The sequence below is a fragment of the Apteryx mantelli genome, chromosome 9 (assembly GCF_036417845.1).
Source record: "Apteryx mantelli isolate bAptMan1 chromosome 9, bAptMan1.hap1, whole genome shotgun sequence".
Taxonomy (NCBI): Eukaryota; Metazoa; Chordata; class Aves; order Apterygiformes; family Apterygidae; genus Apteryx; species Apteryx mantelli.
The window spans coordinates 15,899,432-16,144,521 of record NC_089986.1 but is presented as its reverse complement, the minus strand read 5'-3'; the positions used below and the strand labels follow the sequence as shown (position 1 = coordinate 16,144,521).

General features: G+C 47.8%; 5 protein-coding genes across 12 annotated transcripts; all 5 read left to right on the top strand.

The window, feature by feature from the left end:
• The first annotated feature begins 6,831 nt into the window (after window positions 1-6,831).
• LOC106485823 (acyl-CoA dehydrogenase very long chain) lies at window positions 6,832-23,629 on the top strand. The gene is made up of 19 exons (XM_013944279.2): window positions 6,832-6,851; window positions 7,701-7,764; window positions 8,211-8,283; window positions 8,659-8,723; window positions 9,499-9,633; window positions 10,167-10,311; window positions 10,857-10,986; window positions 11,283-11,405; window positions 12,953-13,151; window positions 14,814-14,918; window positions 15,728-15,814; window positions 16,408-16,470; window positions 16,626-16,727; window positions 18,206-18,303; window positions 18,951-19,023; window positions 20,510-20,582; window positions 21,179-21,251; window positions 21,770-21,845; window positions 23,472-23,629. The coding sequence occupies exons 1-19, from the start codon at window positions 6,832-6,834 to the stop codon at window positions 23,607-23,609; spliced, it is 1,842 nt and encodes a 613-aa protein (XP_013799733.2). The 3' UTR covers window positions 23,610-23,629.
• A 2,125-nt stretch (window positions 23,630-25,754) lies between these two features.
• On the top strand, window positions 25,755-31,277 carry APOD (apolipoprotein D). The gene is made up of 5 exons (XM_067301459.1): window positions 25,755-25,833; window positions 26,551-26,681; window positions 27,088-27,209; window positions 29,313-29,401; window positions 30,816-31,277. Exons 2-5 carry the CDS (start codon window positions 26,559-26,561, stop codon window positions 31,049-31,051), a joined length of 570 nt encoding a protein of 189 aa, XP_067157560.1. The 5' UTR covers window positions 25,755-25,833; window positions 26,551-26,558; the 3' UTR covers window positions 31,052-31,277.
• A 3,563-nt stretch (window positions 31,278-34,840) lies between these two features.
• PPP1R2 (protein phosphatase 1 regulatory inhibitor subunit 2) lies at window positions 34,841-53,722 on the top strand. Of its 5 annotated transcripts, XR_010885015.1 has the most exons (8): window positions 34,841-35,061; window positions 41,612-41,719; window positions 42,220-42,300; window positions 42,599-42,702; window positions 43,960-44,136; window positions 45,378-45,589; window positions 47,181-47,231; window positions 48,607-52,110. XR_010885015.1 is itself a non-coding variant. In XM_067301825.1 (7 exons), exons 1-6 carry the CDS (start codon window positions 34,904-34,906, stop codon window positions 47,183-47,185), a joined length of 633 nt encoding a protein of 210 aa, XP_067157926.1. In that variant the 5' UTR covers window positions 34,841-34,903; the 3' UTR covers window positions 47,186-47,231; window positions 48,607-50,049. The 5 variants fall into 5 exon arrangements, 3 of the variants coding, with proteins under 3 accessions (XP_067157926.1, XP_067157923.1, XP_067157925.1); XR_010885016.1 differs by lacking the exons at window positions 47,181-47,231; window positions 48,607-52,110 and adding an exon at window positions 46,324-47,170; XM_067301825.1 differs by lacking the exon at window positions 45,378-45,589 and having other exon boundaries at window positions 48,607-50,049.
• Window positions 53,723-55,078: 1,356 nt separating this feature from the next.
• Window positions 55,079-133,311, top strand: ACAP2 (ArfGAP with coiled-coil, ankyrin repeat and PH domains 2). Of its 4 annotated transcripts, none has more exons than XM_067301819.1 (23): window positions 55,079-55,210; window positions 77,039-77,096; window positions 79,657-79,776; window positions 81,209-81,262; window positions 86,089-86,147; window positions 86,564-86,747; window positions 89,741-89,785; window positions 90,944-91,039; window positions 95,207-95,281; window positions 103,183-103,295; window positions 111,782-111,833; window positions 113,325-113,425; window positions 114,649-114,751; window positions 115,190-115,398; window positions 115,607-115,676; window positions 116,998-117,092; window positions 119,109-119,293; window positions 120,129-120,221; window positions 121,595-121,782; window positions 122,122-122,231; window positions 123,245-123,355; window positions 123,603-123,664; window positions 128,559-133,311. In XM_067301819.1, the coding sequence occupies exons 1-23, from the start codon at window positions 55,158-55,160 to the stop codon at window positions 128,660-128,662; spliced, it is 2,340 nt and encodes a 779-aa protein (XP_067157920.1). In that variant the 5' UTR covers window positions 55,079-55,157; the 3' UTR covers window positions 128,663-133,311. The 4 variants fall into 4 exon arrangements, with proteins under 4 accessions (XP_067157920.1, XP_067157919.1, XP_067157921.1 ...); XM_067301818.1 differs by having other exon boundaries at window positions 114,646-114,751; XM_067301821.1 differs by having other exon boundaries at window positions 55,142-55,163; window positions 114,646-114,751.
• A 560-nt stretch (window positions 133,312-133,871) lies between these two features.
• Window positions 133,872-213,766, top strand: XXYLT1 (xyloside xylosyltransferase 1). Its single transcript, XM_067301817.1, has 4 exons — window positions 133,872-134,131; window positions 143,517-143,664; window positions 172,586-172,718; window positions 212,289-213,766. The coding sequence occupies exons 1-4, from the start codon at window positions 133,937-133,939 to the stop codon at window positions 212,683-212,685; spliced, it is 873 nt and encodes a 290-aa protein (XP_067157918.1). The 5' UTR covers window positions 133,872-133,936; the 3' UTR covers window positions 212,686-213,766.
• The last annotated feature ends 31,324 nt before the right edge of the window (window positions 213,767-245,090 follow it).

Here is a 245,090-nt window from a genome sequence, read left to right as displayed (position 1 = left end):
TCAGTCCAGCTCTTCTCTGCAAGGTTGCTTTGTACTGCAGAAGTGACAAGCACAAAATCCTTCCCTCGCATGCTCCCAGTCTGGGCTGCTGGCAGGAATGGGTGGAAGGGAGCAAGGTCTCTCACAAAAGAGGTTCCCCAGAAAAGGTTTCTCACAGGCCTGTTTTCTCACCTGTTTTGGGGCTCTGCTTGGGAATCATTCACTGTTGCCTGTTTGTGTTTGATCTTTGTGATGTTAAGCAAAAGGCCCCTGTCTCTGCTTAGGTCTTCTCAGCTATCCAGTTAGCGAAAGCTCTGTATGTGTGAGTGTGCACATGCGTGCGTGTGTACATCCCCACAAGTGCACTGCCTGAGTTGCAAATGCCATTTCCAGAACAACAGTGTATTTGTGGTCCCACAGATCCTGCATTTCCTCAGCAAAAGGCAGCTACAGAGAAGACTCCTTCCAAACACACGCATCACCAGTGTTTGTATTTTATGTGTTTTTCCTCAAATGACACTACTGAGAGAATGGTGCTGCACAGTTAATGCACATTATTCACTGGCTTGGCAGTCTCTGTGTAACTAAACCAAATGCTACAGCCATCTGGTAATAAAGGTTAGCTCTTCTTACAGCTGGAACTGAGACTTGCAAGCCAGGAAGAGTGTCTGAGGCCATGCAAGGACCTGGTATCTGAGCCAGGGTTAGGATTTCGGAGTGTGCGAGTCCCGGTCCTTTCCTCTGCCCCTTTGAGAAGTGCTCAGGTGAGCTGTCAGTGCCAGGTCTGATTTCTGCCTGGCTGAGTAGCTCTGGGAGGATGTTCAGGGGTGAGAGGTGCAGACTGGTGCTAGAAGAGCAAGTATCAAATGTTTCTGTACAGTATAGGTGGTCACAAACTCTGGGCAGCAAAGGAAAGTCAAGATGACTGAGCAGGTCCATTCCCATCTTGAACTCCCAGCAGCTGTTCAGTGTTCTGTGAAAACTGGTTTTTGGTCTTGTTGTGGGGCTGCAGGTGAGAGGTGTGTGAGAGCCCTATGCAAGAGCAGATCAGCTTTTTATTTTATTTCATGTGTACTTTGACCTCTCAATAACTTGGTTACTTTATGTTTTCCTCTGTAAAAATAATTGGTTACTTTTAAGTCTTTAATAACAATTCAGAATAGTAGGCTAAAAGGACCGTGAGAACTTAATAACTCATGTTTGTCTTTCTGAAGAAGTGGTTACAGACAAAGCAATCATCTCAGAAATTTGCTCTATGCACAAGGAAGACCTGAAATGTGTGGAAGAAAAAAGTTTTGCTCATTAGAGATTCCACAGTACTTCTTGGAAACCCCAGTAGCCAGAGGATTCCAGTGGGTAATTTCTGTCTCCTGCTGTTTCAGCTGAACATTCAGCTTCTGCAATGCTGTGGCATTGAACCATAAAAAGAAAAAAGCAAGGTTTATGCCAAGAATTGCTTTCTCCAGAGCATGCCACTCCTAGGTCTTTTGACCTCGTTAGATGCTCATTAATTTGAGTGACCAAACTGCCTGTGCACAGAGGAGACCGATCTGACATCTGCTAGTGAGTGATGGGTGTCTTCCCATCACTCACACCTTTAGTAACCTTCGTGGGAATGTTCCCATGGTGGTTGTGTTAGCTGCAGGTATCTGTATTGAATTTGGCCCTGATGTCAGGGAAGACCCTGCAACAGGACTGTGGTCAGTCCAAAAGTTAATTGAGCTGAAGGAGCTTGAATCTGCTTGGTTGTGCTACAACTGCATTGTAGGCTTTGAACAGACTTCCTTCTGGGTTTGCTTCACTAGCCAGTAGTGTCAGTGCAGCTTTGAAATTTGTTCCCTGAGGTAGATGTGTCCTCGTTTCACACTATGAAGTAGCATTAATGCAGGCTTTGAGGGCAGACCATGTCTTGCTGATGAGTAACAGTGGGAAGAAAACTCAATTCTATTTGAGAGTGACCTTCAAAGTTGGGGGATGGGGGAGACAGAAGGAAGCTAAGTCACATCCCAAGGAAGTCCACCAAAGTGCCTTTGCTCACTCTTGCTGTGGTATCCTGGGAGGAGGTGGGCTGCCAGAGGCATCTCTGTTTTTCCTTTCAAGGGCCAACTGCAGAGGCCATGGGAGTGTCCTACCTTTTTCTGCATGTTCCTCCAATGCCTTGGCAGACAGCTATGGTACAGCTGCTTGGTGCATCCTTTAGCCTTTGTAAAGTGACTTTTTTCCCTTTCAGGACAGGAGGAGTCTGCATGATGGCTCTCGGAAGTGGTCCTCTATATGTAGAGTTTGCTCTGGTTCAACTTCACACAGCAAGGGGCCACCCCAGCGAGCACTGTGAGCCTGTCTGGGCACTGCAAATAACTTAAGGTTCTCTCTGTCCTGACAAGTTCCAGTATGTGTCCCTACCTCGTGGTACCTGTGGTGCTTGGCTTAGTCTCAACATGAAAACACCACTAACAGCAAAGGGAGGGTGAATTTAGAAGGCAAAATATTTATTGCAGGTGAACGGAATAAAGATCATCTCTAAAAGCTAAGAGAAACCAAAAGGCTTTTCTGAGTGGCAGGAGCTGCAGAGGAAGTGGTTAATGTTGGGCAGGTGGTATATGTAGAGACAGGAAGAAAGATGTTGCTATGGAGATCCCTCATTGATAGTCTTACATGTATTTATCTGTACAGTGAACTACACAGACAATGAGGATGTATGCTTCCTCCTCTGGGCTTTGAAAGACTTTACTGCTGTCAGGAATGGCTGAAAACTAGGACTGTTGTTCTCATGAAGCTGAAGAGCTTAAGCAGTTGCAGAATTGGTCAGTAAGCATACTATACCAAATATGAACTGTGTAGTATTATTGGGAACTACTGCTATACAGTCTGCTTACAGAGAAGAATCAGCATTTGGAGAAGTGTTTGCAGACAGTAGGATGCGATTTCTCTTAGATAATGTTGCCAGTCAGAATTTCCATATGCTTCCAAGTGATGGCCCTGTATGTGCTGACTGGTTACTGAGTGCTGGCAAAAAAAACAGAGCAAGGGGTAGCAGCATATCAGCAAAGCAGCTGGGCTCCTCTGCCTAGAGGGCCTAAGCTAATCGGTAATCTTTTTTCTGGCCAAATGATACATGAGTGACTCATGGTGTGTTGGCACTGTCTACTAACCTGTTGCTTTGACACCAGAGATAGAGAAGTTAGGTGCTAGTCTAAGATCTGAGAATATGAGTTCAAGCTTCTGTCCAAAGGTTTTGTTCAGCTTCTTGGGAAGCACTTACTGCGTGTCTGGCCTTGACCTGGTAGCTGAGGTACTGCGCAGCTGCCAGACATGTTATGGGAAAAGGAGGCCAATGTTAGCGATGGCTTCATATATAGCGGTGGTTGCAAAAAACAGCATGGGAAGGACCACAAGAGATCATGTGGGGCAGCTCTCCTCAGCCCCAAGTCAGCATTGGCCTTACCTATGCTACCTCGGTGGTTTCCTGGCTCCCGAAGATCTCTGTGTGGGAACTCCAGCACCTCTTGAGCTAGCTGCCCACTCCCTCCCCCCCCAGGCTCCTTGTCTTCATATCTCTTGTACCTTGTCTACCAGCAGGGAGTACAGAAAGGAGCCTGTTCTTTCACTTTATAGCTGCTTTTTACATACCTGAAGACCATTCTCAGTCCTGACTGAAGAGCACCAGTTCTCAATCTTTCCACTTCAGTTGCATTTTTGAATGCTCAAGCCCAGCACTGTGCAGGCTGGACACAGCGCTCTGCTGCTGCCTCGCTGATCCCAGCAGGGGCAGAAGTGCTGCTGAGGTCTGCCCAGCCTCCTGTGTGTGCAGCCTGGCACATGGGGGGAATGCAACATTCAGTTTGAAAGACTAAGTTGGTTAGACAACTTTGATGCGGTCTGACAATGCCCAGCACTGAACAGTGAAACATGGCTCAGGGTTTCACATGGAGATGTTGGAAGTGCATGTGCTGTCCTACCTGCTTCTCCTGCTAGCTGGGGCTGTTGGTTTAAAAGAGAGAAAAAAGTGCTCCTGCTCCTGCCACACACCAATTCAGTTGGCTGTTGCCCTCTGAGAAGATATCAAAGAGAAATATCAGCACTATCAGTTGGAAAAAAAGTTTTAATTAAGTGTTAAACATGTCAAATGAAGATTTGAAAGCTGTACTAAAAATCTCCATGACAGGCACAGTAGGCCAAAAACACTGCTGAGGCTCTGCCTTGTACAGAGAGATGCTGGCCCAGGAGCTCTGCCGGCAGCAAGGGGCGCGTATGGGAGCAGGGCACAGTCGCAAGCTCTCTGCTTCTGCGGGAAACTCTGCCAGGGGACTGATCGTCCCAGGTGGGCTCACCAGCTCTGTGACCCAGCTCTGCAATGGTGCCATCCAGTGTACCTTGAAACGTGAGTCTCATTTAACATTTTAGAAGCTTTAAGACCTCAGAAATATAGGATGATTTTATCTCTCTAGCTTGGAGACCCTGCCCTGAACACCATGATGTTGCGTAAATAGCAGCGCAACCTGTCCTTCTGGCTGCTGTTTTGCAACAACAAAGCTGAGAAGTGCACTGGAAACAAACTCAAACCAATACCAGCAAGTTTCTCAGCTAGCAACCTGAGCACTGGAGATTGAAGAGACCTGCAAATAGGATAAGAATTTGTAACAGAGCCAGCTCCGCCTCCAGGGTTTGGTCTGGAGCCAGATTCAGTGGATTTGTTCTCAGTAGTGCTGGAAAAACCACAGGGATGCTACCGATACAGCCATATTGTGTTCTTCCCCAGCCACTTGTTCAGGAGGTAAGAGCTGTGTCTTTACCTAAAAACAGTGATGTGAAATAATAGTTTTGCCCTGTCAGAAGCATATTAGGAGGCACAGCTGCTGTACAGGCTTGTACACAGGTCTCCTTCATGCTCCCATCAGTGTGCAGTGCCTTCTCTTGCAGTGTCTTGATAATGGACCAGCTCTTCAAATCATTATTCTGGATGTAGAGACAGACATACACTAATTTGTGAGCACATCACCTGCTGCAGGAATGCCTGCAGTGGTGCTGGCCAACTGTATCAGCTGTTTGGTGCATCGGAGGCCATGGAACCGCTTCTGAGGGCTGGGGCAGCCAGAACGGCCTCAGTTCCCCCTTCAGGCAGGAACCTCCCACCGGCTCCTCATGCTGTTGCACATTAACGCCTACTGCCCCTCTGCAAGCTGTTACTGCACACTTGAATGGGACTCAGGCACTCCACGCTGGCCCTTCTGTCTCCTCCTTTTTTTAGGAAGGAAGCAGCATCTTTTTTAGGAAGTGAAACACACTTTTGGAATGCAAACCCACTCTGGCACTGCAGGAAGTGCAGTAAAAACGTGTCCCTCTGTGAAGTTTTGGTTCCTTCAGTCTCGATTAGCAAGTTTGGAGTCCAATCCTGTCACCGTGCTCAGCACTCACTTTGTCTTTGGTGTTGTCCTGCCCACCGCCTGCCTCGTGCTGGCCATGCCATGCAGAGCAGCTTCTTGGTCTCCCCTCCCATGATCAGTGTCAGACCTGCAGAGCAAGTATGAACAGCGCCGCAGGGGAGACCGCCTGTCTACGTCTAGAACTGTGAGAGCAAGCCAAATACCGCAGTAAGCAGCGTCCGCACCGTGTTCTTATTTCTTGCTCTGGCCTGACAGAGCAAGCAGCACTGCTTATGGGACATTTACATTGTGTGGGTTTGTCTTTCGTTGACAGTGACCCCAGGAAAGATCAGGGGATTTAGGCATCAGCAAATGGCTTGAATGCCTGTTAACTGAGTGCCTTGAATATGAACTGAGACTGGTTTGTCTGTGCTTCTGCCAGTTACCAGGATCTGGGCAGGCAGCACGCTGGCCTGGGTGTCCATCACAGCTGCTTCCTTGCTCCACTTCTGCTTTATTCTCCCTTACCACCACCTCTGCCTTCCACCCTGCACCCCCGTGGCTCGTCTCAGCTGCTGCGGCAGGGCTGGCAACAATGCGGCCTGTGGCATCACAGTGCCGCCGGTGGCACCGCAAGGTTCCAGCACCCGCCGCCAGCCTGCGCTGCCGGCACCTGCGCTGCCCTCCCGGTGTGAGCGGCTGCTCAGACACCCCAGCTGCTCTGTGCGTTGGGTTGCTAACTTGCTAAAAAAAGCTTGGTTGTCTGCAAATGCTGGAAAATGCATAAGGAGCAGTTCAAAGAGAGGTGATTTAGGGTTTGGGTGCAGGGAAGATGGGGACTGGAGGAGGAGTTGTTAAAATGTACGTGGGTTCTGGGGAGAACAGAGTGATTTCATCGTAGGCACTGAACACGTTTTCTTACCTTCATTGTCTTTCTCTCCCCACCAAGGATGTGAGCTGAGCATTGTCTTTGAGGCAAAATGCTTCACCTGATCAGATCTAGATTGCATCTTGGCTGCAGAAGGCAACTCTGGGCACAGTACCTGGCCAAGCCAGCATTCAGGTACTGTTACCACATATGTGATACAGTAAACATGTGGCAATTCGCTTCCCTCAGGGTGGTTTGCCTCACAACGCTTAGTGCATGCAGCTGTGGGTCTCTGTGTGCTCCATTCACTCTGGATTTGCAGTATTGCTTTTCTCTGTCCTTAATAGAGAAGCTGTTTGTGTTCTGGTCCAGCAGACATGGTCAAGGAAGCATTTTTCTGGTCTGTTTTCTGATAATGCAGATCACTGTCAGGTGATCCCTAATGCAGGAACCCCTGCCACCAGGCAGGCTCCAGCCCCAAGGAATCAACATGGAGAAAGAATCTGAAGTTTTCTTGCTTTTTGGAAAAATCTGTATTTTTTTTTTTAAGAGTGAGGGTTTAAAAGCCATGATAGTGCTGTTACAACATTGCCCACTTTGTAGATTGATAGCCCTTGCATCATGAAATGGTCCCCAAAACCGTAAGTTTTGTCGGTTTGCTTTAAAGATCGCATAGTGACTATTGATCTGCCTTACCACTTCCTCATTCTTGCCTTCCCCTATGCCTGCCTGTTCCAAGACAGCATGGCACAAGGTTGTCTGTTCCACAAACATGTCATATCAGGGGCTTTGGCCACTTGTACGGGAGCTCTTTCTTGAGCAGGACCTGGCAGATGAGATTGCACCAAATGCCTAGCAGTTTCCTGGTCCTCACCAGCTCCAGCAAACAGTGGGAGCATGTCTAGTCACCTGTAACTCAGGAACAGTCTGGGGCAGATTTTCCTTGGATGTTGCAGAAACAGTTTTCTTGACATTGCAGTATATTTAGCAAATATCTCATATAACACCTATTTTACAAGCTAAAATGAAGGAGAGGGGCAGGACGTCTTAATGGAAGTTACTTGCAGCTTTACTATTTGTAGCAGTGAAGTATTTTAATGTGGCTGCCAAAGTCCCCACTGCAACAAAAAAGATATCTTTAGTGACCAGTCTGGTACTGATTAACGATATCCCTATTGGCACAGACAGGGCTCATGAATGGCTATTAAATTTTCAGCCCTTTCTATATATTTTTACTGTAAAATATCACTTGGTGAAAGTACCTAGGAGCCTGGCTTTGTGCACGCTCTCCCAGAGACAAAAATGGGAAACCTCACAGAGCAGGGTGCTGTCAGCGCTCCCAGGGAGCCTTTGGCACGTCCGCAGGGCGTGGGGTGCCCGGCCGGCCGCAGGCATGCACCCTCCCGTGCAGCACAGGTAGCCCTGGGAGGCTGACACAGCTCCTGGGCAAGGACTGTTGCACAAATCACAGTGTCTTTCTCTCTCCGCAGGCTGCCGTCACTGCCGTGCTGTGTAACGCACCAAAGGGCAGGATATTCCAGTGATGTGGAGATGGTAAGTCAGGGTGCCAGCATCTGTCTGCTGGGAAAGCTCCAGGGAGCAGCTGCAGGGCTGTCCCATATGCTGTGTCATCTGATGGAGAGGAGTCCACCTCTCTCCCTCTCGGAAGGTTTCCAGTGTGTCCTTGAGGCGAGAAGCAGGGTGTCGTCAGAGCAGCTGACGGGCAATTCTGGGAACAGGAGGGGGCACCTGGGGACACACAGAACCTTTCCATGGGGCTGGGGGATAGCAGCATCCTCGCCATGCACCCTGCCTCGCCACGTGCTGTTGGGACCCGAGGCAGTGAGCCAGGGCTCTGCAGCTGCTTCCTAGCAGAGCTCCCTGTGCAGTCACATGCCCCCAAGTCTCCTGCTTTGCACTGCTGTCTCCTGGCTTCAGTCGTGCCCCCTGTAAGGGCAGGGTTTTGCCACTGCCTTGTCACCACCTGTTTTCTCTTCTAGGAATCCACCTCCTTTGTCAGAAATATCTTCAATGGGCAGCTCGTACCTGACAATGTTTTCCCTTTCCCCTCAGGTGGGTTATATTCATGCATTCGGAGCCAGTGCAGTTTGCCACCAAGTATCACTGACTCAAGCAATTGTGTAGTGGGCAGGGTGCGGGACTGGCATTTGGATGTGGGTGCGCTGCTGGGCTCCCGGGAGGGGTCCGTGCACCGGTGATGAAAACAGCTGTCCCCTAGGAAATGGATGAGGTGATGCAAACGGCTGTTGGCAGAGGGCCCTTGAGATAGCAGCCAAGGTGTAAGGCACTTGCCCACTGCTCTCGCCATGCGGCTGGTTCACTATCAGGCACATCGGTGTTCTCCCTCCTCACCTGGCAAAGTCAAGTGCTGGATAAAGTAATGAGGCTAAAGGATATCTTGCTAATCAGGCCATTCTCCTCCTTCAGCTCTCACAGAGGAGGAAACGCAGTCCCTGCGAGCCTTGCTAGATCCCTGCACCCGCTTCTTTGAGGTCAGTGGCATCCTCTGTCTCTCGGACACACCTGCATACATATACATGTGTATGTGCCCATATCTGTGCACAGTCATGTGTGTGCACAAATATGTACATGCACGTGTGTGTGCGTGTACAGGCACACACATTCACACGCATATATGCATGTATATAACTGCACCTATATACATGCATATCTACGGATGGAAGCATACACTTGTGCACACGCTGGTGAGCACGCCTACATGCAAACAGGCATCAACACACCTACCCTTATATACATGAGCATGTGTACTCACACGTGCACATGCTTGTGCACATTCTTACATGCACACACTCCCATGTAACTTACATGTGTGTGCACATGCACACACATATAAGAGCTTCCTCACTGTTGCTATTTTACTAAGCGCCTCAGATAACCACAGCACTTGTTTTAGCCTGTCCCCGTGGTTTGAGGCAGACTCTGGAGTCTTTGAGTCCTTGTGGCCTGTGTGTGTGCAGAAGGTAGCAGCGGAGGGCTTTGCATAAGTTGTCTCCTGAGCCAGAAGGGAATGCAAGGAGAAGGGAGGGATTGTGAAGGGGGGACACAGACACCCCGTGACACTCAGACTTGCCCCTGCAGTCCCTCATTGCTACAGGGTGTGCGGGACTGCCTGCAGTATCCTGGCACCACTGCTGGCAGTGCTTCCCTTCCTGCCAGAACTGGGGATCCCTCCCCCCACCCCTGACACGTCCTCCCTGAAGAACAGGGGGTATTAACACCTCACTCATCCACTCTGGTTGCTTGAAGGAGGTTAACAATCCTGCTGCAAATGAGAAGCTGGAGTCCATTGAGGAGGCCACCTTGGCAGGGCTGAAAGACCTGGGAGCCTTTGGGCTGCAGGTGCCTGAGGAACTAGGAGGCACTGGGCTGAAGAACAGCCAGGTAAGGAGCCTGCTGGCCGGGGCCCCATGCAGGTGGGGTCTGCATTTTGGGGGTGGGGGTGGGGGGTCAGCAGGCCAGTTCTAGGCTTACAATAGCAGCAGTGGAGTCCAGGTCTGCAGCCTAGGGGTTGGGGGCACCTTTCCCCTGACCAGACAGTGTTGGGTGAGCTCTTCTCACCTTCATTCTCTCTTCTCCTGGCCTGCAGCCCTTGGTGCACTGATAGACAGGGTGTGAGGACAGTCAGGAGCACAGGAATGCTGTGTGATGGAGTCTCCTGTGAGGTGACACTGCACCATCACACTGCTGTTGCCGCAGCCCTGCGCTCTGCTTGCTTGTCTGCAGGGAGCGTGCAGCCTCCTGACCCACCCAAGCCCATGCTCTCCTGCCATCCCTGCTGTCCCTGCAGTGTTGTGCTGCACCCTGCTAGCCCTCCTGATGCGCGGAGGTGGATGAGTGCCGCTATCAGAGCATACAGCCATGCTGCACAGCCCCCCCCCAACCAAGCTAACGGCTGCCCCCACCTCTCCCTGCAGTATGCTCGCATAGTGGAGGTGGTGGGACTGCATGACCTTGGTGTGGGCATCAGCCTCGGTGCGCATCAGTCCATCGGCTTCAAGGGCATCCTGCTCTTTGGGACTCCAAGCCAGAAGGAGAAGTACCTGCCCAAGCTCGCCTCCGGTAGGGCACACAGTGGGCACCATCAGTCCTTCACTGCTGGGGGCTACCAGGCAGAGGGCTTGCAGCAAACAAGCTGGGTTAGCATCTCCTGCTGGTGGGGACGTGCTGTGACCATGCCTGGCACCATCAGGGGAGCCATCGGCCCAGGAGCTGTAGGTGACACTGGCTTGCCACGGGCTGCACTGCTACCCTGGCTGAGGTGGCCTGGGGGGTTGCTGGATATTGCTGTGGACATGGGAGGACTTGCCTTCTGGGGCAGCTCTGAATCAGGCCTTGAGTCAGGCTGTTGGGCTGTGCAGGCAGGCAGGCACCCTGAGAAATGTCTGCTAAAGGACTTATGGTGCTGTGCTGGCCAGGTGCTGTGCTGTCCGCTCCTCCACCCCGTCCCTGTCACATGCGCTTAGTCATTCCTGGGTGCCTGCTGTGCCAGCAGCCTTCAGCACAGCCCAAAGGCTAGGTCCAGGAGTGCACGGGGTGCCCTGTGCTCTGCTGCAGCTGGGTGCCCCGCAGCCTGCACCCACCTGGCTGCTCTCTCCCTTTTGCAGGGGAGACCGTAGCTGCCTTCTGCCTGACGGAGCCCGCTAGCGGCTCAGATGCAGCCTCCATCCGGACAGTGGCCGACCTCAGCCCCTGTGGCAAGTTCTACACCCTCAATGGAGAGAAGATCTGGATCAGGTGAGGCCTGGGACAGGATTACTCAGGCACGCCACAGTCCTCAGCTAAATGTCCTGACCCAGAGCCTAGGCCAGACGGCTTCTATTTCTCTGGTAGCCCAGTTTGCTGGGCTGTAGTCAGCTATACACAGACTGGTTGTTTTTGTTGCTGTTATCCCTCATAAAATAAATTTTGCATGATGCACAAGCAGGCCACAATCACAAAATCAGAGGAAAAGAGAGAAGAGAACCAATGCAATGATGTGTAGGCTACGCAGAGAAAGTGTTCACTGCTTTGCTGTCTACTTTGTTTTGCAGTAATGGAGGGATAGCTGAGATCTTCACTGTGTTTGCCAAGACACCAATAAAAGTAGAAACAGGTGAAATGAAAGAAAGAATTTCTGCTTTCATCGTAGAGCGAGCGTTTGGGGGAGTAACCAGGTAAGAGCAGGTCTATTTTAATGGCATGTCGTAAAGACCTCTGTCAAGGACTGAGATCCAGCAGTTCTGATCCTGTCACTGATACTGGCTTGCTAAATGTCCTGAACAAATCACTCTGCCTGTGCTAAGCATCCTTACCAGCCAAGCCATCTGTGTCACTATCCTGTCCATGTTGGAAAGTGTAAAACAAACAAACAAACAAACAAACAACAATAAAAAACCCCCAAACCCCCACACAAACAGTAAGCATCGCAATGCAATGCTGTTTGACTCATTTTGTTCTTGTAAATGATGTCAGAATAGTCATTAGCTCTTTGCATTTCCGTAGGCTGAATTTTTTTTTTATGGTAGAACAAAAATTGGCGTCAGTCTCTAGTCTTCCCTGTGAAAGCTGCTAAAACTGACTTATAAAGTTCTCTGAACTTTTATAGCCCTGGGGAGGGAGATGCCAGCATTGAGGGCAGACATTAACAGGGTTGTGCTGCTTTCACACTGGCTGCACTGAAGTTAACCATCACTCAGCAAGCACATGCCCAGTGACCTTGAACTGTGGCTTGTAGGAATTTCTACATCGTCTTTTACTGCATATCTTTAGGGCCTTCCTGACAGAGTGATCATGCTTCCACGGGGTGCTGGTGGTACTTGTCACCTTGGGGGGGTCAAGTGCTGTATGAGAAGTTGTTTTCCTGGTGAGACTTTAACCAGAGTTACTATGACAATCGGTCAGCAGACTGCCAGCACCTCGTGTCCTTGCATTTCCTGCCTGATTTCCAGCTGCTCAGAGGTGCTTAACTATTCTGTGCACAGCAAAGCACGTTCCCTTTCTACTCCTAATGACATGCAACCCCCAGCCCTTGCGGGCTGCAGCTGTTTGCTCCAAGAAGCGTAACTAATAAGGGAGGGAATAGGCATGGGTGATGCATGATGCTAAGGCCACGCATCTCCATCACTTACTACAGGGAGGAATGTGGCAGTCCCGGTGTCCTGTTGGGGACCTCCAGTGGGTGTTTGGAGTAAGGCTGTACTGCTCCTCTCTCTATGGAAAGCTGTGCAGTAACTCTTCTACTTGGACATGTGCTTACCCCTAGCAGCTGCGTGCTCGCCCTGGCAGGCATCCAGGTGCTGCACACAGGACCTGCAGAGAGCAAAGCCCTTTCAATCCCCCCTGGCTTCAAGGAGGACAAGAGGCCACCTCCCACTCGGCCACTGCAGGCCTGTCTGTGGGCAGCGGCTGGTGCAAGTTTACTGGGAGGTGAAAGAGGTTCTTGTCCCCCCGGCCCCACACTCCCACATCCGGATGTGCCTTGAGGCAGCCTCCAAGGCCAGCTGATGCAGTCGTTGCTGTGCAACTGCAAATGTCTGTCCCACTCCCTCCCATCCATACTGGGGACTCCAGTACAGCTGTACAAATGCCAAAGCTGTACATGCGAAAAGGCATGCACAAAATGTACATGTTAAAGGAAAACTGCCAAACTGAAGCTAGCTAAGGGCTTTTGTTTTGTGGCCTTCCAGACCCTCCTCTGTGTTCTTCCTTTTTGTTTTGTTAGTGGCCCTCCAGAGAAGAAGATGGGGATCAAGTGCTCCAATACAGCTGAGGTTCACTTTGATAATGTGAAAGTGCCTGCAGAAAATCTGCTGGGGGGACTCGGGAAAGGCTTCAAGGTGGCAATGAACATACTGAATAATGGCCGTTTTGGGATGGCATCTGCTCTGGCCGGGACCATGCGAGGAGTGATCATCAAAGCCGTAAGTTACTCTTACTTAAAGAAGATTAGATAGTGCAGTGGCTTGGCTCTGTGGTATGAGGTGGCTTAGAGGAGGTGTGTGGCTGCATCATCAGGTGGGGGCAGTGCTCTGTCAGTCCCATCCAGCGACTCCAACACTGAGTTTTCTTGGGGTTAGCACTGGTGTGGAGATGGTGCTTGCAGGTGCTTTTACTTGCATAGCGATTTACTGCCAGACCCTGTGCACACACAGGAAGCATTCCTTCATCCTCCTCTCCCTCCCATACTCTCAGCCTCTACACTAAGTCCCAAACTTACGCCTTCTCTACACATATTTTCTTGCACATCTTTATTGACAAGTGAGGCCCTAAGACTGTCTGTGCCCTATAAAGCCCATCTTGACCCAGTTTTCGCTCTTCTGGCACTTTTCCACACCCACGTCTGAGCTGCCTGGTTCCTTCAAGCTTTGGGGACATCTGTACCAGGCTGCCACTACCTTCCTGCAGGTGCTAGTAGGAGCAGGAAACCAGCTCATGATGTTGCGGGAGGCAGGTATGGCACCTTAGCACATCCTGTGTCCTGGTTCTGGCAGGCTCTCCCTGCCTGCAGGCGCTTTCAGGGGCCAGGAGCTGACTTCCAGCCGTCTGCACACGGGCACTTACAGACTCCGAATCAGTCCCAGGCTCCCATCCTGAGGAAGCTCCCGTGACACTGTTGGAACTGGAAATTCTCATGTGCATCTACCTGGCTCAAGAGGCTTTTGCTCTATTCTGTGGGTGACAAATATTATGCAAGAATAATTATGGCTGGGCATGCAAGGCATGCCCGTCACAAATGTTTTTTCAGAAACATTCAAGGTAATCGCATAAAGCGTCTGTTGTCTCACCCCAAGTCTCTTTACCCTGAAACACATGCCTGGCTAGTATCCCTAGAGAGTGAAGCATAGATAAAAGCATCTTTAACACTGTCTAAACTAATATTTCCTAAAATCTCCTAACTTGTTTGATTCAAACTCATATGAATGGTATCTCTGTGCCATCTCAGAGTGTAACTATGTATTGAAACAAAGTCAGAGCATTGACCACTGAATTTGTTATTTATTTCCTGTATAATGTAAACTCCAGTCTAGAAAACACTCAGGCCTGTGTTTCAATGTGAGGCATGTGCGCTCAGACTCGGTGGCCTCAGTGCAGCTATTCATGGGCAAAGCCAAACACATATGCCTGTGTCTTTATGATCTGCAGCCTGTGTTGAGTGGTGTGACTTGGTCCTTCAGAACAGAGATTCTCTCTCATATATGGTGTGAGATTAGGGGGTTCAGGGAAGGCGGTTGGAAGTGATGAGTTGGCCTAATGGAAAAGTCTGTCAGGGCATTTCCCTGCCTCAGTTTAACTTGCTAGCTTGGGACCTTGCACCTGATCCATTCCAAAACACCAAGAGACAGAACCCAAAGAGTTCTGGCAGAAATCAGAAAAACAAGCAAGGGGGAATTTGCAAGCTCCAGCAGGGAAAGACCAGGTTGCCTCCAAGCCCTGTTAATATGAACAGCACAACATTGGTTCAGATGGAAATGTATGTTCAGGTCATGCAGCTCTGTCTCCTGACAAAATTCCTCTTTCAGTGAGCCCTGCACCTCCTCCCTCTTCCTTTCTCATTGTGATAACATACTCTCATGTAACACTAGGCAGACCATGCTGCTAACCGCACACAGTTTGGAGACAAGATAAGCAACTATGGAGCTATTCAGGAAAAAATTGCCCGGATGGCCATGCTGCACTATGTCACAGAGGTGAGAAATTCTTCACCCCCTCCCTGGATTAGCAGAGGCCAACACTGCTCTGCTGTGCACAGCAGTGCCTTCCGCAGCGAGGGCAAACCTTGGTGTGGGAGGCTGAGTCATCTTGGAAGTAGTCTGAGATCAGAGCAAACCTCCTCATCTGACCTAAATGCAACAAACTCCTCTCCCCAAACCAAACACATCCCTGCACATGCAGTTTTCACCTGGGAGCCTGAGAAAGCAAGCAATCCCCAACAGCAGAAATTAGCTGAAGTTCTGATGGGTGATGGGACATGATCAGACCATGCAGGGGCAAGGGTGGATAAAAGATTGTAGATGCTCAGACTCCTTTTACCTGCTGCCACGGTGCTTATGCAAGTGTCATTATCTCTTGCACCTAAGCAAGCTTGGCCCAGCTCAGTGTGTGGATAGGAGACCTTCAGGCTGTGTCTCCTAATCATGTGGAAGCGCTCGGTCTTCCGAGCTTGGCTGTGTCCTTCCTGCACTAAGGGAAGGTAGGGACTGTGTGCCAAAGCATCTGCCACCCAGCATGGAGCGAGGGCTCTCACCCAGGCCAGGGCAGGATGAAAACGCACCAGGGTTATCAGGGCTGGCGGATGCTCCCCTGGAGGGCTGTGCTACCTGCTGCATGCCTGGAAGTGCTGGAGACAGGGGCAGGGTCTGTCTGGGCCAGGCTGCAGGGGCTGCGTGGGGGCAGTAGTGCCACAGGAGTCTGATGGGCTGTGTCACCGGGCGGAGAAGGTGAGGGGTGGAGAGGTGTCCTTGCCACAGGCATGACCTGACCAGCAGCATCTCTGCAGTCAATGGCCTATGTGCTGAGCGCCAACATGGACATGAAGGTGACTGATTACAAGCTGGAAGCTGCTATCAGCAAGATTTTTGCTTCGGTAAGTGCTTTTAATGACAGCATGTCATATCTCCACTGATAGGGCCTGAGCACTGCCTTCTGCTGTGGCCTCTCATTGGGGAGACAAGCTCCAGGGTCTGACAGTGGCCTGCTTCCCTCGGGAGGGGTCATGCCATGGGCTCAGCATCTCTGTATGCCTGGTCTCTCTGAGTGTGTGAGGTCTACAGGGTCCCATGGGCCCGAGCCTTGGCTGGAGCTGTGACTCTGAAGGCCAAGGGCAGCTCCCTCCTTGACCAGTTGGCTCACTGCTCCCAGCATGCTGCCTCTCCATGGAGCTCAGCCCTGGGATGTCCTGCAGCCCTGAGCTCTAGCCCTGCTTCTCTTTGTGCTGACCACGGCCCAACTTGAGTGGAAATGCAGGCCAGAGGCTTTCTTTGGCTGTCCCGGGAGGATTGCTTGGCGCTAGTAACACAATACCAGTCCAGTATCGCCTGACACATTTGCCAGGCAGCGTTATGGGCAGCCAGAGGTGTAAAGAGGGAGCAAGAGCAGAGCTATTGTGATGAAGGCTCCCAGTGGCTGCATCCAAGTGGGATATGTTCCCATGTTGCTTTGTGATGTTTTTATATCTAGGAAGCAGCCTGGCATGTCACGGATGAGGTCATCCAGGTCCTCGGAGGAATGGGATACATGCAGGTAAAGGAACATGGGCTGGCAGCCAGGGGAGGGGAGACCGAAGGGCACTGCGTGAAGCTCTGTGGTCAGTAGTGCTTGGTGCTTTGTGTCCCTGCCTTGCCATGACCGAGGCAGCTAGCAGATCCTGCTTTGCCGGAACATCTCCCTTTTTGCAGGAAGCAGGCATTGAGAAGATCATGAGGGACTTGAGGATTTTCCGCATCTTTGAGGGCACCAACGACATCCTCCGGCTGTTTGTGGCACTGACAGGCGTTCAGGTAGAGACCCAGAAGTGACCTCTGAGTGGGGGGAGTTTCCCTCCCAAAAGGCTGCAGGTGCTCCAGCTGCAGCGGGGAGGGTGTTCCTGGGAGGGGTGGGTGCTCCAGGCCTCTCTGTGACTGGCACTGGCATGGTGGCCAGGAGTCCGTGGGTGCCCTGAGCCAGCCTGGCACCAGGGGGCAGAAGTGCTGCGGGTCCACCCTGCACTGAGCAGCTGTCACAAGGACAGCAGCTCAAGGACAGACCCCAGAGCTGGCAGACAGCGGTGTCCTGCTGGAGTCCCCACCACCCTTGCAGCTGGAGGAGAGCCTGAAGGATGGCCCCAAGTCCATTCAGGCAGCCTCTGCGAGGAACAGTTTACATTAGATGCTCTGGGGACCAAAGTGCCACCCTCGAATCTGGATCGAGAGCTGGACTTCCCGGCTCATACATAAAGGGGTCTGAGCCTACTCCCTGGTGTTGTAGTGGTCTGAGGAGGAGGATGCGTGAGGGCTGGGGGGACATCTGAGGGTCTGAAGCCACCTCTGAGCTCGGTGACTTGTGGCTGATGTGACTTTGGTAACTCGAAGGCCAGCACTGGACTGCTGACGCAGCAGAGGGTTGGGAACAGGACCTGAGTTCACTTTGCCGGCCATCTCATGTGTCAGTGCTCCTCTCCATTTCCCTGCTGAGGACTACTGAGAGCCGATTTCCCTTCCTGATTGGCTTTGTGCTCAGCTCTCAGACTGCGCTTAGCATTAAGTGCTGTATAAAAGCGCGGGATTATTACCGACTCACTAATATTTACCTATGTCTTTGCAGCATCAGGCCCTGACAGTCTGTGTTACAACATAGTGGTGCTTGTTGCCCATGAAAGCAGAGAAGTGTTACTGTGAATATGCGGTGCTCACGTGAAGGAGGCCAGCCTCCTGGGTACCACGTCTGCACAGCAGCACACGGTGCAACAGGCAGACCTGATTTGATGGGCAGGTTTGATTGCTGACTCCGACGTCTGCTGCCCTACCTTCTTCCATGTCTTCTGAATCCCAGATCATCAGTGTGAAAGCAAAAAACTTTGCATGGGCTTTTGTGAATATAAATTGTTCCGCTTGTACGGGGACAATAGCCTAATCTGTAAGAGATATTCCCTCATTTCTTAATGCAATAGATTCTGTTTTCTTTTTCAGTGAGTCAAGCTATTGTTACCAGCACATTGTAAATACATATCATGAGAAATATATAGGTTGTATGGAGGTCATAGCAAATGTGATATAACAGTGTAACTGCATTAATGCACTCCTGCACTAAGGTGCTGACATTTGTTTTAGTTGCAGAAAATAGGTTTTAAATAGTCTTACTTGGGCATCCGTTTGACAGACCTGGTAATGCTGTGAGCTGATCATTGCGCCTCTTCCAGGAGAACAGAAAGTCGCTGTGCAGAAGGAGCTGTCAAAGTATGCTAAATGATGTTCTTTAAAGCATTTGAAATATGTTTCAGTACGCTGGAGGCTGCTTAAAGAACCTGCAAAAGAGCATCATGAGCCCGCTAGGGAATGTGCGTGCTATCCTCAGTGAAATTGGATGGAGAATGAAGCGGTAAGCACTGGGGATGCTTGTGTACCCTGCTGTCCCTGTGGGCCTGGCTCAGCTGGAGGCACAGAAATACCTGTGCGAGGGGTGAGAAGCACCCTGGAGAGCAGAGCTGGAGCGCACCAACGTGCAGCGCCAGAGGGAGCTGCTCTGCCAGAGGTGCAGCCTCTGGAGGCACTTGAATTGGGGTTAACGGCCTTTGGTAGCCTGCAAGCACATGGTATTAGAGCATAGGATCCGCTCCTGTACCTGTTGGAGAAGTCCAGCCCTGCCTCCTCCTGCTGCATGCTTTGTCACTGTTGTCAGCAAGAACAAGATCAGGCCGCATGCATGCTGTGCTCGGCACCTAGTGTGCGACCTGTGATAACGGGGCAGCAAAATGAAAAAAAAATTTGACCTTTGTAGCATAAGGCTGACCTTGGTGTGGGACACCTCTGGGACATACCGAAGAGCCAGGATTAAGTTCACTGTTTGAACTCTAGTTTTTATGGTGAACATGTCCACAGGGCTGAAATGCTCCAGGGCCAAAGTTTTGTTGCTGGTTCAGATGTGGCTCTGCAGTGTAGCTCTGTCTGCAGAGACTTGTTCTGCTCTCTGTTTAGCACCTCTTTGTCTTTGTTTTCCTTTTCTCTATTTCCTTTTTCTACTTTCAGAAAAGTAGGAATCTCTTCTGGCTTCTCCCTCCGGGGACTTGTTCATTCAGACCTTGACAGCAGTGCAGTCCAGGTAGGAGAGCCTTCCTCAGAGCCAAGCCAGAATGGCCGTTGTTCCTGCACCACAGGGCTCGTCCCTTAAATAATAATACCTTTTTTTAGTTTTACAACTTCTTAAATCTGTCTTTGTAGTTGAATATATAATTGGATAATTTCCAGGGTGGAGAGCTACTCACTAATTGTATATATATGAAACACAACATCTTTTGTGCATTTGCCTTGGACTGAGTTCCCTTATCCCACAGGCCATTTCATGCTTCCAGGGTTTGTTTATTTCCTTGGGCGTCATAACTGTAATTTTACACCATTTTGCATGAACAGGTCTCAAAGCACTTTCTGCCGCTCCTAGAAACGGAGGAAAATTCCCCCCTTCCCTCCCTTTCTCTGGCTTTTCTCCTGCAAGTTCATTTTTGTTGTTTTCCTCTCTCCTTTAAAGGAAGCGGGGCTTTGGGTAGGTCATACAAGCTGCAACTTGTATGCAGAAACAAGCTGCTTGTGCTGCTGCGCCTGAGACCCTCAGCGCTGCCGGGCCTGAGTGACCCTGCCTTTGGGCCTGCTGCCTTTAAGGCCCCAGTGTGGGGTCTCTCTGCGGGACCCACAGTCAGGGGCGCCTTTCCCCGGGACCTGGGCTGACGGTCCTAACACGGAGACAAATTGTCAGGCACCGTTTGCACGGGCAGCTTTTCCTGATGCAGAGGATGCCTTCATACATCTGCTCAGCTCGCTCTAAACTTGAACCCCAAAGCTCGAGCGCTGCTCCCCTCTGAAACCCAGAGCTCCTTGCCCCATAACTGCCTGGGGGGGAGACAGCGCGGTCTGTGGTGTCTGTGCATCTGGTGTATCCCTGGAGAACACAGTATTCAGGTAACCGAACGCTGGCAATAATGAGCAAATACGTTACGCTTCGGGCAAATTAACTTGAAAAGCCCCCTGAGCTAACTGAAGTGATTAGGAAAGCTGCCCTGTGCAACCACTGCAGGGATCTTTCCCGCATGTCAGAGGGGGTCGCTGGCATGTGCAGGGCGGACCTACCTGCACGGTTTGTCAGAGTTAGAGCGTCAGTGCCCTAATCTGGCAAAATGGTTGTCCAGAAATGAAAGCGTCCTCACGGGCACAGGCAGGGAGCCCTGGGCAGGTGGATCCCAGGGGTCTGGACGCGTGCTGAAGCTGGCGGTGTCCCACAAGCAAAGGGTGTGCCCAGAGCACTGGCCTTCCTGCGGTGCCTCGGGGCCAAAGGAGAGGAGAGCTTGGGCAGTTTCTAGGCTGTCCTAGGTGTAATGTCAAGGCCTGGACCTGATGTCATTACTGGGTTGAGATCAAGGCTGCCTCTGGCTGCCTTCCCACCCTGTGGGAGGTGCAGAACTGCTGGGGCCCAGGGTCCAGCCCCTTGGCTGCTGCTGGATAGCCTTCCCTGCAGCCGGTGCGCAGCCTGCTTGCCTCGGCTGCTGCCCTGTCACAGCTTGCTTTCACAGGTTGTTACCTCTCTCTTTGCTTTAAAGCTGACAAAGGCTGTGGACCTGCTGGGGGAAGCTGTAGAAAGCCTCCTGCTGAAGTTTGGCACTAGGCTGACAGGTAGGTGCTTTTCTGCAGCTGTTGAAATTCCACCTCTGCTCCACCATCAGGCTGTGAGCTGTGGGCCTTGCAGCTGGGCACTGTGTCAGAACAGGGTGAGCTCCCCAAGTGGCAGCGTTCCTGAGACCTTGTGTTGCCACCTCTCATCCTGCTTTCCCCTCTTTCCCCGCTGGTTTTCCTTTGCTGCTTTCATAGCTTGGCTTGTGCTCCTCCGCTGGCCTGGCTCTGAATGCTGACCTCAGGGATGCAGATAAGACTCTCGGAGGCCAGTATTAGCTTCAGGCTGTTTTGACTTCATGTGCTGGCCTGGAGCCTGCAAGGCTCAGCAGGACAGGCGTCAGCGGGAACCGCTTTCCTGCCTGCCTGTGCAGCACCCGGCATGGCTGAGCCCAGGTCTGATGTCTCTGCGCCCTGCTGGCACTGTGAGGGCATCCTCAGCCCTTGCTGTGGCAGGCACAGGGAGCGACAGCAGATCCTGCTCCCAGGAGTGCTTGGCCCCCTTTCACCCCATGGCAGCTGTGGCCACGCACCTACCCTGCAGCGACTGCCAGAGCAGCTGGCACATCCGCCCAGCTCACCACAGTCTCTGTTCCCAGATAAGCAGTTCCACCTGAAGCGTGTGGCCGATGCCGTGATAGATATGTACGCCATGGCCGTGGTACTCTCCAGGTGCGCAAGGGAGGTGGAGGGGGGAGATGGTATTTTGAGGGAGGAACGACCTTCCTGCCAGGCTGCTGCCTTGATGGTCTCATGGCAAGGAGAACTTTTGGGGCCTTCTGCTGTTGCAGGCTTCTCCCTGGCCCAGCCAGGAGCCCCCAGGGGGTGAAGCCGGATGTAATCTGCGGCAGGGAGCAGGGCAGCAGTGCTGGGGTCAGGATGTTGGAGAATACAGTGTGATGAGACAGCATTTCCCTTGGAAGCCAGGTCCTACCCAGGCCCAGCCAGCTAAAGCTCCTCTTTTACACATGTCCCAGCAGCTGGCTTCAGGGTGGCTTGGGGTGGGTGATGGGAGAATCTCACTTCTGCACTAAACGATAGTTTTAGATGGCATATAGATCTTCAGGGGTAGAGTGGCACTGCCCTGTCCCAGCCCTCAGCTGACTGTATTTTATCTGCAGCTCCAGCTTTTTCTAACAAGGGAGTTTTCTTTGCTAGCAGCACTCACTGCAGTTACCTCCTCTCCCTAGGGCCAGCCGAGCCTTATCTCTGAAACTGGCCTCTGCAGAACATGAGAAACTCCTGTGCTGGACGTGGTGCCACGAGGTGGGCATGGAGCTGAGTGTGTTGAGTTGCTCCACTTGCTATGGCCTGTTGGTGGCTTTGTCACTGGGCAGCTGACCCATGCCTGTGCTGACTGGTCCTGGAGGGACCAGTGCCTGTGTTTGGCCCGTGGGCTTCAGGCACCTTTCCATGCACCCACATATGTCATGTACCCACCACTCCCTCACCTTGCACGTGCACCATATGTGACCTTAATCCAGTGCTGCTTATACCGTATCCATCATGTGCCCAGCACTGCCTCAACCCATACACACCCTGTACCTTCCCTGTACCCAGTGCTGCCTCTCCTACAACCCTGCCAAGATATGCTGGGTAGCCAGTGCTGCCTCACCCCATATACACTTCATATGTGCCTTGTAGACAGTGCTGCCTTGTCTCTCCATACCCCTGCACCACTTCACCCTCCATGTGCTGTGCATGTACCCTGTACTCTTGCATTGCAGCTGCCTCATCATCCAGAAATGTGCAGGAGGCTTCATTCTTGCATGAAATGTTCACAGCGTGTCTCATGCCCCCCCTTGCCCCAGTTCTCCCCTGGTTCTCCTCCTTCCTGTGCTTCCATTCCTGCTCCAGCTTCCTGCCCTTTGATGTGCCTCTGCTCCTTTGCTCTAGGGTATGAACTGCTTAGCAGATGGAGATAAATTCTCCCCACCCCATGATTAGGTGCAATTATAAGGGTTATGCCTTTCCCTGAACCCTTGCTCCGGTGTGTACTAAAGGTGGGCTGGCTCACAAGCAGAGTCCTGGTCCTGGCTAACAACAGGTGGGATGTTGAGCAGAGCCCTGGTCTGTGCAGGGGCTGAGCTAGGATGACAGGCAGGAGTCTTGGCAGTGCTGGAGAAGGGGTGGCTGGTGAATGTGTCCTGGCCTCATGAGCCCGAGCAGAGACTCAGCTGTAGGTATCTGAGTCTTCTCGCCTCTAATCTGTGAGCAGCAGATACCTCGGTACTTCCCGTTGTGGTCAGACAGAGCCCAGAAATGTGCCCCTGGAGAGGGTGTAACCCCTCCTGCTTGGAAACAGGTCCCAGCAGCCCAGCAGCGAGCTCGGCTGTCGGCTCTGGTTGTTTGTGCTTCAGCGCACGCAGTGCCTTAGCACTCGTGCGGTCCCCTAGCCCCCCACCCCGCTCCAGGCAGGCCCTGGGATGGGCTTTTTGGCAATTTCTTTCCCAGGGTGCTGGGCCCTGCAGCAGCCATCCTTTGCAGCCATAAAGCTGTATTGAGCACAGCTTGGGCTGTGCAGCCCTGGGATGACGTAGACCCTTTGGGGTCCCTTAGACCCCTCTGTGGAAGCAGCGCTGTCCCCTGGGGCAGGCCCTTCGAGGGGTGCTGGCAGTAGGATGGGGGCAACGTATTAGTGAGCAGTGTCTGGGGTGAGGGCTGGGGGGCTGCGCTGGCAGCAGCCAAGCGGAGTGGCCACTCTGACCCAGAGGCTGGGGGTCTGCACAGCTGCTGCAGCCACAGCCTGTGATTTTAGGTGCCAGCACTGGAGGCTGAACACTGCCTCCTTCCCCGGCTCCTATAAAGTTTCTTCCTTAGCTGACTACACGAGGACTAGGGGGTCGGTGGTTTCATAACTAATAGGTAACGGCACGTCTTTGTCCAATGCAGGCATACGAGCGAGTGAAGGCAAATTTGAGAGCAGTGAAGTCATCTACGTGGAATCAGTCCTGCAGCAACATGAAGCTCATATCGCATGCAGTGGTGCAGAACAAGGGGGTCTACGCAACCCATCCCTTCGGCTTCTGAAGGGATCCTGCCTTGGGTTAGTGGGAGCCACTGTGACTCCTACCAGGACATAATAAATAGCTATTAGTTTGCTTCCACTGGTGTTGGTGCTAGCTGTGAGGGAGCTGACAGCTACAGTAAAGCGCACCCCACATGCCATCCCCACTCTTGCTGTGGCTCAAGGAGTGTCACTTCTTGCTGGCTCTTCTCCCAGTGGAGTGAAAAGGGGCCACTCCATTCAAAGGCAAAATGCTGCCGCTGCCGTCAGGGTGTCCTTGCTCCGTCCCCTAGGAGAGTGCTCTGTGTTAGATGGTAGATGTGGATGCACACACACACACAGGCACACCTTCACATGCTTGCATGCACGCGCACAGGCGAAATACCATCCTGTGGTCAAGTCTGGCCACTCTGCAATGCTTTCCCTCCTGGTGCTTTTCCAGTACAGACACAGCCTAGGTGAGGAGAAAATCTGAGCTCGCTGGACTGCTATGTGTGTGGGGATCTTACCTCTGCAGTGGATGGTGTGAAGCCATTTGTACAGTTCAGGTCAGGGCGTGTGTCGAGAGTTCTCATTTCTAACCTGTTTATATTGCAAGAGGTTCAGATGAACGCGGGACTTCACCGAGGTTCTGCAGCCTCCTCTGATGTTAACGTGGGCAGCCAGTCTAAAGCCAGGCTCTTAGAGTTTGAGGGATGCACACATGGTGGCAGCCAAACTGCTGAGGGAGCCGCATGCGGGCTGGGGAGAGCCTCTGCGTGCCGCCCTGCTCGGTGCCAGCGCTGCCATCCGCAAGGGACTGCGGGGCCCCGGCGGGGGCGGAAGCTGGGCTGGGGTGCGGAGGGGCTCCCGCAGGCTCCTCGCCCCTGGCTGCTGTTGCTGTGTGGGTTGGATGAGCGGTGCTGGCCGTGGGGTTCATAGGAGCACCTCGGCTGTGCTGTGTTTCAGGGCACGTTGCTGCGGCATGGCCCCGGGACCCGGTGACTGCTCTGTAAGAGGGGCAGAAGCGGAGCCGTTCGTGGCTCTCGGGAGGTCGTTTGCACACTCAGGGGCTCAGAGAATGTTTGTGCACGTACAAGTAAGCCATGGGGTGCAGCATATAAAAGCACAGAAAAAGCAAAAGCCTGAACAGAGATTAGATTAAAAGAAAATGTAATTAAGTGCACAGAGCATCCTGTCTGTTACTCAACTCTCCTTGCATAACTCATGGGACCAGCTGCTTTCACAGATGACTGCACCACTGTCAAATTCGTTTGCTGGGCACCTGTTGGAAGAACTGTCAGGTCAGCTCAGAATTAATTGCAGAGGCATCTTTCACTTGTAATGAGATTTAAAAATCTAGAAGCAAAAGTGCCGAAAGTTCTTGCAGCTCCTAAGACAAGCCTGTGACGCTCCTTCTATTTAATCCTCCCTGTGTACTCCTGCTGCCTGTAACGTGGATGAATCGGTGGTTTGGGGCATGCTTTGAAGAAGCACCATGCAGATGCTACTGGCCATCATTGTAACTATTCCAAATGTCCCCTAAAAAAACACATAAAACTCTGGCTTCGTAAGCGTTCCCTGCGCACCCAGGCCAGGAGTGGAGTAAGCCCACGTGGGCACCACGGTTACTCTGTGCTCCCCAGCTCCCGCTGCAGGCTGCCCCGCCAGGGCCCTCGCTGCCACGGTGTCCCCCAGCGCAGGCCGTGACTGCTGGCTGGTGATGCCGGCTGGTGCCCGTGAGCCCTCCGCTGTGCCCCGAGGGTCTCGCAGCTGCTCGAGTGGCATCTGGGCCCGGGTGGCTCTGCGCGGCAGGGGAGGCTGCGCGTTGCTCCTGGGAGCGTGGCGGCCCCTGGGCTATAGGCAGGGGGATGGGGGCCACTGCTGTCCCCCCCGCCAACTTTTGCAATAACTCCTTACAAACGTCGGCTGTGGGAACACTAGGATTTTCCGAGCATGAAAGGGCAGAGCTGAGCAGCCGCGGGAGCTACGCGCAGGCGCCCGCGGCGCTTTGTCCGCCCGGCTGAGCAGCCGCGCTGCAGCCCGTCTCCAGCTTCGCACCAGCTGCAGAGCGCGGGCAGCTGCCCGGCCCCCCGCAAAAGCCAGCCCGTGTCTCGGCGCAGGGAGGCGCTTGTGCGGGTGCTGAATAATGAGGATCCCGACGCGCTTATAAATCCTAGAGGCGGCGACCTCGCGGGACAGCCGTTCCCTGCAGCCCTGCGCCTTCGCAACCAAGCCTCAGCGCACCGGGCCACCTTGTCGCCTCAGGTACGTTTCTGAATTAAGAGGTTTTGGTACAAAACGGGCGCTGCCTTTGCGTTTTCAGAGGAACCCGTGTCCCATGGTGGGAGAGAGATGAAGCTTTTCTGTCGAGCTTCGGGCAAACGCTACTGCCGCTCAGGTGGAGGCGCTTTGGGCAGAGGGTTGTGGAGCAGCCCAGCACGAGGGGTCTGCGCCCCGTCCTGCCCCAAGCGGCTCCGGCGGCGCGTGGCAGCCTGCTGGCTGTGGCTGCGGCTTGTTCCTCCTGCTTTTTAGAGCAGGGCCCCTTTAGCTTTAGTTTCTATTTTCCTCTAGCTTTTTACAGCACATGCCTCTGCCATGCCCCTGCCTCAGCTTTGCGGAAGTGCAGATGTTTCTGAGGTGTTTGAAACCCCCCACGTCTTGCTAGGTGCCAGGTCTGCGTGCTGACAGGACGGGCCGTGCCGTGGTGCTGCCGAGTCCTCGTGAGGTTTTGGCTTGCGTCCTTAGGGCTGCCGGCGGTGCCTGCCAGTTGTCGGGCTAGGGGCGTATTTGGGGCAGTGCCTTCAGCAGAGGGGGTAACGTGGCAGTTCCCGTGTTCCTTTTCTCCCTCCTGTGTCCCTTGATGGGCAGGGGCAGCAGAAGATATGGCTTTCTTGCCATATATCACACCAATGCTTGCTCCAGGGAGGCCCCAAATTCTAATACTTTCTTCCTTTTCAAGTCTATTTTATTGTTTGCGTCCAGGCACAACCATGCTGCAGACGGCAGTGCTGCTCTCAGTCCTGCTCGGTCTCGTTGGCTTTGGAAAAGGGCAGACGTTTCACATGGGACCATGTCCAGACCCACCAGTCCAAGAAAACTTCGATATCACCAAGGTGTGAAGAGCTTTCTAAAACCTCCCATCGGGTAGCAAGCTAGGCTATGGTGATACATGCACAGAGAGAAACCCTGCTGGGGCACAGGGTGGGTCTGATGGGTCTTGAAACCTAATGTCAGTGGCTGTGTGTTGAGCGCCTTACGCATGGCCTAGTGCTACCGCAGCCTCTGTGGCACTGGCTGCCTGTGGCCCAGCCGGTGAGGTTGGAGGTTTGAGCTCCCAGCGCCTGCGCCACCCCACAGACCCCTCTGCAGTCGTGGGGGCCCATGTGGGGACAGTTGCTGGCCACTGAGGCTCCTGTGAACTGAGCAGGTCAAACCATGTCACCAAGCGAGCCAGGCTGCTCTGCAGACTCACTGGGTCCCCTCGCGCTAAAGGCTTCTCTCTGGACTTTCTTTTATCAGTACGTTGGAAAATGGTACGAGATAGAAAAGCTGCCATCAAATTTCGAGAAAGGAAGCTGCATCCAGGCAAATTACTTGCTGGAGGAGAACAGGAAGGTCAAAGTGATCAACAAGGAGCTGCAGTAAGTGTAAAATAATCTGGGTCTCGCTCACCGACTGTTTTGCAGTCCTCAGTGCTTTAAACACACCACGGCCTTTGGTGGAGGAGAAGCCAGATGTCCCAGGTCCTGTCACACGGGCCTATGGGCTGATAAGTGCCATGCCCTGCACTGCTCTTCTCCGGAGTAAAAGCGCCCGAAGCACCTGATGAAAAGGGGCTGGGAACATGAGGCACATGGGCCATTTTTACTTGAGCAAATCTTTGACAATCTGTTCTTTGAAGCATTTACCTTGTTTGGTAGCAGCCGCTGTGTAAGGGTAGCAGAAACTGCTGCCAGTTTAAATCAGTGAGCAAAGTGAATGCACCAGTTGTTCTCTTCGCTATGCTTGGTAGTCGGCAGTCACGCTGAGCCCTCCTGGCTTTCTGCGTGGACCGCTGTGGATGTTATTTTATTTGGGTCTATCAACAGCTCTGCCTTTCATGGGGTGGTGCCGCAAGCGGCAGAATGAATGAGAGGGAGCGAGCACTGAAGGAACCGCTGTTCTCTGCGCTCCCTGGCATGACCTGGCGACATTGTTCTGCTTCGCAATAACAACGCTGCAACACGCTCTTTGTGCTGGGCAGGGAGCAGCATCCATGCCGCTCCGCGACCGCTCGGCCTCGTCTCTGCAGCTCCCGCGCCATGGGAGCGCCTGACAAACAGCTGGGGCCTCTGCAGGAGGGGGATATCTCAAGGGCACTGACTGTCGTTGTCAGGATTGCAGCAGCTCAGGATCCTCAAAGGTCAGGAGTATCTTGGTAAAAGATGCTGGCCGCTGCGTGTGCTGTGCCTGGCTCCAGCACCAGCCCCTCGACCTTTGCTGCCGGCAGACCCACAGGCACGGCGTCTCCCTTGCAATACCTGTGCCCTGCAGCTGGTCTGCATTTATAGAGCAAGGCAGCGGCTGGTGAGACAGATTAGCTCCTGTCTCTTTGGATGCTCCCATTTCAAAGCCCCACAGGCAGTTGCTCAGTCTTGAGGCATCCAGGGGAAAACGCAATCATAGAAAAGGCAGCTTGAGCTGTAGAGCCTGCTGCTGGCGGGACGGTGCTCTGAATCAGCAATGAAACAAACCTGAACTCATCAAGCAGGGGCAGGGAACTTGTGTGGGGAAGGATATGCTTCGACCTGGAAAAGGCATGGGCGATTGCCTGGGGCTCCCTTTGCAGCCACTGAGCTCATGCAGTGGTGAGAAATGCCACCGAGCTGAGCTTGCCGTCACTGAGCCCTTCAGGCTGGCTTTGCAAGGGGAAGCTCCTCTGGTAGCGGCGGAGGAGAGCAGAGAAGCGGTTTTTGGACTGTGCAGTGCTACGTCTTGGTCCTGAGCAGAACCATGCGCACTCGGGGGCGTCAGGATTTAGATTTCAAGAAAAGAGGCAATTAGGAAAAAATGCTTGCTGCAGGGGCCAGTCCAGCACATCTGTGCGAGGCAGAGCGGGAGGAGAGCTGGGCCTGCAGTGGTGCCTGGCCTCCCTCCAGTTATCACTGGTGTTTGCAGGCAGTCGTGTGTCTGGCTGTGCTGGACACTGCAGACTGTCCCAGGAATGCTGTCCCTGCCCACGTGCACCAGCTCTTCCTCTTCTTCTGCTCTGTCATTATCCCCGGGGAATCGAAGCGCGTTCGGGCAGCAGGAGCATTAAATGAGGGCTCGCATCAGCCACGCATCGGTTCTGCCGCTTCCTCTCTCAAGCAGCTCTGGGGATCCTTCATTCGTTAACCTGCCCTTAATGGTTTGAATGTGTGCTGTCAGGCATTTTTAGTAGTGCTGGCTGGGAAACGTGCCACGCTGTAAAGCCTTGGAGAGAGGCACCTTGGGGGTCGGGGCAGCTTAACCTGCAACAGCGTTCCTGTGTCCCCGCTACCCCGCTGAGCATGTCACAGGACCTGGCGCGTCCTGCCAGCCACTGAAACGCAGTCTCCAAAGGCTGACCTGTTCTTCTGGGGAAGCTGTGGTTAGCTGGGACGTGTTTCAGCCACCCCTTGGTAGATGAATGAATCAGGAGGGATAATTTCCTGGAAGTAAAAACTTAAACGTGATTTCAAACTCTCCTAATTTTATTTCTCGCCTTGTCATTCTCTCCTTAGGTCTAACGGCAAAGTTAAAGAAACCGAAGGAGAAATCACACATGCGGACGTAAAGGAGCCAGCCAAGTTGGGCATCAGCTTCAACTGGTGTAAGTGTGTCGCCCAGAGCCGCTCGCAGCCGGCGCCGGCTCCTGGCATGGGCCGTTGGCTGCCGCGAGCCCGGCTCGCGCGGAGGGCAGGCTGGGTGCAGGGGCATAAAGCAAGTAACTGTAATGTTACTGAAAGTGTAAAACTTGCAGAGCAAGAGGTGAACCTGCCCCAGGGGCTTCACCGCAGCATGATGGGGACCACGGCCCAGGCAAAGGGTTAGGACCAATGTTGGGACCAGCAGGCAGAGGTTTGATGACGTTTAGACATAATATACAGCAGAATAGGCCTAGCAGTGGCAGAGCACTTTTCATCAGCTGATCCCGAAGCGAGGAAGATCAGCAGCCCTACCATCACCACGTGCCATGTTACAGCTGGGGAACCAGAGGGTTGGCGGTGGGGGGAGGCAGCCCAGCAGCCACTGCCCGAGCCAGGAACAGGCTTGTTTTTCTGAACCCTGCCTCTGCTTGCAAGCTGCTCCTATTAAGCTTTAATAATGTGTTTTTGTTTGCTTTTGTTTCACTTGTTAACGTAACACACCACAGGAGCCTGCCGAGGTACAGTGCATTTTATTCACGTTACACAGCGTTTTCCTCCATCTGCAGCAGTGCTTTGGAAAGTGAAAATCAGTCTCTCCTTTGCACCCCTTTTATTTCTTACTTTCTCACACCTTTTCCTTGGCTGTTTGGGGCACTAACAGAGGAGTTACCTGGAGAAGTGGGTGGAGCAGGGGACATGCACAGACAGCTACGGTCCATAGGCACAGGCAGACCGGGCTACGTGCCGCCAATGCCCCCACCGCGGCCGTCTCACCTGCAGAGCGCGCAGGGCCAGCGCCCGCCCGGGCCGCGAGCCCCGAGGAGCCGCGCCTGGCATTTCCGAATGGACCAGAAACAAATCCCCGCACACTTACTCCAGCCTGCTGGACCGATTCCTGCTTTCTGCCTGGTGGTTTGAAGCTGGAGTAGCTGATGCTCGTGGGAGCAGATACTTTAAACATAGCAGCTGGACTGGGACGGGGATTTGCCCAGGTGGCTGGTACCGGTGGGATCGGCCAGCGATGCTGCTTTCCGCTGTCCTGGCTCCGTGCGGCTCCGTGGGGCCTATGGCTCCCCCATGCCAGCAAGCCCCCCTCACACGCGCACCAGCAGGATGGGGTTTTGGAGGGCTGGGCTAGCTGTTCAGGTCACAGCGTGACATGTTCAGGGCTTTGTGGCTTTCTCGAGTCCCTCTGGTCAGAACAAGGAGCCCTGATACGTTTTCCTAAACTACAGCTCCCTGCTCTGGCCACGACGGTGTGGCCCAGCAGCAGCAGGAGGGGGCACAGCCCCCAGGAGACGTGGCTCCAGCAGTCTGCCGCGGAGCAGTCCAGAGCTGCTCACCCATGGTGTTTAACGATGCCCTTTTTTCTCCCAGTCACACCTTCTACCCCTTACTGGGTCATCTCCACTGACTACGAGAACTACTCGCTGGTTTACTCCTGCACTAACATCATCTGGCTCTTCCATGTCAACTACGCCTGGATTTTGTCAAGAGCTCCCGAGATGCACCCGGAAACCGTGGACAACCTGAAGAGCCTTCTCCAATCCTACAAGATTGACACCGAGAAAATGATGCCCACGGACCAACTTAACTGCCCTCCTGACATGTAACTCCAACAGCACCACACCAGCTACGAACTCTGCTGCTTTCCTTAGCATCCGTTAGGACTTCTTTACGTAGAGTCATAACCCCTCTGCTAACGGTAGTTTGCCAGCCCTGACCGTTACTCCTTGTGGTTGTTCTCTCTGTTGTTATTCCTCCTTTTTTTGTCTCACTCTGACTGACTTTTGCAGAGTAACTGACTGACTCAAAGCTAAGGGGTGAAGAAATCCTGAAGTGCAGACGTGAAGTTTTGCTGTTGCTGTGAATCCTCAGGTGTATGGATACAAAAGGGTATGAGATGTGATGTACGAATATTAGTCCTGTGGGAAAACCTTTCATCATGCACCCACAGGTTTGTTTCCTATTTTTGTTCTGATGTTTCTGGGCCTGTTAGGTATCCGCAGCGGCTGAGCTGCCCCGCAGGCACTGCCTCCCCAGCTGCAACGGCTGGACATGGGGGGGTGTGTGTGTGTGTGTGTCTGTCCTGCAGCCTAGGAATCGCCACTGGGGTTTTTGAACATGTTTTCTGGTGCAGGGATGTAGGGATATATTCCTGCCAAGTCAGCAAACCTTCTCGCTAAAATCCAGATCTGGCCCTTTGCATTTAAAGTCTGAGAAGCCAAAAAATGTCCAGAAATTCAATGTTGCTCCATCCCCCCCAGTGCCTGTGTGTCTTCTCTTGCCTCCAGCAAGGCTGGTCCTGCACCACCAGAGGCTCAGCTCCGAGAGTACCCGCAAACAGGCAGAAAGAGAAGGGTCCATTCTCTTGTCCATGTGCAGGACGGGCGAGGGGCAAACGCGGCTCTCATCCTGCCTGTGAAATGCAGAGCCTGAACACCTCCAGCTAGCAGGCTCTGCCTCATGTGCTGCTCGCTGCTTTCAATACGTCTGAGTGCCCTGATGGCACTGCATCTGCCTCGGCAGATGTTCGCAAGGCGCTGCTACGACTCTGCTTAAATAGCACTGATGCAACTCATTAAAAATGAAATCAAAAGATCTGCTTCTGGGCTTTTGTACCTTCACAGCTGTAAGACTTTCCCAAGCCGGCCTGGGGCACGGCATGCTGGATCTGCCCTTCCTCACAGAATCACAGAATGGTTGAGGTTGGAAGGGACCTCTGGAGATCTTCTAGTCCAACCCCCCTGCTCAAGCAGGGTCACCTAGAGCATGTTGCACAGGATCATGTCCAGGTGGGTTTTGAATATCTCCAGAGAAGGAGACTCCACAACCTCCCTGAGCAACCTGTAATCCTCCTTCCTCGGAGGATATGGCAGTGGGAGAGCAGGGTCAGCCTGGCCTGGCCTGGCCAGGGAGTTTCGAAGCCCTCTGGGCTCTGGGAGCAAATGATTGAGCTGTAGCTGTGGTCACGTACGCGGCCTCGCCGCTCGCCTTGTGCAGCAGCTCCCGCGGAGGGAACCCGCCGGGGGGGGCCCAGCCCCAGCCCCGCTCTGGAGGGGACCCACGCGGGGTCGGCTCCCAACCAAGGACCTGAGCCCGAGCATACCGAAAGGTGCTGAACAGTCCCGTCTCCTGCGCCGGCGATCCGGGACTGCGAGGGGCCCCGGGAGCCCCCAGACCTGGGAAGCGGGAGGTTCGGGAGCACCCCGTTGCGAGGGCGCGTGGCGGGCGGCACGGGGCCACAGGGCGCTGAGCAAGGGGAAGGCTGGCACCGCGCTCTTCGCTCCCGGCCTCGGCGGGAAGGATGGACAGAGGATTTCCTTCGGTGGGCACTGGTACGAGAGCGAGCACTGCGATCTGGGCGACCCCCTGGGACACCCGTGCTCGGCCCCTTGCAGCATCGCGCAGCGCTCAACGCCCGCCTCGCGGGTGCCCGGGGAGCGCGGCGGTGCCCCGGCCAGCGGCGCCGCTCTCCGTTTATTCCTGGCACCTCCAGGGACCCTGAGCAGGGCACTGGGCACCAGGACCAGCACCGTCTGCCTTATCTCTGCTCTGTAAAACTAGCTGCAGAGGAGAACTAACCCCTGCCCCTGAGCCCCCCGGCCCTGGGCAGGGTTGTCCTGAGAAAAGCAGTTCAGTTTTTCCCAATGCAATAAAATTCAGGTATGTACAAAGGCAGTGTTACTGTGTGTGTTTACCCAGCGCTCCCCCCTCTCTGGTGCAAGCTGGTTTTCCCCATCGGACCTGCAGACTGTCCCAGCCTTGTCTTTCTCTGCGCTGTGTCTCGGCTACGGGTGAAGCCCGACGTTGTGGATGGCGCAGGGTTCGAAACTCCCTGGGGTCTGACGTACGGGCAAACCCACCGCTTGGCTTGGGCTGGCGGTGACCCCACCTCCTGTGCTTTTTACTGAAATGAAGAAATAACGATGCGGATATACAGTATGGTATAAACCCGCGTCCTCGGACCGCAGCCGAAGAAGGGACCAGGGAGAGGACGCCAGTGGGACACGCCAGCATGCCCAGCGCTGCCGGTCAGCTCCCAGGCGTGCCTGGCTTTCCAGGCAGACTGTTTCATCGCGGCACCCTGCTGCCTGGTTTTGCTCTGGCTTTGGGCACCGCTGGTTGTCCGTGCCGCAGCGACAGCAGGCGATTCCCATGGCAGGATCTCCCTCTGCTGCACCCCGGCAGCATGGCAGCTCCGTCCCCTTCTCCTGTCCATGAGCACGTCAAAATGCAATTCCTGCATCTTCATCCTGCCCTGTGGTGCCAGGCTAACAAGGGACAAGCCCAGGCCCGGGCGTGCGCACAGCCCCACAAAAATCCCCCCACGCCGTTTGAGAGCAAAAGAAATCCCACCGAGACCGCGTGCACCCGGAGGGGAACGGACAGACTCGCAGGGGAAACGCCATGGCCAAGCTGCGAGCTCTCGCTGAACGTCCCGGGGGCAAAGCACCGCTGCCCCTCGGCCGTGCCGGCACCTCCCCGGCGCGCGGGCCCGCGCAGCCCCCGCCTGCCTCCTCGGGGGCTCAGACGCACCCAGCCTGAAGGTTTGTGGTGCTTCTCCCTATGTTAATTCTGAACGTTTTCACTGCTTCAGATCCTAATGTCAAAGCTCCACAAGTCGGGGCCAGCCAAATCCCCGTGCTGCCAGCTGGCTGAGCCCCGGCTGGGACCCTGCGGCTCCCCCAGACAGGTGCCCACCCCGCCTTGGCCCCGGCGGCTGTAGGGCCTGCTGGGAAACCCAAGCGCTTTACCTACAGGCGGACACCCTCGATGTCTGAGCCCTGCGGGTGCCACCCAGGCCCCCTCCTTGTCTCATGGAGACACAAGAAAGGCCCGGCTGTGCTGCAAACACCGCGATGCTGGGGCACTGCAGCGGCTGTGACATCTCTGCATCACATCACCTGAAGGGGCCTTTGGGGACATCACGCAGGGGCCCGCATGGTGCAGCGGCAGCCTTTCCCTGCAAGAAACAGCGCACACCTGTGCGCCAGCAAGGGCATGCGTGCAAGACCCCCTGCGTGTGCAAGAGCCCCACGCACGTGCAAAAGCCCCGCAGCTGTGCCTGAACCTCCTGCGTGCGAAACCCCCCAAGCACAGGCACGAGCCCCGCACGCACGGGTGAATCCGCCTGTGTGCAAGACCCCAGCGAGCGCGCCCGACCACCGCGCGCGCCCCTCGCACTCAGCCCCACTCGGGGCGGGGCGGGGCGGGGCGGGCGGCCGCGCAGGCGCACAGCAGCCGGGGGCGGGCGGGGCAGCAGCGCGCTCCGCCGGCCGCCAGGGGGCGGAGCGATAGCGGCGGGCCGAGCGCCGCGCGGCGCGGCGCGGGGCGGTTGTGACGCACGGGGCGGTTGTGACGCACGAGGTGGGGCGGGCTGAGGCGGCAGTGGCGGCGGCGGCGGCGGACCTGCTCCCGGAGCCGCTCCCGTCCCGCAGCCGGGCGAGCGGCGCGGCGCGGCCATGGAGGCGCCCTCGGTGCCGGCCGCCTCCACGTCGGGCGCGGCGGGGCGCGGGCCCATCAGGGGCATCCTGAAGAAGGGCGGCAGCACGCTGTCGGCGGGGGGCGCGGCCCCCGGGGCGCGGCGGGCCAGCCCGGCCCGCGACGAGGACGAGCACGGGTGAGGGCCGCGCCCGGCCCCGGCCCCTCTCGGCGGGGCGGCGGCGGGCCCGGGGCGGGGGCGGCGGGCCGGGCCTCGGGCCTCCTCTGCGGGGCCCTGGCGCCCCGCGTGCCCCGGGGAGGGGAGGCCGCGGGGGCTCCAGCCCCGGGGCTGTGTCTGAGCCGCGGCCTGTGCGGCGTGGTCTCGGCGGGGACTTCGTGGGCTGTTGCGTTTTTCAGTGGCGGCCTTAGGTTGGCGGGTAGCAGCGTGCGGACAAGTTAGGGGACCATCCCCTAGGGAGGCATCTGGGCGGTACGGAGCGCCTGCTGCGGCCTGCTCTCCTGCCTCGCGCTTGCCACTGGAAGGTGCTTGGGGGAAGAGTGTCGGGAAGGGGGACAAGGCTGGGGCAGGCTCCCCGTAAGCTGTGTGCTCTGGGCATTCGGTGTTTTAGAGGCAGCCTGAGCAGGGGGCTGCGTCTGGGTTGTTTTGTTTAATAAGCTGCCAGGGAGCCTGCGCTTCGCGCGTTTCAACAGTGCTCTGAAACCCTTTGTGTGTCTGCTGCCAGAAGCTCCCCTGGAAAAAATTCCATGTGTGGGAGGTCACACAGTGGAAACATCGTGGCGAGGCCCTGGCTTCTGGGTGTGGGAGGATGCGGCACAGTTTGAAACATGGGTCTGTGGTAAGAAGGTAGACGCTGATAAGGGCTGTGGGTGTGAAAGTGAGAGGGCTGCGGGAAGGAGGGCAGAATTACCCTGGTCGTGACTGTTACCGAGAGTATGAGCTGGCTGTGCAGTGTGGCAACTAAAAGAGCTCATGTGGTTCTTTGCTGTTTATGGAACACGAACAGAAGTAAAATTACGTTTAAAAGTTTTTCCAAAAAGACAATTGACAAATGGGAAGGTTTTCAATTGCTAGAAAAATAAGGTGCAGTTTGGGAAAATATACTTTGCTGTGGGAGACTTAGTCATCTCCTCAAAGGTAGTCTGTGGGGAGAAGACTTCTGCTGGATGGAAACATAAGTAAGATCTGTTCTTGGTCATCCAAGATTCATCTTCAAAGATCTCACACTTGCGAATATGCACTGGTGAAGTGACTTGTATTTTTAATGATGAGAAAATCTTGGTTTAATTGTAGCAGAGTTAGTCCAAATATAAAAGAAGTGGTCTTTAGCCAGCCAACAGGAGAGTAGCTGTCCTTGACCAGGAAAAATCTCTGCATTAGTCCTGATGTTTTCACCGAGTACATGCTGCCTGGTGTAGCTCCAAGATTCCGTAGTGTTGTGATGACCAGGGTTAGACCTGAACTCCCTGTTTATAAAACTGCTCTTGACAGTGTTCTTCATTTGGGACCTCACTCAGTATTGTAAGAAGAGGTATAATAAATAAACATGCAAATTTTGTTTATTATGCTAGTGTTCCTTTTCCTCTTGGCCTAGTTAAGTCATGAATATAGTTCCTACCTAGCAGAGTTAAGACTAAAAGTTTTTCATTTGCGATATTGCCTCTATTGAATGCTTCTGCTTTCCAGGGAGAAGTTAATGCAACTGAAGGAATGAGATAATGTTTTTGAAGGAGGTGAATGTCAGTGGCAATATCTTACACGAATGTTATCTTTCTGTTTTCCAGTTTTAATATGATGTAACACAAGGTGTTTACTACCACACCTAACCTCAAGTTAAACTGGTTGTTAGTAGCCTAATATTCTATGATTTCTTTGTACCATTTTGTAGAATGATCATAAATTAGAGTACAAACTAATGAGCTGTGTATATAGTATAGCTGTTTATAGTACACAGTAATTTCTTGTGATGCAGTTAAATGGGCAGGAATCCAGTTCCTATTTCCTGTCTACCAATGCAAGTCAGTAAATGCGTTATTAAATTAATTCAGAAATTGCCTTGCAAGCTAAAGGATGTTGGCTAAACCTGGCAAATTGTATTGGAAGCTTTCCTGGAAAGATCAATATAGCGCTTTTAAAGCTAGCTTGTGTGCAGATGTTATTTTTGGTTGCCAGCTCTGGCAACTTGATTAAATCTGTGTTATTTTTGACTGTAGCAAAATCATTATTTTTATTTAAAAGAATAACAAATGGTACTGCTGTGATCTTCTTTTTAAGATTAAAAACTAGTTTATAAACTAAGGCATCTGTTTACTAGGTGCATTTCTATTAGCAGCCTCTGCTTAGTCCTAATATTGAAATTCATAGCTGCAGGTGAAGGAACTCATTGTTTCAGCTATCTTCTTCTAAAACACTAGGTTCAGGAGAGGTCTCGTGTTCACATCATTGTTGACTGCACCGTTGCTAGTGGTGGTTAAAATCTCTGGAAAACTTCCTTAATAAAGGCATGATGCAAGAGCAAAGCTTGTGAAACTGGGACACCACTAGGATGGCACCCTAAGAGCTAACATCATAGTTTAATGGCAGATACGTTCATGGCATTATTGCTGTACGGCGTTATTTACCTTGAGGCTCTGGTAAGAGCCTGTGAAGGCTCTGGTCTGGCATTTTACAAAGTAACTAAGTGTGCCTTTGTGTGTGTATTTAGCTGAACCCAATTCCTTGATGTGTTTTGCAGTGCAGTCCTGCAGGCAGCGGTGTTGGCACAAACAGGAGAAGGGTCTGCTTTGGTAGGAGCAAGCGAGGCGTGAGAGGTGTTCCTTAGAGTAGTATTGCTGCAGGGGCCTCTGACCTATCAAGGTGCAATCTCAAAATAAATGCTTATTTAAATATTTAAAACTGAGAATACAGATGAGCGCTTCTGGCGTTTTTCATTTTTCAAATCTGATTTTACTAAGGAAGATGAGAGTTCATATTTTTATATCTGAAGCAATGTCAGGAAGCATTTTCCTGTGATGATCCTAACCTTGTGTCATCAATTCTATGCTGCTCTGGCATGCCTAAGCATGCTAAATTAGAGACAATAAAGGAAGGTGTGGGTTTTTTAGAATAGTTAGTCACCCTCATGTGAAGACTTTTTACACTGAGGGGTGAAATGACATGACCATTAATGATACTTTTTTCCTAGCTGAATTTTAAATTTGTTTTTTGGGAGGTGTTCCACAGCCAAGGCTTTTAATGTTGGTATGTAAGTTAAAAGAAATGAATGCTAAAAACCAAACCACTAAAATCTTCTTCAATCTTGTGTTTATAAATTACTGAATTACAGTCTGTAGATTGTTTAATTTCAAGCCTAGTGTATGCCAAAAAGTTTTGCTAAGGATGCCAATATTATTGCTAAGTATTCAGTTGCGAACACAGGCAGTTTAAACGTCAGTGGATGAAGCAGTTACCTTCTCTATCTGTCCTTGCTTCTACAAATTCTAGTATTAGGGTTGTTAGAGCTGTCTAGTTTTGTGCTAGTTCTGTGACAATGAACGTAGCATGCTAAAGTAGTAAAGTACAGAGGGAGAAGAGAAGCAAGATACTGATGTCTCATACAGATGTATTTCAACATCGCTACTAGTTCTAGACAACTAAAATATACTTTTCTCACCTGGGGCGTTGCTGTCTAGGGTGCTTTTCCCAGCACTGAGGTGTCTGGGAATTGTTCTTGCTGCTGTTGACCAGAAGTTGATCTTGCTCTTTCCCTTTGCACTAGAGAAAGAGTGCTCAGGCCTGTTCTCCAGCAGAGTTTGTTTCTCTGCCCCTTTGCTACAGGATAGCGATGAATTGTCCCCATCAGACAACCAAAGCAGTGGAATTATCTGCTCTTGTTCGTCCCAAATGCACAAGTGGCCTGATTCCAAGCCCAGGGAAATGTATGCACACATTTTCTTCAGAATCTTTTTTCCAGGGTACAGTTTAGGCTGCTTGAACAAACAAAGCAAAAAATAAGCACAAACTCAGCAAATGAGTTGTGGGGAAAAAACAGGAACCCTTGTCAGAGCCTTTTTGCTTTTGTAGTCCCTGGTCTTGGTTTTTATTGAATACATGCTTGAGTCCCCTGATATCACTTCATGTGGCTCCTTGTGGTGAATAAATGTAGTCAGTTTGCCTGTAGTTGGGATGCTTCATGAGTCTTTGTCCTGCCTTTAGCAATCCAGCTGCTGATCCATTTCTGGTAATTCTGTGCCTCTTGATCTTGTGGAATGGATCCCATTATCACAGTTCTCCAGCCATGCTTAGTACAGCATGTAGAGCATGGGAAGATTTCCTGCATTAGCCGTAGAAGAAGCAGGCAGGTCAACATCTCCTGCAGGGTCAAGTTTTAGTTGGAATTGCAAGAATGAAGACTAATTTTTGGGCTTTGCAAGTCAGCTGCACTCCAAGTTCAGTCTCAGAGCTTGGAGCAACACATCAAATGAGATTCTGAGTTCACAGCTGTTTCCTGACCCTCCTTGTCAGGGGATTTTTTAGGTCCTCATTCTCACTCCCATTCCCTCATTTAGATCATTTGACTCCCAATTCCCAGTTACCATTGTCTGCTATTCTCCTCCAGACTGGGCTAGAAACTCTAGCCTTTCCTCTGTTTGAGGACTGCATATTTTTATGTGGAGGCACAAGCAGATAGTCCATGATGTTGTCTGCCCTTTGTTCCTGCTGCTTCCCTTGCACAGGCACTCGTGCTTGTCAGATTCTGCTGTGAGCCAGATCAGGAATCTAAAACTGGCAGAAAATCAGTCTTACAAAAATTACTTTTTTTGGGGGGGGTGAGGGGGGGAAGGCTACTTGATGCAGTGTTTCTCTTACTTTTTTGCCTGTGCCTGTGGAGCCAGACAGTGAACAAGTTCAGGGAGCTCAGCTGAGCAGCAAACAACCTTAAAAAAAATGGTTAGCTTCCTGTTGAATTAGTGTATGAGTGCTGGTGCAAAGGAGGCAACGAGATCACGTGGCCAGGCAGAAGCCTTGGCTTTGTGCACTCTGAGGCAAGGGCAGTGAGCACAAAGGCATGTGTTAGGAGTTTCTCCCATCTGTCTTATTTCCTCTTAAATTAAGCTCTATCCCTTTATGGGGACTGCAAACCGTTGTCCTACTGCTGTGACTGGTAAAAATTCTCAGGTACTCAATATGGAACCATATTATCATCTCATGTTAGTCATAGATGAACTTCAAGCAGATGTTTGGCTGATGTTTAATTAGTGAATTTAGACTCCCAAGTAGGTGATATGAATAACTGGCATTTCTAGACCTACAGTTCTTGCTTTGTCATCATCAAGCTTGTGACTCTCCACCCTGCCAAACATATCAGAGCAGACAATCTGGCTAATGTTTTGTCCATTCAGATTGTAATCCTTGTGTTGCAAATTGAACAAAATGGTTAAATAGATGTGAAACCTCAAACATGAGGGTTTGGCATGGGTTGGTATATGGTAAGGTGATTGGGCTCACTTATTTGTATGCACTGATAATTATAGGTTTGTAGTACATAGCATTTGGCGTGAACTCCACTTCTATATTTTTTTCTCTTTAACAAATTTTTTTGCGTTGTATTGTACGTGGTGCTCTCCATAAATGTATAATTTAGTTTATACTGAGAATTGTTTGATCAGTGTCTCTGTTTTACAGATGGTGTTCTGCTCATAAGCATCTGTATTACTGAGACTGAATATCTTTTCAAAACTGGTAACTTGTTATTAGAACAGTGTGTGTTTAAGTAAGAGTAGTTAAGTTAAATTTGTTTAACCAAAAAAACCCACCAAACCTAAAACCCTGTACCATTTTCTCCCTTAAATCATAATTTACATTTCAGGCATATGTTAACAGACAAGCTAATATTAAATGGTGGAATTACTTTTAATATTCTAAAGTTAAATTTTGTGGATTAGTCTAAGGGAAAGACCATGGCAATTGCTTGCTTTGTGGCTTGCATATTTTGTTGCTCTGGGTGTTTTTGTTTCTGCATATATATATATATATATATACACACACATGTACACATATATACATAAAATGGTACATTCTCTAATTAGTCAAGGAAATTCTAAGTAATGCATGATCGCTAGTGGGTGTCTGTGTAAGGTATGAAACTCCTGTGGCTTAATTACAGCAGTTGGTTTCATTTGATGATTCCAGATTAGGGTGACAAATGCAGTATTAAAACCCAGCAGTTCAGTGGTACTTGTTTTACTGCAGTAAGTTATTTGTTAGTTGGTGCTGTTCGTGCAACAGTTTCACTAATAATCATAGCAGCTGACTGAGCAGAAGTCAGGGGAAGTTACTTGGTTTTGTTAGTGTTGTGGGTTGTAATAAGAGGAAGACTAATTTGCCTGTGACTTGTAACAAGAGCAGACAGTTAATGGGCAGTGATTGAACAGGACTGGTCGTCTCTTGGGGTGGGGGGGAAATGTGTGTGTGTGTGTGTTTGTATGTGAGTATATTTATAAAGCCCTAAATTCATTTAGCTATTGTGAGTTGGTAGGGAAAGAGTTGTAAAGTTGCACTCATAATTTGTTGTGACTTGGTGTTTAATAATCACGTTTACACTTTGAACAAGCCTGTGTGTCATAACAATGTTCTTTTTGAATAGAATGTAGTAGAGGGCAAAAGATGTTCTAAAAGTTCCTTTTCTATGGTCAAACAGAAGAAATCATTTTTAGAGTATGAGACAATTAACTTGGCTTTCTGATTTCAGTAAAAAATCCCAGAAGTGGGATGAAATGAACATCATAGCTACGTACCATCCAGCAGGCAAAGATTATGGTTTGATGAAAATAGATGAGCCAAGTACTCCTTATCACAGGTAAGCTTGCCAGACAGCTGTCCTAAATAACTTCAATCTTTGATGCTAGGCAATATAGTAGTAGTTTTGCAGCAAACGTGGCCTTTTGGGTGATGCAATATTTGCTAAAACTATAGCTGATTACCTGACAGGCTGTGCAGTCCTACTGGAAATATGCAACATATTTGAGTTTACAAAGCTGCTAAATAAAGGCTTATAGTTATTGAGCAGTACTACCAGAAAGGATAGGTGAATTTTATAAGGTCTATGTGTATTAGACTTTAGATTATTAATGGAATAAATAAGTCTGAATTGTATTGGTTTTCATTTGACATCTCTCATTTATATAAATATATATAAAGCTGTCATTCATATAAATATTTAAATTAGATTTAGAAAACTCTTAAAGTAATAAAGGAGTCTTTTAATTTAATTGTGTTGCAAGGTTTTGATTGTTATATCAATTAAATTTTGAGCAGCAAGTTATTGATTAAGGCTACTCTCTTTGTTTGCCTTTGAAGCATGGTAGGAGAAGATGATGAGGATGCAGTGAGTGATTCAGAGTCAAATGAACCCTTAAAAGCAGATGTGTTGACTAAAAAGTAAGTATTGTCATAGATAACTGACTAAACGTCAAGATCATTTTATCTTTGTAGAAGCAGTTGCTTTTTGGAAAGATGTTACTGTTCTTAGAAGTCAGACTTTTGCTATCTGCAGTTAAACAAAGTAGTTTTCTGTGCTAATAGTGCCACTGAATGAAAATGATCTCTTGCAGGATGTTAGTACACATAAATGTGGCAAAAACATTGGACAAAGTCTGTATGAGTATCCTGAAATTTAATGTATTTTAGATTGTGAAGACTTGCTTCTTCAGCATTTTCTATTATATGTTTTATGTAGACTAGCAGCTGCAGCTGAAGGTAAGGGACCTAAGATCCTAGCAAAGCAAGAGGAAAGCAGTGAGGAAGAGGATGAGGATGAAGAATTAACACCTGAAGAACGAGGTAGGCATAAGTTATTTTTTTCTTACTGCAAGTAGTTTTAGCTTTTTGGTAAGAAATATTTGGGAAGGAAAGGTAACATCTAGTAGGAAGGTGTTGTCATTTGAAAGTGGAGACATATAGCTTTTCAAAGGTAAGTAAAAGATTAGAAATAAATATCACAGCTGTTCAGGCAGGACTGTTTGGTTTGGGATCCACATATAAAGAGGAAGCTTGCTGCTACTGGATGACCCCTTGTATACAAGTTTAAGGTGTGTAAATTCCTTTAAAGAAACCTGGACTTCTCATATGAGAGGCTTTTTTGTTTTGGGATGAGGGAGTATTCCTTAATGGGGATGCATTTCAGGTAGAATTAACAATTTAATGACTACTGCTGCAATTAAAGCACTACTAATTGCTTAGAAATATATAGATGCTTTTTGTTTTTACGTTAGTTTCAAATCAGCTGGTAGATGGATCTAGCAAGAAAACTATAAATATTCCGAAGCAAATTGTCTCATGCATCTTCAACAGAGATGCTATTCTGCCTTAGCTTGGGCTAGAACATTTTGAGGATGCAGTTGAACAATAACACTTCTAAGGTTTCAAGCTTGTGTTATCTAGCTGTTACTTCTCATCTTTCCTAGCCCCATTCGTCGACTTTGAGCGTGTAACCTTACAATTCTGGTGAGGAAGACAAAAACAGTGTTGGGGCTGCCAAGATGCAGAGTTTAATTTGATTAAAATGAGTTACTGCTAGACCTGTTATGGGAATGTTGGATATATGGAGCGAAGTTAGGCTTCAAGCCGTAGGGAAAATGAAAAATATTTTCTTCTACGCTTGGTAAATGCATCTTTGATAATTGGCCTGTGGTAGTTAGCCAGGAGTCAAGTCAGACATCTGCAGAAGTTCATTTTCTATCATTGATGTCTCAATTTGCCCATATGTTTGCTTAAAATAAGACTTGTGAAACTTTGGAATTTCTTACACGGTTCCTAGCTGCTTCTCTTGGTCAGACTTGCTCTCACTTGCAGACAGGTTCTTTTAATAGCACTCCAGTCATTCCAGTCCATTAGCTATTTAGCCCTTATTATTGGGCTTGTTTGATAGAATATTTCACTGCTTGAAGAACATACTGTGAATTTAAGTGTTGCTTGATGATGTAAAGAATTTATTTTTAAAGTGGGAGTGAAACTGACCTAGTTGATGCTTGTGTGTCTCTGAAGAGAAAATAAGATGATTAAAATATCAGTTCAGTATTTAAATTTGTTTGTCCACAGAAAAGAAGAAACAGTTTGAAATGAAGAGAAAGATGCACTACAATGAAGGGCGAAATATCAAACTGGCAAGACAGCTCATTGCAAAAGAACTACATGGTGAAGATGATGAGGATGAGGATGAAGAGATGCATGATGCTGCAGATGTAGAAACAATGAATACGGAAGCAACTGAACATGGTGAGCTGCTGATTAATCAAAAAGCATGTTTAAGTATTGGCAGTCCTTTCAGCTATTGAAACGTCAATAGACTCAAGTGTAAGAATGAATAGAAAAAGGGAAAATATGTATATAATGCTTAATGTGTAATACTGTGCGCTGTCCTGATAGATTTGCAGAATGCTGCTAAAAACATTAATTTAAGGGTGAGGGCTTTTTTTTTGTGACACAACAGAAAAGCAAGGACCTCTGCTTGAGGCCGGTACTATTTCCACAGCATAATTGACTCTTGGTAGTGAAGCTGCCAGCATCATTTTTAGAGGAAGTGTTCTGTGCAGAATTCTTCAAGCTGTGGCCTCGTGGGAGAGCCTGATGGGTTCACTTCCCATTCTGCTCCCAAACCATCCTGTAGTCAGCAGTGGGAAACCAGCATGACTGCTTCCTCCCTGTTGAGAATAGGATCCTTGTCTTCCTAAGTAAGAACTTCTGTCTATCTTACTGTAACTTAAAACTATGCTGTTAGGACTTCAGTACGTGCTTGTCCTTAAGTGTAACATTCACTTTTACAGTATGGGATAAGCAGCTCGGCCTCCCTCTTAGCTGCTGTAAGAAAGTCTGGGACTTGTAACTGGGAACTGTTTCTGGAACCTGCTTCAGGGCTGTCTCTTGATGTTAATCTGATAGCTAGAGGCTGACACCTTCTCTTCCATCTCTAAGCTTCTCTGAGTGAAAATTGTAGACTATGTAATAAAAGCAGTCTCTGATTTTGTGGTGGCCTTCTGGTGAATAACCACAGCTTTTTAGTTCCCACCTCTATGTGGAACAGCACTTTGAACAAGCTCTTGGCATTAAGAAATGGACATCTCTGCTCATGAGACTAGTGGCAAAGAATCTAAAGTTTGTAAGACTCATTCATCTGTTGCTTGGCAAGGTTGTGAGACATTAGCACAGTCTGCAGACTTGGGAAGATGCTGCATGGGTTTAAATTGGTTCACATTTGCTTTTCACAACAATGTGAACTAAGAACTGTTCTAAAATGAATTTAAATTCTGAACAAGAAGAAGGTGACTTGCAAAGTTGGATTTTTTTTTAAATGTTTCTGTGGATTGCACATTTTAGTTCCACTATTATAAGAGGGCTAATGCCCTCATAATTGCTGGAGGGTCATTTGGTATATGTCTGAGACCCATTAATTGATTGACTTCCTACAGTAATTTATAATATGCCTTAAAATGGCTATTTACTAGAACTTCACTCTCCAGGGGAAAGGAGGGCTCCGGTAGGCATCCTTATGACCTTTCTCCATGGCTTGAAGCTGCCATCTTTCTGCACTCTGGTGTAAAACAGGGAGGCAACTCCGTTCCCCAGCTGCATTCTCCAGTGGAAAGAAGGCACACCTGTGCAGCATTTTTCCATCTCTATTGTTGAAGTCCATTCCACCTTGCCTCATAACCCAGCTTCTGAGCCACCAATGGTAATTATCAATTTTAGACTGCTTATGGCTGATAGACTCCATAAATGTAAGTGCTGGTTTATCAACCCATTAACTCTAACTGGTTCACCTTGACTCCATGGCTTACAGAAACACTTTCCATTAACTTCACGTGTTTCTCAATTTTCCATTTTTGTTTTGTATTACTCTGCTTAACAAAACTTGGTGTTTCACTATCTCCTAATCTCTATGTAAACTATCTTAATTTTTGGTCTGTGTACTTGATCAGTTCTTCAAAGGATAAGTACTGGTCTCACTTTTGTAGTGGCTCATGAATTAAATGGCCTCCAACTTACTGTGTGCAACTCTAGGGTTGGTGAAAGGATGATGGAATCCAGTCAAAACTGTGTTAATAAACATCATCTCCCTGTCTTTCATCACTGCCCACATTTTAAGTTTCCTACATTGAGACTGATGTTCAGAAACATAGCCTTGCAAAAGTAATGTCAAGGTTTTACTGAAATAACCTTTTTGGAGATGATCTCTCTTGATCATTCTCTCATCTTTATTCTGAGGGCTCTTTTCTTATAAATGTTAATTAAATGGTTTTTTGAGCCACAGAGCTTTTTTTGAATAGCTGTTTTTAAAACTTTCTTGGGTTCTTTGCTAATCTGTAGTTTTGGCCATGCTAGGCAATTGGATTTAATCAGTATTTCAATTTGGTTTCCTCCTTTATAGAAGTGGATGAAAATACTATTAATATTCTTGTCCCTAAGCTTCTCCCTTTAGGACTGTGAGCATATCAAGATGCTTTTCGATCATTTTGAAACTATGTGGAAAGATTGCTCATCTGGATATCCTTCAAAGAGCTCTTCAGCTGCAAATCATTGTATTTTAATGTGCTTTTTTAGAGCAGAGAAGGAGAGTTTTCTTTACTCAGTGTATTGGCTGAAGTTATCTGGTAGTGCAGGAGATCCCACCTGTGAGGACTTATTTTGGCTTCAGTCTATTAAACTGACTAACAGCTTGGATGTTTTCTTTTGAACAACAGTGGAAATGTCTGCCTTTTTCTGTATGTTATTTTGTAGCTACATTTTGATTATTTCTTTCATTCGACTTCAATTCTTTTGAAGCTGTGGAAATCATCTGTTGATGTGGCTACCACTCACATATTAGGTCTCGGACTGTGTGTAAATTTATGTAAGTAAGAACTGGCATTCAGGGTCTATTTCTTCTGCTGGAATAATGTGCCTTTTTTATAGTACTGATGATTGTTCCAGGTAAAGATGTGACCTAAGAGTGGTCTCTTGGTAGTCTGTTGTGAATTTGGGGTTCCACTGGCTCCTGGATTGTTATTCAGGCGATTTGAGAGCCTCTTATCGTTTGGAATTTGTCTGTCCATGAAGATCCCTTAAAGGTTCTGTGCTTTTCTTATCAGATGCTCCTTTCCACCCTCTAATCCTGCCTGTTTGTTTGTTTGTTTGAGTAAAACTAGCAGTGCTCCTGATTTCTACAAATCCTTTTTGTTATGTCTGTGCTGAGAAAGGGGCTAATGTCTTAGGACAGGTTTTTAAGAAGGCTTCTGTCAGGTGCCACCAAGACCGCTAATACAAGTTGCCCTTCTTGGTTACAGACTGAGATTTCTTGCTGATTGAAATGAAGATGGCCAGTCCAGTCAGTAATGGTGAGAACTGTTCGTATGTTTTTGCCCCTATATTTATCCTGGGCTAGCAAGCGTTTTCAGTGGATGGGTCATTCCTTTCTTGCCTCAAGTAGCTGTGCCTTATCTGTGCATACAGATACTACCAGTGAAGCTTTCTGGAGGAAAAGCACCATGTTAAAGTTGCAATAGACTGCTTTGGGATTGCTTGCTTCAGCACTTCAGCTTCTTTAGAATTTCTCTGGCTACGCCCAATTTATGACTCCATGAACAATGTGATAGACTTTGCCAGCAAAATAGTGACCTTCATCCCTTTCCACAAACGTTTTTCCTTTAAAAATTCTCTTTGAGATTAGTGAAAGAAAGATTCCTGATACAGGTTGATTTCTGCATGAGGACTTCAGTGCAGACTTGATTTTACTCCTGCTGTACAAAAGCTTATTTCCTCAGAAGATACAAGGGAGTGATCTGCAGCAATTCAACTGACAAGCAGTAAAACTGTTGTCCTCCGCTTATGGTGCATTTAGCTATTCATTGCTATGATAACCCTGCTCAGATACTGTGATCAGCTTAGCTGTCAGCTGACTGGGTGTGCTCTTTTGGCCTTTGGTAGATACAGAATGCATTGTGTTTTCTTAAACCATAGTCATCATCATCATCATAAAGATGACTTAAGTGAGAAGGCCAGGAGCATACACAAATTAGTTTTGCTTGTCACCTATACTATTCACTTGTTAAACTGCACATGTGACTAAGTCTAACTCATGCCCAAGCCTAACTGGCCCTTTTTTAGAAAGGAAGATCATCTGGACTTGGCTTTCTCTGGTCTTTGTTTTATGCCACTGAATATTTTTCTCCTTTAAAGCAGAATTAGAGTTGGCTTTTTCATAGTAAAAGCTCTGAGAAGGAACCTTCTCTTTATTGCCTTCTACCCTGTAGTACATAAGATCTTTGGTTCTAAACCGTTACTTTAATGATTTCTTGAACAACACAACAGACTGCTCCATTTATTAGCTTGTTTTGGTTTAAAATGTCTCATCTGGAATTGAAATTTGACCTGAAGAACTTGTGTTTCAGGAACTTATGTTAGTTTTGCACATTGGTATCTCTAACTCTTGGGCTAATTGCTCCAGGGGTGGCCAGCATTCAGTGCTGCTGTGGTATGCAGAACAATAGTGTTGGCCACTTCTTCAGAATGTGAGGGTGAAATAACTGTTTTAGAGGTTTCTGCACTCTTGGACTAAAAGCATATGTAGGCTGTGAAGATGGGACATGCTTCTGGGCTGACAAACATTACCTGTGGGGAAACAAAGATGATTTCAGCAGATTTTTTTTTTTTTTTGAAAATACTCAATGAACATGAATAGTTATCTATTCTTGTAATCTCTTTTTTATGCAGCACATGCTACTAGTGACCAGCTGGGAAGTAGAGCACACAGCATAGAAGAAATCTGTCCAGAACTGTAACTGCTTGTCAAAGACAAATATAAACACTGCTTCATGATTTTTTGCAATTATGGCTCTTAAATATCAAGAAGCATATCAGTTACAATGTTGTATTGCCAAGAATGTTAATTTTAGACTTGTCCATTAGGCAGAAAAAACTGTCTAACTGATTTATTCTTGTGCCTAGTATTTCATGGAGAATACTGCTTCATAATCTGTTCAACCAGAATGGCATTCCCTGTATGTATAACGCTGATTATCTTGCGTAATGTACTGTTACTCTTCATGCTTTGAAACACAGGCAGTATCTTTGTTTTTTTCACTATTTATTTGACAGTGTTCTAGGTATGGTATCTCCTATGAAAGGGTTTGGAGTTCAAGAGCCAAACGGTACAGCATACATTGGATTGACATGCAAGCTATTTATCAGATGTATTAAGCAGTTTAAAAAGGGATTATTTAAGTTTTACAACTTTTTTGTAGAATTTTGACCTGTTAATCTAGATTTCAGTATGTTATTACCTGTATTTTCCCAGTCTCTAGAAAAAGAGTTGTATTATTTTTAAGAGCTGTGTTTGGAATCAATTACTAGTTTCTGACTAAGGCAGTACTAACTTCTGGTGGAGGGATGTTTTTACACTGGAAATGCGCTAACTTGAACTTTGCGTTTAACTGTCATCTATCTTTTCCATTGGGACTGGATTTTTTTGGAGCTCTCTTGGTTATCTTGAGTATATGGAAGTTCCCTCCAACTTTTCTTTTTAAAACCACACCAACTGTCACTCTTCTTGCTCTTGTCTCAAACTTTTGGACTTTTCCAGTTGCATGAAGAATAAATATTTACCTGAAGTAAAACACCCATTTAGGAGGAAATTCACGTCAGGACTGGGGAGACGGGATGGATTTAGGCTCTGTCTGCTCTTTATATAAAGATAACTGCTGATGATCTCATACCCTCTTGGGGTTTGCACCCTCTATACTGAAAACCACTGGTCTAAATCTTTCTGGATCCGATGTAACATGCAGCAGCTGCTTTTGCAAATGAAGGCTGTTTGAAAGGATAGAATGCCTAATTCAAATGCTGTTTACAATGTAGTTGGATAGCCCCTGTAAAGAGGGATTTTTGAACCTCCAAATTACTGTAAACAACTTCCCACTCAATGGATTTTGACTGGTGAATGTTATAGTATTCAAAATAGTTCTTGGTTTTTATTACACAAATGAAGTATACACTTAAGCTTTAGCTTGGTTATGGAATACATTGTATATCTTAATTTTGATCTGAATTTGATATGTTGCAAAAATCCATATAATTATATGGAACTATTTTAAAATGTCTTTTTGTCCACTGTATATGTGAAGTTTGAATAAAGGAATGAAAGTTATTTTACAGTTATCTGTGTTCTCAAGTGTGAGCTTTCGTGAAATCCCAGAACATGTTGAGAATGAATAAAGCAGTGGGATGAATCATTGAAAGATATTATGCAGGAATAATTCATTAGAATAGATATATTGCCAAAGATATCTGTGAGCTGTGCTAAGTGGGTGTAGTGGTGTGTGCCTTTCCTAAATCTCTTTTCTCCTTAGCAGGTAACAGGATTGCCAGCTGTGGGATATTTAGTCTAGCTTCTAAAGACCTGAATCAGAACTAAGAGCATCTTTTCACAAGAAAGAGTTGAACTCTTGATTCAATCCAGTGTGGTGATGCTACCTTTTCAGTAATAGTGAGTGCTGTTTCTTCTTGTATCAAACATGGTAATTTCTACAGAATAAGCAGGGCCAAAGAGTGAGCATTTTAACACTTCTGACTTCCAAAGTCATTTATTGTAGCTTTAAGCTTGGCTCACAAATACAGGATTTCAAAATCTAAAGTTTACATTGTGTATATGTTAGTTTGCAGTGCTCAGACTGCTGCTATGTCTGCATGGCTCTGTGCAGACTGACCTGTTTTTCAGATCAGCTGGCTGATGGCCTGCTCTGCTTCAGCCAAAGCAGTAAGTCCTACTGAGCGATTAATATCACTCAGCAATGCTGTGTGACTTTCAGATTGGAGTAAATGGGTCAAGATTTTGACTGATGTGGATGAGTAATGCAGATGTCTTCTTTGATGCTGCAAGACAGACTACTTGCTCTTAGTGATGACGTCAAGCAGTGGCTGTACCCAAAATTGGGGCAGAAACCATCAGAAGCAGCTCTTATCTGAGCAAACGTCCTCCTTCCCCCTCTACTTCCTTTCTGTGGTTGTCCAGGACCTCATTTTCATTTAGTGCTCGGTGAGGGTACTTTACACCCTACAGTGCCCGGGAAGCATTGTGTTTAACAAACAAAACCTTTGCCATGTTTCAGTAAAGACCTTTTCTGTAATGGTTTCCAAAATCCTAGATGAAATGAGGATGTAGCTGTGGGGGAGGTACAGTACATGCAAATGCATGAAGCTGGTTTTGAATGAGACTCAACATCATCGTTCAGATTCATTCGGATCATTTGTCCCTTCATCATTCAGGTGATGTTAAGCTGTTTGGGTGATCTCCCCTTCTCTATGTCACCAAGCCTCAAGTTTTAGTTAGATGCTATTTTGTTATAACTTATGTTGATTTTAGTTATGGGCTTTATTAAAGCTTTTATAGCCTTTTTCACTTTTTTCAGTGAAAACAAAAATACTGTTCATACTTCTGCTTCATCTCACTCATCTGGAATGCAACCTGATGGACCTGATGCTTCTGTACCTGAGGGTTCATTTAACTGAGAGGCTGATTACTTGATTTTATCCAGCCTTTTACGCCTTCATGCATTTTAAAGGCTAAAATATCTGTAGTTACTGACAAGTAAACTTAGCTACTCTGTACAGCTTTTATTACAGAGGGATATCTGACTTCCTTGTATTTTGGAAATATTAATTATAGCTCCCTGTTGAATGGGAGCAAAATAAATGCCTCTCCTCCTTTTACATTGGATAGGGATTTAGATTGCATGGAGTTTTTAATATTGTGGTGCTTTTGGCAAAAGCTCAGTCACACAGCAATGAGTGGTGTAAAGAGGAAACAGAATACCCTTCCTCCCCCCCCACCCCCCAATATGTGGAAATTGAGCCCTACAGCATCATAATTGTGAGGCTTCTCACACAGGTTTATTTTAGTCCTTAGGAAGCATCATATTTAGAGGAAATATTTTTAATGTGCTCCTGATTGGATGATCACTCACAAATAACAGGGTTAACTGTTGTTTATTTTTTTTTAACCTTATCACACTGAATGGTACCCAGTTCATAGAAATCAGATGTATTTTTTACAGCTCTCTAGCCCTCGTATTGAAATTGTATAATCTTCCCAGAACAGTTTCCGTTATATGCTTTTTGTGGTATTTATTATGATACAGTCTCACAAATGTACTTACTTTGTTCGAAATCAGTATTAAGCGTCACAAAGTAAATAAAACTGTTCCCTTCTTTACTGCCTTATGGCACTAGTAGATGTATTGGATTGACTTCAACAGCTTTTTAAAAAACCTGGCAGCTTTTATGATGTTTGCAGGTGGGCTTATAAATGAGTATTTAAACCAATATTGTAGTTTCCTCACCACTGCGAAGGAGGAAGGTCTCTTGAATATTTCAGTGTAGATTTGGTGTACTTTAGTTTGTATGCATTTTCAAATTTTGCATATTGCCGGACCACTGAAACATGAGGATAGATCTGGGAACCTCAATTAAGAATTTAAGATAGCAGTCCCACAGAAAAAGGTTGTGTTTTTCATGGTAATTTCTGTGTGTCGTAGGATTAAAGCATGGCTCTGGTCTTTTGTCTACATGGTCAGCATTGAGTAATCACTCACTTGAATTGAGTAATGAAGAGTGACTAACACCAACTACTCCTGAGGAAGCAATATTGTATTCCAAAAGAGCTGGGCTCTCTAAATTGCACACTTAAATTGAAAAGTGGATTTCACAATGTAAATGCAGCCTGGATGATACAAAGATTTCTTAACCTGCTACTTGTTCTGCGTGAAGAGACAGCTCATGAAAACATACAGTCATTTCACATTGGTTTGGATCTGACATTTCACTAATCTTAAAAACAACAACAACAAAAGACACCCTCCTAAACCACAGCCAACTAACTCAAAAAGCTTCAGTTGGTCTCTGTGAAAGGACACTGTAATAAAAGTTAGGATAGTATAGTTAGAGCAGGCATTTGAGCTGTTTTCAGGAGAGAAGCCTTATGTGCAATTTCTCCTTGTGAGACCAAAGGGAAGTCGGGGAGAGAGAAGGGCTAGGGCAAGAAAACTGGAAGGGGATAAAAGATGAACAGGTGAAACGTGGGCTGGAAGAGTGCCCATCCTGCGGCGTGCGCCTGCCCCGGGCTGCTCGGCGGTGGGAGTGCGGGTCTGTGCAGAGCCGAGCGCGCGACGGCCCCGGGGCGCGAGGGGCGGTGAGTGAATGGCATCAGCCGCAGCTGGCTCTCAGCACCGTGACTGCGGGATTTGGCCCTGACTTGGCACGACGTCGTGTTGTCTTTGCCACAATTAACTTGAGCTAGCAATTTACACTCTGTCCCTGCCTTTGATAATTTGCAATGAGGGCTGATGCAACTTTTTCTTTGTGATTTTTACAGCTGGGAACAGTATGTAGTGCCAAAACTTGTTAAAGCTATTTTTCTCACTGTTTTCTCTCTTAAAGGATCAGGGATCAGGAATAAAGTTCTGCAGTCCTTCATTACAAAGAGGGGGATGGGACCAGCTGGGTCCTTTTCGCTGTATCCGTGATGCAGCTGTTCTGCTGTCTGAAAAGTCTTGAAAAAATACTCTCAGGCAGAAGTTGTGTACGAATCCCCAAAAGGCATGCTTGATATTCTTTCCATAGAAAAAAATTCTGCTGTTGAAGTTTCTCCTTCAAAAACAACTTCAAATCTCCGGTAAGTAACACACACTTAAAAAGTGTATGAACTATTTCCAGTGTCTAGAACTTCAAAATAAATACGGTTGAGAGTGGAGCCGTAGCTTCTCCAAGGTGGGTTGAAAAGTTGTTCCTGCATCATGCAAATGTGCAGAACTGTCAGTGGCAGAAATAAAAAAAATTGTAAAACTTCCACCTATAAAGATCGTTTTATTTTCCGTGATGCATCAGGAAGAGGAACACCACTAGGTGAAGTAAGGACAAACGGCTGCGTGCTCTGGTGGTCAGACTGCAGCCTTCATTCATTTTTACTAGTCAGAAGAACTGTGGAGAAGGAGAAGCCATGGAGGAGTGCCGACCAGCATGGCTTGTTTCGTGTTTCGGAAGCTGGGGAGAACTGTAACCCTTGCAGAACCGAAAGGCATAAATGCTGAGGGCTTCCTCCAAGACCAGCAAAATACTGCAAAGCCCAAAGCGCTTCATGTCACTCGTTGTCCATCATCTGTCTGGTAATTTTTTGCTGTTCTATAAATATCCGTAAAAGGTACTTAGCTGCTGGTTGTGCAGGAGGGTTCAGTCTTCCCTGGCCTTTTTCTCGGATGCACAACTTGCCAGGCAGTGACCCTTATAACCTCCTCGCGCTGCGCATCTGGCTACCATTAAATAAATCACATCACGGCACCATGATGCAAAAAGCTTTTATTTTTTTTTAAGTTACTGGTTGACTATTCCCTAACGAGCTAGAAAAGAGGCAAGCTGAAAGGAGCCCGCGTATAGACATACAGGCACCGGCAGCGCCGGTCTATCGCGACAAGGCTCCCTGTCGCAACAGGGCCGCCTATCACGACAAGGCCGCCCATCTCGACAGCCGAGCGCCTCGCCCCGCCCACCCGGGAGCAACGTCATCCCGACGCGAGCGCCCGGGCTGCCTCATCTCCCGCCGGCGCCGCGAGCGGCAGGCGGATCAGCCTATGGCAGCGGAGGGGCGGCCCCCTCCTCGTTTATGAGCGCTGGGATTGGTTTTCGGGTAGCCGTGGCAACAGAGCGTGCCGATTGGCGCGTTGCCAGCGGCCGTTGCTCCGTTGGTCTGCCCGGATGTCACTCTTTCGGACGCACGATGGGGAAGCCATCCCTGCGCGCTCGGCGGTTGGCTACCTCCTCCGAATGGCCCGGTTATTGGGCGGTCTTACTGCTATGCCCTCCCTTCGCGTTTCGCGATTGGTCAAGGTGCTCACTTTCTCCTGTGACTGGATGGACTCGTTGTCACTCCTCCCCCCCTTGCCGATTTGAGGAAGCTAGGCCTATGCCGCCGCCTCGTTGGCTGATTCCGCCGCGCCCTGTTTCCCATTGGCCAGCTAAGCCGTCAGTTGGCGCTGGGCGCGGGAGGAGGGCAGAGGGGCCCTCGGCACGGCGTAGCAGCAGCAGTAGCTGCCGCTGTCCCGTGGCCGGGCCCGGCCGCCCCTCCGCTCCGCCGCCATGAGCCCCGCCCCCGCCTAGCCCCGCCCGGCGGCCGCCCTCCGCTCCGGCCCCGGCTCGCGCTCCGGCTCCAGCTCCGGCTCCGGCTCGCCCCGCGCCGCCGCACGGCAGCAGCAGCAGCAGCGCCGCGGCCGGCGAGGATGAAGGTGACCGTGGACTTCGAGGAGTGCCTGAAGGACTCGCCGCGCTTCAGGTGCCGCGGCGGCGGCGGGAGGGGCCGCGCGGGTGGCGGGGAGGCGGCCGAGGGGGCAGGGAGTGGGGGCCCGGCTGTGGGGGCCGTGTGTGGGGACAGGGGCTGGCGGCCGTGTGGGGTGGCAAGGCAGGGGACCGGGCTGCGTGAGGGGACAGGGGCAGGGGACTGTGTGGGGTGGCGGTTCAGGGACGGAGGATAGAGGTTGTGGGGACCCCTATAGGTGAGGGAGCGGGATGTGCAGGGTGGCAGGCTGGGGTGGGGAGCGGGGCACAGAAGTTTTGGGGACCCTGTAGGGTGACAGGTTGGGGACAGGATGTGGGTGGCAGAGACTGGGTAGGGTGACGGGTTGGACCTGGGGTGTGGGGCCAGGGTTGTTGGGGGTTGCTGGTTGTGGGGGACCACAAAGGGTGATAGGTGGGGATCATGTTTGGGGACAGTGTAGGGTGGCAGTTCAGGGTCCAGTGTGCGAGGAAGGGGTTTTTGGGAGGCCCTGCATAGGGAGAGGGGCTGTTTGGGTGTGAGCAAGGGCACTCAGAAGAAAGGGGAGGCGAGAGGTAGCAGTGCAAGGAAATAGGGTAGCGTGTGTGATACGTGGGGCTGGGTGGGCCATGCGGTAGGGTTTTGGGGTTCACGTGGAGGCAGCACAGTCTGCTGTGCACACTGCTGGGGTCAGCCAGCCCTGAACAGCTGTGGTGGGGGTGAAGCGTGGCAGGCAGCTGGTGCAGGAAACATTCAACAGCCTAAGCAATGCCTTCTCAGCCTCAGGAGCGGGAAGATTCAGCTGGTCTGACGCCTGTTCTTTAGTGCTGTACTTATGCTTCTGCCCCCAGCATCACCCTGCTGTCCCTGCTGTGTGTGTCTGTACTCAGTCTGACCATTGCTGGGGTACTAATACCAAACAAGCTCAATATACTCTTGCTTTCCCTTGTGAAACCAAAGCATGTACTCTTTCTGTTTTTCCTGCTCTTACTTGAGTGACCACTTGTCTGTCATTGCTGTAGGCTTACCTATACTTAGGCTGAGGAACTTTCCCATTCATCTTTCTCCATGTTTTTTCCATTGTGTGTGTGCTATGCACCCTTGTATCCACTCAACACAATTCTGCCCGTCTCTGTTGGATGTATGGCTGGATCCATGCCTATAGGGCCACTTTATGAGCCTGGTATAATCCTGCTTGCTGCTGGTGGTGGTGAGGCAAGCAGCTCTGAGACTTGAGCTGATGTGTCACTGCTGTGCCCCTCCTGTCCCTTGTTCAGCCCATGTTTGGAGTGTTTGTGGCCCTGTGGTCAGCACAGGCCAGTTTCATAGTCTGGTGGTTAGAAGAGATAGTCCTGCTCTTCCTCTGCTCTCTGGACACATGCCTCCTTTCTGCGTCGGCTCTGGCAATCATGTGGTTGTGGGATGTGGATGAAGTTGGAGAAGATGGTTTGAATGATTTACCTCTGCCAAAAGTTGGAGTTCCTGTTCTTCCCTTCTTTTCTCCTGTCTCTGCTGTCACCTTATCCCTGGCTGCATGATCTGGCCATTTTTTTTGGTGGCTTTGGTGTGTGTTGGATGCTTGTATGAACTCACTGCCCTGGCAGGAAAGAGTGGATAGTTTTCTGCTAGGTTAGTGAGTTGCATCAGCACAGCAAGGGGTGTGAAGCATACTAAAGCCTATAGAGAGGAGGAAGAGAAGAAGAAGGAATTTCACTGCCAGGAGCAAGGCTGGAAGAATGCAGTGGGGAGTGAGACCTCCCCCTAGGGCAGCGTGAGCTTTTAGATTGACTTAGGGTGAAGTCTCATGGAACAGCTAAGTTGGACATGCTTGCTAATATATATATTTCTGGCAGAGCTGTATTTCATGTAGGTCCCTTCCATTTGGTGGCAATGCAGTCTTGGAATGGCTTAATGTAGCAATAGAACTGTACCGTTAAATGTAGCTTATGAAAGCTACATTTTCCTTTAGGAGAGAAACTCTGGAAAACGCTTTGTCAGGGGTCATCTAGCTCAGTGTGGCCTCTTTGACAGGTTCTGATGCTACTGCCTTTGAAGAAATTGTAAAAAAATCTTGCGGTGAAGTGATATAATCCCAACAAAACATTCTTCCAGCCTTCAAGTATTAGGAAATGGTTAAAACTCTGAAGCAAAAATCCTGTAGTATTTCTGGAAAAAAAATGGTTGTGTGATTCATTATTATTCTTTAGTTGCTGTTGTAACTTTGGTCATTTTTACTATTCATACAAGTTACCTAACCCAAATAGTAAGAAGCCTTCTAAATGACATTTTTGGTAGCAGGTTTTATTAAGGGGCTGTATAACATAATGTAGAGCGAGGTCATTACCCGTTTTTTGTGTTATTGCGGGGAGTAGTGTGGACATAAAGCAGCTTCTGGTGCTGTGTTCCTTTTGGTAATGGGGAGGAAGCAGGGCTGCAGCTTCCTCCTGACCTTGCTGAACAGGTGGGTGTAGTCTCAATCCTTCTCATCCGTATACCCGTTGGAGCGGTTAAATAAACCTGTTGGGAGGCATATAGTGTGTTGAAATGTCATAGTATACTTTCTTCTTACAGCAGTGGAGCAAGCTGAGAGGAAGTGGGTGAATCAGAGTCCCTGAGTCACCAGCTCTTGCTCCAAGAATCGTTCAGTGCTAATGGTTTTTAGCTCCTCTCTTTCACAGATGTTCTTAGGCTGTTTTCACGCACAGCTATTTAAATCTTTTAAAACACTCTACTACAAAGAGCTTCAGACCCATTGCTTTATTGCTCATCTGATTCTCATCAAGTTTATGTTCATCTTTCTGGCTTTGAGATGTGATTGGGAATATCATCGTTACGTGAATCAGAGAAACAAAGGTTTGTTAGTTTGCTCAGAATGCGTATGATGGGAGTATGCATGGGTTGTTGTTGTTGCTGTTGCGTTGCTGATATGTGGTTTGATGATAATGGCTGTAGTGAGTCACATCAAAAGTATGGTATATTATTTCATAGTAAAGCATTCTCTTTTCCCCGGTTGATAGAGAGATCTTCGAATTGGAAAACCTAGAGCAATGTTGACCTATTGCATCTTTAGGTTTGCGAATTTATGGCTTGCTGGATCAGTTTGAGATTGGAAAATTGAGTTTAGAAATTGACGTTTTGAAAAAGTTATGGGTTCAGATGCTGTTTTGCAGAGAATATGCGAAAGAGATGTGGGAATGACACGTATTAAGAATATTAGCAATTTCCAGTCACGTTTAAAAAACAAAACAAAACCCTTTAAAGAAAGCTTTTACGCAGTTGCCAGAGTTCCATGTAAAATAATCTTGCAGAAGGCATGTGCTTTTCTTTCATGACTCCCATTTTTAAAACATGGACAGACCAGAAGTCTAACAAGGAAGCGTGTTTGCAGTTCTCCTACGGCATGTGGATGACTTGACCTTGCGTAGAAGAAGCTGCTTAGGGAGGGGCCTTGGAGCAGTCCTTGAGGAGCAGGAACGGAACTGTGTTGGCAGGTTCTGCGTATGTAATCAAGAATTCTTGGAGAGCCTTTTAATACACAAATAGTATTGTGAATTAATACTTTCTGCTTGTCTTGAAACTGAAATTGTCATTAATAGGTTGATGGAACAGGCTTTTATATTGGTGTTTCACTTTCTTTTTTTCTTTGTGTAACTAAGAATGATTTTTAATAAATGAAGTATGCACTGTAGCAGCCACAGAGATCACTTCAATATTACAAACAGCAAAGTTCTGTTAATCGCATTGCATGCGACTCTAAGAACTCTTTAGAAAACTTTAGTCTGTTCCAATCTTTAAAATGCATCAGTAAAAAGCTATTTATTTTTGAGATCCTTTCTTTTTCCTTGTCTGTCTCTGTTGCTGAAGTTTAACATTTTTGTGTTCAAGAGAATGTTCACTGCCTGAGACCTTGACTGTGGCACAGACGATGAGTGAATGAGGTAGACAAAAAAATATAAATTAATTTGTTGCCAATTACTATTCTTAATAAAAATATTTAATGGATAGTCTCTGAGTAGAATTTGGGGTTATGGCATATCCTCTTCAAAGGGACTAGTCTGAGTATTCTTTCATTTTAAGTTTCATTAAAGCATTGTTTTGTGTAGGCAAGCCTGAAGTGTAAGACTGGCTTGTCACTTAAGTTTTCCAGTATGCTGTGAGGGAGTGTGTGGGTTGTTTTGTTTATTCTTGTGTGTGTGACCTGAACTATTTCTGGTTTATCTAAATGGGGGCAGCTGAGGTGCACCTCAGGCTTCTTTCAGGGGCGCAGTTTCTGTTGTATTGCTGAGTACCTACCTTTGTTTTGTCTGGCGTTTACCTGCATGTTAGTGCAAGCTGTAGCTGTTGTAATACTTGGTCTCTGGTCTTTCATCTTGAAGAAGAACAAGGCTTTTGATGGGCAATGTGTTAAACCATTTTTTTTAGAACAAAACTCAAATTTGTAAAAACAGTTGCATACTTAAAATTGTTGGTTCAATTCTGGACCAGCTTGCAGTCTGCAAGATTGTAATATTTGTGAAAGATTCGTACTTCTTTGCATAGCCTAATGTGTTTAAATGGCAACACGCAGGTAGAGAAGCATCAGGCAAGCCTACATGTCAACGTTAACAAATACTTGAATATTTAAATATCCTATTAAAATAGGAAGGGGACATAGATTGCTAATCTCATGGTGGGAGTTTTAGCACACTCTGCGGTTTGAGTGTGCCTAGGCAAAGTTCTTCTTGCATCTATGTGAGTGGCTTATGACCAGGGATTGTGCCTCACTTAAGTGAAACACAGGACATAGCAATGTTGGATGGCTCTATTCGCTCCTGTTGCGTAAATAGATAACGATTTATTTCTGCCTCCTGACAGCATTTGATGCAATTTACTTGCTTTTAGGAAAGAGTGAATCACTTTGCTTGCACATAGTACAGAAAGAATGAAATATGTTGATCATAAAGTTTCTTTATTGCTCTGTAGATTGAAGAATATATTTAGAGTTCACAATAGAGTATAGCGTAAGAGCATGGCACACTTCCTAACATAAGATACAGCAAAACAGACTTATAAAACTAATTGAATTTTTCTTCCAACTACCTCCCAAGAAATATCTATCTTTCATAAAGCTGTTTTGTGAGCTGTTATTTTATAGGTGGCCAGTTGATTCCTTCTGCCATCAGATAAAAGAATTTAGTCGTTCTTTTAGATATGAATTTATAATTCCCAGAAGATGAGAGCTTGAAAAAATTATCTATAGCATTCAATTCTGTGTGAAATAATCAGTAATACAGTAAACTAATCCCTCAATGAAAGTATTTCTTATTTCAAAAGGTTTACTTAGAGTGACTGTCTAAATAGGGTGCACATTCCACTTCATGGTTTTCTGGGTCTATGATTTTTTTTTTCTCCTGTACTGTAAATGCACAGTTCAGTATCTGTTTCCCAGATAACAAGTGTGTTCTGTCACTTTAAAACTCAAGTAATAAGAAAGTGACTTACTTAACATACTATTTGGAACATGTCTAGTCCTAAAGTCATATTTTCCCCAGAGAAACTTGACTGGAATTTGTTCAGTTCAAGTATCACTGCATAGGTGCCCTAAAAATGATTTTGATTATATTTCTTAGAAATGTTATAAATACAGAAAATGTTATGTTGGATTCTCTTAAAAAGGCATGGGCTTATTGGGGTGGGACGGAGAATATGACAGAAGTATAGAGAGATTGGTAGATATCTTGCATGTCTGGTTTTAAGGGGAAAACTCTTAGATATACGAACAGAAACGAATATAAGCTGTTCATTGTGGCTAAGTGTGTGTGGGGGGAACCCAGTATGTTTTCTGTTGGTTATATTTGAAACAGATGTTTAGATATGGATCACAGTTGTGTTAAAAGAGGAAACTGATGCATTTAACTCTCTCTGCTCCACTTAAATAACTGGCCTGTGTATGCAAAGAATGTGTAAATATTGGTCTCAGTCTTTCATTGATGCAAACAAATAATTACAGAGAGTGAAACAGTATTTTTGTTTTCAGTTATCTTATGTTTGGAAATTGCTACTGTCAGTTCATCTTACCTTAGTAAAACTTCCTGTGGTTTTTTTTTTTTAATTTACTAAATTGCATTCAAGCTGTTCAGTCTTCAGAGAAATTCAAGCATATATGCCTAACCTATATACCTTGATCGGCTTATTACTTTTGGTGGGGGGGAAGGATGGAAATCAAAATATCGATTTAAAATTTTACCTTCCAGTCAGTATATTGCTACAGTGCAGTGTCCTTATTAACATGTATTATAATACTCTAAACAGTAAATCAGTCTTATTCTGCATATGTTTATAGTATGGGTTACTTATGTTTGTTTATAGTACTGTTGAGGTCAACAAGGCTGTTCACCGTGGCTAATTTCAGTCACATTAAGTTGCTAAGAGGAGTGTGAGTAAGAACTGTATGTCTGCATGGAGAATCTGTTTGTTGTTATTCAGATTTACCTAGCTGTTCTAGGAGGAATTCTCAAAAAAAATCTTTGGATTGGGGCTTCTGGCCTTGGTTTCTGGGACTGAAAAGCAAATTTGTAATTTATCTGGCAAGGCTGCCTGGAAAATATCACAGTAGAACAAAATAAAAAAGATATGGTAACTCGAAAGAGAAGGCTGCCAAACATTTGTTGCAAGCTTGCATTTACCTTTTTTTTTTTTTTTTTTTTTCATACTCTGGCTGTTGTTTTATAGTCAGAATTTCCAGTCTAATTGTAGAACAGCACATTTCTTAGCTGAAATATAAGGACGCGTAGGAAAATCTTAGCAGAACGCTAGTAAGGTACACTTTTAGAAAATCTCTGTCCATACTGCTTGTAGTCTATTGAAATTAAACAGAGTGGTTTGGGATTTCTAACTCTCCAGTTTTATGGAGATGACAGTCAATGTGCTGTTCTACTTAGCCTTTAGGCAGTGTTTTTTTTTTTTTTTTTTTTTTTTTTTTAAAGCCTGTGACTATCTTTCAAACATATATTAAAATAGTTGAACTAAAGAGAGGTATTTTAATTATTTGTTGGAAGATAAGACATGGTGTTAGAGCATTTTCTTCTAGGATAGTCATAATAGAGTAAGGAAGTTTGATTAAAACTTCCCTTTCAAATAAAATTCATTACAAGATTTCAATGCAACAAATCTTAAAACCTTTTCAAATTTAATAGCAACCTGTTGCGATCATTTTAGAGAAGAGAAATCTCTGTCTTGAAATCAGTTTGCCCTGATCAGGTTAGTACGCCTAAGTGTGGTTTTTTTTTTTGTTTTTTTTTTTTAAAGGCCGGTTCTCGTACTTATGTACTGCAACTGTAAGATTTTTCTTATTATAATTCCAATTCTGTTTCTTGGTTGTTGATTTTGATATAGTTCATATTAAGTAAAAACTGAAACAGCTATCATCTTAAATTGCTGATAGGAACTTCAAAAAACAATTTACACTTAGAGTTCTTATTTGGGAGTGTTATAAAAAGCGCTTAGAAGTGAGTTTACAGTGGAAGTAGTAACAAAATCTGCTAGATGTCATAACGTTACTGTAGATTAGCAGCAGGAGCAATTGTTGAGAACTGATATTAAACTTGTGCAACTAACCATTAACGAGAGCTTGCAGAATTAGAAAGAAGACGTATTTGTGTGTGTGTATAAACTGCTGTAATTATACAAGCCCTTACTTCAGCTACAGTCTTTTGATTTTTAAATATAGAAGACAGAGGCTTCATTCTTTGGTCTGGAGGGTCTCATTTATGTTGCCTATGCACATTTTATGTAATTAAATTAAGAAATAAAGTTGTAGAGAGGATACGTTTTTGATATTTTTCTTGGCGGGGGCGGGGGGAAGCTATCAATGCTAAAATCTTTGGAAAGCAGGGGTAGTAAGTGGAACGTTCCTCAGGAAGGTGGCAACTAGAAGACAGAAATCTTCTCTGCCTGGGGCTGCAGGAGCTTTGGATAACTCTGGTCTTTCCTGAATGTGTCTGTTGAATCCCTGGCCACTGAATAGGAAATTTGCCAGTTTAGCTGTGTTAGCAGTGTCCTGTGTCTTTATCAGGCTTAGCTTACTAACAATATTCATACTCAAAAGTCTGTTACGAAATTTAGAGTCTACGTTTTTCCTGTTTTTTTTTTTTTTGTTTGTTTTGTTTTGGTTATTGGCAAACTTTGCTATAGTGAATCATTCTTAAAGTCCCCAAGCAAACTCCATCCTGCCAACCTGTTTTAGGAGAAAAGTGGCATCATATTGTCTTTTGGGTATCGGCCAGCAAAGGAAAATATCTAATTTTCATTGAGTACAGAAAAAACATCCTGCTGAAGTTGCTGTTTACCGAGCTAGGAACCCTTTGCTTGGTTCCTGATGCAGGCCTTTTTGGTTAAATCAATTAGTTTAGCGTCTCAAGGGGATGCAAATGCAGAAGTGTCACGAGGGAGTGCAAAAAACATGTGGTTACTTAATATAATCTCTTAAAGGGCCTTACATTTACAGGGGCAGGAAGCAGAAGAATGAACTCTAATTTACTTACAATTTTTATGTTCTTTACTCTCACTTGTACATGCAGAATTGAGTTTAAAAGCACTTATGGAAGTATAAACTATGTAAATACACATACGACCTTTTTGAGCAAACAGTATGCTGTTTGTTTGAGAGGTAGAGATCCTTGTGAGTTTAGGTAATGCTTTGGATTTCTTCCTGATAATGGCATATTGTGTAACAAATAACATTGAATCTAGCTGTCTGCAGGGAAGATCATTATGAGGAAATAAAGATTAACATAGGGAATGTAACATTTATTTTAATATCTGAAGGAGTGTTACATCTCTCTGTGTGATTACAGGCATGCCTTGGAGATCTTGCGGATTCGGCTCCAGACCACCACTGTAAAGCAAATATCACAATAAAGCGAGTCACACGAATGTTTTGGTTTCCCAGTGCATATAAAAGTTATGTTTACGCTATACTGTAGTCTATGAAGTGTGCAATAACATTTTTTTTTTTTTTTTTTTACACAAAAAGTACAAAATGTGACCCAGAGACACGAAGTGAGCACATGCCATTGGAAAAATGGTGCCGATAGACTTGCATGATGCAGGGTTGCCGCAAACCTTCAAAAAAAATTTTTTTTTAAAAAAAGCAATATCTGCAGAGCGCAATAAAACAAGTTATGCCTGTATACGAATCCTGTTTCTGTTGCCACTCTTTCATGTAGCTAAAAGATTTGATTGAGAGCATTACAAAGAGTAGATACTGTCATTCTATGCGAATTATTGTGTTGGACTATTGAAAATTGTTTAAACTAAAATGTTGTCTTACCTTCCTAATGATTTCTTTAAGAGGAATCCTTGTGTATTCAGCAAAATAACTATTTTACAGTTAATGCTTACTCTGTTTGCAAATATTGAAAGTAGCCAAGCCTCACACCGAAGATAAATCAATTGGCCTGTTTTGGTACACTGTAATATGTTATGCCAGTGTAGAGGTGTAATCTTATTTATGGAGGTATGTCATGTGCATATTTTCCAGGTACTCAAATTGACAAGATACAAGAATAAACTTAAAAAAAAAAAAAAAAAGCTGCAAAATAGTCTCTTCAAGTGTTTTAACTAATGAGTTTTTGAGCAGAGAAAATGCCTGTCAAATAGGTGACTGGGAAACTTGCTTATGTGGCATGAATCTTTCTGTGAATCAGGCTTTCTGTTTGAAATTCTGAGGACTGGTGTCTACAACTTGCAGATTTGGAACTCTTGAATATTTTTTTTTAGAGTCCATATGTCAACAGTAATGGAATTTAAATTCGTCTTCTGTGGGTTTTGGATGATTTATATATATATATATGTTTACACACACATATTTATTAGAAAAAATATGTGTGTATGCTAGATACTGTTATACTATTTTGTTTTTCATGAATTTATAATACATCTTTAGTAACGGTCATTAAAAGAAAACCTGTACTGGCATTTAATTTTGTATGAATAAACATAAGCAGAGCAGTGCTCAGTTTGCGTGGTGTAATTCTGAAAGTTCTGAACCTCCAAAATGTGCTTTTGTATTTTAAGCTGGATATAATACAAAGCGAAATTTGAGAAGCCATATGTAGTGAAATGTATTCCATCTGTTCAAATTTGAAAAACAAGAGAATACAAGAGAATTCCAGATTTCCATCTTTGTGTGTGCCAGATGTTAACTGCAGTAGAAACACATGGATATCAAATACAGTGAACATTGCTGTGCAATTTGAAATATCCTAGTCTTCAGTTGTTTAGTGATACCTATCTTTATGTAAAATCTCTGTAATGCCGTATGTCGTATAACGGCTGTGCTCTTTCTCACTGCAGCAGCAGTCGGGGCTGGGATCGGGGCTCCCTTGCCTGCTTTGCCCGGCGGCGGTGACCAGCGCGAGCTGGTGCGTTCTCTGTGAGGCCTGGCCAGGCTTCAGCTCTGCAGTGGCTCCCCTGCTGCCCTTACTCAGTAATGGGGAGGAGCGAGCATCGTTTTTATAAAGGTAGAGGGGTGTCTGTGGTGGTGGGTGGGGTGGTTTTTTGTTTTTTGCTTGTTTGGAGTGACTCTGTGCCAGCAGTCAGACTCTGCAGTTGGCTGGTAAATTTTAATATAAGAAACGTGTTGTTTAAGTATTACAATATCATTGGTTTTATATAATATACCATTGCTAAAATACTTTAGATTTAAGACAAGAGCTAAGTAAGGGCTGGGTGTGCAAAGAAGTATAACAGCAAGTTGTAGGTGGAGCAGTGTGTTGAGCCTTGTGATCTTAGCTGGAACCAGCAAAAGGCACTAAAAAGACTCACTGTGCTCCTCTTTTAGTATAGGTAGTATCTTGTCTTTCCTGGAATTCTAACATTCCTGTAAGCTTGTTGGAGTTCCTGTCTGTATAAAGAATTTGGTAATTGAGGAAATATGTCCCTTCATCCTTACCTTCTTTAAACAAGATAAGTGGAATTAATCTCTTATACTGTGTAGCCATCTCTCTTCTAAGGCAGATTTTGGGCCTAGCTCCTTTGATATTGATGAAGAGTAATAGGAATTATATGCCAAAGGCCTGTGATTTGTTTTTAGCCACGTATGTCAGGATAAGGTGAACTGCACCCTGGAAGGGTCTGTTTTACTCTATTGATTCCCCAGGTGACTTAGATGACTTGCACAAGTATCTATATGTACATTTTGATATTTGATCAGGTAAGCCACATCATAGAAATGAGACAAAAGTACTGGCTTTTGTTGAGATTGTCATTGAGGATAAATCTGCTCAAGAAAATAATTGAGGAATCTGTTTCATTGACAGCGCAACTTCTGGCTGAATTTGTGTGTTGGTAATGGGTGTCCATTTAAAAAGCACACTCCCACAGCCTGTCTCTACAGGACTCTTTACCAGCTGAATCTCCATATGTGAGCAGAATAATTTTAAAATGATTCAAATTCCTGAGGTGCTTCTTTTTCAAGTGTCAGATTTTGAAGGAGTTATTTTTGTAAATAAGCGTGCCTGTCTGTCCTCTCCTACTCAATTTATCCCAAAATGAATGAAAAGAAAAAAGGTGAAGCATTCAGTGTATCTACTATTGCAAGATATCTGCTGTATTGTAAGTATCAATCTCACTAGATTTTTCTTTAAAAATATTTGCAGTTTGTTTGAGATGCAAAACCCTGAGATTTAATATGTAATTAATAAAGAAAATGTAAATTTGGTTGAGAAATAGCTTGCCTGTAATTAACTTTGCATGCCCAGGGTCTTTAAAATCTCCCGATGACTAAAGGTAGTGGGAGAAAATATACTAAATGTACCCGAAGAATATTTAAACCTTTTCCAGGGCTGTGGGTGTGCCATATGCATTTTGTGGGGTTTATTTTATTATATTCCAACTACTTATTTTTTGAGTAGATCACCAGTTATTACTTGTGAGAGGAATGCAGAGGAAAGAAGACTGGCTTTTCCAAATGTGAAAACAGTGACTCTGAGAAAACTCCAGTATCCTGTATTTCTATATTATCCTACTCCTGATGCTTGTGCACTCTGTTTTCTTGAGCTTGGATTCATCTGACTGTCATCTGTCGTGCAAATGCAGAGGCATGAAGGGCAAACCGAGAATGACTTACCATGTAGTAAGAGAGAAAAATAAAACAATGCAGTGAAACTATTCACAAGTATGTAAAATATACTTTGTGAGTGTTTATGTATGTTTGGGTATATATAAATACATACATACCTGTGTGTATATATATATACAGCTGCACTTAACAGATAAATGTTTCAATTTCAGAACTTTTCTGCTGCAACATAGCTGCAACCTCCCCTCCAACTGTCAAACAGGGCATTCTGACTTTGTGAAAATATATTGCAGAAATGCTCAGTTTTTGAAACAGACAAGGTAAATATTTGCTGAAGACTTTGTCTTCAGCAGAAATTTGAAGCTTTCGCTCTTCTTTCAGTAAAGAAGATCCACCAGATCTAACTAGAATTCTCTGGAGAGCTAATGGATCTCAGCTCTTTGAAGCCTTGTGAGCTCTTGTTGTAAAGGGGTTGGTATCTTATGGTCATTTGGACAGAACAGTACTCTTCTAACTGTAGTAAGTGTAAACTAGCAACTAAGGAAATAACGAAAAGAAAGGGAAAAAATGTCTTATTCTTCCAAAATCAAAGATAACACAGGACCCATATTAACGTTATATGATATCTGTAAAGAATGCTCTTTGATTAATTACAGAGTACAGCAACTACTCTCTGATCTCTAGTTGCCTCTGCATTACCTTACACGATGTTTTCTGTACGGATGGTTAAGTCGTCTTCTGTCAGTTCTAAACATGTTGATGCTGAGAATCCTATGCTGAGGGGATCTACTGGTAATTACTTCTGTTTTTTGAGACACTGCTACCCTGTCTTTTATATTGGTTGTGTTTGAGGTACGTAACGGGTATCTTTTCAAATCTGGGATTAAAATTCCTTTGTTCTTTCATTAGACTATTATTGCATTTCACTTCTAAAAGAAAAGCTGATGTGATTCTTTAGCATCTAACTAGAAATTCCAGATCTTAAGGCATAGTGTTTAGAGGGAGAGACATCCTATCTTATACCCTTTACTGTTGGTTGCTTGATGGTTATATTGTTCCACCTCCTGATCATACTATGTATTTGAGTTTTCAAATGTTGGAATCCTTCGTCCCCTCTGCCTTTTCTGTGTTAAAATTCCTGGATAGCTGCTGAGACTTAAAAGATGAGAGCAGTTCTGTAGTTTTTGCTTATTGTCAGCAATGACAAGTTTCTGATGCACAGCCCCATCGGTTTCTTAAGCTTGTTTCTGCTGCCCTTTTCTGCTACAGTGTCCTGATATTATAGTCCTGCTTCCTTATCCTCTAATTTAAGGCCTCCTAAGAAGCTTTTGACTCGTGGTAGAGAGGCTGGAATTACCAGTCAAAAGTCGTGCTGGATAAGTATTGTGATGTTTTGCATTCTTACTTTGTTAATCAGTTTAATTGACTTATTAAGAGATGATCAGGGATGAAATAAAGCATTTAAGTTAAAAGGTAAAGAAAATCCAAAACTTTGGGTTGCTCTGGAAGGAGGGAGTTTCCTCATTTCTTATTTACAATTATGAACTGTCAGGCTCTCCTTCTGAGGTGAAAAAGCTTGAGGAAAAAATATTAGGCAAAACTATTGGAAAAAGAGAACTACTGAGCATTTCTGGTAAATTACTGCAAAAATGTAGTGGGAAATAAAGCTTGTTGAGAATTTAGTCAGCTGGTAGCACAGATGTCCTTATAAGCTGCATTTGATACATTAAAAGCTGCAGCAAGTTCAGTGGCAACCAGTTTGACTTTCAGCAATTTATCTTTGTTGCAAGAGTTTCTTCCTTTTTGAAGACTGATTTGTTTATCACATGCATTATCTTTTGAGCTATGCTTAGTTCTGCACACATGTCTGAGGGAATTACCTCGTTTGCTTGTTGTATCAAAGACTGAATTACTGAGGATGTACAAAACTTTGCAGATGAAGGCCTTAAAGACCTGTATCTATAAGCAAACTTTTGGTTTAATGATTACATTAATTCAAAAGATAAGTACCCTTTTCCTATTTCATTTATGTCTTTTATAAGAGGAGAAGTCTGACTTGAGAAGAATGGAACCATGGTTCTTTTAATGTTAAGGACTTTATTCTTGTTGCTTTTCTCTGAGGAAATTTAAAATATGGGTAGAGCTTGTTACAGACCTGGGAAAGCTCAGTTTATTCATTTGGCTGCTCCAAAATGATAATCTTCACTTTAGTAGTCTTTGCCTTGCATCCAGAGAAGTGATAGGAAATGTATTTCCTATCATTGCAGTCGCAGCCCATAGAAAATTCTTAGGATATCTGGAGACGGGGCTTGGAGGGAATCACACTTCTAATACAAAGTCGTACTGTTTAGGTTATCAATAGCTTGAAAAAGCTTCCCAAAATGTTTTGTGGTAATGAACACAGAATTAAGAATGCGAGGAATACTAGCATGTCTGAGGAACTTCATCTCTGCGTGTCAGGGAGCATTCATCATCTGTTCCTCAGCATGGAGGGGCTTAGGGCCAACAAGGAAAAATCTCTGCAGTGCCAAACCAGAGGACTTCAATGGGCTCTGTGACAGACTGCAACAGTGCTCTTTCCTCAGACCAGATTAATGGTTGTGGCTCATCTCAGATAAGTTATAAAGCTCTTCTTGTAAGCATCCCTGCTGTTACCCGGGGTTGTTAGGTCGCATTGCCCAATGCATAACTCCTTTGTTGCACAGTATGTCATGCTTTTTTTTATTTGTGGTTGTTCAGTACCGTTACACATATCCCAAATGTATCCCTCGTTAAGATTCCTCTAGATAACTTTTTATATCTAACTGTAATTAATAGGTGGAAGAAATCAAATGAAGTAGGCAACAATTGGAGGGAACAGTTGATATGCTGGAGGGTAGGACTGCCATTCGGAGGGACCTCAACAAGCTGGAGGATACAGGAATGGGCTGACAGGAATCACATGAAATTCATTCAAGACAAATGTGGAGACTTGCGTCTAGGATGGAACAGCCATCAGGGACTGGCTGCCTGGGGAGCAGGTTAGCAGGTGAGAAGAGCCTTGGTCCTGGTGAGCAACAAATGGGCCATCGGTCAGCGGAGTGCCCATGTGGCAGTGAAAGCTAACTGTGTATCAGGCTGCGTTAGCAAGAGCACAGCTGGCAAAGATTCTTCCCCTCTACTTAGCACTCGTGAGGCTAAGGCTGGGATACTTTGACTAGTTCTGGGCCTCGCCAGTACAAGAAAGATGTTGCCAAGATGAAGCATGTGCAGTGGAAGGCAGCTGGAACGGGTGGGGGTTGTAGTAGATGATACTGAAGGATGAGGGCTGTGGATTCAGTTGGAGACGGCTAATGGAGAATCTAACTGCTGTCTTTAACTATCTAGTTGGAAGTTGCAGAGAAGACAGAGCCAAACTTTTTGTGCACGGCAGGAGAGAGGAGGGGGGTGAAAGCTGCGGCAAGGGAGTTTGCGAGTACTGAGGGTTAAGAACTGGAATGGATTCTCCAGAAAGGTTACCACCTCCATCCGCGGCCATTTCAGAGCTTGACTTGACAAAGCTCTGAGCAACCTGAGCTAAGCCCTCCTTTGAATAGGGAGTTGTTAAAGACCTCCAAAGGTCCCTTCCGTTCCAAAGTATGGTATGGTATTTTTATTTATATTGACAAAGATCAAGGTAGTATACTGTATGCCTCCGGTGCTGCTAGGCAATATAATAGGCTGGCATCGTATCTGGGGATGTGATAGGTGAGTCAGGCACGTGTAACATTCCTACTTCTCATCTGAAACAAGAGATCTTTTAGGTGAGGCTAGATAGCAAGCATGATGATGGTGATAAGTTTTGTTGCAGAACAGGATGAGGCCAGAGGCAGATGTAAAATCTGGTTTATCCTTCTTACATAAAAGACTTTGAGAGAATTGTGAAAAGGGGCTTTTGTAATGATCCCTACTGCCTCTTCAGATTGCGAGTTCAGTCACCAATAATAATATTTCTTACCCTGGACCTGAATTCTTATGTAAACGAAAAAAGCTTAGGTTTCATACCTGGAATGCTGGCTAGGGAGCAGATGGTGAGACATGAGACCCTTGGTTCTAGAAATGCTCAAAACCTCCTGTAGAGTGGGGAGGAGCAGGGGTATTGCTAAGGAGCAGTTACGACCTGTTTTGAATAGAATAGTATCATTAAATGATTCCCTTTCTAGTGTTTTTGCATGAGCTGTGTTATGCTACCACTTCTCATAGATGGAATGTAGTTTGCTTCTCGGGGTTTTGGGGGGTTTGAAACATGTCTCTTGTTGAACTAATTGTTTACTCGCCTGGTACAGTATAGCTGTTTTGTCTTTTTCTGTGACCTTCACAATAGATTTGTCTTTAGAGGTCTTTGCTATCAACATTGGATTTCTTTGTACAGTGGCCTTGGTAGTGGCTTTCTCCCTCCCTCATTTCCTCCTTCCCCTCAGTTTTACCCTCAGCAATTACTGTGTAGCAATTGCATGACTATTTCTAAAACAATCTGCAAGCAACTGCTTACTATCTGGGGTATGACTCCAAAGTGCAGCTGCTATGCAGCAGGCAGGTGATGTGAGCAAGTATACTATCTTGCATGATATATCTGGGATTGAGTTTGCCTTTGCAGCTTGCAGTAGATCCTCTGCGTAGTGACTGCTCTTTCTGCTGCCTCTCACCTGGTGGCATCTGCTGTAGAGGAGGCAGCACTCCTGTAAATTGTCAAGTGCATAGCCTTGTCTTGCCCTCTTTATCTCATCCTATTTCTAGTTTTTCACATTCAGGATTTTTTTTTTTCTTAATCTTCTTTAAGATGTTACAAATTACCTCAGCTTGAAGTGTCTCTTGTCATTATAAGAAACTTACTGATTTATTTACTCCTGTTTTCCTCTGTCATTAAGAATGCTGGATGTGATCACTGGGAGGAGTGGTCCATAAGCAACTCCACTGCTGTTTTTAGTTCCAGTCTGAAAATCAGGATGGGAAGGAATAGGGTTCATAATATCTTGCTGGCATTTTCATCTGAATCTCCCAGGGCATTGAAGATCTGGGTGGCACAGGTTGAAACAGTCTGGTATCATATAAAGCTATAACATGGTAATTTGATAATGCTCGGTAATTTTGGTGTAGCTTGACTTTTACATACATCTAGAATAGTGATGCTATTGTGGGATCTGCAGATTGCTCACTGCTGATCCCGAGTAGTGTCTGTACTTGGTTTGGATTTAAAATGAAAGTTGAAATGATCAATTGCTTTTACTTTAGCTAGTTATGAACCAGCTTTCTCCAGTTTTAGCCTTTGTAATGAGCAAGCTATATACATCTGTTTCTGTGTGCCTTTCAATTTTCCTAAGGTCCTTATAAATTAAAATGAAATACAGATGAAGAGGACAAAAGGGAGTTAATCTCACTACAATTTGCTTGTTGATTCTTGTTAAATGTTCTCTCTCTCCAAAGCTGAATTGTTCTTTCTTGGCAGTGGGGCATGCTAATGCTCCTTTATTGACTCCTCTCATAGACAGCCGGTCTCCTGCAATTTTACTGCAGTAAACGAAAGAAAATGTGAATATAGTGATACTTGATTATGTGTACTCAAAAATACTTTGAATTAGTTGTTGATAATTTGTGGCTAGTCTTAATGTCAGTTTTGTGCTATTGAACTGTATGGATATTGACTTTACCGCAGCCCACGTATCCTTTCAAAGTCATGCATTTAGGGACATATTCTGTACTGAATATGTTCAGGTAGGAGATTTCGTTTTCCAGTGTTTGAAGAGATCACTTTAGCAGTACTATGATTTGGAACTGTGATGATGAGAATCAGTTAATTCCATTTTACAAACTCAAAAAATACATGAAGGTATTCAGAAATACCAGTTTGTGTAGCATTTAATTTTATGTACTTGTCTGTACTCTCCTGAAAGTATATTCAGGAGGTGAATCTTGAGATTTAGGTTTTAAACTTTTCTTAATTAAAGTATTTCCCATTGCTTTTTTATTGGTGGGTTTTATTTCCTCTTTCTGAGATATACCCGTGTATATTTAATATTGGAATATATTCATTCAAGAATTAACAGTAATTAGGCATTAATTATCCATCACACCTTTGCTCTGATTCATTGTGTTTGTTCAGCATCTTGTTTATAGTGACAGATGATTCCAGCCTCCTTACTGTTCGGAATGCAGATTAAAAATACAAGATAGAACAAATGTGTGAGATGAACGACTGTAGACAGGATGTGGATTCAGTGGCCAGTTAGCTATCACTTGAAGAATAGTTGTCTTTAAAAGCAGCGACCATTGCTGACTCTTACTTTGTAAGAGTAAACAGGAGTGATGGAGGCCAAACAGACACTTGTCTATGACCATAGCGTGTTTGGAGTCATGGGCAGGTCTGCGTGATGATCTAGTCCAGATGAAGTTATTTCCCTAGCATTTGCCTGTATCTCAAGGCCTAGGAGTGACTGATTATCTTCCTAGAACAGAGTTTAATTGTGATCTTTGGTTAGGGGATTCATGGAGTCCTCTAATACCTTAACCTGGAAGCAGGTCTTTCCTTGGTCACTTAGGAATAGGAGCCATGATGCGCACCAGAGAGTTCAGCTTTCCTTCCTCATGTGCTGGGTTAGGTAACTGGTCACATTACCCTCATGTGGGGGGCAGTAAAAAAGAGAGAGGAAAAAAGAAGGAAAAGAAGGTGGAAAAGAAAAGAGGGGAGGAAAAAAAGGTTAAGTCAGGTCTTGAGTTTTCTTCTATCCTCTCCTATATTCTCCTTGTGCCGTAGCTGTGGCTGCATGGGAAGCTGTATTCTAGTGATCTGAGCAGTGCTTTGGGAGGAGGAGAACAGAGGAGAGAGGAAACAGCAGGAGAGGAACACATTCCTGAGAGTCCTCATTACAGAGCATGAAGAACATAGGAGACCACTCATTTTTAAAAGCTGTCCTCCACCCTTAAGCAGCTGTTCTGGTTTTATGCTTTGCCATCTAGGGTTTGAACAGCTCAGGAAGTCCCAGATGTTTGACTTTGATTCACATACTGAGGCGGATTTGAAGGGCTGAGTCTTATTCCTAATGTCGGATCCTTTTGGCTAAGATTGCCCTGACGCAAAGCCTATTCCCAGCTTGCAGTTCGCTAAGGAGCAACGGTCTTGGTACATGTCAGATCTGGCACTTGGTTCTCAGTGTTTTATGACCCCTTCCTGTGTTTATAGTTGGAGTTTTTTTGTCTTGGCGGAGGACATGGGATTCACTCAGAATCATGATAATTTTCTGTGAACTTTAAGTAATCCCTGACACAGATGTTTTAGAGAAGAATGCACCTTTATATTTAATGGCTTCAAAAAGCTATTAAATAAAGGAAAAACAAGAATAGCATTAATACAACACAGCTTAGATCAGCTGTTCCTAGTGTGTTGCCTGACCTAGTATGAAAACTATTTCTGAATAGATGGACACTTCTGTGTTACTACATTATTAGATTTCTCTCTCTGTATTCTGGTCCTGCCAGGGCATCCTCTCCGTTGTTCTTACACAAATAATCCAGAGTGGGTCTGTTACTGTGACCACGTGTGTGTGAAAATAACTCTTTTACTAGTCTGTAAGTGATGGGAGTAGTGAAACCAGCCCATTCTACACGAAGAAATAAGGAGTCGAAATGGGGTTTGGTTTGGAACCTAGTAGCCCTTTGCCCATAGCCTGCTGCAGGGCCCGGATGTGCCTTCCCTCCATCAGGGCCATCGTGGTCATCGTGGGGTGCAGAACCGAGGAGCCTGCTGGAGCTGGGACTTGCTTGCTCGAAGGTCTTCTGCTCTGAGCCAGGCTGGGGGGGGATGGTGGTGGTGTTTATTCCAGTTTCCTTTCTTCCACGATGTCCTTCTCTGCTTTGCTCTATGCTTCTTTCTTGAGCTGTCCTTTATCTTTTCAGTCTTCTGTTCTCTTCTCACTTTTCTCTCAGTTTAGTGTATTCTCTGCTGCCTCCCCCTCCCCCCCCCCAACAACTTTAATTATTGAGGAAGTATGTTGTCTTCATTCTGCCTGCTTGCTCTGCTGGCTTTATCTCTCTTCTCCATCTTGTATCTGGTTTAGATTTTTTTTTTTTAAGCTCATAAAACCCTTTGGAGCTAGAACTCCTTGCTAGTTAACAAAAATTATTTTTTTAAATGTACTTATCAGATATAGCTGCAGTACTTTAAACAAACTACTTAATCATGCTTTTCATGTTAATGCCAAAGGAACAAATAAAAATCAGTTGCATTGTGTTTATAAACAAACTAATACAAAATAGTGGTCTAAATATTGAGATGTTTATCCTTTCCTCCTTTTGTGTATTTTTTTTTTCCTTCTTTAATACTCTTGGAAGCAAGTTTTAACTTGAGAGATTTAAATGGAAATTAATCACTTACAGACAAAACAGAAAAGAGGAATTAACTTTGCCTGAAATCGTTCATGGTCTGATGCTAGAGAACACACAGAAGTCAAAATGCGACTGTGCGGGAATGCCTTTGGATATAAAGGCTAGAATGTAACTGTGTGGGAATGCCTTTAAGTATATAAACCAGAGTGAAACTGTGTATTAGCCAAATCTGCAAAAAAGCTAGGATTTTCATCCTGAATGTTTGAGAACTGCAGGCAGTTGGCAGCATGTTGCAGAACTGCTCTTCAGAAACTGCTTTTCTTGAGTTTAGAGCTTGATCCAGGCTTATTTTATTTTTTTTGTTCTTGGCTTGAACTCATGTGAACTAGAAAAGAATTAGCAAGGGACAGTAAGGCTGTGGTTCCGTGTCCTCTTGTCTCAGTGGTAAAGCTGGCTTAAGAAATTCCCAAATTACAGTCCCTGTCCAACTTTTTTTTTTTTTGCAGTCCCACAAAAGTCTCTTCCAATGTGAAGTGTATCTGATCCAGTTTTCCATAAAGCACTGCAGAAAACTTCCTTTTTTTTTTTCTTTCTTTTTTTTTCTTTCTTTTTTTTTTTCTTTCTTTCTTTTTTTTTTTTTTAAAGCAGAGCACTTCTGGTGAGCAGTCTGGCTCCATGAGCAGTTATGCTGGAATAGCTGAAAAGATGAGGTGCCCTGGTGATGGGGGCAAAGGATGGGAAAACCACTGTTCCTACCGGCCTCTTTATAATGTCAGATCGCAATCTCAGTAAAATAGGCTTTTTTTTGTAGTGCAGCATTCGTTGCCAGAAACTAGTACATTCAAGTCCTCAAGGCCATAGCCTGATCAAACCATGTTCATGAACCTTGTCAAGTGTCTTCCTTTCTCAGCTCGCTCTCGTGCGTGCTTGGCTCTATTGCTAAGTCAGTTGACTCACGGCAAATGCTATATTTTTCATAATTTTATTGCAAGTTTGTTATTAAACAACTGTAGGATTGTAGGGAGAGGGAGGAGAGGACTGTTTGAGCTCTAAGCATCACTGGAAGAATTGTAAAATTTCACTCAGATGCAATTCCTCTTTCCTTTAATACCTTCAAACATATACATTATTGAAATATGTTTCCATTACTATCATCATATAACTAATGTGAAACACATTAAGGTATAATAAAATTTCATCTGAAGTCCTGATTGCTAAGCTATTTAATGTACCAGCCAGGTTTGTGGGGTGGGTTGGTTGGTTGGTTTTGACAGTCAGGTGTCTAGCAGGCAGTCTTCCTGGTCCTCTAAAATCTGGTGTTTTATAGTTGAAATTAAGTGAAACTGAGATGGAAATAAATGGATTAAATATATATCTTCTTCCCCCAGCCCCAAGTTCAAGAGTATTTTGTATAAAAACTTACAGGAAAACTTTCTTTTTTAACAATACAGGGCTGCTTTAGAAGAAGTAGAAGGAGATGTGACGGAGCTGGAACTGAAACTTGACAAGGTAAACTTCTTAATGCAATGATATCTGCTCTGAAAAACAGAAAAAGATATTGTTTAGCTTTGTTTAAAGTTCACCAATGGGAAATGGCAGTGGCTGCCCCAGTGTTCTGCTGTTGCAGACAGGATGGATTTGGGCTGAGCACGTAGTCGGGCCCTGGAGACAAGCTTGAGTAACAGCAGCAGCAGCAGCCAGCATGAGCTCGCTTTCTCCCGCAGCTGAGGGTTTGCCTTGTGCAATCCCCCCTGCCAGCATGGCCCCTTTGCAGCCACGTGACTCGTCCCACGATGGGAGCCACATGCGAACTAATTAAGCTTGCATGCGAGTTAAGAGCCAGGGGCTGGCTATTGCTGCCCTGAGAGCTTATGGTTTATGAGAAATGCATTCTGCATGAGCACATTGATTTAAAGACTTGACTTTAATGCTTTCTGGCTTTGGTAGTCTGCAGGCACGATCCCAGCATGATAGGTATAGATATCCTTTACTTCAGTCTGGAAGATTTAACTACTGTAAAATTCATCCTGCTTCTTGCTATGCTTTGTGTATAGATGGGAAGATAGATTATACATAGCATCTTTTCAGTTCCTTGCAATCTGCTCGTTTGTTTCCTAACCAGTAGTATTTGGAGGCTTTTCTTTTTTTCTCTTGGTGTTTTCTGTGTGTGTTGTTTTTGTTTTACATCTGTAAAAAGTCTCCTTTCCTATCTCTACGTTTTATGGAAAGTTTCTAAAGTTAGTTTTTTTGCCTGTGTTTTAATGTCATAGGCATATGTCATCCCCTGACCTCCTTAGAAGCATTTTGAATTTTAACCTTTGTTCCTGCAGCTGAGAGGTGGCTGCAGAAAGATCTTGAGATGAGTAAAACAGAATTTCAATGTATAGTTTTAAGTCTGAAAGTTTTTCTTTTCTTTTTCCCTCCTTTATTTCTTGTAACAGTAGTTCCAGGTTTTGTAGTTAATAGCGTGACTGTTTGCTTTGTCAAAATACATTTAAGATATTTCATTTTGAAACTTAGTGTGAATTTTGGTGAATCCTGCGGTAACAATGTGTATCATAACTGTCAGTGTGATGAGTCTGCTTTGGTAGATGAACCAATGTGAGTGCTTCAAGGATCTGCATATCTGTCTTGGAAGTTTGTTTGTTTTCCCCACCAATCTAAAAGTCATTTTTGGGGAAAAGACCTCCCAGACTTCTTAAGGGCATTTTTCAGGGCCTTGTCCTCCCTACCCCCAGCCTGTTGCAAGAATCCACTGCCAAGTACAGCCTATGATACCATATAAAATCTTTAATTGTCCTATTACTGTTTTATCGCGAGACAATGTCCTAGTACAAACAAAAAGACCTCCTGGCAAGAGAGCAAGTTTACAAGATACCAATTTAAACAGTTTATTTGAAATATGGACTATAAATGATGTAGTATAACACTGGGATCTAAAGCCAAGCTTCTTGTGTGTGAGCAGAAGTCACTATGGCCAGAGGGTAATTTGTGTAGACTTGGATGGCAATTTTTTTTTTCCTAGGTGATTCATACAAAACCTAGGTTTTTGGGTTTTTTTAATTGTCCCAAAATGGTATGTGATTTTGGGCTAAACTGTATGGATTTTTTTCACCCTGGAAGAAGGGACACTGGGATCAGGATCATGAACCATAAACATGAGTCATCATAAAAAATTTTCAGGCAGATAATGGAGGAAGGCCAGTCAGCTGCTTTCCTTGCCCCACCAAAGATTCAGGTACTGCTACATCGTTCTTGACCAACATTTGTCCAATCTGTTCTTGGAAAAAATCCTTCAATGATAAAGGTTCAGTCAGGGAATTGAACTATAATATGCCTTCACTCAAGAGAGCATCTTAGTCATCACACTAGTCATTCTTTCTTTCATTAATAACTCGGAGTATAAATGGACCACAAAGTGGAGAAGATCCAGAAGGATACTGAAGGCCTCCATACCAGGCTATCCAGTACTATGGTAGTGAAAGTGCTGCCTTAAGCTGGGAGCGGTAGGGATGGAAACCCATCGGAGAAAGGGCTGGAGTCTGCCTGAGTGAGGATTTGATTTACTGGGCCTTCTGGGGTGTAAACATCTTTTCTTTCAGCTGTGCGTTGTGCAGATAGCCTCTGGCTTTCCTGTGCCTTTATTATGACTGTCCCAAGATGAAGCAATTATTTTTCCTCTTTTGGCTAGGAAGAACACAAAACATTTCTGATTTGGTTGGGTCCTAACTAGTCATGTTTCAGTCGATGATGAAAGATTGCTTTTTTACCCTTGTCTAGCCTTCTCTCTTTTGCAATGTGTGCAAGATCTCAGTTAGCAATAAAAGATCAATATGCTTTTATAAAAAGAGTAGTTAATTCTTAACGTGGTATCAATGGCATACTGCACTACCATGCAGTAGAAAGCTCTTCATAGAACGTGGGGTTCCATTTGTTGGCCAGAACCTAACTTTTGAAATCACTTGTTTCTTAAGACTTAGCTAGGCTCAGTATGTTTCATGTGTATATGATGGGTAAAAGGACATAAAACTTTTTATTGTAATTTTTTTTCCCCTCTTTATTTTTTTAGCTGGTGAAGCTTTGTATTGCAATGATTGATACTGGGAAAGCTTTCTGTACAGCCAACAAGCAGTTCATGAATGGAATTCGAGACCTTGCACAATATTCAAGTAAAGATGTGTTGGTTGAGGTATGTTCTTGAAGAGTGAAAACAAAAAGAAAAGCACAAATGAAAAGGATGAAATGTAGCACTCACCAAGAGAAGTAGTTGAAGATGTTTGTACTCTTATTTGTTCTTTTTGCTCTATTTTTCTTTGGTATACATCTTAACAGTGAGCGTTTTGGACCGTCATGCACTGCAAACAACTGTCATGTAGGTCAAGGCTGTAATTTGCAATTGCAAGAGTTTTCCAAAGGCCAGAAAATGTCTTGGGACAGGCATTGTCATCTTGGGATGGTTGGGGAAAGTCAAGGTGATGCTGTGTACAGGTGCCCCTGTGTACTTTGCTAAATAAAAGGTTTCCAATCACAATAACCTAGGAGCCTGTTCTCCGAGCTTTGGGAATGTACCATTGCAAATGCAACTGGATGGCATCCGAGGGATCTAGCCCTCTCCAGGTGTACAGAAATCTAAATTTTAACTGTACTGAGCCCACTTTGATGGCAGTATACATCAGGTTGATGTCATTAGGCTAAGCTGGAATAGCTAATTATGCAAAGCCCACACTTTGTTTTCTGTGATTTTTGTAAAATTACTATTTTTGTGTGATCAAACTCAGTATTTGATATGTATGATAATTTGAATTGAGGTATGAAATTGTATTTAATAAATACGCAGATATGTTATAATTGTGTATGTCATGCATGTTTAATGCATGTTATGTAATAGAACATCTATTGCAGGTATACATCTTCCCAAACTGGTTGAAAAATGTATCTTTGTGAAATTTAATGTGGTGTTTGCATGTGGCAGAAATGGTCATTGTTTGGAAACGTACTGGCTAAAAACATAGTGCTGTGACAAATTCCCTTATAAAAGTTAGCCAAGTTTAATTTGTAACCAGATACAAAGTTATTTGATTCCAAGCAGGTTTTTGTTACACTTAAGTGTCAGATAAGTAATTATCCAAATATATTAGGGATTGTTATTTCATAAATGTTTTTAATTGAGACATTGTAGAGATTCAACAGATTCATTCTGATGTTACTAAGCGTTTCAGCTGTGAGGCAGCAGTTATCACGATAACTGGAGTTATGGTATTAAATATTAATAAATACTAAATAGTATAAGTTAGTGTTTTTAAGTCATGTGAAATAATAATTTAGTGAACTTGGGTTGAATTTTTCCTGCTTTGCTTCAGTTTGGTCCTTTATATATAGGTAGGGTAGCAATAACCTATTTCTGTTGCTTGTTGTTTTAGTAATAGCTTAAGTTGATATTATTCCCATATTCTCCTTCTAGTATAATGGATAATGGATTTAGTGTAGTTTTAGATTTAATAATCATGCTAAGAATCAATTCCAAGTTCTTTACTGAAAAGCTGTAAGCCTCTGAAGCATTGCTTTTGTGCCCTGTACTTTAAGGTTTAACTCAAAACAATTTTGTTTTTCTTTCTTTGCAGACTAGCTTGACAAAGTTTTCTGATACCTTACAGGAAATGATCAATTATCACAATGTAAGTATTTTTTTAGCTAAGACAGGACTCTGTAGCTTATGTCATCTCACAAGTTATGTTTGATAAAAGAATAATACTGAAGTTTTTCATGTTGATATTACTCAAAAGGGCACACTTTAAGTGGTATTAAATACTTCTTAATTTATACTTGTAAATATTTTATTTATATTTTGTTTATAGAAATATCTATAAATATCTCTTTTCTGAAGACTTTTTTTACTTATTTTTGTGTTTAGAATTTGTAAGCCCTGCTGAAATCCAGTGCTGTACTGTAGGACACAGTAAATTCTGGATTTTCACTTTTTTTTTTTTTTTAATCAAATTGGGCAGCAGTGATCTATGAGCATATTTCTTTACTGGATTGAAATACTGTTTACCTTTTTCCGTATGTTCTGCTTTTTTTTTCCCCCTCCTTTGTAATGCACAAAATGAAGCACCTTTTTTTTTTTTTTTTTTTTATGGTTTTCTTTTTCAGAAGTGTAACAGATGCAGACAAGTGTAGAGAAATAAGAAAATGGTAGGGTCGAGTCCTAACCATGTCAGACTTCCTCTGGAAGCTCAAATTTATGCATGGGTTGAAAACTGTGGGGTCTTTTTGTTTTGGTGCTCTTTTTTTTTTTTTTTTCCTTTCTCTTTCCCCTCTCTTCTGACTAAAGTGTTCAGTCTTGTATCCTGAAAGCCCAAAGAATATATTCTCTCTTTTATTCCCCTCCTCTTCCCTTGGCCTCTGCTGCTCTTTTTTTCATTTTTCTAGTCCTTTGCTGGAAAGGAACTGAAGCTTCTCTGAAGTGCTGAAGATATGTTGGACTCTTACAGATGCAGGGCATCTAGGTTTTTGTACCAGTAGGAGTTTAAAATGTAATGAGACAGAGAATGCTGTTCAAAATGCTTCAGTTGAAATGTTTATTAGCATCAACTTAGCTTCCTAAAATTGTCTCACATGGCTTTTTTTTCTTTTGAAAATGCATGCTTTTAGAAAAGGTTTATATGAAAGTCAGTGTGTTGATGCTGTTGAATAGGGTTGAAGTGCAAAGATGAATATAATGAAGATTATGAAGGGGTCAGTAGGTGGGCAATGATACTTTGATATTGATGGCAAGGAGAAGTGAGTGTAAATATTCAAAGCAGTAGCCAGCTTTAGTAGTGGGAGAGAGCATTATTTTTGTGTTGGCAATTTCTGTAGATTGGATAGAGCAGGTGAATCCATTTGGCCATCGCTGGCTTTTCAGGCCCTCTGTATTACACTCATCACGCTGTTGCTGGTTACTTTATTACCTGTTTTCTTTGCTGTATGGTATAGTCCTTCTGAAGTGCCTGACCTAGGTGTTATGTTCTTGCTGTTAGTGTATTTCTGTTTTACACAATTGTGGCTTGCAGTGCTTTGGCAGAAATGTGGCACGGGCCAAATGAGGCAGTTTGAAGGCAGAAAGCAAACAGTAAGGCATATGAAAATAAAATTTATTTGCCGATTGAAGTAGAGAGGATTGGTCTCCTGAGTTCTGTCCAGCTTGTGTTTTGGGGGTTTTATTTTATTTTTGTTTTGTTTTGTTTCCACTTCCTTAGCATACTCGAGCTTATTGAGTAAAATGGTGGCACTTGCTGAAAGGCGCAGATGTTATAAGCAGCGAGGCATGGTATGGGGCTCTACTGTTGAGCTCTGTCAGGCTTATGCTCTAGCCCCATGTTGCTTTCTGTCAGTCTGCTTAGTCCAGCAGGATCTACTAGCTCTGTTGTTGACCATGTTGACAGGAGAGCCAGTGGGGAGAAGCTGGAGGGGAAAACAGAAGGAGAAGGCAGGCATAGTCCGGATGGAAGAGGGAAGGGGTAGGAGATGGCACCTCCATTGAGACCTGGATTATTGTCAATTTTTCATCAAATGAGACGACTGCAAAAAGAAGGTTAGGAACCACATGAATAGAATATCTATACTGGCTCAGCAATGAGGGAGTAGCTTTTACAGCTTATAGCAAATAGCACCTTTCTCAGACTTACCTTGAAGGGTTTTAAGGGTAATGTGCTGGGAAGGTTATAAATCTGGTCAGATCATGGTCTGCACAGTTCTTCTGTCCTTTTAGGAAAAATGTATCTAGGTATTTTTCTACCTAGCAGTTTTTTTTCCTCTTTACTCAGAGTAGAATTGCAAGGCTTACATTTCTAGGTGTCCACGAATCTGTAGGGTTCCCATATGGTTATGCTCTTTCTGTTTTGGATCTTGATTGGTGCGCTCCTCAGGCACTGGCAAGCTTAAATGTCAGTAGTGGGAGTAGTCTCAGCATGATTTCCACCTTGTCAAGTGTTTTCTTTATCTATTCTAGTCATCTGTTTTTTCTGGTTTTCCAAAGTGGGAATGCAAATGGTGTCTTGGCGATCTTCCATGTGTTACTGTTAGATATAGGATAATTCAGGTTGGAAGGGGCCTCAGGAGATGTTTGGCCCAACTGCCTGACATAAACAGGGTTGGCTCTGAAGTCAGGGCTGGTTGCTCAGGCCTTTATCTACTTTGGTCTTAAAAGCCTCCAAAGATGGAGACTGGATGGAGATATAGTTCCACTGGTAACTGGGGACTTAAACTCAGTCATGCTGTCCTCTCTTCAGTGTTTCTAGAAAAGAGAAACACTAAGCTGGTAAGGGTTTTGCTGTCAGTACGTGGCACTGTGTGCTTTTTTGCTCTCACGTTTTGTGAATAGCGAGACTGAGGCAGACAACAGAGTTACCTGTCTAAAGAAGGTGTGTTGTCAGAGCTGAAACGGAGTTGTTGACTTGCTTTCTCCGTAAGGTTATGTACCACTTGGATCTTCACCTTTTGGAGGAGATTCTGTTCATTTGGGCCAACTACTACTTTATATTCTTTCATTTCTCTCTCTTTTTTTTTTTTTTTTGTGGTGGAGGTCATGCCTTTCATTTCAATAAGACAGACTGGGAGGTGTAGAAAAGAGCCTCGGGGGACAGATGTAAAGCTTAAGGAATGTGTAGTTTCATTTGCCTGTTAGAATTTCTGGGGATGTAAGAGAAAATGGAAGTTGTTTAACAATTGGGTATGCTTTGGCCTTGGAAACTTAGCAAAGCTTGAGGAAAATTGTTATATGGATGATTATTCCCCTTTCCTGCCTCCCTCACCCCATCTTGTAAGAAAAAGTAGAAATAAGCACGGCTTAGAACACTTTAAATCTTACAAAAAAAAGCAACCGTTCTTTGTAGCAGTTTGACACAGTGGATTTTTGTTATGAATTTAAGTAAGGGAGGTGGTACTAATTGTTCATGTATATTACTTCATTAATTTCAGCCTATAGCTTTATGTATGAAATCGTGGGCATGTTCCTTCTACAGTTTCATTTGTCTTTGATTAGTTGTTGATTAAGCTGTGAAAGGTCATATGAATTAAACAAAACTTCAGTTACTTAAAATTCAAAATCACTTCTTCAAGGTTGTTTGAAGAGTAGTGTTCTTAACTGTTTAATGATCATCATAGTAAACATGAACTATGAAAGAAGGCATGTCATATTATCTGGATGAGAGAACTGGATACCAGGAACTCTTGTCTTTCCTTACAACTACAGTGTTTAAGAGAAGACCAGTGCAAGGTATTCAGTTTGGGTTGTTTCCATATTTCTTGTCTTCCCATATAAGTTATATGTAGTTTTTACCATGCTCTAGCTAGTCTTCTGCAAAATGATGCACTTAGAAGGATTGTGTATTTTGATACTAGAGAAGCATTGGTTTAGTAACAGTTCTCTTCTAATCCTGCATAATAAGCATATGTATGTTTACAAGAACTGTACCTCAAGTTGCTATGGTTTTGACCTATGAACCAAAAAGCAAATCTTCTTGGCACTTAAGTATTTAAATTAGTTTCCTGATCTTCCATTAAACCTTAATTGGCATATATCCAGATCGTACCATCAATCATGTAGTTCAACTTATCACCTAAACAGAGACAGCCAGTCATGTTTGGAAGACAAGACCTGTAATTGAGGGATAATACAGGTTAATGTTAGGTTCTACTAATGAAGCTGTGCAAATAATTTGCGATGTCAGATAGTGCTGCACTTGAACTTAGTTCCAGGGGTCAATGGAACAGGCTAGAACATGACTCTCTCCAACATCACTCGCTCAGTTCAGAATTACTTTGGTGAAGGAGGGTCCAGGCTACTTTTTTGTGACTTTGTGATGTGTCGAGAGTCTTGAGCCCTTACTGTGCCGAGTGTGTTGCTGGAAATAGACCTGCAACAACATCGGTTTCAGCATGCTGGTGCAAACCTATCTTTTTCAAAGGTGTTCTGCAAAGGACTTTCTCAAGTGACTTAGTAGAGCTGGAAGAATGTTGCCCTATTTCTCAAAATACACTGTTGTGGAGAGTGCTGCCTCTATCTCAGGGGAACTCAGATAAAAGTTATTTTACTTGATCCTATGCCAAAAATAACAGTTATCATGCTTTCCTCATTTTTCTACTTCATGCTTTCTTGTATGCGTATCTATGTGAACATGGAGCAAGATTTCCAGCCTGGTTTTAGTCCAAGGCTACTCTTAGTTCTCTGTGTGTTCTGTTTTTTGTTTTGCTGCACAGTGGATTTCTGGCAAAGATTTTTCAAGCAAGATGTTTTTAATCCCAGAAGTGGCATATAATGTGAAAAAAGTATTCAGTCCGACACACAGAATAAATTCAGAAACTACTGTGTGAGGTCAAGAGCTTTCAAAAAGGTGAGGGAAAGATTTAGGAAGACGTAAAGCATTTAGCGGCTCCTAATTACTATCTATGCATATGTTGAAAATGGAAAGCTATGAATAACACCAAGTTATTGAACTAAATATTAATGCTTTTTTTTCAGATCCTGTTTGACCAAACCCAAAGATCAATTAAAGCACAACTTCAGAGTTTTGTTAAAGAGTAAGTTATTTTTCACTTGTAATGGAAAATTACTGGTAAAATTGAATTAAAGAAAATCTAATTCCTGAGTGGGTTGGTGAAACGTTTTTGAAAATCACCACCCATAAACTGAAAGGTGTGTATTAAAGCCTTGTCAAAAATCACCTCACACCAGGGAGGCTTTAGATTCAGCTGAAGACATGCTAAAACTAAAACAGTATATGTTATTGATCTTAAATTGCATGTTGTCTTTGTCCAAGTTTAAAAAACTGTCCAAGTTTAAAATCCTGCTTCTTGTGATTTGCATTTGATCTGAACGTTTATTAAAGAAAAAGCAATGAAGCTAGCTATAACAGTCATAAGAGTGTTCTGTTCAATACATCTTTTTCTCCTACACTTTGGAATTCATTTGTCATCCATTTTTTTATTGTCTTTAGAGATATTAGGAAATTTAAAGATGCAAAGAAACAGTTTGAGAAAGTTAGTGAAGAAAAAGAGAATGCCCTAGTAAAAAACGCCCAAGTGCAAAGAAATAAGCAGCACGAGGTAGAGGAGGCGACCAATATTTTGACTGCAACACGGAAATGTTTTCGGCACATAGCTCTGGATTACGTTCTTCAGGTAAGTGCAGCAATAAAAGTTATCTTTCAAAACTGTCTGTTACGTATAATTAGAGACAAGTCTTTCAGAAGTTCTTGCTGTAAGGTTCTCAGAAGCTGTGGAAATTACCAATGTATAAGAAATAGTTTTTAAGTCTGCAGGTGGTGTGTTTGTGGGTTGTTTTTTTTAAATGAAATCTGAGCAGTTAATTTACTTGATGCATCCTTATTGCTTAATGCTATGCTATTCTGTGCTTTTTCTGCAATAGCACAGATTAATTTTCAATTTAAATACTACTAATACTGTTTCTTCAAAATAAATTGATCTAATGCACATTTAAATGTGTATTTTGTGTTGGCTATGCTGTAATTCATTTATATTTGAAATAAACTGTAACCTAGCCTAGCAATTACAAAGAACCTGAATACTTGGATGCTGACCACTACTACAATTTCAGTTTTCTGATTTGTGTTTTGTTTAACAAATATCCTAGTCTAGGAAGCTGGGAGTTTGGACCTGTAATTGAATTCTCCCATGGCATGTAGTTACGGTTTTGCTTTATAATGCAGAACTGCTATAGGATGTTGGGAGGTGTTTTGTGTCCTACTATTCTGAAGCCTGTGAAATTTTCTGTGGACTCTTCTAATGCATGTGTTTCATGGTTGCATAATCCTGTCTTGCGGTAGTTACCTGTGACTCGGGCGGTTCCTGCACCTCCTATTGTTTAACATGTCTAGGGTTCTCCTATGTTCATACAAACACAAAACAGCCCTTTAGAAGTATATCATTCTGATATGAGAAAGTCTTATCTTGATTGTGACAGTCCAGTAGGTTATCTGAAGCTTAGTTAACATAACTGTTCTTTAAATGGCATGCATTACTTGCAAAATAAAATGGAATTTGCAAAACCCATCCTAGAGCTCTCACAGCTCTGGTCAGCCAAGGCATGCATGCAGAAGCTGTGGTCAGTGGTCAACACTGCATTTTGTCTTGTAAGCACTAAGCACAAATTTTATTTCTCTGTTTGAAAAGTCATGTGACTTATGTACCACTTCATTATTTGTACTAACAGTGTTTCCACGGGCCTAATTGGGGATCTGTCGTGCTACACAGCCGAACGCTATGGTGCCCACTCCTACAATCCCAGCTGAAGTTTGGAGAGAGCAGATGGTTGCAGCATGTGACTTTTCCCTGTTTGTAGCTTGCAGGGAGCTAGTCGCAGCGCGCCAGCTGCTTAAAGGCATGATGTGATTTGCATGAGCGTGGTAGCAAGAGGCTGGATTTGACCTAGTGCACTGTTTCCTTTCCTCCGAATCCTCTGCTCATGGTTAAATTTCGAAACCGAGCGGGTTGGAGTGGCGCACTGGAGACGGACTTGGTTGAAATCTGAAGCTAGCGCCTCTCACCTGAGCTAGTGGAATACCCTTGGCTTTCATTACTCCGCCAGGGACCATTTTTGCTCTTCGTGCCCCCATCGTTAGTGCTCAGTGCTGCATCGCGCCCCGCAAAGCCAGCGCTGGGCTGCTCCGTGGGGCTGGCCGGCGGCGGCAGCGGCAGAGCCTGCGCTGGCAGGAAGCTGGGGCCGCTGCTGCCCTGCGGGTGCCCCGGGCCCTGCGGGTGCCCCGGGCCCTGCATGCCGCTGCTCGTTGTTCCCGCAGCCCTGGGGGTGCCGAGCGGGGTCTTGGAGCCCTGCTTAGACAAGGGTGGGAAAATCGTGACAGTGAGGGGGGGAGGAAAGGTTGGACATCGCTGCTGCAGGCCAGTTTGGGTATTTATTGAACTGCGGCTTTCTTGCTGTCGGGAATTTGTATGTTTTAAAATGTTAACAACTGCTCTAATAAAGGTTTGTTAATAGTGACAAAGAAAAAGCTTCAATGCTGCTTAACTTAATACAGGTTAAAAATGAAGCTGTTGTGACCCTTTTGCTTAGGTGACTCCCTTCTGCTGGAGAAGTGACTTCACAACTGTAGCCTCTTTGTAGCTACATTGGCTTTAAACTGTATTTCAATACCTTTGCTTTCCCTTTGTTTTTTTTTCCTCACAAGCTGAGTGTTTGGTCTATATGAAGAAGTCTTAATTATTTTTGTTACAGAAGGTTTTCCAAGATACTGACTATTTAGATAGAGAAGTACAATCTGGTTTTGATTATAGTTTCAGTAAGTTTTCATTTGCTGGAATCTTTAAGCAGACACAGAGGTATTAAATTCTGGAGTTATGGGAGTTTCTGTTAAATGGGGCTTTTAAGTAAAAGCTCTAGTTCTGGATGGCAGCTTTAAATTACAGACTAGAGATAGGAGGATGATAGTGAAAGTAGCATAGAAGAATTAGGTGAATGTGCAAAATCAGGTATGTTCCTTTTTCTATTTAATGTGAAAGGCTTCATGTTCTAGGGTCAGTGACCTCAGCCAGCTTTAAAGAGCAAGTATATGCGAAATGTTACTCATTGAAGATACTGTGATCTTGTTCATTTTATGGCTGGGGCTGTATCCCAGTTCTGGGACTTTTTAGACAGTATCAACCTCGGGGGGGACCATATATAACATAGTCTTATCTCCTTTCCTAGGGGGAGGAGGCAGGGTGCTGACTGCAGCTCCTTTAAGGAGAAGCTGGGGGGCTGGGTTGGCTCAGATGGTCAAAAAAGGATATTTGAAATAAGCATTGAATTTGGTCTCTTGAAGATGGCAAGCAAGAAAACTTGGTACCTAGGTGTATTATGTTACTTCTGGATGACATGTCATATCTTAATTGTTTTCCCCTCTATTATAAAACTTCGTGACTGTCATTGTGAAATTAAACCTTTGCAAGCTTTTTCTCTGAAATGAGTCACTTATCTTGATGACAAATTTAGCATGCGTTTTGTACTATTGTAAAAACGCTTTTTGTAGTCAGATACTGAGTTATGTCCTTCTGGTGTTTTAAGCTTTGATATGCTTATTTGGAAGTAATTCGCAGTTTACTTCTGTGAGGGAAAATCTGCTAAGTGAATAAAATAAGTTGCTTGCTTTTTTTTCTAGATCAATGTTCTTCAGTCTAAAAGGAGATCAGAAATCTTAAAATCGGTAAGGTATATTTTAATTTCTATATAGACAATATTTTATTAAATCTGAAACAAAATTTAAAAATGTGACTGCAAAGCAGTGTATGCAAAATGAATTTGACCTTTTCTCCATCATAACATTACCGGTACAGCTGGCACCTTGCTGATGGTCACCTTGGCATTTACGATAACTCGGCATATATACTAAACTGTTTTTGGCAATCCTTTTGGTTCGAATGTGAATGCTTTGCTGAGGCTTTCATTGCCGTTGCCTCTTTGGTATGTGCTTTGTGATTAAAACTGAAGACTCTGTTCACCAAAGAGTCTTTTCTTTGGGACTGCTATATTCATTTATAAACAATGAGCGCTTCTTACAATCTATTTCTAAGATGGATTCAGTCCTTTCTTCAAAAATGGCATTCTTATTTTATAGAAATAGCTTAGAGTCAGCTAATATGCAGTATGCTTTTAGCTGTATGTGTTGAATTAATATACAGTTACAGCTTCATGCTTGTTTTCTTCTGATCATATTCTTCTTTCTGCTCCTTCATATCATCTCTATAAAAGGTTTACTGATATAGAGACTGCCAAATTAAATGGTGCCTTTCTTTAAAAGGGCTAGTTCTGCTTCCTTAATTCCTTTAAATAGTGAAAACTTTGGATCACAGCTTCACAGCTGTTTACCTTTGTGCTCTGTATCATCCCAACATGTTTTGTTTTTTAAGACTGTCAATTCTTATGTCTTTACTGTGTTCACAGAGGTCATGGTTTTGGATCATTAGTAAATGAATTCTGTACCCTCTCTCTATTTTGTGTGTCCTACTTAAACAGGAGTTAATAAGTTTTGGATAATATGAATTAGAAGCCATTTTTTTCCCTTAATAAAATTTTATTTCAGTTGATAGGGTTAATCCTATTAACTAATTCAGAGTTGAGATTTGAGATTTTTGACTCTGCTTTTTGCTGCCTTAAACTTGTATACTTATTTATGCCACTGGAAGCTGTACAAGGAATTGATGTAAAATTGCAAGGATAAATAAAATTGCGAGGATAAATAAATAAGCAATCTTACCCTGTACTTTTTTTTTTAAGTTTGTGCATGTGAATGGAGATACTTATGTGATATCTGATAAATATTTAAACTTTTATATGAATGCTTTTTTTTTTTTCTTCCTTCTAGATGCTATCATTTATGTATGCTCATCTGGCTTTTTTCCATCAAGGCTATGATCTCTTCAGGGAGCTTGAGCCCTACATGAAAGATCTTGGTGCACAGGTAACAAAAGTTATTTTATAAGCTCATAAACATACACTGGAATGAAAGAAAACTTGATGTGTGTGTACATATCAGGTACACTGTAGACTTACTTGACAAAAGAGGGAACTCTACAGTGCGACAAAGATAGAGGCGAAGCATAAAAATACATTTTAAATGTTTTGATTTAAAACTGCTGTAAATTAAAAGTTGCCAGTTCTTTTAAAAATGTTGTATACTATATAAATTATGCAGTGTGCCAGAGCTAAAATTAGTGTGAGCAGCTTAAAGTGAGACAATAAAACTGAAGTTTCATTTTTGATAAGTAGTGCAAAACTAATGTTGTATATTGAACCCCTCTTGCCCAGTTTTCCTTTTCAAGCTTAAGAACGCAGATTGTAACTTTTGGGTCCTCTGAGAGGCTCATGAAAAGGTTAGACTGACCACAGCCAAGTGCACTTAAGAAATATGGAAAATAGGTGTACAAAACGAATTAAGAGCATGTGGTATGCAACTGAAGATTTGTCTGTGGTGCAGGAAAAAAGATTTAAAGCAGTGTAGCTTGACTTGTTTTCCTCAGAAGTTGAATGGGCCCAGAAATTCTTGTATAAAATTTTTTTGCCTCTATCCAAGGATTTGGAACGGCTGCACTGACACCAAACCCTTTGCTCTTCCCACTTCCCCACCTAAGCTACTAAACAAAGCCACCACTCACAAATCCTAAATGTCCATCTGTATACAGAAGCAAATAGGTGACAGCAAATGTGTATTTGTATTCATCTCAGAGATGCATCTCCACGTCTGTGAAATTACATTGTTTATTTGGGGCTGATTTTAAACAGTTCCTGCCCCTGGCTGCTCGTTCCTGCTGCTGTGCTGCTGTCACCTGTGCTCCTCACGCTGTTTGTGTGGCTGTGCAGTGAAATAGCTGGGGAACTGTAGAAAATACCTACTTAGACATCTGATTTTGTCAGTTATTTTTCTGCTCAGTTAGTTCCCTAATCTGGTTCACAGTGTGTCTTCATAAATACTTGTGGAGACACAAGTCAGGGAAGTGCGTGCATGTGTTTGTGTGCAAATGCACATGAGCTGCCGTTGTTTTCAAGGAGGGAGGTACCTGTGCACCTCGAGCCCCCAGTGGTTTGTGCAGTAGTAGCGCTTAGGTTCACATGACCCTTTCCTTTGTTGATGTTGCTTCTTTTATTTTTTTCCACATCCTTCCGTTTTAAATTATAATTGTTGAACTGTAGTGTTTCAATGATATGGAATATGTGTTCTTTACTTTCTATTTAGGAGAGGTAGTGGGAAAGGAAGACTGAAACTGTGTAATTAGTCGTGTTGTATGCTGCCAGCTGGGCTTTAATGTTTCCATTTCAGTGAGACTTGAGTTAGGAACATAATGTTATTTTTGAATGGCTGGTCATCCTTTTGCTTGATCTGTAAAGGAGTGTTGTGTAACATTTTCAGTTTGCTGCTGGTATCATAGCAACCAAAGGAGTTAAATGTAGAAAATCCGAAGCTGAGAATGTTTAAAACATATTGCAAATGGAGCAAACTTAGAGTGAAGACCCTGAAGTTGTGCAACTGGCTGAATTATTTTCCCATGTTTTGCTTTTAGCATTTAAGTAATGGATATTTTTCACTGGAGAAGCAGACTTGTAAATATCTCATGAAAAGTTAACAGTTTTACAATTTGTATTGATTCAAGTTTCTGCCTTTAAAAGTCAGAGAGAAGATGTGTCTTGACATAACAAAATAGACAGGGTTTTATTAGTTTTTCTTTCTGAAAATACTGTCAGATCCTTTCTGTTGGCAAGTGAATTTTCATTCCCAACTAAACTGATTTGTATATGACCTTAAATACAAAGTTTGATAGCACCTGAAGTATTTAAAAATGAAGTAGCTTTAAGTGGTATGACTATATAATCTTTAAGTCTTTTGTTCTGCACTTTCAAATTACTGTCTGGTTTACGTGATGGAATAGGTTTGAGCAGTTTCACCTTCTGGGTGTCACAGGTTTGTTTAGGATTACTCATGAATCGAATCATGCACTGTAGGGGAATCTTTAATGGCACACAAGTGTAAAATCTGCTTTTGCATGAAGATTTTGGGATTTGCACTTTCACATGAAATGTGGTATTACTTAGAAACAAAACCTACTTGAATTTTCATTCTGCAATGAAGATTCAAAAAGCCACATGTTTTAGTCCAATTTAGTTGCGTATAGAATACTACTTATAGAATGCCAAGTGTATGTAAAACATTTACCACTAGATGCAATATTTTGAAAAATAAATCTCATTTTTGAAGAATACTTATGTCTGTTGTACTATTGTACATGTATATGTACTATTGTACTTATGTCTATTAGCGGTAAATACATCCTTAAACACCTTTATGCTAAGATAGAGCTGATGGCCCTAATCTGAATATGGCCTTCTGTTGCATCTAGCAGGGTAGGAGGAGGGGAAAATCTTGGAGGCCACGTCTAGGTTTCTGAATCTGAGGTTGGTTCAGTGAGAACCTTGATTCCTAGAACTTCTTGCACAGCCCTAGGGCCAGTTCTCCTCTTAGTTGTAAAGCAATGGGATTCTCGGGGTTCTTGAAGCAAAACAATCTTTGAGCACCGTGACAGACCAATCTCTGTTTTAGAGGATCTTGTATCCTTCTGACTTCATGTGGTTCTGCATGTATGATGTCTGGACATTTCAGTCTTTCACATGTACATGCTCACAAAATACCTGTAAGACCTGAATATGATAATGTAGTTGTTTGAGCCAGAAAACAAAACAGAGTGAGGAGACTTAGCAAAATAAGTAGAGCATGGAATTGGATCCAGATGTCCCAACTATCTGATAATTCCTTAATTGTTGGTCTGTCCAACGCAACAGCGTAATAGCTACTTATTGTCCCTGTTTTCCTCTCATTGGCATCATTGCAAATAGGGAAAATGTGACATTGGGGAAAATGACCAGAGTTGGCAGAGCTTCTCACTTGTGGTCAGGAGAGTGGGTGGAGGCTCTCCTTTTTGTGTGTAAATGGGGGATTCTATTAGTCATGCTGTGCCCTTTGCCACATGACTGACTGACGCTGGAAAACTGGAGTCACGCACTGTTTATAGCCTCCCAGTTCTAGCTCTGGAGTAGAGCAAGGTCTGCCCCACAGATGTAAAGCTGTGGGCTGTACCCCTATGCTCAGTCAAGTAATCATCTCTGCTGCATCTGCATTATTACTCAGCAAGGTGCCAGGACTGGGGTTAATGGGAGTTGTGTATTACAGTTTGGATAAGGGAAGAATTCACCGGCTTTTCTAGCATACCTTGTCACATAACTACCAAACTAGTTGGTCTTTCAGGCAGCTTCTGTTCCTCCACTTTGCTATTTCTTGTTTAGACATGTTCTTACATCAAAGTCTGTACAAAAAAATTTACTCTGTTACAGGATGTCATGAATATTTTACCCTCCCTGTTCCCTCTCACAAGGGGAAAAAAAAAATAGTATTGTTTTAGACATGTTTGTAGCAAGTGTTTGGTAGTGTTCACTTTATTGTCACGGACGACTTAAGGATGTGTAATTTAATCAAATCTCAGTTGTGACAGTCTCTTCTTTTTTTGCAAAATCAGTGTGGTGTATTTCTGAAACTAGAAATAGTTTGAATGGTTCTGTCTGAGATTCTAAGAATCTTGCTCAAGTACTGCTAGTGAGCTCTTGGGAATTATCAATATAAAAGCCTAACTGGGGCAATTCCCTGCTCCAAGGAGGAAAAAATCACTAGCACCTACTCTTTCTAGTTTTTGCTGCTAAAGCCAGTGCTGCTGCATAGGCCAGTCAGCCAGCAAGAGCAGCTAAAGCATGAGTCATTCTCTTCAGAGGCTGAACACCAATGCGGTATACCAGTCGCATATGCTTGGCACCATGCTGTTCTTTGAAACGTTTCTCCTAAGGCTTACAAGAAATGTACACCTTCCGTAGAGGTTAATTCAGGATGGTAGTGCAGTGCTTTAAACGAGGCGTCAGTGGTTATTAAAGGTAAAAGCTTTGTGATCACAGAGGTGATTTTTAGAATGCAAATAAAGCAAAAGTCATGCAATGTCTAGACATAATGTGTTCTTTCTGTCAGCATTATGAAATCTACAGAGCCAAATTTCTCTTGAAATCTAAAGATCCAATTTTCTGTTTCTCTTTACAGCTGGATCAGTTGGCTGTAGATGCTGCAAAGGAGAAGAGAGATATGGAGCAAAAACACTCCACTATTCAACAAAAGGTACTTGAGAGAACGTAAAACATAGAGTGCACACGCCTTTGCATATATCTTTTTGGCATCTCTCTTCAACAGTGCATCTCTGCATTAGAACTGCAAGGGATAGTATCTTTAAAGTGCAGAGAAATAGCCTTACAGATCATTAACCATAGGGTTGGATTGCAGATAGTCCTTTTGTGTTACGGAACAAAATATTGTGTTTCTGTCAAAACTGGATCTAATAAGTAGAACGGCAGAATTTATTTGAATGCTGGGACATCTAAGCATTTGATTAGAACTCTAATTTCAATGACATCTTGGATTCAGTGTAGCTGTAAAAGCTGTCATAATTTCCTCCTCTATCTGTAGAAGAGGTATATACACTGCACGGTCCTACAGGTATATGTATTACTTTCTTCCTAGACTATGCCAAATATGAGTATGGTGCTTTGATGTAGAAAGTGGCAGCTGCTATTGCGTGTAAAGAGCAAAAGTAAACTCCTGTAAAGACTGTCTAATGTGTAATGTTCAATTGTATGCAAATGTGAAAGCTCAGTGATAACATTAAATTGCTGTTTTGGGCAGATTTGTATGTGCAGTAATTTCTTTTTCTTTTTTTTTTTTCTTTTTGGCTGGGGAAAAATGTAGATACTTCAGATTGTTGGTGGGAGGGGGATGACTTCTGTTGCTTGGATGTTTCAGAAGCTCTAGATCAGTATTGATTTTGCAGGTATAATGCTAGAAGTTAAAAATATTTCCACTGAACTCTCCGATAGTGAGCTAATACTTCAGGTAATTTTGAAAGTGATTAGATACCAGTTTAAAGGTAATGCAACACTTCTTACTCTCATTCAAATACATTTTTGTGTGATCTGTTCAGGTGTCACAAATTCAAAAAAAAAAACTTTAATGTAGATGAAATCTGATGAATAAATAAAAAATTCAGTAGTGAGAACATGCTAAGAATAGAATGATTTAGGTAACTTTAATAGGAATCAATATTTATTTTAGTGGAAAAAGGTAACACTTCTGGCTGCTGCTGTTGGTTGCCAGATATTTTTCTCATTTCATCTCTCCAGTAGTTGGTGGGAAGTATTAGGAGCCCCTTAACAGTGTAATTGGGCAGACATGACAGTTGGCTTCAGGGCAGTGCTGTTGTGCTGCACATGGAGGCAGATAGAAGATAACTATAGATAAAGAAGGGGGTATGGGGAAAAAGAATTAAAAAATTAAATTTGTATGTTCAAGTTTAGTCTAACTGAGCCCAGATAGGTTCAGTTTTAGAGTTGGGTAGTAGTTGTGGGCTGCTGTTGGAGAAAAGTAGTGCTTGGTGAAAGATGCAGGTCATGGGCAATGCATCTCTAATTGGCCATAGAGATAATAACTTGTTACCATGATTTATGGTCATTGTTGTTGCCATTGGTGTTTACATTTGTTATTTTTTTTGTTTTGTTTTTCTCTTTAATGCTGCTTAAGGCTGCTTTGCAGGTAAACTATTTCTAATAATATCAGCAGTTATTGAAACTCTAGTAAAACTTGAAACTTGATCAACTATGTCTGTGTATATATAAACACTTTTTATTGTTTCTAATACAAACAAAGAACAAATGGACCAATTCATAATCTTATTTTAATTGAATGATAACTTTACGCTGCCTCCAAAATAAAATCGGGACTTTCAGATGGTGTTGTATATTGTCCTCAGGTTCTGTGTTTCAGGTCAAACATGTTTGGGATGTCTCCTGCCCTTATTAGTCAAATCGTACATGTATTTTTGTGATGATAATGCCTAGATTCATGTCTAGCCTTTGGAAGAAGACATGCTTTAGCGGAAAGTCCTCTTCTTAGCTATGCCTCCTAAGGTTATTTTCCTGGTTTCTCATTCAAGTCATGTTGTCAGTTTTTGACGGCACCTCCATGCTTTTCGCAGCTTTCGTGCCCAAGTATGTTTCCAGTTCATTAGTACTTCATAATCTTCAACTGGCTTAGACCTTGGATCTTGTTCCTTAGTGTTGTTCATCATCTGGTCAACCTCACCAGGATGGCAATCTGGTTTTCTATTCTATTCTTCTTGTGTCCTCTCATACTGCTTTGTACTATGCTCCTCCTTAGGCACATGTTCCCAAATCTTCCAGTGCCAAATTTTTCCATCTCTTACAATTACTAAAATTTCTGCTTCTTGAGTTGTATATTCAATGAAGTATGTGTGTGCCTAATAATATACTTAGAAGTTTTAGTCTGATGCCTTGGAATGATGCCTTTTCTTTTCCTCATTGTGTAGCTAAAGAGCAGTCCCTGTTCTGAAATTTATAGATAAAAGTGCGCATGTGCACACAGCTATCACCTCTGTACTACTCCTCTACCTGTGTTCGCATATGTGCGCGTATTCACGTGGAATAATTGCACTGATTAAATAACTCATCGGACTTCTTTTTCTTTACCATCAGCATCTCCTTTAATTTGGCTGTTGTCGGAGAGGCTGATGTAGGAGTCCTGGAAGAGCTTGGCTCACAGTATAGTTTGATTTCTCTTAAGAGAGCTGATGTCTGGTTTTTGTTTTAACTTTTGGCTGTGCTCTATTGCCTTAGCTACTCTGCAAGAAATGATTTGTAAAATAGGAATTTTTACTCATTACTCTGGAGCAACACATACTATGGATTAACCTAGGAAGATCTACAGTGTATTTTTTGTTGGGAAGGATGCATATCAAAAGGATGGTGTAACAGTGTTGTCAGAATCATGGAAGACTGTTTATAACTCTCGTCTCCTGAGCGATTTCCTGCAGCCCATTATTGTAGTAATGGGCTGAATTATGAAATAACTTAAAAATCAGTTAGACCTGTCAACAGCGTAATGGTTTTTGTTGGTTTGGTGACATAGCTAATAGTTCTAAACACAGGGAAATGATACAGGAAAAAACATTTTCATTTTATTTGAAGTAAAGTTTTTATTGTATTCAAACACCTCTTTCATGCAAAAAATGGAGAAAAAAAAATCTGCCTCTAAACAACTGTTCAGGAAACAGCTGGAGTGAGAATGATTTGAAAACTGTGACATCTTGACTGAATGAGCTGATAGGAAACCAGATGCTACCACAGCCATGGAGCAGGCGTAAACCAGAACTGCTATTGGGAAGTAATGCAAACTAATTCCTGTCACAGAAACTAAAGCTGTGCCAATATTTCAAATGACTTCTGTGTTTAGTAACTCTCTTGACTTCTTGCACTTTGTCTTGGACCGTAAACCTTGTTTCTTGTTGTGGGTTTGTTGTTGTCATTTGGAGCTTTTCCTCAAGAGAGTTTAAACTGAAGTATGACAAACATCTCTTTCACTTTGCCTGTGCTATGAGATGGGAATGGAAGCAAGTCCCTAAAAAGGGGGGGGAGGGGAGGGTTGCAAAATGAATTTTTTCTTCATGATAAGTACTGCAGTAACTTTTCAGTTTATTCTTTTGGGAGGGACTTTTTTGTTTTTTGTATCTGTGCCTGCTTCTTTGCTCAGTCTCCCCCATTTACTACCTTTTAAAAAACCTTTAAAATTCTGCTCCTTTAATATAGAGAAAAACCAATGTCTTTAAATACAAATTCAGTGTTAGAATGCTGATACTCACTGTAATGGACTGGTAACATGGCTTGAATTCAAGCTTTTGACCTTTTGGTAATCTTCATATTGGAAGTGAATCTAAAACTCTGCTGCTGAAAAATAGGATTCTTTTGCTTTGATCCCAAGAAAATTATATGTAGGGAAAATGAAAGAAAACATGCAAACTATGAAATCAATCCAGTGTGTGTGATAAACTGATAAATTCTTATACGAATGCAGTCACTGAAACATGTCAAGATAAGTATTCTGTGACCCACTAAATAAGTATTAAATGCAGAAATGAAAGTTGTCTTGCCATTACCTATGTGTTTCCTATCACTTACGGATTAAAAAAGGGCAGAAGAGCACACAGTACATCTGACCCACACAGGCCGCTTCGTCTACATGTTTCTTTTCCAGCAGCTGGCAAACATGTAAAAATGAGTATCAGAATAGAAACCATAGATGTCCCTTACTTTAAAACTGAGCAAACATGTAATGTAGCACTTCAGGGTGACTTTCATAATACTAGGTGTCAACTAGGACTATAGTACAAAGAAAATTAAACTAATTATCAAACAAATGCTGTTTAAGCTAATACAGGCTTTTCCAACTGTATGTTTGCTTAAGGAATGTAAAATTCTGAATCACATGAAGTGACTGGATTTATTAACATGTGATTCTCTTGTGCAGGATGCTGGAAAGATATGGATGTATTTCTCCCCACCCCCTGATTATTTTTCATAATCCGTTAAACTTTTCCATGAGCAAAGATAAAAATAAGTTATAATGTGACTGCTTTCCCCCTGTTCTTCAATTATGAAATAAAATAGACTATCAAATCAGACATGGCTTATCTAGTTCTTTTTCTGCTGTTACCCTTTCAATTGAAAAAAAGGGCTTTTTTTCCCCTGACCACAGCTTTAGCAGTGAAGCTTTTTGGATAAAGCATATGGAAGCTTTACTTTTTTTTTTAAATTTCAATTAGTAGTCTCCTCTGCATAGCTAGGAAAATATTAAACTTCTTACGTGTACTCTTGTGCCTTAATCTGCCCTATAAGGGTGCAAGTCATCTCATGAAATCCCTTAAAATAACACTATATGCACTTCATGAGGTAGACTGCTTTAGGTAACTTGGACTGAGAGTAGCAGCAACATAACAGTTTTACAACAGCAAGATGACACTTTGGATTGTTTATATTTGTATGTCTTCCAAAGCAGCTTAAATCTAGTTTTACTGGAAAAACACAATTGCAGTTCGTGAACCAGCTGTGTGATCCGGGAGGAAAATGTGAGTGCGCGGCAGGAGCGAGGGCCTGTGCGCCTGCCTCTTGGTAGACGAGGGACTGCAGGCATCACGGAGGCAGCAGGATGCAAATCTTTAGCAGGTTTCATTATGTTTGGGAGCTGGTAAGTTAGTCATTTATCCAGTTTTTTGGACAAAAAGGTGAGATCAGCATATGGAAGACTGCTTGTAGGGGTGTGGGCTTTTTTTTTTTTGATGGCATGATAAGATAAACTGGAGGCAGCTTGATGCTTTTTGAGAATGTCTGTGTAATAAAGCTGTCAAACACTGTTGAAACTACACTGATGTTTGAATGTTTGTGCTTATTTGAGGTCTTTAATGTTCAGTGTGTTTTGAATTGGAAAACAGAATATTAGGGTTATGAAATTTTGAATAATAAATGTCTGAATTTGGGATTTTTAAGAAGCTTTTATTTGTAATCTGTCTTTATTCGGAGGACTATATATGATAGTTTATATCATAGACTATATGATAGTCTATAGACTATATGATAATTCTTGAAATTTTCATTTTTTCAGTGATCTTCTGCTGGTGAAGAAAAAGTCTAGACTAACATTTTGGACATAATTTTTAATCCATTAAGATTGGTAATAGCTGGAAGTATAGGTCATTTTATGGAATTTGGTGCTCTGCTGGCCTGGAGGCATGAAAGGCCCTTTTCGACATTGATAACCACTTCACTGTCTTGATTAACTAACCCTTGGTTGAACCTTAATCGCTCTTTTTCCTGTGCCTCACACCCTTAGTGTTTGGCAGAATAGCGTTTTCTCTTCAGTCTTTTCATAACCTGTTAAAATGCTACCCCTGAGAGGACTTATCAGTGAGAAAAAAAATTGTACAGACTCTATCTACTTTTTCCTTTCAGTTCTGGTTATGCTTCTTTTTGACTGCTTAATGTTCAGTTAGGATGGGATTTCATTTATTTATGTATTTTTCCCTAAACTAAAATAACTATAGGATAAAGTTGTTTAGCTTGGATATAACTATGCTGGATTTAAAGGTGCCTCATCCTTTGTAGCTTAACAATTTGCATATATAAGAGTAAATAAGTTGTATACCAAAAAAATTGTGTGCAGGCTGGAATATTACATAGCATTGGTACTTTTTTGAAACTGATTTAGTCTTTTCTATAGCCTCCCCTCCCTCCCCACCCCAATACAGAAAAGGAGCATAGTGAAAACCAGAGATTTACAGAGGTACTTTTTGTTAACTGCAAATGTCAGGTCTTATTTTGTTTGTGTTTTGGGGTTTGTTTGGTGTGGGGTGCAGTTTTTTTGGTTGTGTTTTTTTTCTTTGTGAGAAGTATCTTCTGGTGGTATGCAAGAGTGACAGTCTTATACAATGTCCTGTCTCTTAGTTTTTGAAATTTAGGTGCCTCTCCCCCCATCCCCCATGAAACTTTATTTCCAGTGATGAGTCTCGTCTGCCCTTGTTAAGGGGAGGAAGAAGTCTCCATGTGTTGCTAATCAACTGAAATCTGAGCTAGTTGCATGTATATTATTTTGTTCTCTGGACATGGCTTGATACTAAATTATGTCACTTCATGTGCACTTTTTCATGCATCTCAGTAGCTGTTAGCCTCCTACTCATTGAATCATTGAATACCTGAACCCCCTAGCTTTTGCCCAAGAAAGAGGTTCATGCTGTTTCAGACAGGATACAAAAGCAGATAATCACCACATGCATCACTACTTAGTCTACTCTACCTTCTCCAGGAACATGAAGCAGTTAACCTTTCTAAAAAATGCAGTGGTGTACTAGAAAAGAGCTGTTATTAGACTTAAAAACCAAAATAACCACCCCATCCATATTCTCTTGTCCTACTCCTAACTTCATATTCTTGTCCAAGATTACAAAGAAGAAAATTACTCCTAAGTTCTCATCATCTTTGTCAGCATCTTGATTGCTCATTGATAGCATCATCTTTGCTGCTGCCTGTCCCCTAAACTCTGACGCAGCTCACTTGTCTGGCGACCGAGCTGAAGGCGGCAGCCCCACTGGCTCCGTACAGTCTTCAGCCACGGGCTGCCGCTGCTTCTGTGCAGCTTTGACTCCTGTAACTTCACCCCCCTCTCCCCTGCCTCACTCTCCTTTTTTGTTGGAATATATGAGAGACCTTGGAGTCAAAGGCTTTTTTTATATATTTCTGGGATGTAAAAATGCTCTAGTGGACTCGATAGTCTCATACTGTGCGTCTTTGGTCAGCGCTGATCCCTGTTCCTTCTCCCATGCATGTATTTAATAACTTCTTTTAACATGTGACTTAGATTATGAAAGATTAATGCATTTGAATGTCCACTTATGCTCTGTCCTAACAGGAATGAGATGACCAGATGACTTAGACCTCTTTGAAAAATCTCACTGTGTTAGAGAAATCCCACTCATGTTCAAAGCTCAGGAAAGATACAAGGAAAAGGGTTTCATATTTTTAACATGGGAGTTAACTATAAAGCAGATGGCATAATTTTTAATAATGGTCAACCTTTTTTATATGTTAATATGCTATGTGCTCATTCAATAATGACACATTTTTCTACTGTTTGCAGTTTCTCCTAGAAGGTATCTTAAATTTGTTCTCTAGATTTTAGTTAATACTGTACCCCTCTTTGGGGTGTAGACACCTGGAAACTCTTTATGAAATTATAGCAGTTTTGCATTTCCTTCCTCATTATATGACATCCAATTTCTTGATTTATTTCTTTCTTGTATCTTTCCTAGTTCTGGAATGCAGCTTTTCTGATCCAGAGACTTTTTCTGTCTTCCCTCCTCCTCCCCTGCAGTCTTTGAAAAGATGTTTGGTAAAATAATTAAATAATGCAGTCTTACTGTTCCGGATCTTATAAAGTAAAAATAGTCTTCAGCATCTTGATCTTCTAAAAATAGTATTTTATAAAGTGGCAGAAGCAGAGATTAATTGCTATGTTGCAAGCAAAACATTATTCCTAAATGTTTACCCTTTTTGACACTAATGCTGCTAATATTTGAAGCTTCATTTGAGACTACAATGTATTTTTCTTGTTTTGTTTCTTTGCATTAGGATTACTCCAGTGATGATACTAAATTAGAATACAATGTAGATGCAGCCAATGGTATTGTTATGGAAGGTTATCTATTTAAGCGAGCCAGCAATGCCTTCAAGACTTGGAACAGGTAATTCTTCAGAACCTCTCTTTAGTAGTTTGTAATGATACTATTTGTTAAGCTAAATTCTGGTCTGGCTTGCAACCCATGTAACCCACTGATTCCACAGATTTGCCCAAGATGTTGAGTTTTGACAAAAAATTTAGATTGCTCTGTTAATTACACTAGAGATGACACTTACTTGAAAGCCATTTCTCCTTATTTTCTGTTATTTTGTTCTGTTCCTAGTTGTTTGCAAGCCTTTTTCTAAGAATGTGTCTTAAAGTCTAAAGAAGTCCTGTGTATGGAAGGCTTACTTTGTGGCCACAATCTGACTCTGTAATTGCATTCTTGCCTTGCTTTGAGGCTGACACAGAACAATTTTTGTATTGCATATTGTATACAATCGTAAATGCAAGCAGTGGGAAAATAAGTGTTAGGAGACTTAAAATTAAATGAAAGTTTTATAGCCAGTGGAAGCAGGAAAACACAGTGAAGGACTCAAGTACTATTATTCTTCCTGAAAAATAGACATGTAATTGTTAATCTTTACAGTTCCTGTGCTGTGCAATGAATTTCTCTTAGTAGTTCTGGTAGTCCTGCTAGGAATTTAAAATACACTGTGAGTCTTGTCTCTTTAACAAGGTATCTTTTATGATTGTTTAAACATTTTTCCTCATTGAACAGGATTTCTTTTGACTTTCCAATAGTCAAGTTTCCTTACATTTCTTTAAGGAAACATTATATATGCTGGAGCGCTTACTCTATAGATGGATGCAGTTCTTGAATTCTGAAGTAAATTTGTTTTGATATAGGGCTGCTCTTACCATCTCATACTCCCCTATTTGCAGAAGTGCTTTTATTAAAGTATTGTTGTGTTTCAAAGGCCAGAATGTACATTTGGATATGTTGTTGGAAATGTGTATTTCATTTGTTTTTCAGTGGTTTACTAGTGAACCTTTTATTAATGCAGAAGCATTTATAAGCATTAAGTAGCATTAGTTGGATTTCTTTCACGTATGCTGGGTTGTTGGCAAGGTGTTTTATTACGGAAATGTTAAACTGAGCAAAAAATATATATATATTTTTAATGAAAGTCTCTTTGTTAATCAAGTGGACAGTTTCTGGTCAGCCTGAACTGTTGGTGTTGCTGATACGCTCTATCAGTAATACTAATAGATGCATCTGTTGTTGCTGTAGAGAGGTCATTTTACTGACACATGAGACTGTTGGGGTTGGTAGAACATTTTTGTTCAAGTATTTAAGAAGTTAAACATTACTTAACATTTTCTGCGTATTTGGAAGATATTGTAGTAGGGCCTCTTATAACTAGTCCTGCCGTAGCTAATTGTTTCTTGTCTTGAGCTTGAAGAATATTATTATTACTATTACTACTACTATTTCTCCTGTAAAATATATTTTGAAGTAGATACAGCCTTCTGCAGTCTGGACCACAAAAGTGGATAACAGATTTAAGACCTAACGTTTCCTACTTCTGCTAATTCAAAACATGTTAATCTGAAACAACAAACCTTTTAGAAGGGCTTGGCTTCGTTCCACTCTGAATAAAGCCAGGGTCTGGCTAGTGGGCTGAGGAGCAGCTCTGCTGAAGGGGACCTGTGGGCCTCGGAGGCAGCAAGCTGGGCAACACCCAGCAGTGAGGGCCGGCAGCAAAGCGGCCAGCAGCTTTGTGGATTACGTTAACAGGACCCCCAGTCGTTAAGTCGAGGGAAGTGAATATATCCCCCTTTACTCTGCCCTTGTTAGACTGTTTAGACTGTTGGTCTAAGACACCATGCCCAGCTTTGCGTCCCCCCAGTACAAGAAGCACAGGGACAAACTGAAGCAGGTTTAGCAGAGCTCCATCAAGACAGTCAGGGCTGGAGTACTCACCCTTTGAGGAGAGGCAGAGGAATTGGGGTTGGGTAGCCTGGAGGAGAAAAGGCTTTGGGGAACCTAATAGCAGCTGTCCAACACCTGTGAGGTGGTTATCAGTAAGATGGAGCCAGGTTCTTTACAGCAGTGCATGGGACAAGAGACAGTGGACATAAATTGAAATGGGAGGATCCAACTGGTAATAAGAAAAATCTTTTCACCTTGAGGACAGTCAAGCATTGGAAGAAGCTTCCGAGAGTAGTTGCACAGCCTCCATCCTTGGAGGCAGGTTTTCAACCTGGTCTGATTTTGCAAGTGACCCTGCTTTGAGAAGGAGGGTGGACTAGAGACCTTCTGGGATTCTTTCCACCCTGAATTATTCTGTGGTTCTCTGAACCTGGTAGAGGGCCCTGATGTCTTGCATCTTGGGACATCGCAAGTTATAGCAAATAGGGATTGCCTCACTTAAATCTCTACAGACTGATACAAGGGCTGCTGGTCACAATAAGCCTGTGTCAATACTGGCAAGCAGTGTGGAACTGTGAGAGTATATTTGTAGAACACACGTTTGGTGCTGCAATCCCAGTGTCCACATTTGCATGAGATTCTGAGGGGTTTTACTTTGGACTATCTCTAGTCTGGTCCTGCAGACTGAATATGCACTTGCAATTGTAATAATATCTAAGTTAGTTTTATCCAAATAGAATTCAGAGTTCTCCAAGACAACCCCGTGGGAACCAAAAAGTGGTAACTGGAGAAAACTGGGAGTTGTGCTTCAACAGCACATCCCAGTCTGGATTCAGATGCTAGTGTAAGCACACTTTGAGAAAACTCCACAGTAGCAGGGTAGGAGGTCGTCCTTAGCTGAATCCTCAGCAGGCTGGAAGAGTCCTTTTTGCAAGGTCTTGTGTAGGGTTGACTGCAGCCTCTTGATGTCTGAAGACAAACCTGAGACTCCCTCTCTGGGTTGTCTTCTGGTTGTCATAAAGGCCTTGCCCTGTGGGAAGGGAACAGAAGAAAGCAGGACAGCAGGTTTCAGTGTTGGAAGGTAGCTGAGAAATATTATCCCTCCACTTGGCTTCGTACCTATTAATACAACACACATCTTTCCTTGAAATGATAGAGTAGGACTGGATTAAAACTGATTTCAGTCTGTTGAACATTTAAGACTGACACAGAATAAATGTAGGGAAGTCATAATTAGGATATACAATGACATTCTTTGGGGATAAGTTTATAGATTTGAACATACGCTATCAAAACAAAGACAAAAAATAAGTAATTTAAGAGAGCCAAGATAACACTAATGAATCAGGGGTCCCTAATTTTAAGATATGCTTTATATTTGCTTATGTTTTCATTTTTTCTTCTATCATGAGTATACAATAAACCTAACTCTTTAGCCTCTTTATCTTAGATTCTCTATAATTTATCTCGTTGTTAGTGATAGGCTAGTTGGATGTTTCAGAATTACGCAGTGAGTAACACTGGGCATGATAGATATAAGCCATCAGTGTTTAGAAATCGAATCAATCATATGTTAGCTTTGTCCTTAATGTGTTTACAAACCATTACTAATTGTTGTGAAACTCTACTGAAATATCCTACATAAAATAAACATTCAAAGTTGTTCTTAATGAAGACAGCTTTTAATTAGTTTCTGAATCTAGCCCTGCTTTCTTTGTTTTTTAATGAAATGGAGAAGTATTTTTAACTTATTTTTATTTCCAAATACATTTGTAACTCAGATCGCTACATGTTAGATACCGCAGTGTCATTGCCTGTTTTCATTGCCGAAGACTGATGATGGGATGCTTTATTGACATAGTGGTGTAGTTTCACCTACACAGAGAATTCTTAAAGTTCACCGTGTATTAAGGGCTGGAGGGTATTTCCAGTCACTAGGGTACAAAAGTATCATTGCTTTAAACTGTTTTGTGCATAAAAATATAAAATGAAATCCTGAGGCAGGAAACATTTAGAGAACATGTTATTTGAGGATATTTAGGGCTGAAACCAGAGACCCCAAGAAGGACAAGATATTTTCAAAGTTCTTCTCAGGTAGGTAGACTGCTTTTTCTTACTTCATGCCCATCTGGGGTGGCAGGTGGTGGAATCAACCACCCACAACCACACTGAAACAAAGCCAGGAGAATTTGCCTGGAAAGGAACACTGGAATTTCCTGATGTTCTGAACCTCAGGCAACAGCTCTGACCTTCCTTGCTACCTCCCAGTTGCAATGCTAGTTGTAATTTGTATTTAATATGGTAGTTCCTCTTTTCCCTCTGTTAGTATTGGTTGGTATTTTGATGTCTCCAGATATTTTAAAATACTCTTTAAGGCAATTAACTGCAATTTTTTTTTAACTTAAAAGGACTAGTTTATACTTCCTAGCATTAAAAGCATAGGAGGAAAGGAAATGATACTAGGAATTTTGACGGGGTTTGAGACACATCAGTGTGATTCTAGCTAACAAAATAGAGATTGTTCTGTGATGCTTCCGTGTGCATGTCTTGGTATAAGAATGCATGGACACAAGAGTGGATTATCCTGGGGAAAGTCCAGTTGCTGCAAAAAAATTTGAAGAGTGACAAATCTGTTCCGATGGGGGAAAATTTGTTTTATTTTAATCCAAGCTTACTTCTTCCTAGTAGGATGTAGTTTCTGCCTGGGGTAGCTGGCAGCTTGGGTACGGTTATCTGAAGACTGTTAAGTTAATTTGGGGCTTTTGCATCAAGCTCCCTAGTTCTGGGATAGCTCTGTAAGACACTGGATTAAGAAACAAATAGTTTGTGAGCAGGCTACAGTGGGAACTATTTACAGTGTGACGCTGCTGCTTTTTTGGCTTCTGTTCGTGGCTATCTGTAAGAGCTGAAGATTTTGGAATCTCTTTATAGTGTGGCTAAATGGGTTGTTTATAATGTATTTGGGTGTTTCAGATGATAGTTTAGTGGAAACAAAATGATATATTTATAATGGAGAGTCTCACAGCAACAGGTTTGGAGACCTACTGTTTGAATGTGTTTATCTTTTAGTAAATGATGTATATGCCTTATAGTACAAGGGTCAGGAACTGAAATCAGTTGCATTTATTAGTGTGGAGCAGTAGGTGGAAAACTGTTTTGTCCCATATTTAAAAATAAATAAATAAATCTGTGTTATGGATAAAGGTGTGTGAATAAATGTGTGTGGGAAGAAAAACCTTTAGCAAATACTAGTATGTTCTGAGTAATTTTTTTTAGGTTGGATACATTAAACATTTTCCTTTAATTCTACTGTATTTTCAGATCATGCTAATTCTTTGCTTATTTTGCTCATTTTGCATTTTCATTCCTTTTCCTCCTTTCCCTTATGTTTTAATCCTACCCCATTTTTTCACATGACAGGAAAAAGCCAGATCACATCAGGTACCAACCAGCTTCTTTTATACCTTCCCAATGTTTCTTTGGCACGCAAAAAGCTCTTAATTAACCCTGCATTTAATTTTGATACTTGCAATGGATGTAAAGTGGCTCAGTCTAAGAAAAATAACAGAAGGATTCTGCCTGGGGTGACAGTGCACCTGCTGCTCAACACCTTTAAAAGAATTAGAAAGGCTGATCACATGCTCAGAAGTTTGAGTGCAGAAACTAAGTTTATGATCACCTTAATTCCTATATAGCTAAAAATAACTCAGTGTTTTGCCTTTTTCTAATTTAAGTTGGTGAGATTTTTCTCATCAACTGCACTGGAATTAGAAACGGCACTTTTAAATGTTGTGCGCTCTTAATCGTTCTGTTTTATTTGCATGCTGATGGCAAACAAAATTATTCCCCTTTGAAAATCAATAAAAATGATTCAAATTTTATATAAAATTCGAGTCATTTTTTTCTTGTTGGTCTTCATTCTCAGAAATTTGAAATGCTCTTTGCTGGTTTTTGTACCTTTTCTATTTAACAAATTGATTCATTTATTTTTTTTAAATGTGTAGGTATAAATTAGAAGAAAACAGTTAAGTTTCTAAACCCAAACAGCTTCATTTAAGTACTACCATAAATACAGTGGGTCAACATGAATTACTTTAAGACTTCCCTAAGTATACTTCCTCCTTCACCATGCTTTTCTCCTACTTTTTTCAGTGACAGAATGACACATTTAAAGAAACTTTGATAACACTCAATACTTACAGCACACATAGTCTTAAAGATTTAATTCTTCAAAGAGGGTAGATATGGTATATCCTTATAACACCTTCAGTCCATATATACTATGTCTCAAAAGTTCCTGGTTGTCACCGCCTTTGGCAGTGCACTACCAGTCTGTTTTGTACAGTAATAAATAATGTTTATTGATGAGACTTGGCTAATTAGAGATAATTTGGAAAGTTTGGACCCAGAGAACGTTGTTACTTTGGCCTCAGTAAAATTGCTCCGGTGCAGACACGTTGGACCTAAGGCTAACCCTTCTCATTTATATTTCAAAGCATATAATGAAGTAAATTATTTTTTTTTCTGTCGACATAACCTTAATTGAGGCCAGTTCACAAGTGCGAACTACAAGTTTACCTCCCCCCCCCCCCCCAATAAATGTTTCTTAAAAATTTTTTTTTGGCTGGGCTAAAATTTTTTTCTTAAACAGATTTCACTTCTCTACTGGGGGAGAAAAGTCATGGAATACTTTTAGACTAGACTTTGAAGATGACACAATTCTGTTCAGTTTGTATACTCATTTATATCCAGTTTATCAGACTGGAGTTTATTTACTCTAATGACTCACTAAATATATAAATATACAACAAATGAAGCATTGCATTAATGAAGTTAGTCGTACTACTACATAATGGTTATTATTAGGGATTTGCTCCATTGCATGTTATCTTGGGGCAGTGCTGCATTTTTCCTTCGTCTCTTAGGCACTGCTTTTCATGTTTCTAATTGGTGTACGTTCAAAAGCAAAGAATAAATCTGGGTTTATTTTCCTTTTCTGGTCTGCTTTTTAGCTGAACTATCTATTTAAATATTAGCAATAACCTCCCTTATGCTTGGATTAGAGGCTTAGTTACTGCATCTGGTTGTGTTTTTTTTTTTCTTTTTTTATAGATGGTAAAGGTGATACCTTTTAAATAGCAGTGACCAAAACAACTCTTGTGAAAAAATTGAAAAAGTAGTTAACTTCTTATTTAATTATCTTAGCCCAAAGAGATGACCATTATTATGTTGGAAATCCAGTATTACAGGAGATCCTGTTGTTGCTTTTTTTAAATTAAATATATCCGCACAACATTTGAAAAGAATGATTGTTAAAAGGTAGAATCTCATCTGTCTACTAGGTACTAACTTTTGTAACAAACACTAGATTTTCTGATATGGATCTAACTTTTTTGTGTATCTTTTGTATATCTTTCACAGTTGTTTTTTCTCTTAACAATTTTTTGTGCTTCTTTTCCTGAATGGCTTGTGGTGGTTGGAATATGTGGAGCCCTCTTGTTACTAACCTAGTAACAAGCTATAGATTGGTATTCAGCAGTTTATGGAGAATTAGAAGATAAGTTTCAATAGCATCTTTTGGGTGCTGTTAGCATTCAAGCCAATTAGCAGTGCAGAAAAAAGTGACGCGCTGTACGAGTGGGGTATTGGAGGTAATGGCTTTAATATGGCACGGTAAACACAGGCTCATATTATAAGCCCGAACAAAGCAAATAATTCTGAATTTCACTGCAGTACTGAATTATTTTTTACATTCTCTAACTTTCTCCAATTCAAAAAGAGATGATCAGTTAGCTTTTCTTATTTTGTGCATCCCCAGGAGAGCTAGAAAGGGTTGGTTATATTTGTTAGGTGTGGGGGTGTTTTTATTTTATTTTTTTATTTGATGGCCTGTTGAACACAGTTGTTGAAGGTCTGAGATACTCGTAATTTTTCCTGAATGTGAGTAACTTTTTGGTTCTCAAGTGTTACAGCACTATTAATTGCATCCTATTTGGACACTAAGTTTGATAATGAGGGATACAGTTCAGTTTTTTTCGTGCTATCTTTTTCTGGATTTTTATAGGATGCCTGAATTTAATCTCTTTGAAGTAGTTTTCCATGAATTTGAGGCTAAAATTAGGATCCTACTTAAAACACTTTTTTTTTGCACAATCTTTTTTATTTCATCATATAAAATTTTAAAAAATGTTAAATACAGTGAGACATTAAATACTCATATGGGATGGTAATGTTGTGCCTTAGTAAACTGTTTTCTAGTTCCACTCCTGAAAATATTTCAGGGGTGAGTGGGGAGTTTAAGTATTCTTGTTTGTCAAAGTATTTGAAATGTAAATCAAATAATCACTTAAAACTTCAGCTTGCTGTTAAAATACTTAAGTATATGTTCTTTGAAATGAAAACATTTTGTATGATAGCTTAACTAATGTTGCGATAACACGAATGTATTTGTTTAGGACTCAAATTATTTAAACCTTGCTTTATCTTTTCTGTTTTGTCTCTGCTTTTTCCTTGTTTCATTATTCTCATGGAATCCTTGTCCAAACTGACTGCGGCATCACACCTGTGAACTCTTTATGCAGTGTTTCTCTGTAGACTGTATGTTAGCCCGTTGCAGTCAAATAAGCACTGTAAAATCAATTATGTGTTGTTTGGATCTCTTTTTATTTAAATAGGCGCTGGTTCTCCATACAAAATAACCAACTTGTGTACCAGAAGAAATTTAAGGTGGGTATCGAGGATGGGCTTGGGAGAGTTTGGTGGGGGCGATGGTTCCCTCCCTGGGCGAGGGGCAGCAGTGAGTCCTCGCACTGACGTCCTGTGTGCTCTTGAGCAATCCCCTTCATTTTCTAAATTCGTTTTTCCTTTTTTAAAATGAGAGCGATACCTACAGATTTTGAGATTCCTGCATGGTCATCTGCAAGCACATACTTTATTTTTTACAGTTTTTTACCTTCTTGCAGAGAAGAGGTATGGAGAGTTGTTACAGCCTGTTGATCCCAAAAGGCTTGTACACACTTGCTGGCAGACTAAATATTCTGTGCTGTTCTTTGAATAGTTGTTTTTAACTCCTTAAAGACTTGCCAGATTCCCACACCCAATTTAAATGCTTTTAAAAATAAAAAATAAAAAATCCATCTATCTATCCAGGAAATGAATGCATGAAAAATCTTTGTTGTGAAACAGTTGTGGATAATCCATGTATCTGATGTATCTGATACTGCAAACGTATGGCAATTCAGTGGTAGATGTCAGTATTTTCGCCAGCGGAAGAGTACAGTTCTTACCATCACAGCTGCTGTTTATTACAGCTGCAAATGCAACTCTACCCCCAAACAGTAGAAGCCAACCTTTTTAATCAACGTTTGGGCAGGAGTTCCTTTATTTTGCTGGTCTAGAAGCAGCTTTCGCACTGAATAGCCATAACTGTTTGTAGTGCTGGGGAAAAAACAGTATAAAACTCTATACAGAAGGATGATAAAAAGGACAATTTTGTGACAGTTCATTTCTTTGCGATATTAACAGACCAGGTTCAGAGTCTATTAATTGTTATCTGACACTATCACATCATGGGCTATGGTCTTTCTGGTTGTAAAGGAAAGCAAACTGTTAAGTTTGCATTAGCCCATTTGAATCAGGCAGGTTGTGTTTGTGAATTCCAGTTGCGTTTTTTTCTTAATATTATATGACAGAAGCCACTTTTAGAAAGACTATTCTTCTAAAAATGCTGTTAGCCCATAATAAATGTTTTGAATCAAGTTTTCAAAACCCGCACATCCCAGCTTGCTTTTTGTATGTGGCACTTACAGTGTTGCGGGGTTAGCTGGGATCTTTCTGATTCATTCGCTAGTTGGCTGCATCTCTTTTCAGACAGTATCTTGGAATTCCTTTGAATATTGCTGATTACATTTAAGCTGTTGATTATTTAATCAATTTGATTGTAGGTAAAAAGGCATTCTCCAAAGGCTCTATTTAGATTTTCATAAAATATAACTAAACAATAAAACATAACTAAATATTTCTTGCTAAGTATATCTGATACTTCTTACTTAATATTTCATCTTATCTGTTTACTTATTTTTGTAGAAAAACTTGTCTTAAATAAAATTAACTGAGAAATAGTTTGAGACTATGAGCAACTTTCTTTTCTTTTTTCTTCTATATGTGACTTGTTTTATTCATTTTGTCTCTCTCTTTTTTTTTTTTTTTTTTCTTCAGGATAATCCCACGGTGGTAGTTGAAGATTTGCGGCTTTGCACAGTTAAACACTGTGAGGACATAGAAAGACGTTTTTGTTTTGAGGTGGTTTCACCAACAAAGTAAGGAGAAGTGAGGGAGCTGTGCTTATTTAAAAAAAAAAAAATTGTTACATTCAGTTGTCTTGAAATAGAAGATGAATGTATCTCTTGGGACAGATCAAAACAGGAAAAATATGTGAACAATTTTGTTCTCTGAAACTTTGGATCAAGAGTAAGTGATACTATGAGAAGTGTTCCTAGTATTTAGTTTACTTTTGACATTGAAATAAACATGCATTCTTGTGCTTTCTGTATAAATAGTTGGTGGCTGTTGAGGTGTTACAGCTTAGTGGTAGCTGACACTGTCAAGCTGCTTAGTGATATAGAAAACAGCTCTCAGTTACTCCAGATAATTTGTAATTGGCACAATGAGATGCAAACATAGAACAAGGCAGGGTTTCAGGAACGTTAAATTACACTTCAGAACACACTAAATGAAACTACCAAATAAAAATATTTGTTTCAGCTCTGTCAGCGCAGTCTGTTGGTTGTATTTGGAGAAACGTGGCAGCCCTGCCAGAGCAAGGGCAGGACATTGATTTCACATTAATGATTTATGACATCAGCCATATTTAACTCTTTGATATAAGGTCAGCCTGCTTCTAGGTTGGGATGTTAGCTCCACACCCTGCTCCTACTTATTTATTTTCCTCTTAATAGATAGCTGTCTTAACATTTGCATTGCCATCTGTGGTTCATTTTAACATGCATTTTGTTCCTGCCTGCCTGTGCTTATTCAGCCCATAAGTGTTGCGACAGTTATATACTTCATGACTTCCTTTGACTGTTGGTGTGCAACGTAGTTCTTTCTGTTAATGGAAGGCTGCAAAGTCATTTTCTTTTGAAATCAGTGAATTAACCGTGTTTTCAAGGACTGATATCTACATCTTATGTAGATAATCACGGAGGTAAATTGCAGGTAAGGATATAAAAATGAAAAATTCAGGATAATAAAAGAAATAGTTAAACCATTCTCTGGGATACTCCAGGTCCTATCTATATGTTTTTACATTACTTGTAAATAGTTTTGAAACAAGGAATTTGTTGCTTATAAAGGGTCAGCTGCGTTGTTATCCCAAAATAGATGGCTTTAACTATTATATAATGCTTACCAGATAATATAAAGAAGTTGATAGCTAGAAACTTTCTCAAGAGTTTGAATTTTAGTGAGCAATGTATTTTCTGATGTGAGCTTGTTGGTCAGTCTTTCTGAATCTGAGTACACGTATGCTTTGTCACAGAAGCTGCATGCTTCAGGCCGACTCAGAAAAGCTGCGGCAGGCATGGATTAAGGCTGTTCAGACCAGTATTGCTACAGCGTATAGAGAGAAAGGGGATGAATCTGAGGTAAGTTTTAAAACAAACAAACAAACAATAGATCCTGAAAAGAAAAAAACAGAGAACTCCTTTTATGAGATGGGGTGAAAAAAGAATCCATTGCATGTCTTCTATTGGAAATGCAATGAAATCTTAAAGGCTATGGTTTTTATCTGTTTTTTTTTTTCCACTTCATCTTACTAATGTTGCTGTGGCCTGTATGATTTGATGCGATTTTTCTGTAGTGCAGTTAAAATTCACAAGATCAGTGTATACTGTTATCTTCAGTTCTAATAAAAAGCTAAAGACTTTTTCAGTTCTATGGTTTTCCTAGGCTTTAAGTGCAAAAGTTTCTTTTGTAGGGTTCTAGTGCACAGTCAGTATCTGTTGGATCTTCTTTAATTTAGTCGGTCTTGCGCGCGCTCTCTCTCTCTCTTACTCTCTCTCTATTTTTTGTTTTGTTTTTAGAAACAGGAAAAGAAATCATCCCCTTCTACTGGAAGCCTAGAATCTGGCAGCGAGACAAAAGAGAAGTTGTTAAAGGGAGAAAGTGCTCTACAACGGGTTCAGTGTATTCCTGGTAACGCTGCCTGCTGTGACTGTGGTTTGGCAGATCCTCGCTGGGCCAGTATCAACCTAGGAATCACGCTGTGCATAGAGTGCTCTGGTATACACAGGTTGGTGAACTCTTTGGAAATGTATGATTTATGCGTTGCCTTAGTGTGTTGTTTTGCCTCTTTAAATGTACGCAGAAGGAAGATAAGAGACACCTATTTGTAAGCAGACTTAAGGTAACTGCTCTGCCTGCATAAACTAATAGTAAAGCTGTCTGAAGTATGGCATAGCATGCAGTTATGAACTAATATTTCTTTTTATGCTGTTTAGGAGCCTAGGAGTCCACTTTTCAAAAGTAAGATCTTTAACGCTGGATTCATGGGAACCTGAACTTCTAAAGGTATGATAATACCTTTGAAACAGGAGTTTGTTTGGTATTTATATTGTTGGCCTACAGCCAGGGCATCGGAAACCTCAATGCAGAAAACCTTGTATTCATACCTAGTGTATGTTTAGCACTTGTGAGTAGAAAATGTTTATAACTTTTCTTTTTTTTTTTTTGAATTCATACTCTTATACAACCATGCTGTGGTTATTGAAGCAGCAGTTGTATTTCTTAATAAGAAGTTGCTGGAATAATTTATGACACTTAGTGTGCTTGGGAACCTGAAGCAGTAAGTTTCATCTGATATTTTTGATATTTAAAAACTGAAATCTGTTTACAGACCAATAATGTAGTAAGCTTGAAAAAACTTGAAGTACTATGTCAAGGTAAAGAATGATCATACTCGAAAATCTGGATGCCAAGTCTTACAGTGGGATCTTGCTTTTGTAGGCTTATTGGCTTTTAGAACTCTTTTTTTGCAGTTCCTGTTGTTTGCAAAAATGCTAGTTGGAAACATGGTTATGAAGATCACGTGATATTGTGAAATGCAGAAATAGAAACTCGTGCATGTGCATTTGTGCAATTGCACAGTTTATGCAAAGCATTTGTTTCTAGCTGTGTTCCAGGAATTTTGTATTACTTCTCTCTTTTCAACAATTAAAAGATGATGCAAGTAGGGGTGTTTATTTCTTGTGACTTTGAGCTTAAATTGCTTTTATATCAATGTACCCATGTTGCAAATAAAGGCCTGCCCTGTCTAGCTCATGCAAATAGGAGAGCTGAACATTGTACCTGGATATTAGAAGCAGGAACTCTGTTCATTACCAGCAGTAAATTGGACTTCTTGGACTGAATTCTCCTTAAAGTAGTATGCGCAGACTGTGTTTCCTTCTGATCATTTTCTATAGCTGTAACAGGTCATGGTTTAGCAAACAAATCTCTTGTTTGATGAGATGGGGATAGAATTCAGTGAATTGTCTCTTGCTAGGTGGGATAAGAACAGCTATTAGCAAAGCCTAGTGGAAAAGTGTATGTTTGTTAATGAGGTCTGCAAATGTCATTCTGATTGCATAAAAAAATTCTTGAGTCACAGGCAGTCGTATTCACAATCCTTTTTCAGAAGGCAATAACACTTTTTTTTTTTTGCTATCTTATTCAGAATTTGTTCCCTTTATTCACTATTTGTTTTATTATCATGCAATAAACCCATGCTTAATTTTGTCAGTGAGCTCTTACCAGTGAAAAATATTGAGGTGTAGAAATAGGCTGAGTGAGGTATAAACAAACAACTGTTTATAATTGTGTTTGAATTTATTTATTTATTTTTGCTTCATAGCTTATGTGTGAATTAGGAAATGATGTTATAAATAGAATATATGAAGCAAAGTTGGAAAAAGTGGGAGTAAAGAAGCCGCAATCTGGAAGCCAAAGGTAGAATTTACTTTGATTTCATTTGTTCATCTTTTCATTAAGTTAAAAATATGAATTTAAGCGATTTGCATCATTTTAATACAAATACAACTGAATTTTATCGCTTTTTAATAACTGATCGTTTTCTTGTTCTGTACCACTGTCCCTCTGGGTTATATATCTCATGCCTTTCAAATACTGTATGATTATCTCATGGACCAATGCATTCATCTGGTGATTAGAAGTTCTTTGCTCATATAAGCCAGCACTCCGTTCTTGTGGCAGTTCCTGTGATCTAACTCTGCCTCTTTCCATTTCAGTTTTATCCTTCCCCTATCTGCTTCTCTACAATGTGCCTTTCTTATCACATATTTTTCTAGTCCACTTTAGCTTGACCTTGACGTGTTTGCATATGTCTAAATTTTTCACTCCAGCTTCATCTCTCCAGTGCTCTCCAGCTGGTGGTATCGTTTGTAACTGTCTTCCCTTGACTTACATCACATCTCCCACTAGCTATTTTCACCTGTGCTGTTTTCCAGTGTCCATCCTTTTTTTTTTTTTTTTCTTTCCGATTTTGAAATTTCACTTGGTTTCTACCAGTGCTGCCATTACCTCTTGTCTCTTTCCCCTTTTCTCTTACTCTTGCTGAAGTACACCTGGTCCCATGAGCAAAGCCTGCATGAATTCTCTCTCTGTGTGTTGTTATCTCGCACCAAGAACATGGCACTACCACTGTGTTCCGCATTGAACTTCTCTTTTGCTTTCCAGGTTCCCTCTTGACACGTAGCAGGGTCCACAGTCTACCACATCCTTGGATTTAGATTGTGGTAGTCTCAGACCATGACTCTTAATCTGAATTTCAATTTTCATAGTAGTCTATCTATAATTCATACTACTTTTTCCTTGTTGCCTCCTTCAGCCTCCAGTTTTAAAAGGTGCTGCCACTTCACTATGTTTAACACTCCCTTGATTTACTCCTCTGTGCCCCTGACGCCCAGTCTTTCTCTCTGTCTTGTCCTGTTAACCTCTATTGGGTTCATATTACCTCTGTTCCTTCTGTTGGCCCCTTTCTGCTTCTCTCATTCAGTCGTTCTTTTTCAGATCTCGCTCCCTCCTTTCGATGAAAAGATACTCCTTTCTATAGCATCCTGCTCTGTCTCATCAGTGTGGACATGCTGACTTCTACTTTCCCATCTGCTTTGTACCATCTCAACCAGCTCTGCCTGGTCTGTGAGGTGCTCCTGGGAGCAGTCTGTGGCTGCGTTGACTTTTGTTTACAGTTGTTCTTGAGCTCGACTTTTGTTCCCCGATCCTCAGCGTGCTCTTTTCTCCCCTTCTTCATCCTGCATTATACATGAGCTCTGCTGTTTTACAGTAACCTTCTCCTGGCAGGGGCGGAAGCAGGAGGCTTGCTAGATGTTCCTGCCAGGGGCAACTGCTTTTCAGCAATTTCAGTAGTAGTATTATTACGGCCCCTTTAATTAGTTAATCACAACTGTCGTGTAAGTGTCTTACAATGATACTCTTGGGTTATGAGAAAAGTATTTCACTATAGATTATGCTAGTGATGGCTGTGCCTACCTAGGGCTTTGATTATTGTTCTCTTATGTGGTCCTGATATTCCCTTACCAAATGTTGCAATTATATTTACCTAAGAATCTAAATATATTCTTTATTAGTTGGTTGTTAACAATGTGGAATTCATGTATAAAGGATTAATACCAAGAAATAATGTACAGTAACTAATGCTACTTTCTTTCACATTACTTTCAAAAGTTTTCCAGTTGAAAGGGAATATACTGCATATAAACTTAACAAAATAATTTTCTTTTGAGGCTTATGCAAAGCTTGATCAAGAATCCAAGAAGTGAGATAATGTACTCTTCATTTTTCTGAAAATGTGCTGTAAGAGTGTCTTATGTGCAATGCCAAACTACAGAGTTTTTGTTACTGGCTTTAGTGTGAAATGGCTGTGCTTATAATAGTGAATATAATAAAATACTAGCTTACTAACTTCAGGGATTTTGTGTGTGACAGGCAGGAGAAAGAGGCATACATCAGAGCAAAATATGTGGAAAGAAAGTTTGTAGAGAAACAGCTTGCAGCAGTACCTCTGCTTGAATCTGGAACAAAAATTTTGCCTCAAAGTCAAGAGGAGAAAAGGCACAGTGGTCCTGAAAAATCCATTTTGGCAGGTGAACAAGGTTCTGCATCTCCAAAAGGTATTTAGACACTTTTCTTGTTAGATATATTAAGCATGTTCTCTTTAAAGTGACTTTTTGTATTTACTGATTTGCTGCCTCACGCAGATGAATTAGAACCCCTCTCTTAATGGGTCATAGTCTAGTTCAGAAGTATAGGAGGAAAAATGGCAATTTTTGACCAGGGATGTGCATTATTTTAGGTGGGAAGAGTTTTTGGAGTGGGGATGCTTATCATTCAGAAACATATTAACCACCTTCTTTTCTCGTATTTTCATCCTTTTAATTTTTTCCGATAACGTTCTTTCCTGCCCTATCCCTTCCTTACTGCCTGCTTTGTGCTTTGCTAACTTGCATGTCCCAGCGGTTGCTGTAAGTAGCGACGAGGCGAGGCGAGAGTCTCTGTTCTGTCCTGATGAACTAGATTCACTCTTCTCCTACTTTGATACTTCTTCAAAACTACGTAGTAGTAAGTACTACAGCTATGGCGTGTTCAGTGCTTGCACTGGTGATCCATTGTGTGTTGTGGCCATCTCCCTGCCTCTAATCCATTGTCTCCAGGCTACTGCATTGCTTAGAGTTTTCATGAAATAACTTAAGCTTTTTTACTTATCCTGATCTCTTACCTTTTTAATAATCTTTGTGACATTTATTATTGTTATAAATGTTATGGTTGAATGTGTGATTTCAGATCTTCTATGAATAACGTTAAGAATATTGAGTAATTACTAGTCATTGAAAAATAAATGATGATAAATTCAGGACCAAGTATAAGAGCTTGCTTTATTGTCATGGTATCTGTGAAGAGTAGATAACTTATAGTCTGCATAGTAATTACCATTTCTCCCCAAAACAGTAAGAAGCAGTGACAGTGGGATCCATCAGAGTGCTGATGACAGCAGAGAACACCTTGCCTCTACTATATCAGTTAACAGTTTGTATGAACCAGGTGTGTCAGGCTTTGCACTTAAGGTTTAATCACTACTTTTGCCAGCAAATAGATTGCAGCTTGGTGATACAACTTATGTCTCATCTGTCCTGGCTGGCTGAAACATCATTTTACCAAGGGTGATAGTTGCTTGAGTGAACTTTCTCTCATTCAAGCTTGGTGGAAAGAATGACATTGAATAAATGGCTGAACTAAATAACTTCAAAGAATACGTGTTTTTTTTCTGTCAGATGGTACTGAGCTATAGCTTTATTTTTTAGCGTACAGAGCAATGCTGCATTTTAACACAGACAAGTCTCCATAGAAATACATAATCCTTTATGAATAGTCGAATCCTTGGAGATGGGATTCCTGTTAAGTTACAGATAATAGGTTTTGTAATACTTGAACAATCTTGCTTAATTTTTTCTGATTTCTACCTATATATACAATTGACCACGTCTTTAAACATTATTCGCCTTTACCTCAATTCCTACAAATTGATGGAATTATTTGATATCTAGTATTAACATCCTGGGCTGCCAGATGTATTAAGCATGGCTTGTTCACTGCTAGCAAAATATCCAAAACACTTATTTATAAAGCAAGCATATTCTTTTATAAGCACTTTTCTGAGATACATCTTAAATCCAGTAGTTCACAGTTGTGGTTTCTAGGCAAGTAGCATGTGGCCCGGATCCTTTGAGTGCATTGTAGAAGCACTTTTAGGATGCTGCAATTCAGGAAAGCATATATATTAAAAAAAAAAAGTCTTTACCTCCCAGACTTCACTCTGTATAACTCCTTTGTTGAATTGAAAAGAAAGATCATGCTTTAGTCCAAAGGATTATATTCCTAGGAAGTAATTAGTATGTGATGATAGCATCTTTCAATGAAAATGGCATTTCAGAACAGCATTAGCTTAATTATGTTCAGGTGTTTGAAGCTGTTGCAGATAAAGATACATTTGTATGACTGTCTTGGTGGGTAATGAGTTTTCTTCGTAGCTTGTAGTATAGGATAAAACATACTTACTTACCTGTCTCATTTCTGAGAATTGATTAGACCTTAGGTGAAGGATATTGATGGGTACCAGTAACATGAAGGGGTGATCTTATTGGGCAGTAATAATTTTGTGAAGTGTCTGTGCCTGATTGCTGGAACACAGCTAAAGGCATCTTTGACTTCTTTTGGCAGACTGGGGCAGCAGTGCAGAACGTTGCCTTCTGCAAAGTCTGAGCTACCTTATGCCAGAGACGTGATAATTTCAGTCAGAATTCTAGGAGGATACTTAACAAAAGCAAGAATTAGATAAGCTATGTATATGCGCGTGTGTGTGTGTGTGTATAGATATATATATGTATAGATATATGTATATTTTTCTTTTCTTTCAGAGGGAGACAAGCAAGAGCCTTCTGTGCTCTGTGACTCCAAACAGTTTAATCCAGGATTGCAGCTTTATCGAGCTGCCTTTGAGAAGAATCTTCCCGATATGGCAGAAGCATTGGCCCATGGAGCTGAAGTAAACTGGGTCAATATAGAAGAAAACAAAGCAACACCACTCATTCAGGCTGTGCGGGGGGTATGTGATCTACAGCATACTGAGTAATGTGGGGAGAGGGGAAGGGGAATAATAAGGATATTTCTGTACTGTTGTTCCTTTTGAACTTGCCCCACTAGGGAATGTTAATGGGATAGTGAAGTTGCCTTTACAGAGTTCTCTCAGAATTGTTCCTGAACTATTTTTTTCTCGTTAATGTTTTGTTTGGGGTTATATAACCAAGTAGCATTTTAAATTTAGCATAGAGGCAAATCTCTCTTGTTTCCTCACCACATGGCTCAGTGGTGAGAAGGTAGAACAGGATTTGTCTCTAATTCTAGAGATTTGGTGCTGAGTTGTTTCTCTGCTTTTATTCCATAGGGCTCGTTGGTTACTTGTGAATTCTTACTGCAGAATGGTGCCAACGTGAACAACAGGGATGTGAAAGGAAGAGGACCCCTGCACCATGCCACGGTTCTAGGACACACTGGGTAATTCACTGTTCCAGAACTTGTAAATGTCCACCCTTTGCTCTGTTAGTTAATTTGAAGCTCGTTCAAATACCCAGATACTTGGACATTTTAATATATTTCAGATAATCTAGATTTTTCATAACTTTTTATGATGAACAAGGAATTAACATTTTAAGTTAGCAGCCTTATCTAGCAAAATACTCCTATAAACATTTAGGTCCCTTTTGTAAAAACATGTATTTAATAATGCTTTGAAATATCATGAACTTCTAGTGAAGATCTGTGACATGCATTTTAGTTCTTAGAAAACGAGAAGCAAGTAGGAGAAATATGTGGTGAATGAGAGCCAGGGCTGTTTCTGGTTTACCCCTCCTGTCTCTTGCCCGGATAGTGTATCTCATTTCAAATTGTACTGTATCATATCTTGACTATTGGAATCATGGATTCTAACTGAGACTCTTGTGTGCCAACTTGATACAAATGAGGACGTAATAATATGATTTGTGGTGCCAAGGCTCTTTGCATGCATGAATTCTGAAGAGTGCTAGTTGGCAGCTTGAGAGCTGTGAAAGGTAAGCGCTGTTAGTATGCCCTCTTAGCATAGAAAAATATGGAATCAGTCTCCATTGGGTGTAACAGGCATCTGTGTCTCAGGATTCTGTACTGTATTGATCCTTTCTGTTCAGTGGTTCTCTTCCATAATGGTAAAATGGATGAGGTCTTCTGGTTCTGCAACCTAAGATGACACAGTAGTCATCTTCACAGTAGAGACCTGCTGTTAAATGGTTCAACTCCTTGCTGCCCTGGCATGATTTGACAACTTACCTATTCTTCTAATGTGGATTAAATAACTAAAGGTTTTTCTTAATACTGTGTTAACATCCTAGAATCGTTTTAGACAAATAGTGCTGTTCTGACATATTCAAGAGACTTTTAGTGGTTTAAGCCAAACATCGGATCCAGCCTGTTTGTTCACTTGCTTTTTTCTTTTGTTGTTGTGGAAATTATTCTTAAATGCTTTTTCTGAACAGACAAGTGTGTTTATTCCTAAAACGAGGAGCAAACCAGCATGCTACTGATGAAGATGGGAAAGATCCATTGAGTATAGCTGTAGAAGCTGCAAATGCAGACATTGTAACATTGTAAGTTGTGTATTTTGTTTTTAACTTGGTAATAGGTTTTCCTATTCTTCTTTCAAGTTTAATATGTAAGATATGGCAAAATTCCTTTGCATAGAAACAGGGAGAGCAAGAAGAAAAAATCGAAGAGAGGGTGCCGTTTCCATAGATGACCTCATTGATGAGGTTCAGAAACAAACTGTAGTTCTTGGATTGCAGTCTCTTTCAGTGCTTTAAAGATGACATTCTTTTTTTGTTTTCTAAACCGTAGGTTGCGTTTAGCAAGAATGAATGAAGAAATGCGTGAATCGGAAGGACTGTATGGACAGCCAGGTCAATACTCTACTAATAACCATACTGAGATGCAGTATAAGAAATGTATTCAGGAATTTATCAGTTTACAACTAGATTCTTAGTTTTTGAGCAAAATTTAAAGTAGCTTCATACAAAATGTTTTTTATAAACAACATATACATGTTAAAGCATCATTGAAATTCACTGTTGTACTGTCTCAGATGATTCAGAGTACGTAAAAGGAGTGTTTGAAATACATAATTGTAGTCGTGTATGTTAGTACATCCATTACCGATCTGTTTTGCTATTAGCTCTTTACAGTTTTCTTCTATAGACATTCCACTGAAATTCATGCTGTGTTAGGATTTACCTGATGTTATTTGATAGCAGCCTTTTAACCTGGGTTGCTCAGCAACAGTCAAGGAGTTTCTTATTACAGGATATCATTCTTTTTCCTGTGGACTTTTTTTAAAATCAAACAAAAACAGCCCCCAAACTTGCACACTGATGTAAAAATGTGCATCAATTATTTAAAAATAACTCCAGGCAGAAATAGAAATGGATTATTTCTTCAAAATTTATTTTTAAATATTTTGTGATACAAATAACATCAAACAAAATATTCAAGTACATATTTTTGTAAATAAAATATTTTACAATGTGATTAAAAAAGGTGGCAGACACTTGACCCAACTGTTACAAGAAAGTAACAAATTACATTTAATGAATACGTACAACTTATTCTTGGGCACTTGGTCCCAATTTACATTGTGTTCTGATGTGGTATTTATGCAAGCCATTTCTTCTATTATGATATACTTCCATAGGACTGACTTAAACTCGTACAAATATCAATAACAAAGACAATTGATTCTTAAGTTAGTGTCAGCTAAAAGCATGTAATAACTGGCAGTAGTGAAAGTAAAACCTTCCATTTTCAAGGCTTGATCTTTCATGGTGCTGAGTACTCTTGGCTCATTCCTGTGAAGCCCTTATGTGTTTGCCATTGATTCATAAAGACTGTTTGTGCTTACATCTTTTACCAGATTGGGACTGGGCTATCCACAAGCTACAAGGTTGAGTCTCATACCAATATCCCAGATGAACTCTATGAAATAAACTCAATTTATGTATGTCAAAGATTCTCCTCAAGGAGAGATTTTCAAATTGATCTTTAAACAAAACTCTTAGGAAGTTCGAATTAAAACAAAAGTACTGTAGACACTCAGCCATTTGGGTAATTTCTCTGGAGAAGCAACAGATAATTTACAAGTAAACATTGGGTTATGAGCTTAAATGAGGAAGAATTCCCTCCTCAGAAAATGCTGCACACCACAGATCTTAAAGTCTATTGCCTATTTGAATGACCATTTTGAATGTAAGGCTGTTCTGATTGTAATGCATTCTGCATCACTGACAGGCTAAAGGTTACAAATATCAATATATTTGCTTCTCCTCACTTTCATTTTAAAGAGATCATAACTATCCATTTCAAATAGTAAAATGCATTTGTTTTGAGGGAGGGAGGTATTTTAATTCAAAAGCTCTGTGCTAAAATCAGAAATGAGTATCTTGGATCATTTAGTTGACATGTCACAAATCTAAAAGTATTAGAAACCAGAAATTGTTTGTATAGCATGTACAAAAAGCCTAAATTTGTTACTGAATGTTACAAGGCTTACCTTGCTTTTCATTCATAACAATACAGGCACTACTTATATACATGAAAACACAAATGTTGGCTTAAACTGGAGTTGTTGGGATGTGGGGGGAAGAATATTTTCCCTGACATCTTGTTTAAAAGATTTTTAGACAGATTCTTCAGACAAGTAGATAAAACAAAAAGCTAGCTAAGGCTTTAATTTTAAAATACCTTGGTGTGTTGTTGGTTTTTTTTTTAATCAGCTTGTATTGCATTAGACTCTAGAGACTGTAATGGACATGAGGATCTGATATTCTGGATATCGTACAGACATATACTGAGAGAATCTCTGGTCCTTGTAAATGGGCAAGTTTGTCAACAGAGAACAGAGCCTCCGCAAGGGACAGGGCTTCCCCAAATCAAAAGGAGAGCGTCATTAGAATAGTTATTAAAACTCAGACTACAAGCTGTAGCACAGTGTTCCAGCCAAGAGATCTTGCTGCATCTCCTGGTGGTTGGCATCTGCTCTCCTCAATTCTTGACTTGAAGTTTCTTTAAAAGTTTGTGTGTTAAGGTCTGCGAGGCTGCTAGAATGGTGATTTAAACTTGCAAGTGTAAGCACAAAACCTCTTTGCTGTCATGGCATATAATATCTTTAGTTGGTTATAGAGGAGACAGGTCTTTTTCACTGCAGATACCTGTCAAAATATCTGCACCACCCTTATCACTCCTCTTTTCCAAAATTACAATTTTAGAAGACAATAAGGATTTTTGAAGACAATTATATGCTAGGTGGCAGTTATATAAGGGTAAATATTGATGCAAATTTGCTGTCTTTGGAATAAAGTGACCTGCATACTTACCTGCTTCAGTATGCTGTTGATGAACTAGTGTAGCTAATGGCATTAACATTTCTGATTGGTTTGAGCTATTGAGGGAATGTATATATCGCTTTGCAAGCTACAGTGTGTCTTCCAACACATTCTCAGAAAAATGGGAACTAGCTGCAACTAGCTTGTTCCACAAAATGTGCATTTCTGGTGGTAGAAGCCATATGCACCATGGTACTATTTCTTGTGTAAAACTTGAGTGTCCACCTTCTGGTGGTACGGTACGTCTGCTAACTATTGCATATGACTATTGCCACTCTTTCTTCCTATCTTTTCTTGAATGTATAACGTGTGCCTTTTAAGTTACTCTGGTGTTAAATGGTGAAGCAGTGCTATAGTATTTTTGTATGTAAAAACTGCACTTTAGGGAAAACCTTGCTTGGAAAGCAAATTTCCAGAATTAAACTTTAAAAGAAGATTTTAAAATAAGGTTTACAGTATTAAATATTTTGAGGCAGCATAACAGACAAGGGGCACTTTATTCAATATTTTTGTATGTAATATTTTTGTTATCATCTATATAGCCAAAAGAGAGCCACAAATATATCTTGCAAAAATAGCGCTTTTTTTTTCTATCAAGTTTATTTGAAAGAGCCAAATATGGCCACTTAAACTACACTACTAGTTCACCAATGGAACCCATTTCTGTATTAAAAGTGTAACTGCTTGCATTATACAGGTTTGATTCTGGTTTGTGCTTTACATAGCTACTTTGAATGTTCACAACTTTTCATTCTGTGCTTATCTCCCCGTGCAAGCAGTTATCAGAAGTTGTAATGATGAAATGTGTGTGCCTGTTTCAGCTCAAGAACATACTTGAAACTGAACCTGAGAACCAAAAGGGAATTTCAGTAGAACGAAGTTCCGAGTAGTGTAGTATTGAATTTATTTATCTTTTAAAGACTGGGAAGAATTCTGTGGTGTTACATTTTTATATAAACCATGATGCTATGTTAAATACTTTTGGAAGGTCAGTTATCATTTCTGAAAGTGTTTTCAGATGAATGCAGTCTTATCTCAAATACCTGAAAAAGATAATGGTTCTGGTACTGGAAACGTACATTAAAAAAGCTGGAAAAATGAAATGGTGTTTTGGAAAAACAAAACAACAGTTTTTCACTGTAGTACAGTTTTTTTAAATTATTTTATAAAGTCTTCTAAAAAAAAAAAATATTGTACTGCTTATTTCCAGTGAACATTACTTTTAGTTTCTCTACCATCCTATTGGAAAAAAATCTTTTATCGTGCTCAACATACGTGATGGGAGCGATTTTTGTGTTGATTGATTTGTCATGGTGTTAGTGAAGCTGTCAGCAAGGAGCAGGAGTGCTGGGCTCCTCTGACCTATGCAGCTTTAGTCTTGTTGGGAACAAAACCATCAAATTTGGACAGCTGAATTTTTCCTAACTGGACAAAATATGTATTATGTATTTAATTCCCATTAAAGTCAGTACTGTGTAATTAATGCTTTGAAATGAAACCTGAACTCAAGGCTCAAAATGCAGATTAAAAAAAAAAAAAAGAAAGAAAAAGAAAGTGCAGTTGAGTTGAATCAGATGCAAATGTCCATTTTAGAATGGCAGAAAAATGACTTGACAATGATTCAAAAACTAATCGTTCTTGAATGTGCTTTGCTGTGTAGAAAGGTCAGAGGCAGGGAAGGAGACCTGGGGAATGTGTTGCTTTCTCTCATTTTGGGATAGATACATACTAGTGGTCAGACTGTGTTTAAACGCAAAGCAAAGGGTGAAGACAGGAAACATGAAAATGTTTAAGGAAAAGATTGTCACTGTGTTACAGAGAAAACTAGAAGATGTAATAAATGTCCAGAAATGTGTGTAAAAATAATTTATACTTGCTAACATAGTAGACAAAAAGCATTTATGACCATTAATTTCCCCAGTTACATAGGATTGCTTTTTTTATACTATTGTTTGCTAAATGTTGCTTTCATGGAGAGTTGTATTGTAAGACTTCTGCCCCGTGCCCCAAGTAAATCTTTATTTATGCCGTAATTCTACTTTCATGAAGAAAACCCTGGTCAGCATTTCCTTTCAAAAACAAATATTTTGTTCTTTAATAGCTAATAAACATTTTTCTTTTACATTGCTTTAAAATGCTTGCATTTTCCTTTCTAACTTTGAACTTTCCTCTGTGTGGCTGCCTTTGAGGTACTGTGTCAGGTATAGTTTGGCTTTGTTTAATTTGCTTCTACAGAACGTGCATGCAATTAAACAGTCTCAAAGAGTTCACATCAGCATCATGTCATCTATAAGCAACCTTTGTATTTGGATACAAATGTGGTTAAGTAATTGGTAGCACATTAGGGCATTTGTGCAATGATGTACGATGTTAACTATCACAAATGTTTGAAACTGTTTCCCTTTTTCTTTCTACCTAGGAGATGAAATTTATCAGGACATTTTTCGTGACTTTTCTCAAATGGCATCGAATAATCCAGAGAAGCTTAACCGTTTCCAGCAGTCAGATTCACCAAAGTCTTAAGTGTCAAGAAGGAAAAGAACCAAACCTGATTCTTCTCTTATAGTGCAAGTTTTTTGTTGTTTTTTTTTTTTAAACAGAATGAATTATATGCATTTTGCTAGATATTTAATAGTTTGGATAAATTGACCACTCTAATGTAGCTTTAGACTGTGGTAGCTGGGGAAATGTATAAGGCTCAGTACATATACCTCAGCAGTTGAAGAAAATGCTTAAAAAAGGAAAACCTGCTAGTAAGTTGGCCTGTGGCTCATACATGAAGTTAGCAGAGCGTAACTGTATGGATTGCAGACCCTGGATGACCAGATCAGCTTTGCTAATGAGTATCCGCTACCGTCATCAGTCTCCCTGTTGCCATAATGAACGTGCCTCCGACCAGGAAGTCTAGCTTGTTTGTTCTCAGTCTGTTCGAAAGGGAAATCGTCCTTTGATTTGTGAGCCCATGACTTATAAGATTCTCTTGTTCCTACACTGATTCTGGTTAGAAGTGGGCTGTTAATAACAAGACATAGTAACTTAAGCTCTTTTGCAAGCTCTTTTTTAGTGGAACCTTTAACACCAGGCTGGCCTTTATGCTAGTGACTGCGGGTCAGTCACAATAGGTATATATCTGGAAGGACCAAATTTCTAAGAGCAGTCTATTTTCCTTTTTTAATTCTTGCTGTGAAGAAAGTTTTCTTTTAGATGAGCATGCAGAGCCTTTCATGAAAAAATAAATTTGATCCTGCTAGCTATGATGTGGGGTTTTTTCTTTTTCTTTTTTTTTCCTCCCCTCCTTCAGTATCTTGACATCAGCATTTGAAACTTGAGACATAAAAATAAATATTGAGCCAAAGGAGGTTTAGTGTAGAATTGTCGTGTGAAGGCTGTGTGTCACCGTTTCCCTTTGCTGTTCTCAGTATTAGCCCAAAGCCAGATACATATAAAAGCACTCGTGTAATGCAGTCATCTTAAATTTAGGCCAGTCCTTTATATCATAGCATGCTGTAATATAATCTGCAAAGCTGTATATACATACATGTTCTCTAAACTAAGGTGTGCAGAAGAAAACCTGGGAATTTCACTCTACACTTTTTGCAAAGTAACAAATGAGCCTAGTCCCTGGCGGTATTCTGAGGGCAGCACCCCAAGGTTTTTTCAGTAAGCTCCACTCTGCAGATGTGCATGCATAAACGATGTCTATAGATACATGTTCATGTATCAGAATACTTAGTATCTAGATGATAATCTCCTGAAGCTACAAGCCAGCAGATGCAATTCTTTATGCTCTATTTGTTTTGACAATTTAAGGAGAATTTTTAGGTAACGTAAAATCAATGTGAATTTTTTTTTATAGCCTTATTAACCATGGCAGTATGCTAGCCTGCTGTTTAAGTGTATTTGGGAAATGAGTTAGCTTTTTTTCCCAAGCTGGCTAAGCAAAAATAAGTAAAGAATTTCTGTAAATTATGGTAAAATTAAACTTTCTGGCATGTTAATTTTTAACAAAGTATTTTAAATATTTATCATTTTGCAGCAAATGTATAATAATGCATCAAATATGGATGATTCTTGATGCTGAGTTAATAGCATTTTAGAAGTATTTTGATAAATCCTTTTTTCAAGTAGAAGAATCTTACAAAACAGTTTTTGCTTTGTATATGGTCTAATTATGCTAAGAAAAGCAGTTTCTGCCCATTTAAAAAGTGCATTTATTCTGAATAATAAGAAACTTAAGCTCATCTGCAAGCAGTAACTTCTAATAAGCTGTTTTTTAAATAGCCGTCTATGAAATGATAGAATAGTTCCTGATCTGTAGTGCTTAACAGCAGTAAATATTTAGTTAGTAGATCTTAGAAAACAAAATTCCCAGTGTACAGATGGGACAATGTAAGATATGGCTATGTATAGTATACACTTCAGATATATAGTATTTTCTAAAGATTCATGTCTCTTGCAACCTATGTGACAGTCAATGTACAATGCGATTGACTGTAATGTAAAGCTCCATGGCGTAATCACTTTCTCAGTCCATGCTCGTGGGAAAACATCGGAGACATTTATTTCTGACCTTTGTGTCAGAGACCACTGGCAGTGTTTTCTGTCCTAGCCCCTCGGATTGCCTTAAATTTTTGCAGGATGACGTCCTGTAGGTTAAAAATGTCTCGCTGTAGCTCTGCAGATCATCTGTTGTATTCCCCGCTCTTGCGTGTGTGGGAAGCAGTGTCGGTCTCTTTATGTTAAATGACTAACACTTGATCTGCAGGTTGTATTACTCCTTTTCAGGAGCTTTGGAGTTGCAGTGATTCAGGGAGTGGGTGCGACACCTTTGAGCCTGCAGCCTCGTTCCCTGATCCTTTTAGGTGTGTCGAGATATCCAGTATAAAAGGCATCCGCTTAAAGCATTTTTCAGATCAGGTGCAATACATGTGTTACGATGTTACTCATCAGCAAAAACGAGTATGCCATTAAGCTCTGTGAAGTGTATTGAGGGTTTGCTCCTATCGGACACTGGCAGGCTCAGTGCTCCAGGGCCTCTGTACTCGGCAGGATTCAGCCCTCAGTAATATAGAGTATGTCCGAGTCTGATGCGCTGAAGATTGGGATTTGCCTGTCAAGTTCTGGATCAAGTGCTAGTGTTCTGCTGAGTAGTATTAGAAAACTTCTGTTTCTATTACAGTATGAATCTGAATATAACTTGAACTCTAGGTAGTAAGGCTCTGCTGTGTGTTAGCAACATCTTTTACCATGTACCAGATAACAGGAAGCTTCAATTCCAGTGCATGTTTCTCTGTAGGTATGAAATACAATAGGTCACAGTCAGTGGGGTACAAAGCAACATATTCTTAACGTAACTTAAAATAATGAGCATTCATAGGGATTTTCAATAACTTACTGTATAAGCCACAAAAGGTTTTTATTATATTCCTCCTAGTCAGAGTTAGATCAGGTGTTCCAAAAGTCTCTTGGAAAGACAAATGTGTAAGAGCTCAACATATATTCTAACATCTTGATTTCAGAGGTATAATTTACTTATGTTGCATGTTGATTAAGATGGCAGCTGTGTTGTCTCATTACAGCAGTCTGTACTGTTTTGATCGTTTGATTAGGTTTCCTACTTTATGGAACAGTTTCCTATTTTATATTGGTACTGTGCATATAAACTTAGGTATTTCTGAATTATCTTACTGAACAATGCCACTGAATTATGTTTGACATATGGAAATTAGTTCCCATCCCAAGTCTGGGCAACGTGGTAGTTGGTGGAAGTCTTGCTTTGCTTTCACAAGCTGCACGTGTTGCAGTCTGAGCAAACCTTTCTGCTGTTCGTTAGCATGTTGCAGACCTCAGCCTCCTGACCTGCCCTTTACCGATGAGGACAAAATCCAGCAACTCACTGAAAGCAGCGGCAGCCTTCCTGCTGTTTTTGGAGGCTTTGGATTGTACCTTAACAGCTTATAATGTTAGTGTGTTAAAGGATCCTGTATTCATATTGCATTTTTCACTCCCTAGGGTTCTGTATTTAACCTCTTTATGTATAGAGCTGAAATAGTTTTAGAAAAGGAACCAAACCTTCCAACTGCTGTCAGCAAATCCCCCCATGTAAAAGGAAGTTTCTCCTATTTTGCATTAGGACATCAGTACACAGCATGTTGTCTGAATTATTAGAATTCTTTGATAGAGCAAAAACTCTGCAGCACTAATGGAAAAAAAAGTGAGAAACTAGGGTAAGCAGAGATGGGCTGTTTCAGATGGCTGCAGAGAAGCACCAAAATCCTGTTTTAAAGTGTGTGTGTTAACTGTGCGTTTTAATAATAAAAAAAATCTCTAAATGGCACAGTAAATATCAAAGGACCATTTGACAGAATTCAAAATAACATGTAAACACTAAGTACCAAGGGAGTAATATTTTTTCTAAACTGTTAAGAGGATCAAACAAATTATTAAATATACTTAATATTTTGAAAGTCAATTTTGAAAAACTACCATCTCTGTCCATTCACACAGATGGACACTTTTTCCTAAAATAAACAGTGCTTTGGTTTATACCACTTGTTTGTACGGCCTACTGTCCCTAATGTCTCGCTGTCTGTATGCTTGCAAAAATGCACATTTTTAAAACAGGGGCAGACAGCTCCAGAAGGGAAATACTGGGGAAAAGGACGAAAGTATCACTTTGGTATATCCCCTTTCTCATGCTTGCTTCATCTTTCTATAGACAGTGTTTACTTGTTTCTCTTCCCATGGAAGGAGATGATAGAGGAGGAAAAAGCCTGCTCACTTTTCTGTTGAGATCCCAAATTTTCTCATGTTTTGATAGAAATCACTGAGAAATCATTGTTTCTTCAAGCTGAAAGGCTAGTTTGTTTGGAAAAGCAACTTTTTTACCTATCCCTATGTCCATCCGTACTTGGTATTTTTTAAACATTCCATCAGTAAACGCTCTCATCCTCTTGTGAACTTTCCCCCCCTTAAGGCATACCTGTAAAGAATGTATAACCAGACCTAGTTTGCATTTAATGAGTCTGTAGACTTTGTATCTACAACTTGAATGTAGCTTTCTGTAGTTTGTTATTGTAAATGAGAAAATATATATATCTTTGTAGTTAATCAAATGTACATTATGTAAGGATTGTAAATACTATACTTGATTAAAACTTTGTATGCTGTGACGTAGCCGTGCCCTGTGTACGTCCCGCTGTGCAAACTGAGCGCCGGGCGCGTAGAAGCAAGGAGCCTTTCGGCAGCCCCGCTGCAGCTGCCCTTGCTCGGCAGAGGGAGGCGGGGGCGGCGGGCGGGGAGGGGGCGGGCCGGGGGGCGGGGCCTAGACCGGCGGGCCGGGGCCGAGGCGGGCAGGAGGGGGCGGGCCTGCGGAGGAGGAGGTGGGGCCCAGGCCGGCGGAGGGGCGGGCCTGGGCAGAAGGGGCGGGCCGCGGGCGGAGGAGGCGGGGCCGAGGCCGGCGGGGGGCGGGCCCTGGCGGGAGGGGGCGGGGCCGGGCGGAGCTCCCGCCCGCAGCATGGCGGCCGGCGGCGGGCGGTAGCGGTAGCGGCGGTGGCGGCGCAGCCCATGGCGCGGGCGGGCTGGGTGCGCTCGCAGCCCTGCGCGCTGGCGCTGGCGGCCGCTCTCGCCGTCTGCGCCTTCTACTACCTGGGCGCCGGCCGCGAGACCTTCTCCAGCGCCACGCGCCGCCTGCGGGCCACGCGCGCCGCCGCGCCGCCCGCCACGCCGCCCGGCCCGGCCCGGCCCGGCCCCGGGGCTCCCGGGGGTCCCGGCGGCGCCGGCGACCTGCACCTGCTCATGATGTTCACCAAGGCGGAGCGCAGCCCCGCGCTGCGCGCCAAGGGCGAGGCGGCGCTGCGCTCCCTGCTGCGCCACGGCCGCTTCCAGCGCGGGGACGCGCTGCGCCTCCACCTCGTCACCGAGGCCGCCAGCAGGGGCATCGCGGAGGGGCTGCTGCGCGACCTGCTGCGCGGCGCCGGCTGCCGGCACGAGGTGCGCCGGGGGGGGCAGCGCCGAGCACCGCGGGGGGGGGGGGGGGTTGGACAGCGCCGAGCACCGCGGGGGGGAGGGGGGGTTGGACAGCGCCGAGCACCGCGGGGGGGGGGGGTTGGACAGCGCCGAGCACCGCGGGGCTGAGGCTGCCAGCGGGACTGCGAGGTGCGTAGGTGGCTCCCGAGTGGTCCTCCGAGTGGTCCTCCGAGTGGTCGGGAAAGGCGTCACCCTGCTCTCGGTGGCTCTCAAGGGAATGGGAGAGCCAGGAAAGGCTGTGGAGACGCCGCGTGTGGAAGTTCATCCTGCTGCCTGCTAGGGAGGCGGCTCCACCACCCACAGCGTGATTCACCAGCAAATCAGCGCAAAGTTAGGTTTTCCTTTACATTAAGCAAAAGCATCTGAAAAGTGGGGAGTGCTAAGCTGAAAGACTCGGAATAGCCTAGCCCTCCCGCCCTGAGGCGCTGCTGCAGAGCACTGCTGGGAGGCGTCTCCCGTTCTGCTGTAACTTCTCACTTCTGAGATACTGATGTTAGTTGAACTCAACTGGAAGAGCCTGAGATGTAACTGCGTGTTGTGTGCACAAGCTATTTGTTGGTAAATAACCCCATCTCTCATCTTTCTACCGGTTAAACAGTGCTTTACTGGTGCTAGCACTTGGTCGCATCCCACGGTGGATAAGCTGTCCTGAGCCAAACAGTTCTCCGCTATCTGGATACAGTGTATACAAGGAGTTCTCCAGATGGTTTCCTTTCTGCTGCGGCTGTGTGGGTTAGCATTACGTGTGACACTGTGGTCTGCGCTCCCCCATAACCGTACTGCCAGACAGCAGTGGGTGCGTGGTTTCTTCTCAGAATTGGAATAAAGCTGGTGTCAAACGTGCAGTGCCACAATTTAGCTCAGGTTTGTGGTATCAGTGTAACCCCAAAGCTCTTCAGCTGCTGGGCCACCGTGATGCCTGGTTCCCTCATGGACCCCCGTGCGTACATGCAGCTATCTTATTACCATGTGCAGTTCTCAGAAACCAAATTCCTCTGCAAATGACCTTTCTAACATTGCTTTGCCAGGAGGGCATGGGTTCGTGGAGCTTGCCGAGTTACATGTTGAGTGAGGTTGAGGCGTACAGTGGGACCGCTGTGGAGCGGTGAATCCCTGACTGTTTGTGTAGTCTTAGGTGGTTGCAGACTTGCAGTAAGACATGGCTTGCATCTCAGGGAGTAGCTCTTTCTTCAGAACTGCTCTTTCTGGGGTGAGAGCAAGCAGCACTTTTTGGAGGGTTGAAGTGAGATCTCAGTGGGGCGATTTCTTCTCTCTCTCCCGGAAGAGCCTCATATATCCTGGTGGGTATTTGGGTTTGTTAGTTAGTCTGTGATTGGCAGTATGCTTCAGAGCTTGCCAGTTACCCTGGTTTTGGGTAGACGGTTCCTAGGATAGAGTAGAGGCTTTGGTATAACCTTGCCTTTAATACTGTGGCAGTTTCTTGTATGCTAGCAGGTGACAGTGTGTCTTTATTTTTGCTGTAGACCGTCCCGTTCCTCTTCTTTATCAGCAGAAAATGTCATCAGAACTCAGAATTCTTGTGCTGCTAAAATTTTGAAGAAGGCTGATCCTAAACCTGATCCCCAGGTATCTCTGCTGGTAGACCTCTCCTTTCCTGGTGTCTCTTCTTCACAGCGCGCCATCCTGGTTCTTAGGGATGCCGTTTCCCCAGGGCAGGCGCAGAGACAAAGCCTGATGAAGTGCCCGGAAGCCAGCGTGAGCTGCTGAGGCAGAACTGATGATAACCCTAGCCTTTACTTTTTTTTCATGACGGTATGATTCAGGCTCTGTTTCTAGAGCTGTGCTTGCCTCCCCAGCAGAGCTGTGATCAGAGGGTCCTCTGTCAGGGTGCAGCAGGGAATGAAAAGACCTGGGTCCCAGCCACTGGGGAAGGTGATGGGCCAGCTCTGGTCTCTCCCTGAGCATACTTGCAGATTCAGGTGCTTCCAGAATCTCCTTCTGGACACCAAAGTAGCCGGCTGCAGCCTCTCGAGGCAGCTTGCTGACTGGGAGCAGGGTGCTTTGGGATGCATGGCAGCAGCATGCGTGGGAGCAGTCTCGACACAGGACCCTTCCCCTGGGTGCTGTGTCCCTGAGTCAGCCACCAGCGTGGTCTCCGCGCACCCCTGCAGCACGGAGGGCTGGAGGCCGCCCTGCGGGAGGTGTGGATGGCCCCGGTGCCCGGGCTGAGCTGGGCACCCCGCGAGTGCAGCTGCGCGTGGACGGGGCGCAGGCCCCGGGGCCGGGCACGAGCGCACAGACGGCGAGCAGCAGATGGAGCTGGTGCACTGCGATGCGCTGCTGCACGGCCTTGCGCGGCGGGGAGGAGAGGGACGGGACGGGACGGGACGGGAGGAAGCTTGCGGGGAAGCACCCCGCGACGGGCAGGCGGAAGGGAGGACTCGCGGCGTGCCCGGACCCAGCCTCGCGGGACTCGTCGGCAGGGCTGAGCCTTCCTGACCCTGCCTTATCCTCCTGCGCCGGAGCGGTGCCTGCGTGCGCGGGTTGAGCTGGGCTTTTACCAGGGCTTGTGTACTGGGAGTTAGTGAGAGCGGTGCCCCGTGCCCCTGCGTTGCAGTGCGGCCTCTCCAGCCTCTCCGCTTCCCTGTGTGAGGAGCCAGTGCCCTGGGAGCAGGCCGGACCCGTCTCGGTGGCTGATACCGTGCTTACACAGGGGCCCTGCCTGCCCAGTGTCCTATGACTCTGGGCTGCACGGTCTTGACTCCTTGTGGTGATTAATATCACTTATTTATTTTGTTCCCCTTTTGGAATAAAATTGATTGCGTCCTCTGTCCATTGCTCTTCCTGTTTGTTTGCTTAGATAGATCCCTCCGCTGATAATGCCAAGTGCTGACTTAAAAATCTTTCTGGTCCTTCCTTGTCTGAGCCTCCCCCTGGGATTCGCTGTCTGAGCCGCCCCCTGGCATTGCTGTTTTCTTCTGCCCAAGCAGGGGTGATTCGGTGGCAAAGAGCCGAAGCGAAAGCTGTAGCAGCGTTTGTTTGCGCCCTCCCTTCCTAGCGGGGCAGACGCGTCTGCCTGCGCCTGCGTTGTTTGTTGTTGTCTGTGACTCTGCAGTCAGGGCGACCACATCCTGCAGTTAGGAGATGCTTGCCCTCCTCCAAGAGGCCTGAGCGCTTGCACGTGAGCGGTGTTGTCTGAAGGGCTAGCTTTCAGGAAACCCGAGTCTGGTTTCTAGAAATCACTGCTTCTCACTCGGGCAGTTCAGCTGCTTGCAAATCTTGAGTCCCCCCTCTCTAAAAAGTGGTTAGCAGCCCATCTGAGTGAAAGTAGAAGAGAAACAGAGTGTGAGTTGGGTTTTTTTAGTGAATCCGTTGAAAGGGTCTTTTCTCAGTGTGGGATATGTGTTTATAAAAACGTGCTTGCACAGGAAACCCGTAGAATTTACTTTTCTTAAGTCCTCAGTGAACTTGGTCAGATTTAGCTCCAGGGATTTACTGAAAGCTGCTACACAAATAAATAATGAAGCACAAAATTAGCAACAGATAAACATGCTCTACTAAAGTCTGTACTAGGGCTCCTGCAGTACTGGAGCGCAGTTATCCTGTGGCCACAGAAAAAAGATTCATCTTGTCAGGAGTTTGCTTTGCAGAAGTGCCTGACCAAAGGATGGGCAAAAGATATAAATTTTCCTCTGGTTTCTTTTGGGAAGGGGAGGGAAGACAGATGATACTGTGTCTGGAGTTTCAGGAGTATTTTTCCCATGATTTTTGACCATTGGTGCTTGGCAAACACTGCACTCCTCTGCTCCTTTCAGAGCTGACTGGAATTGATTCTTTTTTTTTCCTTTCCCTTTTCCCTGCTGTGCTGCTCACCATCTCCTGCATTAGGAGAAGATTTAAGCCTGGCTGCTTCTCAGAGGGGACCTGCTCCCACCAAAGCTATGGCAGGGCAGAGATTTTCCAGGGGGAGGCACCCGCAGGAGTCACGCCGCGTTGGTGTCCAGGCAGGAGACAGCAGGGATTGTGCTCGTGGTGGGGTGGCTGGGAACTGCCTCCATCCTTGTGTGTCAGCCCCCTTGGTTCCTCTTTCACTTGCTTTTTCTGTCTTCCTTCCTTGTTCCTGTCTAAACCTGCTCTCACTGGTGGCAGCTCTAGGTGCCGGCCGTTCAGATGCCGGCTGCTAAGCTCCCAGCAGACAGACGACCACCTTGGCCTGCCTTTATGGGGCTTCTGGCCACCCCAGAAATGAGCAGGAGAAGCCTGGAAGTTGTGCCTGCCGGTGGGCAGCCGGGGCCCCGAGCAGAGCGCTGTGAGTCTCTGCGGTGGTGGTGTCTTGGCCCTGTATTACCGGGACCACGCGGGGAGGGCTGGTGCTCCTGGTGGGGCTTGGCTGCATGCACGCACATGATCCGTGCCTGTTGCACCTAGATAGCGGTGTTTTGTTCTGTGTTTCATCAGCTGGGACCCCGGGCGGCAACAGCGTTCTTGGCGCTGCAGATCTGCTCCCCTCTCCCGCGTGCCTCTGCAGCCGTCCTGGTGCCAGGCACGTGGGCAGAGCAGGTCTCGCGGAGCGCTCTGAGCAGAGCTCTGGGGCGAGCACGCAGCTTGACGTGGCTGTCCCGCGTCGGTGCATCCTCCCTACATTTTACAGAGCTAGGGGTCGTGACATTTGGATAACATTTCCTTCCCTGCAGTGTCTTGGGGCAGCATTTTTATGCACGTTGTCTTATCCCAAACCACGTGTGGCTCATGATGAGCTCTCCCGATACGCTTTCCTGGTACATTCTGTTCCGTGCGTTTTTCCTGCCTTCCCCTGGAAGATGCTTGGCGTTGGGCCCAACTGCAGTGAAGTGAGCTGCGCTGTCTCCCCCGCTGCAGGAAATGCGCTGACTGCTGGGCCTCCAGACAGGTCATACGGGACTCCGAGAGCACACGGTGTGAGGGCTCTCATGCAGCTCTACAGCTGACAGCAAGGCAAAGTATCGCGCTCTTGGACCACGTGCTTGGCCAAGAGTGGATGTTTTGGGCTCCTGCCTTGCAGTTGCAGCCCCTCATGGAAACCTCTCTTCCTTCCCCATGAGGGTACTGTGCTGTTCTGCCCTGGGTGCTCTTTGAAATGGATGGCAGCAGCTCGTGGGGAGGGTGGCTTGTCCCGGCATGGGAAAGGTGGTAAATGGTGGAGTTTTGGCCTTCCAGTTCACGTTCACTGTGCCTGCCTGGTCTCTTCGCCTTAGTACATGCAGTTCTTTGCTATAGGAGAGGGCTGAGGTCATTGGCCTTGCTCTGAATTCTGACTGTTTGCACTGCACTTTGCACTGCTGGGGTCAGAAAGGAGACGTGGCCACCACGGAGATGCTTGCCGGGGTCACCAGCTCACCCCAACTGGGGTTGAGGGGAGGTAGGGATGCCTGGAGCGGCAGAGCCAGGAGATCAAGGTGCCAGATCCCTGCCTGGGGCTGCACCAGGGCTGGTGGGCTGTGAGCAGTTTCCTTGCACTCGCAGACCTGACCATGTTGGTGAGGTCAACCGCTTGCTGCCTCCTTGCCTGCATGGCTGGGTTCTCCGCTCGGGTATGGGTGAAGAGGCACAGAGGTTGTGCTTGGCATCCAGATCCACTCTGCTGTCCAGAAAAGCTGGAGTTTTACACTGCTCTGGGGACAGGCCAGCAGCTGCCAGAGGGGAGGGAAGGACTAGACTGCAGGCAGGACCCATGAGGAGCCCTGTCTGTGCCAGGAGCTGAGCTGGCTTGGTGCCTCCTGCTGAGCTGCACAGCGACCTGGCAGCCTGCGTGGGTGAGGGTGGCCTCTGCCTGCCCCCAGCTTGCACTGAAGTCTCTGTGCTGACCACTGCACGATCCCCCTGCTTGGCAGGAGGAGGCTGAGCTGGCCTGCAGCTCATGGGGCGAGTCTGGGCACATGTAGCCTGCAGGGACAGAGCCCCCAGGGCACTGGGGGGGTTGTTCCTTTCTCTCAGACCCCTCTGCAGATGCTTTCTGGTTTTGCTCATGGTCTTTGTGAGCTGCAGAGGGCCAGGAAAGAGAGCAGAAGGCAGGAGAGCTCTGTGCGTTGGGGCAAGGCTTGGTGCTGGAAAACTAAGAGCAGGTAAAGTCAAAGTCAGGAGGTTGTGGCACCCGTGCACATATGCACACTAGCACTTTTGGACTGAGCAGAGCTGCTGTTCATGTGCTGCTCTGTGGAGAGTGGGTGGAAAGAGGTGTTGTGCCCAGTTCAGCTGTGCTTGCTTTCCTCTCCTTGCTGTTGGGGTTGGCTGCTGCTTGTTCCTGGGCTCCTCTCCCAAATGACTTGAGTCTTTGGCCACCCTGATTAATCTGTTGCTGTTCACAGTGTAATTCACAGAGCATCCTGAACCTTCCTTCCCAGCCTTCTGCTCCGAGCGAGAGGCAAGGTAGGACTGTTGTGACTTCAGCACTGTCTAGTGTTGCCTTTGGAACATAAGGGGGTCGAATGAATCCAGGCTATGCGTGACTTTGGATCAGCCAGATTCCAGGATACTGCTGATTAATCTTGAAATAAGGTGAATTTTTAAAAGCCTCCAAAACCTACAGTGTCTTTACTAGATCTCAAGGCTTCTGGGTATTCTTCTGTATTTCTGCACATCCTGTGCAATGGTTCATGCCTGTGAACAGCTTCAAGCTATTTTAAGGTCTTCTCAACACAGACAGGTTAATGTGACAGACAGTCCGTAAGTGTCAAGTGAATGTGCATTAGATCTGTTAATATAATATGTGTAAATGCCCTGACCTAGATCCCATTAGTAGCTTGGGTCTTGCCACGTGCAGAACGTCCCTTCTGCTTTGCAGAGTGAATAACCTGCCTCTTCCTGCCTTCTCGTCTGACCTGAGAGAACGAGCTTCTTGGAGAGTGGCGGCACCCCGCCAGCGGTGCCGTGCTGCGCAGCTGGGGTTCAGGGGCCTCTTGCCGCTCCGGTCCCAAGCTCGGTCCCAGGTATCGGGGTTTTGAGGCTGTGAGTTACCTGGATGGCAGTGCTGCTCCGAGAGGGAGCTGCCATCGTGCAGCAGAGGAGACGAGAGCACAGGCCTGCCCAGCCGTGCCACCCCTGCCTGTGCCGCTTGCCTCTCGTAACGGGCAGGTGTGCCGTGTACCGGCACAGCACACCGCGCCGGCGCCGAGATGCCCGCGGTCCTCAGCCAGCCCTCGAGGTGCTGGTTCCCGCCTGCGGCGCGCGGAGCCAGCGGGGCAAACTGTGCTGCCCTTGGCTCCTGGGTGCTCGTTCATGTGCAAAATGCTGGTGGCCTGTCCTGGCATAAAAGGCTCTTTCTCTTGTCCCTTGGCAGCCGGGGCTGCCGTGAGGAGCCGTGCTCCCGTGCCGGCAGGGAGCGCGCTGCCTCTGGCCGGGGAGGCTGCGTGGGCAGGGGCCAGCTTGGTTGCTGCGCGTGGCCAGGGTCTTCAGTGCTTCCTGCCCGCCGTCAGGATGGGTATGTCACTGCATGCCATGCCTTGCCTAGCGTCCCGCTGGCCTCACGAGCAGCCTCCCGGCTCCTGCGCGCTCGGCTCTCGACGTGAGAGCTCTTTGATCTGGGTAAGGGTTTCAGCAAGAAAGTGTGGGAGGAAAAAGCTCCAGACTGCTCGCTGCTTCTCTATCTCTGACATGTTTTGCCAACTTCGCTTGGTGTTAAAGCATCCCCTGGTGCATTGCACTAGCTCAGGCACCAAAGGATTTTTTTCCTCTTAAGTACTTGACTTTGTTCAGCTTATATATATATATAAAAAAAAGATTTACTGCTATCCTATGTGTTTAGGTGTATAGTGTGGCACTCCTAGCTCTTAAGCAGATGAAGTTTTAGGAGTGGAAAGAAGTGAATAATTCAGTTTGGAAGGGACTTATAGAGATCATGTGGTCCAGTCGTCTGCTCAAAGCAGGGCCAGCTTAGAGAAGTATCGCAGTATTCCTCAAAGAAGCAGCATAGGCTTTCCTTTCTGAGGCTCAAGTGCTACTGCTAGGTTGTGTCCTCGCCAGTGCTGGGTTCCTAGTGCAATCTGTCGTGCTTTCTCTTGCATGAAGAACCCAGTATGACCTTGAGTCCCCAAACTTGGAGTTCTCGAACTCTCCCTTATCTGCACCAGGGTTGTGTCCCTCGTGCCTGTTAATTACACTGAAAATCCCTTCGGATATCTGGCATGATTCAGTGACCTGCATCGTTCAGTGTGTCTAATGAGCATCGGGCTGCTTGAAAAGTTTCTGTTATTTGGACTTTGACTGAAATGAAGTATGAGCTGTAAAATTTCAGTAGCTAACAAGGTACTGTATATTTGTGGTGGCTCTTGTTTTCTGGAACAGCTGTGGTTTGCCTCATTGCTCAATTTTCAAGTCGCTTATGAAAACAAGGTGCAGTAGGTAGACTGGTGAGTTTTTTTGTTTTGTAATTTGTAGCCTGAGCAAATGGGGTTCTTTATTTTGTTAAAAAAATTTTTTTCTTTATTCTGTCAAAGAGTAAGAACATGAAAAGGGCTGTACCTGTTTACGTCAGAAATAAGTCTTTCCTGGGATCCTATTTCTGTCCAATATCCGTTACTTAGGAAAGGCTGTAGGAGAGGACAAGCCTGCAGTGTTACCCCTCAGAGCCCTGGTGGTGGCGAAGGGTGAAGGGCACAGAGCATTATGCTGCTGGGCGAAAGCAAGCCCAGGCCAGAGGCCTGTGTTTTCCAGTGTTGGAAAGCTCCAGCACAGAAGAGGTGAACTCCAGGTAGAAAAGGCGCTTAGCCCTGTTGTAACTGTTGATGTTTGGCTTTTCGTTGGCTTGCTGTGGCCTGTCCTGCCTTTCCTGTTCCAGCTCTGGCAGGGGCATGCTGAAGACCTTGCTTAGATGCTGGACTGAGATTCGGGCTCAGTTCCTCGCCCCATCACAGCCTGCCTTTATAGCAGGGAGCAAGACTTGGACCTCATGCTAAATGATGTGTACTGGCTTGCCTCAAAACCGTCTGCAGGATGGAGAGCCTTGAGTGAACTCTCACCTCTTCTGACTTACTCTGTATGGAGACCAGATATGTAATTACGTGTAGGCAGTGGGAACAGCAGGGCCCAGAGACCTGCAGAAAAGCATGCACTGAGCAAACTTGATTGTATAAGTGGATTCCCGTGTCTCTATGCCCCTGTCTCTCATTTATGGAACGGGCATAAAAATACTTTCCTCCTTTCCCTACTACACTTAACTGCCTCTCACAGCATGGAGGTGTGTGGGGCCCAGGACAGTTGGATCCCTCTGTGCAATGCGAAGGCCAACAAGCAATATCTACAGTTTAATAACCTCATCCCTGTGTGTTGGTACAGGCTGAGAAAAGGCTGCTAAAGCTGGGAAAAAGTCTGTTGGATGTAGTGGCTCAGTGGTTGTTTCTGGTGTCTCTCCTAGGTAATATTCCATGATGTGAATGTATTGACTGAAAAGCTGTTTCCAATAGTCGAAGCCATGCAGAAACACTTCAGTGCTGGATCGGGGACCTACTACAGTGATTCAATCTTCTTCTTGTCAGTTGCGATGCATCGTATCATGCCCAAAGGTAAGTCCTCCGCTCGAGTTGTGGCAGCAGCTGCCTCCAAGAACACAGGCGTTCTTTTTCTTAGGCATGTAAATATTATCCAGTGCTATTTGAAATGCAAAGAAAGTTAACAAAAAGAAGTTGCTGTAATTGAAGCAGGGGGCTCATTAACGTGACAGAGTGGGTTGATCTTGATGGGATGTGATCTGTTGCACTCTGACTACAGAGCACACGTGCTCTCTCTCCCTCTCTCTAGTAAGATGCAGAATACTGGTAGCCCATTTCCCATCAGTGGCATGATCACAGCTGCCGGTGTTGGAATACTGCAGAGCAGAGGCAGTGGCAGTGACATGCTTGGACAGAGCCAAAGCTTCTAGCGCTGATGTTGTGTCTGCCATTTATTGATGGCTCTGGGAGGCAACAGACACTGATCAACTGTAGGACTATCCTGGTATATTGTTACATGATGTGTCCTCTCTTTAGGATTCGGAATGAGCTTCTTGGGCAAAGCCTAGTTTCTACTCATTCCTGCAGAATGACGGACCTTTCCATGGAGCTTGAGGTGACAGTGTGGGCAAGGGCCATGTGACCTCCTAGAAACCGTGACTTGTCTTTCCCATCCAATAGCAGTGGAGCCTGCTTTTAATGTGTCTGACCCCAAAAGCAAGTCTTTCCTTCAGCCACAGTGGTTTCAGACAAGCTCCAGGGTGGGACAGACCAGTGGGGATTTCTGCAGTCAGCTGAAAAGCTCGGGTTTGAAGGGAAGTATAGAGGGAAAGCAGTTCTCAGCAAAGCTCTGAGCAGCCTGGAGGCTGGCTGAGCTCGAGAGTTTGTCAGCCCTGGCTTGTCCCTAGGCTCAGTTCACACTGTTAGGATGTGGTGGTGCTCAGGTCCGAATCTGCTGGCGTGAGCGACTGAGAGGTTATCTGTGCTGCACCGCAAGCTGGTTCTGCTCTCACACTCTGAGCTGTTAGGAAAGACAAGACTGGAGCTGGTCTGGTCATCTGAGGTTCAGACCTGTTCCTGCTTCTAACAGTGCCCCAAATTCAGCTGCTGTTTACTTGTCACGCGTTTTTACAACCTCCTTTTCCCTTGGTGTGTCAGCAGAAAGAGATGCAACATATTTGCAGCACAGTAACTGAGGGCATCCCCTATGTGTATGCTGGCAGGTGTCAGCAGTGTGGTTATTGGTCACACCTTCCTTTCCTTTTGGCTCTGATGAGCTCTTGGAAAGCTTTGCTGATTAGCAGCCACTGATCACTTATCTTTCTCTATTGTGCCTTTGCTCTGCTTTTGTGGAGTGAGGGAACAACAGTAAATCTGCAAGAAAACAAAGGCAGCTGGCAAAAGGGGCTTGGCTCAGTTGATGCCATGTTTTCCTTCCCCAGCTGTGTGTGGGTATTTCTCTTAGGACCTGCAAGCTCTGTAGCCTTGGACCACAGTCAGTAGTCCCTGCTGTGCTCTCCGTCCCTGAATTCTTTAGGTCAGGCTTGCTTTTCTTGCACTGAGGTCAGGGCTGGGAGAAAGGTTGGAGACATTTCTGTAAGACTGGTGGCCATGGATCACATTACTCTTGATGGTGGTGTTTAATCTCTTATAAATAAAGTGCAAAATGGGAGCAGTAGCATCTCTTTTCCTGGGGTTATTTGTTTCCTGCCAGCCCAAAATGTTCTTTAAACTGATGGAGCTGGGCTGCTGGTTACATGGTGGAGGGGAGAATGGTAGGCTGGTGCAAGATGATGCAGGGGTTTCTCTGTGATGGAAAGAGCATGTTGACTGTCTGTAGTCAGTCCTACATCTCTTTGCAGGACAGGGTGTTTTCTCTCATTCCAGCTTGTAATGTCAGGTCTCTGCAGGAGAAATTTTGTTCTAAAGCTGCTGCAGGGTTTTAAGTGCCTGGTCCTGCATAGCATCTGCAGAGCTGCAGCGCTAGTACGGAGGCTGTGCAGTCAGATGTGTGCATGGACACATAGGATCACCAGTCACAGGTGCTTGCCCTCTTCAATCTGCCTTAAAGGTCATGCTGCAGCTTAGCAAGTGAGGAGACCTGGAGCTCCTGAGGCTCCTGCCTGCAGGGATGTTGTTTCTGGTTCCTGGTACAGCCCATTGCAGGGTCTCTGATAACAGGCACTGGTCAGCAAGAGGGCTGTCCTCAGAAAGCTCCTGCCGTCACCAGACTCTTTTGAGGTGGACAGCTGCACTGGTCCTTGAGTCCACGTGTCAGTCCAACAGGTGCTGCAAATAAGACCACCAGATTCTCTGGGCTGCAGCACGAGGGATGGGCAGAGGCTCTCTCTGCCCCCCATGCTTGACAGGAGGTTGTTGTGCACCTGGCCTCCAAACCCTTCTCCTCGATCTTGCCCAATCCTGCCTGTTAGGAGCAATTCTCATCCCAGTGGAGGTTTGTGGACTCCCCTGCCAGTTCTGTTCTGTTGGCTGGACTCAGCCATAACAGTAGCATCAGTAGTGACCCCTATTCTCCTCTCTCATCTCAGCAGCCATGTGTCCCTCTCATTGCCGCTTTGCCAGACAGTGGTGGCAGATAGCAGTGGGCCCCAGTGTCCTGGTTTCCAGGCTTGAGATCAGACCGCTTGGCCACACACCTTCCCTGGGAGGAGGTGATGGCACCAAAGTGCTGGTAAATTGGCTGCGTCTTGCATGGAGAGGCAGGCAGTGTTGACTTACAAGGCTGGAGTCTGTCCTGGCAACCTCATGCCAGGGATGGCTGCAGGGCTGCTCTGCTGTACACGTCACTTGGTTTGGGCTGACTGTGCTTGAACTCTCAGCAGGTGCCCCAAGAGGCCTCTGGGCAGGATCTTGTCTGAGATGGGGAGATCTGTGAAACCCTTCACAAGAGAGTTAAAAACATAGTGGCTTGTTTGGGGCCCTGGCATGTCCTGTAGCCACAGTGGTTTCACAAACAGTGTTTGCTTGCCAGACAAGGAGGAAGTGAAGCAGACACTGCTTTCCTTCCTGTGTTCCCAGGCCATCCTTCTGGGGAGGGTCACAGTGCCACACACAGAGTGAACTTCAGACATGCTAGCAGAGGTCTGGATTAGTCCTGCTATGAAATACACAGCCCTTAAGTATTTCTGTTACCTGGGGAAAGATCAGCTGGGAGAAACAGGCAGGGAGAGTGTATTTGCAGGTAGATTTTTTGTTATCTAAACTCTCTCCAGGACTCCCAGCTGTTAAAGTAACTGTGTTGGCCCGTTCACTGCTCAGATAAAGACACTGCAGTGATAGCATTTAGGAATGGGATAGCTGCTGAATTCAAAAGTTTGTTGTTGGTAATCATTACAGAAGAAGGGAAGTAAAGTTCTCTTTCCTTTCTGCTGTTGTACTCCTCATTCATCACCTTCCTTCCCAAGTTGTGTTGCCCACCATCCAAGAAGTGCATGCCTGCCCTTCTCTGCTGGAGACCTGGAAGGCCAGGCAGGAGTCCCTCTTGAGCAGCTGTGTCCTATTTCTTCAGGATCTAGAAGAAAACAGCTGCCGAGCATTTGTTGAAGTCAGCAGATCTTGTCTGGCTGATTTATCAAGTCCACGTTCTCTCACAGCTGACCTGGCTCCATGCCTCTCACAGAGCCTGGGATGCTTGCCAGGAGTTTTCCTGGTGCGAAGTAGCAACATGGCAAACCCCTCATCCTGTGCCTTGCTCTCTGGGGATGAGCCCTGTGGTTACAGTCGCCAGGCTGTTCCTTACCCCAGGCTCTTGCTGTGTTTGCTACATTACACTGTAGGCTCTCAAAACTACTTGTGAATGGGGCACTCAGTGCAGCAGGGCACGTGGTAGTGGCCTGTCCCTGCTGATGTGTGTTGCTGATATAGCTGTTCCCTTGGATAACACAACTGGCATCACTAGCTTCCTCTTCAGCGGAGTAGAAGCTTATGCTGGCCCCTGCTCAGTCATAATATTTCCTGCAATTTTTCTGCCGCTCTGCTGCAAATTTCAGGTACAGTCTTGTTCTGCTGAGATGTGAGCTAAATGCAGAGGGCATCGGCTTTGTGGCCACATGTCAGTCAGTCATCACATTCCTGGAGCCTGAGCCTCCTTCCTGCAGACTTCAGCGCAGTCAGCGACAGACTTGTCACATGCTCTGGATAAAAAGATAAGGGAAGTCCAGACTGGTGGAAAGCCATGATCTTAGGAGCTGCGTCTGAAAATGTTGGCTTAAAGTTGCTCTCAACTTTGGGATCTGAAGTGCAAGGTTGTTGCACAGAAAGAGTGAGAGCAAAGAACAGTGCGTGATGGAGAAAGGCAGGAGTCTTTAAGTGGGGGATGCACCTCATGTCTTGCACTCTGCGAGAAGCAGGGTGCATAGAGGATACCTGCTTTCCCTAAGAGGCTTGCCTGCCCCTACTGTGCCAGGAAGACCTGAGGAGATGTTACTGTAAAACCTAAGAACATCACTGTTTATCTTAATAGCACGTTTTTGTCAGGTAGACAGCAAGGCAGGAAGAGGCACACAGCATAACATGTCCCGTGCAGGAAACTGAACTGTCATGGGTCACAGCCTGAGAGATACCCTGATGGGCTGAAGGGGACTGTGCAAGGGTGAGTGTGCGAAGGGGCAGGAATAGGAATGATAGAGGGGCATGAGGAGCTTGTGGGCCAATGGCCAGATCTAATCTTCTGCTATCAGAGGTGAAGAGGAAAGGGACTGAAATAAGTAATATAGCTGGAAGCAAAGAGCAGGACTGAAATAAATAATAGGTCTGGAAGCAAAGAGCACTGGGGAGCATGTGAGAATGGGACTCATTAAATGGGGAATCCCCTCTCCATTGTGTTACTGCTAAGCCCCAATCATGGAGTTTGGCGTTCCCTGCTCTGCCCAGCAGTTCCTGCCACCATCAGGCCTAAAAAAGGGAGTAGTCCTCAAGTTTACGTCAACAATTAGTTCAAGATACTGGTTCATGAGGCTTCTTCTGGGGCATGGTCCTGTCCTGCCTGGCACAGCTATTCCCATGGTAGATGGCATTTGTGCATTGCTGCTGTAATGGTGATGTGCATACGTTTGTAAAGCAGTGGAGGAGTATCATTTAACTTATGTTGGCAAGTGACTGGAATGGATGAGTTGTCTGTGAAGAGCAGGCAGGGAAGTGGGCCTACTTCAAGCGTATGTACATAAAGTAAAGAAGTGCCTACAGGACAGCATTATGGGGAAGGCTCTCATACCTTTCCTGGGAAGTCGGCATGACTGGGTGCTTCTCTGAAGTGCTTGTATGCTAATGCACGCAGCATGGGGAATGAGCAGGAGGAATTAGAGATGCACAGGCAGTTACAGAGCTGTGATCTCATTGGGATCACGGAGATGTGGTGGGATACCTCACATGACTAGTGTGTTGCAATGGATGGATACAGGCCCTTTAGGAAGGACAGACCGGGCTGGCGAGAAAGGGGAATTGCCCTTTTTGTGAGAGAGCTGTGAGCATGGAGCTATGTCTGGGGACAGGTTAGGAGCCAGCTGAGAGCTGTTGTGAGTGTCTCCTACAGACTGCCTGATCAGGAAGAAGTAGTAGATGAGGCCTTCTTCAGACAACTGGAAGAAGTCTCATGTTTGCAGGCCCTGGTCCTCATGGGGGACTTTAACCACATGGATATCTGCTGGAGGAACAACACAGCACAGCAATCCAGAAGGCTTCTGGAGTGCATTGGTGGTAACTTCCTGACACAGGTGATTGAGCATCTGATGAGGAAGCAGTACTCTGCTGGGACCTCATATTTATAAACAAGGAAGGACTGGTCCAGGATATGAAGGTTGGGAGCAGCTTTGGCTGCAGTGGTTATAAGGTGGTGGAGTTCAGGATCCTGCGAAGAAGAAGCAGGGCAAAAAGTAGGATCACATCCCTGGTCTTTAGGAGAGCAAACTTTGGCCTCTTCAGGGACCTTCTTGGAAGAATCCCATGCAATAGGGCCCTAGAAGGAAGAGGGATCCCAGAGAACTGGTTGATGTTCAAGGATCAGCTTCTCCACACTCAAGATTGGTCCATCCTGATGAACATAAAATCAAGCAAAGGTGGCCAGAGGCCTGCATGGATCAACAAGGAGCTCCTGACAAAACTCACATATAAAAAGGAAGCTTACAGGAGGTGGAAGCGGGAGGAGGTGACCCAGGAGGAATGTAGAGACACTGTTTGAGGGTGCAGGGATGGTACTGGGCTGCCCAGTGCAAGAGAGACGTGGACGTACTGGTGTGAGTGCAGATGCTCCGATTCCTTAATTACCTTTGTGGTACCAATTGGAGCATCTGACATACGAGGAGAGGCTGAGAGAGCTGGGATTATTTAGCCTGGAGAAGAGAAGGCTCGATTCTTATCAATGTTTATAGATGTCTGGTGGCAGGGAGTATAAAAGATGGAGCCAGACTTGTGGTATCCAGTGAAAGGACAAGATGCAATGGGCACAAACTGTAACACAGGAAATTCCACTTAGACATAAGAAAAAGCTTTTTTACTGTAAGGGTGATCGAACACTGTAACAGGCTGCCCAGCGAGCTTGTGGAGTCTCCGACCTTGGCGATACTCAAAACCCTACTCTAGTGGATGCTGCTTTGAGCAGGGATTTGGACTAGATGGTCTCCAGAGGTGCCGTCCAACCTCAGCCATTCTGTGATTCTCAGTGAGTGTGCTGTAGTTGGGTCTTCATCAGACTTTGGTGATTTTTTTTTTGTCCGCTGATGTCTGCATTGTGAATGCAGCATACTTTGGAGTATGATGAATACAAATGACAGTATTAATGCTGTCTAATGTGCTTGCCCAGATTTCTCTACCGTATCTTTACTGTGTGCTGAAGATATCCATATTGTACTGTCTGCCAGCAAGAAGGTGTTCAGTCTGAAATGTCTTTTCTCAATTTATCAGCCTCTGGGTAGTCCTGTCTCTTGAAAAGCTTGCTTGTTTTCTGTCAGTCTGACAGGGCTTGCAATGGCCTGTTGGCTGCACAGGATATTTAAGAGTCATTTTACAGTTTTGTGAGTTTAGTTTTTGTTTCAGAAGCTGCTAGTAAAGCTGATTTTATGTTTCCCTTGCAAGTGAGGTCAGATTTACTGTGCTGGGTGCCTGCAGTGTCTGTGGTGATTTATGGGTCTGGCAAGGCTTCCAGGCCTCTTCCCTGCTTTCCAGTTGCATAGCCAGGACCTGATGCAAAGCAGCAGGCTTGAGCATCAAATAGGATAATCAGCTTCTGCAGTGGGGCCATGGCATGCCCTCTGACCAAGGATGGTTGCTTCTGCTAGTCTGTGATATTAATTCTCCATCACACTTGGTTCTTAGTTCTTGGTTCCCTTTGTAGCTCAACTGCCTTGGACATGAGCTGTGTGAAGGTTGGTGTTTCTGACTTTTTCACTGTGTGATCTGTATTTTTGCTCACCTAAGTTTTTAAGTGCAAATGAAAGATCTTTCTCCTTGGGGAAATGGAGGGCTACAAACTATTCTTCTGTGTCTCCCTGCAAATCTGTGGATGGTATAGGCATCATACCAGGCTCCCATTGTCTTTCTTGGCTGTGCCTCTGTTTCTCTGAGAACCCAATCTCTGTTGGCTTGAAAAAGCCTCTTTACTAAGGTGGAGGAGAAAGTATTAAAGCTTGATTTTCCCAGAGCACCAGCATTCCTCCTAGTGTATTTCTGTGCCATTTCACCTGCCATGAACTCTGCAGATGTGCATCTTTGTAGTCCTGTCTGGCTCCATAGTTTTAGCACCTGTTTTTTGTGGCAGCTGGATTTAATTGCAGGTTTAAAAATGCTCCAGCAGAAATGAAGGCCATGATTTGAATATTAAGTTCTCTCTTGTGTGTTTGTATGCATGTGTATCAGTCTGTCTGTACTTTTTTTGAGGGCTAGACCTTTGCGTTAAGGTTGCATGGCTTTAGTTTTTCAAATCTATCAATTTTTGAAGAGCTCTGGCATATTCATAGTATCATGACATAATGATTTCTTTGAAGAATAGTTTTGGAGTTGTGATGGTGCACTAACTTTGCAGACTGATGGCACTCAAACCTGAATAACACTGTTTAAAAAAAGATTTTTGTGGAACATGTGCATGGCTGTGTGCATATTGCACTGAGAATACATGCTTTTTGCCACTCAGCTCTTCTGGTTTTCATTGCTGCTTGGAATCCTTGTCCAAAAAAACTTTGAAGCCAAAACCTGCAGCTGCCAAACTGTAATGTAACAGCTCCTCAGCTGGTGTAAATCATGTAACTCTCTTGTCTTAAATGTCCTACATCAGTGGAGTTAATCTGATTTAAACCAGCTGGGGAGTTGGTATGCTGTGTGCAGAAGTGGAGACTACATAGCTTTTGTCTATGCTTGAGACCTATAAATCCTGTTTTAATGTGGTATGACCAGGCCTGATGAGCTAGAGGAGGAGTTGATGCATTTCAATGATTTTGCAAGGGAGAAGTGATGGGAAAGTTACACAGAGAGCAGACAAGCAGAGTTCAGACTTGGAAGGAGTTGCCAAGATGAGGATGATGCCAGCATGAAATGTTCTTGGGATCTGCAGAGATTCAGGCTAGGAGGAGATAGGAGGACAGGGACTCAAAACTTTCTATTTTCCTTTTCAATATCCAGATTCAGAGGTGGCTTCTCACTTGCTTGATGGCTTTAATCCTGCTAATCACTTGTCATTTTAGTATCATAACTTAGAGGATCTGGCAGACTTTTTATAACCTTTCTTATATATGGACACATAAATATATGTGGACACACATATATGTTCACATATATATGGACACATAAATGTCTTGGCTGGTCTATCTGGAAGGCAAGACCACACTGAGCAGATGGTAGAAATAACATGGCCACCTCAAAGCACACAAAACAGACTCCTGATGTCTAAGGCTAGGGTTAGGAGAGGAAAAATAGGCTAGTGCTCCCTTTGGGATGGGGTGGCGGAGGGGCAGCCAAGGGAAGCCGTGGGCTGCTGAAAGAGTTCTCCCCTGAGAACTTGCTTACCTGGGCCAAGACTGGGGGTCCTGAGCTAAGGCTCACGCGGTGGCAACCTGGGGGTAGGGTTCAGGTAACGTATAGGGTGAGGAGTGAGAAAGCCTATAGCTTCAGTTGGATCAGGCCTGAGAAGGAATGTCAGGGTTGTCAAAAGACTTTTTTTTTTCCCATGAGAATTTACTCCTCTTGGGATCCTGGTCTGATTTTACAGTGAAGAATTATTATGTCAGCTCACAGCTTCCTTTGGCAGCCCCACCCAAGCTTAAGCTCTAGGCTTCATCTCCTAACCGTAATGCTAGAGCTTGGCCTAGCTAAGGAAGTTCTCAGGGAGAATTGTTTTAGCGGCCCACAGCTTCCTTTGACAGCCCCTTTGTAGCCCCACTGAAGCTGAAGATCTAGGGTTGGTTTCTATCCTGACCTTAACCTGAGTATTTGGTTGTGGCTGAGCCTTAGGCTGCCCTAACCATGGCACAGGTGAGGAAGTCACTAGAGGTTAATTCTGGCAGCCCCTTTGCAGCCCTGCTCCATCAGGGGCTCTAGGCTTTGTCTCTGCCTTAACCCCATCTCTATTCATAAACTTAGGGCTTGGTCTTGGCTGATCCTTAGACCAAACCCCCCATCCTTGGCCCAAGTGAGGAGTTTCTCAAGGGAGAATTATTTTAGCAGCCCACAGCATCCTTTGTTAGCCCCTTTGCAGCTCCACTCCAACTTGGCCATGTTTAGCTGGCGTCACATCCCAGCCATGTGCAAAACAGAGACATTGCTCCTTCCATTTTGCTCTGTTTCACTGCACTTCCACTGCAAGTTTTTTATGGCGTTGGATTAGATCATTTCATGGATAAGGGCCATATGGCTTAAGGAGAACCCACAGTTGTGGGGGTGATGCCTGGGGAAAGCATTCAGAGAGTGTGCAACCCGTGTGCTCTGCAATTCCTCTAGGCCCACATCCACTGGAGGATGCTTTTCTTTAGTACTGGATTCTTTGTCTTTGCTTCGCTCTTTCGTAGTGGCATCCAGGAGTCCTCCTCTCCCTTCTCTCCTATTAGAAGGAAGAGGCTTTCCTTCCTAGATGGTTGGCTACGGTCTACTTTTCAGGGCTGTTACCTCTTGACTTCGCTATAGCAATGCATCATGGCTGTTTTTAGGCACAGGTGCTTGGCACTGCACCTCCTCAAAAAAATGCAGTTTCTCCATGGCAGAACTGGCCATTACTAGCACAGTAAATACTGGTCCCCAAACGGTTTTCCCACGGAGTATTGATCCTATTCAAGGCCTTCTTCATGGTGCTGCAAGCACTCCACAACTTGACTAGGATGTCCAAATAGGAGGTTGGGCCTGAGGGCAGCAGCTGTGTTCCTCTCGCAAGAGAGAGTGCATTGCTAATTTGGGAGATGGAGCCATTCCAGGGCAGTCTGCAAACTGTGGAGAGGAATCCATGGGGAACCAAGGACCACCACAAATGTCCTGGCTTTCTACTTGATGCCTTCCTTGATTTTAGCTCATAGCATTATGTCAGGATAGAAAATACTTTTCTGAACCAAGTGCTGTGTAGTGCCCACAATTACCTGCTGTGGAAGGCTGAAAAGAAGAATGAGCCTTATGTATCTGATACTACTTGGTACACTGCTAGAGATCTCCTGGTTCCCCAGGGACAAGGTGGGCTATCTTTGTAGCCTCTACATCAGAGAAACAAAATGGCACCAAGAAGGTAACCCCAAGGAGCAAACAAATATGCAGGTATCTGTATTCAGAGTCTGCAGCTGTGACTGTAATGCGAGGCTGAAAAGGTGGTTCAGCAAGAGAGGCTGATGGCAAGTAGTGGCAGGCAGTTGTTTCTGAGCACAGGAGGAATCCTGCTACAGGTGCCACCAGTTTTCTAGCGTGTAGAGTCTGGTCTCATTTCTTGCTGTGAGGTTTCAGCTGTGTGCGGGGTTAGGTGACTGTGTAGTAGAAAGATGTTCGTTCAGGTAGAGAGATGCTTGTGGCGCTGCCTCTTTTCTGCTGGCTGTAATTTTAATCGTTCAGGATGGCTGTGGTCTGTCAGGCTGTGTCTTTACTGAAGAGTACTGTGGGGGCAGAGAGAGGGGCAGAGCTGGGATGTCTCCTAGCCCAGTCCTGTTTGTTCTTTAGCACTGTCGTGGCTGGTGCCAGTGGGTACTAATTTTGGTTGTGCAGTGCTTGTGCAGCAGGAGCCGGTTGAAGCACCAGGTTTAGTTAAATAAAAGGTAATACTTTATGGTTATTTCCAGCTTGGCCAGAGCCAGAAAGGCTCAACTGGGTGTCATGAGCAGGTGCTGGGTAGCCTGGGGAAAGACCTCATCATCATCATCATCATCATCATCATCATCATCCAGGAGCTTGGGCCGAGCTTTGAAAACTCCCTTTTTGTGTTTGACTCTCTTGGTTATGCTGACTGTATGCTGCAGCAGGACCATGGTGTCAGACAAGAGGGGATGGGACAGAGGGAAAGTCCTTGGGAAACAAGATGGGCCAGAAACTCAAAATTCAGGTGACTTTTGTCTGAAGATTCTGTAGTCGTCTGACATAGATATTCTCAATGAAACTGCTTCATGGCTTATCTCTACTGACTGAGCCAGAGGAGATGAGTCTATGAGCTGCAAGGGAATCTCTGAAACTTTGCTCGGAGAAAGTGCATGTCATGTGGAGTTAGGGTACTAGTAGAACTTGATCGAAGATCGCATTTGACAAATTGTAGACAGCAGGGTTTCCTTGCCCGTAAGAGCAGCTGGCAGTCTGAGGGGCTTACCATCATCCCTGAATGTACTCCTCCTCCTCCCCCCTCCTGGCAGTGTGTGGGGAAGCGCACAGGGTTTCTCTCCCATTGAACAATCCAGCGTGAAGGCAGAAGCCCTGCCAAAGGGTGAGAGATGAGCGCAGAGGGCCCCTGGGCTTTACGATTCCTGCAGAGTGAGCGGTTAGCTCTTACACAGTATGCTGCACCTTGCAGGCACTGGTGAAATGCTAACTAATTAATCCTGATGTCATTCTGGGTAGCCAGGGAGAGGGATACGGTACCACTTCTCTGAACCTGACAGGATGCAGCTGAGCAGAGCTAGGTCAGGAGGACATGGTGTTTCTGGTTGGTGCGTAGGGACTGGATCCCTTCTCACGCTAACGAGACCATTCTGTGTCTGCAAGGGGGCAGAGCAAAATAAATACAAATGCCAGGTTTAATTCAGTTAACAGGATCTCTACAGAGTCAGGCTTGGCGATCCCCAGGAAACCAGCTTAACAGAGTAGTTCCCTGCTCTTTGTGCCCAGCCTCTCTGCTGCTTTCAGTGCCTCCTGCTGCATCCTAGATATGACCCTGTGGACATGCAGAAGGCTCTAAGGGCAGACAGTAAGAGACATCAGAAGGGTATCTAGCTAACAACATGGGAAAGAGGCAAATGCAGTTGAACTCTCACACTAAGTCTGTTTTAAGTACTTTTGAAAGCATGGGACCAAAAATGGGAAGAGAGCAAATTCCTCAACTGGTTTGTTTCAGTGCTAGGAATCTGGGAAAGAAATTGGGTGGATTGGGAAGCTTCACTGGTGAGAAAATACTTGACATAATTATCGCTACTGAAATTGGTGGGATGACATATATACTAAATTATTAAAATCACTGGCTGCAGTGCATACTTAAGAAACATGATGGATAAGAGGTGGAAGCTGGGTGGTGCTCTACAGTAAAGACACAGCTAGAGACTTATTGACTGATAACTGAGAAGCTTGATTTCCGGATGCATTTGACAAGGTTGTTAATCAAAGGCGTGTAAGGGAACTAAGCAGTAGTGGGAGAAGTGGATAAGTTAAGATAAACTAGATAGATAAACATTAGGAAATACTAGGAAAGGAGAACAAAGTGCATTATGCACTGTTTAAACTTGTGGTATACCAACATGGTGTGTTAGGAAGAAACCTGGAAACTGTTCAGAGAAGAGCAGTGGCTTCCGTACAAGAAGAACCTGATTGACTGGGACTCCCAGTCTGGAAAAGAGCTGGGTGAGGGGGTTACAACTTAGTCTGGAAAGCCACAGTTTGAGGCAGGCATTAGTTCACCGCCTCTGCTTGTACAAGAGCTAGGGGGCGTCAAATAAATTTAGCTAGAGGCAGATTCAGAACAGACAAAATGAGGTGTTATTCATATATATGTAATTAATCCATGGAACTCCTTTCCACAGGATTCTGTAGATGCTAAAATTTATCCAGGCCCGAGGAGATGCTGGACTAGCTCACAAAAGAGGGAGTTATTGAAAGCTGTGATGTGATAGATGCCACTTCTGTCTCAGGAACTGCCCGAGCTGCGAGCGATGTGGGAGCGTGCTGTAGGGCCATGTGACTGGATAATTCGGTGGAGAAGCAAAGGCTGTTGCAACAGAACAGGCAGCACAGTGTATGAGGAAATGGCCACCAGCAGAGAACTGTACCATTGGCTTCAATGACGTCCCGGATAGCGGCCCGTGCCACCCTGGGATCAAACTGGATGATCCAGTAGTCTCCCTGGCCTCAGGCTCTGAGCTCAGTGATTTCTCTGGCTCATTAGCTGTGACTGTATTGGTTATTAAGTGCTGACCAGTGTGTGAGGATGTTTGGCTGAGCTGCCTGTTAATCACAAAGCCACAGGCCACTTGGGAATTAATACTACTTGAAATTGGCTCCAGCTGCTGGCTACAACTTGATTTAGGAGATGGTCTCTCATGAAATTGATATCTGCCTTGCAAGTGCTCTGGGAGTCTCAGCCTGGATACAGCAAACAGCCTTTGTGAGCAATGACTTGTGCTTTTCCCACAAAGCTGAGCCACAGGGAGGGCAAAGGCCAGGCTGGAGAAATGCTGCGGAGAGCTCCGAGCTGCACTGTGTCTTCTCACAGCCCTTCCACCCGCACGCACAGAGCAGCCCTGCTGCAGAGGGTGACCCGCCAGTTCCTATAGGAAAGGATGGGCCAGTAACAAGATTTCCACGTTTGAGTGGTCCCTCGGGTTGTGTTTCAGTTCCCAGAGGTAATGCGCAAGCCTGGCCTGACACTGAGAGCACTCCCTGTGGTTTGCATGAAGTGATAGTCTACACTTCAAGCAAGCTTTACGTTTAGCTCTGATGATGGAAAACGTGAGAGCCGGGAGGAATGTTTTAGGTAGAGGTATCAGGAAAGTAGTCTTAGCTGGAACAGCATCTTTACAAGCAGACTGTCTTCTGCTGACGTGCTTCTGTAAAAGCAGGCATGCAGTATTCTGAAACATTATAGATTGCCGTTAAAAACCATGAGTTTGTACATGCCAGTGTGTGAGAGTTTGCTGTTGCAGCTGGCACATTTGAATTCTTCATGCAAGATTGCCCAGGTCATTCTAGAAATCTCTGTTTGCCTGAGAGTTGCCAGAGCCAGATACGTGCACTGCCACTGGCCTGTGTATTATGCGATTTCATCATAGGGAAATGCAGGCCAAGACTTTCTGTCCTGAGGGCCTGAAGTTGGGCTGTCTGTTTGGATGCCCTGAGCACCATCGCTCCCAGGGAAGCCAGAGAGCTGCTAGGCATGGTGCCTGTTGGAGCCAGGCCTCTAGTCCTCTTTGCCCTTCCCAGGATGGCTTCTGGGGTCGGCGCTTCATGCATGTGCTGTTTCCTCTCTACGGCACCAGTTTGCACTGGCGCGTTGCTCCTGCGGTGTGCTAATCCCGTGTCACACGCTGAACACAGAAACGTGCAGCAGAGGTTTGTTAGGTGGTGCCCTGCAGAGTGACATGAGCAAGCACAACCTCCTTTTCTTTCTTTCTTTCAGTTGCCAGGTAATTCCTTGTACACAGTGAAATTACCCATATAATTTGGTGACTATTAATTTTGAATAAGTGAGCATTTTCAAACTGTGCCATCCTGACCCTTTACTGCTGGCTGAGCATTGCTGCCTTCACTGAGCTACAGCGTGTTGGGGTAGCAGAGATGCAGCAAGTCTGGAGAGCTCTAGGAAGAGAGCGCCTGTATCCCAGATGTTCCAGGCCTGGCCCCGCTTCCTCGAAGCGGAGATGTTGTGAAAAGGGACAGACAATTTGGGTCAGTGGTGCAGTCATGGGAGATTCCCCCGAGAGCCACGTGCTCCCGAAATGCGGTTCCCGTGAGATGTTGCAGAAGCAGAAGGGTTTATTTTCTGGCAGAATGTTCCCATTTCTACAAGGATGGAGAGAGTGTTAATAGTTTCTGATGGGGTCTCATAGCTGCTCTCTCTGCTTCATGTCTTGTCCGTGTGAAAAAGAGCCAGATTGCTTCCCCAGCCTGTTTCTGGGCTGAGCTTATGCATGTTAAAGCTAGTGAGAACAGGAGACAGGCTGAAATAATGGGTTTGCAAGGAAAGGGGCACCAGTGCCAGCCATTGTTCCTTGACGGCGTGATCCTCTTGTGCCTTTTGAGCTTTTGGTGTTGTTTTTGGAGAGCAGGCAACAGAATGCCTCCAAATAAACCCACTCCCAGATTAACGCGGGAGGCTGTGGCTTTGTAGGAGGCTTCTTACCTGGAGAAGTAAAGCGCTAGCCCAGTCCGCCTGCTTGTGAAGTATGCGCCTCCTGGCAGAGGGAGCCTGTCTGCCCCGAGGTGCATTGGGCGTTTTTCACTGCTCGAGCTGCCCCAGCTGTGCCGGGGGTCAGCCCAGATGTTACCCTCCGGGGCGCTCGGCATGGCTGCTTTCCCGAGGGTGCTGGCGTACCCGCGCTGCTGGTGTGCGCTGTGTCCCCAGTCCGCGTGCGCTGCAAGCTCGTGAGCAGCCAGGCTCCGCTGTGCTGTGCGGCCCACGCGCGGGCAGGCTGCTTTGATGCCAGCGATGTAGTTGCTGTTTAGCAGGAGAGGTGGGTTCAGGACAGTCCCCTGGATGCTCTGACGCCGATAAGGCCTGTTTCCCACAGCATGATCACCGTTTTGGTCCAACGTGATCCGCAGCCCCTTGGGGTGGTGTCACTTTTCATTATTTCCCTTGGCTGCCCCTCGCTGTAGTGCCGGCATCGATTATTTTGGATGTCCTAGATCTGTCAGACCGAGGCAGGCGTGTGCTGTTATTTCACCTCCTGCAGAGTGACAGGGTCTTGGCATTTGCCCTGCCGGGGCAGTTGTTTAGATAAACACCCTGGTGGTGCTGGGCAGCAGGAGGCTTTCTCCTAGCCCTCCTAGCAATGTACATTATTTTTAAGGGAGGGGATACCCTTTTCCTTTTGTCCCTCTCTCCCTTTATATAAAGGTTAGCAGCATGGAAGCTACTCAAGTCATCCTGCATTAAAATCCTAGGCCTGCTCAAAGCCTGGCCCAGCTGGATTTGCAGGGACTGCTGTCCTCCAAGGTCTTGTTGGCAGCTCTGCCTTAGCTTTTTAGAGTTTAGCAAGATGAAACAGGGACAACATCTGCCTGCAGCTCTGCTGCCCCTTCCCCTGCACAGTTTGTAGTTAATCAAGACATGAGATCATTTACCTTAACGCATTTATTTTCCTGAATCTCTTTTTGGTTTCCCTTCCGTCTCACCTGTTCATTGCTTTACAGTTTTCCATCCTCACTGCTTTGTAATTTATGACAGCCTGGAATTAAACCTTATTTTGTCTGATGGTAAGGTTTCCTACTGCTCTAACTCCAGCTGCAAAAAGTGTCTTCGCACTCCTCCTCCCCCAGTGACACTGCATATGAAATACATAGCAAGCAGCACTTACAGCTTCATCCTGAAAGCTGTTGCGTGCTCAGCATTGTCTGTGGTATGGAGTCCAGGCAAGGTCCAGGGGGCTTAGCATCATTAAATATCGGTGTCTTGGACCTTAATGGATTATGAGGAGACAGATGTACAGGAAAAATTAATTCTCTGAAACAAAAAGTATCCTTTTCCTAAGTTTTCTCCTTCCCTCTTCCTCATAGTGACCGCACAGTGTGGAGCAACCCCACTGCTCACCCCTGAGGTAGCGAGACACAAATACCCCGTTTGCTTGTGGCCAGGCCAGTGCAGAGGTAGCAGGAGATGGGGTGAAACGGGCCCTTCCCCTTGTGCCTAGGGTCTCTCTTGAGTCAGGAGCAGGGCATGGAAATAGGAGTGGGGACAGAGACATTTATCTGGACCAGGCAAGAACAGTCAGGCTGCTGCAGCAAACACACTGGGGGTCCTCAAAGCTGTACCAGATCCTTTGGCTTGTGTAGGTAGCTGCTCCAGGGCTTTTACAGATGTGCTGAAAGCCTCTCTGAGCCAAACCACTTGGTCTTCAGAGCTGGTGTTGAAAACTCTCCTTCTCCCATGTCAGCGTGTTCAAAGGTGGCACTCCACATTCTCCAAGGTCTAACTCTCCAGGGCTTGCGGGCAATTGAGGGAGTGCAGGGGCTCTGCAGAAAGAGTGGCCTACCAAGCAGTGTGGCTGCACCCCTTGTGCGTTGTGCCCTCCAGGGAGTGCTCTGTGCGTGTGCGTGTGTGTGTGTGTGTGTGTGTCTGTCTGTCTGGATCTGCCCCAGGGCACCTGGGGCAGATGGTGGCGGAGTCACATTGTGGAGCTGATTAGTAATGGTGCTGTGCAGGAGCTGCTGTGCATGGGTTGTAGCAATGATTTGTCATCTGTACCTGGCAGACAGCTTAATTTTTTTAATTAGCTGATAGGCTGGAATTGCTGTGAAGGAGCTGCTTTTCTTCTCTGCTGGGTGCATGGAGTTGTAAAATCTGCTTAATGACATTGTTAGCCAGCCAGGGCTGCTCTGGTTTCCTGGGTATGTCCTTCTCCATCCAAGACACCCTCTCGACTTCACATTTGTAAGTAGGCAACCTCTTTGGGAGAGTTGGATGCCTTCGGCAGGGCTGGCTGGCTTCCTGAGGACAGCACTCCTCAGGAAGCCAGCCAGGTGGGAGGTGGATTCACTGGTCAGCCCTTTTTCTCTAGCTGGTCCAGGTGGTGGGTGCAGAACAGTCAGGCAATGTAGCCACTTCTTTCCCAGGCAGCCTGTGGGAAGAGCCTGGGCCTCCCTGCTGCGGTGCAGGGGTGAGAGCTGGGAGTTTTGCTAGTATCGCATCCTAGCTGCCAAGAGAAGTCAAATACAGGAACTCTAAAGGGAACCTCAGGAGGCGGCTGGAGAGGTTGGGTCATGGTGTAACCCCGTGACCAGCACTCTAGGGGACATCCCATGGGGCTCGTCTCTTTCCAGGATCTTTCTGTGGCTGGCAAAGTGGCACTTGGACTACCAGCCAAACTCAGAGCAGGGAGTGTGTTCCTTGTCCCCGATCAGAGTTGCTCAAGTGTTTTATGTAATTTCTGTCTTGATACTCTTGTTCTGAGCATGGTGAGGGGGAAAGGGACACGTGGGCAAATGGCCAGAACATTGATTTCCAGGCCTCTCAGTGGCAGAAATATGAAGAAGGGAGGTGACTGCTGTACTACCCTTGCCAGTGCTTTCTGCAGAGGTGCCACCTCAGTCTGGGCAGCAGCTGAGACCCTCGATGAGAAAGAGGGCAGAGCTGCCCGTTACGATGGCCGCAGGAACAGAGGTGATCCTTGGCAGGGATGGAGGAGCTGCATTTAGCCGCAAGCTTGCAGGTTAAGCTACCAGCACCTTGATGAGCCCCTCTGAGGTATGGTTTTAAAGGATCTTTTTTTCTCCAGGGAAGATGAGCTCCAGAGTAGTATCAGGTCCTCGGAGGGAGCTCCCTGCTTACAGCCTCTCCAAGCCAAGCCGCTTTGCCAGGAGCCACACTGTGGAGCGTTGGCCCAGCTGCTGTGCGGCTGCTTGTGGGGACGGGGGGGGGTTACAAAACATCTCCTGACCCGCTTCCATGCGAGAGGAACTGTTTTTCCAAAGCACAAGCTCTGCAGCGGAAGGGAGGTGTCGACATCTCTGCTCGAGGCGGATCTGCCTCCCGGGCTGCGGGTCTGCGCTGGCCTCCCCCGGGATGGCGGGCCGCCCCGCTCTCGCCTGCTAGCTGGCAGCGGGCTCTGCGGAGCGTGTCACGTTTGCACGCGCGCGCTCCCGCCGCTGGCTGCAGCCCACCGGCTTCCTCTGGGTGAGGCTCGCCGGTTTTGTCAGGGTCAGCCCCGCGGCGGGCGGGCGGGCGGGCGGGCAGGAGTGATTAATCCTGGAAGCAGAAAGGGAGACTTTATCTTTCGAGAAAATAAGACCTGAAAAGGGGAACACACAACAAAACAGGAAGCTGCTCACAACTCTCATGACAGCAGAAGGGAAAACTGCCGGGGAGCAGCCAGGAACATTGGGGTTAGCAAAACAAAGGAAGCCTCTAACAAAGGACAGACAAAAGAACAGAGTATGTTTGTATAAATAAACTGTGCGTATCCATGTTTGGCTTATCATGGCTCTGGCATCTCTGCCTGGCACTGCAGCAGCGCTTGTGCTCTGCTCCCTGCTGCAGCCATGGCAGGAAGCCTTGAGAAACAGTTGGCTGATGCTGGTAGTGCAGTAGGTAGCACCCTCCACATTGCATATTCCCCTCCAGAGCGTGCCACCTACACCGTGCCCATGGCCAGCCTTGGCACTGGTCACTGGTGTGATGTATTTCTTGGCCACACGTCTCTCGGAGCCACCAAGGGCAGAAGATGCTGGTTTCACAGCCAGCGTGAGCAGCTTTGCAAGCCCCACGGTGCACACGAGGTCAAAGCCCCACGTGTTTCTGTCAGCGGCATGCTGCCCACTGGAGCAGAGGCTGTTCAGCGCTGGCCCGGGCGGTTTACTGCCTCGGGCAGCAGTCGGAAAGTTGCTGCAGATCTTCCACCGCTCCTGATTTCCGTAGGATGTGAGAATCCTTTTAACTGTGTGAACACCGCTGGTAGCTGTGGAGAGGAGGCTGCGGACGTACAGGCCAGCGCGTGCTGGTCGGGTCCCCCAGGTGTGCGGCAGGCAGGTATGCGAGGAGTGGTGACTCCTGAAAGCCTAAGAAGAGCCTTTCTGTCCCAAGATGTAGCTGGCAGAGGATATTGCTGGGGCAGGACTGGGGCAGTACTTGTGCGTGGTCGTGCCTGGGGCCTGGGTTGGGCCTTCCTCGGGTGACAGGGTCGTCCGCCCCATGCAGAGCCAGGTTTCATCTCTCAGTGTCTGAGGGCTGTGGGGCCCGGATCAAGCGTGCAGACATGGTTTTGTGCCTGCTGGTGATGCGTAGCACGCTGGGCCCTGGCGCAGCAGCACGGAAGCAGAGAGCTCTCAGCTCTTGGGAGAGTGACTTCTGGGTGACAAAAATCATCAGAGGAGTCAGAGCCAAACTCCAAGCAATGGACAGAGGTGGGGGGGAAGCTGTCCAGATGTGCCCAGCATTTGCAGAAAAGCAGATCTGAGCCCTCCAGCCCCACTGACCCCCTAACCTGCGAGCCTGGGTTGGCTTGGACTTATTCCTTCTGATAGTTCAAATTAAGCGGCAAAACCCACATTTGTTCCATGCTGTTTCCTGGGAACCCTGAAAGCAGCTCTGCAGGCGCTCACCACAGAGCCTGTGCAGCCAGCAGGGGACACTCCTGTCCCTTCGCTGTGCAGCGTCACTCATGCTGGCTGCAGCCGCCTGCGGTCCCCGCAGAAGGGTCTGAGCCGCTTTGAATCCAGCAGCTGTATGTCCTTGCCCATCACCATGCCCTTATCCATTTCCCCACTGCGTGGGCTCCGGAAAGGTGCAGGGCCTGATAGGGGAGAGGGAGCTTCTGAATCCTGTATTGCAGGAATCGCTCCTGCTGGCTCTGCACGGAAAGGCAAAGCAGCAGGCCTGGGTTACGCACCAAGTCAGGGCTTATCAGCAAGGCACCGACAGGAATCCCAGTGGTGTCCTCCTTGATCTCACCTCTTCTGTTCTGCCTCAAAGATCGTGCCTGGCAGTGGGCCAAGGGCACCAGCCTCTGGCCCCATATGTTGCTGCCACATTGCCAAAAAGGTGTGGAGAGTTTGGGGTGCTCTAGAGAGCTGCATGCTGTGCTTGGCTGTAGCAAGGCGGCTATCCTGCTGCATGTCCCCCGCTGCGCACTTAACCCTGAATTGTGTTTCTGTGGTTAGCAAGTCTTAGGTCCTGCAACATCTTCAGGTGAGGGGTGAATGTGTGTAGGCAGGGAGTGGTCTCCATCCCCATGATCTGGCAAGGGGTTGGCTAAGACCAACTGTGGGTGCCAGACAGTGCAGTATGCTATCAGTGATGCAGGTGTCAGAGGGGAGGTTGAAAGATTTTGGCAGGCTCCCTGCATGTGGAGGCTTGGACAGCTTTAGGGAGCTCTCTGATGGGGTTTATCAAGTACGAGCCCATGGTCCAGTCTCTCCTTGGGAAGCCCCCAGCTCTGATTGTGTGCTCAAAGCTGGTGGTGACTGGTGTGTTCTGGGGAGCGCCCCCTCCTCACACAGTGAGCCCTGTAGCTGCAGCCTCACCATGAGGCATCTCACCGTGCCATCACTGCACGGAAGTAAGGTAAGGAGTACCCCCCTGTGAGCCTGGCCGGTGAATCACTGAAAATCACCACCAGCAGTCTGGTGGAGCAGATCTTGTCTGCGAGCAGATGGGGTTAGGAATAATAATACCCAAGTCAAGCCCATACAAATTTTTCAGGGAAAACAGGCTCTTTAGAGATCCAGTCCTGCTCAGGCACTCAACTCCGACTGAATACAGAGAGTGTTTGCCCCTGGGGGGAGCGGGACCCCCTCTGATACATGCAGGAGGCATGTCTCCTTGTTGGCGTGGTGGACCAGAGCAGTTAGGTCCAGTGTCCTAAGAACAGGCTTGTTGAGAGAGGTGGAGACCCTGCTGTGCAGGGTGGTGGGAGCAGAACCAAATCACTGCCAGCTTCAGTGACAGACACCTACCAAAGAGCGCGTGCGAGACTTGGGCACTGTGTAGCCATGGCAGGGCAATGGGCTGTACCCCTGCTGCCCTCTCACCATTTTCCCCAGTACAGCCCCACTGGACAGAGGAGAGGGAGACCCTGGGAGGGTCTGTAGCAGGGGAGGGGTGCGGTGCTGGTGGAAGAGTGGCTGTTGTCCGCAGGGCTTGTGTCGCAGTGGCTTTGCTCTGTGAACAGCTCCCGTGCCTTCCTGGAGCGGCTCAGTCAGAGCAGTGGTGGGAGCATCGGCTCCGGTGTCAGACCTCTGCAGGCAGGATTTCCTCCTCTGACCGGGGAGCTGAGCTTGTGCAAACAAGGGCCCATCAGTCAGCTGGGGAGCTACACCAACTCGAAGATGTTACAATTCTTCTGCTTTCTTCCAGTCTAAAGCTGTTTAAACCACTACTAAATTAACAGTAGTTAAGACCATGGCATTCGCCGGACAGCTTTGGGGCTTTGCATTGTTGATGGCAACTCTCCATTTCATTATTTGTTGTTTGACACAAGTTGTTATTATTTTTACTCATTTCCCGTCTTGCAGATTGACGTGATTAGCATGACTGCAGGTGGCGGTATGCTTTTGACCCAGATCTAGCTTGTTTTGTATGGAAGAAGAGGGTTTGGAGTAGAGATTAGTGTTTATGCCCCTACTCCTATGCCTGTGATCTGGGCTTTTTTTTGCCAGGGCTTGGGTACAGCTCTCACACAGAAGGTTATCAGGACTGACTTTAAAAGAATTTGCCTACATAATAGAAATACATCTCTGCTACCTAGAAAGGCTGGGATGCTTGGGTATAGTGCTTCTCAGCACTAGCATGCTCTTGCTTCTGTGCCTTGCCTAAATATTAGAGTCAAATGCACCATTGATGCAACTCCTTGGGCTCCCCACACCTACATCCAGAGGTGCCAGGAGGTTTTTAGTTTGGATAGGAAGCTCTGAAATTGCATGTCATAATCCAGATAATAGTTTCGGCCCCAGCCAGATGACTTGCATGCACCTGGGAGCAGACACCTTGACTGCGTGTAGAGGGGGAAGGTGTTACCCACACTACTCTTGGTACACAGTGTTTCTGCCTGGGTCTGACCTGTCTGCCTACAGCCCGGGGGAGGCAGTGACTCACTGAGAGCCAAGGAGCCAGAGCAGGGAAAAGCGAGTAGCCCCTGAAGGGGATCTCCTCTGCACCCGCCAGGTTTGCAGCTGGTAGCTGGGGGTCCCAGAGCAGCTGAGGAAATTGTGCCCACAGGCTTATGCACGTAGCAGCTGCCCCCAAGCTCTGTGCAGGCTCCTGCTTCTGCATCTCCTGTTGTCCTGAACTTCCATCCTCTTTTCTCATATTAAATCCGCTATTGACTATCTCTTGCTAGGCCATCCTCTAGCCTAAGGGCAAACACAGGGCCGTGGAGTCCAAGGCTGCTGTCAGCTTCTGGGATCTGCATATTTGTAGGCTGCTCTGAACAGTGAAGGCATGTGCGGTGGTCAAGAAGGGCTCAGTTAGTAAAAACTGCTACAGGATTGCTCTGTGGAGCTGGGCGGGAAGCTCAGATGGGGTGTAGTGCCCTCGTATGCAGTGTGTGCTGCTGGGCTGGCAGAACCAGCTGTTGAAGCCAGCAGATGTCTGCCCTGACTTCAAGGTCCTGGACTTGCTTCCTCTCACTAGCTCTGTAGCTGCCTCTTGGGCAGCGGCTGAGCATCCTTCTGCTCTGGTTGGTTTGGCCAAAGCGGCATGCCTCCTCTCTGCGCACCCCTTCTGCCAGTCATGTTGACGCAGTTATTCAGGGTAAATCACCTTTTCCTGAGGAGAGTAATTTGCTCGGAAAGGTCACATTGCATGTCCACAAATTCTTAACGGTAGGATGGTCTGGCTCGCTGCAAGTCAGCCTGCTCCTGTCCCTCGGTGGCCGCACTCGAAGGGCGCTGCCTCTGCTGTGCTGCGAGGGCAGAGCACGGATCCAGCCCCTCCCGTGAAGGGCTAGCAGACGTGCTCCAAAAGCAGCCTCCTGCCAGAGGCGTTCCTGAGCGCGCTTCAGTGATGGGCTCTGGCTCTGCCGGAGGAGCCAAACAGCTCGCCAGGCCCCTCCGCACGCACCCGGAGCGCCTGTTCTCCTGCCTGCCTAGCTCTGCCAGATCCCCGAGAGGGCTCTGGGTGCCAGGACGCTGGAAGCGACCTCCGTCTGCCTGTGGCCCTTGCTGAGGCTCACGGCGGAGGAGAGAGGGCCTGCACGAGAGATGGTCTGTGCCAGCAGCTCCTGAGTCCTGCTTTGGGATAGCAGATTGATTCTCCCCTCCTCTGGCAACCGAGCCCCAGTACAAGATGGCCTGGGCACTGGCGCTGCCTTTCTCGCCTGCAGTTTCCAGCACGGCAGATCCTGCTCTGGGTGTGTTTGGATCACACGTTCTTTCAGCCAGTCTTTCACCTCGGGAGCACAGCAGGGTTGTGACAGCCGGAGGGAGGATTTGAGTCAGCGTGGTGAAGCCAGGCTCCAGGTGTTGAATGCCACGGCGGCACCGCGCCGGCCCCTGTTTTGTGGTGAGGATGTGTCCGAGTCCGCGCAGCCATCGCTTGGTGTGAGTCTGAGCAAGCCTTTAGCAGAGCCAAGCCCGGAGAGCATCCCCCCTGTGGCTGCTGTTAGGAGGCTGCAGTAAAAAAATTACGAGCTTTAAGTGGGGCCAGCCTATGTCATAAAACTGTCACGGCTAATGGAGATCTCCGGTTTGAGTGGCTTAGCTCCCCTGGATGCACAATGCCTGGAAGAGCCAGAGTTGAATGGAGAAGAGCATAAAATATATTATGGCAAAGTAAGAAAACTCACTTTCCGAGCAAAACACTAAGTGTTTTCCCACATTTCCAGCTGGCCCCCTCCAAGCAGTTTGTGCCTAAGAGAGGAGATCATGTGATTCCTCCACCCCCACGTAGTAGTCAGGGCAAAGTGCGTGGTAAAAAGGACAAAATACTGTAATAAATCATAAATATTAGTGCCTGACTCTTTGCCAGTCACAGACAGTGTTCACAGAGAAATCATCTTAGCCATTAATCTATCTGTGCAAGGAGCATCTGGCAAAACAGCATTTAGTGTTACCCACACTCATTTTCATCTCTGTTGTCACAGTTAATGCTTGCTTAGAAAAAAGGAAAAGAAAAAGTTTTTTTTTTTTTCCTGTCCAATTTGTTAGCTACATTTTCCTGGGGCTTTTCTGCCAGCGCAGCATGGAGACCAGCGCAGGGTGATGGTGCCAGAGCAGGCAGGGATGGGAAAAATGGAGGAGGCAAGGAATTAGAGTTTCCCCCCCAAGCTTAGCCTTCATTCTCAGTTGTGATTAATTGCAGCTAGTGCTCATCTGTAATTTTAGAGAACAATCAGATGACGTGCCTTGTGGTTGATTTAATTGAAACCTGATGAGCCATCTCAAGCCTGCTTTGCACTGGGGTAAACTGTGCTGGAGTTGTCCCCTGCTGTGGCAAGGGCTGGGAATGCTTCCCGGAGCAAGCCCGGGGACGCCACCTCCTTTCCCCCTGCTTTCCAGCGCCTTGGACGTTTCAGGCCCCCCTCCCTGTTTCTCCCTGGCGGAGGTTGTGCTGGAGGACGCTTTACCATGTCTCCTCATGCTGGAGATGGAGATTGCTTTCCTCCTTCGGAAGACCGTCCTAGTTCTTTACCACGGGTTTGGTGGGTCCAAAATGCGGTTTGGGGCAGAGTCAAAAAACAAAAAAACCCCAAGCCTTGGGCTTGCCATGGCGGCACCAGCAGAAACTGCCTGGCATTGCTGCGGGGGATCCCGGGGCTGGGCTCCTCCTGGAGGGACCCACGAGGCAGGTCGGTGGCCGTGGCTTTTGGGAACAGGAGTGGCCAGCAGCTGCGTCTGCCGTTGCGGTGACGTGCCTCGTCGTGACGGACGCGAAGCCCCCGAGCGGGAGATGTGCGCAGCCACAAACTGCCGAGTGCAAATGTCGGCGCTTAATGAAGGGGCACAGGGCGGGCTGCCGCGCTCCGGGCTGCCTCGGCTCCGCGTCCGCGCGGTGAAGCCCGCCGTCGTCGCGTGTCCCCGTGCCCGCTGCCCGCGGACGGGTGCTCCTCCGGGCAGAGCCGGCACGGGGCAGCGCGCGGGGTCGGGCAAGCGTGTGCGGACACCCCCCGGCGTAAGAGGGGACCAAGCCGCAAAGCTGGTTTTGTGACCGGGTCTGAATAGTCCCTAAGCAGTAGGGTAAAGGATTTGGGGTTTCACACCACTGTGGTATGGACCACGCGGGAAGTCTGGGGTTAGCTGAGGAATCGCTTTAAGGGGGGATTAGCTTTGGGGTATTTGGGATGCCTGTCTTGTTCCCCGTTGCAGAAATCTTTTGCTCTGCCTATTCATCTGCTTGAATTGTGCTAGCGATTTCTAAGGCAGTTAGGAAGGCTGAGGGAAATTGCTTTCAGGTCAAGACCTGCTTTAGCCTGTAGTGAATTACTATGCCTGAGTTTTAAATCTTGGCAAACAGAGGATTATGGTGGTGGTAAATACTAGGTAGGCCTGGGGATTGCCTTACTGCAGGATGAAGTGAATACAGCTTTCCCTTTAGTAGATAGGGAATAATGGATGCTAAAAAAATAAATTGAGATACAGCTTGGGTCATAGCTCAGATAATATTTCTCCTTGATTTGTATTTCTGCTTAGAAACTTCACAGGCTAAGCAGTGTATTTCTTGCTGAACCTCATAGGGCTTTTTCCTTCTTGAATGAGGACAGTATGTTAGATATGACCAATTGCTGAGAGCCCTGGATTAGTGCAGGATTTGCAAAAAATTCAGAGCTGCTGTGCAGCCCTGTGTTTGGCTGAAACACAAACTTGAAGTGATAAATGCATTTGAAATGGAAAAGTTACATTCCTGCACTGAAAGATAGCTGTGTGTGCCTGGTTGCTCTCATCATCTCTGGGTCTCTAGTCCTGACAGTTGCTTTTGAGTTTGGGGGGGGAAAAAAAACCAAAACACTACTTCCTGCTTCCAGCATAATGGTGATAGCAAGCAGCATACGCCAAGCGCCGCGAGGCCAGGAGGCGCAGAACGCATGGTGATCTGAAGACTATAGCACAGGCAAAGCCAAGGAAAACGTGGAGTCCCAGCAGCCGAGCTGATAGCTCCTGTCCTGCCCTCCGAGAGGCGGCCCGCCTGGGATCGGCACGCGTTCACGAATGCTTGGCGTTGCAGGCCCACGGCTGGAGGGAGAGAGCGGGCCTGGCATGATGACGTGCGTGGTGCTGGGGGCCAGAGGGTGCCTGGCCCTTTCTGGATGCCCTGCGCTCTAGCTGGGGAGGACGCATACAACACAGGGTGAGGGGAGGATGGATTCGTCCTCCCATCTGGAAATACCTGGCAGTAGGAAGGATGAGAGCCTTATTTGCTCGTTACTGTGAAAACAGTGGTAGAGGGATGCTAAAATGCACATCCAGCCTGTAGAAAGCTGTAACGGCACCTGTACACGATAAGTGGGGACTGAAACAGGTTGACACAGTCTTTTAATCTAATTAGCACCGAGTGCTAAGCATCCCAGCCAGTTTGCTCTTGGCTTTTATAACACACACAAATAGCTCTGGCATTGCATAAGACAGTGGCCTTTGGAGACTGCCTGACTTAGCTGCTGATACGTGAGCGCACCTGGTCATGGTTCCTGAGCAGGGCTGAGTTTTGCCGGTCAGATGGTGGCCACGGCTTTGCCCAGGCTGAGGGAAGCGAGCGGACAGTCTGATCTCTCTCAGGCTCAGCATTTGCGTTTGCTACATTTCACTTAGCCTGCTGCAATCTGTACAGCATTCCTGAATCCACCCAAGACAAGCAGTCTTGGAAAGGCATGTCTCCCCCAGCCTCTCCCAAACAATATCTCCATAAATTGGTCTCATGTGCTGCAGAGGAGACTCTGACAAAAGCCGGCAGGGGCTGGGTGGCTGTGGCCAGCCCTTGCTCTGTTTTCTCCTGCTATAATGAGTTTCCAGTCTCCTTTTCTCCTTGATGTGGGAAGGAGCCGGCTGTCTTGCAGTTGCAAACAGATTAGGGAGCCGTTCACCGTCACCGTGCTTCTGACCAAGGGTCCGTGACAGTGGTGAGGAAGGGGGAGGAATTAGGTGCGCTTGTACCAGTTTCATGGGGCTTTGAGTGGCGACACTGGCAGAGGGAGCAAGGGCCGGAAAGGCCATGGAGTCGTGCTTCTTCCTGACTCCCAAGACAGAGAGGAAGATGCGTGTCTTGCCTCATTTTGTAGCTGAACAGAGGGACTGACCGCTGCCCAGCTGGCGGCTCGGTTCCCTTACCAGCAGTGATGTCACTCCGCTGGTCTGACGGGTTCACAGCGTGCGTTGCTAGAGGCACTGCCCAAGCACAGGATATGAGTGTTATTTCTGGAGGAGCATGCTGTGCAATGGTCCTGAGCCTGCTCATGAGCACAGGGCTGGCCTTAAAAATGACATCCTGCAGCCTGTTCGCACTCTGAGTTTCTCACTGCAAGTGGAAGATGCTTCCATGTCTTCACGACCCTGCTTTTCTCCAACAGAATATTGTCAGTAATAATAAAGTTTTCAGGCTGCTCTAGACCGTCAGCAGTTTTGTGCATGCACAGTGCTGTAATCTCTGCCCTTGGGGAAGCCTGCGTCAGGTCACTGGGAGCTAATGAGCTTGTGCAGGTGTTATTGAGGGTGTAATGTGGCTTACTGAATTACTGTTGTTGTCCGCGATGGGAATTACTCTGTTTGATACTTAGAGCCAGGGATGGTAGCATGGGCTGGAGCTGGGAAATGCTTGTTGAGTAAGTAGCTTTTCCGAGAAGTGCATAGCAGAAGATGAATGTGGGATTTTGTATGGCTCTTTCTGCAGAAGGGGAAAAAATACCTGTTGTGGAGCTGGAGCTGGAGTATTTCATGCTTTTTTCAGTGGTATAGAAAGCCAGTCTTCCAACTGGTGAAGGGGTTTGATAGAAGCAAAAGGTCACCAGAAATGGTTTCTTATATAAATCATGTCTAAAATGTAGAGTGGTAAATGCTGTCATGATGGCTGATGGTTGGTAGCTTTATATAGGGGTTGCAACAGGAATGTTTTTGCCCTAGATTGGCTCAGAATCTTGCCCACTGGGCTGGTTGGGCCAAATCCTCGCTGGGTGTAAGCCATCACATCTCTGTTGGTATTCACTGAGTTAAGTTTTTTTCTTTTGTAGCTGATTTTTCCTCTTTGTGCTTTCAGAAATAACACGAATCATCCAGGTAGACTTGGACCTGAAATACAAGACCAACATCCGAGACCTGTTTGAGGAGTTCGACAACTTCCAGGAAGGAGCTGTCATTGGGATTGCCAGGGAAATGCAACCAGTATACAGGTACAGCAGCATGCCCAGGGCAGGAGCATGGGGAAAAGAGGATGGGCAGTAGCTGGCTTTTATATTTTCTGTTCAACTCAATTCGGTCTTTGGAACAAAATCCACAGAGAAAGAGTCTCCCCGTTTTAATCCCAGCAGAGGAATTTAATTGGAGACTCCTAGGCAAATATGAACAAAGTGTACAGTATCACTGTCATTTCCTTGATTTCACACATCATGTCAAGGCTTTCAGAACTGAATTCCTGATAATTAGTGCCTAGATCTATATTTAGGCTCACAGAATACCTGTTAGAGAAGTGTTTCCCCAGCCATTTCTGTTTTACATGCTTTAAGTGAATTTTGGAGTGTTGCTTTGTACATCAAGGTTCAGAGTTTTGGGCCATGAATATTGCTGCTCTGTCCAACAGGTAGCAATATTTCCTTATTCCAGGTGGACCTGGGATCAGTGCATTTCAGATGTGCGTGTGCATTCTGTTAGACTGACAAAGATCAAAGTGCAGACAGGCGGTGGTTGCAGCCTGAGGAGTAGCTCTGAGCAGTGCAGTTGCCTTACATCCTGCTATTTAGCTTTTCTCTTTGTTTTGCTTTCCTCCAAGTTTTCCACAGAAGAACTGACCCAGCATTGGGGAATCCCACTGTCAAGAGATTTAAGCAGATCACAGTCTGCCTTCTCCAGCCATTAGCTTATTTGCAGGGAGTTTGAACCACATCCTGTGCTAATGCAAGATCTTTTGGGGAATGCCACGATTGAAAGAAAGATGCTCTTTTGTTGGTGGCATTTGGTGGTTTCTCCATTTCCATTAGGCAGAGAGTACATGTTGAGTTTGGGTGATAATAAGGTTCTGGATCCGTGGAGGCATCCTGCAGAAGCATGGACTATGCACCTAGGGTGTCCCCTCACACAGATGGGGTGGTGCTGCTGTAGGTCCTTCAGTATTTGACTCCCTGCTTGTGTCAGCAGGTTACTAATGAGTGGATGCTGTTTTCAGTTGCAGTGAGCCCTTTGCTGAAGAGGTATTCATACAGAGCAGTCTAAATGGGTAAAACTCTTGATGAACTGGGCTTGCAAGCATGCAGATAGTCCCATGATCTGCTGTGCAGATGTTCTGATCTCTCCCAAAGCTGATGGAGGCTTTGAGACTTCATCACTTGCAGAGAAGAGCGTCAGCCTCTTAGAAGCAGCAGCCAAATCTGGCCGAGTTATTTCCAGAGTTCCTAGTGCTCTGAAGCTGCAAAGTGCTGCTCTGTCATTCATGAGCAGTGCTATAACTGTCTGGCAGAAGCAGGGCTGACTGACATTTTTGAACGTGCTCACAGTGGATTTGTTCCAGCTGTGCTTAAGGGTTTATTTAGTGCTTTCTATGTCTGGTGTGAAACGTGCACTAGAGAAAATGCCAGCTGGGCAGTCTGGAGGGAAATTTTCTGTTCATGGACAAAGACATTCAGCAGAGTCAGTGAGAGGTAAAGGGTCTCTCTTATGGCTTCTGGTACCACTGATATCCTGCATGGACCCATGTAGGTCCTTATTTCTCCTATAAAGTTCTGCCACGGGACCAATCTCAGAGTTACAGGTAGCTGTGAAGGGGGCTCCAGCTCTGATTTGGCCAAACAGTGGAGGAGATGAAATATCTCCACTGTAACTTGCTCTTTGAACCCTTGGTCCATCTGCTAGCACTGACTGTGGTGGCAGCTAGCGATGGGAGCCGCACAGTGAGGGCTTGCCAAGCTCTTCCCACTCGCAGGCCACCAGTGGGCTTCAGGGAGGAGCAGCTCCAGGTTCCTCAGGGCTAAGCTGGGTCCAAAGGAGGCAGCCCAAGGACATCTCTGTGTAATTGCTGCACCAGTCGTTACAAGGTGTGCACTTGTTCATGTGGAGCCCTACAAAATAAAGTGATATAGGCTGACCAAGCCTGACAGCCAGAGCTTTACACTCAGGAAGCATAGTCCTGACTGTGAAAAAGGTCTCGCTGGCCTCCTGGGCTGTGGGTCAGGGACAAGATGAAATAGAGCGTAGCAGAGCCACTGTGTTCCTGCTTAGCAACAAGGGCAGCTGGGACTGGGTGAGTGTTTGGCATGCTGTATTGGGTTAGCAATGACTTCAGCCTGGGTAATGTCACTAGGCTGAGCTGTGTCTGGGGCTCTCGTGCCCAAAGGAAAAACAGAGGTGGTCAGTGAGAAGAAGTTGTTTCCCCAGTTCTTCTCCAGAAGTGGGGCACCACTTGGTCTGTAGCTGCAACAGCCAAATAGCTTCACTCCCAAACATTGTTTTAATGCACTCTTTGGTAATGAAAACAAAGCTTGTTTCATGTTACTGCTCTGGAGCTTTGCCAAGCTGGTGGTGCCGTTTGGGAAAATCCACCATCTCCTTTGGTTTGGATGTGAGTTGTGTCAGCTCCTGACAACAGCAGTCTCAGTAGCCTGGAGTCACAGGTTGGGGGGTTCCTGGTGATGAAGCTGGGTGGTGCATGGCTTTGGCACCACTTCTAGGTTCTGCAAGGATGGGGGAAGGCCATTTCCCTCTTGCAGAGCAAAGGCTGCAGGTCAGGTACCAGGCCAGCCACAAGGTGCAGGAGGTGGGTGTCCCTGCGGCTGGGGCAGGCACGTGGGTGGCAGGAGGTGGGGGCTGTCTGACTGCGCGCATGTGTGCTGTTCTGCTGGGAATCCATAACTCAGCTCTGCATTCAGCAGCAGCACACGTTTCTCCAATAAAAGTCGGCCACAGCTTTCTGCCCTGAGTGATGATGATAGTAACAGTCCCAGTGCACCACTGGTCTGCAAAGGGGGTTCTCATTAACCCTATTTTCTGTCCCCCTTTTTGTTCCCCATGTGCCACATGCCTGTGTGCAACACAGTTGGACTAAATTAGAGGAGTGGGTGAATGTAGAGTCCAGACATCACAAGAGGTTCTAACCCCTTGGCCAGTGGGACTGGGAGTAGGTTCATATTTGAGCAGGTGCTGTTTTGAGTGGGATCAGATATTTCCAGATCAGTACTTACAGAAATTAATTTAATTTATCCTGTCTTGTTTAAAGGATGGACCTCAGTTTTTGTTTTAATTATTGGTGAGTCAGATCACCAACTCAGGATGCCTTAAGGAGTTCTCAGCTGAGCTGAGTTTGAGCGTCAGAAATAGCTTGGCTAGATTCGCTAATCCTAGTGGAAATGTTCTCAGGGAAAGATTAAAAAAGCTTAATAACTCTATATGTCTTTTCTTTTCCTACTGGAAGCTTCAGTAATGGGATCAATAACTGAACCTCCTCATACATACCCAGCCAGTGCAAGTGCAGTGCTGACTGGTGCCGCAGGTTGGTGCATGCTGGAGCCCCAGTCCAGCAGTATTCTTGGGCAAAGGCTGAGCGTGGAGCAAATGTGATTTAGCAGAGCACCGTGAGGGCAGCATAGGCCTGCTGTAGGGCTGTCTGCCTGCAGAGACGGGGAGCGCCCGTTCCTGCTGAGGGTGCCCAAATGGTGGTCACCGAGGGGAGTTCTCCAGCAGAGCGTTGATAGAAAAGCAGCTGTACAGGCAGCTCTCCAGAGGGTTGTCTGCAGCCTGCAGAGCTGACTAGAAGCCAGGAATGAAGAGCCAGAGAGCAGGGAGGGTGATCAGCTCCAGGCTGACCTGTGGGGAGTGGGGTGAGGCCGGGACCCAGCGCAGCTATTCACACAGGTCCTTACAGGGAAGGGCAGGCGTCCCACACGCCTGGGGAACAGGACTGTGACAGGCACACAAGGGACACAGTTCTGTGCTACCTGCAGAAGGCAGCAACTCTGGGAGACCAGGTCATCAGTGTGTATGGGCACCGCTAACACAGCAGGGAAATCAATGCTGGCTAGTTCTAGCTCTGTGCCTAGCCAAGAGAGCAAGCGCGGGGAAGTGTTGGTAGTGCCTTCCATGCAGGTGTGGCTACGTGAGGAAGGTGCCCCCTGCTCCCCGCTGTGGGTGAGCGGAGGTGGCGCTCTGAAGGCTTGTCCCATCCTGCATCAGCTGTTCTCCAGCTGCCTCCTGTGGATATTTGTTCCTGGTGCCTAGGTACAGGCCAGAAATAACCTGTCTAGACCACCAAGATGAGTTGCTAGATCCTAGACAACATGTCTTTCTTGAAATTTGAGCAAGTATGCATCTTCCTGTTTATCCTCTCTGGGTCAGCATGGTATTGGTTATATTTTGGCTCTGGCTGCAGCCATGGAGAATCAGTTCCTTGTACCCCTCCAGAGACTTGTTGCATTGGGTCTGTTTGTAGGGTAGGACCCAGAGAAGAGTTTGGGTGGGTGAGTTTGTCGCAGCTTATTGTCAGGCCCTCTGGGAGACTGCCCTTTCAGAGTGAGGCTTTCACTGCTTTGTAAGTGTGCCATGGCTTCACCATCCCTGATTTTTAGCACTGCTATTTCAGTAGTGACCTTGAAATCATGAATGCCACCTCAGAACCTGAGGGCTCTTGGTTCAGCGCAGCCAGCCTTTGCATGCGAAGCTGTTAGCGGTTACCAGAGCAGAGCACAGAGGTGTCTGCAGTGTAGTCTGAGGTGGCAAAGGTGCATGGCCAATGCTCCAACAGCACCTATGTCCTGCCCTGGCCGCAGTGTGTCCATGGTCCCTACTGGTCTTGATGTGCAGCAGCACCTCATCCCCATGCCCCACACATCTTTGCTCTGTGTTTTGACCAGGCTGTGCTCTGCTTCGCTTGGCTGGCAGTGCCCTGAAAACCCTGGTAGAGCTGATCCTTGATCTAGACTGAGCAGGCCTGCCTACGTGGTCAGCCCACTGCTGTCCTGGGAAGGAAGTTAGCCCTGCCAGTCGCGGCAGTGACATGCGGCTGACCTCCAGCAGTGTCACATCCCAGGCAGGACTAGGGATAATGAATCATACTTCCCAGAGAAGAGGATTTTGGAATTTCCGCTTTTCTTTATAGTTACACATACAGAAACATAAATTGTCAGTGGAGGAGGACAAAACTTGCCAGATCATGTCTTTTTCTTCACCCTCCATCAAGGTTTCAATGATATTTCAGTGATAACAAGTTTGCTCACAAATATGACTTTGTTTTTTATGTAATTTGTAAATGGCGCTCAGGTTTGCATGGCATCTCTCCTTTTAGAGCTGTGGCTTTAGAGCAAATCATATAGCACTGTTTTTAGAATGTGAGTCTCGTCCTGGTGTCTCTAGTCTGAGAGCTTAGCTCAGCTGCTGTGTCCCATGCTGTCATTAATCACCACTGATTACTTCCTAGAAGCCTGAGCCAAATGCGAGCATGCTCACGAGAGCATTTCTAGTTGTGCATACTGCAGAAATCACCACTGTTCCTGGGCTGGAAAGAGACATCTCTGTGGCTGTGGCAAAAGCATCATTCTCTCCTCCTGATTCGTGGTCTTGGCAGGGTGAGCTAGGATCAAAGGAACACAGATGCTGACTTTTCTTCTCTGTAGGGTGACACTGTGTTCAGAGCATAAAGTGCTGTTGTATCCGCTTTGGGTGTCCTGGCAGGATTTCAGTGCCCAGAATGGTAAATCCAGCCCCACTTAATCATGTCCAATTGTTAGAGCTTAAAGTAAAATACAGGGAATGGCTACTGCTAAGCCCAGTGGCATGGCTGGGTCCGATTGTGAGGTTAAATCAGTGTTGCCCAGCAAGGCAGATCCCTTTTGTTAGCAGTGCAGCCTGCAAGAGTTAAGTGAGCAGGATAAATTAAATGTTTGGTTGCCTGAATTAGTCCAAGGTGGACTGGCTCCATGCTTCTGTCTCTGAAGGGATCAGCTTTTCATTACTTCTGTGCACAGCTAGAGAGTGGAGATGGTGGTCAACTCTCTGGATGTGGTTTGTGGAGCAGGGCATGCCTGGAGGTTACTGAAATAAGCTTTGGGGTGTTCAGTTAAAGGAAGAGATCTGCAGCCTGCCAAGGGACAAGGCATGGGATCGCAGGGCTGAACGCTGTTGTCCAGTGAATATCTGTGACCTGAACTGAACCCGTCCTCCCCAACCTCCTGCTGCAGGTGGTGGGTACAAACAAGCCTAGTAATAACAGTCCTTACATGCTGCGTTTCTTGGTTGAACTTTTTGTTATTGCAGTTTTGACTTTCTGGGTCAGTTTGGGCTATGTTGTGTTTTTTTTGTTGTGCTGTTTTTATCTTTATTTAAAAGCAAATGCCTAGTGTTTCTTGTCATCAAATCACCCAGTGTGGAAGGAGCCTTGTGAGAGCGCAGCTTCTCCCTCCTGCAGAACCTTCCGTGTTGTTAGACTTGCACCTCTTTTTTAAAAGGGTTTCAAGACAAAAACACAAGCTGACGAAGTGTGAATGTATTTGTAAAAATCTTTGCTATTTTTGTACCCTAAGCAACATAAAAATGTGTTTTATGTGTGAAGGAGAGGTGCCAGCTCCAGCCATGTGTTTCACCACATACACAAGTTTGAAGCCTCAACTGGAAAAAGTGATTGTGGGAGTGGAGGAGTGTTACAGGTTTGTGGCGCACTGGTGGGCTGCGGGGTGGCTTGTAGGGTCTCCCGATTGCCACTTGTGTTTTCCTTCCCACTTTGCGCAATTCCTTCTGATACCAGCTCTGCCCAGGGGAATTTTTTCCCAGTGTTGGCATCTTCACTGGGATGAAAAAGTTTCCAGCAGGACCAGCAGTATGATATGGTCAGATTTGCAGTTTTAAGAGATGCCAGCGTCCTGGAATCTGCTCCCAAAAACGAATCAGGAGGTGTTTCCCAAGCAGTAAATTGTGACCAGGGTTGTGCCCTGATGTTTTTACTCTCTACAGAAGAGGAGGTGCGCTCTTGCTAGCAGTCTTGCTTGGCTGTGAACCAAGGCTGTACTGGAGCACATTTAACACAGAGGCCTTAAAAACAGGCTGGCCAATGTGGGGCAAAGCGCAGAGCGAGTCAGGAAGGAGCTTAGAGCTTTCCTGGGCCTTCTTGCTTACAGAGCACTGGACTGGCATCCTCAGTGGGCAAGGCAGGCCGGTCACTACCTATGAAAGGTCTATGTGCCTTTTTCCCTTGTCTCCACAGTGATGGGGATGATGGATCTAGATCAACCCAGTTCCCTGTGTTAGATGCTCAGTCTTGATGCTCATTAGCTACGTGGCCTGTCAGAGGAAGTGTATGTGTGCACACAGGCGTATTTTGTAAATGATACACCATTTTCTGGGTTGTTTCTGTTCCCAGTTCCCGGTTCTGTCCCATCAGCTGCCTATTTACTGTCTTTTTGTAGGCTATACTTTTCAGGTGCAGGCTGGGACTGGATAATGCTTGGCTTCTGGGCTGGTGCGCTGAACAGCACTGGGTACAAATGCTTTCAGGAAATGGAATAGTAAAAGAACAGCAAATAGGAAATGTCCCAGAGCCTGCTTGCACATCCTGAAGGTAGAGGGAAACCTCCAGACAGCAAAACAGGATGGCACTGGAGTGTTTCCATTCATTGACTCATGCTGAAACAATGCCCGGGTGCTGTTTGTCTTGGATGAATGTATTTCTGTGAGTAAAAAGGTCTCCTGACCCTCTCGCAACACAAATGCTGGGGTTTAATTGTTGCACAGTCTTGGGCTGGCCTGTTTCTTGAGGTCTGTTAGGATCGGTTTGAGTGGCCTGTGTATAGTGGTAGCTCCCACAATTGGGCTAAAAGCCCACGACTGGTGATGTGTTGAAGCTGCGTGTCGATCATCCTTCAGCCTTGCCCTCACAGACAGTGTTTGGCTGTGGACCGGCTGGCAGAGGCCAAGATGCAGTGATCCTGGGTACTGAGGGAGAGGTTGCGGGAGTCCACATCTCGTGTGGACATCAGACTAAGATCCCAAACTGTTTGCGTCATGTTTGGTGTTCTTCTAGCTGCAGCAGACAAACTGGTGTTCAGTCCATGGGTCAAACATATTACAGTGGTACGTGTTATGGTGATACATGTTATGGGTGATACGGGATTGTCAACATTTTGGTGGAACAGGCCACAGGCAGAGGTTCATCCTGCAAGGGGCTGAGCACCTTCCATTTCCCTCCACTTCTGAGAGAGTTGGGGACACCCAGGGTTGTGCCCTAGGCTCTTACGTGCTTGTGGGCTTTCTGTGGCAGCACTGCCACCTCATGTTGCAAGCCTTTGCTCCCTCACAGAGTGCCTCTTGCCAGGATGAAGTGTTCATGCTGGCCTGCAGACAGAGCTTCTTCACAGTGCTGACATATGTCTGCTCATCTGTCTGCCTGCACAGGATCAAGGCCAAGGCCAGGTACTCATGCTTCAATGGGAGCAATTCTGATGGAAAGATTAAAATCTGCATCTGAAGTTTGTCGGATCCAAAAAGCTTTCCATGCAACGAAGTGCCTCTGCAAAGTCATAATCTTATTTAAAAATCCTTTTGTCCCCTTCAGTGACTTTCCTGTAGCATTTCAGCTAGTCAAAAACGCTGCCAGTGTCCTGTTCACCAGACTACAAAGGGCTGGTGATGATGCTCTTAATAAATATTTATGTTGCATCATGACTTCTGTGCCAGATCCTGAACAAATTCAGAAATCCAGATCCTCCTGTGCTCTGGAGTCGGCAACCCAGCTAAGAAACATGCAGGCAAATATCTCAGATGCAGATTCAAAGCAGGTTATCAGACAGCCAGGTAAACTCACTGTCTCCAGGGAGTGCACTGGATGTAGGTTTGGTCTGGGAAGCAGCTTAGCAGGGCGCATTAGACCCCCAAGGAGCTTTAACTGTCTGTCGGTGCCAGGATCTCCATGGACAGCTTGACATAACTGTGACTGCACTGTGGAAGAAGGAAGACGTACTCGGGGGTAACCAAAAGGACATCTCTCTTAAGGTGTTGTGAGGCACTGTGTGGACAGGACAAGGCTGGTATTCCTGGTACTACTTGGTCTAGGAGCAGCAGGACTCACTGCCCAGGATCAAAGCCAAGGCCAGGTATTCATGCTTCAGTGGGAGCAATTCTGATTTCCAAATCCAAAAAGCTTTCCATGCAAGGAAGCGCATGACCACCACAGCCAGTCTGAGGGCCAGAAGGGACCATGTTCCCTTCTGAGCTCCAGTGACAAGAGCAAAGCTGCTGTGCTGCCTGGGTGGGATTGAATGGGACCAAGGTAAGCCATGGCTTGTTGTAGATCAGCCTGCTGCCACTCGACATGAGGCTAGGGTTGGGTGCACTTCGCGTGAATACTAGCACATCATGGGTCTCCATCAAGACACGGAGAGGACATCCACATGAAGAACCTGCTGCCTAAGCCTGCCCTGAGGGCATTTTTGCCAGCTTTCCTCTGGGGAGTGCTTGTCTCCAGGCATCGCAGCTGAGCACTAGCAGGAACCAAAGCGAGAAACCTCCCAGTTTCAAAGCAGCCCCATAGCTGAGAGCCACAGATGGATGGAGTGGGAAAACATTGCAGCACTCCCCAAAATGTTCTGAAAACTCTCTGATTACAGAAGGCAGAGCTTAAACCTGATTCTTTATGGCTTTCCTGGTAAAAGATCCCTCTGGTCACACTGCTGGTGTGTGAGGCTGGGCAGAGTGGTGGCATTGATTACCCAGCTGCTCTCAGCAGCCGCAGACTGACATCAGATTAATGTGCTGAACCACGCTCCCCTCTCCCATCCCTACAGCTATCCCAGCCTCCTTGCTTCATCCAGCAGAGACATGGTTTCTGGGTTGTTGCTGACATTGCCATGCTGCTGTTGGCACTGGGAGGAGCAGAGGTGTCCTTCAGTGGAGCCTTGGGGGAAGCGCACCATCTTCCTTAGCTGGGGAGGACATCCCAGGGCTGGATGGAGTGCTGCACTGCTGTATAGAGCACGGTGTGCCATGGGGGGGATTACAGGAGAGGGACCTGGAAGCCGACCCTATAGCCCTCTCCTTGCCTAGGAGTGAAGTTTGCTGGTTGTGCTGGTGGTTTGCAAAGGACAGTGTAAGGAAGCTCTGAGATCTGGCTACAAGTGTGTTGTGCCTGAGGCAGGATGTGTGCCAGAGTAACTCACTTCTTCTGGACTCTAGTGTGTGCTGTGTTAGTCTTGACTGGTGAGTCTGACCGTATCAGCCTGTATTGTTCATGCACTTGGTGCAGACAGCAGGGTTTCCTGTGGGATAGCAGAGGCAGTGCCTCCTGAAGCCTCTATAGAAGCATCTGATCCTGTTCAGAGGCTCTTTCCAGGAGAAGCTGGTACTGCTGCCTGCACAGCCTGGCCAGGCTGCAGCAAAGAGCCTGTTGGAGAGGCTGGTGGGGAAGGCAGCGGGAGGGCTGGGATCCTGGGCTGTGCAGCCTGGCAGCCTGCACCAGCACTGCTTGGGACCCATGAGTGTTGCCCCACACATCTCTCACTTTGGTGGTCTCATCAGAGAGGAGCGTCCTGCTGGCAAAGAGAGCTGGTAGATCTTCTCTGCATGTAAGTAGCATGGGCCGAGGAGCCCTGGGGTGCGCAGGGACGTGGGGTTGCAGCTGGCTCCTTGGGGGCTCTCAGCCTCCGGCTCTGCTCTGAGCTGTGGGGTTAGAAGCTAAATGCTCTGCACACTCTAACCCGCAGGTCCTCGCAGAGGTGCTTTTGCTCCCATGCTTGAGCTCGCATGGTCAGGTGCCCCAGCAGAGCTGCCCGACTGGTACCTGCAGGCTGCCCGTGGTGGTGGACCCCACCAGTGGTCTCAGTTCTCCTCCAGTTCTGGGGCATAGTTGGGGCTGGGCAGGCAGCTGCTCTCTTCATTTCTGCTGTCAGGTGAGATTGTTACTGCTGTACCTGATGAGAAGAAACTAATTAAAGCCTGAGGCATCTTGGAAATCCACAGTGCTGGAAATTGTAAAAGTTTGTCTTGCAGGAAGGAATAGAAGGAATAGGAAGGAATACATCAAAGGGATGTAGCTACAGACTACAAAGGACAGACACTTGGATCCTTTTATGGCTGCAAGGCCGTTGGTCTTTGCTTCTGCCTAAAAGGAAATCTAGGAAGAGCTTGAATAGGACATTTTCTCACAGAAAGGGAAAGGAATAGAAGCTTTGTTTTAAGCGGTGATTGTCTAGGAGATGGGGTAGGTGTGTTGTGTACTGACTGATACAGGTTTTGTTTGTGCTCTTCTGCCTGTGCTCGCCTGTACCAGGGCTCGGGCTGCAGCCCCCCTTCCTCCCCAGCCCTGCTGCCCCTGGGGTGAGGCAGATCTGTCACTGCTACCAGCGCTCCTGCTCTGCAAAGTAGTTTGCGGGTGTCTCCTCTTTTTATTTGGAGCCCATTAAATCTGTGTTGACCTGCTGAAACTTGGACATTTTGACACATTGCTGAGGAGGAAGAGCCAGGTTTAGGGCTCCTGCAATAAGCCAGAAACCTGACCAGGACTCAGACAGAAGCCATGAGAGCTGGTAGGATACTTCTCAACAGTCCATTAATGATTAGAAGCAAGTTTGTACAACCTTCTTACCTTGAGGCCTGTCACTTTGAGTGTTTAATGGTTACTGGAAGCTCAGTGACAACTGTATTAAGTCAGTTTGTGAGACATTTAAAAGAGGAAAAGAATTAGTTTGGGCACAGAGCAGACTATTGCTGAATCCTCAGCCAGACTGGGCTGTTAGCACGTCTGGGCTGACGCAGTACATCCTGTACCTTCTCTCTAGATGAAGAAAAAAAAAAATTGAGAGAGCTGCCAGCAAGGTGGAGCTGCTGAATTCCCTGGGTCTCAGTAAAGGCAATGGTGGTGTTTTTAAGATTTACACATTTTGTGACAGTTGCCTGAAAACAGTCACTGAGTAAAACTAGAGAGAAGCGGCAGAGAAGTTTTAGCAGAGTGCAGGTGCACTGTTTGTCTGGGATCAAGCTCTGAAGGTAGAGATAACCATCCACAGAGGACCTGTCCTCCTACCCAGTGTCTCCTCTGTTTTTACGGGGTCCTTACACAGGCAGGTTGCCCTGATCTGACTGCTTTGTTCTTTTCCAAGTGCTTTTATCCTGGAAGAGCAGGAAGCTGCCTGCCATGACAGGTTCTGTCTTTCTCAAGACTCTCTGCGGGAGAATTGGCCTCTGCCGTGTCCCACCAGGCGTGGTGATGCTGCTGCTGCTGCCCTGAGCAGTGATGTTTCGCGGCAGCCTGCGCACTGTCCTGGCAAGCCGGAGCTGAGTGCAACCCCTTTGCGCTCCAGGTTATAAGTCCTTTTGAGCCTTTGAATTGATTTGCAGTGAGTGCTCCTGCTTCATGTGAGGGGGAAGATGATTCTAAGGAATCTTTGGCAATTGCTACCGAGAAAAAGCCAAAATTACAGAACAAGCTGAACCTTTAGGAATTGGCAGCAGAATCAATTTCAGTAAGTTAGCATTACTTTTTGACAAAAAATTATCCTGGAAGATAAAGCTATTTCATTGTCTACGTCCATGTACATCACTAATATATAGGACCTGTTGCGCTTACATTCCTGTTACCAACCAAATTTAGAATATCTTTTAGAAACAATGAATAAGTTTGACAAGATCTAATACCCACACATGTGTACTGATTAATACTGTTAATAATATTAATACTATTACTGTCCCTTTTGAGATTTTGGGCATTACAAACATGATTTTTTTCAACAATCAAGATACTTGTGCATGTTTGCATAAGGCAGTCGGATTCTCCAAGACGGGGTTCAAGCTTTCCATCTAAGGACTAAGATGCTGTCCTGCAAAGAGCATTCCTGGGGTGGTTGTCCTCCTTTGCAAGGTCCTGCAAGGTTTTGCTGTGGTTTTTTGTTGGTGATCATAGCACCCAAGTCGAGTGCCTGCCACACTTGCCTGAGCACAAACCAGCCCCGCGCTGTGCAGCGGTACAGGAGCAGCCTGCATGGATGACAGCCCAAAGGGATGTGGCTGGAAGCCAGCCGTCACCCAGATTATGACTGGTGAGAGAGCGGTAGTTACATGTGCCTTATCTCAGCAGCGGGGTGGAAACAGCTCTTGCTTGCTGGTGACAAAGTGTCCAGATCTGGGAGCTTCCTGAGCTGTTTTGCCTGTGACAGGACTTTCAAGAAAGGCTCTTTCTAGTGACGAGATTACTGCACAGTTTGCATGTCATAAATTCACAGGGTGACCGTGCTCGGAGGGAGCTTTGCAACATAGCTGAAGAGCTGTTGTGGTGTGCCATGGTGCAGCTTGGATGCAGCAGGCAACCAACTGCTGAGAGCATCTCCTATAACCCTTGTCTTGTGGTAGGTCTGTGAGGTTTTCCCTGGAGTTTCCCTACAGCTCCAGGCTCTTTCAGCTTTCCGGCCCTTTTCCCCATGTCTCCCTGTGGGACATCACTGTCATCATTCGGCAAAGACACATGTTCCCCAGCTGTCGTTCTCTCCCCGCTGGCAGCTCCCACTTCTGCTTCTCGGGCCTCTGTGCCTATCCTATGCCCTTTGCCCATGAGCCCAAAGCACTTCAGTCAGATTCATGGTCTTGAAAAAGGGGCAAATCCAGATTTTCTGTATGAAGTTGATATTTCTCTGCAGGCCAGAAAAGTGCTGCTTGTTTGACATTTGGAGAATTGCATCCCATTTCGCCTTGGTGGATTTACATCGGCTTTTCCCATGGCACCACACTGCCAACAGGAGTTTCTCAACCCCGAGGAACATCAGCTTTGTGCAAGGTTTGCACTAGGAGTCTCTTTGGCCTTTTCCCCTCTGACGCTTCAGGCTGGCACTTGGCAAAACCAATGCAGGTGACCTTTTGGGGACCCTGCAGTTTTCCAGTGACTCAGCCATTCGGGCTGTCCCAACTGTCCTCTCCGGCAGCTGGAGCAGGAAGGTGGCCTCCTGCCTGGCGAGGAGGTGGCAGGGAGCCCTCTGGATGTGCAGGCTGGTCCCACCAGGCACATCACCTCGTCTGCGTTGTGCAAAGTCCTTTTAGCAGAGCTGTTTCTAACCGTTTCTGGGTCTGCTTCCTGATTCTGGGAAATACGCTGCTTGTTTCGATGGCTGATTCATTTCCCCGTTACCCTCCTGGCCTTTTCTGGAATACGAGTTGCTGTTAGTGCTGCCCCTGCGAACTGCAGAGCACTGTGCCTTCTCGACAGCAGAAATGTGTCATCCAGCGGGTAAGTGGGGAGGCAGCGAGAGCCTGAGCTGGCAGAGCAAGGCTGTGTGGCCGTGGCAAAGCCAGCCAGCAGGGACATGCTGTGATGCCTGGTGGGGCTTATTTTTGCCTAGCTGTAGGAAACAGCTATAAGAATACCAACAAACTAGTGACCTTGTCGGAGGGTGAGGCTCGGGAGGCAATCTAGGCAGAGCCACGCAGGAGGAGGCTGTTTCCCCTCAGCAGTGTGGTCCTTGTCCCTCTGGGACTGCCTGTGCTGTGTTGCATCAGGCTCTGCTGTGCGCTGCGTGGGGTTTCTTGAATATCTGTCTGCATTGCTGGATCATCAGCTCCTGTGCACTCAGTGTGTCATTAGAGGGCAATTAGATCCGGCTGGGCATTTGCTCGACTGCTGCTGGCACTGGGTTCTGGCAGTGCCTAGTGCTGCATCAGTGGTTGCTTTTTGGTTGTGGGGGTGTATGAAGTCAGCACTGGGCAGTTTTGCGTGCTGGGAGGTCACAACGCAGTTACTGGGCCAAGATTGGGCCTGCTGAGAAAGCAGTTGTTCATGAGCTGTGGCAAGGCTCGAGTCTTGGGCTCTCAGCTTGCTCAGACTGGCTAAATCCTGTGCTATGGACCTTGCAAGGAGCAGGGTGTTGTTTGGTGCTTCCAAGGTGACTTGGACAATTGCAGCTTCTTTAATGTTTGCTGGGAGCAGGAGGGTTGCTCATTACCTTCCCTGATGGAGAAGTACGAGTAGCAGAGCAGACTTGTGTGGTGTGGGTGTTTGTGACTCCTTGTACCCCAGGGAAGGTTTTGCAGTGTTACGGGGAGCAGAGTCTGGACCGCAGATGCTAACAGAGGTCTCAAACCAGCCAAGATTGGCTTCTGAATCTGCTTTGGAAAGTGGCTGCCAGGGCTCAGCATCCAGAGATGACACAAGAGCAGCCCAGCCTCATGGAGCAGATGGGGATGCTCTGGCTGCCAGGACCCAGTGCCAAAGGGCAGCTGACCGCTGCTCACACCAAAGGCTCCTCAACAGCAGTTGGTGGAGAAGGAATTTCCAAGAGCTGAAACCCTTTGATGGAGGAACAAACAAACAAACAGCAGGAAATAGAGAGGCTTTGCTGCATAGTTGGGATGTTTTCTGAAGCGGTGCAGTGGTGGGGTCAGCTCTTAAAGGCGAAGCTCCAGGCAATCCTGCCATGGCAGCACCATTTCAGAGATTCTCTGAACATGCGTCTGCTCTCTGAAGCTCCGTGACAGCTCTTCTTGTTGGTGACCTCCACAATGGCACTCCTGAGCTCCGGTCCTGCGCCCTGTCCCTGGGCAGAGCTGGCTGGTGGGACTCCTCGTCCCTCAGCTGGGCGCTGGGAGAGCTGGGCAAGCGGGACACACACAGCAACTCTCCTTCGGGAGCTGGACAGTGTGGTTGAAACCTGCTGCGGTTGCTCTCCAGCCTGCTCCTCGTGTGATACGTCCCCGCTCTGCACAGCTCAGCAGGCTAAGAGGACGCCTCATGCTCCGTCTCCCTGTGCTCACCTGCTGCACCCCAAGGCTGAAGTTGCCATCAGGCATGTTATCCTTAGAGGTGTCAGTTGGAGCCTAAGCAGAAGGTGTGATTTCTGATAAAACACAGGGAAAACGCAAGTGCTGGGCAGCTCACGAGACTGGCGCTTCGCCAGCGGTTCAGTGACTTTTGGGGACATGTCTGGATCCACCCTGGGCTGGCAGAGATTGAAAATGGGCACTTTCCTAATGCCTTCACAGTGCCTTGCAGGCTGATTGGGACACATCTCATGTTCACCCTCCCTAGACCCCCTCCAGATGGCAGCTCAGTGCGAGCCCGTGATGGGGTGCCTCTGAAAGATGCTCGCCCCCCGCGCTGGGGCCTGCCTGCCCCCCGCACCTGCACAGTGGCAGGGAGAAGGGCATCGCAGGGTAGGATTTGTCATTGCTCGCCACAGACAGGGGAGCGTTTGCTGTCTCTGCCGCGGGTAGCCTCACAGTGGCATGTGAACTGCATTTACCCACAGTGCCCTAAAATAAAAGCAAGAGAAGCAGCCTGTCCTGCTTGCCCCAGCGCCGTTCACGGGCACTCGCTCCCCATTTTTGCAGTAGGCTGTGCTGAGCTGTACCGGCAGGGCCCCTTCCTGGCACGGGAGTGCGGCCAGGGCCCTTGCTGGCTGAACAAGACGGGGCCGAGAGGCAGTACACGAGGTTTATAGCACAGCCTTGCTGGGCTAAGGCTGAAAACGAGGTACGGGACTAGGTTCTGCAGCCTGTTTTAGCAGCCAGGCTTCAGGACGTGGCCTGCTATGTGAGCAAAGACAGCTGTGCAATGGAGTAAGGACCTCTTGCAGGGATGGAGGCCTTTCCTGCAGCAGCCACTGAGTATCTGAAGTGCGAATATCTCCCCTGTTCCTGTGAATCCCGCTTGCAGGCGAGGGTGGGCCCAGGAGAGCCCTCCTGACACGGAGGCTGCTAATGGTCCCAAGTCATTAGGCAGGCAGGAGAGCACTCCTGAGCAGTGTCCTCTCCACATTGTTACAGAAATCTGTCATTTTGAAAATAATTAGGCCTGAGGTATTTTAGAGTGCCCCAGTGAATGAGCTGCACTCCATCCTTCTGCAGTGCCAAATGAGCGGACGGTCTGACTTATGCGGCTGAGCTCGCTGTGCTGCCATTTGTTCCAACGGCATTTGGTCTAAAAAGGGAAGGAAACCAATTTAACCCAGACAGTGTGATTTATGGTCCCAGGCCTATTAGGAGGGTGATTTTAGCACAGGAGTGGGATGCAAAAGTTGAAGATGATGAGGGTCACTGGCCTTGAAGATCCATATTGGGTCCCAAGGAAAGGTTTTTGTACTTTGATGCACTGCAGCTGTTAAATCCAGTGGTGAATTGTTTCCCCCTTGTGAGCGGATTTAATTTTTAACTGAGCACTAAAAGGTTGCAGGGAAGAGCCTGTGTTTCGGCAGTAGCATGATCGTACAAAAGATGAGAAAGGGGTTGTGACTGCCTGCTGTGAGCACCTGCATCTCTGCGACTGTAGGTCCCGGCCAGGCGGGTGCCTCAGCCTGCTGCTGCTGCTGCTGAACATGAGCACGGGTGAGCCTCCACCCCGAGCCGTGACAGCATCGTTGCTGCTGCTGCTGCCACTTCCTTAAAGCCTCCTTTGCTGCCTGCCGTGTGATGGCTCTGTGCTGCTGAATCACCCCCTTCCCGGGGAGGGCCACCAGCCAGCGCTGTGTGGCGGGACTTGCTTTACCCCTTTCTCAAAGGTTGGTGTGTGTCCCCCAGACATGGTCCTGCCAGGCTAGCATCGCAGGCAGCAGGCTTCTGCAGGAGCTGGCTGATTCAGAAAAGGCTTTGCTGGCTCAACTTGTGCAGTCTTAAAGGAGAATTGGGTCTATGCAGCTGGTAGATTTTACCCAACAGGCTGCCTGAAGGCTGTTGAGGATTCATCCCTGAGATCATGCAGCTCCTACGTCTCTTGCATAGGTCTCCTCTGTGTTGGCATCCTGTGGCCTCAGAGGAGTTGCACACATGAAGGCTGCAGGCTCTGCCTGTCCATGGAGCAGATGTGCAGCACCAGTGCTGACCGCCTCTGGGGTACGGCAGCCAGGCTGGGCATGGGATTTGGAGGCCGCTCAGGCTCCAGCAATGCTCCGGCACATCCTGCCCCTGGGTTGAGGCACTCCCTGCTCTCCAGGAGAGCAGGCCCGAGGCTGCCAGTGGTTTTCTCCAGGCCTCTGCCCTGCCGTGGGGTAGGGACTTGGCCTGCCCCCAAACTCAGCATGAAGATCCTCTTGTCTCTGCGGCACCCAGCAGCAGCAAGCGCTCGTGGGGCGGCATGCTTTGGCAGAGCTTGGTGTCCACAGCAAGGGTTTTACCTTCCTGGGCGAGACTGAGAGCTCGGGAGGTGCAGGAGCTGAGCCCTTACCTTGCGTTGGCACAATTGCACCGCATGCTATTTTGGTGGAAGCAATGCCAGCTTCTCCAGCAAACACCACAGCTCTGCCTGCACACCACCTAGGCAGTGCCAGCAGCAAGGAGGCAGGCTTTGCTGAACAACACAGGGCTGTAAAGCCTCTCCTCTGGGGCAAATGCCCTGCTGTCCAAATGTCTTCTGTCAGAGCTCCTGACCGCAGGGAGCAATACTGGAACAGCACCGCGCGAACAGGCCAAGGGAGATGGCAGAAGCAGCGCAGGGACAGTGGGGTCGCGCTAAGGAGCGGGCACGGGCCGGCAGGCCTTGCGCGGGGGCGCAGGCCCTCTGACGCAGCTGGCCGAGGGTGCTATTCCCAGGTCGGGGAGAGGAGCGAGGACGGCACATTCCTAGCCAGCACCGCCCCGAGCAGGACAGCATGTGCTTTGCATATTTGGTAGAAGAGAACACTACCCTCAGTTTTATTAATCACTGAATAATGAGCTGCACTTACAAGTTGTTACTAATCAGCCATCAGTGTGTGTCCATTTTTGGATTGCTAAGTCCATGCAGAAATGTAATCACCAAGAGCCAATTTCCTGCTCACAAATACAGGCCTTTTAAAGGTTTGGCATGTTGACTGTGTTCTGGTAGAGACTGTCGCCGTATATAATTTGTGCGTTACATGAGACCTTTATCAAGGAGTTATTGATGTCTCATTGAATATCTTAATCCTTTAACTCCTCAGTGTTTTCCACAGGAGTTTGTTGGAGGTGGGAGAGTGTGTGTAGGCTGGAAGAAGCGATTTGGATCAGCAGGGCAGTGGCTGAGCCTTGCAGCCCCTTTGGGCTGGTGGCATCCGTGCCACACAGACTCCTGTGCAGTGGAAGCTGCTGGGTGCGGCTGGAAGCCCAGGCTGGGCAGTTCTCCTGGCCCGTGCTGCCCTTCTCATGCCTCACACCAGCCACAACACTGGAGAGCGCTTTGCTCCTTGCTTCCCAAAATGCCCGTGTTTGCTCCCCGCTGAAGACAGGGTTGTGCCAAGTGTGTCGGTGCAGAGCTGTGGTCTTCTGGGGCAGCAGGGCTCACGTGCCTTGACCCAAGCCCTGCCAGCATGGGGCAGGCACGTCCTGCCACCTCTTTGCTAGCCATGTGCTGTTTCTGGCTGCTGCCTTGCCTGCTGGCTTGGTGCTTGAGTGTGGCTGTCATGTCCTCCTGCTGTTGACCTCTTCTCCCAAACTCCTTTGGACACTGACCTCTGGGCTCCAGCGCCTGGGGTGTGGAGGCACATGGTGTGTGTTGGTGGAGCTGTGTCCCAGCAGGCTTGCTGCCTGCAGTTCGGCTGCATCCCAGACCTCTCCGAGCCACCCCCTCCGCTGGTCGCTGGCCTTGCCGTGAGCAGTGTCAGCCTGGGGATGCTTCAGACTTGGAGCCTGGGGTGTCACCACAGCCTGACCACCCGGCATGGCCTCCTGAAGCACCTTGAGTGGCTCGAGGCAAGGGCTTTCCTGTGCACTTGGTGGGTGCCATTTGGAGATTGCAGCTATACATACTAGTTCTGCGGCCGCGGCACACACAACTCAGCAAGCAACACGTTCAGTTCAGTCTCGGGGCGGTGGGGAGCATCCGCAGGCATCCTTTCAAATCCATAGTCTTGATCTGTCTGCCTTTTTTGACATCCCCCCACTTTTGTCCCTCTCTCGAGTAAGGCAAGAGGGGTCAGTACCCCAAAGCAGGGATCTGTGTTGTCTCTGGCCCCAGCAGGCCCCTCTCTTAGTTGTTCCCAGTTAAGAGCAAGGCGTTGGTGGCTAGGACCCTTCATGTCCGGATTGGCCTCTGATCCTAAACCCTGTCCTCCGTGAGGAAACAAGATGTATCAGAGAGACATTAAAGCAATGACAGCATGTGCACTAACTGTATTTCTTTTGTCCCTTGCTCGTATCTGGGAATTGGGGTTGCTTTGCCCCTTGGTGACATTTTTCTTTCTGTGTGGATGAGGCTGTTGCACATCCCTGGGTGCATCATGTTCCCTGGAAAAGCAAAGCCAGGATTTCCTGGGTTACACAAGCTGCTCAGCTTTGGCTAAGACGCTCTGAGCCAGCCTGGTACTGAACCTACCCCCTCAGCTCCTTAAAGGGTTTAACATTTGCACATGGGAAATAAGCAGTTAGCAACAAGGGCCACTTTGTTACAAAAGCTCCTTCTCCAGGAGAAGGCCTGCGCTTGCCTGGCCAAGGTCTGGCAGGTGCCCTGGAGGGATGGGGAAGCGTATGTCTGAGGGCAGTAATGGCTACAGCAACTGCTCTGTGCACAGCCCCTGAGGGCCCCTGCTTGTAGTTAAAATACCTACCTGTTGTCAGCCCTTCCTGCGGCTGGGACTTGGCTGGAGAAGGCCCTGGCAGGCGAAGTTGGGAAGATCTGTGATTCACAAGGGACTTTGGAGCAGACCTGCAGGAGGCCAAGTCTCGGTTGCATCAGGAGCTCATGCCACACTTACTTACACTGGCGTATGTTTAAAGTTGCATTTGACTCATTCCTTAGCCCACATGGACAAACATCCCGGGCCTTTCCCCATGGCTGAGTTTTGCTTTCGTTACCCAAGCTTGCTCTCTGCTCCTGAAAGTGGAGTGCCGGTACTGTCTGTGCCCCGTTCGAGAGCTCTGCCTGCCCAGCGCTGGCTGGGAGGCCATGCTCTGCGCTGGAGAAGGCCAACCGTGCCGTGCTTCTGCAGCAGAAACTTTGAAGAGCCTATTCTGGCTGCAGCATTTGCTTTTCAGTGGTGGGGAAGTGGAGGAAGGGGAAACGGCCATTTTCCAGGAGATAATGTCAGTGAAACTAAGTCCTGGTAAAGGGACAGGAGCTGCCGGCTGCAAGCTGCGTTTAGCAAAGGAGAGGAGAAGGCCCCAGGGAGGTTTCTTGACCACACTCTTATGTCTCACTGAGGATAAGGTGGGAGAGCCACCCTCAGATTGGCAACAAGGAATGGTCACAGCTCCTATATGTCTATCCAGCCAAAAGGGAGAACTTATTTCTTTACAGAAAGCAGTGATGAGTTAAATGCACGTCTTTCTGCTCAGATACAAACAGGTTTAAAGGGCAGACTAGGCTTGAACGTTTGCACATGGCATTGCCCAGGTTGCAGGTGAAATGGCAAAAATGCTTCTGTGTTGGGCTCCATTAAAAAGTTTAATGTTCAGTATGTGTAGCTATCTTGCTTTGAGGCACTTCATGTTTGATTCCAATCAGAGGCTTCTGCATCTCCTCAGACCCTTCCACATGTGATGTTCTTAGACATGTGGGCTGCTCCCCGTGGAAGAGAAAGAGTACTTGGCAAGGACACACAATATTTGTGCTCACTGCAAAACCAGCATCTTGCAAATGAGAACCAGCGGCTGAGCACACCAGCCTTGCTGTGTGCCTCTGGTCTCTATTTCTAATATACAGATCAGCATCTATATGTCTCCCTCTCTGTTTAAAATACATTTCTTCTGTCCACCTAAGGGCAGCATCCACTTCAGATTATGATTCTCCTTTGAATTCAAGCCATCGTGGCCTGTGCAGGCCACTGTGACCCATCGCGTGAGGACTGCATTTGCATTAATGGCATTCTCATTCATGAGATGAGACCAGGGAAGGAGAGCTGAAGCTAATGGACAAGCAGGTGCTTGCAGAATGATGCCTGGTGATGGAAATGACTTGAACCATGCAGCCGTACTGCTGAATTAACGAGTGTATCAGCAGGCAAATTGCTGCCCTCACTGTAGGGGACCTCTGGAGCACAACAGCTCTCTCTGGTCCCTGGAGCATGCTGGTATGAGCCAGGAAGGAGCAGGATAAACAGCTATGCTGTTAGCAGTACTGTACCTCATTACACCTGCACTTAAGGCAGTGGTATGTCTCCTGCTAACATAGACCAGTAAATGCAAAAGGCAGCATGTTCAAAGAGGTAAAAAAAGAATAATTTTGTCACACTGCCTAGTGAACCTGCAGATCTTGCTGCCACAAGATGCCGTTGGGGCCCGGAGTCAGGAATCAAAGCAGTGTGAGGCATGCACGTGGCTTGCCAGGACATCACTGGCCGCCTTGGAAGGAGTAAAATTCACCAAGGATAATATTGTCCTGCTTTCCCGGATGGGGAGAGGAAAGAGCTCTGCTCAGCCCAGGTCCCCAGGCTGTGATGCACGTGGCAGCTGGGACCTTGTCTCTCCTCCCTGCTTCATGAGAGCTCCCCAGAGCCATACGAGCCTGCCTGAACTGGTGCGAACAGCCTGCTGGATGCACCCGCCTTAATTTCAACCCTCTATTAACAGCAGGGAGAAGAAGAATGTTTTTTACAGTTCCCCTGAAAACTCTCCAATATCAGCAGAAAAGTGGTGTAGACCAGCTGGAGCTGCCCCCCATCCCTTTAATCCTCCCAAGCTGGCTTACAGGCCCCCACTAAGCACTTAAGCTCAGAAGCATTTATGCTTTAATTTTCTCTGCCTCCCTCCAGTTTTGACCTCTTTGTGGGTCAAACCAAAATGCCTTCTCCCACTGCTGCATTAGTGTGGGCTGTGCTTCCCTTGTTAGGGTGAGGGCACGAGCGCTCCTGCGTCTGACCTGCTGCCTGGCCTCGAGCCTCTCTGTGCCGTAACATACTTGGGGAAGCTGGGCCTGAGGGGCCACGGAGGAAGGGAAAAGAGGAATGTGGTTCCTGGAGTCAGCTGAGGGCTAAGGGCTCCTGGTAGCGTGCTCAGCCAGCTTTCCAGGGGCCCTGAACAGCCTGGCCACCCCGAGATACGCTGCTCTCCATGGTCAGGTGCGAGAGGCTGAAGGGCTGGAGCAAGCAGCGAGCTTGGCTGTTGGCACCTTGTTTGGGAAAAGTTCGAGGTGTGGAGTGAGCGCAGCCTTGCAGGGAAGCCTCCTGCCAGCTTCAGAGGTGCTTTGGCAGTGGCACAGAGCAGAGGAGTGCGGTGTGCCTGTATTTCATTGCTCCTTCTATGGGAATGACTATGTTTGCCAGCAGCTACAGGTCGGGATAATGCCTCCATCCATTTATTTTCTAGCTCAGTAATTTAAAAACATATTTCGAAGCAGCAAGAGTGTGCACTTGTTATTTTAGTTTGTGTTTAGGCTGGCAGGGCTGCTGTTGACCTGGGCATGGAAAGTGAAGGCAGCCTGTGTTTCCCGTCTGTGGGAGGAACAGCGTGCTTGGCTGGCTCGTGCGAAGGGCTTGGTCTCTGGAGCACACTCAGCCCGTGGCCTGCAGTCGCTGGTCTCAACCGGAGAGGCTCCAGTGACAAAGCGTGTCCTGGAGGCGCTGGGCTGCAGCTGCTACATCCCCTACCCTGCCAGGCAGTCGGCAGATGGCCCAAACTCTGCCAGGGCTGGCAAGAGCTGGAGTCAAACCAGTGAACTCCAACAAGAAGTTTAGTAGCCCATGAATGTTTATTGTGCCCAGGTCCCTTAATTTTCATCACTTTATTGCATGGCTACTGGCCTTCACTTCTCTCCTTTAGGAGAGGAGAGGGATTGCATCGGATGCATGCACTGGTGAGGCATGTACAGTGTACATGCATGGTGCATGATTGCGTTAGCTCTGCCCAAGGGAAAATACTGCAGCCTTTCCCGGAGCATCCTCTGACCGCAGCCTCCGTGGGGCTGGCCCAGCATTCGTTACAACTGGTGTCTGGATCCGCTTTTCTGACTGGGCTTTGCATTTCCGTGGCTGCAGGGCTTGAAGGAGGACCAGCATGTTGTCACTATTTCTGGAGATGCCACTGCACGGGGAGGGTCCGCATCCTTGACAGCGAGGCTGGCAGTGGCTGTGCTGCCAGTGCAGCAGGGTTTCAGCCTCTTGAACATCTCTGATGGGTACAAACATGCAAGCCTAGTCCACAGACTATGTGGGGGCAGTGCCAGGTGCTTGCTGTTGGTATCCTGATCCTGCAGCAGCTGATGTTCCCGTGTAACTGGCCCTCATGGTCACTAACTCATCCACGCTAATGTTTCTGCTGGGATTGAAGCCCAATGTGCTTAAGGGCTTGCTGATATCTCCCAGTGAGACTGTGCCCCCAGCCCGAAGAGAGCCTGGGATGCCTGGTTGCTGGTCTTTTTACCACCAGGTTTCTCTTCAACGCTGGTGCTTCTCCATTTGTAGCTAATAACAAACCTGTTGGCTCAAGGGCAGAAGGTGCCCAGCACTGTAATTAATCCCACGGGTGTGCGCGGTGCTTCGGGCAGCCCCACCACGCTCCCCGGGAGCCTCACCGGCTCGGGACACAGCGGCACAGGCACTCGCCAGGCCTTTGCGCCTCGCTGCGTGAGAAAGGGAGAGAGACCTGCCAAGTACAGGTAATACACGGAACGATTTCTTCTCTCCGCAGAAGCTATTCTCAGCAGCGTAACGAGAAGGTATTTTAAAACATGGTATTACAGCTCTGCCTTGAAGCCTGGCTTTGAACGCTGTGTAATCAGGCCTCGTGCTTGCCAGCGTGCAAGGCAGCAGCGGGCTGGTTATTTCGGAGGCAGACGGCGCGGGAGCGTCTCGCGGAGGCCGCGCGGGACGGTGCCTTGGCAGGCGCTGGTGCGCGGGAGGAAGCCGGGCCGGAGGGCCGTGTGCTCGGCCGGCAAGGGAAGTCCTTGTGGAATTTTTTTTTTTTATCTGGGCTGCCTGGGCCCTGTGTTTGAATGCTTGGAAATGCTGCTCTCCAGATGTTTCCTAGCACATGCAGGCTCTGTTTATAAACAGCTCCTCAAAGCAAAGCCCCTTGGCGCGGGGTAGCCCTCCGCCGCGGGGCGTCGGGGCTGCCGGCAGGCGTTCGCACCGACCGCCCTGCAAAACTCCCCGGTGTTTTCTTGCGGTGTCGGGGGCCCCGGGTCACGTTTGGGAACGTTTTTTCCCCTCCCTTGAAGAGGGGCCATGGTCAGCCTGCTGCTTAGCGAAGGTCTGAAATGCCTTCTCTTCCTTTCTCTTCCCCTCCTCCCAGCCAGCAGTTTCCTGCTGCTTTTCATCCTTGCGATAGCAGGGATCTCCGGGCTGCCTTCCTGCCTTTGCTGGAGGCCTTTCATTGCCGGGCAAGCGGGAGCGGGCTCTTCCCGGTCTGATCTCTCCAGCTAGGGCTGCCGGTGTTGCAGAAGGGACCCCAGAGACTTGGCCGGTGTCGCTGCGGCCCCGCTCGTAGCTTTGCACTAGCCGGTGCGCTCGGGAGCAGCCCTGCTGCGGCTGGGCGCAGCGGAGAGCCGGGGGCTCCCACGCCACCGCCTCGGCCCCAGCGGCCCCACGCCTCCCGGACGCTCGGAGGCCTGCGTGAACATGCTGATCTGCACGGACAAGCCTCACCTCCACGGGTGCAGGATGCTCAAAAACACCTTACCCTTGAGCCTTACTGTGCAGCGCAGCTTATTGGTGTTGCGAGTCGGGTCCGCGTTCAGTTCTCAGCCAGACTCCCTGCAGGCAGCGCTGCCCCGAAAGCGTCTGTGGCGAGTTTGGTGCTGAGCCGGCAAACCTGCGCCACGCCGTGAGCTGGCGAGGGGAGGAGGAGGCTTGTCGCGGGACGTCGGTGTCGGCAGCCCGGCAGCGTGGGTCGTGCCTGCTGCTTGTGCTCACATGCAGGCCGGGGCGCCGCATGCTCTGCTGAGTCCTGCTGGCAGACGGGTTTGCCTGGGAGCGCTGGGGGCAGAAACACAGGCTGCTGGCGTCTGCCAGTGCCTCAGGGCACCATCTCCCATCCCTCCTGGGCTGTCTGCTGTGGGCAGAAGCTCCCCGCGGCAGCCAGAGGGAGCACGGTGCAGAGGGACGGCCTGCGTAGCCCCAGCAGAGCGGGGATGCTGAAGCCTCCATCCCTGGGTGTAGCCCGGAGAGCCCACGTGTGGTGCGTTCGGAGGTCCGTTCCCTCCTGCGTCGTCCTTCTTGCTCAGACGGGGCCCGGCTCTGGCCTATGGAGGAATCGTCTTGCCGTGTGGACTTTGTGATTCACTGATTTCTGTTTTTACTGTGGTTGGGGGGAACTGTGTGTTTTGCACAGCTTGTTCCGTTGTTGTGGAGCACCTGCTAATTGTGATTTTTCCAGAACTGCAAGATGTTTCCATGTATGCTTTCTCCATTGAAAAACACCTGCAGCTTCATTTCCCACAGAGAACATTATACAGAGCACAGTCTAAAATTGTGCACTTGGCAGTTTGGTTACAGAAGAAAAATAGCAGGCTGTCCCCAAAGCAGTCGGTAGGTTGATTATAAATGTCAGTGACTTCCACTGGGGACAGCAGGAGGTAACCCCTTTTGCCACCCAGAGGTCTTTGCCCCTCCGTGCTAGCAGCACAGACACTACCTTGACCAAATCTCTGAAGGGACCGTCTTGACCTGGGGACCAGGCTGCTCCAGAGCCTCTCTCAGGTCTCCTTGCTGTGACGAGGGGCCTGCAGGAGTTTGGGACTGGGAGACATTTCCATTGAGCTCCCCGGATCCTGGAGCTCCCTGGATCCTGGCAGCTTGTGCAGAGCTTTACCGATCCCCTTGGATTTTCTTCCCACGTTTTGTCAAAATTTGAACCAGGAGCAAAGGGGAGATTTGAGACAGGGCAGAGCGAAGGGGAGGTGCAAGCCGGGATAACTGTTTGGCTGGTTGGTGTGTTTTCCCTGGGCCTTGTCTCCTCTAAAGAAAACACTCTTGCACCACCGCTCCTTCTTCCACTCCCCCTTCCCGGGTGGGTACCCTGTGGCCAGGCTCTGCTCTACCCTGGTTCCTGGGAAGGGGACAACCAAAAGCCCCCACGGGACAGACGAAAGCGGAGGGAAGTCCAGGCTGCGGGCTGCACGGTTGCTGGTGGCAGCCCTGCCAAAGTACCTTTGCCTCGGCTGGCCCCAGCCCAGCGCCGCGAAGGTTGCGGCGGCGCGCTGCGAGCAGGCGCCCGAGCTGTCGGCACCGTGGAGCCGTCGGCGGCTCTCTGAGCTCCTCACGTCCGGGCGCGCTGCAGGTTTGCCCCCGGCCGGCTCCCCGGGGGCTGCACGTGCTCCCCTCTCCCCCGCTCCGCTGTGCTCCCTGCACGCGCTGCAAGCGGCGAATGGCTTTTTCGTGTCGGCCCTGGCCCGGGCGGGGAGGAAGCTGTGAAACAATTGCGGCTTGTTTGTCTGTCTCCTCTCTCTGCAAAAACCAGCACGTTGTTCCCTCCTCATCAGTGCTCCTGCATTTACCTGGATTAGCCATCCCGGAATAATCCGCTGGGAAAGGACACTGCTCAAAACTTGATTGAGTCATTTCATACAGATCCGCTTTCGCCCTCGCGGAGGCCTGGCCGGGACCTGCGGCTGGCAGCGGGAGACGCGGCCGGCAGCTGGGCGGTGCCGAGGGCTGAGGCAGTGTCATTTTTCCTATTATAGCAAGCTGCTTGCAGGGGTTGTGATTTAGTCCCTCGCCAGGCAACCTGGCAGCAGCTTGGACAGCATATGTTTTTGGAAATAGGAGTGCGAAACAAATAATCAGTTCCACTGCTCTGGAGTTTGAAAGGCACCTCCCTCTGCTCTCACCGTCTCCCTTCTGCCAGATTTTTTCATCGTTTTTTGAGCATGAGGATTGCTTTCCAGCATTGCTAGAAATATGTAGAGAGAGCAGAAAATGTGGAGATGGGCTTGAGCCAGTCTCCACTCAGCCCATGGAGCTGCACAGTTGCGCTCAGCCCTGTATCTGGACCAGCTCCTGAGGCTGATGAGCGCAAGGCTGGATGCAGTCTTTGCACATGGAGCTTCAGCCTAACGCCACGTCAGGAGGGCTGTGTTTCCCATTTTCTGTGGGCATCCACAAGTCTTCTTTGTGGTGGCCTGGTGTCTGTCCCGAAGACATAACTGCTCTTTGCACTGGCAGAGCCCTTTTATCTCTTCCCTGTGCTTTAGATCAAATGACCATTGCTGCCCTCAGGCTCGAGGCCTCCATCCTCTGTCTTTCCTTCTCCAGGAGGCATGGAGACAGCTGTTCAAAACTGGGCCTTACTTCCATGGGAAACTGGCACTTTCAAAAATCCCTTTCCATCCTGAATGAGACAAAAGGGAAGAGTATAAAAGCCTTAATGAAATGAGAAATTTCAGAGTTTCGAATCCGAAGCATCTAAATGGAAAATTGTAAGGAAGTGATGCTATGTTATGGTTCTGGTTCTCCTGATCAGGAAATAAAAAGTGTACTCCCAACTGGCATTCTTGATAGATCCACGTTTTCTGCTGGAGTAATTCTCCTGGTGACGGCTGAATCCTGGCTCTCATCTTGGCCGGTCACGCAGCTCTCCTGTGACTCACCTGTGCAGGGCTCCTCTCAAGACCCAGGGGATTCAGAGGAAAGACCAAAGGGTTGGATTTGATTATCTGATCTCTGCACAAGCCATAGGATTCCCTGAGCTAATGCCTGTTAGAATTGAACACAGCTTTTTAGAAAAAAAGTTTTGATTTAAAAGTTCCCAGCGGGGGAGTATCCACCATGACTTTAGGTTGTTCCAGTGGCAAATTTTGTATCTTCTTTGTCTGAATTACTCCAGCTTCACCTTCCAAACATGGGACCGTATTAAAGCTTCGTATGTTAAATCCAAGACATCCACCAACAAATCTGTTTCCCCTGTACATACATAGAGACTTTGATCAGTGTCTGATAAATTCAGACAGGAACCAGAGACATGCTTGGTTTATTCTTCTTAACCAAAGCATTGTCCCTCCCTGACATCTTCACAGCAAGGCACAAAGAAGTGGCATAGCTTTGCCTTAAGTGTTGGGGCTGGGCTGAGAGAGCAGTACTGGCAGCCCTGTGCTGTCTCGAAGATCGGGGTGGCTGGTCCCCAGGTCCCCTCTGGCCTGGCATCTGCCTTGCAAGCTCTGCGTGCTCTGAACTGCCTGGCTTTCAGCAGAGGATGCTGCTTGGGGGCAGAAGACTTTCCGTCTGAATGGAAGTGATTTGTGGGGGTGGATTCAACCCCAGCTGAAGCTCCTGGATAAGAGCATGGGGTGAATTCAGTCTCTGCAAGTGGGAACAGCTTGTGTGGGTATGGTGGGGTGTGCTCACTGCCCCAGGGTGAAGTAAGGAGCCAAAGACATTTTTGTGCTGCTTGCTTAGGTAGTCTAAATTTTTCCCATTTGAATCACCTTCTTGAGTTTTTGTGTTTCTAGACTTGCACCACTTTGTTCTCCTTGGCAGCTGGAAATTAGCTGGTCAGGATTGCGCCTGCCAGAGCTGCTATGTCTAAGCCTTCCTAGGGCTGCAAATGCTGAAGGCAGTGCTTATTTAGGTAATGAAGTGTTGCCACTGGATTTCTTTTTTTTATTATTTTTCAGAAGTATTTCTGCTGATCTGAGGGATTTATTTCAAGCCTTCTTTTTGCACAGCCTTGAACTGGGGTCCATCTTTGGGCTGGAGCTTCTCTGTGATCAAATAGTAATAGTGATGCTGTGTGCTCTGCTGCCGAGGTTCCGTTCGCTGCAAGATATTTTCCAAGCCGTGTTTTCCTGGCTGCCGTGCCATATAGCTGCTACACAACATTGATAAAAATTTGGAGTGGCAGAGCAGGTTAACCCAAAGCTCCCAAAAAGCAACCCCAGAGTTATGGTGCCCCAGAGTGAGTCAGGCGAAAAGGCCCATCTGTGTTCCCATGTCCTGTGATCACAGAGCTAGGAGGGGACCTGCTGGCTGTGATGTCCTAGATCCTCTCCTCCCAGAACACTGCACCAAAAGGACCTCTCGGTGCTGCCAGCGTGGCTGGAGCGAGGCCTTGGGAGAGCGGGACACCTCTCTGGGCTCTGCAGGTGGCCGGCTTGGGGCCGGCGTGCCCCAGTCGGCTGCCGCGTGGGCACCCGGTGCTGCTGGGTGAAGGAGGAGGAGGAGGAGGGGGGAGGGAGCAGATTGTGCCCCGCGCTGTTGGGGGGGCTGTGCGCAGGGGGGACGACACCGGGCGCTGGCCGCGGGAGCGCGGCGGGGCTGCCCGCGGGAGGGGAGGCGAGGGCAGCGCCTGCCGGCTGGGCAGCGGGACGGGGAGGCCCCGCGCGCTAGAAATGGGATGCGCAAGCTTTGGCACCGCCTCGGCTGCTCCGACTGGATTTGCGCCATGGCAGGAGTGCCGCGGAGCGGAAAGCAGTCATTTAATCTTTTCTCCTGCTTTCAGACCTCTTTCCCGTCCCTTCCCCTGCACGGAGAGCTGCAGGCGTTGTTACGCCGTGGCTCTGACGGCGGCCGGGGCAGTGGTCGCGCTGTTGCTGCAGCAGGAGCAGGAGCGCGGTCCCCAAAGCCTCCAGGACGGCTCTTTCGCTGGTTATCTCCACGGTGCATGCGGGGAGGAGGGGACTGGCCATGCAGGCACACAGGGTGGTGTCCCTGTGCACGCTGCGGCTGAGCGGGAGCTGGCCGTCCCCCGCCTCTCCGACTGCAGCTCGCCGAGTGTTTATCTTTGGCAGATTCTTTGTTTAACCAAATCCCGTGCTATCGCCGCGCGGCAAAGCTCTGCATTGTATCTGGGTGAAACAATGTCCCTGCAGGAAGCCACAGGAGTCAGGCTGGGCTAATCGCGGGACTGTGCCGCTGCCCACCTTCAAAGCAGGCTGCTGGGGCGGACGGGGCCGCTGGCTGCGTTAATGGGACGCTGCTTTGAAGGTCTCTATGGGAACAGTGTTAGTGGGGCCTCAGATCATTTTTGGCAGGAACAAGAAGGGATTTAGCTTGTTCTGGAGGGAGCTCCTATAGCTGTAGTTCCTGTTGGAACTAGAGGGTCAGTTTTAATGACTTCTTGTCATCTTAAACAAATGGGAGAGATTCCAGTACCTTAGCATGGGTCTCACTTGGGGCGGTGTCCTAGGCTGGAGCCACTCGGAGAGACAGCAGGCACCAAGAGCAAAGTGTGGCCAGTTCTCCTTTACTATTTTCATTTCAATTAGCTTGTCCAACAGGGTTTCAGCCTGTTCATGGGCTCTTTCCAAGGGTCCATAATGGGCAACAAAGACAAGAAAGACTGTTGTTGGAAGGCTAATCTTTACTATATGGGAGCCAGAGAATTTGGAAGATGTGTATTGTGTCCGTATATGACAGACACTGAAAACCCTTGGCTTAATATTTGTTTTTAAGAGTAACTTAACCCTGTCCCTGACATTTTCCATCTGTTGGTTTCACTGAAGAGAGATGCTGAGGAACCAGGTCTGCTTTGACATTTGTGAAGCACTTGGAAATCCTTGGGTGGGTGCATGGCTGACATAGAGTCACGGTCCATTAACCTGACCATCACAAGGCAGGCAATGTGGCTGACGTGGGGTCAGCAGTGCCAATGTGAGTCAGCAAGGGCTCTAAGGAGAACAAGTCTGGTCTAGAAGCTCTAAGGACTGTAACCAGATCACAGCTTTAGTGGTTAAGAACAACTTTCTTGACGTGATAGACTTTTTTTTTTATCCTGTTCAGCCCACTGTTGCTCAATATTTTTACCACTGATCCGGGGAGAAACAAAAAATGCCAATAGCATTTGCAGACTACACACAAATGGATGAGTCTGTCCCACAGACAGACCTGACCTACTTTATAAGGCTCACTGAAACAATGTGCATTTCAGCAAAACAAAAAGCTAGCTCCTACTGCCAGGACCAGTGAACGCGTCCCTTGCCCTGCATTTGTGGCGTGTATCCTGGAAGGCAGCAGCTCTGGAAAGGACTGTAAGAACCTGGCATTTATTGGCTGAGAAGCACGTCTCATCCTTTGACCTAAGCATGAGGGTTGTGGTTTCATCTCTCTACACAGCCATGTGAGCAGTCACAGGGTCCTGTGTCCAGTTTACTCATCAGAACGATGTTGGTAAAAACAAAAGAGGCTTTAGAAGAGAGCAAGAAGAATGATTTGAGGTCTAGGCAATATCCTGTGCAAGGAGACAGAGAAAGAGCAGCCTATGGAGCACCAAGCTGCAGTGGGAGATTAGGTACCTCCAGCTAGCAGAAGAGAGCACTGTGAGATCCCTCAGGTGGATGGTAAGTTCAGTGCTTTAGCGAGCAAGGTAACTGGCTATGGAGTAATGGCCCTGGAAATGAAAAACTTTCTGTCACCTGAGGGTTTTAGAGTATGCAAGACATCTCTTCCCGTGTGACCCACATGACACAAGAGGCCATGGTTGAGAGTCTCTGGGCTGTATGATGCAGCCACATGGTCCAGCAGTCCTTCTGTTGAAGCAGTTATTGTGCATCAGTTTTGTACCTGGCTTGCCTTCCTGGTTGTGAAAAATTTAAGAGTCCCAGCATGAGGTTTTAGTTTTTTGGGTTCTCAGAGATGCTACGAGCAGGAGACTGAGCTGTGCACAGAGTGCATTAGATAGTAATTTCCAGCTCTGCCCAGACTGTACCTGGCTGCTCTTTGCCCTGCAATCACTGTAGGGGAAGAAGTAGGGGAGAGACCCGGTCATGGTAGGCGGAGCACTGCTGCCGGAAAAGAAGGCGGGGCTTTACAGCATTATAAAAGAGCAGGACACGCTTCATTAAACGCCATTTTGCCACTCCTCATATTGGTGTCTGTGTGGTGATGGTCCGGGGTCTGGGGAGAAGGCCCCGTGCCTCCTCGGTAAGAACGAGAACGGTAACAAGTGGTGACCCCGACATGATACCGAGGAGGCGGCTCGGCCGGCGTAGGCACCGGGAGCGTGAGGAAGGGATCCGGATCCGGAACTATGGAGGCCATATGTAAGGTAGTGATGGCCTGCGCCAAGGAATGGCGGGCGCCGCTGAAGGCGAGCGCGATACGAGCGTGCGTAGAGAGGCTCGTAAAGGAGGGAGCGATTACTTCTCCTATGGAGATTTTGCAGGAGGACCGTTGGCCGCAATGCACGGCCGCCTTGGCGGAGACCCCTATGAGCGGGGGGTCGGCGAAGGATTTGAAGGTGTGGGGGCTGATACGCATGCTCCTGCAGAGGGCGAGGGAAGAGCGGGAGACGTGGAAGGCAGCTAGGGAGGTGCTGGGAGGTAGTGGAGTGGTGGCGGAGGCGCAGGAGACGGGAGGACATGAAGGGATGGAGGGGAAGGCGTCGTCGGAAGAGGGCTCGGAGGCGTCCGAGGAGCGGGAGAAGGAGCCCTGTGACAGCCGGCTGGTCATGCCCGCCGGACTGGAGAGCTCGAGCTCGCAACCATCTCTGCCACCGCCACCCCCTCAGTACCCCTGGGACGAGCTGAGGCAGGCGAGGGGCGAGGGGCGCCCCTGCCCGGCTGCCCACAGCGGCCCTGATGGGGAGGACAGAGGGAGGATTAGGAGACCGGAGGACTGGTTGCCCGGGGCTCTAATGGTGCCCCATGAGAGTTGGGGCCAAGGCGCGGCCGCGCCCAAGAATGGCGACGAGGGCCCGAGCGGGAGAGGGAAGCGAGTCACGTTTCGAGAGACGGGGCACCCAGAAAGGAGAGGACCAGGAGGGGAAGATGAGATGGAACAGCTGGTTAAGCAACTCCAGGGCGTTTATCGAGGGGAGGAGCGAGAAGAGGGAGCAGAGGAGGAGGGGGAAGGACGAAGTGAGGGAGAAGGCGGGACGGAGGAAACAGAAGTCGGTTTGGAGCAGGCGTTGCGGTTAATGCGGAGGTTGGAAAGGGAAGTGCAGAAGCAACAACGATTGCTGCAACAAATGGCCAGCACCCGGCCCCGGGGGCATGCCGGTGAGGAGAGGCCCCGAGCGGAATTGTATCTGCCGGACTGGCAGCTATCGGCGGGAGCTGTGACGCTGCGGGGCCTGAAACTCACTGCGCCCCCAGAGGCGCCAACGGCCATGCCGGTGAGAGTGGCCCCTGGGGGCCTGGTCGAGTGGACACCCATCGACCCGAAGGCAGTGAACCAGCTGTCGAAGTGTGTCGCAGAGCAGGGCCTGAGGCACCGGGATACACAGGCGGCCTTGGATACAGTGTTCTCGGCGTCCTTAACCCCGTCTGATTGCCGAATGCTGGCCTGAGCGGTGCTGGCCCCCTCCCAAGCCCTTTTGTACAAGGATATGTGGGTCGGCCGATTACACCAGGAGTTGACGATAGGAACTCGGGACCCAAACCATCCACTTTACGGGTCAACCTTAAACCGCCTGAAAGGCAGCGACAACGCCATGACTACTTCACAGCAACAGGCCGCCATGCTGACGGCGGGAGAGATACGAGCCGTCACGACTGCGGCACGTGCCGCGTATGAGGATCTGGCGCGTGTGGTGACGAAGACAGACCCGTGGGTGGCGGTGAAGCAACGGCTAACGGAGTCATTCTCCGCTTTTTGTGACCGCCTTTACGCCGCTATTGAAAGTGCGGAAGTACCTGAGGCGGTGAAAGCCTCACTGATGCTGGAGTGCCTAAAAAATCAGGCGAACGACGACGTTAAGGAGATCATCCGGCGAGCCCCGAGAGATTTGGGACCTACCCAATTAATGAAATACGTGCTGGAGGAGCAGAACCGGTTGCCTGCAAGGGAAATCCGCACCGTTGTCGCCACAGCCATGGCGGCCCAGGCCGCGGTCGTGCAGTCGAAGACATGCTTTGGGTGTGGTCAGCAGGGCCACATCCGCGCGGCCTGCCCGAGGGCCCGTCAAGGGCTGGGAGCCACTCCAACCCCGCAGATAACGTGTTGGGCTTGTGGCAGGCCGGGGCACCGGGCACGTGAATGTCGCCGCATGGCGCCGGGAAACGGGCGGTGGGGAGGCCAGTCGGGGACCCCTCCCCGCGCCCAAAGGAAAGCCCCGGCTGCTGTGTATACCCAAGAGAGGGGGGGAATCCGAACGACGAGGGCCCAGGACAGTGGCCCTGGTACTAGACTGCAGCCGTCGGCCGGGGGCCACGGTCACTTTAGAGAACCCCTGGGCCCATCCCCCGAGCTTGCGTCTGAAGATGTTGGTGGATACTGGGGCCGATGTCACATGCATCCCTCTCCGCATGTGGCCGAAAAACTGGCCGGCGGACCAGGGAGGAAGTCTCATCGGGGTGGGAGGCAACGTGAAGGCGTACCGCTCGCGGTTCGCATTGAAACTCACCCTGCATGACCCTGACGCGAAACAGCATGACGTGCCAACCCAAGTGACAATTACGCCTTATGTCACCGAAATTGCTGACCCGGTACTAGGCCGAGACGCGCTCAGCCAACTCAATATCAAGATCAGAAATTTTTGATGGGGGCCACTGGGACCGCCGCTAATAAGATCAGGGCTATACCCTTAAAATGGAAAAATGATGACCCGATATGGACTGACCAGTGGCCCCTGACTTCGGAAAAATTGGAAGCGGCGCAGAAGATAGTGGCTCGTGAACTGGAGCAAGGGCACCTAGAGCCCAGCAATAGCCCTTGGAACTCTCCGATTTTTGTGATCCCAAAAAAGACTAAGGACAGTTACCGGTTGTTACATGACCTGAGACGGATTAATCAACAGATGTGTGACTTCGGACAATTACAACCGGGACTGCCGGTACTGACGGCAATTCCCGAAAATTGGCCGACTATGGCAGTAGACATCAAAGATTGCTTCTTCTCGATCCCGCTGCACTCGCGAGACAGAGAGAGATTCGCGTTCACAGTCCCGTCGGTGAATAAACAGGAGCCGGCGCGACGATACCAGTGGACGGTGCTCCCACAGGGCATGAAGAACTCACCTGCGATTTGCCAACGCGTTGTAGCCGACGCAATAGCCCCGGTACGATCGCTACATGCGGCTGGGGTCATGATCCACTACATGGATGATATCTTGATAGCAGCACCCTGCGCAGAAGGGCTGCGGGAGATGGCAGCCGACTTGAGGAGGTGTTTGGTTGCGGCCTCACTGGCGATAAACGAGGCAAAGGTCCAGAAGGGACCAGGCATTAAGTTTCTAGGGGCGGAGATTGGACACTCGCAGATAAAGCCGCTGCCCATAACTTTGAACCCAGACGTCCGCACCCTGCATGACGCTCAGGCGCTAGTGGGGAGCCTCCAGTGGCTCCAGAATATGGTGCCCATAACACCGAGCCAGATGCAACCGCTGTACGAAATGCTGAAGGGCAGGAACCCATGGGAGGAGAAGCAACTGACCGCAGAGGCCAAGGAGACTCTGAAGAACATCTCTGAGATGCTGAGCCACCCATCGGTGCAGCGCTGGGACCCTGCTGATAAGATCACGCTCTACCCAGTGCTGAACCGGCAAGGTGGCATGGCTGTGCTCGGACAAGGACAACCAGAGCGGATGCGAGTGATCTGGTGGGTCACGCCCACGCGGCCGGCTGGAGCATTTGTGCCGCATTCCAGCCTCTTAGCACGAATGATCACTAAGGGGCGGAAGACATGTATCTCTGCATTCGCACGTGAACCGGACGCGATTGCCCTGCCTTTCAAGAAGGGCACCGATGCACAGACAGAGACCTTCGCCGCGGCGATGGCGATGGCCATGGAAGGATTTCCAGGAGAAATCCAGCATCTCCCGCGCCTCCAGCCGTTGAGGCACCTGGACATTATAGAGGTTGGCGGGCCTGCTCGAGTGCTTCCTACTCCGAAACCGGGGAACACCGTTTTCACGGATGCCTCCTCCAAGACCCAGACAGCGGCCGTCGCCTGGCAGCAGAATGGAGAATGGAAAGAGGCCACCTTTCGAGCGGCAGACGTCAGCGTTCAGTACCTTGAAGCCAAGGCTGTAGAAATGGCCTTGAGGATGTTCCCTGATGACCACCTGAATATCGCCACAGATTCCATTTTCACGTACAACCTGGTGAGACAAATGGCCACGCGGGGTTGGGCGGGCACGCCGATCGCCACAATGTTAGAAGATGCCTTGCAGGCGCGGACTGGCACGGTTTGTATTACGCATGTCCGGAGCCACAGCAAAATACCGGGCTACTATCAAGAAGGCAACGCAGAAGCCGATAAGGCGGCCGGCAGAGTGATGACCCTGCGGGAGGCCAGGGACCTCCATGAGTGGCTGCACGTCGGAGCCAAGGCCCTGGCCAAGACTTGCCACATCCTCATCTCTGAAGCCAGAGGCGTGATCGCCACGTGCCCGTACTGCTGCAGGCGGCCTTTGCAGGAGGGAGGGACGAACGTCCGAGGCCTGATGGCGAATCAAGTCTGGCAGACCGACTTTACTTTATGTCAGAGGCTCCGACCAGATCCCTGGCTGGCAGTCACGGTGGACACATACAGCGGCATGATCGTAGCCACGCAGCACAGGAAAACCACGAGCCGAGCGGCCCAAAAGCACTGGGCGTACGCTATAGCTGTGCTGGGGCTACCTCAGACCATCAAAACCGATAATGGATCCGCATTCACATCGGCGAGCACCGAAGGGTGGGCGCAGCGATGGGGAATCAAAATAGTCCACGGCATACCATACAATAGCACGGGGCAAGCCATAGTCGAGAGAGCCAACAGAACTCTTAAACAGAAAATTGATGTGTTGGGAGAGGGGGAGGGCATCCCCGAGCACTCAGCCATCCCCAGAGAGAAACAAACTGAAATTTTACAAAAAGCACTGTACGCCCTAAACCATCACCTCCGAGGGGAGAATAGTCATGAACCAGTAGCAAAGCATTGGGGGGGGACGAACCCAACGGAGGGTCCCGAGGTACGGGTCAAGAATCCCACGACGGGGGAATGGGAGACCGGGTGGAGACTATTAACGCAGGGCAGAGGTTATGCTGCGGTCGCGAGCGCGGAAGGGGGCCCGGAGACCACGAGGTGGGTCCCCACACGATGGGTAAGGCCGCTTTTACGTAAGTTAGAAGCTCATCGAAACAACTCTGACACCTGAACTACAGGCCGTGCTACCGCGCCCTCCATCGAGTGCCAGAGGACTGCCCCCGTCTTCGGAATGTGCACTGGGCCCACCCCTGTTGCCTTTAACGGTCGAGGTTATATATGTGTCTCCGCAGATCGTGGTCCAGTGAAGGTACCCAGCAGGAACGCGAAACCTGTCTTGACTCACCATGACTCGTCCAACGGGCAAGAGGATGGGAAACCTGATGCTGGGGGTACTGCTCCCAGTGGTAATGACACTTCACCGGATTGACCCCAGGCCCAACATGTGGGTAACCTGGGCGAACGAGACGGGCCAGCAAGCGTTCTGCTTGTCACTGGCCTCAGCTACCCGACCCTTTAGAACGTGTTTAGTAGGGGTCCCAAGCTTTAGCGCGGCGGCTTTCTCGGGCTTTGCTACCGGCAATTGTAAAAAGAGTATCTCAACCGCTACCTGCAGTGCTACGCTCATTAATAGTTTAAACGTAACTCTGCCCTGGAACCCGCAAGAATTAAATCTGCTTGGGGCAATGCGTATCGGAAACACGTCAAAAAACTGGACACAAACGTGTCTATACTTTCAAGGAGGGTTTCAGGAAAAAAGGCGGGGATCTGTACTACGCAATTGGACTAATATCAGCCCTATGGACGAGCATTATCGAAACTTAAGCGCCTTTTGCGGCATCGATGGACCCACCAAAAAACCCCTAGGAGCTTATGGGTCCGAGAACAGACCCTTCCAGGGCCCATACAATATAGGGCCCCCCAGGGCATTACCGCCTGGAGTATTTCTTATATGTGGGGACCGAGCTTGGCAGGGCATTCCTGGGAATGCGTATGGGGGACCGTGCTATCTGGGAAAATTGACACTACTGGCCCCGGATACCAATTGGTGGAAGAGTGTCACAAGTGTGAAGATTGCTACCCGCCGCAAGAGAGCTGTTACTGGCTTATCCCCCGACTGTGATGACAGGGTGTCCCTGTTAAGCCCCACAGAGCGAGTGTTTCTATCCCTTTTCGTACCCGGGGCAGCCGCCGGCAACGCCCTGAAACAGATCGGGCGTTTGGCCTGCTGGGCGGAAAAACAAGCCAATGTCACCACGCAGGTGATAGAAAGCCTGCTAGAAGACCAAAATGGCCTAAGGCATGCCATCCTGCAAGACCGGGCTGCAATTGACTTTCTATTGCTAGCTCAGGGCCATGGCTGCGAGGACTTTGAAGGCATGTGCTGCATGAACTTGTCCGACCACGGAGAATCGATTCATAAGCAGTTGCAGTGGCTGAAGGAGCACGCCGGTAAGATCCGCCAGGATCATGGGTTTCTAGACGGATAGCTGGCAGGCATATTTGGGAACCTGCCGCAGTGGCTAGTAGGGCTGCTTGCTGAAGGGGTACGCATTGTGCTGATCCTCCTGGCGGTAGGAATATGCTTATGTATCTTGCTTAGCTGCATTAAGGGAGCATTGCGGAAGATGATCGGTCAGGTTTGGGTTGCTCACCTGCGGGAGGGAGACGCAGGCGGGGACTACGTTGCCCTCGTGGAAATGAACGGCCCCGCTTACGAACGCGTGGGGGCATAACCAACAGCGCCCAGGAGAAAGGAGAAGGTCAGCAGGACCGCAAGGAACGCAAGAAGCTGCCCGGGGACGATCCCGCGTGACTAAGTGACTGCTATGCTACGCTAAGTGACTGCTATGCTACGCATGAGCCTAAAAGCGGTGGATGGGAGAGGGGGAGATGTAGGGGAAGAAGTAGGGGAGAGACCCGGTCATGGTAGGCGGAGCACTGCTGCCGGAAAAGAAGGCGGGGCTTTACAGCATTATAAAAGAGCAGGACACGCTTCATTAAATGCCATTTTGCCACTCCTCATATTGGTGTCTGTGTGGTGATGGTCCGGGGTCTGGGGAGAAGGCCCCGTGCCTCCTCGGTAAGAACGAGAACGGTAACAAATCACTAACACCAATGTTACTCTATTTCCTCTTCCAGGCACACGTTCTGGCAGTATCGCCGCGAGAACCCCCAAACCAAAGTGGGGGAGCCCCCTCCTGATGGGCTGCCTGGCTTCAACAGCGGCGTCCTGCTCCTGAACTTGGAAGCCATGAGGCAGTCCAAGCTCTACAACCAGCTGTTGGAGCCTGCCGTGGTGCAGAAGCTCACAGAGAAGTACCACTTCAAGGGCCACCTTGGGGACCAGGATTTCTTCACCATGATTGGGATGGAGCACCCAGAACTGTTCCACGTGCTTGACTGCACGTGGAATCGGCAGCTTTGCACATGGTGGAAGGACCACGGCTACAGTGATGTGTTTGACCAGTACTTCCAGTGTGAGGGTGAGGTCAAAATTTATCATGGGAACTGCAACACCCCGATCCCTGAAGACTAGGGCACCTGCCTCCTCTGGGAGCAGATCTGCCTGCCTTTGGCTGGTGACTGCAACAATTCCTACAAAGCCGTACAAGAGCCATACAAAACCATAGTGGCTGCACCAGCAGTCCTTCTGGAAGGGTGGCCAGCCTGATTCATTGCATCCCTGGGGGATCCGCATCCCAGAGGGATTCCTGATCCCTGGAGACCCCAGGAGTGTTCACTATCCCACTACCTATAGCCTCATAGCTCCAGGAGAAAGTGCAGTTTAGTGGCTAGAGCAGGACACTTGCAGTCGACCTGCCTGGGCTCCATTCCTAACTCTGACACTGGCTCACCTTGTGATTTTGGGCAAGTCCATGGTGCCCATCTCTGCTACAGTCTCTTGCCAGCATTGACTGCCCCCCCAGGCCTGGGGGCTGCACACAGCAATGCTAGGGACAGCTGAGGGGCTTTCAGGTGGTCGCTGCTTTTGCACACTTGCCGAGGGTGCTGGCTCTGTGGGTGCTGTGCAGCACTGCGTTATCTAACGGTTGACAGGAGTTCACAGCTAGGCGGTTGGGGTTTCGTTTTAGCATTCCTTGGTGGCCCATTTCTGCACCTCATGCAGAGCATCCGTCTGGTCCGTCTCAAGAGCAGACACTGTCCTCAGGTCATCTTCCTTTTGAAGCATTCCAGATAGGCAGAAGGGTTTTAAAGACTGACAAAGCTGCTTTAAATTGGGTTACCTGCAAACAAAAATTGAATGCTAGATGAGCTTTAAAGCCTTCCATTGGTTCTTCTTAGCAATAAAAGCTTTACTGCCGTATCTTGTCTTAAAAGCATTCAGTGAGCGTGTACAAATAGGTTCATTTTTGTAGCTTTGTCTTTAACCTTTTGTACTGTAATAAAGCTGCAGATGTAAAACACACTTTGCTGGTTTTCTGCAGCACAACTAAAGTCATGTGTCATAGGAGTTTTTGTGTTCTTTTTATCATGATTAAAAAGTAGTTGATATACATCTGTTGGGCAGATGAAAATGGTGCCCTGTGTAGCTTACCACTGTGTTTAATCACGTCTGTCCTGAGTGAGTGATGCAATAAAATTACTCAGTTCACGTACTGTGTGTGTGAGAGCGAGATAGTTACTGGCAGCGATGATGGTGACTGTGCGGAGCCTTTGCACATGTAGACGTGTGTGTCCAAGCCCTGTCTGGGTGGACATGCGTCGATCCCCTGGTCTGTGTTTTGGAGGGATGGTCATCTCCAGGACAGCGGGCTGCGTGCGCTCTCTTGCTCGGATGGTGTGGGGAAGGCCCCTGTGGGACCAGCTCAGAGAAAGCAATTCCCATCTCATGGGCTCAGCATCCTTTAAGGCAGAGGAGTAGTTTCCCTTGAGGAAGAGGAGGAAGGACCCCCTTCCCCTCCTGGTTCTGTTGAGAAAAGTTTTGGTTGGGTTGGGGTTTTTTTGGCAGGGCCATTCAAGCAATTATGTCAGTTCAGATGTGTTCAGGGTGCAGGTGTGTGCACATGTGCAATTTTACCGTGCCTCTTATACCTCCATGTAGCCAATAACTAATTCTCACTGTACCTGCAGTTTTGTGTTTAAGCAGGTGTTTGCTGCCTCGCTATACTCTGCATCAGGGTCAAAGCTGCCCAAGCTTTCGCTGGAGCTTGGTGGCACTGTTTATACCAATGGCCAGATTACGTTCGTCGCAGCATCGCTGGCTTCTGCAGCTTTCAGCCCCTGCGCTCGGCAGGAGAAGAGCTGCCAGCAGCGCACCTGAGCTCTCCACTGCGGCTTGAAGTCTAAACAGGCCGATAACACAAAGTGAGAGATTTTCATGTAGCACCTGGATTTAAAAAGAAAATCATCCATCACCATAATCGAGGCTCGTTTAGAAGGAGCCATCTGTGCCATGAATGACCAGGCTTCAGGCCTGGTCTGCATCGCTGCTCCTTAAAAAAAATCCTGTCTGTGCTGTCTTGGTAGGAGGTTGCAGACTTTTGCATGCATTTTTGTAAGAGGGGATGGCACAAGTGCATTAAGCCGCTTTCTGAACTGCTTTATTTAAATCAAGCTGGTGTGTGCGTGTGTGTGTGCATATGTGTGCGTGCATGTTTGGTGTGCACATGCGAGAGAGAGAGAAGGACTTAATTATGATTTAACCTAATAAAGGCATACTCAGTGTGCGGCAGGGGTTTCCTGGGCTCCTTCACATGTTTCCATGAATGAATAAATGCTTATTTTTAAAGAGGGAGGGGCTCTAATAGATCTGACGAGAACACAAGGCTCTGGGATGCAGGCCACAGCTCTAGCCTTCTGATTTTGCTGCATTTATTTGATTTGCTGAATTGATCCAATTCCGATTGACACACCAGCTCGTCTTCAAGTTTTTTCATGTCCCCAGGGAAGGAACTGCTAAGAAGTGATTAAGGACAAAGGAAACCAGCAATGGCTTGCTTTATAATACCAACATTTTAACAGCAAAAAGAGATGATTGTGCATCAGTGTGCAGTGCCAGGCAAGAGGCCAGGGTCCTGGAAAGCTGCCGCCGCTGCTGCCCACAGATCTGAAGGCAGCAGGAGCACTCCGTTCTCGTGCCCGCTCCTGCTCCTGCTCCTCAGCCGCCAGCTCGTCTCGCACTGCCGGCTCCTCGCGTTTGCCCCCTTGCAAACCCTCCTCTGGGGCTCTGCCCAAGCCTTGGGGCCCGAACCGCTGCCCCGGCCGGGTGCGAGGTGATGTTCCCTGTGTTTCGAGCCGAAAGGCGAAGCTGAAGCGAGCAGCCAGGCCGCCAGGCACCGAGTCACGTCACGCGGCGGATCCCAGGGAATCGGCCTTGCCACGCGTGCCGGGTGCCCTCGCCGGTGCCGGGCCGTCCCTGGAGCCGTGACTAAGCACCGCGGAGCCTGCACAGTGCTATATATAACCCACCTGTGTGCAGCCAGGGGACGTGCCGCATCTGTAATTATCTCCCCTTCATGCCCTGCTGATTGCAGGCACTAATGAGCTCCTCCGAGGCAACGGAGCGGCAGCCTGGGGCTGGGCGGCGCGGGGCTCCTGGCTCAGCACCAGCCCTGCGGGATGTCGCTCATTCGCCCTGACGGAGCCAGGGGTCAGGATGGGGCACATCCAGCCCCGGCTGCTCGACCCCAGCTAGAGCGCAGCGTCCACTCTTTTCCTTGGCCCCTGTGCAAGCGCCCGGCTTCCTCTGCCCTGAACAAATTGCTGCAAGACAGACGGGGTTGGGGCTTGCAGTTTTCTAAAAAGCACCTCTTTTCTTTTAAAATAGCTCCTGGCAGAGCAGCAATTTTGCATCTCCTCCCAGCCTCTGAAGCAGGGATTGAGGATTTCTGCCCTTGCCCTGCGCGGTCTGGCCGGGCGCCCGCCGTGGGGCAGCACGGGACAAGCGCAGGCCGTCCACAGGAGGAGACGGCCGCGGTGCCGGCGCGGGCGCCGGGTGGCGGCTGCCAGAGCTCCCCTCGGCGGGAATGGAAAATCCATGCTCAGATGTGATGTGCGGCTGCGCCCGGTGCCTGCTGGGCCAGGCGGTTTGCCTTCACTCTTGGATGATTTCAGATGTGCTCTGAACCAGATCTGAGCAGCTTATAAAATCCAATTTCCCTCTTTTTATGTGAACTAAAGTGTGTTGCCGTTCAGTCCCGTCTGGGGGAGGAACAGAGCTTGCAGCGCTTGGATGGGGTCACCGGCTTCCCGCAGCACATCTGCAGCATCTGCCTCCCCGCGTTCCCGGGCAGGCGAGGTGCGCTTTGCACCTTGGGCAGGCAGCTCCTTCGCTCCGCGCCCAGCCCGGACTCGGTGCTGAGGCTTCCCGGCTCCTCGCCTCCAGGGGAGGACAGAAAGCGCCCCTCGAAGGCCCCGAGAAACCAGGGGCTGTGGACGTGGGAGCCACCGTGACCTCCCGGTAGTTTGCAGCAAGGCTGCTGCTGGCTTTGCAACGCTGGCAGCTCGCAGCCGCTGCCTGCGATAGCAGCTGAAGCATATCAGCACAGAGAAGGCCCAGGCCAGCGCCTGCCATCTGCTCTCTGCGCCTTAAGAGACACCTCAATAAATGCACCAGCTCAGGAATGAAGGCAGGCCTGACACTCCTGCCAAATCATCGAATTCCCAGTGCTCCCTCTTGCTGTAGCATTTCTTTGCTTTCATTTAGGTGATGCACAGCTGAACACAATTCAATTAAGCTTTGCTCTTCTCATAAATTGCCAAGATGAGGTCCAGCGAGGTGCTGAGCAGCTGTAATGCCCTGATTGGGAATTGCAGCTATTTAATGGAGGCATTGGCCCCTGCGGTTTGTGGTGCTGGAGGGATGGTGCTTTCCAAGCTGACTTTTCCCAGGGGGCCCTGTCAAGCTGGAGGTGGGTGCCGCGGGCTGCCCGTGTCCCCCGTCCCCTATCTGCAGGCTGGTTGGCCCGGTGCAAGGCTCCTGCCTGGCCACCACAGCGCTGGTCACGCCAAGGGGCCCTGTGGCGGGGTGCAATGGGCGTCTTGAGCTGGGGACCTGCATGGGCTTCTCCCACAGCTCTGGGCCGCGGTCCTGGGGAGGCCCCCGTGCCCTCAGCAGCACGGGCCAGTGACGCTTCCCAGCTGCCGAATTAAGGAGCTGCAAACTGGCTATTTGAACCACAAACCGCGAGCATCCAGTGGGAAGAAGGTCATGCCGCCTCTCCTGCTCCGTGGTGGTAGCGATGCTGCCGGCAGGAGCTTCCCAACCTCCCCAGGGGTTTGAGTGCCTCTTGAGGCAGTTGTGTCCGAAATCCTCCCCGTCGGTCGGCGCCGCACCTCGGCCTCCCTCACGACCGCCCGGTGTCGCGTTAAGGAATGTGTTGGGTCCTGCTTGGAGCGGGAGGGGAGCAGCGGGCCCTTTCGGGGTGCTGCAGGGCCAGCCGCCGCGTCCGTGGCCGTCCCCGGGGCGCTGCGAGCGCTCCAGCACCCCGCGCAGCCGGCACGCGGTGAGATGGAGCTGCGCCGGGGAGGGCGTCTTCTGAAGTAGAAAATGAACTGATTAATACAGACTTAAAAGGAATGAAAAGAAAGGAAGCGGCCTGTCTTTTGCAGCAAATTGCCTCGCCTCGGCTCCCGGGCCCGCGCTTTGTTCTCCGCATGGATGGCGCCAGCGCGTGTGCCCGGCCCCGGGAGCCGGCCCGCGCCGTGCGCTCGCCCGGCCGCGCAGAAACGCAGCGGGAGCGCTTTGACACGGCGCAGGAACGCCCCGAATACGCCGGAGTGGCTTTTGTGCCGATGGGCAGCATTCAGCAGAGGAGACTCTGTTTGAAAGGCTCCTGCCTTTCCGTAGCCGTTCCGACGGTGCGGAGCCTCCGTGGGCCGGGCTTTGGAGACGCGGGGAAAGCGGGCTCTGAAGAGCGGTGCAGGATTACCCAAGCCCGGCCATTGTGTCCGCCCGGCGTGAGCTCTGCGGAATGATTGATCTCAACATAAAGCGACGTCCCGTGAAGCAGGACGGGACTATTGAATGCTTATCGCTCTGTTGAGCGGGATGAGAAACGGCCGTTATTAAAAGCAAGCCGATCCACCGCCGGTGACAGGCCCCAAAGTTACTAATTCCAGGAGACTTCAGCTGGCCTTAGCATGGAGGGAGCAGCTGGAGGCCTTTTCTGGGGGACGTGGCCGGGCGGCGTGGTGCGCAGGGCTGGCCCCGAGCTGGGGCGGCGAACAGGGAGCCGCGATCACCGCACCGCTCTGCGGCTGCACGGCGTCCTGCTGGGGACGTGTGCCGGCCCGCGAGAGCCCCCGGGCAGTCGGCGGAGCGCGGCTGGGGCCGGGACAGGGACGCTGGCCCGGGCTGGGGAGGATTTCTGGAGGCCCCGAGGCTGGAGATCAGCCCTGGCGCGAAGGCGAAGGGCACGGCGGCAGGGCGGCTGGTGGCCCCAGCTCAAGACATGCAGCGGTGCGCGACAGGCGCCGGCTGCGAGGGCGTAACGGGGCTTGGGAGTCAGCCGGCGGCAGCAGCCCCTGGGCCGCCCTCGCTGCCGAGCGCCACGTTGCTTAACGGGCAGAGTCACGTTTCGTTGCTGTAACGGATACTCCCGCAGGAACGTGTTTTGTTAAAACCCTGGAGAGATGTTTCTGGTGGAGGCGCGTCTCCGGGCAAGGCTGGGGGTTTCTGGGGGCGTGTTGGGGCGCTGCTGCCCCTTTGGCTCAGGGCAAGGGGGGGGCGCAGCCCTCGGCGGGGCAACGCTGGGCTGGGGGCCGCAGCGGGGCGCGTGGGCACGGTGACGTTGCCATCGTGCCCTGGGCCGGGCACGGAGCCGGCTCCCCCGCAGCTGCCGTCCGGGGCAGCAGCCCTTCCCACGCTGCCCCGAAGGGGCTGCTGCTCCCCGGCGTCCGGCGGCACGGCGAGGGCTGGCGGCTCCCTCGGCCCGCTCTTCCTGGCGGCAGTTGTATTATTTCAGCCAGGATTTTCTCTTGGTCTCGGTGGTGTGGACGCGGCCGGGGCGAAGATGAGACCCGGCACGCTCGTGACACTGTGTTGGCACAAGGGCTGCTGCAAGCAGACTATGGTGCCAGCTGGCTTACCTTGCCCGAGCGCTAAAAACATCCCTCCACGTGATCTGCCTGGCCCACGTGCATCGTCTAGGGGATAAAAAGCAACCTGGGGGTTGTTCCTGCTAAGGGGGGAGTTTAGGCCTGGCAGTCCAGCTCCGTGTAGGGGATGAGACTGTGGGAAAACAGTTTTGCAGCCTGAGCTTAATGAGCAAATCTAATTTCTCTTCTTGCCGTGCTTTGGTTCTGTTCAGCGCTCGGCAGCAATCACATGCGAAGCAACCAGTGTCCCCGATTTTCTGGTCAGCTTTGCTTCCGAATCCGCACTGCGGCTGCGTGGGATCTCTGCTTTGCTCCTGGGCGCTTCGTAACGCTGCCATGTTTATCCTCATCCCCTCCCGAATAACCAACTGTTGGTATAAAGTCACCTGGGGAGCAATTAGGGAAAGCCGAACCCAAACAGGCGCTGGGGGGATCTGTTCAGCGGTAAAACCACCCTGCCCTGTGCGCTGCTCCCGGAGGATACGCTATTCGCTCTTCTGCTCCTTGCTGCTCGCGCTGAGCGCCCGTGGGTCAGCGTGCCAAGCAAAACACAAAACCGAGCAACAGGCTCACCATCAGGATGTAGTTCCTGACTCCAAAAAACAAAAAAGCTGGCTATTATTTTTCTCTCTTAGGAAGAAATGCCGCAGCGCAGGAGAGCGAGGGGGGTCCCTAATCACCCCTCTGCCTTCAGGGCAGCAATGGGCAGCGTTAAATCTGCCCCGAGGGAAAGCAGAAAGAGGGGAAAAAGAGCCTGTTTGGGGCATAAAGATGGGATATGGGCTAGAGACTGCCAATTTTTCCTTTTAAAATAGGCTTCGTTAGGTTTCTGCATTGCTTTGTGAGCTCTTCCTCGAGCGCCGTGCAGAGCCGCAGAGGGGCACGCTCCCCGGCATCTCGGCGGGAGGTGTTTCAGCTAGGATTTCGGTAGCTACATCTCTTATCAGCCTGCATGAGCCTTTGTGGCCTAATGACTGATTACTAAGAAGTTGCTGCCCGATCCCGTTATTCTTTTCAACGGCAGCAGGGTTAAGTCTGTGAAATTCTCTGCCTCCGAAACTTAGTTATTCTGCTAGCCAGCTGCCACGGGGGAAGCAGTCTGAGCAAATTCCATTACTGACGTGTTTTGCAGGAATTAGCTATACTGTACCTAAAATTTCAAAGTTAATTGAGGCGAATTCCCTGTCAGAGGGAAACTGAAACCAAGTGGAGTTTGGAGGTACGAGGAAATGCCGAAGGGCCGCAGGAGGCCACGTGTCTCCCTCCGCCAGGAGTCCCCAGGGCCCCCGAGGAGGGAAATATGCTGCTGGTGCAGCACGGACACTGTGGCCTGGGGAGGTGGAAAATCGCGCCCTGGGGCCCCAGCTGCCCTGGGGACACGCCAGCACGCTTGCGGCCCTGGCTCGCCCCTGTTGCATTTTGCAGTCTGCAGCCCCTTGCAGGGCACTTTGCCCGGGTGCCAGCCTTTGCGAGCACATTTTGAAGCGCCAGACTCTCCTCTCGCTCGCGCTCAGCTGTCACATAGCAGCACTTCGTTACCCCGCTGGTGGCAATCCTCGAGCGGTGCAAGCCAGGGACCTCATGCAGAGCCACGTTCGCCGAAGGCGCTGCACCGAGTGTCTCCATTTACCTCCTACAGGCTGCTTTCAGTGCATTTTGCAGGTATGGCAAGGTCTGGGCTTTTGTACGACCTGCCCCCTGCTTGGGGCTGGTCAGGGTGAACGGAGCCTTTGCATGTTAAGGACAGTCTTGGGCTGGGGAACAAAACACCTGCAGATGGCTGATGGCACCTGGGGCTTTTTCTGCACACTTTTTACATTAAATCTCATCTCTTTTCTATGCTGGAGAACTTTTATGGCTACCTGGGCACATAGCAAAGATGTATCCTTCAAGGAAGATCTGCCACGCTGAAAAGAGAAGGAAGTTTTGTTCGGCGTGCTTAAAAACATCGGAAACACCATGGAATAATCCACTGGCATGCAAGGCTGAGCCCCTTGCCTCCGGGGCCGGGGGCGCAGCGTGCTGCCTGCGTAAAGGAAACCCGGCTGAACCGGCAGTCCCTGCGGTCCCAGGGCAGCATCCACCAAAAATCACTGTGTGGAAGATGGGGGAGAACGGGGACGTGGCAGAACTTGCCACTGACACAAAGGTATTTATTTAGGAGAGAAATCTGAAGCAGACACGAAGAACTGCAGAACATGTTGACAATATGGAGCGGGTAGGTGGCGAAACAGGAACAAAATTCGCTGTTGGCAGATGTGGGGCGATGCGTGCGGGGGCTGGCTGGTGCCCTGCACGTTCAGCGAAGGCTGCGGGCACCGGGAGCGTCACTGGGGAGCGCTCTGCAAACGTCGGCCCCGCGGCCAGAGGGGCGGCTCAGACCTCAGGGATGGTCGGGAAAGGGAAAATTACCCAAAAGACGGGATGGTGCTGCATGAATGCCTGGTCAGAGAGGATGCAGCTCGGCCGGGGCTGGTGGTCGGAGCTGTGACCTAGGGGACGTCCCCCACGCAGCCACCGCAGGGCATGAAGCCGTTTCCGCACCGAGCTGCGTGCGCGCCGTTAATCCTGCCAGGGAGAAAACGGTCGCTAATTGGGGAAATTCCCGGGCTTTTCGCCAAGGGATCGCCTGCAGTCTCTCTCCGAGCCCCCCGGCAGGAGCTGAGCACTGCCAAGTTCGGGCCATGCCAGAAGGCAGAGCTGCCCCTCTGCCGGGGCCGAGGCAGCCTTAACGCTGCGATCGAGGGCAGCGCGGCTGGGGACAGCGGCGTTCGCAAAGCCTCCCAGGATCAGCTCTGCCCTCCGGGGCTCGGGGCGGCAGCGGTGCAGAGCCCCGGCAATCGCTCACGGCAGGAGGGAGCAGGCGGGAGCGGAGGAGGGCGGCGGGGCTGGAAACGCGCCGTCCCTCCGTGCCGTCTGCGCTGCAAGCGTCCAGCCACGGGGGCGGTGGCAGGCTTGCAAGTTACGGCGGGTTTTTGTCCGCAGAGTTGCCGTTGGTACGGCCGGCCCTGGAACGGGCACCCGAGGAGGAAGGGAGCGGGCCATGACTGATGCTCTCATGAGTGATGCTTTGATGTAGGCAGAAAGCAGAGCGAGAAGATGACCTGAGGTTCGCAGCAGCTTTGTGGAAAATCAGAGCTGCAGGACCACAGATTAAATTCTCTGCCAGGGAAGTAACTGGTCTAGAAGAAAAGGCCATACGGTGAAACGGAAACCTGAGGCCAGCGCTGCTGTGCCTGTGCTGACACATACGCGTTTCACATTTTAAAGCAGCAGACTTTGCAGAAATAGGAAATAAAAGAAGTCAGCACTAGAACGCCAAACGTCATGAAATACACCCTCATGAGTCACTTACTTCTAAACCTCAAAAATCCTCCAGCAGATGCCACTAAATTTCTTCTGCCAGTCATTGCTCCGGTGAAGTTTTTCCAGCAAGGAACAAGGATCACTTAAAACATACAGAATGTCTAATCTCCTTCCCTCTGAGCTCTATGCAATAGGCTGCATTAGCAAATAATAAGGGAAGCATGTCAGTAATGTTGGGTGGAGCAGGGAGGGCCAAGGCAGTCATGCACTTGTCATAAAACCTGAGTACCAGATCGCTAATGAGTAAATATGTCAGCTGCGTTAGGACAGGAGACTCGGCAAGGCCGAGTGCGGGCCTGCAGCACGCTCTCCTGCCACATGCAGACCCTGGAAATTACTCTGGTCCCAAGTAAGAAGTAACCGATGTGGCCACTGGTGTGGCCTCTTCGGTGCTTTGGTCTTTGCATCCATTGCCGGATGAGTGACGCCAACCCCTTCTGGAGGGATGGGATGTTTCAGCAGGGGACCAGAGCATCATGCACATGCTGGGAGAGACATTGCCCTTGGCATGACTTCTGAGGCCCTTGGGAGTTCGCGGAAAGCGGATAAACCTGTATTTGTCTGTCATGGGCTTTGCTGCACACAGTTTTCTTTAGCATCATTTCCGGGCAGTTTTGCTGCCGCCCGGCGGAGGCGGCACCGACACCTGGTCCCCACGGCAGCTCCCCAGCCGGGCGCCCTCCCCGTGCCCAGCACCACGGCAGAGCCCCTGGGCGGCCAGGCGCTCGCACGGCAGAGCAGCCAGCCTCTGCTCTAATGCGGTGCAAATACGGCCTTTGGGAGCTGCTTTTCCCCAGCCTGCCCGGCCTAACAGCCCATCATTTAATTATGCGGCAAGCAGAAAACCAGCTTCCCCCAAAGACCATTTCCCAGCGCTTCTGGAGACATTAAAGTAGCTGGTTGGCTCCAGAGAGCGTGTGGCAAGGAGCGAGATGGTCCTCGGACGGGGGCTGGGGGGAGCGATTTGCAAAGGGGTCAGAGCTGCGGCAGGGGGCTCTGGGGAGCGTCTGCATCCGAGGTCTCCTGCGGGCCGAGCGGCGTGGAGAGCCGGGTCCCCCCGGTCCGCAGAGTCACGTCGGGACAGGGTGAAGCACGCAGGGATTTTGAACTGCCGTTGGGCTCCCAAGTCAGCAGAGCAGGAATGCTGTGGGTGGACAGGAATTATATATAATGGTCTCAGCTACATTTATCCTTCTCAAAATAACTTTGCTCTTTGTGGATCAGTTGTTTGAAGACCATAATTGATACTCTCTGAGCCCTGTATAGTTGCTAGTGAAATACGACCTTCTGGTGATGCAAGAGCACGCGTGAGTTGAACCAAAGGTAAATCTGTGCTGAGACCAGCAGCAGGGAGTAGGCTGAATGAGAGGGCATTTTTGGCTGCCCTCCACCTGCCCAGGGGAGGATTTGTCGCACGGTGCCTGCTTCGCAGACGCACTCTGCAGCTGCAAACCGCGTGGGGACACCGGGCAGTTAGCAACGTCCTAGGGCCAGCGTGACGGAGAGCAGGGGTGCAAGTGCTCTGATGTGATGGTGCTCACGATCCCCTGCTGAAACCAGGTGTTTGAGAGCTCCAGTATATTATGAAAAGAGATCCCAACCCAGAGCGCTCTGCTCCACTGCAGTGTGCTTTCAGTTAAGAGCCCAGTTCATTTGCTTTTTCCTAATTTCCCCTTAGGAGAACAGATGTTGCAGTCTTTCTCCTACGGAGGATCAAACTGTGTTATTTTTAAGCGTGCCTCATAAAACTCACACGGCGTGTTGTGAAAGCAGCTGTGGGTCACGTTGCAAAGTCCGTGAAGGGTTAAGGGGCACAGGCCGCGGGCGTGAGGGAGGCAGGGAGCCCACCTGCCCCGGGAGAGCGGGCGGCTTTCGCTCAGGAACGCTGTGCCCGGCGTGGGACGTCGGTACGGACAGAGCCAGAACAGCAGACAAGATAGCAGTTATGCTGAAATGATAAATTAGGCTGAAAATGATGAATTAGTGAATTTGGGGGTGAGTAGCGCTAGGAGTAATTAATTACCAAGGTGGCATACCTAATGCTTAAGCAACATTATGACCAGCTGATTTTGGCACAGCTGGTAAAGTCACCTGGAGGTGCTGATATGCCCCTGCGGGAGCCACTGCGAGCAAAAGTATGGAAAACTGCGTTTTCATGGGGGTGTCCCGCAGCAGCGGCGCCGAGCGTTCGGCCGGCAGTAAACCTCTGGCGGCTCCCGTCCCCCTGTGCTGGCAGGCGCAGCCGAGCAAGCCGAGCAGCCTTCGCCTAGCGCACGAGGACGCGTCTTAGAGCCGGGAAGCATCTAACGATCGCTTCAGCCAGCAAAGCGCAAAGGTAAGTGCCTTGTCAGGGCACGGCTCTGCGTTCCCGTGCAGCCGAAGCCGGACAAACGAAATCTCTGTAAATCTGAAATTCTTTCGATGATGAGAAAAGGCAATTGAAAAGTTTTGTTGCGCAGCCTTCAGGATCAGGTGATGATTTATTTAGAATACGCTTTGTTGGATTAGGCAGCATACAGGCTGAGCAATTAGCTGGAAGCAAATGTTCCTCTTCATTTTCCATGCGCGTGTAGTTGGAGTAGTGTCTCACAAGTTTGACATTATCAGCTGCAAGCGTTGTCGAAGTTCAAGCCATGCGCTTGCAGGATCCTCCCTATATTTTCAAGTGTTCCTAATGGAGTTTCGTTGCTGCCTTGGAAAGAATTAGACGATGGTTTATTCTCCTTTCGAACTGCCGTAATGAGCAACCGTTGGACACGTTCTGATATTCCTACAGCTTGAAGTATCAGTGGCAATCAGGGAGAAAAACGCCCCTTTTAAGCAAAGCTTTATTAGGTTTTTTTCCACTGAAAGACGAGCTAATCTACTGTGTCCCACACACAAGATTTTTGTCCCCCCCCTTCTCTTGCCTGTCCCCTTCCGCAGCCCTCGCAGCAGCTCAGCGCAGCCAGCAGCCGCGCGCGGCGCAGCCCCGCGGGGGCTTTCCTCTGCTCGCAGCCCGCCCCGAGCTTGCTCGGCCTGCGCGCCAGGCGCCCGCGGGTGCCGTAAGGCCTCGGCTGCGGGTCTTCCCTGCCACAAAAACTAGCTTGCCATCGCCTTTCAGCCCCTTGATAAACCCTCGTAATAAAAGGTCGTTTGGCTCTTTCCATAGCGATTATTGAATATAAATTTCCACGTGCCATTTGCTCGCCTGGACTGCAAGGGCGAGGAACGGACACCGGGGATAATCTCCCTTACTGAAAGCAAAATCCCAAACACGATGCTGCGGCTTCGACTTCTCCGGCAGAGTGCAGCTCAGCGCAGCTTTCGGACAACACGGAAGGAAAATCGTCCACCCTGAGAAGAAGGCACTTCAGTATCACTCTGCAGCGGCTTGATGGATCGCTTTAGCTTTCTCCTGCTCCAGCAAAGCACGTCAAGTCAGAGGTGCGGTTCTGGGAGCTGCCCCCGTCTCTCGAGCCCGTCGCTGGCGACCGGCCCTGCTTTCCCCGCTGCACGGTGTGCTGCGGCCCCAGCTCCGGCACAGCCCAAGGGAGCAGCGCGTCCGGGGCCGGCGAGCACCACGCGGGGCGGCCCGCGGTGCCTCCTGGCCGAGAAGTCGGTTTTTTGCCTCGGGAGCGCTAAAAATCCCAGACGGGGAGCATGCCTGGGAAGGGGCTGGCCCTCGAGGCGGGCGCCCCGGGGAATGGGGTTTCTCCCACCGCCCGGCTCCTTCCTGCGCCGGGGCAGAGCTCCCTGTAACAGGTACCAGCCTTCACAGCCGCCTCCGGCCTTCTCTAGAAAGCCTTAATTAAAAGACGGGGAACCGAGACTATGGCAGAGGGGAGGCGCGACGTGACCGAGTCCAAAGCTTTGCAGTACGGCTTTTCTGGTTGCTGTGACGCTCCTTCGGATGTCACGAGCGACTTGAATGAATTACGGCTCCCTTCCCGACACGCAGGCCTCTCCGGGAGTGGGGGGCAGAGCCCAGAGTACAAAAGCCGCGTTACCCAGTGCGCCAGGTGGGTGTCCGGAGCGGGGGCTCGGCGCTGCCCCGGCGCATTCGGCCCCAGAAAGGGTGTTGAAACAGCCAAACTCCCTTAGCCAATCGAGCTGGAAACTGTGATTTTTCTAGCAATGAGCAACTGGTATGCAGGGGGGAGCGTCGCACGATCTGTGCGTGATGGGGAGGAAATGCGCTCAGACGGGCCGAAGATCTTGGTTCACACGTGCGAGATAGAAATAGAGGCTGCAGAGAGCTGTACGAGCAACGGTAAATGTTTCGCACAGAAAGGGCAGTTAATCCCAGGGGCCTCAAATATTTTTCCTCGTTCAGAATGAGGGGAAAATACCTGCCAACCGTTTCATCTTTAAAGCCGGAGAGCTCGAGAGCGAGCGAAAAGCCTGGTTCTGGTCATATTAATTCCAACAGCCAATTCAAGCCCCACAGAAACACTTCCCGCGTGCACATGCTTTGCATCAAGGGTTTCTGGATGCAGATCAAAAAGCAAGCGAGACTAGCGGATGAGCGGATGAGCGGGGAGGCAGCCCGCGCGGCGCGCAGGTGCGAGGCAGCGAGGCAGGCACGTCCGCGGAGGCTGCGCACCGGCACGGGCAGCGGCCGCACACCCGGGAGCTGGAGCGGGCGGAGAGCAAGGACGGAGGAGCAGCAGCTCGTCCGAGTTGCTGGCGGGATGCAGCCGCCGGTTTTAAGACCTGCCCAGGTCCTGGCGCAGGCTCGGTGACCGGGGACCGTTGCTGCTGGCATTTCAGTGCCGAGCCGTCCTCTGCCAGGAGTTGCCAAACGCCTTCCCCAGCTTGGCCGCTTCTGCCGTACGCCGAGGACGCTCTCCGGCTCCAATGCCTAGCAGCACCGTCTGGCTGGCCCACGACTAGGCATCTTTGAATCCCACAGAAGTACCACTGGGTGTTGCCTGCCTGGACATCTCCCTCTACAACAACCCGGGGTGGTGCGAAGACCCCCGAGAGCCCTGCTGGGCGCAGACCCCCGGCTCCTTAGCGTGAGCACCCTCACGCTCGGTGCAGGGAAAGCCTCACGGCTGGACGCCGCCCTCCACCCTGCCTCCAGCCTGGTGCTTTGGGATCTGCAGAGCCCCGAAGGGCAGCAGATGAGTGCAGATTTGCTGCTTTAGACTGCTTATTCAGGCGAAAGGCACAGACGTCTGCTGTGCCCTGTTTCCAGGTCATGCTGCAGCCGGGGTCCTGTGTTGTGCGGTATACTCTCTGTTAGGAGAACATAAGCTGTGCTTTCTGCAGAGATTTATGTTCACACCTTGTGAACCTGTGACTCCAGAGGGGAAAAAATAATAGCGTGAAAGATAATATCTGCTGGCAGCTTTTGCACCAGCCGGAAGGAGGCATGAATTATCTGCAGTAACTACTGGTTATGTTTATAATGCAGCAGCTTCTTTCAAGAGGTGGTAGGACATGGGCTTTTTGCACATTAAATCTTAAAAGGTAGTGTCAGCTTTCACAGTAGTTTAAGGCTGGCATTTGTTCCTGCCTTGTTCTTGCTTCCTAAGTGCACCAAGGGGCATCTTTCATCTTTTTAAGAGGCTTATAGTTATTAGACATCATAAACAAAAGCTTTTAAAAAGTCTCACTGTTTCCTCACAGACTGGCTTCATTCCGTACATGGCCCAAAACGTAGGGTTTTCCTTTTTGTCTGTTTTAGAGCACATTTGACCTAAGGGGAACAAGGGAATGAGGACGTGTGAGTGCATTTGTACGTGCATTTGCGCATGTGTGTGTATGTGAGATTTTTTTTCATGTCATTCCTCTTCTGTCTCTGAACTGCAAGTAACCTACTGGAGGATGTGAAGATGTTTCCTGTAGCCTGTGCACACGTAGCTGTATTACAGAATAGGAAAGTATGTTTGCAAGTGCACACGTGCTTTTTTTTCCAATGTTAAGCTGAGACAGGAGTCTCAGGCCAAAGCTGCAGGTGATTTGGGAAAGGACTTTTGTACTCCTTAAATTAAAAAAACAATTTAAAGTTGAGGTGGAAGGTGCCAGTCTCCATTAAGCACAAGGGCAGACGGCAGCTTACCAGGCAGAGTTATGGGCTTTCCTGTCTCCATGCATCTTGAAGGATCATTTTTAATATTGTCATCTTCTCTTTGATTTCTTTACATGCGTGAGATGTGGACAGAAACCTCAGATGGGTTGGCTGACTCTTCGCAAAAGCAATGTCAATGCAGTGCATTTAAAAGCAAACCTTTCTCCCAAATGCATTAAGGGCTTTTTCTCCCGGCTCTGCGCAGTGGTTGCTGCCGGGCGCTGCTGCCTGGCTGCCCATGGAGCCACCGCAGAGCTTCTTCCCCCTCCCTGACTTCGGCGTCCTTAAGCACTGGCTCCTTCGGCTCAGGAACGCAGCCCTGTGACCGGGAGTGAACTCAGTTCCCGCGGACAGGTAGGGTTGGCTGCTATCCGTCCTTGCCTTCGCAGGGTTGGAAACTCCCCCTCCATCCGAATCGGGTCCCTGGCTCAGGCTGGCCTCCCGCTTAAATCAGCTGGTCCCAGGCCGCGGCCACCCGACCTCCTGTTTTTGGCCGCGGCCGCTCCGACCTTGACTCGGGGTGTTTCCTGGCAATTAGCAACCAGCCGAGCTAATCAACACCTCCCAGCCGAGCACCACCGCGGCCGGGAAAGCGATCCGGTGCTGGATCCGGTGCTGGGAAGCACCGCGAGCTCTCGCCAAGTTGGCATTTACAGAGCCTAAAGCAAAGCCAAGAAACCTGGCGCCCTCTCCCCGCCTCGTGTTGCAGGTGAGCTGCTCTCTCGCCTGGCGGTCACCGCCTGGAGCGTCCCCCGTGCCGGGAGCCGCGTCCGGCGTTTGGTGCCTGCTGCTGGGAGCCTGGCAGCGAGGGCGATTCCTCCCCTGCGGGCGTCAGGTGCCTCCAGCAGCACACGCGGGATAACTGCCCCGCTTCCAGCTGCTCCTGAAAGAAAACCCCGTGGGTCTCCCTCCGCCCGTGACTTTCTCCCAAGCTGCTTTTGTCGGCTGTTTGTGCTGCGGGCTGGGGGCAGCGTACGGCTGGGCGCAGCCACGCCGGCACCTGCCGGTTGCAAACGTTCCTGAGATGGTAAATAAATGTTCTCGTGTTCCCTCGGCCGGCTCCAGGCTTTATCGGCGATGCCTCACGGGGGACGGGGCTGGCGGGGAGAGCGCGGGAACCAGGGTCCATCTCCCTGCAGCTCTCTTCCGGGAAGCGTGTCCTGCTTCCTCGCTTGTGGGAGGAAAAAAACACGTATATATAAAAACACATATATGTAATATTTCCTTTTCAGGAGCCTTTGAATTACAAGCCGTAACTTAGTGGCAAGCACAGAATTAAGGATGCACGTGTAGCAGCACCTTTTTAGCGGATCCGCGAACAGAAGGAGCTGTATTTCCATCTGAGTCGTTTGCGTTTCACTCTCCTAAGGGCCTTTGCATGGCCCCGGCTCGCAGCAGCCACGCGCGGGCGGTTCCCGCTGCCCCTGTGCGCGGGAGCAGCCCCGGTTCCCGCGCTCCGTCCGCGGCCGGCGGCCCTGGCCGTCCCCGTGGGCCCGAGGAGGGGCAGCGGCCTGGCGGGGGGCCTGGGTCTGCGCTGGGGCTGGTCACGCCGCTGCCCCGCGCGGCCCGGCTCGCAGAGAGCCGGCAGTCACGCGGCAGAGGATAAATATTGTTGGAAGCAGAGCCTTCTCCCCGGGGGAACCAGCTTGTACAAATGTGTTTTGGAGGTCCCGCCTTTTCAGACACGCGCCGCGGAAGGGGCCGAGCCGCGCAGCCCCGGCGAGAGGCCGGGGTCCCGCTGGGGCAGGGGTGCGCCAGCCGCGAGCGCGGTGGGGCACGGCAGCAATGCCCTGCGCCCCCTCCTCCCTGGCCCCGGCTCCTTACCCGCTTCCCTGGGCTGAGGCAGCGCAGCTTTGCTCCTTCCAGCTGGAAACTCATGCCCGCTCGGAAACGTGTCCTCCGCAGGGGCCGATTCGCCCGCGGCCCACGAGGGAGCCTGCTGCGTGGGTCTGCCCCGATGAACGTACCCTGCGTGAGCGTGCCCGTGGCCCCGCGTGCTGGGGGAGCAGGGATGCGCTTGGATCCCCACCCTTGAAACAGGCTCAGACAGTGCTGGACACTTATGAAGGCCTCCGATAGACTTATTATTTCTTCATTCAAACAAGCGGGCGCCGTCAAACTGCCAGCATTTCCTTTGCTGCTAACAGGCTGCGCGCGCCTCTAATGCACCCGCGAGCCGAAGGAAAGAGGCGACTGGTTACAGACCTCTCTTTACGAGGGATGGATGTAATGAAGATCAAACACAAAGAAACAACCACTAAGTGCAGCTGCCTGGCTTAAGGGATTAGATACGGCTGTGAATACAGAGCAGGATTACCCCCAGCCCAGCCTGCCAAACGGTGCTGGTGTGGAGGACAGAGGGGAAGAGTACGAATTAAACGGCTGCTGCTACTTAATTTCTGTACATTACCTCTGCTGCCCAGCACGCCGGGCTGCAGGACTCGCACTCTGCTCTCGCGAGCTGGGTTACGGGGTTGCGGGTCCTGCCCCGCAGACAGGGCCCCCTGCACAGATCCCTGCTCGGATCCCGTGGGATCGGTGCCAAGCTCTCGTGGGCGCCTGCGCCCTCCCAACCCGCGCGCACCGCCGGGGCTCTGCGAGCAGCCAGCGCTGCCAGCGGTGTGCAGGGAGAAGGGTGCAGCAAAGCAGCGTCCCAGAGACGGCCGCCCTGCGGACACCTGCCCTCCCTGCCTGCGCCCGCAGCTCGCCGGCCTTCCCGAGACACCCCCTGCGCGGCGGTGCCCAGCGCTCCCTGGTCGGACGTGGTCTCCGGTCACGCACGGGGTGGCCTGGAGCTGCCGGCGCACAGCCGGCTCCGTCGGCTGCACCCCCTGGTGCTTCAGGGGTGATTTACAGGGAGCTGCCGCGCAACCGGAGAGAGAAACAACCCGACACGGTGTTCCCGAAGCTCCTTGGGGTGAGCTCTGGATAATTACTCCAATTACATGCTGAATTACAGCGAAGCCAGTGGCCTCTGCACAAGAACAGATTTCAGGCTTCTCCTGTAATCACTGGCTCAGGTGTTGTGCTCTGCTCCTTCCAGTTTGAAGTACATGTTCATCTCCCTTTGTGGGTCTTTAATCATGCTTCTAATCTTCACCTTTATACCAGCTCTTCTATTTCTAGCGCACATGTCAAAGAAGACAGTATATTAATCAGCTAAGTATTCTTTATTGCTTCTTGTCAGCAGCAAACTGTCTTCTAAACAGGAGCGACCAAGTGTCTTACCCTGGCTTTGCGTAGGAGAGGCATCCATCAAAACTGTGTGAACGACAAACCCGTCGGGAACATGATTTGTTGCTCAAGGCACATGATGAAGGACAGGGCTCAGCTAGGTAGAGAGAGAGACCAGCTGTAAATCCAGATCCCTCCCTGAGGCTGTTTGTGCCAATATTTATGAAAGACCATCAATAGTTTCTCCATCAGGAGGAAGCATGCAACAGGAACAGGGAGATATTTTTGTTCCGCATTTTCTTTGCATTCATTAACTTTTTGAGATTTTCAGAGTGGGATTCCAGATGGCCCTGAGGCTCCAGGAGACAAAACACGCTTGGAACAAGCTCCATCGCTTTGCAGGAACGGAAATGAAAGCCTACACACACCCCGGCCGAATCTACCCGGAGCCCCAGCAGCACAACCAAGACAATATAGCTGCACCCAGCCAAAAGGAGCTGGCATGGAAATGATATCAAAGTCCGACCCCTCTTCCCACATCCATAGTGACTGCTGAAAGCTGGTTAATTAGTGCCTTTCTCTATGCTCCAGCCGCTCCCTGCACACGCTTTGGGAGGAGGGAAAAAGCAGGAGAGCTGGCCAGTCTCGGAGGTGGTGGCAGACAGTGTCCGGCACGCTCTCGGCTGTGCACGGTGAGCGGCAGTTTGCACTAATGGGCCTCCAGGAGCGAGGAGATGATACTCTGGGAAGACCCGGGGAGAGCACAAACGTGGAAACCCCTCTTTGCGGGTGCTGCTGCCTTTCGCTGCAGCTGGCGCAACCTCGTGTTTCTCCTCCTGTTCAGTCTGCACATAGCATATGGTTTTCCGTACTAGATTCTCATAGCGTAGCATCACCTTTTACCTGCAGCTTTCCTCATGGCAACGAACAGCATGCCGACGTAATGAGACCTCTCCCGAAGGCGGAGGAGCGTTCCCGCGCTGGCCTGCAGCCGGCTGGGGAAGCTGCCCGGCCGAGCTGGGGGGAGCGGGAGCAGGGCCGGGCGCTTTGCACAGCTCCCCCAAGGAGGGTCTCGCGCTGCCCCCAAGAGCAGCCCCACGTCGCCCCGGCGAGAGGCCCCCGGAGCCCGTTCCTGCATGGATCTGGTGCTTAATGAACGCGGGCACCGCGACCTTTGCAGGGCGAGAGCGCCGAGTCTGGTTACGCCGCGGTCCTGCCCTCCAGCAGCTTGTCTTACGCAACCAGGCACGCCGAGGTTATGGGTCCCCATCACCAAGGAAACAGCCGTGTCCCCCACGGGGAAACGACAGATCGGAGTTTCCTACCGATCTGCAGTGTCTGAGCCGGGACTTGTGGGAAAATCCCTCGGATGCGAGCCTTGAGGCCCTCACCGGGTAAACTGGGCTGCTCAGGCACACCGGCCTCGGGCAAGACTCTCCCCACGGCTGGGACGGCAGTGGGGCTGGAGATCGGACATGCACTGTGGAGAAATCAGGAGTGGGGTATGGAGAGCTGCCTCGTTCACGGGGAGGCAGCAAATGGCCTCAGCTTTCCTTGATTAAGGCACTGCCAGTGTGGGGAACTATTCCAGCTACTCTTATCTGTTAAAATGTATGCCTTATTTCCAACTGCAATCTTGTTTCATCTTTGCTGGAATCAAATTAGCCCTTTAACCTCTTTTCTCGCTTCTGCAGATGGAGCCCCTGGAATTTCTCACCATGAAAATCTGCCTTCCATCCTTTAATCGTGCTCTCGCTTCCTTTTTGGGCCCAATCCAGCTTTCCTACATCCTTCTGCAACGGCCGACCCCGTGCCGGGTGCAGCGCTCCGGCAGGAGCTGCCAGCAATGCCGCAGCCAGCGAGCGGGGACGCTCCTCTCGCAGAGCCCGGGAGCGCTCGGTATTGCCACCCGTCACTCACATTTGCTCCTTTTTTGGCTGCCACGTCGCTCAGGAGTTGATGTTCAGTAGGTTTCCTCCCAAGATGCCCACAACCTTTTCGGCGTTCCTGGATGCAGGCGCCCCTCGCTTGGGTGGGAGCTGCCGTCTTGTCCTTAAATGCACAGCCTGATGCAGAATTTATTAAAGAAGAGTGCTGCTTCCTTCCCAGCGACCAGGTGACATGGGCTGCTTCACCGGGGCCCACTTCTCTTTAGCGTTTGCTGAGAAACTGAGAAGGTGTTAAATAATGGAGAGCCAAAAATTAATCCCTGCCAGAGGCCCTCGCTAACACACCCGCCGAGCAGCGATACCTTGTTTGCAACAACATTTTGAGACCTCTGGAGTGTCTGGATTTCAAATGGATTAACTTGGCGCTCTTTCCAGGCTGTTAAAATTGCCAAAAGCCTTACATAAGCTTATTACGTCAGCATGATCACAAGTTTCACTGAAACAGAGAGTCTTAAAATCATGTCAGAATCTCTTTTCCATAAAATTGCGCTAATTGACACTAATTATATTTCCCTGCTTCAAATCTTCATCAGTCAAATCCTGCGGTGGCCGCTCCGTTCCTTAGCACGGGGCTGATGTCAGTCTGACAAGACGGTAACGACCTGGGACATCCTGTTTACTCCATTTAACTAATGGCAGATCATTAGTGCGGGACCCGGGGGAAGTCCCAGGGACCTGCAGACGCTAACTAGACGGCTCCTTACCCCGCTCCTTTAAACTCGCCAATGCGTCAGACCGGCTGCTTTCAAAATCTAACCTCCGTAGCTATCTTCCGGAAGGACTCATAGGATGTAAAGTATTTTATAACTATTGTATTTTATTTTATAACATGAGGTGTTGTTTGGCTTTTGCCCCCCAAGTGCTGAACAGAAATATTTATCGCGTGCTTCTTTTCTGGGTTGTTGCCTGCCCAGCTTTGCCTTTCTGCGCCCGCGGAGAGCAGGACCGGTGCTGGGCTGCCTTCTCGGCTGGGCAGAAGCTTCTCCTGGTGCTTACTGCTTTTTTCATCAGTCTTGTGGGTTCTTGATGTATACATATTTTGTCAGAAACGTACACTCTCTATTCTGTTCTTTATTTTTGTAGCTGCCATCACTGCTCCCAGCTTAGACTTGCGCCGTTCTCGTGGTCCCTCATGGCGCCGAGGCCTCTGGGGAGCCAGGGGAGGTGCTGGGGGCAGCTCTCGCACCCAGCAGGAGACACGATGCCTTCCCCGTCCGCCCCTCCACGGTCCCTGTTACCTGCCTGGCAGAGGCAGCACAGGAGGCGGTGGCAGGGAGGTGAAAAGGCGCCTGGAGGTGGTGGAGACTCAGCCGGTTCCCGCTGGCGGGAGGGTTGATGGCAGCCTTTCATCCTCCTGAGAAGCAGACAAGCTCGGCATGGAGCGGGAACCCCCACGCGCCTAAAGAGGGGAGAGGCTTGGCTGACGAGTGAGGAAAACGCCTTCCGGTTCCTGGTTCACGGTGTGCTTCAGGAAGCAGGGCCGCTCCTACGGTTCTTGGAAATTATGGAATTGCAGCCCAAAAGGTACCCAACTTGCATCATCAGCGTGACTTTCACTCGGTACGAAAACGAACACGATGTCCTTCTCCCCTCTCCCTGTGGGGCCTGAGCTGTGGCCAGGAGCTCATGTGCCGGGGGACGCTGTACCTCCGCACAGAGCTTTCTGCCGGCCCCTGGGGCAAGGCCGGGTGGGCTGCCAGCAGCCCTCTCCTCTCCCCTACAGCATGCTGGCATAGGGTCCCTGGGCTCGGCCCTCCATGGGGAGCCTCTTCTGGGTTGTTAGGACTTTGCATAGAAAACAACATGTTTTTATTCCAGTAGCAATAAGAAAACACAAAGAAAACTGCTTCCAAGGATGTATCATGACAGCCTGGAGAGCCTAGACCTAGGCTCAAGCTAGCAGCTGCTTCAGATCTCTGTCCTGCTCCTTCCTGCCTCCAAAAGAACACATGGATGGAGCAGGCCGTTGTTTTTCCTGCACGACATGCTAGCACCAACGGGGTAAAAGCATGTAAGATGTGCTGGGAGCAGCCCAGGAGGGCATATCCCCCACCGTGGGGCCGGCCGGTGTGCGATGGCACGTCACTAACCTGTAGGAGCTTGTGTACAAACGGCCCAGCAAGGGCTACGCTGCATGTACAGCCCTCCTAACCCCAGCGTTAGCCCCTCGCTGCTGCTGCGGCAGCGTGCGTGGTGCGTCTCGTCACCCCGCCTTGCTTTTGAGGTTCGTTCTCCCCGTAATTAACATTCCACGGAAACTCCCAGACGGGCCCGTGTTTAGTCATTAGAGTAGGCAGACCGAGACAAGATGCATGTAACAATTAATTCCTTCTCTGCTCGTTAATTATCTACTTGCAAGCTTCCTTGTGAATTGCCCAGTCTTTGAGGAAGGTCACGGCGTGGCTCAGACGTATCTGAGCCTATGGATGGGCTGGAGCAGCCTTTCGGCAGAGCATGACCCAAATCACGCCGCAGCATCCCACGCTGTGCACTGGGCATCACTTGCTCCCAGGCTTGCTTTCCAGCCCCCCCAAAAGGCTCATTACCCGTCCTGTCCCTGAGGCACCCCCAGGGCCGCGGGCCCCATGCGAGAGCTCAGATGCCTTGTGTGTCACCACCAGGCTGGGCTTGTGCGGGACCTGGCTCAGGCAGAAGAAGGGGAAGAAAACAGGGAGATAGCCGCGACGGTGGCAGCACCCAGGTCACCGGATGCTTCTCCCCAGCTACTCCCTCCCGCACCCTGGAAAGCTGGGATGGTAAAGGCCCGTGGCTATGATCAGTGCAAAATGGGCTAGCATGGGCCTGGCAGCAGGCTAATTCAGCTGGCGGAAGGGCTTCTCTCACAGCTGCACGTGAGGAGCTGCTAACAGCACAATGAGACTGGCAGCCACCCGAGCACCCAGCCCAGCATGGCCCCACAGCCCATCAGCTGTGCTTCACCCTCGTTGCTAGTTCATTGGCCGTCCTCCGGGCTCGTTCACCCCATCTGGTCCTGGGCAGGCTATTTAGGAGCTGCAGGCAACACCAAGCATTTTCCTGCTTATGGAGGCAGCTGTGTTTTCTTTCCCTGTGTCTCACCAGCATGCAGCCAGCCCACCTGGTGGTCCCCATGGGCCTGCAGTGGTAGGCAGGGTGCTGGGAAGCTGAGGTGAGAGGGGCTTCTCTGCTGTGTCCTGTTCTGGGTGCATCCCTGTTTGTCACCCTGCTCATGCTCAACTGGAGGCTCGTGGTTCCCCAGGCACCAGGGTGTGTGCGTGGTGGGCAAAGGTGCTGTCAGAGCCCAGGTCCCCAGCAGCTGTGGGACCTGGATAGCTGGAAGGCCCATGGCCGAGCTGAGTGTAGTCCAACGTCTGCGTGGCAGCAAGTGAGAAATCCCCCCTGCCCTTGGGGCCAAGCCTCTGAGGTTTTGGGGAGCGGGAGGGAAGTACTGGCCCTGGATGGGTGGGCAGCAGTGTTGGAGGGGTGACAGGAGGTTTCTGCTCTCCTGGGGAGAGGTCTGGGATTTAGACTTGCAGACCCCAAAGCTGAATCATCCCAGTTCTCACGTGTGCGTAACACAGCATCGCCTTTTCCCTTTCCAGAGAAAGAATGCAAGACTCAAAGCTGCAGTCAGCCCTCCTGCTCCCGGTAAGCCATTCCAGTGTTTGATCCATCTCAGTAGGAAAAACTGTAACTGATTTTGAGGTAGCTTATGTTGAATGTCAGGTTTTAGTCCTGAGATGCTGTTTGGCTTCTCCCCATAGTGATGTAGTGCTCCTATCCCTTCCCTGTGGACCTGTTGCTCTACTATTCACATTGAAGGCTTATTTTTCTAGTGAGGCAGCTTTCCTTCTGAATTTCCTGTTTTTCTGCCATCTGACTTTGCCAGGAGTGTGGTGTAGTGTTGGAACAGGTCATGAAAGAGGTGGTGGTGGTGGGTCTCCATTCCTGGAGGTCTCCCAGACTCAGCTGAGCAGACCTAGTTTGTCCTGCTAAGAGCAGGAGGTTGGACCAGAGGTCCTTTCCAACCTTCATTTCTATCATTCTCAGTGTGCTGACTCCAGAACTGGACACTGATTTGTTAATGGTCTCACCATTGCTGTGCATAACAGCACGACTTCCTCCCTCTGCTGCTTGATTTTCCCTTTTCATATTAATCTCAACTGCAACAGGCCTCTTCTGGGGGCTCACACTGAGGCTTTTGTCAACTGTGGCCCCTAGGTCATCTCCTCAGTCATTGCTTCCCTGTACTAAGTCTCCCATCCTTCTCACCACCTGTGCTCTCAGGTCCCAGGCTGACCTTGTGTTCACTGTTTTAAGACGTATTTGGGACTGTGGCTATTCCCTGGGTGATTCATATCATTGGTATTAAGCAGCATGTGTTTCTTGCTGTTTATTGCACCATCAGTCTTTGTCATCTGCCTGTCTTACTAGAAAAGATTTTTCTAGTCATTTAGTTAATTGGTTAAAATATTAAATTATGCAACACTATGAACTGATCCCTAGGACCTGCTAGTAACAGCCATATGGCATCTCCAATTCCCTCTTACACTTCAAATGTAGTCAGACCACCTGCTTTCATGAAATTTTTTTGCACAGAATGCCAGGTGGTATCGAAAGACTTGAGGAAACTGGATTACAAGATATCAATCCAGCCTGTCAGGCAGGACTGTAACCTTCTCCAAAAAGTAGAGGCAACAGTTCTGTTCTGTAAATCTCTCTCAAGAAGCATGCTGGCTGACAGAGAGTGTTAGGTTTTTAACTGCATTTGGACAATCATACCTTGGTGGCTTGGATGTTTGAGTGATCGGGAAAACTGGTGGTATCTGGGCATTCTTTGCCCTGTTCCTCTCTGATCTGCCTGGCTTGGGGCTTAGCACTGAGGCCTAGGCTCTGTCTGGTGACAAGTTTGCAGCCTTCCTTCTTGCAGCTCCTAGATACCTTACTGTGTTGGTTTCTCCATTGCACTGGCTTCTATACAGCAAAAATCAGTGACAATTGATTTAAAAAGATAAAGAAGCACCTTGTGGAAGCAGGTTCCCTTCTGGGGCAAGGACTCTTTGCTGTCTCCCACTAGTTGCTGGCTGTGTCTTTCTGAGGATCCCTGTCCCATGGGAAGGTCTGGTGGCAGGAATTGATTTTTTGAGGCTGTGCAGAGGTTTGCTGATGGTACACATGCACAAGACCACTGCCCTGCTGTGGTCTTGGGAGAAACAACCTTGTGCCACAGGCATTGGCAGCCCTTGCACTTGGCAACTGTTAGCAGTGCAGTGTCCATGCCTTGCCCCAGGCATGGCCTGGGTCTCCTCCCCATGGGGCTAGGTCCCGCAGATGGGTATGCTTTGCTTGGGTGGAGGATGGAGGCCCCAGGGCTGGGGCAGCGTGGTCATTCCCTGGGCTGATGGACATGTTTCCAGGCATATTCATTAAACAGCTGAGTGTGTTGTTGCAGGAAGTGCTGCTGTGGCTGGAAAATTCATCACCAGCACAGCTGTCCCAGCTGGGCAGGCTGGGGAGAGACAAGAGATGCATGTGAGACCTTGGCCCTGGGGCAGTGTGGAGGGGGACGTGGGCTGCTGCCGGTGGTCCTGCCACTGTGAGGACAAGAGCAGCGGCTTATGGGATAAGTGGGAGCAATTGGAGCTGGAGCGGGGAACTTGCGTGTGCTGAGGACAGGGAGCCTGAGCCCTCACGCCAGGGGCTGGAGCCATGGCTTGGACTGCTCTGGGAGGGCTGACGGGGCTCTTGGAGCGGGCTGAGCCAGGACGCGGCAGCGCGTGCCAGGGACAGGCTGCGCCCTGTTCCTCCCAGTGGGGGAGAGGAGGCGGAAACACGGCGCGCGCATGGCTTTTTGTCCCTGTGAATGATCTGCGAGCGCAGCAGGGGTGCTGGCACCGCTCTACAGCCCAAGCCCATGCTTGCGTTAGCACCTTCTGGGAAATGAGTCCTTACACCATAATTACTGCTGTCTTGCACAGATGTTTTCTGGCTGGTTTAGTTTGATTGTGGCTGCGAGTTTATGCTTCAAATAACCCTCCCTTGGGAAGATGCTTTTCCGGCAGACCTGAGGCTGGCTTGGCTCTCTGCAGCCCTTTCCTCGGGTGCTGACATTGCACCTGGGGCAGATGGGAGCGGGGGGGGGTTGCTCCCATTTGTGGCTGCTCACTTCTCCCTTTGTCAGTGCCTATGGGGGTGCTGGAAAAAATAACGGGGTGTTTGGGAAAGTCGGGTGATATACTCTCTGATATACCTCTGGCCCTTCCGCATGGGAGGAGTGGGAAGAGAGGAGCCTGCTGCCAGCAGAGCTGGCATGTGGTGCGTGAGCACCTGTGCGCCTGTGCACGTGGGAGGCTGCTGAGCGGCTCCACCCGGTGCTCCTCGGGGACCGGCGCTGATCAGCTGCCTGGCAGGGCTTTGCTTCTCATGAAATAATAAACAAGGCTGAACAGGAAACCTGGCAATATTGCCAAGTGGTGACTTAGGACAGGGAGCTGGCCCGGGCAGCAGCCCTGGTGGTTGAGAGCCTGTTAATGGATGAAAGCCAAACCCTCCGAAGACAACTGAAAGACCTTGTTGGTTGTGCTCGGCTTGACTTGGGCTGCTGGCTGGCACAGGAGCAAATTGCTCAGGAAGATTGAGTCTTGGTTGCAGTGAGAAACGATGATAGGGTGAACTCCTGTCCATCTGGACTATACTCCTGGGGCACTGCTATCCTCTATGCTAAGGACACCTCCTATAGAGCTGGCGGGCTGTCCTCACCCAAGCTGCGTCCTCAGCCGAACAGAGCTGCCTGGAACGGGAAGAGGTGGGATACCATCCTCCACATCCTCCTGTGCCACCTCTGCCAGGATCTGCCACACCCAGGTTCTCTATGAACTTAGGCCTTGAACTCTGTGCAGTGTATCTTGCTCGCATGTTGTAGGACATTGCCTCTAAAGCACTTCTCTTCACTCCAAAAGTCCTTTAAAGTGGTTCAGAGAACAGCTGTGTTTCAGGGGTCGCAGCCCATGCAGCATGGGGTCCTCTTGAAAGTAATGAGAACTTCTTGCAAGCACTTCTACGGCACAGTTTCTCTTCCCTGTCAGCTTCAACACTCAGTGGAATAAGCTACACAAGGATGGCCCCAATCTCGATGTAACATGATAAATTATGTAACACGATGTCACAATTATACATTTATGGAATAGAAGTAGGGCAGTGAGCTGCCAGAGAAGTCTTCTGTTCTCCTGATGAGCAACACCCACAGGCCTGCTGCTGAATGAACTGTAATCTCTTTGGGTCACCTCCATTTGCATCCTTAATGGCAGAGCTCCCTGCAGAATTTGTGGGAGCTTTTAAGACTCAGCTTTTCCTTCAGAGGCAGTGGAAAAAAACAAACAAAGGGAATGAGCAGGTAATTTCTGCGTCCAGCATCAGATTGCTAGTTGGGAACATTAGGTCAAGGAAGATAAATATTAATCCACAGCCCTGGCTTGCAGACAGCTGAGCAGTGCTGCCTGCGGTTGCACAGCACAGACAAGGGCTGCATTTAGGTTTGGGCAGAGATCTGCACCATGTCAGCTCAAGCAATGCATTTTGTGAGAAGCCATAAAATTAGCTTTAGGGAAACAAACATGAAAATTGGCAACATGCTGACTTGAAGCTCCAGGAGAGCCTCGGAAGAGATGTTCTTCCTGTGTTACGGAAGTACACGCTGTCTCCTGTAAAAATGTGGCTGCCGCGTCGGCGGGGTGTTTGTTCACAGCTTCGTCAAAACATGGTGGTCAGCACTAGCTAGGAGCGCCCAGCGCTGCTCCCTGCCCTGCTGCCGAGGACCAGCGCCCAGGGCTGTGCTAGCCCATCAGTGGGACGAGCACACGTGCTGAATCAGGGCCTGCACGCTGGGTCTGGGTGCTTCCTGCCTGCAGAGCCCTGCCGGCACCTGCTGGGGCGCGAGCTGCGGGGAGAGCTGCGGCAGCACTGCTTGCCCTCTTCCCTGCGCCAAGGCTGCGTCTTGCCAATGCTTGCGCAGTCCCCTTGGCAGGCCTCGGGCAAACCATTTAAAGAGGGCCCTGTGCTGGGCGAAATCGGAGTCTGGATTCTCCAACAATGGTATTTTATCTGCCTCTTTGTAATTTCTTTAACAATGCCTTGAACATTCATGTTTCATCTTTCTCAAAGTGCCGGGGGAAGAGTAAATACATCATGATATTTGAGATTGTCAGCAGTGGGCAAAAGAAGTACAGAGGATGAACTGAATCGACTGGTTTGGGCAATTCAGAGCCTGCAGGCAGATTCAGAGAAGCTTCTATTTCATCTCTGCTTTTTCTTCTCCAAATAAAAATGGGAAACAGTGGGGGAGAAGAGGCAAAGAGACAGTGAGATGAAAAGGGAGAGCAAGAGAGATCTAGCACAACACTGACAGCGCTCTTGGAGTAAGCTAAATGAGAGCAAAACAGCGCTTTGGAGATGTACAGAATTAGAGGGAAGTCCTTGGGATTGCTGTGTTGATTCCCTCTTGAGATGAGGGAGTGGAGTCGATTGTAAAGTAAAAAATTCAAACTTTATTTTTATAAAGAGCAAGGAATGAACTCTTTGGGTGATGGGAGCTCCTGTGGCAAGCTGGGAGGGTGACATGGCTGGGCTCTGATCCTGAAGGGGCATTCAAGGGCTACATTGCCCATGTGAGCACTCATGTGATGCTGGTGGATGGGGTAGTTACCCAGGTGGGTAGCTATGTTGGATGGAGTCTGGAGAGGATTTCTTCAGGATGGAAGAGCTGGGCCACGCTGCTGCCTTTTCTGGCTCCTCCAAAGGCTACCAGAGCCCTCCTGGTAAAGGAGGGAAGTCGGGACATGACAGCTCAAACGTAAAACTGCAGGAGACAGCTGCCTTGGAAAACAACCTTCGCAAGGTCACCTCTGAGCAACATGAAGCAGCAGCGGAGGACACTTTTCTGCAATTCAGCTTGAAAAGACTGGATTTTGCCCTTTCTTTATGGGAAGGAAAGCATGTGATGACAAGTCCCCAGAGCTTTTATTTTGAAGCCAAATGCTTAGAGTGCATGAAGACAGCAAAAGCATTTTCCTTCAGGCAATACAAATCAAATAAATGGAGACACCACACTGCAATTCTGTGCAACGGTCAACAGTGGAAAACACCGCTTGTACCTCAGCATCGCAAGTGCAACAGCGGCAGGAGGTGCCTGGGACTGGCATCGTCAGCAGCTCTCCTTCCCCCAGGTGTCTCTTACCTGCATGGGTCAGGGTTTCTGCCTAGTATTTAGTGAAGCTTTGTGCTGTAGTTCTTACAGCAGGGTTTTTGTGCCCCTTTATTAAAGACGGGTGAGTGAAGCTGTCAGTAGTATTTAATTATGCTATATAGAATAAACTCCAGGAGGGACTGTCTAGTTGAATTAATTCCTGATTCAATTTGTAAATTTGTATTGAGTTCTTCCCTTATTTTCTTTTTATTTTATTTTTATTTTTTAACAGTTGCTGTGGCAGAGGGCCTGGCGTTGGCATGGGGACTGTCCCCCTCTTCCCACCCCTGCTGCTATCACCCCCATAGTCCAGGCTGCTGCCACATGCGAGAGGAGGTGCGAAGAGGGGCCCTGTCTCTGCAGCAGGACTGCATTGCAAACAGATAGGCTGGGGAGCTAATAACTCAGCTTTGCCATACCAGTATCTGCTAAATAAGTGATCCCAAAAGCAAATTGAGTTGTAAGCAGCACTAAAGGCAAGAAATGAGCCTGTGGATTTCATAACAGTTACAGAGCTCTTATTCTCTCATTAATGGGGTTTTACAGCTGTCATAAGTGAGCCATCTCCCTGGAAATAAAGCATTTTCCTTATAAATAGCACTTCAAGTGTTACAGGCTATTTAATAGATGAGACTTGTTTCTAATTAAATAACAGTAATAATCCTCTTAGCTTGTATGGTTTGTCTGGACTACCTGCCACAAGTGCAAACTGAGGTAGTCCAGGGGCACCACTGGGTCTTGCAGTCCTGCTGAGCGAGGGGCTCAGTGCTTGCCCCCTGTACTTCCCTGTGCCTCTACAGAGTAGCTCACCCTTGTCTTTCTCCATTTCAAAAAAGGTGTTGTGCAATGCAGGCTGTCAGTGCTGCCTTCCCAGTCCCTCTGGCCAGAAGCTGGTGTTTCATTTAACCACATCACAAACTATGATTTTTTTATTTTATTTTATTTTTTTTAATTTTTAAAGCCCCTGGGAATGAAAGTGAGATGAAGCAAGGCTTGATGGCATTGGCATAATACCAGTAAGAAATCCAGTTAACTCTGCAGTGACAGTTTACTGTGCCTCCTGTTTTGATTTACGAGGCTAGTGCAACACAGACTTTGAAATAACCCGCAGCCCTTCTTTTTCTCCTGGCTGGCACCTATTCACAACACTTGGAGCTTCAGCCAGAGGCTGTAAATCACTTCCCTGAGTCTCCTGGTGCAGCACGGGGTTTGCTGGAAGCGTCTGCCTCTGGGCTGGCCTCCGCTCTGCCTTGTGCAGGGTGAGGATGCTGGAGCCTGCCGCTGTCCTGCGGGCGGACGTGGTCGTGCTGCCTCGCCTGGCGCTAGCTCCGGGAGTAACAACAGGGTCCAGCGTGCTCGGAGGTGGCCCCTGGGCTCCACGCGCAGCTTTTGGCAGGGCTGCAGTCCCCAGAGCCCATCTCGGTGCCTTAGGAATGAGAGTCACGGGGTTGTTTTTGAACAGCTCACTTCCTTACTGCTTCTCCCTTTGCACTGGGTTGAACCGAGTCCAGGCAAATTCTTATCTCCCTTCCCATTGAAAACTGTGCAGGCTCATGCCTGCTGCTGTCTGAGAGGCTGCTCTCTGTTTCAAGAGAAATTAAGCCAGCTTTGTTTCTAAGCCTCTATTAATCATCTTTTTCAGCCTTTCTTTTCTTTGAGCTGGAGGATGCAAGAGCTTTGACCTGGGTTAGCCTTGGTGTAGCCTGGGAGTCCTTTAAACTCCCTGTGCTGGAACCTGATCCTCTGTTTGCAGAAAATCCTGCCAGGCTGCATGGGTGGCACCGGTCTCTGCAGTTTGCCAAGGTAGGCGTGGGCACTGGACGTTTGCCCTGCTTGAAGTGTGCTTCTAGGTCAGCAGGTTCTCCGGGTACATGAGCTTGCCAAGCATGGCAGGCCTGGGGTCACTCCAAACTGTTCCTGCTGTCAGCCACCACGCACCTTAGCTGGCTCTGTGCCGGGGCTGCCGTGCCCCTCCACGTGTGGTTTGTGATCCCTTCCCATATGAATCAGGATTTTTGGAAGAAATATGTTAATGGACGCAACTGACCATCATTTGCTCATGACGTAGCGCTGCAGCAGCAGCTGCCAGCCCTTGTGGTGAGAACTCAGCTAGC

Bases quoted from the DNA above. Each gene is read 5' to 3' on its own strand.
- LOC106485823 (XM_013944279.2), top strand. From the start codon at position 6,832: ATGAAATGGTCCCCAAAACC. The intron at 15,815-16,407 runs GTAAGTGCTTTT...TTTTATATCTAG, and splicing joins TCAGCAAGATTTTTGCTTCG to GAAGCAGCCTGGCATGTCAC. The intron at 18,304-18,950 runs GTAAGCACTGGG...TTCTACTTTCAG, and splicing joins ATTGGATGGAGAATGAAGCG to AAAAGTAGGAATCTCTTCTG.
- APOD (XM_067301459.1), top strand. From the start codon at position 26,559: ATGCTGCAGACGGCAGTGCTGCTCTCAGTCCTGCTCGGTCTCGTTGGC. The intron at 27,210-29,312 runs GTAAGTGTAAAA...TTCTCTCCTTAG, and splicing joins GTGATCAACAAGGAGCTGCA to GTCTAACGGCAAAGTTAAAG. The intron at 29,402-30,815 runs GTAAGTGTGTCG...TTTTTCTCCCAG, and splicing joins GGGCATCAGCTTCAACTGGT to TCACACCTTCTACCCCTTAC.
- PPP1R2 (XM_067301822.1), top strand. From the start codon at position 34,904: ATGGAGGCGCCCTCGGTGCCGGCCGCCTCCACGTCGGGCGCGGCGGGG. The intron at 42,301-42,598 runs GTAAGTATTGTC...TGTTTTATGTAG, and splicing joins GCAGATGTGTTGACTAAAAA to ACTAGCAGCTGCAGCTGAAG. The intron at 44,137-53,325 runs GTGAGCTGCTGA...TCTCTCTTAAAG, and splicing joins TACGGAAGCAACTGAACATG to GATCAGGGATCAGGAATAAA.
- ACAP2 (XM_067301818.1), top strand. From the start codon at position 55,158: ATGAAGGTGACCGTGGACTTCGAGGAGTGCCTGAAGGACTCGCCGCGC. The intron at 95,282-103,182 runs GTACTTGAGAGA...TCTTTGCATTAG, and splicing joins ACTCCACTATTCAACAAAAG to GATTACTCCAGTGATGATAC. The intron at 114,752-115,189 runs GTAAGTTTTAAA...TTTTGTTTTTAG, and splicing joins AGAAAGGGGATGAATCTGAG to AAACAGGAAAAGAAATCATC.
- XXYLT1 (XM_067301817.1), top strand. From the start codon at position 133,937: ATGATGTTCACCAAGGCGGAGCGCAGCCCCGCGCTGCGCGCCAAGGGC. The intron at 134,132-143,516 runs GTGCGCCGGGGG...TGTCTCTCCTAG, and splicing joins GCGCCGGCTGCCGGCACGAG to GTAATATTCCATGATGTGAA. The intron at 143,665-172,585 runs GTAAGTCCTCCG...TTGTGCTTTCAG, and splicing joins GCATCGTATCATGCCCAAAG to AAATAACACGAATCATCCAG.